General features: G+C 40.5%; 7 protein-coding genes, 2 long non-coding RNA genes and 1 other non-coding gene across 14 annotated transcripts in view; 5 read left to right on the forward strand and 5 right to left on the reverse strand.

Annotated features, from left to right (window-relative positions):
- Window positions 1–10,773: 10,773 nt before the first annotated feature.
- On the reverse strand, window positions 10,774–43,664 carry aspm (assembly factor for spindle microtubules). Its single transcript, XM_034179445.1, has 26 exons — window positions 43,296–43,664; window positions 41,469–41,612; window positions 39,226–40,750; window positions 38,283–38,369; window positions 38,076–38,177; window positions 37,836–37,982; window positions 37,430–37,669; window positions 37,286–37,353; window positions 37,043–37,184; window positions 36,466–36,596; window positions 35,957–36,132; window positions 34,105–34,250; window positions 33,365–33,450; window positions 33,074–33,286; window positions 30,612–30,816; window positions 24,600–24,748; window positions 24,263–24,391; window positions 22,651–22,845; window positions 17,828–22,438; window positions 17,535–17,684; window positions 17,263–17,454; window positions 14,819–15,011; window positions 13,809–13,963; window positions 11,279–11,455; window positions 11,026–11,198; window positions 10,774–10,951 (listed from the first exon to the last, which is right to left on the reverse strand). The coding sequence occupies exons 1-26, from the start codon at window positions 43,569–43,571 to the stop codon at window positions 10,849–10,851; spliced, it is 9,915 nt and encodes a 3,304-aa protein (XP_034035336.1). The 5' UTR covers window positions 43,572–43,664; the 3' UTR covers window positions 10,774–10,848.
- A 6,160-nt stretch (window positions 43,665–49,824) lies between these two features.
- On the forward strand, window positions 49,825–49,896 carry trnah-gug. Its single transcript has one exon. It is a non-coding gene; the product is annotated as a tRNA-His (tRNA).
- Window positions 49,897–51,055: 1,159 nt separating this feature from the next.
- On the forward strand, window positions 51,056–69,623 carry depdc1a (DEP domain containing 1a). Its single transcript, XM_034179446.1, has 12 exons — window positions 51,056–51,200; window positions 53,748–54,013; window positions 54,772–54,904; window positions 55,099–55,223; window positions 56,963–57,093; window positions 57,517–57,564; window positions 58,473–58,610; window positions 58,943–59,854; window positions 60,653–60,825; window positions 61,007–61,183; window positions 63,787–63,993; window positions 68,097–69,623. The coding sequence occupies exons 1-12, from the start codon at window positions 51,153–51,155 to the stop codon at window positions 68,229–68,231; spliced, it is 2,493 nt and encodes an 830-aa protein (XP_034035337.1). The 5' UTR covers window positions 51,056–51,152; the 3' UTR covers window positions 68,232–69,623.
- A 1,019-nt stretch (window positions 69,624–70,642) lies between these two features.
- Window positions 70,643–87,116, forward strand: LOC117518344 (retinal Mueller cells isomerohydrolase-like). 2 transcript variants are annotated; one of them, XM_034179451.1, is made up of 15 exons: window positions 70,643–70,647; window positions 70,764–70,855; window positions 72,048–72,130; window positions 72,299–72,449; window positions 75,481–75,588; window positions 75,925–76,066; window positions 79,490–79,637; window positions 81,260–81,341; window positions 81,442–81,574; window positions 81,666–81,808; window positions 81,890–82,019; window positions 83,064–83,178; window positions 83,271–83,365; window positions 85,034–85,145; window positions 86,093–87,116. In XM_034179451.1, exons 2-15 carry the CDS (start codon window positions 70,845–70,847, stop codon window positions 86,242–86,244), a joined length of 1,605 nt encoding a protein of 534 aa, XP_034035342.1. In that variant the 5' UTR covers window positions 70,643–70,647; window positions 70,764–70,844; the 3' UTR covers window positions 86,245–87,116. The 2 variants fall into 2 exon arrangements, with proteins under 2 accessions (XP_034035342.1, XP_034035340.1); XM_034179449.1 differs by lacking the exon at window positions 70,643–70,647 and having other exon boundaries at window positions 70,727–70,855.
- A 1,834-nt stretch (window positions 87,117–88,950) lies between these two features.
- On the reverse strand, window positions 88,951–101,944 carry si:ch211-198n5.11 (methylcrotonoyl-coenzyme A carboxylase 2). 2 transcript variants are annotated; one of them, XM_034179447.1, is made up of 12 exons: window positions 101,812–101,944; window positions 98,886–99,050; window positions 98,578–98,774; window positions 98,297–98,475; window positions 98,064–98,144; window positions 94,334–94,512; window positions 92,114–92,309; window positions 91,673–91,764; window positions 91,271–91,427; window positions 90,572–90,694; window positions 89,883–90,107; window positions 88,951–89,804 (listed from the first exon to the last, which is right to left on the reverse strand). In XM_034179447.1, the coding sequence occupies exons 1-12, from the start codon at window positions 101,829–101,831 to the stop codon at window positions 89,718–89,720; spliced, it is 1,701 nt and encodes a 566-aa protein (XP_034035338.1). In that variant the 5' UTR covers window positions 101,832–101,944; the 3' UTR covers window positions 88,951–89,717. The 2 variants fall into 2 exon arrangements, with proteins under 2 accessions (XP_034035338.1, XP_034035339.1); XM_034179448.1 differs by having other exon boundaries at window positions 98,578–98,802.
- LOC117518346 lies at window positions 97,341–98,048 on the reverse strand. Its single transcript, XR_004562956.1, has 2 exons — window positions 97,822–98,048; window positions 97,341–97,593 (listed from the first exon to the last, which is right to left on the reverse strand). It is a non-coding gene; the product is annotated as an uncharacterized LOC117518346 (long non-coding RNA).
- A 6,776-nt stretch (window positions 101,945–108,720) lies between the features above and the next one.
- fnbp1l (formin binding protein 1-like) lies at window positions 108,721–194,959 on the forward strand. 3 transcript variants are annotated; one of them, XM_034179454.1, is made up of 16 exons: window positions 108,721–108,889; window positions 168,967–169,082; window positions 169,729–169,779; window positions 170,122–170,269; window positions 172,232–172,294; window positions 174,937–175,041; window positions 175,965–176,093; window positions 176,480–176,626; window positions 176,766–176,987; window positions 180,202–180,375; window positions 185,236–185,345; window positions 185,431–185,563; window positions 187,549–187,643; window positions 188,008–188,159; window positions 188,533–188,570; window positions 190,152–194,959. In XM_034179454.1, the coding sequence occupies exons 1-16, from the start codon at window positions 108,866–108,868 to the stop codon at window positions 190,290–190,292; spliced, it is 1,848 nt and encodes a 615-aa protein (XP_034035345.1). In that variant the 5' UTR covers window positions 108,721–108,865; the 3' UTR covers window positions 190,293–194,959. The 3 variants fall into 3 exon arrangements, with proteins under 3 accessions (XP_034035345.1, XP_034035344.1, XP_034035343.1); XM_034179453.1 differs by lacking the exon at window positions 180,202–180,375 and having other exon boundaries at window positions 108,724–108,889; window positions 190,152–190,272; window positions 191,162–194,959; XM_034179452.1 differs by lacking the exon at window positions 180,202–180,375 and having other exon boundaries at window positions 108,724–108,889.
- Window positions 194,960–200,365: 5,406 nt separating this feature from the next.
- On the reverse strand, window positions 200,366–216,666 carry LOC117519444 (breast cancer anti-estrogen resistance protein 3-like; the record flags this gene model as incomplete). Its single annotated transcript, XM_034180789.1, is given in 19 exon segments — window positions 200,366–201,194; window positions 201,281–201,484; window positions 201,578–201,689; window positions 202,884–203,055; window positions 206,078–206,193; window positions 208,977–209,491; window positions 209,494–209,574; window positions 210,525–210,579; window positions 210,581–210,720; window positions 210,945–211,088; window positions 211,177–211,280; window positions 212,641–212,876; window positions 212,986–213,032; window positions 213,035–213,068; window positions 213,070–213,102; window positions 214,201–214,233; window positions 214,235–214,327; window positions 216,534–216,546; window positions 216,548–216,666. Coding segments are annotated over 19 exon segments (2,421 nt in total), but the record flags the coding sequence as incomplete, so codon positions are not given.
- A 331-nt stretch (window positions 216,667–216,997) lies between these two features.
- Window positions 216,998–225,650, forward strand: LOC117518347. Its single transcript, XR_004562957.1, has 3 exons — window positions 216,998–217,009; window positions 217,581–217,583; window positions 225,459–225,650. It is a non-coding gene; the product is annotated as an uncharacterized LOC117518347 (long non-coding RNA).
- Window positions 225,651–231,706: 6,056 nt separating this feature from the next.
- Window positions 231,707–275,612, reverse strand: part of LOC117518348 (breast cancer anti-estrogen resistance protein 3-like) — a 63,316-nt gene continuing 19,410 nt past the window's right edge. Inside the window, 14 exon segments of the mRNA XM_034179455.1 lie at window positions 231,707–232,260; window positions 232,344–232,493; window positions 232,496–232,546; window positions 232,628–232,751; window positions 233,940–234,111; window positions 237,151–237,266; window positions 240,050–240,648; window positions 241,610–241,804; window positions 242,031–242,174; window positions 242,268–242,368; window positions 243,738–243,973; window positions 244,082–244,198; window positions 245,299–245,424; window positions 247,645–247,773. Of these exon segments, the coding sequence (XP_034035346.1) occupies window positions 232,091–232,260; window positions 232,344–232,493; window positions 232,496–232,546; window positions 232,628–232,751; window positions 233,940–234,111; window positions 237,151–237,266; window positions 240,050–240,648; window positions 241,610–241,804; window positions 242,031–242,174; window positions 242,268–242,368; window positions 243,738–243,973; window positions 244,082–244,198; window positions 245,299–245,424; window positions 247,645–247,773 (2,430 nt within the window). The 3' untranslated portion in view covers window positions 231,707–232,090.

A 275,612-nucleotide genomic window follows, 5' to 3' on the forward strand; every position in this document is an offset into this window, starting at 1 on the left:
GGGTGCCTCCTATTTTGGGCCGTGTTGACGTCTTTTAACATTTAAGACAAACGCAACTTAAAATAAAGACAGACAGGCTGATTAAGTTGCTATAGCGAAGCCTTGTTGCTTATCACAGCGCCCTGGTGGCCACTGTTACTCATCTCGTTTGTATTTTCACCATCACACAAATAATTTTCAGACAAATTGAAAAATTTATGTTACAATTTCAAAAACTTTTTTTTTTTTTTTTTTTAGATAAAATTTCTCAAGGTTCTCAACACTGACAAAGAACACAGAAAGGATTCATACTATTTTGGGTGTCGACTGTTTTTAATAATCATTACGTTTGTCTTCATTGTCAAAAATCTGTCATCCATCTGTTATATTACTGCTGTTGATAAAAATTTTACTCTTCTGAGCTTTTATAGTGTCCTTAACATCAGAACACTTATTCGTTCTTTGTAAACTAGAACAAGAGTAATGCTAATTGTAATTCTTAGCAATTTTAAAGATTTATTCTGTCAAGTAACTTACGCACTAATGAGTGCAGCTAACCTTGTCATAGTAGTAATAAAAGTGATAACATGAACTAATATGTAATAAATCATTTTTCCCCCAGTGATTTTACCACAACCTGACCTGCTTTTCCTTTAAACAAATGATATTGACTTAACTAACATGTCCCAGTCTTTTTTTGTTTTGCCAAATAAACTCAGGGTCAGGTTTTTTTTTTTTTTTTTTTTTTTTTTTTTTTGTAAGCAAAGCTCAACTTTTGATCCTAACTGGACAAACATGTTGATGATTGACCAAACCAAAGATTTACCAACACTGTGTGCGCTATCACGGACACATTTATCATAAACAAAATTAACATATTTTCCATTTTCACACTAGGTTGAACTGGGTAAACGTGTTTTCCATTAGTTTGCATTTATTGATGAGTGTAAAGGCTGTTGGCCCAGATGACATACACTGCCATAATTTTGAAAAGGACTGTATTTAAAGAAGTGAGTAAAGCTCAAAATCCTTATAAATGCTTTTATTTCCATATACACAAATGCAATGTGAACACTGCACATTTTATTCCAAATCAACAGGGCCAGAAAAGACCTGAAGAAGGGCATAAAGGAGGCAAAAAAAAAGATACAAACAGCACATAGAGGAACAATTTAATAACAACAATCCTCGCAGTATGTGGAAAGGCATTAAGACTACAAATGCAACAAACAGCAGATCAGCTATGAACAATCGCTACCTGACACCTTGAACCAGTTCTTCGCACGTTTTGATACACAAGAAAGTGGAGGAGTGGCCCAGCCCCCCAAACCTGAAGAGCAACAGCCACATCTTATTCTTCAGCACCATCAAGTAAAATCCACACTGAGGAAGATAGATATTTCCAAAGCTGTGGGGCTGGACAAGGTGTCAGGTAGGACACTAAAGTCATGTGTGGACCAACTAGCAGGAGTATTTCTGGACATCTTCAATATCTCCTTGCAGCAGGCTGTAGTCCCCACCTGCCTTAAATCATCTGTCATTATACCTGTGCCTAAAAAGTCAGCAGTAACCTGTCTTAATGACTACAGACTAGTGGCTCTGACTCCTGTTATCACAAAATGCTTTGAGATACTTATCCTGAAACACATCGGGAACAGCATTCCACTTAATCTAGACAAACACCAATTTGCCTACAGGAGGAATCGTTCCACAGAGGATGCCGTCTCCATTGCACTTCATACGGGCCTGTCTCATCTGGAGCAACCTGGCACATATGTCAGGATGCTATTCATTGACTATAGCTCTGCGTTTAACACAATAATCCATCATAAACTGGTAGTTAAACTCTGCAATCTAGGACTGACCCCCTCACTGTGTTCATGGATCAGAGACTTTCTTACCAACAGACCACAAGTGGTGAGAACAGGGGACCACACATCGTCCACAATCATTTTAAACACTGGTACACCGCAGGGCTGCGTGCTCAGTCCAGTACTCTTCACACTCTTTACACACGACTGCACCCCCAATTATACCTCCAACACCTTTGTAAAATATGCTGATGACACTGTAGTGATAGGCTGCATAACCAACAACGATGAGATCCACTACAGAGAGGAGAATCACCATCTGGCACGATGGTGCTCAGACAACAACCTAGTTCTGAACACCCCCAAAACCAAGGATATTATCGTGGACTACAGGACAACTAAGAGAACTGCACATACACCCCTATTCATACATGGTGTTGAAGTGGAGCGTGTGAATTACATCAAGTACCTCGGACTCCATATCACAGCTGATCTCACCTGGACTCTTAACACCTCATACCTCATTAAGAAGGCCCATCAAAGACTTTTCTTTCTGAGGAAACTCAAGCAGACTGGACTCCCCCCACAACTACTTGTGAACTTTTATAAGAGCACAATTGAAAGTTTCCTTTGCCTTTGCATGACTGTATGGTATTCCAGCTGTACAGTGCAAGACAGAAAGGACCTGACCTGGGGAGGATGATTGATGTATTTTTCTGGTATACATCATGGCTATGCACAGACATTTTAAAATTTTTGGAGCTAAAAATAAAATAGAAATAGCCTTAATTGCATTTTTTTAAATTATTGCCAATCACATGCTGGTAAAAGCATAATCATCACTTTTAATGACACGGAAGAATAATTTTGCACAATAACATGAAGTTTGTCATCACTACCACCATTGTCGTTTTGTTGTTGGCTCAGTTCATGTTAACTTTGCATGGACTGAACTACTGCTCAGATTCTTGTTTATTTTTTCCTAGCAGAGTATGAGCCATGTAACCTTAACATTTAACTGCTCCTGGAAAATGTAAAAGTAGTTTTGAGGAGTTATGGTCATCTTTACACAAATTACATGTTTTTGTTTTAAAATATACATATAAGGGTTAATGAATATCAGAACTCAGAAATGAAGACTTAGGTGCAAGAAGTACTTAAGTCACATTTTTGAAGAAAATGAGCTGAAACCAGTACTGTACTTCTTAATGCCATCAGTTAGTATCAAAAAAGTCACAAAATAAGTTCTGAAGTCCGGTGCATTGGTCATTGGTGGTGAATTAACTAAAATGTCATGCAAGAAATACTCAAGTCCATAATTTTTTTACCAAGAACTTCCCAAGTTATCACTGACATTTGATAAATTTGACCTTCACGGGGAAATTCCAGAACCCACCTCCACATGTGACAAATTTTGTACACATTAAAATGACTGCTTTAAATAAAGCCGATTGTTTTTCTCAAATCAGATGGCTGTAGAATCCCAGAAGACCTTCCCAGCATAGGCCACAGAGTTCGACATGGCAATGCGCAAGTAGGACAAAAGTTAAAGTTCCACTGCCGAAATCAACAACACATTTTGCAAGGGGAGGCTGAGGTTGAATGTTTAGTGAGTGGAGAGTGGAGCAGTCCCTTTCCAACATGTGCAGGTAAATAAATGCTGACCTATTGTCAAGTTTTGCAGATTGTTTCATTCAGCTTTCTCCACCAATGCTTTCATTCATCTGCAAACTGCTTTGGCTCCTTCTCTGAATGCATTAAAGTATTACATAAATAAAGTTAACCTCAGTGTTACAGAAGGAATCCACAGTGCTCAAGGCTCTTGTGCTGGTTTGTTTAACCTCATAGAGTTAGAAAATGCTTCTCTGCCTCAAGGACCCAAAGAACTATGGTGGCTGGATGTTTCACCTTTTGGATGGTACAGGCATGCCAGGGTAGAAGACAGACAAAAAGGGTATCCTGGTCCTCCAGGGTTGAGGTTTGGTAGAGGGACAAAAGGATACCAACCCCCCCCCAGAGTAAAAAACAGTGTTTGCCGAGCTGAGGACAACAGAATTTATTGATGTTGTTAATCACTTTGTATGAAGCATCTTTGTTTAAACTGAGATGCAACTGAAGCTCAGTCAGATTAATGGACTGGAGGCCCCATTTTTGCTTGGTCAAAGGTCACAGTGAATGACCGAACAGCCATCATAGTGAGGTTGCATCAGCTGCAACAACTTGGCCATGTTGAGTATGTCTCTAGGCATAACGCAGCATGCTGGTGCCTCACTGTCCCAGTGTGTACAAATAGGACATTCGCTCGAGTGTCTCTGTGTTCGCAGTTCTTTTCAACATAGTATATAAATTGCCAGATATTACATTTTTAAAGGGGAGTCAGACCAGCGGAGCTGCAAAGTGTTTTTCAGTGTTTAACTTTCTGACGATTCTTGTATTTGGTTTTCCGAGAGCAGGGACCACCGAACCTGCTCCTAGACATCACCTACCCTGCACAATTTCAATTTATTTAGTTTATATGGTCAAATCATAACAAAGCTGCCTCAAGGTGCTTCACACAAATAAGATGCAACCTTACCAACCCTTAGAGCAAGCACACAGGCAACATTGGTAAGGAAAAACTCCCTCTGATGATAGAGGAAGAAACCTCAAGCAGACCAGACTTACAGGGGTAACTCACTGCTTGGGCCAAAAAGGTTTACAATACAGAACACAACTGATGAGAGTCCATGCAGGCGTCCAACCAACATCGGTAGTCTGGTATTCTTGAGCTCTCACCTGGCTGAGTGCACCTGACGTTATGAGCAATAAGTGGAGCAGGACAGGTTAGGAAAAGAGGATCTCCAGGAGCAAACTTAAAAAAATTAAAAAAGTTACAATTTCAAAAACTTTTTTTTTTTTTAGATAAAATTTCTCAAGGAGGACAAAGAACACAGAAAGGATTCATACTATTTTGGGTGTCGACTGTTTTTAATAATCATTACGTTTGTCTTCATTGTCAAAAATCTGTCATCCATCTGTTATATTACTGCTGTTGATAAACATTTTACTCTTCTGAGCTTTTATAGTGTCCTTAACATCAGAACACTTATTTGTTCTTTGTAAACTAGAACAAGAGTAATGCTAATTGTAATTCTTAGCAATTTTAAAGATTTATTCTGTCAAGTAACTTACGCACTAATGAGTGCAGCTAACCTTGTCATAGTAGTAATAAAAGTGATAACATGAACTAATATGTAATAAATCATTTTTCCCCCAGTGATTTTACCACAACCTGACCTGCTTTTCCTTTAAACAAATGATATTGACTTAACTAACATGTCCCAGTCTTTTTTTGTTTTGCCAAATAAACTCAGGGTCAGGTTTTTTTTTTTTTTTTTTTTTTGTAAGCAAAGCTCAACTTTTGATCCTAACTGGACAAACATGTTGATGATTGACCAAAGCAAAGATTTACCAGCACTGTGTGCGCTACCACGGACACATTTATCTGGATCATAAACAAAATTAACATATTTTCCATTTTCACACTAGGTTGAACTGGGTAAACGTGTTTTCCATTAGTTTGCATTTATTGATGAGTGTAAAGGCTGTTGGCCCAGATGACATACACTGCAATAATTTTGAAAAGGACTGTATTTAAAGAAGTGAGTAAAGCTCAAAATCCTTATAAATGCTTTTATTTCCATATACGCAAATGCAATGTGAACACTGCACATTTTATTCCAAATTAACAGGGCCAGAAAAGACCTGAAGAAGGGCATAAAGGAGGCAAAAAAACAGATACAAACAGCGCATAGAGGAACAATTTAATAACAACAATCCTCGCAGTATGTGGAAAGGCATTAAGACTACAAATGCAACAAACAGCAGATCAGCTATGAACAATCGCTACCTGACACCTTGAACCAGTTCTTCGCACGTTTTGATACACAAGAAAGTGGAGGAGTGGCCCAGCCCCCCAAACCTGAAGAGCAACAGCCACATCTTATTCTTCAGCACCATCAAGTAAAATCCACACTGAGGAAGATAGATATTTCCAAACCTGTGGGGCTGGACAAGGTGTCAGGTAGGACACTAAAGTCATGTGTGGACCAACTAGCAGGAGTATTTCTGGACATCTTCAATATCTCCTTGCAGCAGGCTGTAGTCCCCACCTGCCTTAAATCATCTGTCATTATACCTGTGCCTAAAAAGTCAGCAGTAACCTGTCTTAATGACTACAGACCAGTGGCTCTGACTCCTGTTATCACAAAATGCTTTGAGAGACTTATCCTGAAACACATTGGGAACAGCATTCCACTTAATCTAGACAAACACCAGTTTGCCTACAGGAGGAATCGTTCCACAGAGGATGCCGTCTCCATTGCACTTCATACGGGCCTGTCTCATCTGGAGCAACCTGGCACATATGTCAGGATGCTATTCATTGACTATAGCTCTGCGTTTAACACAATAATCCATCATAAACTGGTAGTTAAACTCTGCAATCTAGGACTGACCCCCTCACTGTGTTCATGGATCAGAGACTTTCTTACCAACAGACCACAAGTGGTGAGAACAGGGGACCACACATCGTCCACAATCATTTTAAACACTGGTACACCGCAGGGCTGCGTGCTCAGTCCAGTACTCTTCACACACGACTGCATCCCCAATTATGCCTCCAACACCTTTGGAAAATATGCTGATGACACTGTAGTGATAGGCTGTATAACCAACAACGATGAGACCCACTACAGAGAGGAGATTCACCATCTGGCATGGTGGTGCTCAGACAACAACCTAGTTCTGAACACCACCAAAACCAAGGAGATTATCGTGGACTACAGGACAACTAAGAGAACTGCACATACACCCCTATTCATACATGGTGTTGAAGTGGAGCGTGTGAACGACATCAAGTACCTCGGACTCCATATCACAGCTGATCTCACCTGGACTCTTAACACCTCATACCTCATTAAGAAGGCCCATCAAAGACTTTTCTTTTTGAGGAAACTCAAGCAGACTGGACTCCCCCCATAACTACTTGTGAACTTTTATAAGACTACAATCGAAAGTATCCATTGTCTCTGCATGACTGTATGGTATTCCAGCTGTACAGTGCAAGACAGAAAGGACCTGACCTGGGTGGTGAGAACAGCGCAGAGGATCATTGGAAGTCCACTCCCAGATCTGGACTCAGTGTATGCTGACCGCCTACACAAGAAAGCCAACAGCATTACCAAAGATCCCACCCACCCAGGACATGATCTTTTTGTTCCTCTTCCTTCTGGACGGAGATACTGAACAATAAAATCTCGGACTAGGAGGCTGAGGAACAGTTTCTGAGCTGTATCATCCATCACTCCTTTTGCATTACATAAAACTTAAAAATAAATACTGTCATATGTTGTCTTCCTTAGTTAAAGAGGTACCAATCGGAATTTTGGTGCATCATATATAAGGACAATAAAAGCTCAATTCCATGTGACCCTCTACTTTAACAAGATTCCCAGTACCTGTACTGGCCACACAGCATGATGAAACTACCTCCAAATTTTACTGCAGGTAACAAGCGTTTTTCTTGGAATGCTGTGTTCTTTTTCAGCCATGCATACCGCCCCTTGTTATGTCCAAATAAACCAATTTTAGTTTTATCAGTTCACAGCACCTTATTCCAAAATGAAGCTGGCTTGTCCAAATGTGCTTTAGCAAACCTCAAGCGACTGTGGCGTGTGAGCAGAAAAGGCTTCCTCTGCATTACAGCATCGTACAGCATCTCTTTGTGCAAAGTGCGCTGTACGAGGGTAGGCTGAAAAGTTCTAAGGCTGACTATGATGCAGTTGTCGTATTGAACAAATTCAGGGTTATTTTTCTACATAGTCTCCCTGTAACTCCACACTTCTTCCAGCGGTGCTTGAGTGCTTCGATTCCCTTGGCATAGAAGCTTTCATCTTGAGAGTCAAAATAGTCTTCAACGTCAGCCATCACCTCATCATTGCTCCGATAGTGCTTCCCAGCCAAGTTTTTTTTTTTTTCAGGTTTGGGAACAGATGAAAGTCCGAGGGTGCCAAGTCATGGGAATATGGTGGGTGATCTACCAGTTCGAATCCACACTTGTGGATAGTGGCCATGGCCACTGTTGACTTGTGAGCTGGGGCATTATCTTGATGGAACAGCACCCCTTTCATCAGCTTTCCTGGCCGCTTCTTTTTGATAGCCTCGCGTATCTGTCTCAGTAGGTTAGAATAGTACTGTCCATTTATGGTTTGTCCCTTTTCACCGAGCTGACACCTTTGACATTCCAAGTAGCTATTACAAGTAGCTCAAGGGTCAATGAACTTACCAAACCAATTTTGTGTTCCGATAATTAGTGCTAAATGTATTCAAATCAATAAGGTGCCCAAAATTTATGCACCTGCCTAATTTTATTGCACACATTGTGTAAATACAAGAAACCTCATTTCACTTCTCAACTAGAAGCACTCAGAGTGCAAACCTCCGCCAAGGCCATGGGGTCACTGACGCCATAACTTCTACACGCCATGGAATCATTGAACCTAAAAAAGTCTAACAATGATGTTTGCTCAGTAGTAAAAACAAAAAAGTTTCATCTGCTGTGACTGGATAGCATGTATCCTTAGCACTTGGCATCACAGTTTATTGCAACTTGCACCTTTGCCAGAAGCTACTGTCATCTGAGCACTGATATTGATATTGCCTGTGCTTATAGACAAAAATAAATGACAAAAATCAATTTATTATTCAACTAAACTACAAATATATGAATTTTTTAACATTTACGAAACATTTCTCTAAACAAGGCCATAAGGTCACTGAACCTAAAGAGATTCCCTCCTTGGCACAGTGATCTATTTCTTTTTGTCTCTTTCTCTAAAATTGTATATAATAATCATTAGATTATTAATATATAAACAAAAATAAATTTAAGAAATATTACAATTTGAAAACAAATGCACCCGAACGTGATTACAGCTGCAACTGCTTAATGCTAACTTAACATTGAAAATGCCATAGACATGCTAACGCATTAGCATCAGGATCCGGATCGTGATCACCACTAAAATTTAATCACTTGTTCCTGTTGTCATTTCCAACCACTCCACAAAATTTCATTAAAATCCGTTCAAAACTTTTTGAGTTATCCTGCTGACAGACAAACAAACAAACGTGACCGAAAACATAACCTCCTTCGTGGCGATAAATAGTGTGTTCACCTGCTATATATATTTAACTAAAATTTCTGAACCAGACAACCAATGATTTCTAAAGAAAAATCATGAAAATTACCAGGGGTGCCCAAACTTTTGCATACAACTGTATTTAGTTGTATAACCATTGTTTCTGGAATAAGGGCCAGAGAAAGAAAAATGCAGACACTTTTTTGAACAGCCTAATATTCCTTTTTCTTCACGTTTTGGAGTAGAATGTGCAGTGTTCACAATGCATTTGCATATGGAAATAAAAACTAAAGATTTTAAGCTTTACACACTTTTTAAACACAACTGTACCAGTGTGCTGGTTTTGATGGTTAAGAACAAGAGTGATGAAGAGTGGTGCATGATAAATATGAGGAAAGCGAGACAGTGGTGACGTGCAGTAACAATGAGAAACTTGTTCAAGGTGGAGGTTAGATTAAATTAAAGATCAGCTCTGAGCACTTTGTAGTTTGCCAAAGCAACGGTCAGGTTGATGGGTGAGATGAGACAGAAATCTTCATGGTCTAAAATATTTGCAGATGACATTGTGACATGTAGTGAGCAGGGACAAGGTTAAGGTGAGCCTGGAGAGGTGGAGGTAGGCACTGGAGTGAAGGGGAATGGAAGTCACTTAGAGCAAGATGGAATAAATATGTGTGAATGAAGAAGTGGCAGTGGTAAAGGGGGATGAGTATAAACACTTGGTGTTGAGTGTACAAGGTAATGTAGAGTGTGGTAGAGAGGTCAAGAAGAGAGTTCTGGCAGGGTGAAAGTTTACAAGCTGAATGTGAGACTAGGTATGCTGTATGGCTTTGACAAAGCAAAAGCAGCACTGCACATGGAAGAAAAGCTATGGGGTACAACAGGGATCTGTTGTGGTGACCCCTAATGAGAGTGGCCAAAAGAAGATTGACAACACTGGAAAATGCCACAATGATGCCACTGCCACCCAAACATATAGTCCCCACTGCAGTGTATTCGTAGGGGTGATGAACCCTCCTCCAGGTTTCCTGTATCTGTCCAAGACAGAGCATAGATAACTTTATGTCAATAGAAAGTCAAAAGGGGAAAAAAAAAATAACCTAGAGCACTGCGATCATAGAGTGCAAACCTCCATCAATTTCACAAACCTTGACCTTGGAAAACATTTTCAAGTTAAAGGTCAAGGACTTTTCATAAGCTAAGATATAATACAAAATATAGATCAAAAGCGCCTTTCAATGTTAAAATCAAATATCTGCTAAATCAGCAAAAAATCCACAATACAGCTCAGTCCAGATCAAACTTTGTCAGGTGATATGAGAGTGATTGGTGCGTATTTGATTAAGATATAATGTAAAATATACATTAAATGGAGTTTTTAAATGTTGAATTTAAATGGCTGCAAAATCTGTAATCTACATCAGATCCAGATCAAACTTTGTCAGTCAGTGTAGGATACCATCCTACATAACACTCTCAAATATGAATAAAATTCAATCTTTTTTGGCAGGGTTATGAATCTCTGGAAACTTGTGGAATGTTAGAGGATAGGTTTTTTCCAATTTTCCCAGATTTTTCCTCACTTTGATCTTTGACCTTGAAGACTGAATCAGTTCTTGCCTATCAGGATATGAATCCTCTAAAAATTTTATAACGATATGTATATGAAAAATTATAGGTTGCATGCTGTTCACAAACAGATACACAAACAGGGGTGAAAACATAACTGGGTTCCATTTCAGAACTACCATAAATTCAGTTTATTTTATAAACTTGAACAGTCACAGGTAAAAACAAAAATTACATCACAAAAAAAAAAAATCCTTGAAAAGGAATAATATATAAGACGATAAATATAAATGTAAAAACTTCTCCTTTTACAATTTAATTTCCAAAAAACCCACCACCATCTCAATGGCCCTGAGTGGATCTACAATGTCCTTGATATTGTCCTTTCTGAGGACCCACTCTGGTGCGAACCTGAAGAAAACAAAGACGTTTATTAGCAACGCACTTCACTCCCTCTGTAACCACACAGCGGCAAACATACGTACTTTGGTGCAGGGCGGGATTTACGAGACGTGGCGTGAACAGAGAAGTTCCCGTTGATGGACGCGTTTATCTTCTGCATCATCACGCTTCTTTCCGTGTCCATCTTTTGTTTACGGACAGTAAGGCGGTAAATGCTTCGAATCCGATCCAGCGCCTTGGGCATATTTGTAACCTCCTAAATGAACATTTAAATTGCTTTAGACTTCGTACGCCTGAATCAATTAATATAAAGAGCAGATGACAGCAGGTACAGACCTCAGCGCGCTCTTTGTCCTGCAGGAGGAGAGCAAGGAGGAAGCAGGTCTTTGTGAAGATGCTGCCACCCTTCTCCGCCACCTTATTGCCTGCTTTCTCCCGATACCTCTGCAACAGGTCCAGCAGTGTCTCCACCGAGTTCTCCACAGAATACACGGCCTGGATGGTCCTATGGTACTGAGGGAAGATGCAGAAGGCAAGGGTGTAAAGAGGCGAGTGGAGGAATAAGTTGGTGGTATCTCAAAAACTATGCAACAGAAAGAATCAGGGTGCGAATCTTCCACCACCACCACCATTTTTTGATGCACCCCGTTAATGCTACAGTATGCAGGATTTACGGGCGTTTATTTGCAGAAATAGAATATAACGTTCATAACCGTCAAAGCATCTTCATGAGCTTCAAATTGAACCTTTCATATCTATGAGGGATTCGATGGTTCGTGAGTACTCCTATACAAAGAGGCAAACATTTGCACTACGTTCTGCTTGTGAAGAGTGGCGTCATTACACACAGCCATCACACGGTTGATGTATGTGTTCGTTGGAGAATTAGCACAAGTGACAAACGGAAAGCAGGAGAGTAAAGCCCAAGTTATGCTCCTCTGTAGCCACATATAGTCCTCTGTAGCTTTGCGAACCCCCTCTGAGCCCCTCCCCGTGACTTGATGTGCACCGCCCAAAAATTGTAACTACACGCCGAGATGAAGGAGATCATACAGGTTTCAGAGTTCAGTACTTTCATGGGATAGTAGGCCAGTCTTGATGGAAAACGTCATGCCCCCTGCTGTTCTGGTGGTGAGCTGCATTGCAACACTAACCAACCCCAACAGAGAACATCGAAACAACTGCAACTACATCAGAGCGATTGCGCAGCCACAGAGTGACGGAGTACTTGAAGTATAACAAGGCCTTAACAATTGATCGATAACTACAATTTGTTCAACAAAATTATTTTGATTAATGTAAAATTTGTTCATTAGACATTTATTTTTGGTGTCAGGTTGAATTTTTCTTCATTTTCCGTCACTGCATCGATACGGAATCTGTTCACTTCCGCTTTGCAATACATGTCATTTTTGAAGTTACCTCCTGATTTACACACGATTTCTGACCTTTTTAAAATCAAAGCTCAAGGTTAATTTATTTAAACTGGTTTTTAATACCTAGTGGTGCTGTGACGTGTTTTTATGTGCCTCTTTAACTCTCTGGTATGTTTGTTTTATTTTTGTGAATTCTTCATTTTTGGTTTTACTGTAAAGCACTTTGGACACCGTCTGGCTGCTGTAACGGGCTGAAGAAATAAGTGTTGATTGATTGACTGACACCTTAGAATGAAGAAACTCCAAAACCACACTGTGCTACAATTTCAGCAACATTTCTCTGTTTGTTGAATCTTTGTTCCACCAGACTTGGTACTTAGATGAAAGTTGATCCTATAGCTCCCCTAAAATGATTCATATTGTAAAGGTTCATAGAGCTTGATTTGAAATGTGGAAAACGTACGTAGCATATTTAAAAAAAATTATAATTATCTGGAAAAACTATTCAGTCACTCATGAGCCTAAACAAAAGGTAAAAATCTTTAATGTCGTGTTTGTTTCCACTGTACCGAAAACGTACCACGCCACAAATTTTGCATACATTCCAGCCCTATTTTGTGATACACGGGGTGACCCCCCCCCCCCCCCCAAAAAAACCAGCACATATAAAAATTGTAATAAATCCTACACTGTGCCTTTTCCTTGGTTGACCAAAACATCTAGGGGAAAACTATTAATCTTCTCCTAGATGTCTTGGTCAACCAAGGAAAAGGCATTTTGCCTGGAGGACTACTTCACCAACAAATTATACCATGTGGAGCATAATTTTGAAAGAACATCACTTTTATGCAAAGCAGCCAAGATAACTGAAACTTTGGGGAATGTTCGTACACAGACTGAAGTTTAAGTTCAGAAACATCAGAGGGAGGTTTTCCTTACCACGGTCACCTGTGTTGCTCTAGGGGTTGATAAGGTTAGACCTTATTTGTATGAAGCGCCTTGAGGCAGATTTGTTGTGATATGGTGCTATATTAATGGAAGAAATTGAATTACAATTTCAAGGAATTTGCCAAACCTTTGTAGGATTTATTGCAATGTTTACGGGTTCTGTTTTTCTTGGGTCACCCTGTACAAGTCGCTTTGGACTATAAATCACAGGAACTGCCAACCAGTAAGTGGATTCAAGAAGTGTCCTGGAAAGGTCAGCCAAAGGTCAAAAATTCAGGTGAAGGTGAAGCGCATCGAGGCAGAGGTCAGCTTTCCATCAGCCAATGAATTGTGCTGTGTCCTGGGAATTTCTATAGTCAACAAAGTGACTAAATATTTGTTAATGCTATACTCAACCTTAGCACCCTCACGCCTGCGGGTGCGAACTGCCTGGTGAGCTTAAATTTAGGAGACAAGTGCAGCTTGTCACACTGATATCTCAGTGCCGCACTCCTTTGTGAAGTGGTGGTATAAGAGAAAAAGGAAGTGTGTGCTGCAGAAACCTTGGAGAGGTTGAGGAGGACCTGGATGGAGTGGGTAATGACCTCCATGGACGGCCCGCTCCTGTTGCAAGAGCGGATGAGAGTGAAGATGACGTTGGTGGCGCCACTCTCAACTAGTCGCTCACAGCACTCTGGAGAGAGCCTGGTGGCAGTTTCTGGACAAACACACACACGGGCTTGGTTTATTGAAGGTCAGCTGGAATCGGGTACTCTCAGGAATGCAATTGCATGAACAGTGATGGCGGTATGTCGTTTTACAAAATTTCAGCTCAACGTTACACCTCACTATAATTCAAGCTCAACCAACCAGAATTCCTCAGGTTCCCAAACACTGTCATCCTACTTTGCACCAACAGTTTAAAATTGTGACATCAAGCCTTCAAAAATAACCTGGCCAACTCTCAATAATAGAGTCTCTAATCCAGATTTTTCTTTTTCCACTTCTAAACTCAAGATATCTGCAGATACATTTAAAAAAAAAAAAACTTAATTAGTTAATGTATGGCTGAATGACTGATTATATGGTAGGTATGGTACAATGGGTACAATGGGGGTGGTGGCCCAGCAGTTAAGTCCACTTTTTTCCAGAAGGGAATTTCCCAGTTCAAACTCCACCCCTACCCATTCTCAAAATCCACCCAAGGCACAGACAATCAAAAAATACCAAGTGGATGATTGAGCCCACCCCTTCTAGACTGTTAACATGGTAACTCAAAAACAATAAATGTTATCTTCTTATAATTCTGTAACCGAAAAAGGGCACATGCTGAAAAGAAACCGATTATATTTTGGTTAACTTTTGAGCAGCAGATCATTAAAAAAATAAATAAGTAAATAAGGTTTTGGGGAGTTTCTTATGCCAAGACAGGTTGCCATCTGGACATGTCTAGGCTTGTCTGTAGGAAGGAACTCATATCAGCAAATGTGTGGTTGAATTCAAATTTAGCTGGAAATAAGTTTGTTTGGTGGCCAACCAAAGCTGCTCATTTAAGAAACGTTAGAACTCTTACCCAGGTTTTTAAGAGCTTCTATAATGTAGGAAAAGTGTTTGTAGCAAAGAAGGTAGCTCAGGGCAGCTGACGTCTTGTTGCACAGCTTGTCCTCGTCACGAGCTCCAGCAGAAACTTTACGCAAGTGATGCCTCAACTTCACAACTTTGGGATTGTCATTCAGGAGGCGGGCACGATGTCCGCGCCACAGAGCCTGTGGGGTTTGACCAAGAGAGACGAATAAGTGACCAACTGAAATCAGACAAGAAATCCAAAGGGCATGACAGCGGTACAAAAGCCAAAACTTAACAAGACGAAACGAGAACTATTTGAAATACTTCACTTGTAAATAAACTCAACGAGTGTCTTGTGACGCTAATTAAAGCAAGCCAAGATGGCTAACTTGGTGAGCCACTCCCATGACCAGGCTAGCTTGGCAGCTAACTGATAAGAAATCATGATTTTAAGCTTATTAATTTTTAATAACTAGACTCCTTTTATTGCTGACTGCACACAGTAACGTCAACACTTTCAATCCAACCTCATTTTACAATGAAGTCCACAAAAATGTATGACAGCCATCCTATGGTGGTAAGTAAGTAAGTAAGTAAACTTTATTTATATAGCGCTTTTCGCAGACAGGGGTCACAAAGCGCTTTACAAGGTAAAACAATAAAAATATACAGTAAAAATACACACTCAGTACTAAAAGATGATTGGCCATGAAAAGCCTGTTTAAAAAGTAGAGTCTTTAGTTGCTTTTTGAACATCTCAACAGAGTCCAGGGATCGCAGGGACAAAGGGAGTTCGTTCCAGAGACGAGGCGCTACGGCTTTAAAAGATCGGTCTCCTCGAGTTTTAAAGCAGGTTCAAGGAACCATCAACAGCTAGTATATAGCCAGGTAGGGGCCACTGAAGGTTTACACAGGGATCAATATTTAATGCTCCAATCATATTAGAAAAAGATACCACATAAATCTGTCTGATCATACGAGCAGTTGAGCTCCAGCCGACCCCTCGTAAACATTCCAAATACTTATATTTTGGGCCATCTATGAGTGAAAGTTCTGGATTTATGTGGTAAAAATGGTGACATGGGTCAAAGTTAAAACTGCTCCACTTCTGGGAACAAGAGTTATTAATCATTAATGACGAAGGGTGTACTACCCTTATACTAATGTGAATGAAACTGGTCAACTGGTTCTTGAGATACTGTGATAAGTGAAAACGGATGGATGGACATGCTGATTGCTATAACCCCCACATGTCATACTGGGGGGATAAAAAGTGATGCAAATGACTGGCTGATCAAAAACATTTTGAAGTATTGTAGTAATTTCTTGATCAGTCTTTGTCAATCTTGCACAAACGTGGTATACATAGCAGTTACAGAAATAATCAGCACCAGATTTGAAATCAGGATTCAATTTTTTTGAAGTTATCAAAAATTTCATCCCAATTCTCAAAATCATTGGTAGGACATGGTAACATCTAGATATTCATAGTCTTAACAGCTTCAATCATGCAAAACTTATTCAAATGGAGTATTCGTAGTGACTACAGCTTGAAACTTGTCTGACTGTGCTCCGTCGGGGTAAAAATTTCAAGCTGAAGCAGCATTTGTTGCAGTTCTGGCAGAGGGCACAGCTCCTTTTCTTTCATTTTCAGACAAGCTGCCAGGCTTGCACTTTATATAACCAGCCTGTTAGGTGGCAAACCAGATTAAGCTGTTTCATCCCTTTTTTGCACTTTTTTGGATTGTGGATGATCGTAATAGAACGACACCTTCAGGAATAGGGGTGTTAAATGTTGACCCCTACCTGGCTATAGCTGTTACCCTGGGATGGCCACCATACATTTTTTGTGTAAGTCATGTTATACTGAAGCTGGACTGTAAGTGTTATTTAGTTCCTATAAGTGGTACCAATTAGTTCAAAATTAGCTTTGGTCTGAGATTTCTTCTGAGAAACAAATAAATAAATAATAAAATAAAAAAAAATGCTGTCATCACTGTTGCTAACATGCTTGCTCATGAGGTGGGTAAAGTCTTTGTATTCATGTACAGCACTTTGACTTGTGTTGTGATTTGGCCAGTATAGCTATATTAAATTGACGGGTGGACAGGGCCTAAAACAATGACCTCCCAAAATTCCTCTTTGTGTATGTGGGCATAATAATGTACTCTTCATGAGCAACTAACAAATATGTGCCCCTAGAGATATTCTACATGTATCACAGTATACATTGTTTCTATTGTCAATATTCCATTACTGAGACACAATGACGCCTTTGTAGCTCTCTGACTCTACACAACCAGCAGAATGAAGTCATCTACCGCTCTGGAGCTGTCACACCAAATTATTTGTTATGCAAAAAATTAGGGAGGAATGTTGTTGCCATAAAACAAGCACAATTGCCTTTTGAAGGTTTGTCTCCCAACAGATTAAAAAGCCGAACTGTAATACCTGAGCTTTAATAATTCCACGTTCAATCCTCTTTTGTCGCCTGATGTGAAGGAACTTGCGGGCAGCCTGTTGGATGACACGAGCAGCCTTGTGGCGGCGCGTTAACCAGCGTCTGACTGCTCTCTGGACCATCATCACCTTCGCCCTCTCTTCCAGGTACAGTCTCCTCTGCTGCCTCATTCGAACCCATCGCTACCCAGAAGATATTATTTCTCAAAAAAGGTGAATTTCAGTGCCTTCTGACTTGGAGGAAATCTCCGAGGACAGTTTACCTGTATGGTGACGACAAAATGGAGCCGTTTCTTCGCAGCCTCTAAAATCCAGTGGCCTCTCAGAGCTCGCTGGATCCTTATAGCGCTGAGATGGTGCAAAGCTGCGGCAGTGAAATGGCACCTCCTCTCTGCCTTGACTGCTTCTAGTACCTGAAACATTATGGCATCAAAGTACCACAATCAGCTTCTTTATCTTTTAACCTCCACCAAAGGAGGGGGCACTCACTTTAGAATTGGATCTGGATAGAAGCAAGACGGGTGGATTTATTCACTAAAACCAGGATATGAAGTACCTGTTGCTTTGGGATCCAGGCTCTCCAGTGTGTCTGCAGAATGATGGCTGCCTGCCTCAATCGGGTGTACTTGTGCCTCTCCATCCTGCCAAGCTGCAGTGCCTGAACCCTCCGCTGCAGCGTCACCGCTGCCCATCTCATTCTCTCAAAGGTACGCCTCTGCACCCAACATCTCCAGTGTGACTGGATCAACGTGGCAGCTCGATGCTGTTGACCAAGTTGTCTCCTCACCTGCCAGCTTCTAAAAGCTGCCTGAAGGATGACTGCAGAGTGTTTTGCTTTCAGGAACTTTCTCCTCTCTTGTCTCTGAAGGACACAGGCTCGATAGAATCTCTGGATGATAACGGCAGAACAGCGCATGGCCTGGAATTTTACTTCCTCTCTGTGCTTCCTGAAAGCCGACTGAATCACAGTGGCAGCACGATGCCAACGTGCAACCTCCTTCCTGACGTGCTGACCCCTAAAGGCTACCTGAAGTACGATGGTTGCCCTGCGTACTTGCAGGTATAGTTTCTTTTGGACTTTGGCTGCTACAGAAGCTCGATATCGTCTCTGGATGTTGAGGACAGAGGACCTTAAGACCAGGTATCTCTTGCATTGGCAGTGAGCTCTGTAGGCTCTCTGGATAACAGCAGCAGCTTGGTGGTGTTTCTTGATATTCTGCCGTGTTTTCATGCCACGATATGCAGCTTGTAGTTTGATGACAGCTTTTCTGACGCGTTGATATTTCTTGAGCTCCATATTTCTCTGTGTCTGAGCTGTGAACCTTCTCTGTAACACACAAGCTGCCCAGTGTAGCCTTCTGTAGACCGAGAGCGCTTTATGCATCTTAAAGTTTGCCTGAATGACAGAAGCGGCTCTGTGCATCTTGGCTATGTTACGTCGCACATGATGACCTCTGAAAGCTGCCTGAAGGACGACAGCAGAGTGTTTTGCTTTCAGGAACTTTTCCCTCTCTTGTCTCTGAAGGACACAGGCTCGATAGAATCTCTGGATGATAACGGCAGAACAGCGCATGGCCTGGAATTTTACTTCCTCTCTGTGCTTCCTGAATGCCGACTGAATCACAGTGGCAGCACGATGCCAACGTGCAACCTCCTTTCTGACCTGCAGACCCCTAAAGGCTGCCTGAAGTACGATGGTTGCCCTGCGTACTTGCAGGTATTGTTTCTTTTGGACTTTGGCTGCTACAGAAGCTCGATATCGTCTCTGGATGTTGAGGACAGAGGACCTTAAGACCAGGTATCTCTTGCATTGGCAGTGAGCTCTGTAGGCTCTCTGGATAACAGCAGCAGCTTGGTGGTGTTTCTTGATATTCTGCCGTGTTTTCATGCCACGATATGCAGCTTGTAGTTTGATGACAGCTTTTCTGACGTGTTGATATTTCTTGAGCTCCATATTTCTCTGTGTCTGAGCTGTGAACCTTCTCTGTAACACACAAGCTGCCCAGTGTAGCCTTCTGTAGACCGAGAGCGCTTTATGCATCTTAAAGTTTGCCTGAATGACAGAAGCGGCTCTGTGCATCTTGGCTATGTTACGTCGCACATGATGACCTCTGAAAGCTGCCTGAAGGACGACGGCAGAGTGTTTTGCTTTCAGGAACTTTTCCCTCTCTTGTCTCTGAAGGACACAGGCTCGATAGAATCTCTGGATGATAATGGCAGAACAGCGCATGGCCTGGAATTTTACTTCCTCTCTGTGCTTCCTGAATGCCAACTGAATCACAGTGGCAGCACGACGCCAATGTGCAACCTCCTTTCTGACCTGCAGACCCCTAAAGGCTGCCTGAAGTACGATGGTTGCCCTGCGTACTTGCAGGTATTGTTTCTTTTGGACTTTGGCTGCTACAGAAGCTCGATATCGTCTCTGGATGTTGAGGACAGAGGACCTTAAGATCAGGTATCTCTTGCGTTGGCAGTGAGCTCTGTAGGCTCTCTGGATAACAGCAGCAGCTTGGTGGTGTTTCTTGATATTCTGCCGTGTTTTCATGCCACAATATGCAGCTTGTAGTTTGATGACAGCTTTTCTGACGTGTTGATATTTCTTGAGCTCCATATTTCTCTGCGTCTGAGCTCTGAACCTTCTCTGTAACACACAAGCTGCCCAGTGTAGCCTTCTGTAGACCGAGAGCGCTTTATGCATCTTAAAGTTTGCCTGAATGACAGAAGCGGCTCTGTGCATCTTGGCTATGTTACGTCGCACATGATGACCTCTGAAAGCTGCCTGAAGGACGACGGCAGAGTGTTTTGCTTTCAGGAACTTTTCCCTCTCTTGTCTCTGAAGGACACAGACTCGATAGAATCTCTGGATGATAACGGCAGAACAGCGCATGGCCTGGAATTTTACTTCCTCTCTGTGCTTCCTGAATGCCGACTGAATCACAGTGGCAGCACGATGCCAACATGCAACTTCCTTTCTGACCTGCTGACTCCTAAAGGCTGCCTGAAGTACGATGGTTGCCCTGCGTACTTGCATGTATTGTTTCTTTTGGACTTTGGCTGCTACAGAAGCTCGATATCGTCTCTGGATGTTGAGGACAGAGGACCTTAAGACCAGGTATCTCTTGCGTTGGCAGTGAGCTCTGTAGGTTCTCTGGATCACAAAGGCAGCATGCCGTCTCATTCTCATGATTCGTCTGCATTTCATTCCACGGAAAGCAGCTTGTAAGACAACAGCAGCGTGTCTTTTTGCGCTGAAAGCTTTCATCTCGTCTCTCGCTTGTCTCTGGGCTCTGTAATGTGTCTGCAGCACACCAGCCGCCCAACGGAGCCTCATGTAGTGAGTTCTCTGCTGGTACTTTCGGAAATGAGACTGAATCGTTACGGCGGCTGTACGTTCAACACGCAACTGTTTTCTGACCTCATATCCTCTGTAGGCCGCCTGCAGGCGGGTGACTGCACGGCGCTTTAACAGGTAGCCCAGGCGGGTTGTTTTTGCCCGGTACCTCTGCTGACAAACCAAAGCTGCTGCCTTAAGAGCTTGGAATCGCTTTCTCTCCTGAATTGCGAGAAACCTTCTCTGAATTAATGTGGCAGCTGTGTGCATTTGTGCAACCTCCTTTCTCACTCTGTACCCACGATATGCCGCCTGGATGATTACAGCAGCACACTTCATAGTCTTGTATCTCTGTCGCTGTTGATCTCCTAGCTTTCTCGCCCAGTAATGCTGCTGGATAATTAATGCAGCACACTTGGCGGCGAGGTAAGCCATACGCATTCTGTGCATCCTGAACCCAGCTTGGATTACTGTGGCAGCATTGTGCCTCTTCTGTAACTCTTGTCTTGCTCTCACTCCTCGGTAGGCTGCTTGTATCTTTATGGCAGCTTGCTTCAGCCGTCTGTACTCATCGTGTTGCATCCTGCTCACCAGGAGAGCCCTGTATCTACACTGGATGATAATTGCTGCACTTTGGAGGAGAAAGTATTGCTTCCTGCACAAAAACATTCTCACTTTAGACTGAATGCGTATTGCTGCCTGGCGTTTTTTCTTCAGCTCTATTCTGACTCTTGTGCCTCTGAATCCTGCTTGGAGAACAACACAAGCAGCCTTCATCTGGACAAATTCTTTTCTCACTACTTTTCCTGCCACGTACGCTCTGAGGTGACACTGTAGGATTATAGCGGCTGCCCTCTTTGACCTGTACTCTGCTTGTACTTTGTGCTTATGGTAGCAGGCCTGTATAAGTGTCGCACACTCATGCCACTTTCGTATCCTTTTCCGACTAGCTCGCCCTCTCCAGCACGCCTGTACACTGACTGCAGCATTCCTGAGAGCATCATACTCCTGTTTTGTCTTACGAGCCAGAAGTGTGGCTCTGTACACTTCTTGTATCACGGCGGCGGATTTTCTCACAGCAAGGAAGTGCCTTCGGGTGGCAAACCTCCTGAAGGCAGCCTGGATCAGCGTTGCTGCTTTATGACGACCTGCCAGCAGCTCCCGAGCCACTTTCCCACGATACGCAGCCTGTATGGTAATAGCTGCGCACCTCATCTGAACGAATGCTCGTCTTTCTGTGTGCGTTTTCACGGATTCCCTAAACCACTGCTGGATTATGACTGCAGCACGCTTCATCTGTGCTACCTGCTTTCTTACAGCGTGTCCTCTGAAGGCACTCTGGATGACAACAGCCGAGCGCTGCTGCAGCTTCATCAACTCAAAACGGCGTCTCTGCACACAACCTCTGCAGCGGGCTTGAACGAGCACAGTGCTTCGTTTCAGCTTTCTGTATTGATGACGGTGTTTCTGCATTTTGTACCAAGACTGAATCCTGACGGCAGCAGAATGTTTGGTGGTCATTTTTTGTCTGTACCATTTCTGAATCACAGCTTGTATCACTCTGGCAGCGCGGTTCTCCACCGCCGCTTTGCGAGATTTCCATCTTCTGTAACCCCTCTGGATTTTCACCACCGCGTTTCTGAGAGCAAGATAATGTTCCCGCTGTCGTCTAGCATGGGCCAACGCACGTAAACGCCTCTGAAAAACCACCGCTGCCCGGCGGACTTTTCCATAAGCAGCTGCTGACATCCGCAATCGCCACTGTGCTTGGACAACAATGGCGTAATATCTGAGGCGTTGGTATGCCCTCAAAGCCAAAAACATTCTCCAGTTAGCCTGCACAGATGAGATGTCAATAAATAAATAAATAAATGATCATCCACTGCAGATATATCAACATCATGCAGACTACAGAGATACTAAATAAAAATACATGCATACAATACATATGGGAAAGAATATGATACACAGGATGCATCAGAAAATTATTCAGGTCTGAATTTGGCTCGATTTTTGTTAGTTTTTAAATGTATAGGATAAAAGCTTACTTGGATGACAGTTGCTGCACTGTGTTGTAAAGCACGGAGTTTAGCTTCTCTGTTCAGCCTCAGTGCTTTTCGGACCATGTACCCCCTCCAGAATGACTGGATAGTGATTAACGCCCAAATCTTCCTTTTAGCTCTGCGTCTCTGTAGAAACTTCCGCACAGCCAACTGGATTTTCAAGGCCGCAGTGTTTCTTTCCTGCAAGCAATTAAAAATAAAGAAATGAAGTGGATATTAAAAGGAAGAAGTACAGCAGATGGTTTTATACTTTTACATTTGTTTATGATCTGTATTCCTCAATTTCAGCCATTTCTACAATTGTCCTTGGCAACCACTATAACATCTGTAGATGATCTAAAACCCCATTATATTTATATTTAAAAAGCCCATTCACAGCAGTTAAAATTTAAACTTTTTGAAGATTTGATGTTAAAGAGGCTTTTATTTAGACAGAAATGTAATATTTATTTACTTGTCTTCCAATCTATGCATTCTCAGCTCACATAAAGTATCATTAGTCACTACGGTATCAACTATAGAAAGACAACAAAGCTTACACACAGAACTCATCACCTGATCACTATCCAACTGTATCAAATTTACATTTCTTCCCATTTTCACTAAACATTTGACTGATAGTGTGTGTGTGTATATATATGCACACACACACCATTATCTGTGCTTTATAACATTCCTGTTGAGCATCCATCCACCCCTTTTAAATTAAAGTTGGTTAAATGCCCATCCTAATATCAATTTCATGACCCCAACATATCATAAAAATCAAGAGGTTTTCACAATGTTTTTCCTCGTTGCTTCCTCCTCTTCCCTGTGATGCTGTCAGTGTGCACTGATCTGTCCGGAGTTCCGTAAATGTCCCGGGTGACCCACAGTACACTTTGTTTTGCATTGGGAATTTTCTTTTTTTTTTTAAACCCCTGTTACATCTTGAGGATTTAGCCAGCGTATGCTGACAGCCCTCGTTTCCACTGAGCGGTCTGGTGTGTCATTTTATTCATGCGTGCAATGTACTGCAAACTCTCACACTGATATCATTGACATCAGACAACTACTGATTATAAAAATTAATTAATTAATTTAAAGAACAGAGCTGCACATAAGACTGAATGAATGGACTTCATTTTATTTGTGATGAAAATACATGGAGGGATGGGCGTGCTGAACAACATCCTGCATCTGTCCAGCCCCTTTTCAGGGAGAAATTCACACAGAATGCTCAGGGTGTTCTGAGACGCAGATATGGTTTATCATAACTTGTCTTCAGGCCCATTTCCCCTCACCTTACGTTTACCTAATGTTGTCCACATCACATGCAAATGCAATTTCCTTTAGCTGTATACTTTTAGCGGTCAAATCTGAAGGTCAAACTTTGCTTTGATCTTGTACTGCAATTGTTTAATTCAGCAGCTGCTACTGTGCTTTAAATTTTACTATTGTAATGAAAAACTGCAATTTATAATGACAAGTCCACATGGAAACAACCGTGGTAAAGCTACAGCGTCAAGATAGTTTTACTGTTGTTCTTCTTCCCAGAGGAACAAAGCAATAATAAATTAATAAACTGTTTTGCATTTGCAGAAAATATCAAACAGACCTGATAGAGTTGGAGATCTTTCATCAGCCTGTACTTCCTCCAGGCCCCCTGAATGATCCGCGCTGCTCTGGTTTCGTTACGCAAGTCCAGAAGACGAACACAGAGGAAGGACAGGTAAGACATTACCACCTGAAAATAAACACACACACACAGTTTTGTTTTTTATCTTAAAACCATAAGTCTGACTGGGGATTATATACAGAAATCCTCAACCAGGTCAGCTGTACCTTGAGGAAAGAACTGATTCCAAAAATCACATGGCCTAATTGGTAAGTCTTTGTCCAGCCCAATCAGTCCTTTCACCCACCTTTTTAGAGGACATGGATTTAGGCCTCACCTTCTCATTCGGGATGGTGTTGGACATGTCGGCAACGTTGATCATGGCAGGAACGCCACCCAGGAAAGCCACAGCGGTGTTAACTAATCTGAAGTTGTTGCTCTCATTGTCCAGGAGCTCTTTAAACTGCAGAGCTGGAGACTCTGTCTCTGAAAATAAAATTAATACGTAGCCACAAATCAGTCACTGGCTCTAGTGTTATTGTTTCCAATAAACAGCATTTGAACTTATTTTCTGGTGCACGCACACACACACAGCGCAGCTATTGATGGAGTCATCACAGTCTGAATAACAAAGTGACAAATCATATTTAGCTTTTTTTTTTTCCTCCATATGGACTATATCAAATGTTACATCGTTTTCCCACAGCTTTTACAAATACTCTACACACCACAGCCTGAAATTTAGTACAACACTTGATGTAAAATGTTGCACACCATCATCAGCAACCAGAGGAGCCGCTTCAGCCACAGACTGCAGGACCAACAGACTGAAAAACTCCTTTGTCCCTCAGGTCATCAGACTGAACAACTCCTCACTCACGGGGAGGAGTAGTAACAGGAGGACAGAGGACGGGAACAAGAGGAACAGCAGCAGCCAGTAAACCAGTAGCGATCAGTATTTGCTTTTTTTTAAACTCACTTTTGATCCTCTGTGTGCTTCTTACCCTGTGTGCTGCTATACAATGCTGCTGGAACCTCAATTTCTCTGAAGGAGTCTTCCCAAAGGATTGATAAATGTTGGGAAGGTGTCGTAGCACGGGCCCACAACAGGGGGCGCAAAGGAACGGACAATGAATAAGCCAATAAGTAACAATTTAATGTTGTGACAACACACAACTAAACACACAAGATCTGTAAAGTCAATTAACACCAGGTAACGTGTGGGCAGGCTCGAAGATAGAAGACCCCCGACGAGAGATGAGCCACGTCCCACACGGCTTCCACCACCAACGGTCTGAAGAACACCGGAGCCGCCAAGTCCCGAGTCCCCAGGTGGCCTCTGTCTTCGGCTGTCGACCCTGGTACTGCTGGCAGAAAACAAAGACAAGAAGGATGAGTGTGAATCCGCACACTCAGTAATCCACAGTCTACACTCAGTTAGGAGGGAGAACCTCCACCTCCAATCACACACTCGTGCAGCTCCTGCTTAACCACTTATCTGGTTTGGGGTGTGAAGCAAGCCGTCGCTGATCACACCAAACGCCAATCCCACAGATAAGGCAGACACAACAGGATAACGGCTGCAAAAGAAGTTCAGATTATCATTCAACGATTTCTCAGCAGAGAAAGTTACCTCCTCGGTAGTTTGTTTCTTGGCGAGGAGGTGGAGTTGCAGTCCGGCCTTTATGGTGATGGTGATGATGAGGAATGAGTGACAGCTGGAACTGAGGATGAGTGACAGCTGTCACTTCTTCTGGGTCTGGCGCCCTCTCGTGCTTGGAGCCCGCAGACGAGACTTGGCTGTTATGGGCATACTCGATCCAGGCCAGATGGTGACTCCAGGCCGCCGGGTGCGCGGAGGTGACGCAGCGAAGGGCCTGTTCCAACTCCTGGTTAGCACGCTCTGCCTGGCCGTTTGTCTGGGGGTGGTACCCGGACGAGAGACTCACGGTGGCCCCCAGCTCCTTACAGAAACTCCTCCAAACCTGCGAAGAGAACTGGGGACCACGATCTGATACAATGTCCGATGGTATCCCATGCAACCGCATGACGTGGTGGACCAGGAGGTCTGCCGTCTCCTGGGCCGTCGGGAGCTTCGGGAGGGCCACGAAGTGGGCCACCTTGGAGAACCGGTCCACTATCGTGAGAATGATGGTGTTGCCCTGGGACGGCGGGAGGCCCGTGATGAAGTCCAGGCCGATGTGAGACCAGGGGCGGTGAGGCACCGGCAGGGGTTGGAGGAGTCCCGAGGTCCTCCGATGGTCTGCCTTGCCCCTGGCGCAGATGGTACAGGCCTGGACGTAGTCCCGAACGTCGGTTTCCAGGGACGCCCACCAGAAGCGCTGCTGGACCACTGCCACGGTCCTACGCACTCCGGGATGACAGGAGAGCTTGGATCCGTGACAGAAGTCCAATACGGCAGCTCTGGCATCTGGTGGGACGTACATTCTGTTCTTGGGGCCGGTCCCCGGGTCCGGGCTCCTTGACAGGGCCTCCCGGACGGTCTTCTCCATGTCCCAGGTGAGGGAGGCCATGACAGTGGACTCGGGGATGATGGTCTTGGTGGGGTTCGACAGCCCCGCCTTGGCTTCGTGCATTTGTCTGTAGCACGACTGTAGCCTTTAATGAACCTCCTGTAGAAATTTGCAAAGCCGAGGAACTGCTGCAGTTTCCTGCGGCTTGTTGGTTGGGGCCAATCTCTCACCGCCGCAACCTTGGCCGGATCAGGGGCGACGGAGTTGGAGGAGATGATGAACCCCAAGAAGGACAAAGAAGTGCGGTGGAACTCGCACTTCTCGCCCTTCACAAACAGCCGGTTCTCCAACAACCGCTGTAGGAGCTGACGTACATGCTGGACATGGGTCTCAGGGTCCAGGGAAAAGATGAGTATATCGTCCTGATATACGAAGACGAACCGATGCAGGAAGTCCCGCAAGACGTCATTTACCAAAGCTTGGAACGTCGCGGGGGCGTTAGTGAGGCCGAACGGCATGACCAGGTACTCAAAGTGACCTAATGGGGTGTTAAATGCCGTCTTCCATTCGTCTCCCTTCCGGATCCGAACCAGGTGGTACGCGTTTCTAAGATCCAATTTTGAGAAAATTTGGGCTCCATGCAGGGGCGTGAACACTGAATCCAACAGAGGTAACGGGTATCGGTTGCGAACCGTGATCTCGTTCAACCCCCTGTAATCAATGCATGGACGGAGTCCGCCGTCCTTTTTGCCCACAAAAAAGAAACCAGCACCCATCGGGGAGGTGGAGTTCCGGATCAGCCCGGCAGCTAAAGAGTCCCGGATGTAGGTCTCCATTGATTCGCGTTCCGGACGTGAGAGGTTGTACAACCTACTGGACGGGTACTCAGCGCCCGGGACCAAATCGATGGCACAATCGTATGGTCGGTGCGGGGGAAGAGTGAGCGCCAGATCTTTGCTGAAGACGTCAGCAAGATCGTGGTACTCCTTCGGCACCGCCGATAGATTGGGGGGGACTTTAACCTCCTCATTAGCCGTCACGCCGGGAGGAACCGAGGATCCTAAACACTCCCGGTGGCAGGTTTCGCTCCACTGCGTCACAACCCCGGACGGCCAATCTATCCGGGGATTGTGCTTCACCATCCACGGAAATCCCAAAATCACTCGGGAGGTAGAAGGTGTTACATGGAACACTATCTCCTCCCTGTGATTTCCAGACACAACCAAGGTCACTGGCTGTGTCTGATGTGTGATTAACGGAAGCAGGGTGCCATCTAGTGCTCGCACCTGCAATGGTGCCGGCAGAGCCACCAGGGGGAGCCCTACTTCCTTTGCCCATCTGCTATCCAGCAGATTCCCTTCCGACCCCGTGTCTACCAGTGCTGGGGCGTGAAGGGTTAGATCCCCACAAAGGATCGTTACTGGGATTCGTGCAGATTTGCGGGATTTCCCCGCGTGCGTGTTATGGCCCACCCTTAGCCCAGTTTCTAAGGATGGGCGTTGTAGTTTGACCGTTTTGGGGCAGTCCTTCTGCATATGCTCACAAGAGCCGCAGACAAAACACTCCCCGCGGGCCAGCCTCCTTTGTCTGACGTTTATCTTTACTTTGGCCCTGCTCGTGTCCATAGCCTCCTCAGCAGGGGGAGCTGTAGCCACACGGAGCTCTCTGGCAGTGAAGCGTGGGGACGACGTCACCCTTTCGGAACCGGAAGGGGGAGGGACGGCTCGTGCCCGGTCACGCCCCCCGGCCTGCTCCCGACAATGCTCATTCAAACGGTTGTCTAAGCGTATAACCAAATCAACAAGCCCGTCAAAATCCCGCGGTTCCTCCTTAGCCAGCAGGTGCTCCTTATGTATGCTTCAGGGGACGGTGTGGGGGGTCGTTGAACGACCAGTGGAACGTCTGTTACAAGCCCAGGACCAGCAAGAGGAGTGGCTGCAGCAGCGCCCTGATCGCGCGCTTCCACCCTGGCGGTGAGAGCCTCCACCCTCCGGTTAAGGAGAACATTCTGCTCGGTCACTAAATCCAGCCGAGCCGTGAAGGCGGTTAAGATCTGCTGCAGATCACTCAACACGCCTCCTGCTGACGCCTGCGCTCCTGGCTCTTGCATTGGCCGTTCAAGCTCGGGTTGACGCCCCTCGGGATCCATGACGAATGGCCGAGAAATCCCGTTGGGAAGGTGTCGTAGCACGGACCCACAACAGGGGGCGCAAAGGAACGGACAATGAATAAGCCAATAAGTAACAATTTAATGTTTTGACAACACACAACTAAACACACAAGATCTGTAAAGTCAATTAACACCAGGTGACGTGTGGGCAGGCTCGAAGATAGAAGACCCCCGACGAGAGATGAGCCGCGTCCCACACAGCTTCCACCACCAACGGTCTGAAGAACACCGGAGCCGCCACGTCCCGAGTCCCCAGGTGGCCTCTGTCTTCGGCTGTCGACCCTGGTACTGCTGGCAGAAAACAAAGACAAGAAGGATGAGTGTGAATCCGCACACTCAATAATCCACAGTCTACACTCAGTTAGGAGGGAGAACCTCCACCTCCAATCACACACTCGTGCAGCTCCTGCTTAACCACTTATCTGGTTTGGGGTGTGAGGCGAAGCCGTCGCTGATCACACCAAACGCCAATCCCACAGATAAGGCAGACACAACAGGATAACGGCTGCAAAAGAAGTTCAGATTATCACTCAACGATTTGAGTCAGCAGAGAAAGTTACCTCTTCGGTAGTTGATTTCTCGGCGAGGAGGTGGAGTTGCAGTCTGGCCTTTATGGTGATGGTGATGATGAGGAATGAGTGACAGCTGGAGCTGAGGATGAGTGACAGCTGTCACTTCTTCTGGGTCTGGCGCCCTCTCGTGCTTGGAGCCCGCACTCCAAGCAGGGCGCCCTCTGGTGGTGGTGGGCCAGCAGTACCTCCTCTTCAGCGGCCCACATAACAAATAAAGTTCTGTCTAATCTAATAAAATATCGTCCAAAATTGGGTTCTTCAGGAAGGGAAAAAAAAAAGTTAAAGATTTTAGCCCACCCCCCCAAAAAAGCGGTCATTGTGTCCATAATGTGTTTGAGCCCTGATCAACAGAAACTCTGTTGTCAAAGCTAATTTTTTCCAACTTCGCCTTTTGGCTAAAATAAAGCACTTTCTCAGTAGACGTGATCTTGAGATGGCCATTCATGCTTTCATCAACTCCAGACTTTATTGTAATGCACTTTATTCGGGCATTAATCAGTCGTCTCTTGCACGTCTCCAGTTGGTGCAGAATGCTGCTGCTCATCTTTTAATAAACACTTTTAGACGTGAGCATATTACGCCTGTCCTGTACTCACTCCACTGGCTTCCAGCTCGTTTTAGAATTGATTTTAAAATTTTAATGTTTGATTTTAAAGCTATTTATGGCCTTGCACCTCCCTACTTGTCTGAAATTTTAACTTTGCGCACCTACAGTAGGACATTAAGGGCGTCTGGCCAGCTTTACTTAGATGTTCCAAGGTCAAGATATAAACGCTGGGGTGATCATGCTTTCGCGGTAGCTGGCCCCAGACTGTGGAATGAGCTACCTCTTGAGTTACGTACTATTCCTGACCTAGCACTTTTTAAATCTAAGTTAAAGACTTATTTATTTAAACTGGCTTTGAACACTTAGTGGGGAGGTGACATGTTCTGTTATTTTTATGTTCTTTTTTATGTGTTGTTTTAAAATTTTATTCTATATGTATTTCATTTTTGTGAATTTGTGTTTTTAATGTTAAGCACTTTGGACACCAGTCGGTGCTGTACAGTGCTTTATAAATAAATGTTGATTGATAGATAAAATACATATTGCAAACATTAGGATGAAAATACATAACACAGCTGGTTTGTACCATTTTGGCCTTTTGGCAAAGAGTCAAAGGAAACATCCGAGTCGCTGGATGAGCAGTTGAGCTCCAGCCGACCCCTCGGCGAGCACTCGACGGTCTGCGTGGTGCTGTGGCTGATGTCATGCTCCGGCAGTAGACCCGGGTGGTAGTGGTGGATCAGGTAACAGAGGACGCGGCCATCTGAGAAGGCCACTGTGAAGTTCTCTACCTGAATGAGAATATATATATTTGAATTTACTAGACACCCATGCATAACACAAATTCACTCGTATACAAACAACCAAACTCATAACAGAAAATCAATCAATCAAGTTTTATTTCTAAAGCGCTTTTACAACAACAATAGTTGATCAAAGTGCTATACACAGTTAAAAACAACCATAAAATAGAACATAGTAAGTAAGTCCCTTTGGCTGCTCCCTTGTTTGCACTCGGGGTCGCCACAGCAAATCCAAGGTGGATCTGCATGTTGAATTGGCACAGGTTTTATGCCTGATGCCCTTCCTGACGCAACTCCACATTACATGGAGAAATGTGGCAGGGGTGGGATTTGAACCCGGAACCTTCTGCACTGAAACCAAGCACATTAACCACTTGGCCACCACCCCTGCAAAATAGAACATATACATCTAAAATATATTAGAGTTGTCAATTCACAGAGAGTCACAGCTCTATGTGTCAAAAGCCAATTGAAACAAATAAGTTTTCAGCCTTGCTCTGAACAGGGGCAGGGATGAGATGGAGCATAACTCCAGAGGAAGAGAGTTCCAAAGTTTAGAACCTGCCAGGGCAAAGGAACGATCGCCCCACTCTCTCTACCTTGACCTTGGAACCACCAGCAGATGTTGGTCTGAGGAGCGCAAGGCTCTGCTGGGCTGGTGAAGGGTCAAAATGTCACTGAGGAAAGGCGGTGCGAAGCCATGGATTGAACAAAAGACGAACATCAAGAGTTTAAATTGTATTAGAAACTGAACCGGGAGCCAATGGAGGGTGTGATATGGTCGTGTTTGCAAGTGCTGGTGAGAAGGTGAGTAGCCGCATTCTGCACCAGCTGCAGACAGTAAAGAGAGGCTTGATTAAGTCCAGTGTATAGAGCGTTACAATAGTCCAGACGTGAACTAATGAAAGCACGAATGGTTTTCTCAAAATCTCTACAGTTTAGTAAAGATCTGACCTTGGCTAACTGTCTGAGTTGGAAAAAGCTTGCTCTAACCACGGAGTCAATTTGTTTATTGAATTTTAAATCTGAGTCAAAGGTGATAAGAAATAAGAAAATAAACAAAATACATGGTGCCTAAAGGCATATGCAGGAGCAAGGCTCATCAACGCCTACACCCCTGTATGAAGTCAAATCAAACCAGGCATATATGCCTAATCATAGACGTTTATATCCAAACAATCTGAACAGCAGCATATAGCTACAGATAAAAGAAGTTATATATATATATATATATATATATATGTGTGTGTGTGTGTGTAAAAATTTCATTTATACTAGAGCCTAACTGACATATTGCTGGCCTGATAACATCAGCCAACATGAGACTTTCACAAACATATTTGGATTTTTGCAGAGGTATACATCTTACTAAATAAACAACACTTTGAAAAGTAAGAAAAAAAAAAACAACTACTGAACAAAAGCCACTGCCTGTTGGAAATTGTGTGATTTCATAGTTTATCCAGCAGACGGCACTCTGAAGACCTTGTTTACAATGCTGCCAAGCACAGCAGGGGCCCCATCTCCCCTTGGTCACATAAGCTACAAGAGACAGGCAAAGCAACCAGCCGCCATTCATTTTCAGTCTGAGTGGGTGTTTCACAGCAACAAGACAAATGGTTGCAAGAAGTCTATTTTATGAAAATGCTGAATTAATGCAGCATAATGGCAGCCAAACATGCTCTGACGTATCACACCCAGAGACTCTAGCATTAGCAATGTTTTAATATTAAGGTTGTTTTTTAAAAAAGGTGTTCCTTTTTTTTTTTTTTTTTTTATAAACGATCTTCATGTGGCCTCTAATGTGGTAGATTTTCAACAAATTCAAGCCAACAGTGGAAGCATATCTCATATCAATGCAATAAACAAAATGGTGATATTTTCCATATATAGGTTTGTAAATAAGGACGAGACAGGATAAGTGTATGATAAGCATTTAACAACATCTGGGGAAAGCCAATTCACATCTTGACAAAAGGCAGTGACGCAACACATACAGTAAAACATTCTCTCATTCATTATAAAGCTGAATAAGACCAGAAGATGAGGAATTATACTGTATTTATTCTATAAAAGTTACAGTGCTATAAGTCTAGCTCAGTGAGCATCAGCACAGGCAGCTGTGACAGAACCCAGAAAGTTAGCTCAGTTTTAGCTTGTGTTGGATCCCGTTACTCTGTTGTTGGACCCTTATTGATCCTTTGCGCTGAGCTCCAAAAAGACAAACCATTTTCTTTAAACTCACTTGTAGATTGTAGAATGCACACACAGCACGGGCCCAGCCCATCAGCAAGGTCATCTTGACACTGCTGTGTTCATACAGAACTGTCGTCTTTGCTGGACTCGGCTGGATGACTCGATCAGCCTTCAGAGCTGCCAGCCTCCGTTTGATCCTCAGCGACCTCTTCAGGAAGCCGATCTCCTCCCTCAGCTGATGCTCGTCCAAAATAACATCCACCTTAAGGAGAAATTTAAGAAGTTATTAAGCAGATGAAATGTTACACAAAGCTTTTTAAACACATTTGCAGACACACACGTGAAACGTAAAGATGACTTTCCACAGGAGGCTCAGCGTTTTTTCTCTGTGTCCATCCACAATGTCTCTGGAATCGATGATGCAGCCTGCAGACACACACAAGAATGGCACTGACACATGTGCGACATAAGTGAATGCCGTGCATGGGTAATTTGCACCATGGCATTAAGTTAGCTTAGTGCCATCACTTTGGCTGCTAAATAAGTAAATAAATTATTCAGTCAAACATGTCTTTTGTGCTCCGATACAGGACTTGTGGGGGGGGGGTACAGACTGTGTTGCTGACTTAACCATACCAACATGTCAGGCTTTAGGCAAATAGATTATTGGCATATCTGAATTTAAATTTAGGGGATTTCAAAATTTAAAGTTGAAAGGTTTATAGTTTATATAGACTAAATATTTTGGTGTGCTTTTGTGGCTGCTGGGAGATAAGTTCCAATAATTAATGCTCAGTAAAGTAGGTAGACCTTAGAGAGTTTTTTTGGTGACACCAAAATCATGTTCAAATTCAAACTACTCAGAGATACACAATTTCAGAGGTCTAGTTCAAATATGGTGAATATCTGGAAAGTTTTGATCATGGGCACAAAAAAAAAAACAAAAAACAAGTGACTGACCCACAGATGTAGTACAATTATAAATCCCCCTTCTGGCATCATGACCAGCGGGGGCGGGGAACCCACTTTTGGAAAGTAGGACCAGACAAAAAATGTTTTTGGAGGGAAAAAGATAATTACCGTGTTCATCCTTGAGACTGACCGCTTTGTGTCTGAGCACCTGCAGCACAACGTCGACATTATGGACCTTCTGGAGGCGGCTTATAGTGGGCAGACGGAGCTTCGACGATAAGCTCCAGTCCTGGATGAGGACCTCCAACACACGCCTGGAATGAAGAAACCCAACAACAAATATTTGTATGGGAATGTTGACTTGTACAGTGACGTATCCAACGAACGCTGTATTCTCATCCAGCGATATTTCGAAAAAGCGCTATACTCTCATGCAGAGCACTATGAACACTATGCTCTCAGACAGCCACGTATCCGAGGAATGCTGACGTTTCCGAGCAACGTTCAAGTCTTGAATGGTGACATTTCTGTGGAACATTATACTCTTGATGTTCCTCAGAGATAGAAAAATTAAATGGCTTTGTTCTTCTCATTCCTGGAGATGAAAGTAACATTTTGCTCGTTTTAACTTGCAGAATAACTGCATGGAAATTTCCTAATGTGAAAATGAACCGCATTATTCAGATCATTCAGCTCCTTTGCTTGTTTTTTAGTGAGCTATTGACACATTGGAGCAGATTTTGTATTGATTATTTGACTTCTCTGTAAAGATTTCTCTGTAAAAGCAGATACTGTCTGGCCTGATTGAATTTGTGTCATCGTGGAAAAAGACAAATATGTGAATCTTTGTGTACTTTGACTTAGGGCTGCAGCTATCGATTATTTTCGTAATCAAGTATTTGATCGATTATTCTGGCGATTAATCGAGTAATCGGATAAAAAGTACTTTTGCTTTTTAAAACATTAACAGTCCAGGGCTCTCCCTAAGTAATAGCACAATGTCACTGCGTCATCACGGAGATTGTCAAATTTAGTGTATCCCTTTCTGTTTTCCTGGGTAATTATTTTATCACATCAAGTTTTGGATCTTTCCTGGTGTCAGGAGCTCAGCCAAAGTCAGGCCAAAGTCTTGACATTTTGCTCAAATGGTGATGGGTTGTGGCTTTCTGTTTTTTGTTTTCCCAACTTGTAAAATGCAACCATTTTTATTTATTGATTGATTTATTAAGGTGGTGGACTGGGTCCCTGCATGAATTTCTTTTTAACAATCTGCGATTCAGCCAGTGCATTTCATTTTCAGCCGGAGGTTGAACATGCAGCCTCGCAGTCACTGTTTTTTATTATTATTATTTTATTTGAGTTCCCATTTTTGTGAAGCATTGTGTGTTGCCCTAACCAAAACACAGAAAAAAGCGTGGACTTCTTCCAGAGACTGTCTGTGGCCGGGACGGAGCTGTGTGAGGGCAGTGCTGAGCCGCTCACACCGGGCAGAGAGGCAGCAGCCGGCCGCCACGCGTAGAGCGGCCAGTGAACGAAACTGTGTTGTAAAAAAAAAAAAAAAAAAAAACACGCTTTGCTTTAAATGCACAGTAAAAGTAAACTATTTCAGATGGTCAGCGTGGACCGTCTTTTTCATAAAAGGCTTTATTTCATTCTGTTTGTCGCGTTGGAAAGCTGTAGCTATTGTGCTAATTTGATTAGCGCTTGCTCTAGTTTTCCGTTTGTTTTTCTGGGGACGTTACAGCGCCACACACAGGCCTGACATATGTACTACAACATTAAACGAAGCTTCAAGGCACAGAATTTGCCTCGAACATTTTTTGTAATCGAATTACTTGACTAATCGTTTCAGCCCTACTTTGACTTATGTGCAGTTTTCTTGGGCATCTTCTGTGTTAAAGCTCCTGAAACTACACAGCTAAACCCGCCGTGTTACACAAACATTTCCTTAAAACTGGTCCTGATCTCTGGATAAGACAAGATCACACAATGAAGCTGAAAGTTAACACATGCCACTCACACCAGACGAATCCCGCACTTCAAATCGACGGCCAGATTCTTCACAGCAAAGTTGAACTCATCAAGAGGGGTTTGAACATGAGACACTGGTAACCCCAGGTAGCTGAGGTGTCGAGGCAGGATCCCCTCGCCGCTCAGAAAGTCTCTGGCAAAGGCCAACAGCAGGTCTTTGCTAGTCTGTAAGAAGAAGAAAGATGCAGAAGGAGAAAGGAGGAAAACCCAGAAAACCATGTGCACAGTAAATGTATTTTAAAGATGTTCCTAGTTATTTTTAGAACAGTCATTGTGTGCAAAATATCTGTTGACATATCAGTTGTCTTTCCTAATATATCCTGGCCTATTTTTTAGCGTTTTGTTTGACATTTTGCTCAGCTGTAGTTTTAATCAAGCTTATTATTTCACTCTTTTGATATGGCTGCATGTTTGGTCTTTAATCCGTTGCTTAAGACAACATAAATAAAAATTGCCATTTACTGTTTACAATGGTGGTGGGGGAGGCGGTGGACCTACCTTAAATTCTGCATCCATACAGAACAGACAGGGGTTGTGCTCAATCAATCGGGACTCTTTGGCTTTGTCCAAGAAACACACAAGCAAGATGAGCTTTTTCAGAGTAAAGCGAGACAGTGCCTCCTCATGGCCTAAAACACAAAAAAAGTCAAGTTTATCTCAAGCCCAACTGTAAGATTACTGTTGAGCCATTATGATCAGTGGAAATAGGTCCACTTCCATGGACGTCCCCTGCAGACAGACTGATAAAAATGAGTAATATTACAGACTATAATTAAACTGATATAACTCTATGTATAAGCTCAGAAAAATACATATCTATTCATGCCCATCTACAACATGCATTTAATGCCCATCAACTGTGATTTATCAGATTGAGACAGTGTGAAGTATCACAGCATTTTTTCTGATTATGCACAATTGGATATCAGTAATAATAATAAATCACTGCAGCCTGTCTATCATTTCGTGGCATTCAGAAAGAGTTTAATATGGGATACTTATTGCATTCTCTCGGAAAAAAGCCACACAACATTCTCTCAATGATCCAGCACAATGAAAAATGCGCTGAATTTACCCTCTCTGTAAAGGTGAGGAACTTTAGGGTGTCTGAACTCAGCAGCAATGTCTGGGTTCCAGAGCAGCCGCTGAAGAATGAAGACGGCCAGGCCCATGGCGTCGCTGTTGCTCTCCAGTGAGATCAACTCGCCAAATATTGTCTGAGAATGAGTAATGTCATGTCAGCAAGAGTCGCATGAATTACGTAAGCAACAAGTGAGAGAGATATTTGTGAAAAACGCATTTAGTACCACCAGAATACCTCAAGCCCAATCCGTAACCACAGCGGATTATATGAAAGAAGCCAGTTGAGAATTTTCTGTCGTTCACCTGAAAGAAAGACAGGGGACGGAAGGTTACTTTTGGTCAGATCCAGCAGTATGTGAAGTGCACACAACAGGTTCACCTATGTCCTTCCAAAGATGGCGATCCTTCCGGACGAGCAGCCTCTTGGCCTCCACCTCGAGCTCCAGCCTCTGAATGGCCTTGGCCATGGCCTCAGATGTAAACAGCTGGCAGGCTGAACGACGTAGGCGGTTCAGCTTACAGCGAGCTGTGTAGGTGCTGAAAGACATCTCCTCTTTGGTTGGCGCTTTGGGGACTTCAAACTTGCTGTCGCTGCCCGTGACGAGAGACATGGCACTGACTAAAAGAAACCCCCATCAACATTAATCGCCTTTATGAGTTCCTACTATCAAGGGTTAATCTGCAAATTAATAAATTATACAAAAGAAGCAAAACTTAACTGAGTTCATTTTAACAGGACTGTATAAAGATGCAGCACAAACACCTCAGAAGATGAGGAGAGCTACCTTTGGTGACTTCAGTGCTGACTTTAAAGTCATCTGGAGTCAGCACATAGTTGATCCACCAGGTGAAACCCCTCTCCTGTTTCTCAATCCACCGCTCATCGTAAAACATGTTCTTGGCAGCAAACGGCATCGGGTGTCTCGGAATGGCTTCAGAAAAAACAAACCATTTGATGAGACACATTTACATTAAAAATCCTCGTGACACACGGCAGCACACTCTCCTGTTGGGCCGTCAAATACCTGTTTGTGTTGGTTTAACAAAAGTCAGCTTTGACTGCGCTACAGCAACGATTTTAACCGTCCTCACAGATGGCGTCCCACATGACTTTGGAGGCTGGCCACCTATTAATAGCATGAAAACGTTAACACTAGTTTTATTTCTAAGAAAGTGTATTGAAAAAATAAGCAATTAAAAAAATAAATAAATAATATGTTCATCCATCATACCTCGTGAGGAGTGTTTGGAGCCCAGCTGCTTGGCTTGGGCAGGGACTGAAGACTTTGAAGATAATGCAGACACTGACCGGATTGATCCTGAAAAATATGGGAGAAAATAAATGCAAATGTTGAACAGATAAGATGTCTATCCTATACAGGACCTTAGGCCTACTAGCGTCTTTATTTATCACTGGATACTGGGGGTGTCACAAATTACAAAAGGCAAGGTTTGGAACGAGTACGTTTTTTTTTTAAGCGACAGATCGGATATTTTTTTCAGATCAGCAAGCAAATGCTCGGAAACAGTCGGATATACTCATTTTTCTGGAGCTGTGGACTTTCAACCACCTCAGCTGTCCACATGCTTTGAGCAAGACACTCAGTTCATTTGGCTCACAGCTGCACAAGGAAGAGACAACAGACATTTTGTCCTCAATGCCTTTAACCTGAATGGAGATTGTTCTTGGAGTAGCTGCACTAAGCCTGTTGTCTTTAGTGGAGCATGAGGCTAAAGACCGGGTTAACATGCAATGACAGTGGGAGCTCCGGAGTATCTGTGAGGCTGCATTTTTTTTTTTTCTTAAAAAAATAAATAAATAAATAAACAGGCTGTGTGAGTGTTGGACAGCTGCATTCCTTCCACTTAGACTGAGCTTTTTCTGTAACTACATCAAAATTAATGCAGTTATATTGATAACAAGTAACAGTGACATAAAATTACCACTTATGTAAACTCTGCAATTAATCTGCAACTCACACATGTTCCAAACCCTGGGAAGGGGGGTCTGTACAGATCAACAATGATCCTTTACCCCACTACAGGATACCACATAGTGAAGTGGATGAGAGACTACAACTCCCACTGGAGATATATAGTATGAATGATATTCTGAATGACACCGCACACACAAATTACACATACATACCAACATCATTTTTCACATTTGCTCACCTGCTGTTTTTTGCTGGTGTTTCTGTGATACTCTCCTCTCCTGCGCCGATCTATTTGGTCCAGTTCTTCCAGCTTGTACCCGACTCCTTTTAACCCGCGCAGTTTTCCCAACATCCTCTGTCTTCCCGTCGCTTCTCATGTACTCTTCACTCTTCCTCTTCTTGTTCTTAATTACCAAGTGAACAGGGAATAAGTTCTGTTGTTCAGACGTGGGTGACGATGCTAGCACAGGGGGAGAAACTCTGGCGTTTGGCCCACACGCATTTGAGTTTGATGGTTTCTGCTGAGGAAAGGGAGGGTCCAAAGGCGGTGGAGCAGTGAGTGTAAACATGACAGTGTGGACGGCGAGGGGTGGAGTAGCGGATGGGAGTGTGAGGGGACCAGGTCCTGCAGATGGAGAGGAAGTGACAGGAAATGCAGCAGGTGGAAGAGAGACATCAAGCCCTGCCATTGAACAGCAGGAGCTGGACTCCTGGGCTCTGTGTCCTGCATCACACGGGGAGCCGAATGTCTCAGAGTTCTGCACTCGCTTGGTTCTCAAGTCCACATCTATGACTGGAAGTCCAGGAGTGCCTGGTCCAGAATCGCTCTGACTGCTGCCATCACACAGCTCCAGCGTGTTCTCCAAAAGTCTTCGCCTTGATTTCTTTATTTTCCTTCCATTGGATCGATTGACATCCTCTGCTGCTCTGCACTTTGTCACTGTAGCAGAAGTAAAAGTAGTCTTCTTCCCTTTTTGCACAGGCTCATCAACCTCTGAAGCAGCTTCAACATTGCTCAAACCACTTTTTCTGACAAAGAATGTGAGTCTTGGTTCGTTTGTTTCACTTTGTTTGGGACTCACGGGAATTGCTTTGAGCATGTATTTGTCACGCGTGCAGCGCTTACTGCCACTCTTAGACTCCAGTGAATCTGAAAAACTACAACAAGAACTTGTGTCTCGAGGACTGGAATTTAAGGTGCCCAGGTCAGAGCCAATCAGGGTCAGAGCATCGCTCACAGACAGAACTAGAGGTTCTAAACACACCTGTTCTTCAGTAGGAATGGGGCTTTCAATGGTCTGAATAAAAGGCATAAGCGTCTTCAATCTTTCTGGCGTTCCAATTGGCGACAGTGTCCTGTTAAGCACTTTGATAAGATTTTTGTTCCCGGGTTTATCCAGCAAAGCATCTGGGCTAACAGGTGGGTTCCCACAGCCCATCAGCTTTCCGGCTGGGACAAGCAGCACTACAGGCGAGTTCTGCTCATGGGCGACATTCTCCTGCACAGATAAAGCATACGGATGCAAGGTCTTCCGTGACATTTCATTTTCAACTTGACCAAGCTTGGACAGATCTCCCTCTCCGGGTGCTACGCCCTCATTTATTGAGGCGAGTGGGCTGCGGGAATTGTCCCGTTTGTACTGCTGATTTCGAGACACTTGGATGGTTTTACTGGCCTTCATCTTCAGTGGTGTTTGAGGGTTTTTTTGTCTGGGCAGTTTCTCCCCATCTCTTTTGTTTTTGATTTTATCCCATAAGCTTTTCTGAAAAACAGAGTACATGCAGAGCAGTACACTTTTAGGAACAATGATAAAAAAAAATGCCCCAAAATTAAATCTTACGTATAAATATAGAATGCAATGCTAAAGTACCCTCGGCCATAAAAATAGGAAATGCAAGATGTAGTTTCACTTTGACAACTCGTGCAGTCACGGCAATATACTGCCCTGGTGGACAAACCCTAACATAAAAGGTGACCTTTTGATGCTGAAAGTAGGCCAAGGTCAGCTACCTTCAATGTCCTGCAAATTCTTTACTCTGAGAATAAAATTTGTAAATGTAAGATTACAACAGAGAGAATGGATGTAATGAAAGAATGTGTCGAAAAACTGTGACCTTTTGACCACGGAAAATAGGTCAAGGTTAGTCATCTTTGAACTTGTTCAAGGTCTGTGTCCCAAGAATGTTCCCTGGGAATTGAAAGACCCTGGCAGTAATAGGAAAGGAGTTATGCTGAGCACAGACAGACAGACGCAAAGTCTTATCTGATGGCCATAATTTGCCCTCGGGTAAAAATCACATGTAGAAATGAGTTTTTGGGTTAGGTAGTGTTGCTCAGTTCTCATGACAAGGTTCCATTGTAACTACAAGTGACTAATGACTGTCGTCCTTATTTTATTGCAAAGACAAAGGCAAATAAAACAAACTCTTGCTGTTATCTTTGGACTCACTAATCATGATCGATTGGTCTAACAACCTTACTTTTTTCTTTTTCTGTGCTTCTGCTCTCCCAAGCAAGACAGCTTGGTGCTTGAGGACCCCATTGGCATTGAAGATGATGAGCTCCCTGGCCCCCCCTTCATCTGTCGGAGTCCAAGTTACTGTCAGTATGAACGAGCCTTCAGGCTGCAAATGAAACACAGGATGAGGCATGTGCCAGATGGAGTTATTGCACACAAAATAATGAATCTCATCTTCCTGTGAAACAGAACACAAAAAAACATCTGAGAAAATCCCCTTACATACGAGGTCTGTCAATAAAGTAACGGTCCTTTTTATTTTTTTCAAAAACTATATGGATTTCATGCATATGTTTTTACGTCAGACAAGCTTGAACCCTCGTGCGCATGCGTGAGTTTTTCCACGCCTGTCGGTTATGTCATTCGCCTGTGAGCACACCTTGTGGAAGGAGTGGTCCCGCCCCCTCGTCGGATTTTCATTGTCTGGAAATGGCGGAATGATTTGGATGTTTTTTTCCATCAGAATTTTTTCAGAAACTGTTAGAGACATGCAGCTGGAAACCATTTGAAAAATTTATCTGGCTTTCGGTGAAAATTTTACGGGCTTCACAGAGAATAAGGACTGTTACTACAGCTTTAAGGACGGTTTTAAGGACGCTGCGCTCCGTTCCGCCATCAAGCGGCACAAACCACCGGATCATTTCTAAGCTGATGGCTCTGTGGATATGAGACCGTCGTGTGCACTTTCTCTGGTTATCACAACAGCTGGACATCAGCCATTTTCCGGCAGATTTCACTTTTAACAAGAGATTTTGTCATGGAAAGCCGCGCGGAGGCTTCGCACCGAGCGTCCTTAAAGCTGTAGTAACAGTCCTTATTCTCTGTGAAGCCCGTAAAATTTTCACCGAAAGCCAGATAAATTTTTCGAATGGTTTCCAGGTGCCAGTCTCTAACAGCTTCTGAAAAAATTCTGATGGAAAAAACATCCATATCATTCCGCCATTTCCAGACAATGAAAATCCGACGAGGGGGCGGGACCACTCCTTCCACAAGGCGTGCTCACAGGTGAATGACGTAACCGACAGGCGTGGAAAAACTCACGCATGCGCACGAGGGTTCAAGCTTGTCTGATGTAAAAACATATGAATCAAATCCATATAGTTTTTGAAAAAAATAAAAAGGACCGTTACTTTATTGACAGACCTCGTAGAAGCATATGTCAAGCAAGACTGGGAGAATGTGCCATGCCATGCATTGCTGCATCCATTACACCATGGAAATCATGAGTTTTATTGCCAGTTTTCTTTCGACAGGTCAGGGATGGATACATGAACATTTCCAAGTCACTGAATATGTCTTGGATTTAAATTTACATCCATCTTTAAAAAATACCAACAGTATGGTACCCTATGGTAAATCTGGGTGGAGTAGACAGTTCTCAAAAACTGAGTGACTGTACAAGAGGAAAGCCACCAAGACACTCATACAACTCTGAAGTAGTTGTAGGCTTCTGTTGCTGTGACTGAAGAAATTGTGCACATTGCAAGTTTTGCATTTTGCATCACCAAACACGATTGTCCCTGCTGGCAATCATATTTTATAGTGTACTGGCATGGAGTGTATATAGGGAGAAGGATGCTGAGGACAGAACCACCAGGCAGGAGAGGACATGCAGGTTGATGGTGTGACAGAAGATACAAAGAGGACACGGCTGATCTGCTGTGGCGCCCCCTACTGGGAAACAGCCGAAATAATACGAGGCTTGACACATGACAGATGACACATTTTGACGCCAGTAAACTTAAATGTTCTTGTAAATAAAGTTACGTATCGCTCTTTAAGCCCCAACCTGGATTGTGAAGGTTTTGTGGTCCACAGAAAAGCCTTTACTGGACGAGAGTCGATCCACGGTCACCTCCGCCGGTGCATCCTGGGTAGGATTCTCGATGCGCAGTAAAGCCGACTTCGAGGTTCCCAACTTTACTAAACCAAAACTTACAAATGGAGGTTTGGAAAACTGGATCAAACTCAGAACAGGGAGATGGTTTTCCTTGTTTTCTTTGTCTTTCTTGCCGGGACTGAAGTCCAGAAATCCCCTGCGCGCGGGCGTTACATTTTCAGCCATAGCAGCGGCTAAATAACTAGCGTTAGCTCGAAGTTACACTACATTTACACTGTTAAAGTCAGTTCCCACTGAGAGGAAATAACCACTAGGTCACACGAACTGAAACGTTTCGGTTTGAAACTCCGGAGTGTTGTTCAGGCGGACGATGATAGGCGAGGAACTCTCAACCTGGTCCAATCGCTGAAGAGAAAATGTTCTGTACACAACTGTCCGCCAATCAGATACCGAGAACCTTTTAAACAGTCTTGGACCACGCCCCATAGTTTGAGGAGCAGGGAAAAACTGCGAAGCTTATTCATAACATAAAACGGATTATTATTATCATCTCCAGGCTAATAAACTTATTGTCATTGCATGTGTATACTTCGTTTATTGTTTTTAAATTGTTCAAATTGTTGTTTTTATAATTTTATAATTCCATTATTTTTTTATGTCTTTGTCTATTGTACTGCACTTTGGATTTCTTGACTTAAAAGTGCAAGCATTTCCGAAATCTATGACTCATACACTGGTTAGTTCGAATTTTGCAGCATAATTTTGTAGGTTCGAGCTGTCGTTTTTACTGCATAAAACAGCCACTAGGGGTCATAGCACACAACTTATAATATTAGCAAATCATGCAAAAAATGGCAATCAAACAGTATTAAAAAACAAACAGTAAACAGTATAAAAAAAAACAACTCATGAATCCCATCTATGATCCCATTAAACAATGGTTAAACAAATGCAGGTGAAAAATACACAAACGTGACATAATCAGTAAAACAACATATAATAGTATCATGTCAGATAAACCATTGGACAACAAAGAAGACACCTCTTTCTCGCGAGGAGAGAGGGAAGCAGGAACTCTGACAATAGCTTCTTCTGCTGTCTGCCCCCTCACCTCAGCTTTTTATTTAAAGATATCATTAGATATAATTAATTTGATACAACAATAACAACAACAATAATAATATGGGAATAATATCAGGGTTTAGCGGTGTAGGGTATTTCATCTTTTTTTAGGAGGATGTGTGTCAATAGTTTCCCCACTAACCAGAAAGCTAAAACCCAGGACTCTGGCCTTGTGATCAGAGAATCCTTTTGAGTTGTTGGGAGTAAGTTTTATTAACTACATCTGCACAGCGATGCCTGCTGGCCTCCGTTACACTCACCCCACTAAACTCACTCCCATCCGGGTCACGGCACCACTGTAGCAGCTGCACTCTGCGTTGTGTTGTTATGACTCCACCCATTCACTCCCCTCAGGATGCGAACTCACGATCCTAGGCATGGGAGTCAGACTCTCTAACCAGAAGGCTAAAACTCAGGACTCTGGCCTTGTGACCAGAGAATCCTTAGTTGTTGGGAGTGAGTTTTATTAACTACATCTGCACAGCAATGCCTGCTGGCCTCTGTTACACTCACCCCCCTAAACTCACTCCCATCCGGGTCACGGCACCACTATAGCAGCTGCACTCTGTGTTGTGTTGTTATGACTCCACCCATTCCCTTTCCTCAGCATGTGAGCTCACAATCCTCGGCACGGGAGTCGGACTCTCTAACCAGAAGGCTAAAACCCAGGACTCTTGCCTTGTGACCAGAGAATCTTTTTGAGTTGTTGGGAGTGAGTTTTACAAACTACATCTGCACAGCGATGCCTGCTGGCCTCCGTTACAAGGGCATAATATAAAATTAAGAATTATCAGGCACAGGTACTGTAGAATGCACAGGCAGGCAGAATGCACTGCAGGGTATTCCACATTTTTTAGGAGGGTGTGTGTGAATAGTTTCCCACTTCTTTTGCTATTTCCCCATTTACAGCCAGGAGGAATGTTTTGAAATTCTGGAAATATTGACAGTGTGTATCAACAAAACTGAACACGTGTGTGTTTAGTGTGCGGAGCAGACAATTTTCACACTAATTATGCAAAATGACAAAAACAGCTTAGTGGGAGTGACCTGGAGTTTAAAAATGAAAGAAAACCATCAAACAAGCTGTTTTTATGCAAGCTTCAGACAGAGCTGCCCCTGTTTCCAATATGCACGTGATGTAGAGGTGGGCAATACTGGGAATTTTGGTATTGATCCAATACCAAGTAAATACAAGCCCAGTATTGCCAATTTAGATACCAATATCGATACTTTTTGATATTTAAGCTCCATAGATCCTAAGGATCCAAATGACCTAGGATAGAATTTCGCCAAACATTGTACGTGACAACAAAATAATTTATTATCACAATCAACATTTTTGTTTAAAAAAAATATCACTCAACACAACTTAAAACAAAATCTCCTGAGACAATACAAGGGTGCGCTGCTCCGTGTTGTGTGACACCGTACAGCGCAGCAATGTGTTATTCCCACAAGAGGGGACTTTTGATCGTGATTAGTATTCTGCGTTGTGGTTGCAGGAACTCCGGGTCACAGAATGTTTGTATTTGTTCAAGATGCCAAAGTCAGTATGTGACCTATTATGAGGAATTTGCAATTTTCACACTAATAATACAAAGCCGTAAAAAGAACGCTGTAGTAGACACCAAGACCTAAACTTCAGAAACAAAAGAAACTGACATACAAGCTCATTTCATCAATCAATCAATCAATCAATTTTTTTTATATAGCGCCAAATCACAACAAACAGTTGCCCCAAGGCGCTTTATATTGTAAGGCAAGGCCATACAATAATTATGTAAAACCCCAACGGTCAAAACGACCCCCTGTGAGCAAGCACTTGGCTACAGTGGGAAGGAAAAACTCCCTTTTAACAGGAAGAAACCTCCAGCAGAACCAGGCTCAGGGAGGGGCAGTCTTCTGCTGGGACTGGTTGGGGCTGAGGGAGAGAACCAGGAAAAAGACATGCTGTGGAGGGGAGCAGAGATCGATCACTAATGATTAAATGCAGAGTGGTGCATACAGAGCAAAAAGAGAAAGAAACAGTGCATCATGGGAACCCCCCAGCAGTCTACGTCTATAGCAGCATAACTAAGGGATGGTTCAGGGTCACCTGATCCAGCCCTAACTATAAGCTTTAGCAAAAAGGAAAGTTTTAAGCCTAATCTTAAAAGTAGAGAGGGTGTCTGTCTCCCTGATCTGAATTGGGAGCTGGTTCCACAGGAGAGGAGCCTGAAAGCTGAAGGCTCTGCCTCCCATTCTACTCTTACAAACCCTAGGAACTACAAGTAAGCCTGCAGTCTGAGAGCGAAGCGCTCTATTGGGGTGATATGGTACTACGAGGTCCCTAAGATAAGATGGGACCTGATTATTCAAACCTTATAAGTAAGAAGAAGAATTTTAAATTCTATTCTAGAATTAACAGGAAGCCAATGAAGAGAGGCCAATATAGGTGAGATATGCTCTCTCCTTCTAGTCCCCGTCAGTACTCTAGCTGCAGCATTTTGAATTAACTGAAGGCTTTTTAGGGAACTTTTAGGACAACCTGATAATAATGAATTACAATAGTCCAGCCTAGAGGAAATAAATGCATGAATTAGTTTTTCAGCATCACTCTGAGACAAGACCTTTCTGATTTTAGAGATATTGCGTAAATGCAAAAAAGCAGTCCTACATATTTGTTTAATATGCGCTTTGAATGACATATCCTGATCAAAAATGACTCCAAGATTTCTCACAGTATTACTAGAGGTCAGGGTAATGCCATCCAGAGTAAGGATCTGGTTAGACACCATGTTTCTAAGATTTGTGGGGCCAAGTACAATAACTTCAGTTTTATCTGAGTTTAAAAGCAGGAAATTAGAGGTCATCCATGTCTTTATGTCTGTAAGACAATCCTGCAGTTTAGCTAATTGGTGTGTGTCCTCTGGCTTCATGGATAGATAAAGCTGGGTATCATCTGCGTAACAATGAAAATTTAAGCAATACCGTCTAATAATACTGCCTAAGGGAAGCATATATAAAGTGAATAAAATTGGTCCTAGCACAGAACCTTGTGGAACTCCATAATTAACTTTAGTCTGTGAAGAAGATTCCCCATTTACATGAACAAATTGTAATCTATTAGACAAATATGATTCAAACCACCGCAGCGCAGTGCCTTTAATACCTATGGCATGCTCTAATCTCTGTAATAAAATTTTATGGTCAACAGTATCAAAAGCAGCACTGAGGTCTAACAGAACAAGCACAGAGATGAGTCCACTGTCCAAGGCCATAAGAAGATCATTTGTAACCTTCACTAATGCTGTTTCTGTACTATGATGAATTCTAAAACCTGACTGAAACTCTTCAAATAGACCATTCCTCTGCAGATGATCAGTTAGCTGTTTTACAACTACCCTTTCAAGAATTTTTGAGAGAAAAGGAAGGTTGGAGATTGGCCTATAATTAGCTAAGATAGCTGGGTCAAGTGATGGCTTTTTAAGTAATGGTTTAATTACTGCCACCTTAAAAGCCTGTGGTACATAGCCAACTAACAAAGATAGATTGATCATATTTAAGATCGAAGCATTAAATAATGGTAGGGCTTCCTTGAGCAGCCTGGTAGGAATGGGGTCTAATAAACATGTTGATGGTTTGGATGAAGTAACTAATGAAAATAACTCAGACAGAACAATCGGAGAGAAAGAGTCTAACCAAATACCGGCATCACTGAAAGCAGCCAAAGATAACGATACGTCTTTGGGATGGTTATGAGTAATTTTTTCTCTAATAGTTAAAATTTTGTTAGCAAAGAAAGTCATGAAGTCATTACTAGTTAAAGTTAATGGAATACTCAGCTCAATAGAGCTCTGACTCTTTGTCAGCCTGGCTACAGTGCTGAAAAGAAACCTGGGGTTGTTCTTATTTTCTTCAATTAGTGATGAGTAGAAAGATGTCCTAGCTTTACGGAGGGCTTTTTTATAGAGCAACAGACTCTTTTTCCAGGCTAAGTGAAGATCTTCTAAATTAGTGAGACGCCATTTCCTCTCCAACTTACGGGTTATCTGCTTTAAGCTACGAGTTTGTGAGTTATACCACGGAGTCAGACACTTCTGATTTAAAGCTCTCTTTTTCAGAGGAGCTACAGCATCCAAAGTTGTCTTCAATGAGGATGTAAAACTATTGACGAGATACTCTATCTCCCTTACAGAGTTTAGGTAGCTACTCTGCACTGTGTTGTTATATGGCATTAGAGAACATAAAGAAGGAATCATATCCTTAAACCTAGTTACAGCGCTTTCTGAAAGACTTCTAGTGTAATGAAACTTATTCCCCACTGCTGGGTAGTCCATCAGAGTAAATGTAAATGTTATTAAGAAATGATCAGACAGAAGGGAGTTTTCAGGGAATACTGTTAAGTCTTCTATTTCCATACCATAAGTCAGAACAAGATCTAAGATATGATTAAAGTGGTGGGTGGACTCATTTACTTTTTGAGCAAAGCCAATAGAGTCTAATAATAGATTAAATGCAGTCATGATACAAGTAAATTCAATCATGCCTGCTCCTAATTTCCATAATTTGTGTGATGATATTATTCTGTACAACAAATCCCGATATGTGTATCAAGATAGGTATATGGCACATTACATCAGTAAAACAAGAATTAAAACAAATAGTAAGTCCCTTTGGCTGCTCCCTTGTTTGCACTCGGGGTCACCACAGCAAATCCAAGGAGGATCTTCATGTTGAATTGGCACAGGTTTCACACCGGATGTCTTTCCTGACGCAACTCCACATTACATGGAGAAATGTGGCGGGGGTGGGATTTGAACCTGGAGCCTTCAGAACTGAAACCAAGTGCATTAACCACTTGACCACCACCCCTGCCTCAAAAATTAAAACAAATAAAAAAGTTATTTAAGTGCTTGAAATGTAGAATAGTGTAGAATATATACATATATACATTTTTTTTCTGAAATAACTGACAAAAATTCTGAACCTTTCATAATATTCTAATTTTTGGACATGCACATTTATACTGTTCTGCTGAATCAAAGTGACCAAACTTTAACCAATTCATCCTCATTATTTGCCCTTTTAATGTGGAGAATTTCAAGTTGATAGCATATATTGTTTTTGAATTATGTTAACACAAGTGGAGATGACTTATCTGTGGTCTATCATTCACTGCGCTTTTACAGGGTCCATGCTTAGGCTTAAAGCCTCGGTCTGCAAAAACCTGATGGATTTTAGACCCCTGAATCCGTATCACAGCAAATTTAAGGTTTTATTTGTTCGAAGCAAAAATGACGACAGAGACGGACTAAACTGCAAATATCTTTGACGGTAACATCAGTTTCGGATGGCGTAGTGCGGAATCCAGCATGCCGTGATCGTATAATGGTCAGTACTCTGCGTTGTGACCGCAGCAACCCCGGTTCGAATCCGGGTCACGGCAGAATTTTGATAGGCTTCTTAACATCAAAAAAATGTTTGAGTTTAGCGACTGGAAATTTACAAAATAACTACGACTCACCAGAAATTAAACACAAAATGATATTTAAATCTAGGGGTTTTATTTATTTATTTACAGAATTGAGTCCTGTTGACCAGCAGGGGGCACTCTTAACCAATGATATGAATATGATTGTATTTATTTTGTTGTGTTATGTCTGAATCTTTGGTACCTTGTTGTTTGTTTGTATTTTCTGAACATAGGTTGTCTTATTGCAAATTATTTCAACTGCGTAACGGAAGAGCAGCAGTAAAGGTTTTCATTTCTGTTCCTGTCATGCAAAGAAGTAGAGCTAACTCAAAATGAATAAAAGTTCATTTTAAGGATAACAAAACAAGTGAACAGTCTAATAATAATAATAATAATAATAATAATAATAATTATTATTATTATTATTATTATTATTATTATTATTATTTATGTATTTATTTATTTATGTATTTATTTTGAATAGTCCAGTTATGTATATCAAATGGTCACCATGAGCATCTTTCTTCACATTAATATACAGTCATGCCACATTAAAATTAACTTACACAATTTTCATGGTTCTTAACCTCAGATGTGTGCTTTTATGTACTATTTATACAAATTAATATTTAATTTTTTTTTTAATATTATTGTGGGTTAACCTTGGAGTTTTTATTTATTATTATTTCTATGATTTATAACTTTTGATGTGTGCTTTTATGTGCTATTTGTACAAATTAATATTTTATGTTTTTTATATTATTGTGGGTTAACCTTGGAGTTTTTATTTATTATTTCTATGATTTGTATTTATTATTTCTATGATTTATAACTTTTGAGTAAATGTGCTATTTGTACAAACTTTTTAGTCACACAATAAATGTTATGTTATGTTTCAATGAGAAGCAAAAATAAAAATGTAATAAAATAAAAGACAGGATTAAATCTTCCTATATGATTTTTTTTTCCTCTGTTGTTTACGAAATGAAAATCATACTGTTAAACAGACCAACACTGTCGGATCGTTTTGATCTTTAGGCGGTCACGTGATCGGCGAACTCTCCAATCGCGTGCCAGGAAATGCGGCTCGTAATTTTGAACAGACTGAGAGCAGCAGCGGCAGCCAGAGTCCGAAGTCGGAGATTGTTTTCTTCGGTTGTAATGGCTTTATTTATTTGTAGTTTGGTTTGGTAACTTAATGATAGCAGCGGTTAATGTTTTAAGCAAGTATGAGTTCCCACGTTATCACTCCGGGACCGTACCGAGCGACGAAACTGGTAAGTAAATTCGGCTTAGCCGATAGGTTTACTAACGAAATCAAGCTAGTAGCTAAACAACACGCTGATTTTCTTTCTAACGTTGATGAATATCTTTATATTAATTGTGCTGCAGGGATTTTTTGATAATCGTCAAATCTGTTTCCAGGATGTGAAATCAACCGCAGTAAAAGGTTTTTGGCAAATTGCACGTTTTCACTGGTTACCTCTTATTTAGCGTAAAAAAATTCCAAGTTTAAATACAGAAACATAGATGCAGTTGTAAAGTAATATTAAAACAACCGCAATCGTGCTTTTAGCAGGAGGTGGTAATGGTAGAAAATATATATTTTTTTCAAATATGCTTACATCCACTTCAGAGATTGTGCATTGTGTTATTTGGGAGATATTTCATATAGGAAGTGGGTGTCTACCATGACAAAAAACCCCACCCCATGCAGAAAACAAAACTGCAATATATACTGTAATTTTAACATCTTTTGAAATATTAGAATGTAATTGTTTTGACTTCATGATTAGTTTTGATGAACCCTGCATTGAACACAACATTCAAGTTTATGATATATAATGCTCCTGACTTGGTAGTACTTGTTTTAGAGAAGTCACCAAAGCTACATAAGTACTGATATTATTACAGTGATCATGCAATTACACATGTAATTTCAAGTCACAGCATGGCAAGTTGTAGTAAATCAAGTGTAATGGCCAAGCCAAAAACAAAATCTCAGGCTGAAGAATTTGATAAACTTTGACAATGGTTTATGTTTTTAAAGTTTTTGAAGAGCATGGCCTCTTCCTAAGTTCTGTTAGTCACACACATAAAACCTTTGACAATGGTTTATGTTTTTAAAGTTTTTGAAGTGCATGGTCTCCTCCTAAATTCCGTTATTCACACAGTGTTAGTGAAATAAAACCTTTGTGAAAGAATTGTGTTTATAAAGATTTGAAGAGCATAGACAAACTTTACACATAGCGGAATAGCCAGATAATTGAAAATAGACCGTACTTTATTACATTCAAGAGGTGGGGGGTTATTTTCAAGATATAGGATTAATTTTGATGCCAAAAATGCTGGTATTAATATTGTGAATCATTTCCCAAGTGGGTGTATTGAAATTCTGACTTGTGATTTTACCACCTCCTGCTACTTAGAAACGTACTTGGATTCAACATGCAACACAGTAACTTAATAACTTTCAGGGTAATACATTTTAATGTGTTTCCTACAGTGAATTATACATGAAAATGTGACATTAAAAGAGTATGTTAAAAATCGGTAGCATTAAAAACAGGCAAGCAAACAAAGGCTATATATATATATATGATATATACACACACACACACGGTGTGAAGTATAAATGTTATAAGTAAATTCCTTCAGTTTCTCCCTTTTTTACTCAGGATCGATCACCACAGCAAATGAACGATGGATCTGCTGCTTATTGATTTGGAGCAAGTTTTACAACGGATGCCCTTCCTGACGCAACTCCATGTTACATGGAGCATTGTCATGTGTGACCTTGAGTCAGGAACCTTCTGCTCTGAAAACAAGTGCACTAACAGCTTGGCAAACAAACCCATGTAAAAATATGCATTTACACAGAAAAGATGTATGTTTTAAAATCAGATCTGACAAAAGTTGACAGATTATTCCATAATATTGGAGCACAGTAAGAACCCTGATAACTTCTTTTTAACCCTGAAACAGTAAAATTGCATCCTGAGACTGCAGGGTTTCAGAACGATGGCGATCAATAATTAGACACTGATAATGTGTAAATGTTTTTAATCACTATATACAGAATGTCTTCTGTGTTTTATGCAGACTGAGAGCATAAAAACTTAAGACAAGGTTATTAAGGTCCAAATTCAGGCATGTCATAGGCCAGCTATTGTTTTGTCACTTCCTGTTGCACAAATGGGGTCAAATAGGGGGTCTGCTAACCTAACCATGACCATGGCCCACGTTTGTAGTTACATTAATGGAGTTTGTAAATGCTTATATACAAAGCAGTTTGCTTGTTAGGATATCATAGATCAACTTAAGTTTCATGTCAACATAAAAGATGATGGCTTTGATTCCCTGATGTTTGGACCAGATTGTGAGCTGACTTTATTGTTTTCATCATGTCTACATTATTGGTTTTGCTGCCTTGGATTGTAAAGATATGTGCCTGTGCCATTAATTCTGGCATTTGATTGGCAAAATAACTTTATAGAATAGGTTGGTGAATAAAGGTGAACTATTGCTGATGCTGTCAAATACATTATTACTTCAGCTCGAGAGTGCAAACACAATTTTGTCGCAAGGCAGCAGGATGCAACTTGACAACAATTTTATTTTCTCACTTTGATAAATACCTTAAACATTAATGAAAGCAAATGGGTAACATTTCTTTTCTTTTTTTTCAGTTTTGATAACTCCAAATCTGCACCATTTATCCTTTATCCACAGTTTGAACCTTCATTTTTGCCAGTAAATTGAAACTGAATATCCAGTTTAACTGGACAGTAATTATTTTGTGCTCGCTCTTTGCCCTCCTCAAGTGGAATGAGGTGACTCAGCTTTTTCGAGCTGGCATGCCCCTCAAGAAACACCGCCACAACTTCCGGCATCACGCCTCTTGTTTCACTGCCAGCGCTGCCGTGGATTGGCTGCATCAGCTGCTTCTGAGCAACAGCAACTTTGGCCCTGATGTCAGCAGGCAGCAAACGGTGCAACTTCTGAAGAAGTTTCTGAAGAATCATGTGATTGAAGATGTGAAGGGTCGCTGGGGGACGGAGGATCTGGAGGACAATAATGTGCTGTACAGGTAGGGTGCAGAAATCCTTTTATATAGAGTTTTGCACAACTGTATGGTTTCCAGAAAGCTCGTTGGCCTATAAAAGTTAAATTCTAGTGAAGTGTTGACACTCCTGGCATACAAGATTTCAGCACAGTGTGGTTTACTTCCATTTACACGAGTCAGCATTTGCAGTTTGTAACACCTTTCAAACACTGCACTGTAAAAACTCTGATCCGCCATTAATCATCTATATGTTAAAAGCCAAGTGGCCTCCGTGTACGTGTATGCTTGTGTGCCTGTGTATGGCTTTGATCATGTAGAAACTGGGAAGAGCTGACATTTGCCATCTGGTATGCCTGGGTCAGTCTAGAGCCTGTGCATCTCCACAGACAATGTGTTAGTACATTAATAATTTCCAGCTTTGGGTTACTGAAATTACTTTATTTATCATCACATACATGACAGAAATTGGTTTCAGAGAAAACAAAAGTAATGCAGAGGTTCAGTGATGTCTGCAAACCTGGCATTATTGAATGTTTACATGTGATTACTGCACTAGAAGCCACCAATCACCCATGATGTTGAAAATTTCATCACACCGCTTTAAATGTTATCTTAATGTCGTTATGGCTTACTGATGTGTGTACTTAAGATAGATTATTTCATGTACAATAAACCAGGTCCTGTAGGGTTTTTTGTTGTTGTTGTTGTAATTGTTATGCCCCCCCCCCCCATTTTGACTCTCACTCAAAATGAGGATGTCCATGTTTGTCTGTGTTCCTAAGGTTTCCTTCCACATCTCCTCTGAAGGCTATTCCCTGTCCTGCTTCACCTTCCCTTAAGAAAACCTTTTCACTCAGAGACAAGGAAGGATTTTTCAGGTTTAGAACGATTAAGAAGCATGAAAAGGAGCCGCAGGTGAGCTAACCTGGATACGGTTTATCAACTAATTGTTGTCTTTGCGTTACTGAAGCAAGAAAATCAGATGTATCTTAATATCACTTAATTACCAACAACCAAAGAAGATTAAAAAAGTGAAAGTTTGCGGTGCCAGTTTTAATATTAAAATATGGTATGGTGATATTGATTTTGGATATTTTTGAACCTTACAGGAAAATGATGATCCCGCCCTTCAAGCTCAAAATAAAGATCAGCCAATTGGAGAGCAGCAGACACAGAAACGACAGTTGAGAGTGGAGGATGAACAGGAAGTCTGGAAAGACATTACTCTGACCCAGTATAAACATACACTAAGCTGACATTCCTTTTTATTATTTATTGATTTACATTTTAATGATTTCATAATATTTCTGCTTTGTTGGATTTGCAGACTTGTCACAAAAGCAGTTGCCATATTTTCTGGAGTATAAATTGCACCTGCTTAAAACAAATGCCTTTTGAAGAGGAAAACTCATACATAAGTCACACCTTGTTTCTGTATTATCAACTCATTCGTTTGGGATTATGGTGCAATGTTGTAGTGTAATTTTTTATTACTGGCATTTATTATTGGAGTGTATTTTGTTTAGTCCATGTGATTCCTGTGAAAGTCTTACAGTTGGGAAAATAAGTATTTGAACACCCTGCGGTTTTGCAAGTTCTCCCACTTACAAATTATGGAGGGGTCTGAAATTTTCATCTTAGGTGCATGGTCACTGTGAGAGACATAATCTAAAAAAAAAAATCCGGAAATCACAATGTATGATTTTTTTTTTTTTTTTTTTTTATTTGTTTGTATGTTACTGCTGCAAATAAGTATTTGAACACCTGTGAAATCAATGTTAATATTTGGTACAGTAGTCTTTGTTTGCAATTACAGAGGTCAAACGTTTCCTGTAGTTTTTCATCAGGTTTACGCACACTGCAACAGGGATTTTGGTCCACTCCTCCATACAGATCTTCTCCAAATCTTTCAGGTTTCAGCTCCCTCCAAAGATTTTCTATTGAGTTCAGGTCTGGAGACTGGCCAGGCCACTCCAGGACCTTGAAATGCTTCTTACGGAGCCCCTCCTTAGTTGTCCTGGCTGTGTGTTTGAGGACATTGTCATGCTGGAAGACCCAGCCATGACCCATCTTCAATGCTCTTATTGAGGGAAGGAGGTTGTTTGCCAAAATCTCGCAATACGTGACCCCATCCATCCTCCCTTCAATACGGTGCAGTCGTCCTGTCCCCTTTGCAGAAGAGCACCCCCAGAGTATGATGTTTCCACCCCCATGCTTCATGGTTGGGATGGTTTTCTTGGGGTTGTTCTTATCCTCTAAACATGGTAAGTGGGTTGATTCCACTCTGGGAGGGAGATTGATAGTCATCTTGTTTCTTCCACTTTCCGGAGTATGGTATAATAACAGTTGTTGTCTTCTACCAAGCTGCTTGCCTGTTGTCCTGTAGTCCATCCCAGCCTTGTGCAGGTCTACAGTTTTGTCTTTGGTGTCCTTAGTCAGCTTTTTGGTCTTGGCTATGGTGGACAGGTTGGAGTGTGATTGATTGAGTGTGTGAACAGGTGTCTTTTATACAGGTAACAAGTTCAAACAGGTGCAATTAATACAGGTAAAGAGTGCAGAATAAGAGGGCTTCTAAAAGAAAAATTAACAGGTCTGTGAGAGCCAGAATTCTTGCTGGTTGGTAGGGGATCAAATACTTATTTGCAGCAGTAACATACAAATAAATTATTAAAAAAATCATACATTTTTTTTTTTTTAAGGTTATGTCTCACAGTGGACAAGCACCTAAGATGAAAATTTCAGACCCCTCCATGATTTCTAAGTGGGAGAACTTGCAAAACCGCCGTATTTTCCTCACTGTATATGAACAGTTACTACAATAATAATTATTATTAGTCTGTGGGGACCTCCAAAACTAGTCAAAAAACCGGCACCTTGTACTCCGGAAAATACGGTACATTACATTTCTTGAAAGCAGGAAAATTAGGACCCACCCACCCCCTTCTCAATTCATCCTTCTTTGTTGTCTTTCAGCCTACAGAAGATTCTGGGTCTTGCATCTCTCGATGAGGTTTTAGACCCGCATTACGTTAACCCCCAGAACATCATCCACAATATGACCAGAGTCAATAAGCATGGAGTGGTCACGCTGGATGACAAAACCAGTAGGTTTGCTGGACATGGTGACTGACAGGATGATGCCTGTGTCAGCTGAAGTGTTGCACCATGCAAAATATAAACTGAGCATGTTTCATCAGCTGGTTTGAAGATGATAAATGGACTCTTGCAGTGTCGGAATTGGCAAATGCTGTTGTTTACATAATAGGTGAAAGTGGGGAATATTTGCTGTATACCAATAGTCGCACAGCTGTGATGGGATTCTGGTACACTTTTTGTCTTTTTTTTTTTTTTAAAGAGGATAGCAAAGCACAGTTTTGACTTTGATCACATTGCATTATACACATTTATATCTCTGTCACCAAATAGGTGTGTGGACTCAAACATTTTGGTTTTATATGTAACGCAAATATACTGTTTCAAATCCAATATAACTAGCTACCTTACTAACCTGTTAATCATTTCTCCAGATGATCTTCCTCACTGGGTTTTGTCTGCCATGAAAAGTTTGGCCAACTGTGAGTAACAGCAGACTACATGTACATTTCTGTCCTGTGTAAACATTGACACATTTTTTGGAAATTATTGAAAATGTCATGTTCCTAGTAAAAGCGCCGCCGCGGCCACCACCAAATATGCTTGGTTATTGGAGAACTGCTCTTACCCCACCCCCCACAGCATTTGAATTTTAGTTTGCACAACTTGACATTGTCTATATAAATAAAGCAAAACGTCAAATACATGGCCACAGTTTGTGCTGCAGAGAAGCAATGAAATGCCTTATAACTCTATAAACATAACAAATACACTGCTTAAAAACACTTAAATTTTGAAAATTTACCAAAACATGAGGTCAAATATTTATGATGATCAGCTGATTCAGAGGCTGTGGCGGCTGTGCTTGCTTGATGGCTGCGTGGAGGCACCGGAATATAAGTTGCACCATTTTTTTTCCTGTATTATCAGTTCTTTAATTTGTGATTTATTTTTTTTATTTTTTTTTTATTTTTTTATTTTTTTGTGCATTGTTGAAATGCACTTGTCATTACTAGCATTTATTATTTTATTATTGGAGGTTACTTTGTTTATTGGTTTGATTCTTGTGAAAGGTCTATATAAATAGTACAATTTTTATTATTAATAAGAAATACATGATTTTTCAGCATATAAGTTGCATGACCTCCCAAACTAGCAAAAAAACAAAATATTACTTAACTCTGGAAAATATGGTAATGGCACACACAAGTTGTGTGCCTTGCAGCTTTGGCATGTCTTTGGATTTCAACTGACCAAACTATACCCCAGGGTAAAATTCACCCAGATTGGTTTATAAATATTTTAATTTGAGTATATTTTCTGTCTCAGGTATTTGTTATTCATTCATTCAGTCTTGAGATGGCAGCACTAATTTGCTGTTTGTTTCAAGGGCCAAAGTATGACGCTGCGCAACAGTCGTATCCTGGCTTTGAGAGGGACGTCTTCAAAACAGTGTCTGATTACTTCTACAGCCTCCCACAGCCATTACTCACATACAAATTGTACGAACTGTTCATCAACGTCCTTGGTAGGTATTGTGGACTGTGCTGTTTTTGTGTTGAGTTGTTGGTTGTGTGTGTAATGATGCCAAAAAAGAGAAGAATTTCTGGCAGCAGTGACATGATGTTTTTGATATCTAACTGTGCCTGATATTTCTCATTTTGTTCCTAACATTTAAACAGTGGTATGAGTTGTGTTCTCTTGGTCTTTGTGTGTTGTCTTTGTTACTGTACTTGTGTTGAGTTATACTAACTATAAACCCTCTCCCTCCACTGCCTGTCTGCTTGCACTGACCCTCTGCTTGCAACACTTTGCTTTCTCTCTCTTTGTCTCTGTCTGTCTCTCTGCATCTTCCACCAGTGCTGTGTGGGTACGTTGCAGCGCCCACTATGCACCAAAGTGTGAAGCGCAAGAAGCCAGACATTCCCTCAGTCCTGCCTCCAGCCAAAGCATCGTTCCATTCCACAGAGTGTCTCCTGCTGTCGCTGCTCAGGCAGGGGTCGTGTGATGAGACTGAATCGCCAATGACAAAGGTTATTGGAGGCGAGCTCAAAGGAGGTCCGGCTGGTGCAGGTGTGGTAGAACCCAAAAGGCCCAGAGTCAGGAGTTGTTCATTGGAAACCATCCTGGGTGACCCTGAGCCTTTGGCCCATCAACAGCTTTTCCTTTCCACTGACAGCCTGGCATCCTATGTCTGTAGCAGAAGTTGCCAGGACAGTTTTGCGCCAAAAGACATAAATAGTGGGGACAACAGTCCTGTTGATGCACCATCTTTTCCAAAAGCACCTGACCTTCCTGTTAATAGTGCACCAGAGGGTCTCAGGAAAAATAGACAGTCTGTAGTTTCTATGACAACACAGCAGCCGCATGCCCTGCGGCCACGGAGTATAGGGAGTTGCTTGGACATTGTGATGGAGAACTGTGGGGAAGACGTCAACGATGCTCAGTGGCAGAGTCAAGCAACCAGTTGCCTTAATGTGAACTCTGATGCAGATCAGTTCCACTCCTCTTCATGTTCACGTCCTCGTTTTTCTTCCACCCCTCTTTCAAATCCAACCAAAATGCCAAATTTTAATGCTGCTGCAGGACAGTTTGGCCCGAGATCTGCCTCCAGCACTTCTAGTCTTTGGACTGTCCCTGCACCTGCTTTTGCCCACCGCTGCCTCAGCTCTCTCGACGTGTCCAAGCTGATTCAGCCTGCTTCAGTGTTGAAACCAGCTGTCTGTGCATCCACCGGCAACTTCCGGCTCCCCCCACCCATACCTCAGAACAGTAAGACCTCACTGCGGCCTGTCTGTCTGCTCGCCTGTTGTCTAATCAAACTAACTCCATCTAACATCTAACTGCTTCCTGTCTGAAGGTTATTAGACTGGTGCTTCCCAACAAGGAGTGCGACTACCCCTGGGGGTACATGTGGGAAGTTTTTTTAAAATAAGTATTCAAATATTTTGAAGCAATTTAACAAAAATGGACTTTCTTGCGACTAAAAACTTGCAAATATACATAAAATTCTATATTAACAAATGAAAGGAAATGGTATTTTAGTATTGTGAAATGGATTTGGAGCATGAAAGCAGTGATTTTAAAGCAACAAAACACTGAATTTATTTCTTGAGGCATATGGATTAAATGGGTTTCAAATGTATTTCTGGATAGTTTGAATGTGAAACATTTAAATTTGACCCAAACTTTAAAAAAGATTAAAAGATTTAATCTACTCATAAAGGACACAAATCTATCATCAGCGCACTCCATAATGCCGGTAAAAGTTGCTAGTGATTGCGACAGTTGAAGTTCATAAAAAATGTAAGAATTCAGGTGACTGATGAGTCTGAAAGTTTTTTTTTTTGTTTTTGTTTTTTTGCTTGTATTGTCTTTGAAAATGACTCATCCTGCCTGATTTTTACTTGTCTTTCACCGTAGCTGTAAACCTGTCATCATTCACCAGTCCGGTCATTCCTCTGCCGTAGTGGATGGATGCAGCTTGAAAGCGTGAATCAGTGCTAATCTGTGATTAATGCTCATGTTGTTTGTGTTGTAATCGTGCTGATGATGCATTTGTGGCTGTAGGCCTTCTCCAGCCTCGCTGTGAGCGCGTTGCTATCGAGGCCCTGCAGCTCTGCACGCTCCTCCTCCCCCCTGCCTCCCGCAGGAAGTTGCAGCTTCTGATGAGGATGATGTCACGCATCAGCCAGAATGTGGACATGCCTCGCCTTCACCCAGCTGTTGGCACCCGAACGATGGTGAGGAACTTCAGGGTTCAGCATGAGATGGTCTTAATGAGAACTGAAGGACAACATGTCTCTTGGGACTCAAATGTTCTTGTTTCCCAAACTATGCACTGACATGTACACAAGGGTTTTTATTTTAGTAGTTGACTCCATTTACACCCCTAACACCTGTTTCTGTTGGTTCCTGTTCCAGATGGTTCATACGTTTTCAGGTTGTGTTCTGGCCAGCGCTGAGGAGGGGGATTTGGACGAGCTGTTAGCTACCAGACTAGTCTCATTTCTGATGGACCATCAACACATCATCTTGTCGGTTCCAGAGTACCTGCTCAGTGCAGTCTGTGATCACCTACATTACCTCCGTACAGTACAGGTACGCTCCACTATGACAGCATATGGTGAATGAAACAGTCTTGGGTCCTGGATGGCAACCACCCAGGCAAACAAACAGTCTGGCCCCACCTCTCAAATTAGCCATCTGTCTGCTGCAACCAGGTGAAGTGTGGCCATCTCCTTGGCCTTCTCCAGACTCTGGGGCCCTCAACAGTGAGGTGTATATGTGCTGGATCAGAGAAAAGCACCACACGACCAAAATGTTTAAGTTGATTTTCCTTCATCTTGCAAGTGACACTCCTCATCCGAGTCAAACTGTTTGTGTGACGCAAAGTTATTCCAGTACAACCCCTGGCAAAAATTGTGGAATCACCGGCCTCGGAGGATGTTCATTCAGTTGTTTAATTTTGTAGAAAAAAAGCAGATCACAGACATGACACAAAACTAAAGTCATTTCAAATGGCAACTTTCTGGCTTTAAGAAACACTATAAGAAATCAAGAAAAAAAGATTGTGGCAGTCAGTAACGGTTACTTTTTTAGATCAAGCAGAGGAAAAAAATATGGAATCACCCTGTAAATTTTCATCCCCAAAACTAACACCTGCATCATATCAGATCTGCTCATTAGTCTGCATCTAAAAAGGAGTGAACACACCTTGGAGAGCTGTTGCACCAAGTGGACTGACATGAATCATGGCTCCAACACGAGAGATGTCAATTGAAACAAAGGAGAGGATTATCAAACTCTTAAGAGAGTAAATCATCACGCAATGTTGCAAAAGATGTTGGTTGTTCACAGTCAGCTGTGTCTAAACTCTAGACCAAATACAAACAACATGGGAAGGTTGTTAAAGGCAAACATACTGGTAGACCAAGGAAGACAAAGCGTCAAGACAGAAAACTTAAAGCAATATGTCTCAAAAATCGAAAAATGTACAACAAAACAAATGAGGAACGAATGGGAGGAAACTGGAGTCAACGTCTGTGACCGAACTGTAAGAAACTGCCTAAAGGAAATGGGATTTACATACAGAAAAGCTAAACGAAAGGCATCATTAACACCTAAACAGAAAAAAACAAGGTTACAATGGGCTAAGGAAAAGCAATTGTGGACTGTGGATGACTGGATGAAAGTCATATTCAGTGATGAATCTCAAATCTGCATTGGGCAAGGTGATGATGCTGGAACTTTTGTTTGGTGCCTTTCCAATGAGATTTATAAAGATGACTGCCTGAAGAGACCATGTAAATTTCCACAGTCATTGATGATATGGGGCTGCATGTCAGGTAAAGGCACTGGGGAGATGGCTGTCATTACATCATCAATAGATGCACAAGTTTATGTTGATATTTTGGACAATTGAAAGGATGTTTGGGGATGATGAAATCATTTTTCAAGATGATAATGCATCTTGCCATAGAGCAAAAACTGCAAAAACATTCCTTGCAAAAAGACACATAGGGTCAATGTCATGGCATAGGGTCAATGTCAATGAGCAGATCTGATTTGATGCAGGTGTTAATTTGGGGGATGAAAATTTACAGGGTGATTCCATAATTTTTTCCTCAGAATTGAGTGATTCCATATTTTTTTCCTCTGCTTGGTCTAAAAAAGTAACCGTTACTGACTGCCACAATCTTTTTTTCTTGATTTCTTATAGTGTTTCTTAAAGCCAGAAAGTTGCCATTTGAAATGACTTTAGTTTTGTGTCATGTCTGTGATCTGCTTTTTTTTTCTACAAAATTAAACAACTGAATGAACATCCTCTGAGGCCGGTGATTCCATAATTTTTGCCAGGGGTTGTAGTAAGCACACATCCTCCAAAGAGACCTAGTACCTGAAACACTCAGCAGTCACCTTATAGGTCTCTGAATAGTGCCAAAGTCTCACAACCATACAGTGACAAGAAGCACTAAGCACCAATAAGACTTGGACCTTTGGCAGTACTGATACCTTTGCAGCAGAGCAAAGTCCTTTGTCTGTTAACTCTTCCCAGCTGTCTCTATCTCAAAGGTTGAGGACCACATGACATGAAAAGACCTGAGAAAAGTGAATCTTTCTTTGATTTTTCACCACATGCAAGTGCACTTCTAATGGCCAAGTCCAGAAAGCTACTGAAGGGTTGGATCCAGGACAGTTGCAAACCCAGACACTTGTCCAACATACTCAAGTGATGTAGTCAAGGTATCTATTGATTCCATAAACATCACAGCATCACATGAAGTCAGTGTCTGTAAATCTTTCCTCACCAGCAAAACCACCAAAGCCACTGGTTTTCACTACCCGACCCAACACCCAGTCCATACAAACACGGAACGAAGGAGCCAGAAGAGATCCCTGAGGAATGCCAGTATTTACTTTGAGAAAATTCAAAGGTTCGGTCCAACTGTGCAGAGCACTCACATTGTGTACCTGTGGAAAGGTTGGCTATGACGGACAACAGCATGTTGGGGATCCAGAAATTTGTTTTAAGATATCCCAGACACCAGCCTCCTTAACCCAGCCAGACTCTGTAGGCTGCTGATAGTCACACATACACTAAGAGAATGGAAGAAATTGTTCAGAGATTGTACAACAGAAGTTAAAATATGGAAACAACCCTTAGCTGAAGTTTTAAAAGTCTGTTCCTCTTTCCACCTCAGATTCCCATCACAGCTGATTCTGGAATCAAGGATGGTGAGCCGGTTTGCGATCCTGTACCACTGCATATGTTCTGCCATCAGATTAGCAGTGCCGAGTTTGAACAGCAGAAGTTGGCCTCTTCCCAGAAGGCCATGGAGGAATTACTGGAGCTCCTGCTGGCAGACCAGAACATGACTGAGAAGGACAAACGCAAAAAACTCAAGCAGGTAAAAGCAGCTGCTCCTCCTTTACAAAAACAAAGCAGAACATTTACATGACGAACGAATGCCCAAACGTATAGACTTTGACAAGATTAATTTACGGAGAGTTAAAGGGACAAAAATGGCCATTTTGGGTATTTGAGCCTAATTCATAGATTTAGCATGTTTTTCAAATATCAGCTTTTTGTTGCTTAATTGGGCAATCGCTGATTAGATCTTCTCTGCCTGCAGAAGCTGCTTAGATAAACATTGGTTAATTTGTACGTTCACCATTCGTATATGCAGGAATTAAATTTCTCCTTCGCTATGACAGATTTCCATCAATTGGGCTGCCAAAAGGCAGGGTTCACGCTGATGGTGTCCTAACGCATTTACCACATCCCTGGGACAAAACATTCAAAAATAGATTTTTAAAATATCAGCAGGTTTGTTTTTTTTTGTTTTTTTTTTTCTGCTCACGGTGAGTCCCCACCTCTGTTCCTTTGTGTCCTGTGTGCACTCCAGCAGAGGGGGTGGGGGGGTCAGCCTGCTATGTGTTTGCGTGTCTCACAGGACTGTAATGTCACAGCGAGCAGAGTGCAGAGTTTTACAAACATACTTTGAAACTTTTCTTTGAGTGTGCTGTGAGTGTCCTCACTGTGGTTGAACTAAAACACAGCTGCAGAACATATGATGTTAACAACAAACACTAATGCTTTTTTCCCCCTTCCCAAAATACACCTAAAATCTCGTCTTGAGGATGGCATGACATAGAATATGCTCATAAAACATTCTTACCTCTCAATCAGGCTGCGCTTTAAATACACAAATTCTTGATTGTTCCTTCTCAGAGACTGCAAACCAGGGGTGAATCCAGATGGAAAGAGAGTGTTGTGGGGGCCACGTGGCCCCTACAACACCCCTTGAGTAAATGCTCCACTTTTGAAGACATTTTTCATACTACTACTACTACTACTTATCATAATTTTAGCAACTAAAATGTTTAAATCGCTGTTACTCTACTGTATAAAAAGGTAGATGGTGAACAACTTGTGATTTGGCTGTTAAAAAAAAAAGAAGTCTTTTTTTTTTTTTTTTTTTACTTTTTTGCTTTAATCCCTGTATATGTTGTGTTCACTATTTGCTAACAACTGCAATTCTGTGGAAGTGTAAAAGTATTTAATTTGATTTATTTTATTTATTGCAATCAGAAAACTCATGCAATAACAGAAAATAAATGAATGAATAGATAAAATAAAAAAAGAAAATGCATAAAATACTGAAAAAATGAGATGAATGCGCATGTATTGGCTATTTAAAGAGGTGGGTTTTTTGTTTGCTTTTTATAAAAGGCAAGTTATGCTGATGCATTTTACACTGAAATTTGCAGAAACTGAATTAAAATCAAATTCAGCATCAAATGACTTTGTACACCTTTTATGTCTACTGAGAAATGAATAACTGAAAGGACAAACTTTCCCCCCAAGACTCAGAAATATTGAGTCTTGCAGCGAAGCTTCTCTGTTATCATGAGTTACACAAAATTAATCCATGATTGGTGCAACATTTGTCTCAAATTCCAATACAGATCTCTTACTGCATCAGATAGGCAAAGTAATTGTGCATACAAGTAGTGTTCAGAATAATAGTAGTGCTATGTGACTAAAAAGATTAATCCAGGTTTTGAGTATATTTCTTATTGTTACATGGGAATCAAGGTACCAGTAGATTCTCACAAATCCAACAAGACCAAGCATTCATGATATGCACACTCTTAAGGCTATGAAATTGGGCTATTAGTAAAAAAAAAAAAAAAAAGTAGAAAGGGGGTGTTCACAATAATAGTAGCATCTGCTGTTGATGCTACAAACTCCAAACTATTATGTTCAAACTGCTGTTTTAGCAATCCTGTGAATCACTAAACTAGTATTTAGTTGTATAACCACAGTTTTTCATGATTTCTTCACATCTGCAAGGCATTAATTTTGTTGGTTAGGAACCAAGATTTTGCCCGTTTACTAGTGTGCTTGGGGTTGTTGTCTTGAAACACCCATTTCAAGGGCATGTCCTCTTCAGCATAAGACAACATGACCTCCTCAAGTATTTTGACATATCCAAACTGATCCATGATACCTGGTATGCGATATATAGGCCCAACACCATAGTAGGAGAAACATGCCCATATCATGATGCTTGCACCACCATGCTTCACTATCTTCACTGTGAACTGTGGCTTGAATTCAGAGTTTGGGGGTCATTGGACCCAAAAAGAACAGTTTTACTCTCATCAGTCCACAAAATATTCCTCCATTTCTCTTTAGGCCAGTTGATGTGTTCTTTGGCAAATTGTAACCTCTTCTGCACATGTCTTTTATTTAACAGCGGGACTTTGCGGGGGATTCTTGCAAATAAATTAGCTTCACACAGGCATCTTCTTACTGTCACAGCACTTACAGGTAACTCCAGACTGTCTTTGATCATCCTGGAGCTGATCAATGGGTGAGCCTTTGCCATTCTGGTTATTCTTCTATCCATTTTGATGGTTGTTTTCCATTTTCTTCCACACGTCTCTTTTTTTTTTCTCCCATTTTAAAGCATTGGAGATCATTGTAGATGAACAGCCTATAATTTTTTACACCTGCGTATGTTTTCCCCTCTTCAATCAACTTTTTAATCAAACTACGCTGTTCTTCTGAACAATGTTTTGAACGTCCCATTTTCCTCAGGTTTTCAAAGAGAAAAGCATGTTCAACAGGTGCTGGCTTCATCCTTAAATAGGGGACACCTGATTCACACCTGTTTGTTCCACAAAATTGATGAACTCACTGACCGAATGCCACACTACTATTATTGTGAACACCCCCTTTTCCACTTTTTTTACTAATAGCCCAGTTTCATAGCCTTAAGAGTGTGCATATCATGAATGCTTGGTCTTGTTGGATTTGTGAGAATCTACTGAATCTACTGGTACCTTGTTTCCCATGTAACAATAAGAAATATACTCAAAACCTGGATGAATCTTTTGAGTCACATAGCACTACTATTATTCTGAACACTAATTTGTGGTAAGCACCAAATTTTCAGGAGGGTTCGTATACAGCATGAAGTTTATTTTTCAGACGTGGAGGTATCCTGGAGCTGACCTCTAATGACCTACAGGGTCCATGAAGAATTACACAGGAAACAAAATTAAAAAATGGTCCAATCATATTGAGATGTATATCACATTATTTTTCTGATCATAAGGATTCCAAAAAGGTATAGTTTGGACTATCTATGACTAAATGTTATGGGGGAGCAGCAAAAACGGCAACAATGTGAAGCAAATTATTGGCTGAGCTAATATGGTTTTAAAAAGAAAAAGTTTGTCCCATGTTATCACGTTACGAGGTAACATATGTCATTAGAATCCAATGGACATTGACCTTGTTTGACCTGCTTTGGAGACCAAACATTCAATACACTCAAAACTATTCCATTTATTAATCAATTCAGTTCAAGTTATTTCATTGATATAGCTCCAAATCACAACAAAGTTGCCTCAAGGCGCTTCACACAAGTAATTAATCCCATTCACTCAACCACTTTTTACCAAAATTAGAGCATCTTTAACTTTTGACCCCTGTACAAACTGAGATTGACTTTTGCCACCATTTTTGCTGTTTTATCCCATAACTGCATAACATTCAGTCAGAGAGAGTCCAAACTATACCTTTATGAACAGACAAATAATGTGGTATATTTCTCAATATGATTGGAGCATTTTTATATTTTGACTCCTGTGTAGCCTAACCCTAACCCTTCTTCCGTTGACCCCTGTAGGTCATAAGAGGTCAGTTCCAGGGATACCTCCACGTCTGAAAATAAACTTCATGCTATACTGTAACACTCCTGGAAACTTGCTTTTATCACAAAATGCAAAATCCTATCTCTCTTTCTCTCTATGTATGTGTGCATAACGCTCCACTATCTACCAGATGTGCCAAAAGCCACAAAAATGAATAAAAAAATAAATCATGAGTTGTGTATCATGTCGTAGCAGATTGTTTGTTTGTTTGCCACCTGTACGGTGGAGCCGTCACAGTGCATAATGATGATTTCTGTCATGTTTATCTTCCTGTGTGCTGCAGTTTCAGAAACAGTATCCGGACATCTACCGTCGTCGCTTTCCATCCTCAGGCGGACCGAACCAGACTGACAAACCAAAGATTAAACCTCCTCTCATAAACTTCAAAAGAGCCAAATCCTTCAGCCTCAGGAACTAAAATATCCATAAGCGTGTTACCATCCTTTTGGCCATGCCTTCTTTTTATTTTTGTTTGTTTGTTGCACTGACAGTGTGGTGCTGAAGAGAAGATTTGGACATTTTCTTTTGGGAGCCAATGACATGTTCTTGTTACGTGGGAAACGTTTCTGTTGCATTTTCTTTCTTTTTTATGAGTATATGAAGAGTTGATACAGTCTGAGAGACTTCTACAGTGGTACATGCACGGTTGGGTTCATTTATATATATTTGGACATTGACGGGTTTTTAAGCAGTCTATAACAGAGCGAACCTGTTGAGAGGACGGGCTGTGAGCTCTGATTAAAACAATCTTGCCACATGTTTTGAAGGAGCTATTAGCACACTGGGTTTCTTGCTCTGTAGGCATCAGTCTTCAGTTCCTGCTTGTTCCTGATCCATTTTGATTTCAGCCAATAAAATGCATGTCAAGTTAGATTCAGGTCTTGTGATTGGCGTCTCGCTTCTTTAACTTAAAATCTCCACCTGTGGAACACGCTGGATTTGAAGCTTTTGTGAGCAGTGTGACCCTAAAACATGTCACCTTTCATTCTCCTAGATCGAAAGCTCTGATTCAGCCTGCTCCTTCCATTTGCTCTCATATTCATTATTTGCTTTCAGCTGCAATATGCTGTAATAGATGGTTAAAATAATAAAAATGTCTAAATATGTATGGATCTGACTTTGTGATAATATTATGATGTTTTTAGTTTAAGTGTATTGATGACTGAGTAAAATGAAGGCATGTGAACGTGCAGTATTTTTCATTTATTTACTGGTGTTAATATTCTTACCAAGCCTTTATATTTTATGTTTTGTTTTTCTCTTTTGTATTCTCCCCCCTTGATGTCACTGGTCTATTTGGGAATGATTTAATGATGGATTTTCTTTATTATTTATATGTAAGGTGATTGGGAGAAGTACAGACCCCCCACCCTGTATTCTTTGAAGTTATATTTAAATAGTTTTTTAATCATTGAGCCTTTTTTCTCTTTTTGTCATGCGCTTTGCATTCATTTATTTGATTTTGTGCTTTTGTTCCCTAAACTAACTTCTGCTTGCTCCCCCGTTTTGTTTTTCTTTCTTGTTAAACTTGAGAGTTTAGATTTTGCACATGTAAAACTAAAGTTTTGCGCTGGTTTCAGGCATTTTGAATGACTAGCGTGCTCTCGTCAATCATCAGAGTGTGTTATCCGTGACCATGTGGTGCACGGACAGCTCCACCGGCACACCTTTCCTAGGTGTCCGTCCTATTTTTGAGGAAAAAGTTTCAACATTTTATTCAAAATTCTCAGCATCAGGAAAAGCAGTATTAACTGTATGATGCATAAGTGCAATACAGGACCTAGTTTTCCTCATTTAGTAAATAATCTGCAAAAATAAAATGATTTTAATCGCATCCTGTATGAAGTTTTGGTTCGACACTGATGTGTTTATTTGGATGACAGTGTCTCTGTAGTGATTATATTAATTCTGCTTTAACACCAGCATTTTTGGCTGTGACTGTTAACTGTTAAGCAGGCTTAACGTGGTTAAGCCTGTTTATGCAATGTATATATATATATATATATTTATTATTATTATTATTATTATTGGTGTGCAAATTCTTGTAAAATATATTATTGGTGTGCAAGTTCTTGTAAAATAAACTTTCATGCATTGTATTTGTTTGTAAAATGTTCTGAAACTGTTGGCTCTGGTTCATGAACTGCAATTTGAGCACATTTTGAGGTATATTTTTAGGTTAAAAAAATTATATGCAATGTTGTCCTTGGCAGAATTATGCGATCAAATTAGTGCTTTTTTTTTTTATTTTTGTAGCAATTTATTATGAATTTATTATTGTAGTTTGTAAAGTATACAGCCATTTTTTTTCATTATGCTTTTGTTTGAAACTTGACAGATTTTTGCTCAATGTCCATTAATGTATTCATTCTTTTTAATTCAGCCACTCATGTCTTTGTCAGCTTGTCAAAGACGGTGTGATGCAGTCATTTATTCTCTCCCACGAGTTAAAGGGATTTTAAAAACAGCCTCCCCCAAAATTATAGTTTTAGTCCCACAGCTTGTGTGTGTGGGGGGGGGGGCTGTTTTTACTTGAGTGAGCATGAAAAAACCCTCTTTAATAAGTTAAAGTTGCTCCAAAGTATTTGTTGTCTGTAAGTAATTAGGAAACACGTGTGCATGTAAATGCAACGTGCTGTTGCATTTTTTTTTTTTTCTTTTTTTTTTCTCTCCCCTCTCGCTGCCATTGTTACAAGTTTGACCCCCATCACTTGTGAGTTTGTCTTCCCAGGCTGGCTCCGATCTGCTTTAAGGCCCACAGAACATTCTGCATGGAGCTTCAAAGCCGGACGTCTGAGAGGAGACAAAGCTGGTTTGTTCAGGAGGAGAAGGAGGTTGGGGGAAGCAAAAAGAGAGGGAGCAGAATTCATGATTTCAGAAGGAAGGAGGAGAAGATGCAGAGGCACAAAGGAGGAGCTAGTTCAAGCGAGGAAGGATGGAAAAGGGGGAGGAGGCCCAGCTTCATCTCTCCACAGGAAATCTGTGCAGCCCAAAGCTTCAGTTCCACTGTGTTTGTGAGCGCAGCAGCAGCATGGTGAGCCGGTGAGTCCACGAACTTTATTTTCTCTGCTGCAGCAGCTTTTCTGCTTCATGGGTTTAATCAAAACAAGCCTCAGTTGGCTGTATTTACAGAAAGTCCTGTAGATGTCAGGTTTGTCCTTTTGTGGTCAGACAAAAAGTCTTGAAAAGGAGTCAACAATGGTTTTTGGGCGACGTGACGTTTTTTCCATCAGATGGAAGGAAAACAACACAAATGAGTTTGTTTTCCAGGAAAAACCTTCAGGTTCTGTGCTTCACTGTTCAGATTTTAGATTTTTGCAGAAGAGATTTATTTATTTTGCCCAAGATATAGCTCTTTGACTGGCGCTTTTAGCATTTTGTTGCTTTAATAACATTCAGACTTTGCTCATGATTCTCTGATTACGTTTGCATTTACAAGTGTTGCTACAAAGTTGCTGTTAAAATTATAGGTTTGATCAACACATTGTGGCATGCTGACATTCTTCCCCTGGGTGCCTCCCTAAGGAGGTGTTCCAACCATGTCCATCTGGGGGGAGACCCCGGGCAGACCCAGGACTAGATGGAGAGATTATGTCTCCACACTGGCCTGGGGATGGCTTGTGATCCTCCAATTGGAGGTCGTCAGTGTGGCCCGGGAAAGGGAAGTCTGGGGTCCGCTGCTGAAGCTGTTGATCTCGGATAAGCGGTTCATGAATGAGGGAGTGATTGTGACACGCAAATATTAAAGCACACCAATTGTCGCATGTTCCACTGTACAAAATTCAGTTTTGATGAAATCCTTTTCATGATGCAGCTCTCCATTAAGTGACATTCTGTCATTTAACTAACACCAGCATGCACAGTCGCGTCTCAGTGCCACATCTGAATGTGGATCAGCACCAAAAAACATGTTTATCAGACTATGTCTGCTAAAGGCCTTATATTTTAAGAGTTTATAGTATACAGAGGGTTAATCCCAAGGCATCAGAAGAGCTATGCTGAAACCGTCTCTGCATGTTGATTCGGCACAAGTTTTACACCAGAGGCGACTCCACATTACATGGGGAATGGGCAGCGGTGGACTTATACCGGGAACCTTCTGCTCTGGAAACAAGTGCATTAACCGCTTGGCCACCACGCTGCAGCTTCACTGCTGTAACCAGAGTTTGAAATTTGTTTTATCGTACTGTATTGCAGAACTGTTTCTTTAATTTGGTCTCTATCTTCCATCCAGTGTGGAACATCCTGCTGCAGGCTACAAGAAGATCTTTGAGACTGTGGAGGAGCTGAATGAACCCATTCCTGCAAAGATCACTGGTATGAAAAAGAGACTCAAGGAACTATTTTTATTCATTTATTGTTGAAAATAATGAAACACAAAAACTAATTTGCGCTGATGTCTGAGAGGGTGACACATATCAGTAGCTGATTTATCTTCCACTTTGTTGTTTCTTATAAACCGCGTGTGTGTGTGTACACACTCAGGGGTGTTGCCATCATGGCTTCGTGGCAGCCTTCTTAGGATGGGTCCGGGTCTTTTCGAGATTGGGGATGAGCCGTTCCACCACCTGTTTGATGGACAGGCCCTTATACACAAGTTTGACCTCAAGGATGGTCATGTGACTTACTACAGGAGGTGAGCACGTGTGTTAAAGCCCTCTTATGTTCACTGATGGCTTTTTGTCCTTTTTGATGTCTTTAGTTGGTTCATGGTGTTTTCCGTGCATTTATGTGATGCAAATGTTTAAGCTCTGAGTCAAATGTGTTTATACGGGTTGCTACGGACTTTACCCGAGTGCCCTCTGGTGGCCATTTTTGGCTAATGAAAACAGCTGAAAGCAATACAAATACATGTAATTTGGTCACTTTTCAGAGGGGTCAGACTGGTCAATAAAGTCAATTTAATCTACAGTGGTTCATTTCAGCTCAACTTGATGTATAAATCTCACTGTTTCAGGCAGTGAGAGCCATCAGATGGCTGTTAGAAGAAAGTTAGATACAAAACAAAACCAGCTGATTTCAATAGACAATGCAGCGTTTTCATTGGGCGGCCAATCACGGAAGTACAAATTCTCGCCTTCAGATTCGCCACTTCGCTGGAAGTGACGTCTCTCTGCGACAACCCAGACATAATTTATCTAGTTTTTGCTCTATCTATTGTTGCAAGTGGTTCATGTAGTTTACTCCCCACCCCTGATTTGTTGCAGACATTGTTTGACATATAACAATGAATATAAAATAGATATTTAAAAAAAATTGCACTTGGCTGGGTATCTAAATTCTGAGATAGAGTGACATTCTGTCCAGGGTGTACACTGGATCTCGCCCTATGACTGCTGATATAGGCTCCAGGCTCTTTTAATGATCTGGTGCATAAAAGTTAACCAGATGCTTTCAGGGTAATAGCTTGTATTATTTGTGAAGTTGGCAGCATGGTGGTTAGCACTCTTGCGTCACAGAGAGAAGGTCCTGGGATTGCTTCCCACCTGTTCCTTTCTGTGTGGATTTTGCATGTTCTCCCCATGTTTGCACGGGTTCCCTCCAGGTGCCCCCGGCTTTCTCCCGCTCCCAGAGACATGCAGGTTAGGTGAATTGGTGACTTGACCGTGATGGACTGGCAGCCTGTCCAGGGTTTATGGTGCCTCTCGCCCAATGACCACTTGGATAGACTCCAGATCCCCGAGACCCTTAATTGGAATGACTGTGTGTAGAAAATGAATGAATGTGTTTGAGTTGTTAACACTCTGGAGGGGATCAATGTGCCTGTCTACCTTCCTGCGTATTCACTCACTCACTGCATTGTGGGCGGGGGGGGGGCATGCCAAAGAGTTTGCCAAGTCTTGGAGTTATAAAAGTAATTCAAAGCATTATTACTTGTTTAATATTGGTCATGGTGTACTTCCATAATTGGCCTCACCACAAAGTGGAAGGAGGCTGGTTTAATGAGTGAATCTGTCTTCCTGCATTGACCAAAACATAAAGAGGGCAGTTTCAGTCAGACGTTCGTGACCATATCTCAGGAACTACATTAGGTTTTGAAACAGTGTTTGTTGCGGAGACTTCTGCTCTCCTTGATTCTAACAACATAGTTCTCAAATTGTGGTATGCTGAGTCATCCGATCAAACTCAGTTTTTATGGCGTAACTGAGTCAACCTGCTTTATTTTAAATAAGGTTAAGGCTAATCAGCCATGAATCAATACAATGAAATGGAGCAGACGATTCACAATGAAGGGTATTTAACGGCTTTACAGCTTTGACACTTAAAACTGATCTGACATTGCTCTCTGCTGAAAGCAATGCAAAATGAAGCAATGCTTCATAAGAGTCTGACTCTGCTGTGTAAGTGAAGCGAAATGAAGCGATGCTTCATAAGAGTAGGACTCTGCTAATACATGCTTCAAATGCCGAGCAGCAAGTCTGTTTCTGCTGTAACAGACAAGCGTGACTAAGGGTAATTATAAACTGACAAAAATCTTCCACATGCGTGTCGGCCTGTTATGTTATATGTACAAGGAACATCATCGATAATACATGTAGGTGCATGTCACTAATTATTCTCAAGCTTTTAACACACACATCTTTGTTTATTCAAAAGCAGGTCAGATTAAGGCTTTTTATTTACTCTGCGTGCTGCAAGTGTAATGCCATCTGCCACAAGTCAGCATTCTGCTCATGATGAACATAAATGTATGACAACAACAGTAACATGTCATTGATTATGAGCGGCTGAGGTTCCAGAGGCCGGGGCTATGACATCATTTCACAAACGTTCAGTGTCTTTGTGCTGACGTGACCGAACCTGATATAACCTGAATTTTGAAATATTTGTCCACACCAACCCGCCAGGCCCGGATCGGGTATCAGTGCTGTAGTTTGCAAGCACATGAAGTCATTTTGACAACTTCTCTGTCTTCCTCTTCTGTCAAAACACACTGCAGATTCTGGGATGATGCTGTGTGTGTGTGAGGAATACAGTCCTAGAGGTCACAGGCAGTCCACGAGGAATATAACAACGCTTTAAATCATCAATTTAAGTCTAAATTGATCTAAACCATCATAATCCATATGCTTTCTGCTATTTTGAGCTGTTGTGTTGTAACCGAGATCCCTCAATGCAACGGGCGAGTCAAGATGTGCAAATCGCTCTGTGCCAGCCGGGTTTCTTCGTACACTTTAATTCTTACAGGGAGTGTTTCCTCACCACTTGTTGACAGTGTGCTTGCTCAGGGGACCGCCGACATCAATGATGTCACATGTTGAAAAATTTACTGGTGGCGGCGACCATCTGGATAACTTGTTTGAGACACTGTAGCACAACATTTTGGAGAGGCTGGAAGCCGTGAGGTATCCACACGCTACTGTAACACAAAGTCAGCAATGTTGAACATATGAATCTGAAGACATCAGGCTTTTCATGGATCATAGAAGTGTACAGATGTTTGTGCTGAGAGAAGCTGACTGGAAACATCGAAACCTGCAGAAAAAAAAATATGTGGACAGATGTGCTGTGGCTGCAGACCACAAAAATCCATGCGACATTCCTCACTGTAACTGTTCAGATTTCACTGTGTGCTTCATGGGTTTGAGTTGGGGGGGAACAACTTTGTCAGCATTGTTGCTGGAATAGAAAAGGTGTGTGATAACATGTGCACTGTGGCTGCTCAGGTTCATCAGGACGGATACGTATGTTCGCGCCATGGCTGAGAACAGAATTGTCATCACTGAATTTGGTACAGCAGCTTACCCGGACCCCTGCAAAAACATCTTCTCCAGGTAATGCTAAAACTCAGAATTTACTTAATCATCACATTGGAAGTCTTTTTTTTTGGGGGGGTGTCAGCTTTTTGTTTGGGATTTCTTGTTTTTCTTCCAGTGTGTGCATGTGGGGGGGCGGGGGGGGAATCCCACTTCTGACCTCAAACAATTCCAGCTTCCTGACAACGAATGTAAATTTTAGATTTCGTTCAGACTTCACACAAAGTCCAATGATAAAAAAAGAATGTTTATTTAATGTATAACGTACACCTCACTTCCCTGATAACATTATAGTGTATTTGTCTTTGGAGGTTTTTGTTTGTTTATAATAATAAAACATCCTTGTGTTTGTAGATTCTTTACCTACTTCAAAGGCATTGAAGTCACTGATAACTGCCTCGTTAACGTCTATCCAATTGGTGAGGATTTCTACGCGGTCACTGAAAGTAATTACATCACCAAGGTTGATCCTGATTCGCTAGACACCATAAAGAAGGTGAGAGTTGATATATATATAGATAGATATATATATATATATATATATATATATATATATATATATATATATATATATATATATATATATATAGAGAGAGAGAGAGAGAGAGAGATATATATAGAGATATAGATATATATATATATATACTCAACAAAAATATAAATGCAACACTTTTGGTTTTGCTCCCATTTTGTATGAGATGAACTCAAAGATCTAAAACTTTTTCCACATACACAATATCACCATTTCCCTCAAATATTGTTCACAAACCAGTCTAAATCTGTGATAGTGAGCACTTCTCCTTTGCTGAGATAATCCATCCCACCTCACAGGTGTGCCATATCAAGATGCTGATTAGACACCATGATTAGTGCACAGGTGTGCCTTAGACTGCCCACAATAAAAGGCCACTCTGAAAGGTGCAGTTTTATCACACAGCACAATGCCACAGATGTCGCAAGATTTGAGGGAGCGTGCAATTGGCATGCTGACAGCAGGAATGTCAACCAGAGCTGTTGCTCGTGTATTGAATGTTCATTTCTCTACCATAAGCCGTCTCCAAAGGCGTTTCAGAGAATTTGGCAGTACATCCAACCAGCCTCACAACTGCAGACCACGTGTAACCACACCAGCCCAGGACCTCCACACCCAGCATGTTCACCTCCAAGATCGTCTGAGACCAGCCACTCGGACAGCTGCTGAAACAATCGGTTTGCATAACCAAAGAATTTCTGCACAAACTGTCAGAAACCGTCTCAGGGAAGCTCATCTGCATGCTCATCATCCTCATCGGGGTCTTGACCTGACTCCAGTTCGTCGTCGTAACCGACTTGAGTGGGCAAATGCTCACATTCGCTGGCATTTGGCACGCTGGAGAGGTCTTCTCTTCACGGATGAATCCCGGTTCACACTGTCCAGGGCAGATGGCAGACAGCGTGTGTGGCGTCGTGTGGATGAGCGGTTTTCTGATGTCAATGTTGTGGACCGAGTGGCCCATGGTGGCGGTGGGGTTATGGTATGGGCAGGCGTCTGTTATGGACGAAGAACACAGGTGCATTTTATTGATGGCATTTTGAATGCACAGAGATACCGTGACGAGATCCTGAGGCCCATTGTTGTGCCAATCCAAGAACATCACCTCATGTTGCAGCAGGATAATGCACGGCCCCATGTTGCAAGGATCTGTACACAATTCTTGGAAGCTGAAAATGTCCCAGTTCTTGCATGGCCAGCATACTCACCGGACATGTCACCCATTGAGCATGTTTGGGATGCTCTGGACCGGCGTATACGACAGCATGTACCAGTTCCTGCCAATATCCAGCAACTTCGCACAGCCATTGAAGAGTGGACCAACTTTCCACAGGCCACAATTGACAACCTGATCAACTCTATGCAAAGGAGATGTGTTGCACTGCATGAGGCAAATGGTGGTCACTCCAGATACTGACTGGTATCCCCCCCCCCCCAATAAAACAAAACTGCACCTTTCAGAGTGGCCTTTTATTGTGGGCAGTCTAAGGCACACCTGTGCACTAATCATGGTGTCTAATCAGCATCTTGATATGGCACACCTGTGAGGTGGGATGGATTATCTCAGCAAAGGAGAAGTGCTCACTATCACAGATTTAGACTGGTTTGTGAACAATATTTGAGGGAAATGGTGATATTGTGTATGTGGAAAAAGTTTTAGATCTTTGAGTTCATCTCATACAAAATGGGAGCAAAACCAAAAGTGTTGCATTTATATTTTTGTTGAGTGTGTGTGTGTGTGTGTGTGTGTATGTATATATGTATGTATGTATATATATATATATGTATATATATATATATATGTGTGTATATATGTATATATATATATATATGTGTGTATATATGTATATATATATATATATGTGTGTATATATATATGTGTGTATATAATTTTTTTTTAATAAGGCAAGAATTCTAAAACTATGATATTTATGAAAATACGACCCATTCAAATAGACACGGTGGTGCATCCAGAACAAAGTGGACTATTACTGAATGTGATTTGATAATTACTGCAGATCAGATTCCTCTGCAATGATACTGATGCATGTAATGTGGAACAATTATACTGTTTCCAGATCTGTCAGAATGTGAGCTTTTAAAATAGGTCAAGGTTAGCCATCTTTGAAATTATCCAAGGTCTGTGGCCCACAAATGCTCCCTGTGAATTTGAAGATCCTGGCAGTAACAGAACTGGAGTTATGCTGAGCACGGACGGACGCAAAGGCTTTGCAATACCCGATGGCCTCGGGTAAAAACAGTAACTTTACTCCAGACTCAAAGTCCATGAATAAAATAAAAATGAAAACATTCACTAAGCTTTATGCCTGAACACTTCCAAGGAACATACACAGAAAAATACACATGCAACATCTTTTACCAGTGGCTCCTAATCCTGGACCTATATTTAAAACAAGTATAAGATGAATATCTTTCACAGATTTATTCAGGCTTTGAGGTAATGTCTTATTACAGCCTGACTGAAGATCAAACACTGTACAGAGTGTACTTATACTTCCATATTTAAATAAACCAATAAGTAACTTAAAACTGTTGATATGATACATACAGTCTGTTTATTGATTAAATTTTTGTAATTCCACCAAATTTGGGCCGTGTACATAGTAGACCAATATGAATGAAACAGGGTTAATTTTACTTCACAGCTAAATGTGAAATTATAAAAAAAATAAATTGGGGGGGGGGGGGGGGGGTTGTCAGTTTCTTGATCATGCATTGTACTTGTGGCTAAATTACTGCACTAATTCATACACCCAGCAGTACTGACTGCCTTGGCAAGTCACATCTATATTTTAGTGAAATGGGCTGGCAGCGATTTTGCTCGATGTCATCAAATACAGAAAAATTGCAGCTGCCACAAAAAACGGTAACTGTTTAAGAGACAAACATTACAAATAAGCTCACCAAGCTTGTACATGTGCTAGCTTCATGCTAACTAGGCACACTAGATCGCATGATAACAACCAAGACAGGCTGCGTGTCCAGCTAACTAGCACACGTGCATCCCGGATAATAAGTTGTTACCTGAAGGGAATTGGTTTGTACTGCCCAGTGTTTTCTGATCTGTCTGATTGTAGTTTGATTTTAGAAACCGGATTATGTGATGTAGTAGCTAACATAACTACCTCCAAGTTGGATACTGTGTATTTCTATCACCTCACAGGCTGTGATCAAGATGGCTTGTGAAGTGGTAGCCACTTTGGTATTTTTCCTCAAGTCAGTCCAAGCTAACCCACTGGTCGCAAGAAACTACACTGCAACTAATCACAATTTAAGAATAAAATGTGTTGTTATGTCTCCTCCCTGCATTGTTTGCGCTGTGTTTGATAAATCCGGCAGTGTGGTGTTGTGTATTTGTGTTGTTAGGTAGATCTGTGTAAGTACCTGTCGGTGAACGGGGTGACCGCACACCCCCACACTGAAGCAGACGGCACCGTCTATAACATTGGCAACTGCTTCGGCAAGAACATGAGTCTGGCCTACAACATCGTTAAGATCCCACCCGCTGAGAACGGTGCGTGACACATTCAGGGTACAGAAGCTCAGAGGAGCCCCAAGTCTCAGGAAATGTGAATTTTTTGTACAGTAAAGAAATTATACAAGATAAACAATGATTAGCATGTTTAACCAAAGAGCAGTCAGAAAATAATACTCTCCAAAAGCAATGATGTGAACGTTGCAGGAGTGCTTCTAGAATTAGTACTGAAGTGTGAGCAGTTTATCTTTCTTTTTTAAAAAGATTAATGGCATAGAGCACCCTGCAGTGTTTGTTTTTTTGTTCTGGACAGTGACAGTGTACTGCAGACTGGTGAAAGCTCAACTTTTCTCTGTAAATAGTTCACCCAACACTTTATACATTGTTGACAGAATTCTTGTTAATTTTTACAAGACGAGCAAAGTTGCATTTGGCAAAAAAATGTTTTACAGTATGTTGTGTCAACCCACAGCTTGTTCTGTGGTGTCTTCTCACAGCAAACCAAACTATTGTACTTGTGGAACTGACATTTGGTACAGTTGTTTAGTCCACTTGTTCCATTTGCACTCTCACCACAACTGAACCACAGCTAACATAGAACCAGACCATAGTCCGCACAAAGAAACATGTTCTCATGTCCCCAAAGAAACCAGTCTATCTGAGAAGGAGTCAACTGTTCAAAAAATGTTAACGGATCTCTTCTTCTTTCCACTGGTCCCGTTTGGCGTCTCCACGGGAGATCATTTGGCTCCGTCTCACCCTGTCTTCTTCTGTCACTGCAGCCACCTGCATGTCCTCCCTCAGCACATCCATAAACCTCCTCCTCCTTTTGCCTGGCAGCTCCATCCTCAGCATCCTCCTCCCTATATAGCCCTTCTTTGCACATGCCCACACCATCTCAATATTGCCTTTCACTTTGTCTTCCAAACCATCCTACCTGCGCCACACCTCTGATAATGCCCATCCTGGAACCCGTCCATCCTCATGACTCCAACAAAAACAAACAATTTCAGCATCTTCAGCTCTGCCTTCTGTGTTTTTGTCATTGCCAGCACCTTCAACCCGTACAATATAAGGTCTGATTACCATCTTGCAAACCTTACCTTTAACTCCTGCCACTCTTTTCCACCCTGCCTGCACTCTCTTCTGCACTTCTCCACCACACTCTCCAGTGCTTTGAACAGCTGACCTCAAGTATTTAAACTCTGCTCACTGTGACTTAAGATCACAATGACATCTGCAAAGACTCCTGTATGATCTCATTCATTACCATGACCAAGGAGGAAGGGCTCAGAGCTGATCATTGGTGTAAGCCCACCTCCAACTTGAACGCATCTATCATTACTGCATTATTATTATTATTGCACTAAGATTCTGCACCACTCTCACATCCCAACTTCCTCATCCACAGCTCTTGTTGTTTGACAAAAAACAGTCCACTTTTAGTCATGCTAGTATACCAAACAAATATAAGTGTAATAATGCAAACAAATGCTGTTTGTGATCAGTTGGTCCCTGTGTATTGCGTAAGCAATATTCAATGAGTACTACAGAAACCAGGGTGTGCTATAGGATGATGGTAGAGGTGAGAAACTGAATTGGGTTATGGTGGGGTTAGTTATCTCCTCTGAAGCCGCCCATGTTGAAATATCTGTTTCCAGATGGGTCGGATCCTTTTGAGAAGTCTCAGGTTGTGGTTCAGCTACCCAGCAGTGAGCGGCTCAAACCCTCCTACATCCACAGGTACAGGCTCCTTGTCTTCTCACATCCCTTGTGGAATCTGACCCAGAACCTAAATGCCCAACATAATAGATGATTCTAATGTTGTCCCATGTGTCTGTAGCTTTGGCATCACGGACAACTATTTTGTATTCGTGGAGCAGGCGGTGAAGATCAACCTGCTGAAGTTCCTGTCGGCGTGGAGCATCAGAGGAGCCACCTACATGGACTGCTTTGAATGCAACGACAGCTTGGGAGTGTGTCTGCTTCAATGCGTGTGCTCACAGGAAAGTGGGGGGTGGGGTTTGAGGGTGCATCATTACCTTAATCCCTCGGTTTGTTTTGCAGTCTTGGTTCCACCTGGCCACGAAGAATCCAGCCGGTTATCTGAGCAGCCACAGGTTCAGAACATCAACCTTCAATCTCTTTCATCACATCAACACCTACGAGGATGAAGGCTTCATCGTCGTCGACCTGTGCACGTGGAAAGGGTGGGCGTGACCCCCAACCTGTGTGTGTGTGTGTGTGTGTGTGGTGTGGAGTCCGTCGTGTGTAATAGTCTCTGTCTGCAGGTATGAACTTGTGTACAACTACCTTTACCTCGCCAACCTGAGGCAGGAGTGGGAGGAGCTAAAGAAGGCAGCGAGCCGAGCTCCTCAGCCTGAAGTCAGGAGATACGTGCTGCCGCTCCACATACACGGGGTGGGTGTGCACACGCAGGGGCGGAGCCAGGAGTACATTTTGGGTGGGGGAGACCTGTGGTTTACACTTGTGTTTTGAAGCACCAAATTTAGTTTCATTTAGCATTTCAAAGTCCATTGAAAAGCCCATTTAGTGTACGTTTTGCATTATATCTCATTTAAAGTGCCTCAATCACTCATTTTTCTATTATGGATTTACCTACACCACCAAAATTGGATGGAGGTTCCAGTTTTATGCCTGTTTGTCTTCCAGTTATTGGTCGGAAACCAAGTGCCAAAAAGCAATGACAAATTGTACAGATAGGAATGGGTATTGATCATGGCCCCTTCACACATAGTGTGAATTTGGTTGATTTGTGGTGAGGAAATGGTCAAAAAACCCTTCCAAAATGCATCTCTGGACATCAGAAACCAAAAAACAGCCCTGACTAGCAACAGTCTACTTTCACCCAAAAACATTGTTGTTGTTGTTGACTAACTTTGGAGACTTTATGAAACATTCTGATAATCAGTTGTTTATTTCTGGATATACTCGTACTTTAAAACCAGTGGTGGGCACACTTCCGATAATCCGATAACAGATAACTATCGAAGATAATGTTTTCATTATCGGATTATCTTTTTAGATAACTTTAAAAACCATCATCGGACTAATTATCTTCCGATGAATTGCTGTCCGATAACTTTTAGACCGATAACGTAGTAAACCAAGTTGAACAGTGGAAAAACATTTTTGCTTTTGATGCTTTCAAAAGCGATCCCGTTAAAAGTCAATTTCAGCTTCTTAGTAATTGCAAATGTACCAGAGACAATACTGGAATTTATCGGCTATCGATTATCTGTAACTTCCGATACATTTTTTGGGTGGTTTATCGGTTTATCTTTATCAAAGATAACTTTACAGTTATTTGTTTATCTGTTATCGAAGTTAATTTTTTGGTTATCTGTGCCCACCACTGTTTAAAACTGAGACACTGAAATGGTCTGTGTGTGTGTTTTGTTTTTTTGGTTTGTTTTTTTTTTCCCTCTTTCTTTGTTTTCTCAGGAAGAACTGGGGAAGAACTTGGTGACTCTTTCTTACACCACAGCAACGGCTGCTCTTCGCAGTGACGGGACCATCTGGCTCGAGCCTGAAGTCCTGTTTTCAAGTCCGCGGCAGGGTGAGACAAACACATGCACGTGTGGTGACAGACACAATCCTTAAAGTTCCCCTTGGTACGACAATGAGAGTGATTTGATGTGTGTGTGTCAGCCTTCGAGTTCCCTCAGATTAACTATCCGCAGTGTCGTGGGAAGAAGTACTCATTCGTGTACGGACTGGGACTCAACCATTTCATCCCCGACAGGGTAAGAACACTTTTATTCCCCACAGCAGTCAGAGTGAAGGGTTTGAGTATCGTGCGACATTCCTTCATGATACTTCTGCCCTGACAACCGAGCTTAAAGCAAATCTTACGGCAAATTCTTTGTCATAAAAAATGATCAAAACTAAAAAAAGGGAGAGGTTTGTTTTGTGCTTTAAAGAAAATAAAATGGATGTGGGGCGCATGCCTACAAAATGTTAAGGTGTGACAGAATATTAGTGGCATGACAATATCAGAATTATGGAATGAATACAAATATTAAAGCTACTGTGTGTAGGATTTAGTGTCACATAGTGGTGATGTTGCAGACCGTGATTTTATTTCCCTTCATGTTTTTGCTTTTATGGAGACGGGGATTCAAATGAGTTTCATAAACTTGTTAGCCCGTATGAGGAACCAGTAGACAGTGTAAACAGGAGTAACCACGGATTCCACTTTTTTTTTCTTCAGTCTGCCAGCTGTGCTGCAAAATATGAAAGGTGACGTAAATATGTCCTTTTTGGTCTACTGTATCAACATGGCAGTGCAACATGGTGTCCTCCATCAGGGGGCCATCTCCTGTGTAGCTATAAAGGGCTGGGTCCACGCGTTGTTGCTGCAGAATTATACATGATTGAACAGATGCTATTCATTCATGCTAATAAACACCGAGAAATCCTACACACTGTAGCTTTAATGTCAACTCTTGTTTTCTGAGTCCAGTCAAAGGATAAGTTCACTTTTCCAAACCAAACCACATAGAAGCGTTAAAGTTGGAGGAGGGGAGATTTCCACATTCGGACATTGAGGCGCTGCTGTTAGAGATCCACAAAAAAAAGTCTGTCATTTTAACAGTATCATCAGTGGAACCTGCAAAAGTCAGGAAGCGGGGGGAAAATAAAGAGTGCCGCTAACACTGAGTCATCTTACTGTCGCATGAAGAGGAAATTTTACACATACATTACACAAACGCAGTTTGACATGTTCATATTGTACACATTTTCAGTTAGCAAGAAGAGTCAAAATAAGCGTATATTGTCAGGCTATATAACATCGACTGAATTATAAAGTGTAATTTATGTAGCAATTTTAATCTAACAACAAAACATAAAACCGATTACTGACGCAATACGTTTGGATGATGGCAAATTAATGTCACGACTCCAACTCGTCTGGACCAGTTGTAGACTTTGACCGCATCCACAAAAAACTCAAAATACAAAAAACTGGTGAGTGTCTGAATTTTTCACGAAGCCCCTGATAGCAACCAAACCTCTGAGTGCTCTGCTCACATGTGCTTCATTTGTAAGAAATCTTTTTATTATTATATTATTATTATTATTAGTTAGGAAGCTAATTCATGAAGTCAACGGAGCAGCTGGTCGCCAGAGATAAAAATTCACAGCATACTCAAAATATTATCATTTTCAGCCAAGATTTTTGATACACTTTTTTTTAACCTTCTGTCTCCAGGAATAAATAAATAAATGTGATTTGGTAAATCCTCCCACAAAAGACAACCAGACTGCACCAGTACGTGCGCTGGTTCCTGTTGTCCCCCACAGTCCACTTTTTACACGCTTATTGTTTTACAGCCATTTAAATTTTCATTCATGTCTGGAGTTGTGTAACTTTTTTCTGATGTTTTTTTTTTTTTTTTTTTTTTTTCCAGATAGTCAAACTTAACGTACAGACCAAGCAGATGTGGGTGTGGCAGGAGGACGAGTGCTACCCATCAGAGCCGCTCTTCGTACCAACACCTGGAGCTACAGAGGAGGACGACGGTACGAGTCGCACAAAAACTGAATGCGAAAGTCTCCTCTTCATGTCCGAACTACAGTTGTGTTTTCATACATTTTAACAATATAAGATGTGATAATGCTGTAGGTGTTGATGGAAGCTTTTTAGGAAGTGCAGATTTTTGTTCGCAGGTTTAACAACCAGACCAAAAAAAAGACAAAAACAAAAGCTGCTGGGGGGGTGGGGGGTTGAGTTAAAATTCATAGGAGAAAAATCTTTTCCCAAATTAAAATGGTATTTGAGAAAACAAAATCAGATGTTCCCTGAGATTAAAGTGGTCAATTTATGAAGCAAACCAGTAAATTTGACGAAAAAGACAATTTGACAGAAAATTCAAATTCTTGTTAAATTTGTCTTTTTTTTTTCTTGTGACACTGAAAACTGTTACAAACTGAACCAGAGGGCCCTCGGTTCAAAACCCAGCTAAACCAACAAAATCAGTAAGGGCCCTTGGGCAAGGGCCTTAATCCCCTAGTTGCTCCCGGTGGGTAGTGAGCGCCCTGATATCAGTGTGTCTGTGTGAACGGGCAAATGTGAGGCATAATTTACCTTCTGATGCTTCTGGGGAAAATGGTGTATAAATGCATCTGTCATGAAGCTCATGTAGATCCAAGTCAGATCTGCTGTGGCGACGCCGAACAAAATGGGAGAAGCCAAAAGACATTACTTTTGGATAGGACTATTAATGGGCATATTGAAGAAACATACAAAATGTCCTGCAGCACAGATGTCATGTTTTGTGTCGCTAAACAGTTGTTGGCTCACTCCGCCTCACAGTGTATCTATGAGAAAAAGTTAATCAATGAATATAATCCACCAAATAAGTGAGGAGGGCGAAACTGTGACCATCCTTCACCATCTGGCAGTGTATTCAACAGTAATGGATTAAAACTCTAATGGGATGCGACTCGTACCTCGTGTGTGTCTGTAGGTGTGCTGCTGAGCATCGTGGTGAAGCCAGGTGCAGAGAGACCGAGCTCCCTGCTGGTGCTGGATGCCAGAAAACTTACAGAGGTCGCCAGGGCAGAGGTCAATGCCATCATCCCCTTGACCCTCCACGGCTCCTTCAAACTAAGAGACTGACCTGCTGCCGGAACAGGCTAAAGTACATCCTGAAAACACCAGGTGGCACACAGCAGGCTCTGATAAAACTCTTAAACCCCAAATCTGAATTTAACAAATATGTGGCTGTTCGCAGCGTAAATTTATAATCCAACAATGACGGCAATAAAATTCACATTTTGCTTAGATTCAACTTGTTTGATCGTTCAAAAAGCTAGAGAACTACAAAATATTCAACAAATATGTTTTAATCACCAAGATTGAATGATGGAGAAACTTCATCTCTCAATTAATCTGACACTTTGAGGCGGATGTGGTGGATTTCAGATTTTCCATCAATCCGCTGTGATGTATTGACTTTATTTCCCGCTGAATGATCGCAAACATTTTTACATTTTAGAGACAGGTTGTACACGTAATGACCAACGTCTCTACATCGGAGAGGTCGTACTGAGTTCTCCACAAAAGCATCTTCATCTTCAAGTGGTTTTAGTCCACAGGGATATGATCATCTTCAGCTGAAGATACTGTTGGGAAACATGATTACACCTTCACCTGTCCTGAAAATTAACTACCTTTTTTTTTTTATACACTTTTCCTCGCTCTAACAAAGTAGGTTTATACACATGTAAGAGAAGTTAAATGTTACCGACAGCATGAATGTCCGCAAATCAGACACAAGGGGGTTATTCCCGTTCTAATTCAATTCCATCGTTAGCACGGTTTATTTTTCTATAGGTAATTCAGTCAGCGAGGCTTACCGGCAAGCCGAGGCAGCGTCGCTCCAACAGCGGTCAGAGCACAAAGTAATCCATCAAACGTGAAAATCCGTCAAATGTGAAACGGTAATTTTGTATCAGAATCCACATCAGTACTTTCGTATGGTAACTTAAATTCACCCATTTCGGGGGCCGCGTTGGTACATGACTTTCTCTCGCTCTGAGCTAGCAGCACGTACAGCTGGTGTTCTGTCAAATTGTGCATCTCATCACATAAATCGACAGTTCCGCGTCCCGACTACATTGGGCATGCATGTGCAGTTGCGCGGAGGACAGGAATGACATCTCGTCAGAACATCGGTCAGGGCGCGCAGTAATACATCCAAATGTGAAATGGTCAAATATTTTGCCACAGTTACCCCGATATTATAAAGGCTGAAATCTCACACGATTAACCAGTCAGATTCATTCAAAAAGTGTAATTGGATTAGAATAATAAATAATAATAAATTGTAGTGTGAGCTTTCAAGTGTGTATTATATGTAATATAAATGATTTGGGGAAATGACTACAATTGCTGAATAAAGGTTAGATAAAGATTTATTTTGTTGTCAGTCTGTATTCTACTTTGGTTTTATTGCCTGAATGTTTCGTTGTGAGAAATATCTCACCATTCATTTAGTGACTCAATTAGAAGTCTCACTTTCATAAGTCTTAATTTAGTCCTTTTTAATTAGCCTCAGGTTTCTTCTTCATCATCAGGTTTTCCCTGAGATATTCTGTTCTGTAAGAGCCAATGCATGGACGTGTTTTTTTTTCCCTCTTTGTTTGGTGGGTGACATGAGTCGCTTTGACACTGTTTATTCTATTAATATAAGAATATACACAAATGAGTTTAATTTCTCTGACATGCTCCATATTCCAGTCTTGTGTTTTCAGATTTCTTTCAACTAAGATTGAAGAATCTTACTTTCACCCTGGCTGGCATGGCTGGTTTTATTTATTTATTTTATTTGATATTTTCACAGAGAATCATGCAGTAAAAGCGGCGCTGCAGGTGGGTTAAGAGCAGTCTTTAATATTAATATATTTAATATGAGAGTGTGTGATGCGCTTCACCTCTGATTTCCCATATTTAACTTCATAATGAAATTAAGGATCAGACTAGTATCTCGTGTCGTGGCAGACATGGTGTGTTTGACAAACTGATATTTTCTATCTGGACTGGGACAAATTCATTCAAATCTATTATATAAATAGTCTGATCCTCTTCTGTATTTGTTTTGACAAATACTGGCTGTACAAATGTGGGACTGAGTTTGAATAAATGTAACAGAACAGTAATGGCACGGAAAATGCAGATTTATGGTGAAACTCTTAAAAATTTGATCATATCCACACTGATTTTTATTTATGTCTGGTTGGACACCGACCAAGATGGCGGCGCTCTGGCAACTGCCAACAAATGAGTGCATCGCCCAGTCCCCCATCTGGTGAGCAAATAGAAATTGATGGATTTGACCCAGACGCATATGTGGAAATAAGTCAGTCACCTGCTAATGCAACTGATGTCCAAAGCATCGTTTTGACTTAATTCAGTCATTACCGTGTTAACCTTTGTCTTTCATAAGCATTTCCATATCTTAAGGGGGCTTTATTTATTTATTTATTTTTTTTTCCATCTGTTCCAATGTTTTTGTTTACATCAAGCACCCGTGTGCAAACCTGCAGCTTTGGACTCAGAGTTTCAAGGTAGAATCACAGAAACGCAGATATCCGATGAGGGACACTTTGAAAACCTGATATAAACCGTCTTAAAAATATTGGATGTAGACAGAAAATCAGATTCAAGATATAAAGACCTGTTAGTGTGAATGTAGCCAAAGCGACCATGATAGATACTACAACTCTGCAGGAGCCGCAAGCTTCAGTGGCTGTGATCGGAGGGGCCGTACACGGACAAACGTTTAACGCGCATATTTCACATATGTTTCTGTCATTGCACTTGTTAAATTGAATTTGTTTACTTTTTTCTCTGTATGAGCATAACAAGAGAAATCCATTGATTTTTCAGTTACTTGTGAAATTTGAGGCATTAAAACAAGGTGACATATAAACCAACAAGATGCATGGTGGTGCCAAACAAGTAAACTCATTACTTAACAATATATTACTACAATATGCAACAAATCTGTTGATTTTACTGTGAGCTGTATTTACATTTGATCTGTTTTTCATATGAATAAAATAAAATTACCTTTAACTTTAATGTTGCTTTTCTAAGTGATAAGTGAGCCTGAACATTCCATAGTGATTCCTGGATCCACCTCAGTTTAAATTAGCGTTGTACGAGCTGGAGAACGTTTCAAGTTATCCATCAATAATCTGCAGAACTGACAACATTTTTAACATTCACACCTTCTGTCCATCATTTAATTCTGGTTTTACTTTCCCATCCTGTTGTGTATTTCGTCCTGTGTTTGGCAGCATATTGGACAGTGGTTCTCGCGGTTGCTAGCTTACATTGTTAGCTCAGACGAAGATGGGTGCCGTATCCAGCAGATGCATCATAGGCTCAACAAACTTGATCTGGTGCTTCAAAATTCACCAGATTTTAGTCAGTTTGTCCTCGATGTATGTGCTTAAGGTGTGAATGTATAAGATGGTAGCAGTCGTGGGTTGGGATGGGCAGGCTCACTCATCCACCCACCCCTCTGTATTTTTATCAACATCAGCTTCATCCTGGATATGAGATCCTGCTGCTCTCTGAAGCCTCTACATGCGTAAAAGTGCTGACAGTTGTTTCTCTGAGGACACCTGAAACTGCTGCTGTTTGATGATGTCCAAACAGTCTCTCAGCACCTACAGGTTCACAGAAACCAGTGACGTTAACCAACAATGACCACTGCTCCTGAACGCAGAGCGGCATGCCAGTCTTACCTTCCTGCTGTCCTGAGGTAGAATCACGCCGTCGTCCCAGAGCCGGCCGGACGAGAAGAACGCAGAACTCTCCTCCTCCAGTCTCCTGTTCAAGTCCTCCTCTTGCTGCTGTTGCTCATCCTCAGTGCCAGGAGGAAACAGAGCGCCAGCATGACCAGGCGCCACCATGGACACTCTGGCATTTGGCCACAGGAACAGGAAGTTTGGGTCAAAGCCCCGCCCACACTAGGGACAAACAGCGAGAATCAAATTACTGCTGTCAGATCACAAATGTAGATTTTATTTTGGCAACTAACTACTCCAACTTTTTTCTTTTTTTTTCTTTTTGTCCAGAAATTCATACAATTGAGTAGACGATTGAACTGTTTTTTTTTTTTTTTCCTTTGAAAATAAATAAATAAAAATAATACAAATTCATTCATTCATACAGATCTTTCCACACGTCCTCCAAACAATACCACCATGACGGTTGTTTATTCATATGACTGAATACGACTCTCGGGTTTTGTTTCTGTAAACGGACCGTACAGTTGATCTTTATCCTGCGCCGCACTCATCGACTTTTCAAGTGTCCAAAATGATGGCGGTTGATTCTCCTGCTGCTTAAATTTTCTTTGGTTGCACAGGAACAGCTCTCACAGCACGAGGACTTTCTGCTTATTTTACCGATGAATTACAATCACTCTTACCATGGCGTAGCTGTCGGCACCATGACAGCCACCGATCACCACGGTGATTTTAGGGACAGATGCACAAGCCACTGCTGACATCATTGACCCCTGCGCCTTCAGATGGTTACTGTTGATCTCTGCCTGGAGGAGACAAAAGACATAAATATGAAACTGAAGGACAAATCTGACCTGAACCACCATTGCCGAGCTCAACCTCAGACGGGTGCAAGATCTTAAAGTACAGCCTACATTAGTAAGCCTGAGTATGATCCATGAAGTCCTTGTGGCACTGTTGAGTACACTAGATTGCAGAGACTCAAACTTGTCCCAGTTCTTCGTGAGGTGACCTTGTGTTTTGTTTCACCTGGATTTGAAGTCTTTGTCAAGATATTGTGTCCATATCAACCACATGTCCAAACTGATGTAAAGCAGTGAGACCTGCTCTGCCTTTGGTGATGCAGGTCATAAAAATGTTCATCGATTTTGGCCAACTCTCTGTAGTCCTTTCCTACTGAAGGATGGCTCCGGTTACAGAGACTCTGTTAGCTGCTTTAAGAAACTGCCTTTTCTGATTTAGTATCTGGAAAAACTAGACTTAAGTCCGGGGCAACAACCTGCTGGTTAAGAGGTGTAAAGGTCAGTTAACTCCAGCAGGTTTAGAGTTAGATGTTGTCTGTGAGGTGTGTTCTTAGCGACGGAGTCCCTGAAACTCGATACCTGCGCTTTGCAGAGGGTTAGCGGTGCTGTAGGCGCCGTATTCTGAAGGAAGATGAGTGGAATATCCCGCTGGTCGCACAACTGGACAAAATGGCTTCCTTTGAGGGCCGCCTCCTGTGTCAGCTTGCCATTGTTTGCTACTATGCCCACCAGGTGGCTAATACAACAAAAACAACGCGTACATATGGTGAGGAAGCTTTCAAAGCAACTGCGAACATGTCAATATCATTCTTTTGGAGAAAGATTCCTTCATTGTGGATTAAGAAGTTGGGGAATAGGGAGTCTTTTTTTTTCTTTTCTTTTTTTTTAAGTATCACCACACATTAGTGAAATCTGATAGATCTGGAACATGCTGCCCTGCTGGATAAACACATTCAGCTTAGGTATGTGTGCATGTTTTACCCATGTATCCTTGCAAATCCCGTGATGAGTGTGGTTCCGTAACGAGCTTTAAATTCCTGAAAGCGGCTCCCGTCTGTCAGCCGACTAACGATCTGCACAAACGGACAGAAACCGAACACGTCACGTCATTATGTATCAGCAAAACTTCACCTAATCCAGAGGTTCCTGACCTCTGTAAGAACCCGAATACCTGTCTCTCTACTTCCAGGACCAATTCACTGGGAATTTCTAATCCTTCCGGACAGATCTCATTATGTTTGATTTTTAATACTAATTAATAATTATTTATCCCCCTCTAAAATTCTATATCGTCACTTTCCTAAAATAATGGCCTAAGTCATGTTCTGGGAAATATGACTTAGGCCATTACTTTAGGAAGGTGCCATTATATAATGTGGCTTCAGTAAGTGCCTGCATTTGTGTGTGTGTGTGTGTGTACACCATTTTAACATCCAGACTATCGTTGTAACTCCTCGGAGCAAGTCCCAGCAGCTCCTCTGAAATATACAGCGGCTCCTCCTCCTCCTGCACCTCCTCTTCCACTGGCAGTTGGTAGTTGAGGGTGGAAATGATGTTTCTGGCGTATTCATACGCCGCCTCCTCCTCCCAGGCAAAATGATCCACACAGCCACTCACCCTGAAAATGGAGACAAACTCAGGGCAGCATCTGTTTTCTCCACAGTGAAACACTGACGATGAGAATAAAATGTGTGAAAGAATAACTGCTTTTGATAATGACACAAGAGGGCGGAGCTTGCGATCACACCCATTTGTCCATCATGCCATCTACAAGCACAATATCATAAAACCAACAGATGGATTTTGCTAAAATTCTGTATAAGACTATTGATCTCACAGTGGAGAAATTCACATTACATCAGCTCTTAAAAAACAAGATGGGTGCGAGTAGAATAGTATGTAAGAAAAGACTGGATTACTGCCTCCAGTGAAGGGAACAAGATTACAGCTGCAGTTAAGGCTTCGGCCAGTAGGCGGTGCACTAACCTTAAGAACCAGATTTAAAAAAAAAAATCAGGGTCCGTATGCTTGGTGCAGCATAAAGTCCTCTCAAAGAGCACCTAACTCAGCCTAAAATATCCTGGCAAGGACTCCCAACCTAAGAGAGGCCCAAGAGGTGTCTGAGAGCAACTCTGGGCAAGAAGTTGACAGAAACTCCTGTCTTAGTGAGGAGGCGGGTGTGACCCCGTTGCTAGGTATGACGTGGTCCTTTAAGAGCTGTGATTGGTTGTCACAGAAAAGGAAGGGGAAATAAAAAAATAAATGCACTCTGCTCCTGCATATGAATGAACAGTAAAATCAACTGATCATATAACTGCATTAGGAAATGCGTAATTGTGAAAATAATTTAATGTCATGATGATGGTACTCAGAAAAATTAAATTGGAGCGATTGCCAAGTCAGTCGCGAAACCTGTAAATTCTTGTGCTGCAGTGCATTATGGGAGTGCTGGGTTTTAGGGTTTTAAATGTTATTGTGGTTCATGTTAATTTAACAATGTTCATGTTATAATTTATTGTGTTTTTGTAGTTCAATTGGTTTAGTGAGTTAAGTGGCACCATGTTGTCACCATAAGCGAAAAGTGTATTGTGTTTGATGCCGTCCCTTTGTTTTATCTGAGAAATAAGAGCGCCTCCCAGTGGCAGAGTGCCAAAAAGACACAAGCTCTCACTTGTCTTTCATTATTTCATGCAAGTCACCACAAAATGAATTGTTACACAGCTTGAAAATGTTTGAACATATCTCATTCACATGCCGATTATCTTCATATTAAAAGTGTGTGTGGGTGTGTGAGTCTATTAATAAGTTCAATGTAAGTACATAATATAATTATAAATGTTAAAATTACATGCATGATACAACAAAGTGTATTTATTTCTGTTGTTGTCCATTTAAAAATCCAATGACAAAACAGAAGTAATAATAAAGTAAAAATAAAAGTAAGACCCTTTGGCTGCTCCCTTGTTTGCACTTGGGGTCGCCACAGTAAATCCAAGGTGGATCTACATGTTGAATTGGCACAGGTTTCACGCCGGATGCCCTTCCCGACGCAACTCCGCATTACATGGAGAAATGTGGCAGGGGTGGGATTTGAACTGGGAACCTTCCACACTGAAACCAAGTGCATTAACCACTTGGCCACCACCCCTGCACAATAAAATAAAATATCAATAATGATAATAATAAAAATAATGATAATATTAATGTGAATATGATAACAGGAACCTAAACAATTTATAAATGCATCAAGACAGTAAATTAACATAAAATAATTACGCAGATCAAGCAGGTAGCGTGTTACTGACTCACTGTCATCTTACATACGGAGAATGTCTCTGCTTTCTCTCTCTTTTCTGCCATTTTCTCTGCTTAAGACACTCTTAGGCTTCTTAAAAGTCCTCCTCGCTACTCTTACCAGTTTGGCACTTTAGGAGCTCTCTTAAGCCTTAAGGTGCTTTGCGGACAACTTTCATCTTAAGATTTTTCTTAGAATAATGTCACGATGAGCTATTTTTAGCCTTAGGCTGCTTCGTGCATACGGGCCCAGGACCTTTTCAAAGATTCAAATCCATTTTGAAACCCAACAACAGCTCTTAATGATCCAGATAAGACGGTCTGGATTAGTTTCTTTTGTGCACCTACTCAGCATGGAGTCTGGCTCCTCCCAGCTCCTCTGGTGTCACTTCCTCACCCGTGGCGGCTTTGACGAGGGGCGGCCCGCCTAGGAATATGTTCCCTATCCGGTTCACCATCACTGTCTCCTCTGCCATGGTGGGTATGTAAGCTCCGCCTGCCGTGCACGAGCCACACACCACAGACACCTCCATGATGGGGGAAAAAAAAACAAACAAAAAAAAACAATGGAGAAGGAAAGCAATTTTTGTTCAGCAACATCAAGGTTTCATCAAAAGAAATGTAAAAAGTACTGTGAGGGTTAATTACGTTAACCTACAAGTGGCACAAAATTGGGCTGTTAATATCTACCAAAAGACACGAGACAAATGTCTTTCATCCTCCTGTGGGGGTGGACTAGTTGCCTGGCTGAGTGGTTGCCATATAGGACCCAAGATGGTTCTGTAATGTGAATGTGGAAATGCAGCACTTTTCTGAAGGGTCTTTGGAGATCTTGAGACGAATTATGTGAAGAAAGTCTTCTATAATACACTCCAATTCTAAGATAGAACTCTACTAGTATATACTAAGGTATATCTAAAAAAAAAAAAAGAAAAGTAGAGTAGAGCCACTTAGGTGCCTGGTCTTGAGAACCAGGGATGGTAGGTTGAAAAGCTTTTTTAACCCGTGGGAACTCTCCCTACCCACCTAAGCGTGACATGGACATTGTGTGAAAATATTTGTCTGCCCGATAACTGTTGGCTGATGATATCAGCCGATATGAGCCTTTCACACATACAGGTATCTCTGAGATTTTTGCTGAGATGAAAGTTTATCTTACTGAACAAACAATGCAGAAAAACAGACTCATCCACCCTTGCTGTGTGAGGGAGAGATTCCGCAGATCGTTTCTCCCGGCCGCTGGCAGACTGTACAATGAACAATGCTAGCACTGTGGTAAACATTGCAACCAGGACAATAATCATGTCATTACCTGTTGTATTTATTAGGTGCAATAATTTAACTTATGGTGCAAACTCTAGTCACTTTACCTACTATATTTTAACCTGACCATATTGTAAATAGAGTAACTTACCGTACATTTCATGCTGAAGTCACTTATTAGATCACTTTTACATCCCGACAGTGTACAACCCCTGGCAAAAATGATGGAATCACCGGCCTCGGAGGATGTTCATTCAGTTGTTTAATTTTGTAGAAAAAAGGCAGATCACAGACATGACACAAAACTAAAGTCATTTCAAATGGCAACTTTCTGGTTTTAAGAAACACTATAAGAAATCAGGAAAAAAAATTGTGGCAGTCAGTAACGGTTACTTTTTTAGACCAAGCAGAGGGAACAAAATATGTAATCACTCAATTCTGAGGAAAAAATTATGGAATCATGAAAAACAAAAGAATGCTCCAACACATCACTAGTATTTTGTTGCACCACCTCTGGCTTTTATAACAGCTTGCAGTCTCTGAGGCATGGACTTAATGAGTGACAAACAGTACTCTTCATCAATCTGGCTCCAACTTTCTCTGATTGCTGTTGCCAGATCAGCTTTGCAGGTTGGAGCCTTGTCATGGACCATTTTCTTCAACTTCTACCAAAGATTTTCAATTGGATTAAGATCCGGACTATTTGCAGGCCATGACATTGACCCTATGTGTCTTTTTGCAAGGAATGTTTTCACAGTTTTTGCTCGATGGCAAGATGCATTATCATCTTGAAAAATTATTTCATCATCCCCAAACATCCTTTCAATTGATGGGATAAGAAAAGTGTCCAAAATATCAACGTAAACTTGTGCATTTATTGATGATGTAATGGCAGCCATCTCCCCAGTGCCTTTACCTGACATGCAGCCCCATATCATCAATGACTGTGGAAATTTACATGTTCTCCTCAGGCAGTCATCTTTATAAATCTCATTGGAACGGCACCAAACAAAGGTTCCAGCATCATCACCTTGCCCAATGCAGATTCGAGATTCATCACTGAATATGACTTTCATCCAGTCATCCACAGTCCACGACTGCTTTTCCTTAGCCCATTGTAACCTTGTTTTTTTCTGTTTATATTTGATCCAGAGTTTAGACACAGCTGACTGTGAACAACCAACATCTTTTGCAACATTGCGTGATGATTTACCCTCTTAAGAGTTTGATAATCCTCTCCTTTGTTTCAATTGACATCTCTCGTGTTGGAGCCATGATTCATGTCAGTCCACTTGGTGCAACAGCTCTCCAAGGTGTGATCACTCCTTTTTAGATGCAGACTAAGAGCAGATCTGATTTGATGCAGGTGTTAGTTTTGGGGATGAAAATTTACAGGGTGAATCCATAATTTATTCCTCAGAACTGAGTGAGTCCATATTTTTTCCCTCTGCTTGGTCTAAAAAAGTAACCGTTACTGACTGCCACAATTTTTTTTTCCTGATTTCTTATAGTGTTTCTTAAAGCCAGAAAGTTGCCATTTGAAATGACTTTAGTTTTGGGTCATGTCTGTGATCTGCTTTTTTTCTACAAAATTAAACAACTGAATGAACATCCTCCGAGGCCGGTGATTCCATAATTATTGCCAGGGGTTGTATACCATCCCGACAGTGCAGCATTGAACTGAACAATGGTAGCCTTAGCTTTACCCGGCACTCAGTGCTTTTTTAGTTCTTGTTTTTTTTAAGAGATACTTGTTTGTTTTATTGCATGCCCTTCTGTCTATTCCTACTGTTCTATGCTGCGATGTGACACTGAAATGTACCCCATTGAGGGATGAATAAAGGCTTATCTTATTATCTTAAAAAACTTATGGTGCCACTACATACTTTGTCCAGCAGAGAGTGATCTGATGGCATTCTTTAAAATGCTGTCAAGAGTGGCTGGGGCCCTATCACCCCTTGGTCATATTATCTACAAGAGACAAAGGCAAAGTGACCAGCTGCCATTAATTTTCAATCAGGTTGGGGATTTTACAGCGACAAGAGATAATTGGTCACTATGCTGCCAGTTAGATGGGGCTAAAATAGTCAAATCTATTTTATGTAAAAGCTGAGCGGTGCAATATGGCAACTGCTAATCTGAGTAAAGGCAGTGTGATGTAGGTTGGTTGGTTGTATTTAGTCATTTATAAAAAAGTTGATGTTAAAGCTGTAACACATCAAGCCTCGGTTACATTTCTTTTGTCATAAGGGTCTAAGAACAAAGTGATAGGAAATCATTGCCATTTGTATGTATATAATTGGCAGATACTGTATAACGGTATTGTAAAAAAATTTTTTACTCCACTATATTGGTATCGTACCCTAGAGCAGGGGTGGCTAAGTGGTTAGTGTGATTAGTTTCAGTGTGGAAGGTTCCTGGTTTAAACTACATCCCTGCCACATTTCTCCGTGTAATGTGGGGTTGCGTCAGGAAGGGCATCCAGCGTAAAAATTGTGCCAAATCAACACGCAGAACCACCTTGGATCTGCTGTGGTGACCCCGAGTGCAAACAAAGGAGCAGCTGAAGGCACTTATATATTGGTATCGTACCCCCAAAAATCCAAATCAGTTGGGCTTAAGAAAATATGTTGAGCAAGAAAATCGAACAGCTACATCCTCAATATGATGCTAACTCTGCATTGGGGTCTCCAAGTGCTTCACAGCCCAGTGAAATCCTCACAGGGAGCTGGTGGTGAGTGGCACAACTGGTGTGGAGTCAAGATGTCAACATTGCACAAATGTCACACGGATGTCCTGCTTCACATTCATTTACCTGTGGGATTTTCATGGCGGACATGATTGCTTCGTTATAGAACATCCTCCCGCCGTGATTCTTATCAGGGAAGATTTCTGACTGGACATTAAAACACACACGCGCGCGCGCACACACACACACACACACACACACACACACACGGTGAGGACAAAATGCCATTCAGTCACAACCAAGCCATTTTTATTTGTCCCTAAATGTAAAACCACTGCCTTTGTGGGGTGTAGAAAAACCTGCAGAGGTAGAAACGCCCCTCCAGAGTCTACGAGGTAGATACAGGGCAGACTGTTCTGAATTGCCACCTCTTGTGCACGTAGTTGCTTCTTTACAGAGATCGGATAAGATGTGCCACCTTTCACTGTGGCATCATTGGCAATGAACACACACCACAGACCGCTAACCCTGCCGATGCCTAAGTGGACACACAAATTGAGACGCTCATGAAGAGGGGACGCTCACATTACTATTACTCTGCTAGCACCAAAAAAGAAAGATCGTCACGACTGGTTTTGACCTGTTATGGCCCCGGCAGCAGGAATGTCCCCATACGGCAGGCCGAGACCCGCCAGCGGTGACAGCTCCAGAAAGTCATCATCATCTAAAAGGAGGTGGAGCCGTTCTCTGACCAGTAACTTCTTATTTCTCTGGGTGTGTCTGGCGATGGCATTGTCCCCACCCCCTTTCCTGACCACCTCCCTCAGTTCCATGTACCTGACAGACACACACACAGGCACACATTCTGACGTAGGTAAGCATTAGACGTGACAACTCCCAGTAATTCATTTTCAGCAGAACAGAACAAATGACCACTGCCTGGCATACTTGTTGCAGCAGGTGGCGCTGTTACAGAGGTTGGCTTCATACACATGTTGCTGGATGGGCTGCAGAGGCAGGTCCAACACCGGGAAGGTGTTCTGCAAAGATCTTCCCTTCCTGGCTGCAGAGCTCATACATTGTAATGAACATCGCAAACACTGCTCACCAAACCTGCAGCAGACAAAAACACCGAACCGGAGTTACTGCCACACACAACACTGGTCAGTGCTCATGTAGGACACAAACAGTTATTACTTGGTTCTAACATAAAAGATACTCTGACAGTCAGTGGTGTACAGATTCAATCAATACACTACGTTTTGAACCTTTTTTCCTTTTATAACATTCACAAATGGTACCAGAAAAACTGACCATAGGATGCAATTAATTCTAATTATTATAGTATAATTATTCTCTAAAATAGGTATTATTAAAAATGTAATCTAATATGTTCAAGTTTCTATACTCAGGTTTCACACTGAAGTCTGTATTCCATGATGCTCTCAATTTAGTTTATTTAAGAGACACAGCATTTTGTTCATTTTTATTTGTACTGGACAATAGATACAAGAACCCTTAACTGGAGTATGCAGGTATGGAAAATGGATGGATGGAACAGATACAAAAACATGATTTAAATTCACTTTTTATTGATCCTTTGCAAATGAAACATGCATTTATCCACTAGATGTCACTGTACCTCAATGTTCTGAACCTCCCACAAGCTAGAATCCTTTACTGAACTTCTATATGATGCAGGGGTGGCGTCCAAGTGGTTAGTGCACTTGGTTTCAGTACAGAAGGTATCCTGTTCAAACCCAACCACTGCCACATTTCTCCATGTAATGTGGAGTTGCATCAGTAAGGGCATGCGGTGTAAATTTAACATGCAGATCCATCTCGGATTTGCTGTGGCAGCCCAGCGTGCAACATGGGAGCAGTCAAAGGGACTTACTTACTGAACTTCTACATGATCCATCACAGGAATCGAAGTATGCCATCTATCTTAGTGTAATTTTAAAACCGTTAAAATGACTATAAAGCACTAATAATGGTTTGTGATCACTGTCTGAACCTAACTGTATTAATTATCCAACTATACACTGCACTCACAAATATTAAAGTGCCAGAAAAACAGTAGCAATAAATGCACACTTAACTCTAAGTAAATCTTTAATCTGTCTTTTCATAACCAAACTTTCGGCCCGAAGACCTTCATCAGGGCATTACTTGAACCTAATTGTATGAAACAATTTTTACGATTCTGACAAGTATATGTTGTTCCCTTGATTTCTGTGGGCATGTGTATCGCTATATATTTATGACTGTCTGGTGTTGTTAATGTGGTTATTTTCCTTTGTTACTGGAGTAACACAAGATTATTTTTATGACAATCCCATTAAACGTTATTTGTAAATCCCACCCCCCAGGTATGGGGTATGTTCAACGATGTCCAGTTTATGTCCCATCATGGTGAATCCATACTTCCATTTGTTTGGATCTCTCAAACATTTCATTTTGCCCATCACTAGCCAGGTGGTGATCACAGGACAATCACAACAAAAATGGTGTAATGGTCACCCATGCAAAAACAAAGAATGCCATAAATTTCGATTTTGATTATGCTCTGGACCATTTCAGTACTTCCATTTACACAGTGAGATGGCAGTTTTTACAGACTGCTTAAATATCTCCTGTTGATCTCCATGAAACTGTGAAATACCCAATCTCATCAGGGCTAAGAGTTGATGTTGGTCAGGATCCAGGTGTGAATTCTCAATATTTTTGTGTTCTTAAACAGCAGATATTTTTACAAGGAGTCAAAAACATTATTTCCTAGCTATTTTTATGACATGAGGGAAGTTTCGGTGACATGTGCATTCACCATATTTTCGCTAACCTCCCAAACAACACAAATGACCGGCCTTTCTTTCTCTTTCCTTTAAACTGTAGCAGAGGAATGCACTCCGAGTGCTGTTCTGGTCGGAACTGAAAGAACCTTTCTGTCAGATTTGCATGGATTAAAACAGAGGATAAAGTTGAGCTGGAACGTTGAACAAGTACAGACGGTTGCCCAGTTCCGGTGTTGTGCCAGATTCAGCACCCCTGCCGTGAAATGCACCCCCTTCGCGGGAACGCGCATTTGAACCTCGTCGCCTTTAAACTCACATTTAACAGCACAGATACACAGTTTGCGCGGACAAAAATGTTCACAAATCAGTATGATTTTTATTCAATGTCACGTTGTCTCCAGATATGTGGGAGTGAACAGAATATGTTCATATTTACGAGCACTAATTGGCTGCTATTGTTTAGTCGGAACGAAGCGTCTCTATTTTCATGTTTATTTCATGACGTTTCATCACACGATGGTGTTTGTTTTAGTGTTTATTTGTTTAAATGATTTTAATTTTATTCATTGACGTTATAAATGAATATGCAGCTTGAATTACTGTGGAATGTTTAAGGACTGCTGAAATTAGCGTCCATTCCTATTGTCTGTATATGCATTATGTTTGTATATAATATATTAATTTATTCAGCGCATCCTCATCATCATCAGAATTATTATTATTATTATTATAAAAATGTAATCAAAACAATGCTGAATCTGGCACAACACCGGAAGTGGGCAAGTGACTACATATTTTAGCAATATTAATGCTTATTTTTAGTTTCACATTTAAACATTTATAACATTAAACACAATGGTCTTCTAAACTGTCAAGTCACCCATTAAAACCTAAGTAAAAAAAATCTCATCGAAACTCTTATTTTAATTAAGTTATTTTTTTTAACATTCTATTTTTCCACCTGTTGATTATTTTCACCCCGTTTAGGTAACAATTGTGTTAAAGGTCACCAAAAGCACCGTCTGCCAAATTCAAAATTAAAATAATAAATGCATCAACTTTGGATAAACGAATCTTACCGTATCATACAACTGTACATATTTGTTTGGGAAAAAAAAAAATCCCCAGAAAGTTTAAAAACAAAAACACTTTTCAGCGCACAGCTGCTAGCAAACAGCTACAAACAAAGAGCTCAGTCCGCCTCCTTTTTCCTCCTTCTTCTTCTTCTATGGCGTTTAACGGCAGTCGGCATCCTTATTGTAGCGTTGCTGCCACCTTCTGCATCAGTCCGTTATAGCAGCACTAAGTCCTCCAGAGTCCAGTGTCTTTCAAGTATTTTTTTTTTTTTAAAAGCCAACACTTCCCTTTCTTACTTGACTCTATGTCTGAAATACTTCCTACTACTACTGAATCTGTCACTCTACTATCTATTGAAAATAAATGCCCACCCTTAGTCTCCTGCTCCCAGTATTTTTTGCCATTGTGAGTTAATTTCCCTCCTGACAATACACTTGCCCTCTGCTTTGGAAAGATTGATACTGATGTTTATGTTTCCATTTGTCACAGCTTTTTTGGCCATCCTATCCACCTTCTCATTTGCTGAGTTACCTATATGCGCTGGAACCCACATCAACATTATCTCCACCCCTTTCCTTGCCACATCCCTAATCGCCTAAAGAATGTCATAAATGAGTGTAGAGAACGCAGTAACATAAGCAAATATGAGAGTGAGTACCCCATGGCAGCAAGCTTCATCCGGAGAAACTTTTATGTGGATGATGGACTCATCAGTCTGGATACAGTTGAAAAGGCCAAGCAACTTGTCCATGAAGCAAGAGAAGTCTGTCAGAAGGGACAACTGCGACTGCACAAGTTTGTTTGCAATAACAGAGCTGTCTTGGAGACCATTCCAGAGAGTGAGCGTGCTGTAGAAGTCAAGGACGTGGACTTAAACTACACAGCGCTACAAGCTCAGCGAGTGTTAGGAGTGAAGTGGAACATAGATATTGGATGTCTTCTTATTCAATGTGGTCCAGCAAGAAAGAACAGCCACTAGAAGAGGCATCTTATCCACAGTTGCCAGCATATATGATCCGTTAGGATTTCTGGCCCCCTACATCTTGACTGGGAAAAGAATCTTGCAAGAAATGTGCAAACGAGGTGTAGGCTGGGATGAGCCTGTCCCGGCAGAATTAAGGCCAAAGTGGGAGACATGGCTCAATGACCTGTACAATGTTCAAAACATTCAAATACCAACGTGCTTTGTTCCCAGCGATCTTGGCACGATCCAGAAAATTGAGCTGCATCACTTTTCTGATGCCAGTAATGATGGCTATGGGCAGTGCTCGTATATCAGGATCGTAGCTGAAGAACAAGTGCATTGCACTTTAGTTATGGCCAAGGCTAGGGTAGCACCCATGAAGATTGTCAGTATCCCATGTCTGGAGCTCACCGCTGCCACAATCTCTGCAGCTGTAAGCAAGATTCTCAGAGAAGAGCTGGACCTGAGGATAGATGAAGAGTACTTTTGGACGGATTCGCAAGTGGTACTGGGGTACATCAAGAATGATGCCCGACGCTTTCATGTTTTTGTAGCGAATCGGATCCAGAAAATCAGAGATGCTACTGACCCCAATCAATGGTTTTACATTGAAACAAGTCAAAACCCGGCAGATCATGCATCTAGAGGACTCAAGGTGGCAGATCTAATGGTATCAGATTGGCTAAGAGGACCCAAGTTCTTATGGGAACAGGAAATTGTGACTAACCCAACAACCCCAGAGCTTCTCATAGGTGACCCAGAGGTCAAAGTCCTGAAAACTGATGTTGTGAAAGAAGATGACCTCCTGAAAAGGTTGGCAAGATTTTCAGACTGGGTCATATGCCTCAACGTCATTGCTCGCATTCAGAGGCTGGCTCATAAGGACATATCTGGGCCTGTTACTGTAGAGGAGGAAAGAAAGCAGCTCTCGTGCTGATCAAGGCGGCACAAAAAGACACATTTGGAGAAGAGTTCAAACTGCTTAGCCAATCACAAAAATTCAGGAAAACTCATAAAATATATGAGCTTGACCCATTCCTTGAGGACAGAGTGCTCAAAGTTGGTGGCAGGTTAAGAAGGTCATCAGCTTCGCTGGAGTTCAAACATCCCGTAATACTCCCGGAAGAAGGCATCGTAACACAATTGATACTTGACCATTGCCATAAAAGAACACAGCACCAAGGCCAAGGGCAAACACTGAACAAACTCAGAGCCAATGGATACTGGATAATGGGTGCCAGTAAAGTAGTGGCCAAGCACATCAAGAGTTGCGTGACATGTAGGAGGGTGCAGGGATGAACAGAAGAACAGCGCATGGCTGACTTGCCTGTTGATCGAATAGAGCCATCTCCTCTTTTCTCATACACAGGCATCGACTGTTTTGGCCCTTTCTACACAAAGCAAGGTAGAAAAGAGTACAAGAGGTATGGGCTGTTGTTAACATGTTTAAGCTCCCGGGCCATCCATATCGAGATGCTTGAAGATCTGACAACCGATGCATTTCTAAATGCATTGAGATGCTTCATAGCAATCAGAGGAACAGTCAGACAAATAAGATCTGACCAAGGTACGAATTTCATAGGAGCAAAAAATGAGTTGGGAAAGTGCTTGATGGAACTTGATAAGGAAAGGATCGCAACCTATCTAGCAAGAAAGGAATGTGACTTTCTCATGAATGTTCCCGAAGCCAGTCATATGGGAGGCATATGGGAGCTTCAGATACGGATGACCAGGAGCGTGATGAGCTCTGTCCTTGCTCAGGCTAAAAGACGACTGGATGACTCCTCATTAAGAATGTTCTTCTACAAGGCCATGTCTATAGTCAACAGTTGCCCGCTGACAACAAACACCCACGCTGATCCCAAAAGTGCTGAACCCTTGACACCCAATCACTTGCTTACTATGAAGCCTACAGTACTCCTTCCACCTCCTGGAAAGTTTGTTCAAGAAGATCTGTATGCAAGAAAAAGATGGCGCAAAGTGCAGTATTTCTCAGAACAGTTCTGGAGCAGGTGGTGCAGAGAATACTTAACCAACATCAGCCTTCGTCAGCAGTGGCATACAATCAGACGAAACGTGCAGGTTGGAGATGTAGTCATTGTTAAGGATGAAAAGACTCCTAGAAATGAGTGGTCACTAGCTAAAGTTGTTGAGGCTAAGGAAGATGATGATGGTCTTGTGTGAAAGGTGAAAATACAAGTAGGCCAAAATAAGTTAGGACCAAAAGGTGAGCGCTTAACGCAACCTTCATTTCTTGAGCGTCCAGTCCAGAAATTAGTTGTGTTTGTTGAACATTATTCAAAATAGCTCAGCATTCACATAAAAATGAAAGGTCAATTACTTAATATACCAGTTATTGATAGAAATTATGAGTAAAGGTTGAGTTTGAAGTTATTAGAAAATTACAAGTTTTATTTCTTTGAATATGGTGAAAGTAAACCTTTTGTAATTTTGGTGGCAGTGTAGCGAACGCAGTAACATAAGCATTTTTTTTTGTGAATTTATTTATTTTACCTTTAATATCCATTTTATATTTTGTGCATACTTTGGGAAGATTGTTTGATTAATAACGTCACCTGACTACGTCAGCAGTTGGGTCATCACTTGGTTACGTGATGCACTTGATGGAGAAATGTGACTTTCGTTTAATAGTCAGTCAGTGTGTGCAAGCGGTATAGGCAAAGACAAAAGACTGAAATATGAAGAAATGGACTTCTAGCAACTCCTAACCTTCTGGTTGGAGGCGCACACGGTATGGACATTTGAGTGAAATATTCTTGTATTTGTATGTGTGTAAATTTTTTTTTGAGAACGTTGATATTTTATGTAGTAAGTGTCAGTTAAGCAATTCATAGATAGGAACATGACGGTTTCACTGATGTGTATTTGCCACCGTGTATTTATTTCAGTGTTCGCGGTGGTCTTGGGCGTTTGTGAGACAGAACATTCCTGTAATAAAACGTTTGAACCATCAGTTGGAGCGTGGCACTTTCATCAACCAGTTAAGAAAAGTTGGGAGCAGCTATAATGAGATCTTGCTCACTCCTGGATGAACCTGTCCCAATACTATTGACAGCTGATACCGAGTCACTGTACATCAATCCAAAGTTCTTGACCATAGGTGACGGTACAGGTGTAAATCAGCTCGGCTGTTAAATTGAGAGCCTCACTTTCTGGCTCATCTCTTTCTTCAACACAGCAGTCTGGTACATCATCTGTGCCATTTGCTTTTCCTACCAAACAAAATAACTAAAAGTTACTTTTCTGATTACTCAATCTCAAAAATAACCACGTTAGATTATAACACCGAATGAAGTTCCACTGGTATGTGTTTATTTATAAATGTCTATTAGGTCTATCTCCACCTTATCTTAGTAATTTATTGCAAGTTTCGATAACTCCATATAGTACACGCTCAGCCCAACTCATCTTGATTAATGTACCTAAAATCAAATCAAAATATGGAGAACTATCCTTTACTTATGCTGCAGAAAAAGACTGGAATGAGATTCAAAAGGCATTAAAACTGAGCGTGTTGATAGGAATTTTGAAGCGTGTTTTAAAGAATCTGCTGGCTGAAACTTGCTCATGCTTTGGCTAAAATGAAGTAATTAGTATTTTTTTTCTGTGTATATGACTGAAAATGTTATTGTTTCCTACTAATTCTACAGTTGTAAACCTGTTCTGTTGTATAGACTGTAAAAGTTTGTTGTTTGATCCACTTTGTGATTTACCTCTGTGTTTCTCCCTATCCACCAGGTCGTTATTGTAAATAAGAATTTTTTTCTTAATAAGTTACGTGGTTAAAAAAAAATAATAATAAAGATTGCAAGTTACTTTATTAGTTACATTCAGCAGCTGCTGACAAGTTGTCCGCAGCTGCTAGTGAAGTAACTGTAGTAACTGTAAAGTGTAACTGTTTAAAGTAACTTTTCAAAGTTACTGTGTCAACACTGGGCACAAGTGATTGAAAGTAGCTGTATTGTACATGATTATCACTTACTGAGGTGTTGCTGGGCCGGTAGCATAGATTTACATTCACGCCACCTGTCCATACCTGCCCGCTAGAGGTGGGCGGATTGATCCTAATATCAATAATATCGATACCAACGCTGGTATTGATATTGAATGATCCTCATGTAAAAGATCGATACTCAAGCTTTTTTCTCTCCTGCACGGACTGACCGCTGCGCACACAGATCCATCAAAGTCTACTCTCTGTCTGTAAGAGTAGCGCTGCGCTGTGTCACACAACAAGGAGCAGCGCACCCTCCCCCCTCTGGTCTTTTGTTGTTGCACCATCACGTGGCTCAGCGGCGCCGGCCAACAGCCATGCAGGTAGGCTCAGCCCGGCCCACCCACTCAGCGTTCTCCTCGAGTCAGCCCTGAGATTTTGTTTTAAGTTGTGTTGAGTGATATTTTTTTAAACAAAAATGTTGATTGTGATAATAAAGTATTTTGTTGTCACGTACAATGTTTGGCGAAATTCTATCGTAGGTCTTTTGGATCCTTTGGATCTGTGAAGCTTAAATATGACAAAGTATCGGTATCGATATCGGCGATACTGGGCCTGTATTTACTTGGTATCGGATCAATACCAAAATTCCCGGTATCACCCACCTCTAATGCCCGTAGTAGCGGGCGGGTATTGGGATACCCGCCCACTGTGCATAAAGTGATGACGTCATAGCATGCGCAACCCAAGAACTGTCCGCAGACGATAACATGAAAAGGTGAGAAGTGTGTGTTGGTCCCAATATGGATATTCCTAATGATTTTCTCATGGATTGTCCGACAATGAACAGCAGCCAAAGCAGCCAGCTTGATGAGGACGCTTTTTACGTATGTGTTTGGTGGGTGTCGTGCATTTTGAAATGACATTAAATACTGTTGATGTGATTCCATGTGTTGTGTATCTCAGTAAATGATAATAATGCAAATGATATGCAGTTGTCATGCGGTATGCATTTTCAGAGGCCCAACATCCAGACTGGGCATGGATGTCGGGCCTCTGAAAATGCATACCACCCTCCAAAAGCATGTTATTGTTTTATTGTTATCACTTTACCGAGGTGTTGCTAAGCCGGTATCGTAGATTTACATCGACACTACCTGGCTATACCCGCCCGCTGTGCGTAAACAAATGACGTCATAGTGCGTGCAGCCCAAGAACTGTCTGCAGAGGTGGGAAAAAAAACTGTCCGCAGAGGAAAAGATAAAAAGGCAAGAAGTGTGTGTTGGTCCCAATATGGACATTCCGGATGATTTTCTCATGGATAGTACGACAATGAACAGCAGCCAATTAAGCAGCCAGCTTGATGAGGACACACTGGTGAATTTGGAGAGCAGCGCACGCCAGCCGACACGACAAAAGTTAAAGTGAGCCAACTTTTTATGTACGCGTTACGTGTTTCGTATCTCAGTAAGTGATAATAATGCAAATAACATGCTGTTGTCGTGCGGTATGCATTTTCAGAGTCCCTCCGTCCATGCCCTCGCCCGCAATGACAGATATTCGCCCTCGTCTAACTCGGGCAAATATCTGTCATTTTGGGCGACTGGACATGAACGTCGGGCCTCTGAAAATGCATACCGCCCTCCAAAAGCATGTTATTGTATTATTGTGTAAATGCCAGGACATATGCTACACACAAATGTAGCCTTCAAAGGATGCAGTCATAATGGTACATCACCCCACCCCCCACTCCCCATTCAGCCCCCGGTGTAAAATTTCCTTCCACCGCCTCTGTGTGCTGTTCGAACACTTCTCAACTAGTTTTATGCTTGTTTTTCACTAATAATGATGCTTGTTTTTGTCGTTAGATCTGGCAACACACTTCATTGCTCTGTCTTGCTTTCAGTCAGGAGGAGCAGCAGGAGGAGGAGGATGAGGAGGTGGAGGTGTCTGTCCCATGTCCTGCGTGCAGACGACGTTCAGTCAGGAGGAGGAGCAGCCGAGTAGGAGGAGAACTAGAGTCCAGGCAGCAGCAGCAGCAGCGTCTTCAGTACAATCAGCGGCGGCAGTTTTGGAGATCCCGAACGGGGAAAACTGCGTCCAATAATCCGGGAGAACTCAGCACGGTGGATCCGCGATGAGCTGGGGCACGGAGCTGTGGGTGAGTTCACACTCTTCCCTCCGTGTTTCAGACACTTTTTTGTGTCATTTTTATTTATTTACTGATTGTCCGACGGGCTGGAGTAAAGGTGTTACCTTTTAGCTTTGTGCGCGCCCAGAAGCTAAGATTAAAGGCAAGCTAACAGCTAATCCGCGGAGGGCGCACCTTGACGGCGGTGACAGCGGCGAACAATAGGCCGGTTAGCCGACACGCAGGCGGGCCAGCCGGGCAGCTCCCCACGCCGCCGCCGCCGCCCTCCGACCCCCGACCCACTCAGCTTTCACTGAACGTGCGCCGCAGTTTCTCCGGGTGTTTTGCTGGAAGTTCTAAAGTTGTATGTTGACGGTTTCATTTGTTTGTTTTTGGTGTGTCACACCCAGGAGCTGGCAGACCCCCAACAGAACGGTGTCTTTGTGAAATAAGTGAGCAGAAAGCGACTCGTACTCACATAAACTCCGTCTGTTATAGGAGTAGGGTGGAATCAGGCTGGAATCTGCTTCATTTCTCCTGCTTCTAACTGATTTATGTGCGGTGCAGTGCAGTGGCGGCTCCAGAGGGGGGCTTCTTGGTGGGACGAATTGGGTCAATTAAATGTGGAAATTTGCATTAAAGTAGCTACTTGGGGTATGTGATATTGATAAAAGTATTATAGCTTGATGTTTCTTGGATTTTTGTGATTAATAATATGCTGCTGATATTTTGCCTCCAGTTACGTGGTAACATGACGACGCATGGAGATTTGTTGTTTCATCACATTTATTGGGAAATTAAGGACCTTCTGGAATGGGAATATCGCTGGCACATAATCTGGGTGTGATTCATCGTGGGATTTGATTTAAAATAAATAAATAATAGGGATGTGAATCTTACAACAACTCACGATTCAATTCGATTCCAATTCTTGGGGTGACAATTCAATCCAGAATCGATTTTCGATTCAAAGAGCTCTGAGAAATAGTTATATTACTTAAAAAATGTTTATGTTTAAGAAAATGCAGCTTTACAAGGTTAATCAAGTGATTCTAAAGATGTAAATTTACTTATCTGCTTTGCTCGTTCAGAGTTGGCTGGCAGTTTAGTGAAGTGATGGAGTGTGTGCTGATCAGTAGTCGGCAGAGACCGCTGCTCCGCTTATTTTAGCTCCGGGTGATGGCGTAGCATGTGGGCTTGTGGATTTGAAGTGTTTCTGAAGTACTTGACTTTCATTTTGCACACTGCATAAGTCATGTCAAGCTCCTTCTTACGCAGCAAATAATAAAATCCAAAATGCGCCCAAACATTTGCCTTCAGAAAAGACAGTGCTGGCTGAAGTAGCTCTTTGTCCGCCATGCTAAGCTGCAGCTTACGAATGTTTGAAGCACGCCGGACCCTCCCCTCGTGCGGACGCTGCAGTGTGGAGGCCGTTGCCTGACAAACAGTACACGTAGCGAGTAAGCAAGAAAATATTTAAGAAAATGCTTTTTAAAAATCGGACATAAAATTGGACATTTTGGATCGATTCAGAATCTTAATAAATAAGAATCGTGAATCGATTTTTTTTTTTGTTTCCCCCGGCACCCCTAATAAATAAACATTTTAAAAAAATATATAGACATTAACTTATGTTTGAATGCCTTCAGTGACCACATTTCATGCTGGTTTGCACTTGTTTTTTTTCCTCCTGTGTGATGAGGGGTTGCCACCATTTTTGTTGCTTACAACCAATTTACTATGGGCGAGTTGAACAGGAACCCCTCCCCCCAGTGCATGCTGAAGAGCTGAAATTTATATCATGGTATAATTTTAGTAGTAACTACTGATATCGCTGTATGCTCCTTCACTACAAATACTCCTGAAAGGGTAAATAACTCTTATGGCTACTGCATGGTATTGATTGTCTGTTACTCGGATGTAGATGACATAATAGAGATATTTTAGAACATTTATTGTGCAAAGAGGTACAAGTCCTATACTGGCCCGTTGGGCAAATGCTGCCTTCGGTTGCATGTTGGAAATCATTAATTCCGGGTTGTCCAGTCTTAATGCTTTCCAGTGCATCTGCTCAGGAAAAGGACATTGGCTTCCTTTTTATATTTTCTTGCGCCATCTTGAGAGGGAGATTGTCACAAGTTTGTAATCCACCACTGTACTGAGAGCAACGACCAAGGTCCCCAACTGGAGTCAACCCGCCATCAAACACTGCATACAAGTAAAAATTATAAGAAAGGTTATTGTGTTTGTCGCGCACTTTATGCAACGCCATATTGTTGTGATGTTAGATCTGCAAACCTGGGTCTTCATGGATCTTGCCTGAGTTTCCAATTTGGAATTCTGTCTTGAATGGGCCTTCTATTGCACTTTTCTGAGTCAGTACTTGTGTTTTTGTTTGCTTTAACTGAATTCCAGGTACGCTCGAACACAACATTGTCTCTGGATACTATAGCATAAAGCTGCAATAAATAGGAAAAATAGAAAACCATATTCACTGAATGTAAATTTTTTTTACCAACCTTCTTCTTCTTCTTTGTCTTTCGGCTGTTCCCGTTAGGGGTCGCCACAGCAGATCAATCGTTTCCATCTCACCCTGTCCTCTGTATCTTCCTCTGTCACACCAACCACCTGCATGTCCTCTCTCAGCACATCCATGAACCTCCTCTTTGGTCTCCCTCTTCTCCTCCTGCCTGGTGGCTCCATCCTCAACATCCTTCTCCCTATATACCCTGGGTCCCTCCTCTGCACATGTCCAAACCATCTCAGTCTCGCCTCTCTGACTTTGTCTCCAAACCGTCCCACCTGAGCTGTCCCTCTGATATGTTCATTCCTAATCTTGTCCATTCTTGTCAGTCCCAAAGAGAATCTCAACATCTTCAGCTCTGCCACCTCCAGCTCTGCCTCCTGTCTTTTTGTTAGTGCTACTGTCTCTAAACCATACAACATAGCTGGTCTCACTACTGTTTTGTAAACTTTCCCCTTCACCCTTGCTGATATTCTTCGGTCACAAATCACTCCTGCCACCTTTCTCCACCCACTCCACCCTGCCTGCACTCTCTTCTTCACCTCTCTACCACACTCTCCATTACTTTGAACAGTTGACCCCAAATATTTAAACTCATCTACTTTCACCACTTCTACTCCTTGTAACTGCACTATTCCACTGGGCTCCCTCTCATTCACACACGTGTATTCAGTCTTGCTTCTACTGACTTCCATTCCCCTTCTCTCCAAAGCATATCTCCACTTCTCCAGACTAGACTCAACTTGCTCTCTACTCTCACTACAGATCACAATGTCATTTGCAAACATCATAGTCCATGGGGACTCCTGTCTGATCTCATCCGTCAACCTGTCCATCACCACTGCAAACAAGAAAGGACTCAGAGCTGATCCTTGGTGTAATCCCACCTCCACCTTGAATGAGTCTGTCATTCCGACTGCGCATCTCACCGCTGTCACACTATTCTTGTACATGTCCTACACTACCCTAACATACTTCTCTGCCACTCCAGACTTCCTCATACAATACCACAACTCTTCTCTTGGCACCCTATCATAAGCTTTTTCTAAGTCCACAAACACACAATGTAACTCTTTCTGTCCTTCTCTGTATTTTTCCAACAGTATTCTCAGAGCAAACATTGCATCTGTAGTGGTCTTTCTCAGCATGAAACCATATTGCTGCTCACAGAGCTTCACCTGTTTTCTAAGCCTAGCTTCTACTACTGTTTCCCATAACTTCATGCTGTGGCTGATCAGCTTTATACCTCTGCAGTTACTGCAGCTCTGCACATCACCCTTGTTCTTGAAAATAGGAACCAGCACACTTCGTCTCCACTCCTCAGGCATCCTCTCACTTTCCAAGATTTTATTAAACAATCTGGTTAGAAACTCTACTGCCATCTCTCCTAGACATTTCCATGCCTCCACTGGAATGTCATCTGGACCGACTGCCTTTCCACTCTTCATCCTCTTCATAGCAGCCCTCACTTCTTCCTTGCTAATCTCTTGTACTTCCTGATTTACTCTCACCACATCATCCAGCCTTTTCTCTCGCTCATTTTCTTTATTCATCAACTCTTCAAAATATTCCCTCCACCTTCTCAGCACACACTCCTCACTTGTTAGCACATTACCATGTACATCTTTTACCACCCTAACCTGCTGCACATCCTTTCCAGCTCTGTCCCTTTGTCTGGCCATTCGACTATCCCAAATCTTTTTCGCCAACCTCTTTCTCCTTATGCTTTCCTGGACCTCTTCATTCCACCACCAAGTCTCCTTGTGTTCCTTCCACTGTCCAGATGTCATACCCAGTACTGCCCTAGCTGTCTCCCTCACCACATCTGCAGTACTTTTCCAGTTGTCCAAAATTGCTTCCCCTCCAACCAGTGCTTTTCTCACCTGCTCGCTAAATTTCACACAACAGTCTTCCTCCTTCAGCTTCCACCATCTGATCCTTTGTTGAGCTCTCACGCTCTTCTTCTTCTTTACCTCTAAAGTCATCCTACAAACAACCATCCTGTGCTGTCTAGTGACACTCTCTCCTGCTACCACCTTACAGTCTGTGATTTCTTTTAGCTTGCATCTCCTATAAAGAATGTAGTCCACCTTTGTGCACCTTCCTCCACTCTTATATGTTACCCTGTGCTCCTCCCTTTTCTTAAAGTAGGTATTCACCACAGCCATTTCCATCCTTTTTGCAAAATCAACTACCATCTGTCCTTCCCCATTCCTATCCTTGATACCATATCTACCCATTACTTCCTCATCACCTCTGTTCCCTTCACCAACATGCCCATTGAAGTCTGCTCCTATCACCACTCTTTCATGCTTGGGCACACTCTCCACCACCTCATCGAACACACTCCAGAAATCTTCTTTCTCCTTCATCTCACAACCTACCTGTGGGGCATATGCACTGATGATATTCATCATCACCCCTTCAATTTTCAACTTCACACTCATCACCCTGTCAGACACTCGCTTAACCTCCAACACACTTTTAACATACTCTTCCTTCAAAATGACCTCAACACCATTTCTCTTCCTGTCCTCACCATGGTACAACAACTTGTACCCACCGCCAATGCTCCTGCTCTTACTTCCCTTCCACTTGGTCTCTTGCACACACAATATGTCTACCTTTCTCCTCTCCATCATATTAGCCAGCTCTCTCCCTTTACCAGTCATACTACCAACATTCAAAGTCCCCACTCTCATTTCCACCCTTCTAGTTTTCTTCTTCTCCCGCTGTTCAAAGTCCCCACTCTCATTTCCACCCTTCTAGTTTTCTTCTTCTCCTGCTGTTCGTGGCAACGTTTTCCTCCCCTTCTTCGTCGTCTTTGCCCAATTTTTTTACCAACCAAAAAATAACATAAAAAATTACAAAATAAGTAGCTCCAGTGTTGCAGGAATAGGCCTGCACAGTGCATGAATAAATGCTCTTTGAAGGATGCAAGATTTTATGGATTGGATCTTTTTAATTTTCTTTTTCCTATTAAACACAGATGTTTTCAAATTCCTTCCTTTTGAAGGGTCATAAATTAATTTGAAATGAAAGCCAAGGGCCTGATATAAATGTTGATCTTCATGCACTTACAAGTGTGTGTGTGTGTGTGTGTGTGTGTGTGTGTGTCTTGAACCATTTATAGTACTGCCCATCTCTACTTCATAGGATGTTAATGGTTGCTCATAAAGATATGTAAGGAAAACAAGTTTTATTTCAAGAATTGAGGTAAAAACAGCACAGAAGTGCTGTAATTGCTTTTGTCATTGTAGGGCACTTTTTTTTGCGGAATGATTCTGCTTAGCTTTCCTCAGTGTGTTTTTGCATCACCACCGTGTTTGTTGAAAGAATTTCATATTCTTCTTGGGATGTTCTCATCCGATTGCAAAGATCAATATTGGACTTGATCAAGGCATGTTTGATTGATCAGAATTTGATTTTATAAACTTGAGTCTCACATGATTAGTCTGTGTTCCTTCATCAGTCCTTTTCATTAGCGCTGTGAATATGAATTATAAATATAATTAAAAGATTAGTCAGTGTTGAAATTAGTTCTTAGTTTTCAAACAGTATAAAGTCTGATTTACATTTTTTAAATCAATGTTACAAAATAATAAAATTTGGTCTCCTTTGTGGCATCATATTCAAGAAGGCGTGAGACTGTAATTGCTGCCAAAGGTGCATCAACAAAGTATTGCACAAAGGCTGTGAATACTTACGTACATGTGATTGTTTAGTTTTTATTTTTTAATAACTTTGCAAAAAAATTTAAAAACCTTTTTTTCGTGTTGTCATTATGGGGTGTTGTGAGCTGAATTTTCGGGGGAAATTAATTTACTCCATTTTGGAATCAGGCTGTACCATAATGAAATGTGGAAAGAGTGAAGCGCTGTGAATACTTTCCTGATTCACTGTACGTGTGTGAACCTGAGTGGCATACGGGAGTACTTGACCTCCATATGATACTCCTATGGCTGACATCAGTGGTTATTATCTGCAGTTTAAATCAGCTAATTATTTGCTTGCTCAGCCCACGAGTGAATCAAGAGCAAGCTGCCACAGATGAGGTGGTAACTGCTCATTTGTGATTCATAAAGTTTGCAAAATGGTATCATGAACACAGGACTCTCAAACCAAGACTGTAGACAGATGTGTTGGTGCTGTCACATCAGCCCCCCCCCCCCCCCCCCAACTGCTCAATTTCAAGTAGTTAATTAAAAATGTGCTTAATGGAAATGCATGCATTTTGGTGAAACTGTACATATGTTGTTGTTGTGTTTTTTTTTTTTGTTTTTTTTTTGGTAATGAGAATTGTGATACCATGACAATTCAGCTACACCATGGAAGGAATAATGGCTTCTTGTGAAAGAATCATCAATTTATAAAATACACAAATTGTAAAAAAAAAAAAAAAAAAAAAAAAAAAAAAAAAAGATGCCATCAAGGATTGCAAGTTATACTTCAAAGTAATTTCTTTCTTTAAGCATTCACCACAGGTTGCCTTATTTTCTGGAGTATAAATTGCACCTGTTTAATAAATTCCTCCCATATATACTGTAAGTTGCACTGGAGTATAAGGTTTTTCAGCGCTTACATTTGGGATTTTTGTGCATTGTTGTAGTGCATGTTATTGACATTTATTCTTTTATTATTGAGTTTATTTTGTTTAATGTTTTGATTCCTGAGAAAGTCCAGCATAAATAGCCATAACTGTTATGATTAATAATGAATGTGATTTAAAAAAAAAAGTTCTCTGTACATAAGTTGCACCAGAGATGTCATAGGACCTCCCAAACTAGTAATAAAATAAAATAAATCAATAAAGAGACTTATACGCTGGATAATACTGTATTTTCTATATACAGTGACGTAATTATGTGTTGAATTTGTGCGTTATATGTATCAAATTGCGATAGGTGTATGGTAATATGCATTGCATCATGGAGCTCGTGTATCATTCTTATGACCATACAGGGTAATTTTTGTTAAAAGGACGTATTTAAAAAAGAATTTGGTTCCACCTTCACAGAAATGAGGTTTTGCTGCATTTTCTGTTTCGTAACATTGGAAACAAAATTTCAGTGTTTTGCTTATTCAGACAAAATAAAATATTTGAAACTGTTATAGGATTGCTCTTTGGGTAATTGTGAGACTTTTAAAATATTTTTACATTTTATTTATTAAACAGGTGTCTCTTAACCCTCTGGGGCCGACGCCGTTGTATACGATGGCTAACACCAAGCTTTACTAAATTATAAATAACTTTTGAATGGTATGAGATAGAAACTTACTTTTTTTTTTTTTTGCTGAAAAGTTAACTCCGCGGACTTTCGAGCCAGCCATCGGCCATCTTTGTACTCCTCATAGAAGCTGTGTGATGACGTGCGCAATATCAGTGTCCAATCGGAATTGGTTCACCGTCACATGGTTTTCCAAAATCCAAATGTAGGGCAGATTTACCTCACGTGAAAAGCCAAAGATTGTTTTCAGGAGTGATATGTTACTAGTTGGCCCGTTTGAATAGCCCCCTGGGTGCTCCAATGAGTACATACTATTAGTACATACTCGGTATGCCCTGTGCCATTCCGCACAGCGATCAGTGAAAGCAGGAGCACATGGAGAGCCTCTGATGACACTCTCACGTGCTCAAACAGTGTAACTATCAGGATTGCTCCACTAGTTTGCATGTGAATGTTACTAGATAACTCTGTTGCTTTCTCTGCATAAAGCACTGTTTACCATATCAATGGTCAACAAAACGCATAGATCATTTTGTATATTGTTCAAAATGTGCATTTGTGTTTATTGTTTGAACCTTTTTTGTTGTACAGACCTCAAATTACCTTTATAAAGTGTCAAAACAGTTGTTTATTATAGTTTGCTGTGTGTTTTGAATAAATGTGTGTGGAAAATTAATTTTTGCTTTATTTTTTCCTTGCCTATTTTTGATTGTAAACCTTTATTACACTTATAAAACACAACAAAAACATATATATTCTGAAAGCACAGGTTGTCGTGGAAAAAAAAGAGACATAAAACTTGATTGTGGGATGCAGGGAGAGCTGGTAACAGCAATAATAAAACATTTATGCCAGGCGAGTGAACTGTCCAGAAAATGCCCTCGGACCCCAGAGGGTTAATAATAATAACAATATAAAATAACAATCTTATAAATCAGTAACAGAATTTATCACTAGTTCCAGTTCCTTAAATTAGCATTTCGTGTCCCAGTTCAAACTCTGGCAGAATATTAAAATGTCTTTAAACATTTAAGGCATATAAGGAGAAATGACCATGGGGTACCCAAAATTTGAAGCGATATTCCTGAACTTTTCTGGCTGCTGGTGCAGTTGAAGCTGCACAAAAAACTGATGTGTGAACAGAAATGCTGTTTGCTGTTGCAGCGCTGCATGCTGGGAGCAGCTGAGTGTTGCTGCCTGATGGGTCATTTTAATCTTTTGAGTTCACTGATGGGTTTAAAGTTTTGCCTGTCTGTCAGATTACAGGTTATTGGCTGTGTCATGTCAGATTATGGATTATTATTGTCATCTGTAATCTGTGAAGGCGGTGGCTGGCTGCCATGTTGTAAAACCTGTTTTCTTTATAAATTCAGTTACTCTGTGACTGACAGATTAGTTAATTGTAGCTGTATTCTGATAACATGTTTATTTGTGGATATCCACATCTGAAAGTGGCAGGTTTCTCTGAAAATATGGATATGGTTCAGTACTGCTAGCATGCTAACACAATGTCAAGTATGTTGGCCCTCTTCTCTTGTGGATAAGTGAATAAATTTGCTCTCTCAAAAGATATTTTTACTTCTCCCAGACAATCTAACAATTATTCTGTTGAACTCTGGCAGTTGAAGTAGAAATGTACGCACAGAAAAAGAAGCTCTGTCTGTTGGCAGTTTCACAAGTTAAGGTGCCCTGACACTTGCACGACTTTGATCCGTGCACTTCGACACACTCTGCCATGCAGGAGAGTAAACACATCGTAAACTGTTGTAAACTGTGCATGGATTCGTGCAAGTGCGCCAAGAAAATTTTGAAATGTTAAAAATTTCCACCATGCATGAATTACGAGAACTTCATGTGAACATTGTGCAAACAATTACAAAACACTGCGTGTGAGTGCAAATGACTGCGTCAGTGCACCGCGTCACAGCGTAGCTCACATGATCGATTGTAACGAGATGTTGAAACATACCTTTACAGCTGCGCACAAGAAGGAATGAACATGCAACTGTTTTACCAAGCTATGATAATATAAACATGAGAAATATTTACCATTTAGACTGTTCCAAATGCGTTTTCGAGAGAGGTCGAGAGAGAGAGAGAGAGAGGTCGAGAGAGAGAGAGAGGTCGAGAGAGAGAGACAGACAGGAAAAAAACGTCCTCTGTAAATCCGGAAGCGCTTAGAGGTGTTTTCAACAGCCAACTCTGAGAGAAAATGATTAATCTGCTATGAAATAATTATTTTATATACGCAGCTTCCAGTGCACAAAGTGCAACATCTAGTCGGAACAAAGCACGGCATCCAGCTGGGAACACAGCGGGTGGGATTGTCACGACGGAGTGCGCGAGAGTGCAGAGCCAAAATATCTGCAAGTGTCAGGGCACCTTTAGCTTTGTACACGCAGTAGTTACAGGCTGGGTCATTTGAGTGAAAACGCTTGCTTCATCATGTACAGTTTAAGGTGTACAAAGTGCTTCTTATGCAGGATTGTGTTGTTTCTACCTGTGTGGAAGACATTCTGTGATTGACCCAGAATGGGATTGACCACTGTGCCTGACCACAGCCAGCGCTGCAGAGGTAGCAGAAGTAGCCTATTTAGCAAGAAATGCAATCGTATTGAAGTTTCAGTCATTTAATGTCATTAGTAGCGTAATCACGCCCCCTGTTAGTCGTGTGTCACTCATTCAGTTTCATCGCAATTAGACAAGAATTTTGTTGTTGTTTAATGTGTTTAACCTGGTTTTTGATTTTTAAATTAGGCACATGTCGGTGTCATTTTTGCCACAGAGTCTGGAAGAGGAGCTGTTCCTCTTCCAGACTGCTTCTTCTGAAAAATAAAATGTGATTTTAATGTAGAACAGTAGAAGAGAAATACAAATAATCTTTTAAAAACATACCATTATAAAGTGTTCACTGCAGATCTTGGAATGCTATTTGGGAATCCAAGGTGTCCCATTGGCCTCATTCCTGTGGATGTCTTTGTTTTTGTGCTTATTGCTGGGAAATGTGTAGAACATTGCCTTCTTTCCTTGTTCCAAACATTTCATTCGTGAATTACTGCACAAAAGGCACCTCATGCAGGGACAGATATGGAGGGGGGGGGCATCCTCTTCACATCAGCCAAAACAAAGATGCAAAGAAAGTTAAAAAATAAATAAAATGAGAAAGCTTTTAAGTAAGTCATCCAAATGCTTGCCACAATTTCTTAGTCATTATCTTCCAGCAAAGAAAGCTGTTTCTGACTTTTTTGAAATTGTTCATGTTTGATAAAAATGTGCCTGTCTGTTGACTTAACTCGTTAGCATTAGGGTTAGTGGTTAACAGTTGCAAAAATTAGCAATATCACATTGCATGTTATTGTCTTGTACAGAGTAATAAAATATATGGTTTACAATAAAAATGCATATTTTATTTTGTAAACTGGGACTTTTTCTCATTTGAACGTATAGACCCTCGGTCAAGTGATCTCCTGCATACCACAGAGAGCCGGTGTTCTGTCGAGATGAGGTGCGTCAAAACATTAACGTGCGACAGGACTGCTCATTTATAGAGCAGTTTTCTGAAGAAAAATCATTGGAAATGTTTTTTTGTTGTTGTTTGTTACCTCAAAATTTCTGATTACTGTTAAAAAAAGTTTAGAACACTTGTAATTAAAATAGCTAAATAAATCAATAAATGGTTCTTTAGAAACCTTTCATCTGTAAATTAAAACCACCTGTTATTTCAGATTAGATAATTTCTTGTTTAACATAAGGAACCTTGGACATTTATTTTTAGACAAATAAAATAACATGGAAACATGTACTTTTTTTTTTTAAGTCTGGTAGATTATTTATATCTCATTTCAACCAGAAAAACACTAAATAAATACCAATGTTTATTATAAATGCAACAGGAAATAATTTAACAATGACTGCAGTGTGATTGTAAAGTAGGATTTCTGTGACATAAACCTCAGGATGTTTTTTTTTTTTATGGTCATTTCAACTTGTAATTTCGTCAAAATATGTAATTGCCTTTAATGTTATCAGGACAGAGTCATTTCTAAAATATGAATTTGAGCACAATAAGTGGAGAGCTTCTACTTGTGCAAATGTCTTTTGACTTTGATTCGTGGACATTTTTAATGATCCGTTCATTTATTGTTAAAATATAAAATGAAACAGCTTTTAAAAAAATAATAAAATAGTTGCTGTTTAAAGAGATTTTTATTTAGAAGCAGGTGATGTTATGCTGGATTCTCGGGACCAGATGAAGGTCTCTTCTGCAGCTTTGAACTCTGGTGGTGTTGCTGAAGACACTTTTGTCCTGTTTTGAAGAGCAGAGATGTTTTCTTTCGACTGGACTTCGTGGTGTTCAGCTCATCAATGGAAGTTTGGTTGTCTGCACAGCAAATGTTCCTGATTGGGACAAATAAAAATATTTCTTTAAATATAAAGAAACAGTAAACAGTTTATATATAAAAAGGGAAAAAAAATGGCAAAAAAAACGATGGAAAAAAAAATGCCCGAAAAAATAAGTTATTTAAAGTTGAGCTTTTGTGGTCTCTGAAAAAAGCTGTAGTTTTATTTGGTAAAAATAAGAAAGACTGAACCATCTACAAATGAAAGCGTTCACTCAGATCAGCTGTGCTAAAAAGCTAAGCTAATGTTAGCCGATCAATAAACCTTCACAACAGTGCAGTAACGTCACGTTTTACTTTTATTTTGTCCTCACCTTGATAAAGCTGCAGAACTAAACTCCATTGGGCAAACTGGGACTTCACATATATCCAAAAAGTGTGAGATTTCGGACTGAGTGGGTTTGCTCCATCCCCCCGGCTGCCTGCCTCGGTGTGTCCAGGAATGATGCCTGAAGGCCGGCTTCTCCGTGCGGGTCAGCCCGCTGTCGCGGTTCGATCGATATCCCACCAAGTCGTCAGTCTTCCCTTGGTCGGCATCACTCCGAAAAGTAGTTGGAAAAAAGCTTCTCCCAGCAGGGTGATGGGAGAATCGTTCTACTGCTGTTTTTTAAAGCTTTTTTGTGGTTCAGGCAACCCAAATTCAAGATGGCAATCGCTGAACTTTTTTCAGGTTTTGGAAACAGCCAGAGTGTGACGTGGCCGCAATCTCTGCCCTCTTGCCGCTTCCGAAGCGGCGCGTCTGACGTCACAACGCATTGGAAACGCACCAGCCTGGCGTTACGACGTGTTGGGAAGCGTTAAAGCATCGCACTGAAGCTTGCAGTGTGAAAGGCCCTTGACACTGCTTGAATAAATCAAGCTTGCTCTCTGCTGCACTGACAAGCGCAACCCTCAACCTATCAAATCGCTTGAACACAGACACACGCCATGTTTGTTTTAAAATTAATTACTTTAGTTAATTAATTTGGTTTATTTGTTAAATACGTGATATTATTGAATAACTAATATTTTGCTATATTTCCCAGTATTTCTTTTTCTTTTTCATTTTTTAATAACTCTAACATCCGACGGGGTGAGGTTGATGACGTGAGGGGGCGTTGCCCCCAAATGCCCCCTCGTGGTGCCGGGTCCGGACAATATTATGTTGACATATTGAGTGAGTGGATTGCCCCATCCCGACCAAAATTTTCTGGATCCACCCCTGACCTCATGAACTTTTTTTGGCGTTATTTTTAATATTTGAGATTTGATGTTTATTTTTGATAATCTAACAACACCTGCCGTACCTGAACTCTGTGTGTTCAGGGCATTATCCTGTGTTGGGAAACTCTTTATAGGCCTCATGAGAAAAGGAAGAAATTTTCACTACCAAACTCTCCAGTATTGCTGTAGTTGGAGCCCTGAAAGATGTCTTGCTGTTCTGAAGGTTGTATTTCTTCTGATCACCTTTGATTTGTCCATGATGGTGAGCAGGTTTTGGCTCTAGCCCAGCTCTGTGAACACACATATACAATAGGAAGCATTTCTCCAGATTAAAACCCACTGCGCGTGGATATGCTGGTGCCAGTGTACTGCCACGCTGTGCTCAGCTTTATCGAGCTGTATTCCAGTGGCTTAGCTTAGTCGACTACGACTGTAGTACAAGAGACTGACAGGTGGTCGTCTCTACTGATTGGGCTCACTGAAAGATGAGGAAAGAGAATAGAAAGATGGTGGTCATCACAAGCTTTTGATTTAGCTTCAGAGTCTGTCACCCAGTATATTGTAAGACTGTAACATCATCGTTCAAACTCAGAGCCGGATGAACAAAGCAGGTTCTCTTCTGCTTGCTGAGTAGTGAACCGGGATTTTAACCTCTTACCAGGACTTTACCTCCATGAATCTCACATTCACCCCATTTTGAGGGTGCTGCCATACAAGGCACTCACTAGGGGATTAAAGACCTTGTCCAGGGGCCCTTAGTGATTTTTCCAGTCAAGCTGGGATTTGAACCGAGGATCTTCTGGTCTCAAGCCCAATGCCTTAACCACTAGACCATCACCTCCCCTGACTAACGCACGAAGGAGGAATTACATGCCATTCGTGAAAAATCGGAGCTGCCTCCAACGCCTCGTACACCTGTCACAACAACTATTAGCGCACACCAGCAAAAGACAGAGACTGCCCTGTGAGAGCCCATTCGATTCCTCTAGCTGCAGGTGTTGACCAAATTCCAGGTGTCGCACACAAACATCCAACATTGCTTGCTGGCCACTTAGAAAATGTGGTGCCGTTGGCGCTGTCAGCACGAAAATAGTGAGCAGATAATCACTTTCGAGCTGGCAGTGAAATTTGTCTAACAGCTCCCATTTGGCCTGCATGTGTGTCTCCCCCCCCCCTCCCTGCTTTGCCCCCCAACACATGCGGCGTGCAGGGGGAAAGCACAGTTGCATGACATGCTGATATGTATTTACAGACATGATCACATGGGGGCCGGACAGCCACGTCTGAGCGCACACAGCCGGGTTGCAGCAGCCGCACACAGCGCACCATGGAAGAAAACCAGAAGAACAACCCAGTTGTTTTAAACTGCTTGCACAGCATAAATATCTGTATGCTGAAATTCATCTGTATTTTTTTTATGTTTGACCACGGATGTGCAGTAGCATGGGAGTAGAAACAGGCATTTGTCAAGTACTTAAACAGACTTTGCTATTCTCAGCCTGAGAGTGTCTCACGTTTAGCATTTACAAGAGTTTGAAGACATGGAGTTAAGGCCTGGTGACACGTAGCATGACTTGATTCACGCACTAGCACACACATTATCATGATGATCCCACCTGCTGTGATCACAGCTGGATGCTGTTCTTTATTCTCCCGCCTGCCATGTGCTCTGTGCTGGACCCTGTGTATATAAAATAATTATTTTGTGGCGGATTAATCATTTTTTTCTGCAAATTGGGCGCTGAAAACAGCTCTAATCATTTCCTGAATCACAGAGGAGCCTTCAGCTACAGCCATTCGCGCCCGCACCTAAAAGGCTGCAGAAAATATTTGGAGCCGTCTAAAAAGGTAATTTGTCATGTTTACATTGTCATGGCTTGGTAAAATAGTTGTGTGTTCTTTCCTTCTTGTGTGCAGCTGTTAAAGTATGTTTATAATAGATTAAAAATCTTGTTATAATCCTTCAGACAAGCTGCGCTCTGATGCTATCCGCTGACATCATCACTCACTGTGTTCACTTCTTCTTTACTCCACTTGGCAAGCTGCACGTCATGTTGGCAATTAGATCACGTCAAGTAGCACAATATTTATGCGTGAAGGATTCTTTGAACATTTCAAAATTCTCTGTGTGCAGTGGCACGCACCGACGCCCTTTTCGCGTCCTGTCTGCGCCCATTAAAGATGAGTTTACTTTCCAGCACGACACAGGTTGTACTAGTGCGTGAATCAAGTCATGCTACATGTCACCGGGCCTTTAGGAGCATCATGGCTCTACTCGAGCGATTTACAATGTGAAAATTGGATCATTGACTGGTTCATAGTGTGTTCAGATCTCTCCAGGTGTCTATGAATCGATGTAGTCTTATTGTTTACTTTAATACCAGTTTGTGATTCATATTCCTTAATTGTTACATCTCTGTGAAATGGCATAGTGCAAATTCAGTTTGATAACAGGGTAGCATCTCTGTTTGTCGGTTTGCTGTTCTGTGTAGTTTAGGGATGGGTATCGATAAGATGTTATTGATATCGATACCATTAACGATTCCGCTTATTGATCCGATTCCTTATCAATACCTCTTGTGAATTTTTTATGCACTGAAAGTAGGCTTTACAGGTTTTCTATGTCAGCGGGTCAAAGAGCTTTTTCTTATCATGCACCTGCTCTGTAGAACGGTCTTCCTGCGACCGTGAGGCAGTTGGAGTCCGTGAACATTTTTAAGTCAAGACTTAAAGCCTATTTTTATTCTCTTTCTTACGAATAGTTTTAATTTTTTTATCTGTTTTATTCTTTTACTTCTGTTTTTAATTATGTATTTGAATTTTTTAATTTTTATTTATTTATTTAATTTTTTTATGTTGATCTGTTCTATGTGAGGCACCTTGACAGATTTTGTTGTGATTTGGCGCTTAATAAGCCAATTACATTGAAATTGAACAACATTTTATTGAGTCTTAAAGTAAATAAATATGAAATTGGTCACTGGATCCTTAAACTTTGGGCATAAACTCTACATGGTAGATCCTTGATCTCTGGACATAAATAGGAATAAACAAAATCTGTAGTTATTGTCAAAAAGCATTTCCTTTCAGACATGATTGGCATGAATTTCCATACGTCTGAGCTGAGCTCTTGCAGCTGGCTGTGCTGCACGTCAGGATGTACGTCTCATTTTGAGAGGAAAAAAAAATTTTAGTCGATTTGTAGTTTCTTGTCTGTAATACAACGTTTTAAAGAGGTGTCATTTTATTTAAAGTGGTGATTCCTTTTGAAGTTATTAATTCCGGCCGGACTCTGTCTCGGCAGAGAGCGGAGCAGCGTTTGGAGCTGTACCAACGGAACGGAGGACGATTCTCATTTCTTGACTGCAACAAGACGAGAGTCCCAGTTAGTGACTTTAATCCACACAAAATGACTCATGATATTTTTATGGCTTTGAGAGGGGTTAAGAAGCGGACTTGCCGTTTCTGAAGAGCAGCGAATCAAAGAACCGTGAGCCAGTGGATCGAAGCATTGTGTCATTGGTTCACGCTTCAAAGTGGAGCCGCGCTGCAGAAATGGTTACAGAGCCACTGCAGGGTCTGTAATCAACGTAGAGGAATGATCATTTTCCCGACAAACACCCTCAAAAACAACGGCTGCTCTGAAGGACTGATAAGGGAATCGTTAAGCAAAAAGGCTATTAATATCGGTGGATTGAATCATTTCTTAACGATACTCAAAAAGAATTAGTTCTCGATACCCATCCCTAGTGTGGTTTGGCAGAAGTCTGGACTGGTCTGTTAGTCTTGGTCCTCTTTGGAACTTGTCTGCTTTAAACTTTTGAATTTTGGCTCTGCTCCGGCAGCTCAGTCTAGGCTTTGGAAGTTGAACTGAGGTTGGCTGAGGTGGTTGAGCAGAGGTGGCTAGGTGTGTAATTGGACTGTCAGTAAAATAAACAAATAAAAACAACTTTTCCTGACTTTTGCTGAGTGGTGTACTTGCTCATGGACGGACTACAAGAGCTGCTTGAAGAAATCAGCAAAGGTGTGTTGAATCGGAATTCGGCTCATTTTGGCACCAAACTTGGTCAGGTGTGGGAGCTGCTTCACTTATTTTGTGATGGAACTTTAAATGTTCCCTCATTCTTCCTTTTGTTTTGATTGTTGGTTTGTGAATATGTGGCACAGGGAGAAATTGTGTTGTTTTTCATCCATAGTGTAGTTGTGAGCAGGTCATAGCGCGTGTGAATAAAGTCATGGTGGATGACAAACTGTTGCACTCGCTTGTGTTGTGGAGGGGGCAGCAGGGAGGTGGTGGTGGTGGGTGTTTTCCTAAAGTGTGAACACAGTGTTTGCAGTCGTCTGTGATTTGATATTTGGAGGCGCTCGCTCGGTTCAGCCACATTTGTGAACGTCTCTCTTAATTAACGATGTTGTGGTAACACGTCTCCTGTGGAGAGGGAGGATGAGGAAGGAGGTGTGAAAGAACGATGGAGAAGCAAAAGGCAGAAGAGATCATTAGACTTTATAGTTGGTGCGTAAGTATTTGGACAGTAAAACAACTTTTGTAATTTTGCTTGTGTAACCCAACAGAACAGAGTTGAAATAAAGCTGTCAAGATGTGCTTGCAGTGTAGAGTTTCATCTTTAATTCAGTGCAGTCACATGTTGATTGTAGAAAAACCGTGATACCAGTTGTTATTACAGAATCACCGTCGGCTGCAGCAGCAGACAGTAGGTGATGTCAGACGCCGTTGTTTTTCATTGATAAGTAGACAAATGGTAGTTTGTGTAATTGAAAGTTATTTCCTGTTGCACAGCTTTATATTAAAACTTGAAGCTTAGTGCTGGTTGTTTAAAAAGACTTTCTTTTTGTAAGATTGTGGCTTAAATTCTTTCTGTATGATTACAGAGATTATTCATAGGTAAAAAGGGGCAACTCTCTGCACTTAAATAAATCTTCTCTTGCCGCTGGTCTTGTCTAATCATTAAAGATAAAACAACATCCAGATTGTCTTTGTCACAGCAGCAGGCAGCAAAAGTTAAAAATTTTGGAGTTTTGACTGAGTCATGGGAGCATCTGGTTCACTGTCTGCCACTTACAGCCAACCTGTGAATGCAGCATAACCATTTAGGAAATCCAGCCACTTTTATACACAGTCTCTCTGTTTTCAGAGCCAGTATGGAAATGGGAAAACTAAATATCATGGTTGTTATTAATAGAAATGATCAGTTTTGTAGCCAGTTTTCTTTAGCCAAGTCAGTGGGTGATACATGAACATTTCCATGTCACTGGACTTCATTTACATCAGTTATTAAGTAATGCAAAGAGTATGGTACTGTAGGATAGGGTCAGCCTGTCTGGAGAAGGCGCTTCTCAAAATATGAGTGACTGTGAGGGAAGCCACCAAGACATCTATGACAGCTCTCAATGAGTTATAATCTTCTGCAGCTGTGATTGAAGAAAATGCGCATTGTGCAAATTATTGCCTGTCATGGTGAAGTAGACCAGAGAAGGATATTAATAAAAGAAAACAGATCTTTGTTAAACCCGCGTCTTCCATATGTTTCCTGTCAAAGTGTAGCTGAAATGTCATGCAGTCTTTCTTAGAAAATGCTTCTCTGCTCCACTCCAACGTGAAGCTGTGAATGGTGGTACACCACATAAAAGTTGCTCCATGCCCAGTCTCTCCAGTCACAGCCACAGAAGCCTGTAATGCCTTCAGAATGGTAATGATTGTCTTGGTGGCTTCTCTCACTCCTCTCCTTCTTGCGCAGTTATTCAGTTTTTAATAATTGCCCAGTCCAGGCAGATGTACCACACCAGTCATACATATTCAGTGATTTGGAAACGTTCATGTATCCATCCCCTGACTTTTCTAAAGAAACCTCACTGTAAAAGTGATGATTTACTTGTGTTTTTGGAGGCATGTATGTATCGGTTCCTTTCTGCTTTCCACTGGCAATCACACTGATGAATAATTGAACCTGCCAAAAACTCACAAATTCATATACAGGCGTCGACATTAACGCTTGTCCGATTGTCCGGGACAAGTGTAAAATGTGATCGGACAAGCAATATGCTCTAATCGTTGTCTGACCGAACAAGTGGCATTTTTTTGGGTTAAGACGTTCAAATTCTTCATTTTCATTAATCGGAACCAAAATACCTGACCGCTGCCTTTTTGTTTTCTTATTTACATCACGTCTTGTCTTGCACCTCGCGCAAAAGTCTTCGGTTTTTCCCGCCACTCTCCACGCAGCGGACAGTGAGAAAACATGATATCAAAGTGTGCGCGAGACCACTGTATGGAGTGTGTGTTCATAGTAGAGGCTGACATTTTTTCGGGAATCCCACGGGATGGGAGTCAACTTTGCTATTTATCACGTGATTGGGACGATACGGGATTTAAAATTCACGGGAGCAGACGGGAGCGAGAACCAAGGTTTTAGGCAGCGAGCCATCTTGCCGTCATTTGAGCGGTCAATTTTCGAAAAACCGAAAAAATAGCGGGTGGCTTTGCTTAAAGCCATCTAAAATTAAGACTGGGTCCGATCGCTGCAGCCGTGTGTGTGTGCGCGTGTGAGTCAGCTGGCTGGGGGGCGGCGGCTGAGCACAGAGTGAAAAACTAAACTGTGGCACTGACTTTATTTCTCTCTGGACTGTTCTGACGGTACGTCCTGTTCACACCGTGTGCACGTGTCGGTGACAGTTATACTGAAATTGTGAGATGAAATAAATTGGTCAAAATTCCTTAAAATGAGAATATATGAATGAACAGAACAAAAATCACACGTGTGTTTTAAAAAAAACCTGATGTGGAGAAACTCTGCAGTGATGTTCAGAAGCAGAAATCACATAAAGCAGCTGAGAAGTCTGAACTTTAACAGGCTGTTACTTTACAAAGATATTTATTTTAGATGACTTAATGTAGTTGTTGAATGTTCAAGCACAAAACGTGACTGAGGAGGAGAAAAAAAGAGGAAATGAACTATAGTCAGAATAAAAATACAAGCTGCTGATTTTTATTTTTCCAAATTATTAGGCTGCAGCTCTGCGTTTAAGTTACCGCTTATTATTTTCAAAAATCACGAGTCAAATCAGTCTGAATTGTTCAGTTTTTCCTACATGTTTGTGTATTTTTTCTTTCTTTATAAGAGTTTAGGTTTTGTGTTTGTTCTACTAAAAAGTTTTAAAAAAACAATAAAATGTTAACACTTTTCTTTATAGCAGTTCTTTAATTTCAGAAATGGAACAGAAACAACCACAAAAAAAAAAGTAGGGACTGTATGTAAAATGAAGATGAAAATAAAAATGTTATATTCCCAGTTTCTTCACTTACACCCACAGAAGCCAAATTCTTCCAGAGTTGTCTTGGTGGCTTCCCTCACTTATCTTCTTCCAGCATGAACATTTAGTTTTTGAGAACTGCCTACCTGACACAGATTTACCACACCAGTACCACACTGTTTGTATTTCTGAATGATTGATGTAAATAAAGTCTAAGAAATATTCAGTGAGTTGGGAATGTTCATGTGTTCATCCTCTGACATTTCCCAAGAAAACTGGCTGTAAATATTATTAACTAATTCTTCCATTAACAATAGACTGCCCTGTCCCAACGTTTTTTTTCTTGGAAAAGGCTGCAGGCCTCAATTGTAGGAATGGATGTATATGAACAAAAAATAAATAAAAATAAAGCTGATCTCACAAAACATGAAATATGTTGGTTTCATACACTCTGCAGTTACAGAATAGAAGACAAAGTAAATATCATGATCATTACGTGTCCATCACCACCACATTTTGAAAAACTATAAGACCACAGGCCACGCATTATTTATGTTTTGTGTCTTTTAGTGAAGTTTTTTTTTTATTTTTTTTATTTGGATTAAGGCAGTAAGTGCCAGATGAACTGTTTCTGTTGCCACATCTGAAATAGTAACTCCCTTTGGCTGCTCCCTTGTTTTGTATTCGGGGTTGCCACATCTGAAATAAAACTGCAAAATTTTACCACCCACACAGGAGAGTGACAGTATTAACTTTTTCAAGTGATATGTCACAGTAAAGTAGATGTGATAAAGATTTAATCTGAATCTCAGTCCCAGAAAATGTTGACATGTAATGATTTTTCTATTTCAGCTGCAATTCTTATGTTGGAATATTAAAGTACTTACAAACAAAAGAAGTATGACATGTTTTTATTAAGTGACAAGTCAGAGCAAAGTAGATGTGATAAATATTTAATTTGAGTCTCACTCACGGGTTGTCCAGACAACCAGCTTTTCCTATAGGACAAGTAAACTGCCAGGGTTACTTTTCCTATGGACAAGTAAACTGCCAGGGTTACTTTTCCTATAGGACAAGTAAACTGCCAGGGTTACTTTTCCTATAGGACAAGTAAACTGCCAGGGTTACTTTTCCTATAGGACAAGTAAACTGCCAGGGTTACTTTTCCTATAGGACAAGTACACTGCCAGGGTTACTTTTCCTATAGGACAAGTACACTGCCAGGGTTACTTTTCCTATAGGACAAGTACACTGCCAGGGTTACTTTTCCTATAGGACAAGTACACTGCCAGGGTTACTTTTCCTATAGGACAAGTACACTAAAAAGTGATGTAATGTCAATGCCTGATATACCTCATGTACAACTTCAATCTGTTTGTCTGTTTCACACACTTTTTTCCCCTCTTATTGCATGTTTTCTTTTACTTGCTCATTTTATTTTACTGTGACTTATTCAGTGTTTAGTGTATATTTGTACATGTCGTACAGAGAGAGTGCAGTGCAAACCAAAGTCAGATTTGCTGTATCCTGTGGATATTTGGAGAATAAAAGCTATTGCGATTCTGTTTTGCTGATATTTTTATTTCATTTATATCTTGTAAAGATTTGTTTTCGCTTATAAATTTAAGTTAAAATGTGTGAAAGCTGAAGGTAAAATATATGGTTTTGAATGATTTGTTGAGAACCCAACAAACATTTGTGAACCTGCAAGGCAGAGGTACTTATAGAAAAATAGTATACATATATCTCAACCAAAGGCTTTAAAAAAAACTCTCTCTCTCTCTCTTTCTCTTTCTCTTTCTTTGGGTACCAGATGAGAATGTAACACTTTGTACAGATGGAATTGTTGTCCGGTACTGTTATTAACTCATAGCTTTTGGCTTCTTCCTCTTGGCATTTTTTCAGACTACACCCCCTTAGTTCCTCTCCCTCCTGGTCTTCCTTCCTCTCATCCTCTCTGGATACAGTCACAGCTGTGTCCTTCTCACCAGCTGTTTGGCAGTCAGGTTCTTCTTATGTTCGTGCTCCACATCCCCTAGGCCTTTCAGACCAGTACAGAGACCCAGGATACACATTCTGATGGTGTAAATGGGTCAAGATGCGTTCACTGACCTAGCGTTTGTCCCTGTTCCCTCTGCACAGATTGGAAAACTCCAGTATTACTCTACTGCTTCAGCTGTAAACTTATGGTATTAATCCAAAACAAACAAAGTTAATATCAAAGTCAAATACAACACAGGTACACTGTTACATTGTCTGTCTGGCTTGGCCAAGCACAAATTTGTAGTTTTTAAAGTGGTCAAATTCTCTTTTTTTTTCCAGTTTTTTCTTAAGTGTCAGTCTTCATGCCTCTCAGCCAATTGCTTCACGAAAAACTTTATTACTGGAAGCCTCGTTAGCGACTGACATCTACTGGTCACATAGTGTGTTGTACACTTATTATGATATTACAAGATAGAGGTCATTATATGCTAGAGCCTAACCAACATATTGATCCACCAATAATATTGGCCGTTGTGAGCCTTCCATATACATACCTTTATCAGCCCTATTTTTACCAATAGAAAAACCTTTATTGCACGGGATAAACAAAGCAGAAAGGCTCTTGGAAATGGTGTCATTGCATAGTTTGTCCAGCAGAAGATGCTCCAACTCATTGTTTACATTACTGCTGAGCATGGCTGGGACCCTCATCACCCTTTGGTTACGTTAGCTACAACAGACAGAGGCAAAGCGATTAGCTGCCATACATTTTCAACCAGAGTGGGCCTTTTACAATGACAAGAGACATGGTCACTATGCCACTACTTATCGATGAAAAATTAATTTTATGTAAATGCTGAGCAATGTGACACAGTGATATACGTTGGTTGTAGTTATTGTTATTTATAATAAAGGTCATGTTTAAATTCTAACATATCAATCCTTGACTATATTTCTATGTCTTAAGGGTTTGATAAATATTTACGCCCCAATATCTGTATTGGCCTTTGAAAAATCCATGTTGGTCAGGTTCTATTATATAAAATATTATAATGCGGGAGGGAGAGTTTGATTCCATTGAAGCACACCCATTTTTTCCATATTAACTGAGAATTTTAATACTTTAATTAGATATGTAGACGTCACACCATTGGTGCTTTATCATTTACCTAGTGTTGCAGGACAAGTCATTGATACTGCAAGCCCTGTATAGGCAATAACTTTTTTATGTTTATAAGTAAAAAAGTCGGCATAAAGAGGTTCACTTGAATCTTGAGTAGTCGCTAGTTTGATACATGATGCAGGCATTCATGGTTCATTAAATGTATCTTAATGTAAGGGATAGTTGTATATTGTATGAGGAAATATGCGATGTTTGCTATTTGATGTTATTATAAATTAAATTAAAATTACTAATTTTACTATTATTAAAATTACTTTGTATCAAAGTACTATTTGGCTTCATGATCCATATCGTCTCCTTTTATTTCACCTCAAGCTGTAGAGTTTAATTATAGTCTTCACCATGATCATTGTTATAAATATTGGTGTGTAATTCCAGTTCTTTTCCAGAAAGGAAGTTGTGAGTCACCAGACACAGACAGTTTGAAGTTACTGACTTGTCTCGATGCAGCGGTGTTCAGGAGTCAGAGTATCTGTCAATTGGTTATTAGTCAGTTACTTTATTAGATGCTAGATTTAGAAGAAAAAAAAAATCTTTATGACACGTGGAAAGTTGGAAAATATCTTGAATTTTTCTGGTTGGTTTTCCCCAGAGTTCCAACCCAGTGATTACAATAAACCTCTGCTGGATGTCAGCCGCAGGCCTGCTTATGTAGCACAGCAGTCCTGTTTATTCTCTGTGTGAAGCTGATGATGCTGATCAGCTGTATCCCTCAGTACTCTCAAGTACATATGCTACCTAATGCAGGAAGGAAACGGCCAAACTGGAATCACACCCACACAAAAATCATATTTGTAATGACATCTGTAGACAAGAATCAGAAGCATTGCACAGCTGAATGTCGTTGTGCCATCGTGTTCTGTGGCTTATTTATTATCGTATATGCATTTTTTTTTTTCTTGTACAGATACAGAAGTAAAGCCTCAGGAACCTAAATGTCCTTCAGAACATCATCTGTTTTGATTGTTGTTGTATACTAAACACAGTCGCTGGCCTCTCTGCCTGCTGAGCTGATGCTATCTGCTCTGTGGTACCAAATTACATAGTTGCCTTACAGGCACAAAGGAGAAACTCTGTCTTGACAGGCATCTAATGATTCATCATCTTACTGATACTTCTTTTGGCTGTTAGTATTAGAGCAACCAGCGGTGGACTTGGCGGCCACCAGACCTCAGCTTTACACATGGCACAAACCGATAAACAAGCTAATGTCAAGCATCATGCAACCTCAAATGTTGAGAGGGAGAGAGAGAGAGAGAGAGAGAGAGAGAGAGAGAGAGAGAGAGCTTCTGCTGCATTCCTTCAAAATCCTTTCTGCAGCTTTGTGAGGACTTGGACTGCTGGTCGAGCCTGTTAAATATTGCTGTGTTCCTCTTTCTAACATCATTGTAAAATAAATATCTTGCATTAGTTGGTCAGCCAAAGTAAGACATTTGGAGAAGTTGCACTGTGGGAATCTGATGGCCGTTTGTCATTAATGTGACATTTTAAAGACAGAAGAATTTTATCCATATTGATTAAAAAAACAGCTTTACTAGTAATCTGTGCAGACATGAAGCAGTTTTATTTTTAACACATGATTATGTTCTTTTTGAGACTTTATGTTGTTGTGAATTTTACTATTTTATACATACTGATTTACACATAGTAATTGTAATATTTTAAACTTACCCTGTTGACTCTTGTGTAGTAACCGCACATGAGGTTGTGGCTTCAGACTTGAATATTTGTGTGTCAGATGTGGATTTCCTGCAGCAGTCCCGGGGGACTCTGTGGATCCCCCTCCCCCATTGTTGCTTGAAGCGATACAGAACCAGTGTTGGGGAAGCTTGGCAGTCAAAAGCCTGTATTTGTGGTGTTTTATTTTATTATTATGATTATTTTTAAGTGGTGGCGTTATTGTCCAGAACACACTATTTGAGGAATTGTTGGCTTTTGGCATAAATTTGCTGCAGCGTGTACAGACATTATGTGCAAATGATGTGGACAACCCCCGTCTTTCTTCCCTCACCCCTTCTGTCCTGTCTTTCCTTTATTTGTCTTCCAGTTTTAACATCTAGCTTTTTTTGCCAACAAGAAAACAATGTTAATTGCAGCAACAGACATTTTCCCAGGCTTTTTTTTTTTTTTTTTACCATAAACTTCCAGGGTCCTATAAAACTGCTCTGTTGTGCTTCTCACACACTACATAGCTACTCAGCTTGGAAGGTTGCTGGTTACCTTGGCAACCTGCTCATGAGGCACACACACACAGTACCGCGTGTTACCAACGGTACCCCAGACCATCATATGTCATATGATGACAGATGTTAGCACGCTGAGCCGCCGTCTGCTTCTGACCCAGTCTTTTGTTTATTTGTGAGCTCTCTTGTTCGGGTCGTCTCAAGACTTTTCTTTCTTTAGCATTCACCAAAGGTTATAATGTCATCCCAGTTTACATCAACTGACGAGCTGATTGGTTGTTGTCATGCGAAATTCTGGCAACAATTCAGATCTGGAGTTAAATTTTTTATTTATTTGTGGTAAATAAAAAAAAATATATATATAATATATATATATATATATATATATATATATATATATATATATATATATATATATATATATATATATATATATATATATATATATATATATATATATATCGAGGTCTGTCCAAAAAGTATCAGACCTTTTAATTTTTTTCAAAAACCATATGGATTTGAATCATGTGTGCTTGCATGAGCCAATCTTGAACCTTCATGCTCATGCGTGATTTTTTTTTTTTCACGCCCATCGGTTGCATCATTCGCCTGTGAGTAGGCTTTGAGTGAGCACTGGTCCTCCCCCCTCGTTGGATTTTCATTGCGAGGAAAATGTCTGAACGATTGGAGCAGCGCTGAATCAAATTTTTCCAGAAACTGTGAGAGACAGCCAGGTGGAAACCATTCGGAAGATTCAAACGGCTTTCAGTGGCTTTTCAGTCGAGTGAGTATCCGAGGAATTGTGTAAGAGGGGGGAGGACCAGTGCTCACTCAAAGCCTACTCACAGGCGAATGACGCAACCAACAGGCGTGAAAAAACTCACGCATGCACACGAAGGTTCAAGGTTGGCTCATGCAAGCACACGTGATTCAAATCCATAAGGTTTTTGAAAAAATAAAAAGGTCTGATACTTTTTGGACAGACCTTGTGTATATATAGGATCATTCTGTGTGAGATCATCAGGTGCCTCTCGGGTCACCGACTCGGATTGTCATGATTTATTTTATTTTATTTTTTGCAAGTACTTACATATGTCTAATGAACACATGCAAAATATTTCTGCTTAATTCCAAGTAGTTTTTTAGATAGAATTTTTTTTAATAAGGCTACCCACAATCCTATTTTTCACTCATGAACACATTGTTTAAAAGGCATTATCTCAACTAAAAATGCACATATAAAGCTCACATTTTGAATACACCCTATTTAGGCACCCCAGATACAGTAGTAAATTTCAAAAATGTGATATTTTTCATTCTGTAGCATCACAATAATGGCAGTTTATCCATTCTCGCAAAAAAAATTACAAAATTTCAAAGAGCTGTACTAAAGAAGGGATTCAATGGATAATTTTCATATTGTAGAATACACATATCTGGGGTACTAGTTATATGTGTGTAAAACATTGTGGTCATGACTTGAAGGGTTTTTGAATTATTGACTCTTGAAAATTGAAGATGATCATAGAATGTCAAAAATAGGCCTCCAGTCTCTTTATGATTTGACCATGTGGGCAAGTGCTCAGCCACTTCATAATCTTTCTACAAATGTGAAGTCTACTAATGTGAGTAGTTATTTTCTGTTTTATTTGAGATAAATTGATTAATACTTGTTTTGTACAAGGTTTAATGAGATATTATCTTATATCCTGCTGACTTTAAACAGCTTTTTACCAAAATAAAATCATTTGATTGATCTGGCTACATTGGAGGTAATCTGTTTTTTTTTTAAAGTTGTGCTGTTAAGGCATGTTAAAAGCAGTTTAAAGCAGATATTAGGTGGGCTTGGACTGGGTTTAAATACCTCTGACATTGGTAAAGTAGAGCACCGCGCTCGTACAGTGCAAACCTCCACCAACACTACTTTCCAATTCCACAGATTTTAACCATGAAAAAAGGTCAAAGTCCTGCTAGAAGTGGTTTTTCATAAGCTAAATTAGATGTGATCAAATGTCAGGAGTATGTATTTAGTTCATGCACTTGAATCAAAGTTATTTTGTGGCGTTCTCAGTTTTTTTTTTTCCCAACTTTTTCGGTTTCTAAATTCTTTTTCAGATAATTTTCACCAAACATTGGTAATTCTGCTATGCTCAATTTGTCATTGCTTTTTGGCACTTGGTTTCCAACTGATAACTGGATGATAACAAGCAGGCATAAAATTGGAACCTCCATCCAGTTTTGGCGGTGTAGGTTAGAGGTGCACCGATCGATCGGGCACCGATCATTATCGGCCGATCACGCCTTGATCAGTTGATTGGTGATCGGCAAAATACGCCGATCAAAAGGACTGATCACAACAGTGCAGGCAGTAGCGCAGGGAGCGCTTGGTCCTGTCATGACACACTGTCCTCTGTGATGTAAACTCATTTTGACTTCTGATATGAGCTGGACGGACAAGGAGAGCAGTCGCCATCATCTAATGTCGTCCATGTCCGTCCAGCTCATATCAGAAGTCAAAATGAGTCAAGTGGCTTTGAGAGATCTAAATAGACTGCTGTGTAATGAACGGAACCACACTGCCATCTAGTGGATATCCAGTGTGCGTGAGTGTGTATTTGTGAATCAGTAGGCATTTGTTTGTGGATCTGTGGATTTCGCGAAAAGAATGTCTCAAAATTACGTCACAGAGGAAAGCGATGAATGCATGTAATTGGTGATCCACAAATGCTGAAACTCAATTCACAAATACAATTTTTTTGTTGTTTTTTTTTTTTTTTTTACAAATTGTTTTATATTTGCAAATACAACATTATTTGCAAAGACCAGTTTACAAGTTACAAATATGAAATTTGCATTTGTGGATATCTGAACACATTTACAAATCAATGATTATTTGTAGATCACCCTGTGTGCATTTACAAATATTAATGAGACAATTTTAACCCCATAGAATGAGGGCTGTATTTTACATTCTCAACGTATTCTGTGTAGGCTGTAACCTGAGCAACATGAAACATGGAAAAAAAAAAAAAGCTTGCTGGTAGAACAAAGTCAGTGTAATAAAACAAAAGTTGGCAGTTTATTCTTGTGTCTTTATTTGAATGCATGTTTTTTGTTTTCATCATTACGTTTTAATGCAAAAATAGTCCTATACATTAGACCTATATTCTTATTTTGGGCATGATCCAAATATGTACTTGATTGGTATCGGCCTTGATCGGTATCGGCAGATCAAAATTTCAGTGATCGGCCTAAAAAATCCTGATCGGTGCACCTCTAGTGTAGGTAAATCCATAACAGAAAAATTAGTGTGATTGAGGCACTTTTGATTGAGATATAATGCAAAATGTACACCAAATGGACTTTTCAATATTAAATTCAAATGTCCATAAAATCCACAGTCTGGATCAGATCCAGATTCAACTTTTTCAGGTGACAGTGAGTGCCAGTCTGCACCTCGCTTTCAAATATGAGAGTGATTGGGGTAGGTTTGTTTGAGATATAACGTCAAATATACATTAAATGGGATTGTCAAATGTTAAATTTGAATGGCTGCAAAATCTGTAATCTGGATCAAATCAAAAAAGTCATAAAATGTTAAAGGAGGGATTTTTCCAATATTTTTCCTGACTTTGACCTTTGACCTATGTAATCAGTTCTTGCCTATCAGAATATGAATTCACTGTATAAAAAAGTCATAAAATATATGAAAAATTGTGGGTTACAGACTGTTCGCAAACAAAACAAAAAACAATGGCAAAAACGGGAGGTAACGCTCAGAGGTGTCAAATCCAGCTTCAGAAAGTAAAAGTCCAGCCACATAGGTGTTCAGAATAATAGTAGTGCTATGTGACTAAAAAGATTAATCCAGGTTTTGAGTATATTTCTTATTGTTACATGGGAAACAAGGTACCAGTAGATTCTCACAAATCCAACAAGACCAAGCATTCATGATATGCACACTCTTAAGGCTATGAAATTGGGCTATTAGTAAAAAAAAAAAAAGTAGAAAAGGGGGTGTTCACAATAATAGTAGTGTGGTATTCAGTCAGTGAGTTCATCAGTTTTGTGGAACAAACAGGTGTGAATCAGGTGTCCCCTATTTAAGGATGAAGCCAGCACCTGTTGAACATACTTTTCTCTTTGAAAGCCTGAGGAAAATGGGACGTTCAAGACATTGTTCAGAAGAACAGCGTAGTTTGAATAAAAAGTTGTTTGGAGAGAGGAAAACTTATACGCAGGTGCAAAAAATTATAGGCTGTTCATCTACAATGATCTCCAATGCTTTAAAATGGACAAAAAAAAACAACAACAAAAAAAAAACAGACCTCGTGGAAGAAAACAGAAAACAACCATCAAAATGGATAGAAGAATAACCAGAATGGCAAAGGCTCACCCATTGATCAGCTCCAGGATGATCAAAGACAGTCTGGAGTTACCTGTAAGTGCTGTGACAGCCTGTGTGAAGCTAATTTACTCAGTTTCAGTATTCAGTTTGGATATGTCAAAATACTTGAAGAGGACATGCCCTTGAAATGGGTGTTTCAACAAGACAATGACCCCAAGTACACTAGTAAATGAGTAAAATCTTGGTTCCAAACCAACAAAATTAATGCCTCACAGATGTGAAGAAATCATGAAAAACTGTGGTTATACAACTAAATACTAGTTTAGTGATTCACAGGATTGCTAAAAAAGAAGTTTGAACATAATAGTTTTGAGTTTGTAGCGTCAACAGCAGATGCTACCATTATTGTGAACACCCGCTTTTCTACTTTTTTTTTACTAATAGCCCAATTTCATAGCCTTAAGAGTGTGCATATCATGAATGCTTGGTCTTGTTGGATTTGTGAGAATCTACTGAATCTACTGGTACCTTGTTTCCCATGTAACAATAAGAAATATACTCAAAACCTGGATTAATCTTTTTAGTAACATAGCACTACTATTATTATGAACACTACTGTATTTGTTCCATCTTCCCACTAAACCAGCTGATTGTAATTAGTTCAGCTCTTCAGGCAGGTGGATGAGCTAATTATTGAGATCACCCGTTTTAGATGCACAGGCAGAAGCAACACATGGGAGGATTTTTACTTTCTGAAGTCGGATTTGACACCTCTGGTAACGATCTTAAACTGGATTCAAGCTAGCTATTAAACTTATAAGAAACAGAGACATATGTAAAATATAATGCCACCTATAAAAGTCCACATATTTAAACTTTAATTACTGTGTATTTCCAGCATTTGGCAGTTCCTGAAATATTCAGCAGCACACCTTGTGTATTGAGACTGGGATGGGTTTTCTCGCCGTCTCATTTTTGGTCATTTAAATGCGTCATTGCTTGTATTTGCATGAAGACTTGTGCCTCAACGCTGCTGTTGCTTCACCTTTATGGGTTAAAGTGTCAGAACAGAAGCTAATAAATGATGAATGATCTGTTGGTATTCAGTGTTTGGGTATTTTTGTTGCCTAAAAGATGTGCCAGCTGTCAATACTAAAATCGTGTCATAGCCTTCAGCCATCTACACCGACCAACGTAAAGACTGTGTGGACAAGGTGGAGAGACACACACACACACACACACACACACACACACACAGATGGGAGCCTCATGTCAAAGCCTGGCTGTGATTAGAGCACTTGAGTCAGCCGTTGGATAAATCTGGGATCTTGTGGCTTTTTTGCTCTGATGAATGAGCTGTTTGTGTGTCTGAGTGTACGCAGGCATGCACATGTGGTCCGGTGACACAGCTATCTGGATTGTCCAGTGCAAGCGCTAATCATCCAGTTCCTTCATTTTAAACATACACAGGAAATGCTTTGGTTAACAACAACCGCTGAAAGTCATTAGGTTGAAATTAGCCATTCATTTGTACTTCATGTTTGCAGATCTTGTGTAGCCACACAGTCCACTCATTTTTACTTTTAAAACATGTCCCTGTTTCTGCTTTGTCCTGCTTTTACACCCATATCCTCCTGACTACCTTGCCTGTAACTCTATTATTGTGCAAAGTTTAAGTTTGAAAATATGACTTGCACATTCTGGCAGACCAGGTGGTTCAGCAGGATAGTAGTTGGACTATCAATATTTAGACCTGGCCTGGGTGTGATTCCAGGCCATGCCTGTATGTCTCCTTGGGTAAGACTATTAATCTGAGGTGTTACAGACAGTCCAGCCAGCTGTAAATGGATCCCGACCTTAGTTGGGGAAGTGACCTGCGTTGGATTGGTGTCCTGTCAAGGTGGAGTTATGCACTCGAATCTGCTTCACACTATGGAATCTGGCATACCCACTCAGTCCACTCATTCCTATAGAGGCTTTGCAGTCACGTGACCTGGCCACTTCCAGGCCACTCCCAGTCACCACGCTGCTGTTCAAGCGCAGAGCTTCCAGGATTATTTACACTTGAAACAACATACATTCTGCAAAGTTTTGGACAAGCTTTGAGATAAACTCATCATCTCTGAACCTGATCGTGGAGTATTTGAATATACCAGGCAGCTTTCTGGCACTGAATTACAGCAGTACATAGACAAAATTGCAGTTTTGGGTGCTTGTACACAGCGTCAGGTGTGTTGTTTCCTTTGTTGACTGTACTTGGAGGACATTATTAACACACGTGTAAGTACACTCAGGACTTAAACATTAACTTTATTGAATTTTGTGGATGTTGGTGTGGGATTGTGTAAAAAAAAAAAAAAAACTCAGTCGACTTTTTTTTTTCATGGAACAGTCTTGTCGGGACATTGGGCATGTTCCTTTCTTTGTTGTGTACCTGGAGCACATTGTTATCACCACACGTGTTTTTTTTTTTCTCATTATTTTATTATTTCTAACTCTACCCTTACTGATTAGTCATTAAGTTTGCTGAATTTTGTGTATATTGGTGTGGTATTGTGGAAAAAAAATCAGACGCTTTTTTTTATTGGGCGGCTTCCATAAGGAATAAAATGAGTAACATGTTCATCACTCAGCTTTTTTATTTTATTTTACTCTTTCTAACTCTACCCTTACTGATAATTTTCATCATTAACTTTCCTGAATTTTGTGTACACTAGTGTGATATTGTGAAAAAAAAAAAATCAGCTGCCTTTTTTTTTTTTTTTCCCTTCAAGGTCCAGTCGGGCTTCCATAACGAAATGAGTAATGTTTTAGTTATGAGTTTTTTTTTTTTTTTTACTATTTCTAACCCTACCCATAGTGTAATGGTAGAAAAAACAGTGAAAAACAGAGGAAAGACAAGTTGAGATGGGTTGGTTACACAGCCAACTCTGTGGTGGCCGGCTAAACTTGACCTGCAGCTGTGGGTGGCACCTGTGGAAATAAATCTGTGCCATCAGAGTTTGAATTTTAATTTTTAAGGTTGAATTTGTTGAGCATCAGAATATTCAGCCTCAGAAATTTCAACCACAAAAAAATTCAACCTAAAAAAAAATTCAGCCTCAAAAAATGTAACCTAAAAAAAAAAAAAAAATCAGCCTAAAAAAATAGAAAAGCAGGGAGAAGCAATTGATCCCTGTCTCAATCATCCAACCTCACAGATTTACTTAAGTTGGATGATTAAGACAGGGATCGATTGCTTCTCCCTGCTTTTCTATTTTTTGAGGTTGAATTTTTTTAGAGTTGAATTTTTTTTTTTTTAGGTTGAAGTTTTTGAGACTGAATATTTTGATGCTAAACAAATTCAACCTTAGAAATTCAACTTCAAACTCTGATTTTAATGCTAAACAAATTCAACCTTAAAAATTCAAACTCTGATGGCACAGATTTACTTCCATAGGTACCGCCCTGCACGTGACGTGTGAAATCACGTGCAAAGCCTCTATAGAGTACTCAGGGCCTTTATAGGACTTCTACTGTTTTGCAACTTTAAGTTTCATTATATTAGTTTGTGGATCTGTGTGGTAGGAGTTGGACTAACAATGCATAAATTGAGGTTTGAGTCCAGGTTGCTTTGGGCTACTTATTTGTCCATGGACAAGGCACTTCAGCTGTATTGTCCCAGTTGGGATACCATCCTTGGATGTAGAAGTAAATGCACTGCGTTTATACAGCGCTTTTCCTTCTATATCAGAAGCTCAAAGCACTTTACAATGATGCCTTGCATTCCCCCATTTACACAGCCACACTCACACACCATTGTCAGGGTGCTACTATCCAAGGCAGTCTCGACACACCAGGAGCAACGTGAAGATTAAGGACCTTGCCCAAGGGTCCGTAGTGATTGTCTGCCCAAACTGGGGTTTGAACCAAGGATCCTCTGGTCTTAACCACTAGACCATCACCTCCTTGAATGGGGAAGTAACCTGTGTTGGACCTGCATCATGTCAAGGGGGTGTCATGGTGGGCTCTTATCTGGAGATAAGCACTGATCTGGTGTGCCTCAGGGCATATTTACTTTGTAGCAGAGTAGTGTCAGTGATGCTAACAAAAAGTCCAAACATGATGGCATCTGATGAATATATAACGTTTGGTGATCATTCTCACTGAAGACTTTACTGGGGCATTTTGTTGAATTGTAAAGTTTTTTGCTGGTGTTGTCTGCAGTAGCAACAGGATTTCTTGATCCTCTAAGCAATGCAAAATGGCAGATCAGTAACTAAAAGCAACAATGTTTCAGACAAGCAAAAACTAGAATTTAAGTACTTTTGCAATAGTTGTGGAAAGTATTTATTCGGCCATATTTTGTTCTGATGGTCTTAGTGTAAAGTCAGGCTGTTGGATGGAGATTGGAGGAATATTGGCAGTGTGATGCTGTCCTTCAAATAATCCTACAGCTAATGATGACCACTGTCTGTTCACTGTAGAGAGAGGAGCATTGATGACTGGACACTATTTGTCATCTTGTTGGCTTTGCATGTCAAAGGAGGAAGTTCTCTGTAACGTTCAAATCATACACAAAACTGTCTTTCACAGGAGTGCCATGTACCTGTGGCTCTGTGTCGACAGTGCAGGGTTCAGCACTGAAGTCAAAGTGAACGATTTGCTGAATGTTGTTTCCTACATCAGGGGCTTTATTAAGTAAATAAGTAGAAGTTGGAAGGAAATGTAATAGTTGCAACACTTTATTTCTTGCAACCACAGCAAACACCAAAGGATTCTTTTATTACTCGCCCGATTGAGTGACTTCCAGCCACATTTCAATGCTTCTAACTGCTCCCCTAAGCCCAGGACAAGAAGACACAGAACATACTCACTGATCAGTGCGTGCATTCTGTTCTCAACTCTTGATATTTCGTAGTGAGTATTTCCGCACTTAGGGCCCGATATGTGTCAAGCCCCAGGCTGCATCATGTGGAGCAGAAAGCGTCACAGACTGTCTGCTCTATTCTTGTGAACGCACACATTCTCCTCCTCCTTCTGCTTTAAGCATAAAAACGTGATTTTCAGTTACCCTCAGTTACTCTTTTCTGACAGAAAAATGTGGCCAAGAAGTGTGATTCCTTTATAATTGGAACTAGGGCTGGGCGATATGACTTAAAATTCATATCACGTTATAAATTGAATTCCTTCACGGTAGTGGGGTATGTCACAATATAAATATAAGTGTAAAAGTTACAATGGAAGTGTTTCTGAATGAGTCATACAGTCCCTTTTCAAAGCTAAATTGATTAAAATAAACAAATAATTAAAAACAACAACAAAAAACAAAACAGATATAATTAATTTTGAGCACCTGATTCTCTGACTTGTTAGACCTACCATCCCTGGTTCTCAAGACCAGGCACCTAAGTGGCTCTACTCTTCTATTTTACTCTTCCTTTTTAGATATTTAAATACGAGGTATCTTATAAAACTAACCGGCAGTTTTATAAAAAAAAAAAAAACTATATGGATTTGATTGACATGCGATTATACCAATCATGCTTGAACCCTCGTGCGCATGCGTGAGTTTTTTCACATGTGTCGGTGATGTCATTTCCCTGTGGGCAGGCCTTGAGTGAGATGTGGTCCCGCCCTCTCGGCTGAATTCCTTTGTTTCACACGCTGCTCCAGACGGCGTGCGTTGCTTTATCAAAATTTTTTCTGGATCTGTGAGGAATATCCGAGTGGATACTATTCGAGAAATTAAGCTGGTTTTCGGTGAAAAGTTTAACGGCTGATGAGAGATTATGGGGTGTTTCTGTCGGTGTAAGGACTTCCCACGGACCGGGACGTCCTGCAGCGCTTCCAGGCGCCGTCGTCGGCCTGTTTCGACCTGAAAACATCCTAATTTAAGGCTTAATTCACCCAGGACGTCGTGAGAGAACAGAGAAGATTCAAAAGAGGCCGGCATGAGGACTTTATGCGGACATTCCACTGTTTAAGAACATTTTTTAATGAAAGACGTGCGCGTAAATTCGCCGAGTCGTTTCCGTGACGACTCGGTGAATCTGTGTGCGCCGCGACAGGAAAAACACCTCCGTGTTGAAAACCATTTGTAAAATTCAGGCGGCGTTTGATGTGGCTTTCAACAAGTGAGTAACTGAGAAATTGTTTAACAGCTTGGGCATGTTCCAACTTGCCCGTTAAGGTTTCCAACGGAGGTGTTTTTCCTGTCGTGACCCCCCGCGGTCGGGTCCGGCCTGACATGCGACTCTGCCCGCACGTTCTTTCATTACAAAATGTCCGTTAACAATGGAATGTCCGAATAAACTCCTCATGCCGACTTCTTCTGAAAGTTCTCTGTTCTCTGACGACTTACTGGGTTAACAGAGCCTGAAATGTGGAAGTTTTCAACTTGAAACGGCGAGACGCTGCCGCCTCGAAGCAAATCTCTCATCAGCCGTTAAAATTTTTACCGAAAACCAGCTGAATTTATCGAATGGTGTCCACTCAGTTGTGCCTTACAGTTTTGAAAAAATTTTGATCAAACAAAGCAGCAGTCTGAGCCATTCCTAAACAATGAAAAAAATCAACGAGAGAGTGGGCGACTCCTCACTCAAAGACTGCCCACAGGCGAATGACGTAACCGACAGGCGTGAAGAAACTCTCGCATGCCCACGAGGGTTCAAGCATGTCTGATGTAATCACACGTGATTCAAATCCATATGGTTTTTGAAAAAAATAATAAGGTCGGATACTTTTCTAATAGACCTCGTATACCTTAGTATACTAGCATAGTTCCACCTTAGAATTGGAATATAATATATAAGATATACCTTACTGAATTTTCATGTGTTTTTGTGCATTGGAATCATCTCATTTCACTATTCCTGCTTCTGTCCAGCAGGACGCAGTGTTAGTTTGTGTGCTTGTGGTGCCGTTTTGTCCAGAAAGACCTCAGAGACGCCACCACATAGGATGATGAGCCATAATTGGCTTTTTTCGTAGGGTTCCACCAGTGATAAAGCGGAAGGCGTTTTTTTTCTCTGCTCTCCTGCCCCGAGACGGAGCTGTCAACGCAGTTGAATGAGGGAATGTGAGACTGTTTACTGCGGCTTTCTGCAAATACGCACACCAAATATGACCATGAAATTCACCAAAAAAACATTGCTGAAATTATTAATCATAAGTCAGGTTATAGTATGCCTATTAACATAATTTAAAAACTCATATAAAGCTTGAAGCATGCAATTTTAAAAGGCATTGAAACAAGAGACTGAGGCTGGTTATTTAATGGGAAAGTTGCTTAATTCGGTCATGGGACTTTTACATGACTGAGTTCAGTCAGGCGACTCCAGAGCGTTAAAATAACTTATAATTTTACACTCTTACAAAGAGAAGTTTTAATCTACCGAGGTGGAGATGGAGCCTGTGACCAAAGCACTGACTGCAGCCTTTTCCAGTTGTTTAGAGTCACTGAGGAAGATATGATGACGTCATCAACAAGCATTACTGCGATTGGTCGGTGGAGTCTAAACCTCTACCGTCGGCCAAATTTATACTGTGAAACGGTTATATTGTATACGTATATCACACACCCCTAATTGGAACACACTCTTTGGCCCCCTTTTTTAAAGATGGAGACCACCACCCCAGCTTGCCAGTCTAGAGATACTGTCCCTGACTTTCATGTAGCAGTGTATGAGCGTGTAAGCCATGACAACCCAACACCGACATCCAGCGACATCGGCATCTCAGAACAAATCCCCACCGATGAGGGTTTCTTTTTCCCACTACCTCTGTGACTTACGCTCGGGTGATAAGCACCATGCCACAAAAATGATGTGATGGGTAGTAGCACAATGACGGCAGCGTGAAATGTGTTGTTGGTTGTTGGTTTTATTTCTAATAAAGCATATGTTTAACTGTAAAACATCTGCATTCCTTTGTCATAAGGGTTTGATAATGGAATTGACCTTTTTTATGGATATATCGATACTGTAATTTTTTTTTTTTTTTACTTGCTAGTTATCTATATCTGCCCCCCAAAATCCATATCAGTTGATCGGGGCTCTAATAGTTATATGTAATGGACATGCTTGCTGTGCTATCACAATATTATAATTGATGATGCAACATTTTTCACATACCTGTGATTACAAATGTGATGTCATACTTTAGCTCACAGTTTTGGTTACTTCTGGCAGCTAACAGCAGCCGTGCAGTTTCTTTTGTCACCCGTGTCACAGGGCCGTTTTGATAACGAAAGCTCCTTTGGGCGCTTCCGCACAAAGTTTAAAAATGGCTCAAACAGACACTTGTGTGTACTTTCACCTGTGATTTATTAGTTTTATTATCACAGTATGTTTGTCGTATTCGGTCTGCTGGACCGCACTCCCTCAGCGTTTCATTAATTAATTTACATTTACAAGCTGTGCAGCATTTCTGTTTGCACTGGTGTCATTGTGGGGAAAGTCGATCTTTTGAGGGCCGAAAAGCTCTTCAATTTTGTACTAAGAGGGGTTTTTGTTGTTTACAGTTCAAATATATCGTGACATGTTATCCTAGCTTTACAACATCATCTCAACATGTCACTTTTCATCTGGTGTAAAAAGATCAGTTGTGTTGAGACTCACAGTAACATAGTTGTTGTGTGAAACAAAAAATAGAATGTACTCGCTGAACTACAATGAAAACTGTACTACACACACGTCTGTCTGTGATCTACAGCCAGTAATATGTCTGCCGTTGTGACGCTCTGTCTGGTCTAACCAGTCTGTCAGGGTGTGTGTGTGTGTGTGTGTGTGTGTGTGTGTCAGTAGGACGACGACAATAAAGGCGCTCAGGTTGCTGTGAAACCTGACGAGTAGCCACAGACGGGAACGCACAAGTGTGTGTCTGTGTGTGTGTGTGTGTGTGTGTGCATACTCCCGTTCCACAGAGAGGTATGTAGTGGAAATGATCTGGAGTCCAACTTTTGGTTTTGGAAATAGGTTTTGGTCATCTGGATTGAGTCATTTCATTCTGATTATTTATATAGCACCAAATGACAGTGTAAGTCTCGTCACAGTGTACAGAGAAACTTTAAAATAAAGTTTCTCCAAATGAATACGGAGCCGTCCCAGAGAAACTGTGTGCAAAGTCTGTTGGCTAATGCAGGTTCTCACTTATCTAATTAGGAGATATCTATAAATTTACTCTATTCCACCAGGCCTGCAATACAAAACCCTCCACCCATCTGCTTCTGACATTTGGGGACTGTCTTCTCTCAGTAGGCAGTAGGGGGCGATAGAGCAGTCTGGGCAGCATGACAGCAGCTTGATGGTGCTCTGACAGATGGCTGAAGAGATGCAGAGAGCAAGTCCCCCTGGAAAAAGCTCAGCCATGAAGAAAGAGAACCGAATTAATAGTGAGAAGGGCAGTACCATTTTTAAAAAATATCTATCTTGTCAGTAGCGCAGTCCTATGCTCAGTTAAAGCTGCCAGAAATTAGGGCCTATCTTGTATTTTTGGGGGGAAGGGGAGCAATACCAATATTAGGAAGTAAAAAAATTACCATACAGATATATCTGCTGATACATCCATAAAAAATGGCAATGATTCCCAACATTTCATTATCATCGTATTGTTGCAATATCTGCATGTGCAAGATATACTCTATTATCTGTGCAATATCCACTGTGTTTGGAATACAAAATGTGCAGTAACTGCTGTTCAGTCTCCATTAAGCTGGTACTTTGTAATATATATTTATTAGGAGCACCGGGTAAGAAATGATCCTTTTTATACTTTTATACCTTTTTTTATATTTATTTACTTGAGAGCTTTTCACAAGAATTGCTATGTACCCAAACCTTGCATATGAGTAGAAATGGCAGATAAAGTCTCTGATCTGATCAAACCCTCTTGACAAAGAAATGCAATTAAGGCTCAGTAATTTACAGTTTAATGTTGTGGTTAGAGGTCTGGACAGACCCGGACAGATTCAGGCTATGGACCCAAATGCTAGGGAGCAAGACACGGAGTGGTTTACAAAAGAAAAGATATTTATTGTAAGGACAAAATAAAGATGCTGCACTGGGGGTGTCAGCAGAATGGAAAGTGGCCCACCTCCTGGAGGTGAAAATAGGGAGCTGCAGTATATCCAAGCCGGTCTTGAAAGAGAACTGAAAGTAGAGGTTCAGGGACCAGGACTAGGTGGAACACACGACTCCAAGACCAGGAACTAAGGGAAATGAAGACACAGATGGTGAGTGAATGCACTTGTAACCTTGAAATCCTTAAACAGTCACAGTTCACAGAAGGCTTAAAATAGTTGTTCACAGTTCAGGGAATAATGTTCTCCTCTTAGGAAAGAAGGTTTACTGTTCAGAAAGAGTTCATAGTTCATTAATTGTCTCCAGAAGTCAGAGGTGAAGTGCTGCATGTTTGTGACGCAGTTCCAATTAAGCAGGACTTCGACAGCTGGGCTCTTAACAGTTCAAATCAGAGTTCATGCAGTTCTTAGGAAGAGTTCTTGGAACTTGTCTTTTATCTTAGCACAGCCACAGACAGGATCAAGTGAGAACGGGATCCCACTGAGACGAGAAGGAGCTTAACTGGCATGAAGCAGAGCCGTGCTCTGAGCTGAGACCCGAGGAGTTCCAAAGTGATGTTGCTGTGCAGGTAGCCAGGAGCCAGGAACCAGGGTAGTGTGGGAGCCACTCACGAAAGCGTCTGGAACACCAGGAAAGACAGTTCTCTCTAATATGGGAATTCAAGAGTTGGCCAGGTTACCGTGAGTTTAGCTGCAGGAAGCGCCGACGTTTTAGGCACATGGGAGCAGCAGGAAGATGCGGTCAAGGTCACAGAGAAGCAATCAGGCTGGGTCCTCATGGAACGGTCTGGATCATGAGTCATGGATCGTGGAAGAGTCTGTCATGAACCTGGCCCCAAGAAAGGTATACCAACCAAGACTCCCGGTACTACTGATCAGAAAGTCTGAGTTTATATCGTCTGCCGCTCATCAGCCGCACATACACTCCAGGTGTGCGGCAGAGATAAGTGGTAAGGAGCAGCCGGTGTAGAACTCAACAGAGGGTGCCATGTGGGGGAAAAACTCACATATGACAGCAGGTTTAAAAACAGGATAAAAACCAGGGGTCAGGGGGGAACCATGACAGTTTAAAACATTAACATTATGATAAATAACAATAAATATAACCGGTAACCAACCAGTGTATGTCAAACTGTCGTCACACTGCCTTCACTCAGATTGGCAATCGCTGTCTTGCATCACCCAGCATTTCCAGAAAATAACCTTGTTGTCTATTTTGGTCCCCGCTAGCTGAAGCATAGTGACCACTTATCTCTTATTTATTTAAAACACTCACTCTGATTGAAAATGAATGGCAGCTGGTCACTTTGCCTCTGTCTCCTGTAGCTAATGTGACCAACTGCATCAGTTGTACGCTAGGAAAGATGCTTGCATAGCGCAGTATGTTGATTTGTGTTTGGAAGAAGATAGCACCCAAAAACTCTGAGACTGTGTCCTTCTCAGTGGGTGTTATGACAAAATAAAGTGAGAAACAAGTCAGTGATGCACTATAGCTAAGTTAAAATAGGTGTGTCCTCAGTCTGGATTTAAAAGTCTCAACGGAATCAGACTGTTTAAGTGGGCAGATTGTTCCACAGTCATAAGGTCAAGTCCTGTGGCATTAGCCCACAAACTAATCCTGCAGTCTGAGAATGCAGAGTACAAGTAGGTACATAAGGCTTTACAATAGCTACCCGATACGAGCGGACTTAAGTGTTAAGATCTCAAATGAACAGAAAACCAATGAAGTGAGTCTTAAGTTGGGGTAGTATGTTCAGATTTTCTTGTATCTCTCTCCAGAAAATAAGATATTACAATAGTCAGTTCTAAATAAAACAAAAGTATAATTTATAATTCCTGCATGAGTTGTAGTAACCAAATCTCGTTGTGCTTTAACTTGGATCACTAAGAAAGTCTTTTTTCCATTTGTGGAATATAGCAAAGACTTTCTTGGTGATCAAAGTCAAAGGACAATGAGGGCTCACCAGGAGATTTTGAGGTTAAACACTGCAATGAATGACATAAGCATCCAGTGACAACGTTAACTGATCGTCATGCTCTCTGTGCCTTTCAGGACCATTAATCATCATCTCAGCGAGTAAGTCCCTTCAAGCTTCTCTGTTTTTTGTACTCCGTTGCCCTGACAGAGGGACATAGTCCTTCCGAAACACTGTACTCCCTGTAACCTTTCATAGATTTGAGTCAAGTTTACCAAATTTGCAGCAGGGATGCATCTGTTGAAGGCCTAGGTCAAGTACAATGATGAGTGACCTTGACCAAATAACAAAGGCCACAAAGCCAAAACTGGTGTCTGTGTGGGATGAAGACTGTACTCTCAGTAACCATTTTAGATAGGTACATCAAATTTGCAGCAAACATGCACCCCTTCAAATTCTAGGCTAGCTTCAGTCACGACTGACCTTGGCCTAATTTTGAAGGTCATAGGGCCAAAAATGCCCACAACACTATACTCCCAATAACATTTTAACGAAATAACACAAGTTTACCAAATTGGAAGCAAAGATGCATCTCTTAAAGGTCTAGGTCAAGTTTGATGATGAATGGCCTTCACCTAGTTTTGAAGGTTACAGACACAAAATTGTGTGTATGCGATGAACACTGACCTCTCTATAAATTTCCAGGAATTTCATTTGCAGCAAGAATGTAACCCATAAAGGTCTAGTTCAAGTTCCTACTCGAGCACTCAAGCCTTCATGCCATTTTCATTGAAACGTCTGCATCTTTGCCAAACTAATAAAATCATGACTTTTCACACAAATTGTTCCTGCTGCCTTTTTTATTCTCTGAATGTAGTCTCGCCAATAAAACTTGGAAATTAGTCTTCACAGTGGTTATTACATTGCAGTTTTCTAGTTGCCTTGCTACATTCGTAATATTATGACATGGCTCCTTCAAAATATTGGCAACTCACAAATAGGCATGGGACTACACACATTTCGGTGACGGGGGTCACAAGGCCTTCAAGCCAGTGTCACATGTTTCACTTGGGGTTGTCACAGCAGATCTTACATGGTGATTTGACGTAGGTTTTATGGCAGATGCTCTTTCTGGAGTAACTCCACATCATGCTGCGTTTACAGATAGGCAGGACGCGGTACACATGTCATATTTGCGTCATTCTTGGCACATTCCTGTCATTCTTAATGTGACTTAACGTATCTGAATAGGTTTTTTAATAGAGCGTGTTGGTGCGTGATATTCTTGATTTTCGTGGAGCATGTTTTTGGCTGTCAAAAAATCTTCCACAAATGTCATGCACCACCCTCATTTCACCTCATGCTGTGGAAGTTGCAACTGAGCATGTTGATCCATCTTGATTAGTGGTGATCCTTAATAGAGCGTGACAGCGTTCTTCTCTGACATTCACACAATTAAACACTGCTGCACCGCATTCAGTTTCATTGCTGCAGTATGCTGAAGAAGGACAGTGACACCAAGTCGACTAAAAGTTTCATTCCAGTGCTCATCACCGTGCTCCTGCAGGTGTTCCACCTGCTGCTGCTGGTGTGCCTGATGTTTGGGGAAATGTGAGAGACGAGAGACGCGTGGAGCCATGCATCTGGTTCTCCCCATCTCCTCCTCCTGTCTGCGCCACTCCATGGCACAGAGCCCAACTTAGCATGCACAAAGTTCTTCTGCTGTGAATTTTGAGGCGTAAACTGGAGTGATCTGAATTGTTCAGCAGCTGATGGATGAATATGGGTGTGTGTGTGGAGACAATTCGCCTCATTCACAACGTGACAGAATGTAACGATAACATTATTCTTGACCGTCCGTAATGGTTCCTGATAATTCTCCAGCAACACGTGCCATTAATCGTAACACGTGGCAACAGGTTGCAGCAGTTCCTGAGGACACCTGATGCCTCTGCTTCAAATCATCACATTTGTGATCAGCGGGTAAGAATTTATACTTCGTGGCATTCGTGACTTGTCATCGTTATGTGTAAATGCAGCATTACATGGAGAATGGGCAGGGGTGGTCTTCAACCACTAACCTTCTCTTCTGGGAAGAAGTGCAATAGCCGCTTGGCCACCACACTGTCTTGTCTTAATTTAGAACCTGTTGTGTAAAAACAGATGAAATGACCTTATCCATTCAGTTTTCACTGACTGTCAATCGGAACTACATGTGATCCCTGATCATGTGGTTCCCCTGAACATACTGGCTTTCATTACAGCACCAAAGAGGAAAATAGTTCTGCTTTTGAGTGACTGTTGTTTGTACATGTTGATCAACTGGCAACGATTCTGAACATGTACTCTGTGTACTACGTTGTGGCAAAAACAATCAGAACAAACTGGTGTGATTGTAAAACTCTCATTTTCCTTCATCTGGTTCATGTTTTTCTATTTTTTTATAACCTGTTCCAGAAAATTATGTTCATTGTTAACCAGCACTGAATTGTCACTATTATCGATTCAGGTTGTTTTACGTGACTTCACGTTGTTTCCTGGTACATTGTTATTTTTTAGAACAGACTATTTGCAGCTGGATGACGCATGCTGACAGACTTAGTCCACCGTCGGACAGATTTAATGCCGCAGAGTCTTGCTGTGGCAGAGTTACGTTGATGTTTGGTTTAGCCAGCTCTGACCGACACTCCTCCACGTGGCTCTTGTTGGTTTCCGTTCTGGTCCATGAGCTTAGAGGCGAACTGACTAGAAGGGGGGAAATTACAGTACTGAAGAAACTGAATTAATTCTTTTTAACATTCATGCATTGTTAATAATGTGAGTGATGCGTGTGGAGTTGCATCATATCAATCTCAACAGTAACGTACATGCCAGAAGAGGTGTGTTAGTTAGATCAGCAGCACAACAAAGAGCATGTTCTGGTGCCAGTCAGCAATCATTCAGCCTTCAGTGCTGAGTATGCAGAAGTATGATTCTGCATTAAATAATGCCAACAGATCTTAAGGTTCAGTTTATTTGCAACCAACAGAAAACTGTATAGTTTAGTGAATTCTGAAGCTGCATCTACTCGGCACAAAGCATTTTTTTAATGTTTTCTTACTTGTGCTTGGGGTTGTGGTAGTCGATTAGAGTGTTTGCTGTGTTATTGAAATAATCTAAAGGCTTAGAAATGAACTCTGTAAACCAGTTGAAGTAACTGGCTGCTTACCGTGCGTGCAGAGCTTTGAGGGGGCGATGAAGTCAAGAGCGTGCCAGTTCTCCTCTTTTGCCCATAGATGGTAGTTGTAGACTCGACAACACGACAACCTTTAGGAGCAAATCTGCATCTGCTCAAACCCAGATACTCTGTACAGAAAAAAAACAAAATGTTTGTGTGGCATGAGTTTCTCCACGCATTCCCAAAATGTGTATTACTGGTGAGCTGATTCTGAAACCTCTAAAAGATGCAAAGACTTTCTTTATCCGGGGTTCGATATTAGGATTAGTCCATTTGTGTGGGACAGGTATACGAGCTGTTTGAGTACTGTTCTCCAAATTTCTAGTTTAAAGGGGTTAAATTATTTATTTTCTCCACATTGTTAATATGAGATTTTGTGTTTGAATTTCTATGTGATAAGCTTTTTAGTAAACAAAAATTAAAAATGTGTATATACTTACAAATTCGCTGAAGTAGTGCGCCCTTGTTACATATTGTTGAATGTGAAATTTGGACTGAATGCTTCATATTAACATATATTACTTAACCCTCTGGGGCTGACGCCGTTGTATACGATGGCCGGGACCAAGCTTTACTAAATTAGAAATAACTTTTTAATGATATGAGATAGAAACTTTCTTTTTTTTTTTTGCTGTAAAATTTGCTCTACGGACTTTCGATCCACCGTCGGCCATCTTTGTACTCCTCATAGAAGCTCTGTGATGATGTGCGCAATGTGAGTGTCCAATTGGAATTGGTTCACCATCACATGGTTTTCCAAAGTCCAATCGTAGGGCAGATTTACCTCATGTGATAAACCAAAGATCGGTTTCAGGAGTGATATCTTACTAGTTTGCCCATTTGAATAGCCCCCTAACTCCTGCAATACACCCTGCACCATTACGCACAGCAAAAGTGAAAGCAGACGGAGAGCCTCGCATGACAGTCTCACGTGGTCAAACAAAGAGTGTGTAACTATCAGGATTGCTCCACTAATTTGCATTTGAATGTTTCTGGATTGCTCTGTGGCTCTCTCTCTCTGGCGTAAAGCACTGTTTATCATATCAATGGGGTGATGGAGGGGGCCGCTTCTCAGACTGGAGCATAAACGCATAGACCATTTTGGATATATTGTTCCAAATGTGCATTTATGTTTATTGCTTTACCTTTTTTGTTGTACAGTCTTTCACACAAGACCTCAAATTACCTTTATTAAGTGTCAAAACAGTTGTTTATTATAGTTTGCTGTGTGTTTTGAATAAATGTGTGGAAAATTATTTTCCGCTTTACTTTTTTCTTTATTTGTGATTGTAAACCTTTATTATCAATCAATCAATTTTATTTATATAGCGCCAAATCACAACAAACAGTTGCCCCAAGGCGCTTTATATTGTAAGGCAAGGCCATACAATAATTACGTAAAAACCCCAACTGTCAAAACGACCCCCTGTGAGCAAGCACTTGGCGACAGTGGGAAGGAAAAACTCCCTTTTAACAGGAAGAAACCTCCAGCAGAACCAGGCTCAGGGAGGGGCATTACACTTATAAAACACAACAAAAGCATATATATTATGAAAGAACAGGTTGTCCTGAAAAAAAAGAGACATAAAACTTGATTGTGGGATGCAGGGAGAGCTGTTAGCAGCAATAATAAAACATTTATGCCAAGCGAGTGAACTGTCCAAAAAATGCCATCGGACCCCAGAGGGTTAGCTTGCTTCACCAAATCTTGCTTGAAGCCTCATTTAACAACTCATTAGCAACTGCTGACATGTACTGGTCAAATAATATATAGCACATTTACTATCAGGGATATCCCAAGTCGATCTCAAAGATGGGTATCTGGCCCAATCAAAGAATTATTTTTGACTGATAATATCAGGTTTATTAAACATGTCTCCCCAATATGTTTGCTGTCCTTTTGTAAGTATTGTATCAACAGAGGGCATGGCTTCCGCACTATTCAGTGCTTGTTAGCTCACCAGCAGCAACATTTCAGAAGTGTTCTAAAAACAGATCTACTCTCTGCTTCTCTTCACATACGCACCAAGACTATTTTGACAGATGCCACTTCGCTCCTTGTAGTTTTTGTCATTTTTTAATTTTATTTGTTTATCCAGTCTTGTCTTCTTGTGTTACTTTCTTTTCTTCTTCTGTAGAGTTTATTGGTGGTTGGAAACCTGTTGGTGCATTACCGCCACTAACTGGAAAAGAATTTGTACTACCACCTTGTTAATCTTACACATTTAGCAAACATTACTGACACCTAGTGGTCAGAAGTAAAACGCCATAGTCATCACATTGCTTAAAAAAAGTGACTATAACTACAATGCTGCACTAAATGAAATTAAGTCATTAAAAATCTGTTTATTTTATTCTATAAAAACTTTGAGGGGCAGCTTGGATCACAAGTCAGTTCCAAAAGTGCATCCAAATAATCAAAAATATGAAATAAGGGCTATGTGGCAACATTTAGGCAGAGTATGAACAGACACCATATCTGAACGATGAGGTCATTCAGAATGGTTATCCTTGTGATCTTTGTGATGTCATAAGGTGAGAATGCTAAAGGTTACTCTTTCACTGCACTCTTTCCTGCCTAGAATCTGCCATTTGAATTTTGAAGTGGGGGAGCTGTGTGAGACCACGTTTTACAATCATAGGACAGTCTAAGGTTGTGTCGTTGGTTGAGATTTTTGTGGAGTCATTGTTTTGGAGGTGCCGTCTGGTTGTGCTCAAACTTTTGAATGTGTGCTGTGTGCTGGTCACGACACCATTGCTGATGAAGAACTAAAGGAGTCTTGAGGTTGTGAGACAGAGGTGTGTAGTGAGGCCGATCTTTTTGCAAGAAAACGTAGGTCCAAAGCCTGGTGCTTCCTGTCTTATTGTGAGGTTGTAGGACTTGGAAGCTAAAGCCCCTTTCACACCGGGGGTGCTTCCAGTTGCTCCCAGTTACGTCGTGCTTCATTATGACGACACTGCGTGGAAGCAACTCAGTGCCGAGACGATGCAGCTCGGCGCCACAACAGCGCCAGAGGCGCAAAGAAGGAAGCAAGTCGGACGCCGAAAAATTAAACCTGTTTAATTTTTTTGGCGTCCCGTGCTCGACGCAGAAAGGAAGTGGTTCCAGCGCAAGTCGGGGCAAAGAGGCGTTACCCGGTGTGACTCAGAAGCCAATTTATGATTCCTGCTGTGTTCCATTGTTTCCGCAGTATAAATCACACAGGATTGTTTTTAATACCTTGTAGTTAGTGCAGTAAAAACGACACGCTGAAAAAAAAAAAAAGACCACAGAAAAAAAATGCTGATTGCAGCTCAGCTCCTTCTCTGTGTGGAGCTGTCAGGTGAAGAGACGCACTGTGAGGCAGCAGCAGCTTCTTCTCTCACAAATGTGTTTAAATAAAATCCATAAAAGTCCTGCTCACAGACTGATTGCTAGAAATATCCAGTAAAAAGTCCGGACGTCTCTAGTCCACTCATGGACGTTCGTTCATGCGCGCACATGTGAACAATTAAAAGAAAAAAAAAAGTCTGGCTGCAGGCATTAGTTCCTTGTTCTCTGCTCAAACTCTCACATCACAGTTAAAAAAAGGACATAAGTCCTCCTCACAGGCTGATTGCCAGAGACAGGACATGTCAACATCAAGTAGAACTCCAGACATCTCCACATTTGCTTTTACGGACGGTTCGTGCGCGCGCATCTCGCGGTCAAAGGAGGGAAAGATAAACTAGAGAACTCAGAGCACAGCTCTGCACAAGAACAAATATAAAGTAGAAGAGAAGTCAGAGTGCACAGTCTGTCTGCAGCCAAACTGTGCACTCTGACTTCTCTGTGCAGAGAACCTGCAGGCTGCGTTCTCACATCCTCTCTGGCCCCAGCTGCGCACACCTGATGCAGATCTTCCTGCGTCGTCATGACACCACAGGAAGCAACTGGGAGCAGCCCCGGTGTGAAAGGGGCTTAACCAGTGACCTTCAGTCATCCGTGCTAGGTCTCTTTCTAGGATCTTTTTGTACCAGTAGAATTACTTTGAAAGGGAAGTCTGGGGTCCCCTGCTGCTGCTGTTGCCCCCCACGGCCCGATCCCGGATTAGCGGTTGAAGATGAGTGAATGTGAATTATTTTGTGTCAAACAAAATAATGACTGCGGAAGACTCAGATGAGGTGTTCTATTTGCATTGTGAGGAAGCATCAACTATGACATTTTGGCCATGTGATGCGTTTCAGTGGGCGTCAACCAGCACTCAGGTGCCTCAGTGTTAAGGATCTCAGCAGCTGGAGAAGGACAAGTGGAAGTCCATGTTTTACCTCACTGTGACAGCCAGAAGATTACTTTCTAGAGGTGGGGATGTACTGGCCGTCTGCCTGGGTGGTTGCCATCCAGGAAACAAGGGGGTGCATGGAGGCACCAGTGCATGCTATCAGACTGGACCTGTCCGCTCTTGACTGATGGATATTGTCATTATCCAAGAGCATTTCCAAGTCACAGTCAAGTATGTTAAAACCTCTGTAGGTCAGAGCCCTGTGAGCCTGCACCAAGAATACTTGTGAGGGAAGCCACGAAGACACTGTGACAGTTCTGGAGGAGGTCAAAGCATCAGTGGCTGTGATTGGATAGACTGTGCATGCATCAATTTTTGCCTGTGTTCCTAAAACTGATGGTGGGAATAGTTTTAGGTCCTCACAAATACCCGTCGATGCTCACACTCCCCGTGTTGATTGTTTTTGAAGTAGGTGAGTACAAAGTGCAGACAGCACCCCGAGGGTCTTCAGACAAGTTGATGTTTCTCACCCCGTTACTTCCATGATGTGCATCATCAGCGAGACTGTGTGCACGATCGTTACTGCACTGGTGCGTGCTGCTCTGGAATGCCTTTAGTGTCTAATTAATCTATTGTCCTCACAGCAGTTTCTATGCTAATTAACCGTTCCTCCTCCACAGACTGTCTGGCTGTCTGATTGGCCACAGATGACAGTCTAGACGTCTGATTGGTTGTCAGGCTGCACAGGAGATTGTATTTCCACAGTGGAATCTCCACACAGGGAGCCGCGAAATCATAGATTTACTGTGACCCTCAGGCTGGAACCCTTTAAATGAAATCACTTGGCTTTTTATTTATTTTTGTGAGAATCTGTTGTGTTTCATGTTGTGTGTAAAAAATGGCTTGTGTTGTTGAGGTGTGTGGGTGTTTTTATACCTCGCCGACCTCTCGACTTGGTACGGTAGAATATAAAAACCCACTCTGTCTGTTTCATGTCTGCATCTCCTGCTCTCTGCAGCTTTTGATCCATCTGCCCAATTCTCAAAAATCATGTCCCGTTGGATTAAACTAGGTTTCTGCTATATATATATATATATATATATATATATATATATATATATATATATAACATCATGTTATCCCAGGACATATCTTGTTTTTCATGTCGTGTCCTGGCCATTATTTATTTATTTATTTTATTTATTTATTTATTTTTATTTTTTTTAAGAAAGTGATGAAAATGTCCTGGTTTTCATTGTTTCTCATATATATATATATATATATATATATATATATATATATATATATATATATATATATATATATATATATATATATATATATATACTTTGCACGATTCACAGAAACTGGCACTGCTGAGTTGAGCCATGAGATGCTAAACTTCCTAAAAACTAGACCTTAAATGATTATTGTTTTTATGAATTGACTGGACATTTGATGGATAGGTACTTTGATAATTAATTTATCAAGCAAACATGTCCATCATTCTCTGGTAGATTCCAATTAGTGTAGTTTTCATTTATTTATTTTCAATACCCTCTTATATAGGAGACTGAGACTATTAGGAATGTTGTGCTTAATGGACGGATCAAATGATATTGGATTTGTAAGTGCAACGCCTCCTGAACTATTTAATGGATTTGATGTTTAACACCATATGAACATGTGTGTGAGGGACACTCATTCCAGTCTGATGTCTTCAAGGGGATGTAATTGGCACATTGCATAAACAAAATTTGACCAGTTTAATTCATATATTTCATCACAGAACGTTTATTGAAACAGATATACACTCACCCGGCCACTTTATTAGGTACACCTTGCTAGTACCGGGTTGGACCCTCTTTGGCCTTCAGAGCTGCCTTAATCCTTTGTGGCATAGATTCAACAAGGTGTTGGAAACATTCCTCAGAGATGTTGGTCCATATTGACATGATAGCATCACACAGTCGCCCATTCAACCAGTCTCTCCGTTCTCCTCTGACCACTGACTTCAACAAGGTATTTTTGTCCACACAATTCCTGCTCGCTGGACATTTGCTCTTTTTTGGACCATTCTCTGTAAACCCTCGATGATTGTGTGTGAAAATCCCAGTAGATCAGCAGCAGTTTCTGAAATACTCAGACCAGCCCGTCTGGCACAAACAACCATGCCACGTTCAAAGTCACTTAAATCCCGTTTCTTCTGCATTGTGATGTTCGGTTTGAACTTCAGCAAGTCGTCTTCACCACATCTCGATGCATAAATGCATTGCATGCGATTGGCTGATTAGCTGTTTGTGTTAACGAGTAATTGAACATGTGTACTTAATAAAGTGGCCGGTGAGGAGTGTATGATGCACACAACTAGTGTGGTGTCATTTTGTGTGCCGTCCCAGTAAAGACAGAGTGAGTGATTTCTGAGTCACCACAGCTTTGATTAACAAAATACGATCGCGTGTGTGGAGGTGGGTGCGTGGTGGTGGTGGGGGTGCCCTCTGGTCTTTGAAGCATTTTGAGTGTGCAGGTGCTGCAGCAGTCTAATTTACCGAGCAGCCTGATTCAGGCAGCTGAGCTTTGAACATCATCCTAATCACCGTCCTCATCCTCCTGTCCTTTGGAGCTCTGAGGACAAGCGATGTCATTTCCCCAGTGAGGTAGTCCTTTTTATAAAGCTTTCCACAAACGACAGCATGAGCTCATACTCCATTATTTATTCATAGAACCCGTTACAGAAGCGGCGGTAACCATAGGCAGACTCGCTCGCCAGAAGGAGATGGACAGACTGGACTGATTTGTCCTCTCTTCTGGCCTTCCTTTATTATTAAATATAGAATTTAATTTAAGACAGTTTTTTTTTTGGGGGGGGGGGGGGGGGGTTTAAGATCTCTGTGGACTTGCATTTACCAACTTGTACTTGTGCCTCTCCGCCCATCAGATCTACTTTTTATTACACGCTGCTCCACACTGGGATTTATGTGCCACCCAAATAAATCTCAGAGATTATTATTATAATTATTGTTATCATTATTTTTGTGCAAGAACTTAACCCAAGTTGCAACCTCCAGAGCCAAAAAGTGAAACTTGTCTCTCCATAGTTGTGGGAACATGTCGACATAATGCATCGCATAGCCCCAAACCCGGTTCTAACCCAGAAACCAAAGCCTTGTCCACACAGAAACAGAACTTTCATCATTTTCAAATAGTGTTCTGTGCACACGACACTGTTTCAAGAAATGTCAGCGTACACACGAAATCACTGAAAACGCTGCCTATATGTGGCGCTGTAGCGCTCCCACAAAAAAATGGAGAAGACGATATGGAGCATCCGCATAAAGTTTACGTACTGTATGCAAACGTAGAAGAAGAATAAAATGACATCATTTCACAAAACGTGTTTTGGTTGTACACATGAAAACACAAAGGGGAGTTTTCAGATTTATCCACTCTGGGACCTGTTTCAAAGAAGTGGCACTTTCGGAGACCGCATACACCTAAACTCTTCTCTGTATGGGCGGGCTCAAGTCTTAACCCTCGGACAACCCTTTGAAGTTGTGAGGACCGGCCAGACTGTCCTCACAATGATGATTTAAAGCCAAAATTTGTACACACAACTATACAACACACACACACACACATACATGTTTTGGTCTCAGAAAAATAGTTCCTCCATTTCCGAGAATTGTATTGGGGGGATTACGGGTGTGGTTACTTTGAGTGACAGCTAGTTAACTGGTGGGTCCAGATCTCGACTGTATTTGTCCTTTGTAAGCATTTGTTACAAATCCCTGAGGCTTATTGTGCAGTTAATTGGACTAATGGACAAACAAAGTAGTCATTCATTCATTTTCTACGCCCACTTAAACTGGGGACACACTAATCAGCTTTCATAGTCTTTCCCGATTTTGAAAAGACTTGGACTACACACTAACCAACTGGTTTCAGTGCAAACTCTCACGACGGCGACACTCTAGAGGGTAAACAAACAGATGACAAATGGCTCACTGTTGCTGTTGTTTGTGCATTCATCTGCTCTGAGAAATCCATTGAGAAGAATAAAAAACTGGTGTGGGTCAAGTCGCAGAGAAGTAGATGTTGGCAGTGTGGACTCATCATACTGTAGATATTCCCGCTGACTACTTCCTGTTGTCTTCATCTTCTGACACTACTTCCTGTGTCCCACTTCCTGTTTTTCACTGGCTTGTCTGACATGTCTTTGCAGTTGGGTCGGTAATCAGCACGCACCACGTGATTGCATCCAGACTCTGCTGACTGGTGCAGACTCTGCCCAAGTGTGAATTGTGGGTAAGATCGGGCAAAAAAAATCTTGTAGTATGTCCTCGGCTTTACTCCAGTTAAGGGTCACAGGGGGCTGGAGTCTATGCCAGCAGTCATAGGCAAGAGGCGGGGTTCACCCCAGACAGGACACTGGGATTTAGGCAGAGTCAACCATGGTCAAAATGATATTTGGAGCCACCCCATTTGAGCTTCAGCCATCCTCTTCAGAAACCCTATGGGTTACATCATGAAGGGTGTGTGTGTGTGTGTGTGTGTGTGTGTGTGTGTGTGTGTGTGTGTGTGTGTGTGTGTGTGTGTGTGTGTGTGTGTGTGTGTGTGTGTATATGTATATATATATATATATATATATATATATATATATATATATATACACACACTTTATTAGGTACACCTGTTCAGTTTGCTTGTTAACACAAATAGCTAATCAGCCATGGCAGCAACTCAATGCATTTGGGCATCTCAAGGGGGTGAAGATGACTTGAGGTTCAAACTGAGCATCAGAATGGGGAGTAAAGGGGATTTAAGTGACTTTGAATGTGGCATCGTTGTTTGTGCCAGACGGGCTGGTCTGAGTATTTCAAAAACTGCTGATCTACTGTGATTTTCACGCACAACCATCTCTAGGTTTTACACAGAATGGTCCAAAAAAGAGGAGATATCCAGTGAGCAGCAGTTGTGTGGATGAAAATACCTCATTGTTGTCAGAGTTCAGAGGAGAATGGACAGATTGGTTGAATGGGCGACTGTGATGCTGTCATGTAAATATTGACAAATATCTTGTTGAATCTATGCCATGAAGAATTAAGGCACTTCTGAAGGCAAAAGAGGCTCCAGTTCTAGCAAGGTGTACCTAATAAATAATAATATATAATATCTATTGTCTGTCATTGAATCCTTGCATTTGTTGAAATATTTTTCCATTTTTCTTTATTATGATTATTTTTTTAATTTACTCATTTACACATCAGCTTTCAGCAGTATAAAAGAAAATGCAAAAGACATTCAGGGACACTTCAGCAGAACACATTCTTGCTACCTTTGGGTTCAGAACCATTCATTTTCTATAGGAACAGGTATGGAGCCGTACCTGTACCTTTGCTGTAATCTCCCTGTTCACAACTACACGTTCTCGCTCTCTGGGATTCTGCATATGATACGATAACCAAAGTGAGGCCGTGGTGCTTTTCGTCACACACGCTGTTATTTTTGTCTCAGAAGAAAATGGTAACTAAACAAACAAGGTGGTCAGCTGTCTCGTACCATCTCATATTTCCCTTGGCAACCCTCATTTGTTCCAGTCCATGCTTTGGGTTTGTGTTGACGCGCTGAGAAAATGCAGACTGAAGCGCATGCAGCGTTACCGAAGCCAGTGAAATGAATGGGTATCACCATTTCACTTTCCATCTTTAAAAAGAATGGATTTATGGCTGGATTGAATCCTGTTTGTTCTGGATAGATCTGCCTCATCTATGTGTCGCGTGTTGGTATGAGTCACATGACTGCACGTGTACCACTGAGTCACTGGCAGGAAGACATCTGCAGTTTATTTTTATGAATCACAATTGAATTACATCCGACAGGATGCTGCTGACACATTTATCTTTTTGTATTTAATCAGAATCACTTTGTTTTATGTCTTATTCTTTTTGCCATAAAAGAACTACTTTCACAATCCAGATCCCCTTAAAAAAAAAAAAGGACAAAATATTCTGCACTCCTTGCAACTGTGAAGCTTTGAATGACTTCACTGAGACCAGCAGTCATATGACAAAAAAACAGTGAATATTTAACTGAATTAGACACTGGAACAGAGCGTAAACTAAAAGACCAGAGGAATATTGTCAAGAGAGACAGTAGAAGAGAAAAAGAGCACATGCTTACAAGATGTATTAGAGCCTGACTGATACAGGATTTTAAAGACCGATACCGATTTAGATATTTGATCCTTCTGAAATATATGCTGATATATTAACTGAAATTCTTCTCTTTTTTTATCCCCCAAGAAAAACATAGCACAAACAAAGAATTCCCGTAACATTTTTGTGAAGTATTTGTAATGTGTCCTGTTATAAACCACAATATCGATTTATCTGCAAGTACCTCATATCGGCCAGTTATATCAGCTAGATGATTTACTTGTCATGCTCCAAGTTTAATGAAACTTTGTACAATAGTAGTACACCTTATGAAGAAGTGCATGAGGTAAATTGTTCTTGTTGAACTGAACATCTTCAACAAGAGGCAACTGGACATTTTGTGTTTTATTCATGCACATATAGTCATGCAGTCATGAGCTGATTTTGGATTGCAATGTAATTTCACACAATGGCAGCACACATTGCTGAATATTTATTTTATTATTATTTTTATTTATTTATTTTTAGAACTCATGTTGTTGATTATCTACAGTGCATCGACAAAGTATTGACTGTGCTTTACTTTTCCCACATTTTATGTTACAGCCTTATTCCAAAATGGAGTAAATTAATTCTTTCCTTCAAAATTCTACTCACAACACCCCATAATAACAACATGAAAAAAGTTTTTTTTTTATTCCAAATGTATTAAAAATTAAAACGAAGAAATCACATATATTTACATATTCACATCCTTTGCTCAATACTTTGTTGATGCTCATTTGGCAGCAATTACAGCCTCAAGTCTTACTGAATGTGATGCCACAAGCTGGGTGCACCTATCTTTGGGCAGTTTTGTCCATTCCTCTTTGCAACACCTATTAAGCTCCATCAGGTTGGGTGGCAAGTGTTGGTGCACAGCCATTTTCAGATCTCTCCAGAGATGTTCAATCAGATTCAAGTCTGGGCTCTGGCTGGGCCACTCAAGGACATTCAGAGAGTTGCCTTGACGCCACTCCTTTGATATCTTGGCTGTGTGCTTAGGGTTATTGTGCTGCTGAAAGATGAACTGTCACCCCAGTCTGAGGTCGAGCGCACTGGAGCAGGTTTTCATCCAGGATGTCTCTGTACATTGCTGCATTCATCTTTCCCTCAATCCTGACTCATCTCCCAGTTCCTGCTGCTGAAAAAGCATCCACACAGCATGATGCTGCCACCACCATGCTTCACTGTATGGATGGTATTGGCAATGTGATGAGCAGTGCCTTGTTCAATCTTTGTCTCATCTGACCAGAGAATTTTGTTTCTCCTGGTCTTAGAGTCCTTCAGGTGCCTTGCCTTTTCCTAAGGAGTGGCTTCCGTCTGGCCACTCTACCATACAGGCCTGATTGGTGGATTGCTACAGAGATGGTTGTCCTTCTGGAAGGGTCTCCTCTCTCCGCAGAGGAATGCTGGAGCTCTGACAGTGTAACCATCGGGTTCTTGGTCGTATCCTTGCTTAAGGCCCTTCTCCCCCGATTGCTCAGTTTATACGGGCGGCCAGGTCTCGGAAGAGTCCAGGTGGATCTGAACTTCTTCCATTTACAGATGATGGAGGCCACTGTGCTCATTGGGACCTTCAAAGTAGCAGAAATGTTTCTGTAGCCTTCCCCAGATTTGTGCCTCGAGACAATCCTGTCTTGAGGTCTACAGACACTTCCTTTTCAATTTCAATTTTAAATTTATTTTCACTTATATAGCGCCAAATCACAAAAAAGTTGCCTCAAGGCACTTCACACAAGTAGGGTCTAACCTTACCAACCCCTAGAGCAAGCACACAGGCGACAGTGGTAAAGAAAAACTCCCTCTGATGATTTGAGGAAGAAACCTCAAGCAGACCAGACTCAAAGGGGTGACCCTCTACTTGGGCCATGCTGTCGACACAATTGACAAAAACGAATGTATAGGAAATTTTGGGCGTCCGTGTCAGTGCACAGGATGGGACGCTTGCAGAAAAACACACACACACACACAAAAAGCACACTTTGACTTAATGTTTAGTTTGTGCTCTGACATGCACTGTCAACTGTGGGACCTTATATGTTGACAGGTGTGTCTCTTTCCAAATCATGTCCAGTCAACTGAATTTACCTCAGGTGGACTTCAGTTAAGCTGCACAAACATCTCAAGGATGATCAGTGGAAACAGGATACACCTGAGCTCAATTTTGAGCTTCATTGCAAAGGCTGTGAATACTTATGTACATGAGATTTATTTTTTTCCCCACTTTTTTAATTGCAAAAATCCAAAAGAATAAATAAACTTTTTTACATTGTCATTATGAGGTTTTGTGTGTAGAATTTCAAAGAAAAAATGAATTTCATACATTTTGGAATAACGCTGTAAAATAAAAATTGTGGGAAAAGTGTAGAGCTTTGAATACTTTCTGGATGCACTGCATCATGTTGTTTTTTCTTCCTAAATATACATTTTATTTATTTCCTAAAAATGCTCGAAATAACCTAAAATTGATTCAAGCACACATTTATAATGAAAAACCCATAGACAATACTCACAACATCAGAACCATGTTAGGGTGTGGCTTGGTAGAAGTAAATAAAAACAAAAAAAACCCCACTGCTTTTATATGAATCAGCAGCTCAAAGTCCTTCCCAATGATGCCTCACATTCAGCCATGCCATCCTGCTGCCATGAACTGCACAACAGGACCAACTTGGGGATTAAGGACCTTACCCCATGGCCCTTTGTGGTTTTTCTAATCTCACTGGGATTTGAACTCTGGATCCTCTGCTGATAAATCCACTGCTTTAACCTCGAGCCCATCACCTCTTCACACAGCTCTTATGGTGAGTTAGGGTGTCACCATGCTGATTTAAAAAAAAAAAAAAAAAACTCCATGGTGAGGAGTCATCCAACCTTGGCTGATGTGTGACAGTGATGCTACCAACCTTTGGATAGTAGCTCAACAACCACAGACTCCATTGGTTGTTTTTCCTCTAAAGTCACTGCAGATTCATTTAAATTCTTCACTTTATCTTGCATATTTTGGAGTGTCCCCAGGATCTCTTCCTCCTGTCTGCTCTCCAGCTCACCGTGAAGATCCTGTATCTCCTGTGTCAGAGCCTCCCTGCTGTTGTGTATCTCCCTAGTTTGTTGCCCTTGATCAGCCAGTTGCAGCTTTTGTTTGCTAGTTAGTTCTTTTTTTTTATCAAAGAGTTGATCTTCAGGTTTGTTCATGATGATGCATGAACTTCTTCAGCATTTTAATTTCTTTGTCCTTCTCCTATAGAGGTGCATGTTCTTCCCTAATATTTTATATCTTGTATCTTGAGCAATCCTGGTAATAATAATTGTGGGTATTTGTAAAAATATTATATAAATGTTTTTCATCTTTATTTATTTATTATTTTCCCACATTTTAAAAATAAATTATCAAAGATATTCAACTTTTTTTTAATCTTGTTTTATGCCCTTTTTAATCTTGCTTGCTTTTTAAATCTTGGTTTATGACATTATAACTGCACAAAAGACATTTTAAGTTCTTTGTCCTTCTAGCTGCCTTGATGCTTTTTCCACAGAGGTGCTATACTTGCAGGTGCAGTGAAAAATGAGCCCAGAGTTGGTAAAATGCAACAGGAGGGCATATAAACAGGGGTGCACATAACTGGTACTCAGGGTGCTTGTGTGTGCGAAACATCATTGATGCACAACAGAGGGAAACACTTTTCCGACAATCAGTCATTGCTTTCCTCTTATGAAGCGCTTCCTTTGTGTTTTCTGCTGCGCATCATTTATTTTTAGCACGCACAAGCACCATGAGTACCAGTTATGTGCATGCCTGCATATAAACACTCATAAATTGCAGGTTCAGAGGGTTAAAGATTTCAGATTTTTAATTTCATGATGAGAAAAAAAATGTTGTGGTTTTTAAAAAACACAGAAAACTACGGACTTGTTAAATTGTAATATTGGAATGGTTTGATTTGAATGGTGCAACATTCCGTCAGTTGTGTGGAACATGATAAATGATTTTCACTATTGTTTCATAGCTGGTGGATGTGGCATTATTTATTTTTTAATATCTGCTAAAATGTCAAGTTAATCCTTGGAGAACAGCACATAATTTAAACTTCTTGTTCCTCCCTGGCACACTGCTTGCTTTAAAAACATTTTTTGTTTGTGTGTTTCTGTCCTTAGGACCAGTTTGATAACCTGGACAAACACACTCAGTGGGGGATTGACTTTCTTGAGCGCTACGCAAAGTTTGTGAAGGAGCGACTGGAGGTAGAGCAGAACTACGCCAAGCAGCTCAGGTAGACACACACACTCACAAAGGTCTCCTAAAAACAGGACCTCTGTGGGCTGGTTTTTGTTTTGTTTAGTTTTTTTTTTTTTTACCTGTAAAATCTGATGTTGCAAAATTAAAGCGTGTCTAAAGTGTGATATTGAGCGTCCACGTTGGTGTCGGGACTAAAGAATTCCTCACAGTTCTTTGACTTTGATAGTTTTCATCTTAGAAAGGTGAATATCTGTCAGGATTTCAGTCCGCCTCATTAAAATCTGGTAGAATCCCCCAAAACAGACGCTTGTGATTTCAGAGGGAAATCCCTTCAGAATACACAACACAGTTACTGCTGCAGGTCTGAAAAATGATCAAAGACACACCTCTGTGTTTTAATATGGACGCCTTTGTAGAGAGAGTGCTTGTAGTTCAGACTCGACTCGCACCCCACCAGCCCCCACACCCTTATTTCTTGTTAAATCATTCCCACCCGGCTTTGCCACCGTGTTGTCAGACCCTCGGGGCATCAGCAGAGTCTTTGATGTGTAAATCTTTGACTGTGTCGGTGTGACTGCCTGCCAGCCAGCGTGGCAAAACCTCCTGTTCTCTGTTTACCTGTCCCTCTGCCACACAGTACTGTTAACCTTTGTCTGCTTCTCTTTTTTCCCCCAAAAAAGGAACTTGGTGAAGAAATACTGTCCAAAGCGCGGCAAAGATGAAGAGCCGAGGTGAGTAAAACGCTGTGGACTCGCTCTCTTTTGCCTTCATTCTTACTGATATTTATTGACCCTTTCAATTCAGATAAAACTGACATTTTGATCAAATGTTTTGCCTGCTTCTCAGTCATTTATTAAATTTAGTTTTCACTACACCATGTGGTCTCGAGCTGCAAATAAAAGCACAATCATCATTAAGAAATGAGATTGCAAGGAGGTGTGAATCGAGATTGTGATTTTAACACGATTAATCGCACAGCCCCAGTCATTTGGAAGAGATCCACTATCGGTCAGTCACTGTCCGTGTTTGATTTATTTATCGTAAATGAAAATGTTTCAATGTTTGCTGTCCAGGTTCACATCTTGTCTCTCGTTCTACTCCATCCTGAATGAACTGAATGACTATGCTGGGCAGAGGGAGGTGGTGGCGGAGGAGATGGGTCACAGGGTTTATGGAGAGCTGATGAGGTACAGCCAAGACCTCAAAGCTGAACGGAAACATGTGAGTATACCAGCCAGCCCGTAGTTAGCCAATAATAGGGAGTTACATATCTCATCTATGCTGACAACAAGCAGGGCAAACTCATGAATATTAAGACTACGTTTCTCTTGAAAATCTGTAGAATACAGACTTTTAAACATAATTAGTTCATGAATAGAACAAGCCAACACTCTTGGGTTACATTTTGTGATGTAGGTAAATATATAAGTTGCAAAGAATTATTGGGCAAACTACTAAAAGTTATGAAGTTTGACACCACTGATGCGTTTGTTTTGGCAAAAAAAAAAAATTGGCACCATGTATCCATTTTGTGCTATACCTGATTCTGGCACAAAAACAATTAACAAGCTATTTTACAGCGAATCCCACAAATTGTAAAAATGGAAAACACACACACACAAAAGTAATTGTGTAAATTCATATTATGAAAAATACACAAAACAGTGCTAAACTGCTTGTTTTTCAAACCTTTTTTCCAACACTACTTACAACTACTTCTGGCTCATTCACACTCTGACAATTAGCCCAACGTTTGCCGATGGGGAGTGAAAAGTTACTTACTGTTGACCAGCGTACAGGTCCACCAGACTCCGCGGGTAACACTGATTGTCGTGGTTCCGGGAAAAAATTTCCACATGCTTAAATTTTTCACTGTTCATGTGAAAACACGGGCAAAAGATGAGCTCCGCTACAGCACCTCCGCTAGTACGCCAATACTGCACCGTTCCACTCTGCCGGTTTCCCCTTGCCAACGTCAGAGGCTTGACTGGATGCACCTTCTCTGTATCCCTTGGGCATGAACAAATATGTAGACATGTAAAGGAAAATGTAGAACCTGCCTCAGCGATGCACTAGTAGCAAGTGATGCAATTGCGCAGTTACGCAGAGTTTATATAAGCTACATCACCTGACGTTACAATCGTTAAGCCACTGCCATGGTCCTCTGCAGAATGCACTACCAAAGCACCACATTCACCCTCCGATGCCGAAAGTTACGTACAACAGTAGTCAGTGCACCATCGGCAAACGGCTGCTAAGCTACGTCTGCCCGCGTTGAAGACAGGAAATTTGGACCCCTGGAGCGTTCCTTCTCCGGCATTTCACACAGGTTTTTGGGAATCCGCTAAATCTGCCAGTGAGAGTCACTTCACGTCATAGTATGAATGGGCCATGAGTGTTTCCACCTGCGCATTATTCCCGGTGCTATTCTTTGAAACATGTTCTACCAATCACAGCACACAGTACCACGTTACACAATATCTGTTACATAGGACTCCTGGCACTTTATCAGTGAAATGACACAGTAATAAAACAGTAACTCTATAAAATAACAGAACCATATATATATATATATATATATATATATATATATATATATATATATATATAAAACTATAGTGATGTAACAGAAGAAGGAGGAGGAAGAGGCTTTATTATCATTGTACGTACGTACGTACGTACGTACATACATACATACATACATACAACTAAATGTGTCTTCTACATTTAACCCATCCCATCCTTACAGACACAGTCCAGTCACTAGGAGTGTCATGTCAATGAAAAGTAAGAGTTTGTTTTACCTGGAACTAATCTTCAGCATTACGCTTGACTGCAGCATCAGAAAATGTTGATTGGATCACAGCCCAAACTAACACCTTCAGATGCCTCCTGCTGTCCAATCTAAGGCTCAGAACCCACTGATGTAAATAAGAACTGCCCCAAAATCATCACTTTAGAGAATCTGTAAGTGTGTAATTCTAGGTGTGTGTAAGTCATTTTCCAACTGCAGTCAGTGGATTTGACAAAATCTGTGGTCTGAACCACTTTTCTTTCCGCTGAATTACTATTATTATTTATTTATTTATTTTTTTTGGTCCATGTGCGTATGGATGTCTTCCTGTGTTTTCTGTGTTTCTGTACAAATGTTCTGATTTTATGCATTTGTGTGTCAATGAGCAGCATCTCCAGGAGGGCAGGAAGGCTCAGCAGCATTTGGATCACTGCTGGAAACAGATGGACAATGTAAGTGAGGAGGGACGGATGAAGACACAAATTTTGAATGTCTCCATGTAAATAGTATTTCCTGTTTGGGACAGACAGCTGCACCGATTTCAGACTTGTTTGCACGAGGAATGTAAGAAATGCTAACAAAAGTAACTGCAGGACAAATGGAGATCAGTTTTTCCCGCTGCATCATGGGAGGAAATCAAACGTCCGTACACCGCAGGTCCATTATAGCAATAAGTATCATGAGAGTTTGGGAAGCAGCTCAGAGTTTTAGTCCAAATTTGATACCGAATGTAATATTTTAGCATTTATTACTCTGCATGAAAGGGCAGCAGTGTCCTTTTCTCCACCATGGCAACCTGCCCAGTCTGCAGCACAAAACACACACACACACACACACACACACACACACACACACACACACACACACACACACACACACACACACACACACAGAGCAGCCCCTCCCACAGTGAGGCTTGCGTGCCACATTTGGCATATGACATCCTTTTCTAGTTCTCCGGAGTCCAGACTGAGATTACATCGTATATTCCATTAGTTCATTAGTTATTTCATTTGTTATGCTCATTTGTTTCATGATTTACAATGAAACGCCACAATTCCATATGAGTGAGTGAGTGTGTGTCTGAATGGCGTCATCATAAAGCGCTTTGAGCATCTGCATCAGGTGGAAAGTGCTATAGAACTGCAGGCAATGTCTTAGATTGTAAATTAGACAGTGTAGTTTATTTATGTAACACCAACATTGTAACATAAGTCAGCGCACAGTGCTATGCACAAGTAAGGGCTAATGAAACCTACACCAACCCTACAGACACATTATGACACAAATGACAGTGAAAAGCAGTTGGCTTTGCCACTTGATGGGCATTCCCATGGCATACACGCTCACATCTCTGTAAGATGTCTTGTAAATCACTGTAAATCTTGCGTCCAGTGCTGTACGCAAGTCTACACAACACTCTGCTACTGTATGTAAGTCTGTTATACTGCGCTACTGTACACCAAGCCTCTGCAATTGTACGCAACCCTATGGCAGTCCGACAAAAAATCAGTACATATCAGTACCTGCATTACTAGATTTTATTAATCCTGCTGGCAGTGAAGCTTCAAAACCACAGAAGAAGACGAGCAGGCCAAGCTTCCCCCTGCGCACAACATGCACAGCCATTCTTATGTATTAGATACACAGCACAATGCAACTTTATGCAGGCCTGGTGTGAAAGGGGCTTTAGCCGCGTTTAGCTGCTTTGCTGTAATCTTGTCACTGCAAAATGCCCACTCTGATTGAGAATGTATGGCAGGTCATCATTTGCTGTCGCTTGGAGCTAATGTCGATGTGCTATACAATTACTGCATAGTTTTAGTTGGAGAAAAAACAAAGACAAAAACAGACATTTAATATTTTCAGAGTAATTTTTACATGCTTAATTGGTAGTTTATGTGTAGTTTGCAGTAGCATAACTAATTTCTGCAGTGTTAAGAAAAAAGCCACTTCTGATGGAGGGCGTTTCAGCGTGTGGTCTACAAGTCCTTGTAACGGGTCCATCTTCCCTCAGGTATTCGTTTCTTTCCTTCACTGCTAATAAAATCCAGATGGGCTGTCAGGAAGTAAACCATTTCTCGCTGTTCTGTGTTTGTCTTACTGGCCTCTTTTTTGGCTGTTCTTCTCCTGATTCACGCTCTCAGAAATATCACAAATTTAATTTTGGGTTATATTTTCTTTATCTCAGTTTAGTGTTGGGTTTACGGAAAACATACAAAAAAAAAGTAGTTTCCAGTCTGATGTATGGATGGTGATGAATTTGGGTGGAAATCTGGACACAAGTGTCAGACTTGTAAAAATAAAAGTAGCAGCCCTGAGATTCAGAGTCTCAGCAAAATGCTTAAAGGTTTGTTTTTCTTTTAACCTTCGTCATTGCAACTCAGCGCACAAGCGTAGATGTGTCACCATCAAGACTGTGAAAATTTTATCAAAGCATACAAACAAAACAAACATTTGCATTCTTTCTCTCAGAAGTTTAAAAGGCGACCTCGTTACGTCATGATACCAACATGAATAAATATCTCATGACAAACATGAAATCACGGAACACGCAATACATTATACACACGGCTAATTAAACAGGGCGACGAATACAATGAATGAATGCGCTCACCGTGCAATAATTGTTTTGTCATCCATTAAAAATAAGTTAGAAGTCAGCTAAAAATGTAAGAAAGTGGAACCATTCCTTGCCTAAGCTTTGCATAAGCACTCAAAATGTTCCCGGCAAACTTTTTAAAGATGTGCCAAAAGAGGGACGTATTTCGACAATACACTTACAGAATTCCAACAGACACACAAAATAAAAAAAAAAATAAAAAATCCCTTTATGAATAAATTACATAGATATGTTACACACATTACAGCAGTCTCAGGACAATTACATGATACAAAATCTCACAGTGGTCCAGGATGGAGTGTTTTATTGAACAGATATCCACAAATCAGGGTAAGTGGGTTGAGTCTACCCTGAAAAAGAAACCCTTGGTGGACATAAGCACTCAAAACAGGTGTCCTAATTAATGTTTTTGTCTCTTTTGGGTTGTGCTCTCTGTTCATTCCTTCTTCTTCTTGTACACTTTACCTTTAGAGTAAAAAGAAGTTTGAGCGAGAATGTAAGGAAGCGGAGAAATCCCATTTGACCTATGAACGGCTGGATAATGACATCAACGCCACCAAATCAGAAGTGGAGAAGGTAGGAAGGCCCCGCCCACAGCACAGCTACATTATTGACTGAAAGGTATATTCGTGTGCAGTGCCGCGCAGTGGTCAGTACAGGATTTGTTCCCTTTTACTGCCACGGAACTGTGTTTAGCGTTATGCTAAATTTCATATGCTTCGTGTTTGCTTAGTTACAGAGCTAAAAATTAACATGCTATAAATTTTTTGTCCACATGTAAGGTTGAGTGATTAAATTGGTTTCTGCTTCTGCTTTTGTATTATCAGACAAACTACTGTGTCTGGATTTTAAACCACAGTGGACTAAGGAAAGGAGAACAAATAATTTTAATTATTGTCGTTATTATTGTTGTCATAGATGCTGTTATTTTTTTACCTTAAACCTTTAAAAAGTTTGACCGTTCTGCACAAAAATGAACAACTAGTGCGTTAAACCCACTACCCTATATTCAGCTCTGTTAAATGTCAGGTTTGGAATATGTCATTGACAAAATTGTCCTGTTTTCACCCACAGTTGCTATGTGATTAGGTTGTAAGTATAAAGTTAAAGGTTAGAGGAAAACAAACAGTGCAACAAGCTTTAAGAGAAAATGTCATTCTTAAATCGCTTTGCAGAAGACGACCATTTTATAAAATAAATATGCTACCGCTTTGGAAATAGGATTAAAGAATGTTTTCCCCCACTGGCCACATTCAGGCGTGTCGCTTCAGTTTTACTTTAGCGTTGAAACTTTTTTATTAAATAATCAGGATTCTGTTGAATTTCTCAGCTTTATGTGTGAAATTGCTCCACCTTCTTGAATTTTAAGCTGCATTTATACACATTTTGTGCTGTTTGTAGTGATTTTATTTTGTTGTGTTACATTAGACGCCACACAGGCTCATGCTTGTTGATGCTTTGGGTGGTTGGGGTCTAATGTTTTTATTGCTGATGTTCAGGCCAAAGCTCAGTACTACCTACGGACCCATACGGCTGATGAGAGCAAGAACGAGTACGCTGCCCAGTTACAGAGCTTCAATGGAGAGCAATGGAAACATTTCAACAATGCAATACCACACATATTCAAGGTAGATCAAATGTTACACCACCACGTCATCAGTATAACTTGTGCTTATTGTCTTATTAGTCTCACAGCAAAGTGGAAAGACGTCATTTGTTATGGTCATATCTGTCCCCGGCAATAACCCTAACTGTAAGTCAGCTGTCTTCTTGCAACAAATCAAGTCCTCAACCAAAATACATTCATGATCATAACTCGGGAACTAGACAAGCTATTGAAGCACAGTTTTCTACAAAGACTTCCCAATCACCAAACACATCAAGTGTCAAGAGAATGGAAAAATTAGATGGTGGCAGTGAGGTGCTGTCAACATATGGGTGCCTTGCTGTTACTGTGGATTCTGTACTTTGCAATCTTGCAAGTATTATTGCAATGTCTCTGTCTTTGTTGCAGAATTTGCAAGAGATGGATGAACGTCGGACTGTGAAGCTCAGTGAAACGTACAGGTGTTTTGCTGAGGCGGAGCGGAAAGTCATACCCATTGTTTCCAAATGCCTAGAAGGAATGATTTCTGCTGCAAAGGCAGTCGATGAACGAAGGGTATGACACAGCATTGTAGTCGGAAAAGTATCAAGAAATCCAATAAGCTGCTATTAAACATAATGTAAATGAACAAACGAAGATAAATTGTTGGCAGGATACTTTAAAATAATTATTTGGTATTTGCTACTATTTACAGGATTCAGCCATTGTGGTGGAGTCATTTAAGTCTGGCTTTGAACCACCAGGTGACTTCCCCTTTGAGGACTTCAGTCAGAACCTGAACAGAAGCGGTTCTGATGGGACCATCAGCAATACACCCAAAGGCGACAGAGATGGAGGCCCGGGGCCACGACCGGACCCAAAACACACCATGAGTAAAGCCAAGAACAAACTCTGGCTGTTTGGGAAGAAACCAAAGGTACGCTGGGGTGCAGAACAAAGTGTACTTTCACATCAAGTATTCAGCCTTTGTTACATATTTTAGCTACTTTAGCTGAAGTGCCACAAAATAGAAACTGCCATATTGGCCCAGACACATTTCTTTGTTTGATTTTTCTACTCTTTTCCCTTAGGAACACATCTAAAAAATGAGTCATTTTATAATGTTAGTCTTTTATATTAGTTGGTACCAAGTCCCCATGAAAAGTGTGTTCCCCCTGGATGTTTTTGACTCTCTTGTCTTGTCTTGTACATTATACAAGCTACTTTTTTATTGTCAACAGTCAATAACATTTCCTAATAAATTTATTTATTTATTTATTTATTTATTTATTTATTTTTTTTTTTTTGTCTGGAGAAAGTAGTTTTATAAGAATATTTTTTGAAAAAAAAATGGTCAGAGAGGGTTGTCTTATAATCAGGGCCCTCTTATATTCAGGCCAATATAGTAGAATACTTCACAACTTGCAAGGTATGTTAATTAAAAAAAAAATAAAAATAGATTTTTGTCTCTCTCTGGTGCCGAAAACAAGAATTAACATTCAGAGTTAGATTCATTTGTCAGCGTGAATCCACTTATTTAGCAACTGCAGGACTGGGTTGCGTGGAGAAGGTTGCTCAAATGCACACACTGTACTTAGAAGTGCAAAAAGGATAAAGTGATAGTAAAGCAATAAACCTGTTAATCACTTAATACTTTTGAGTAAATCTGAATTTCCTTATTACACTTTGCAACAAGATAACATTTATATCTAATAAGAAATTGAAACAAGCAGAATTGCATTAAAACAAACAGGAATTTATGAAAATATATATTTACAATTTAAAAATTATAAACAAACCATTCAAATGTGATTTTGTCCCATAAAACCCACGCTCATGAAATTGCTGATGAAGTTGCTGATAAACATTTTTACTTTCTAAGTCATAAACTGTTGTGTGGGCCGCTGAAGAGGAGGTACTGCTGGCCCATCACCACCAGAGGGCGCCCTGTCTGGAGTGCGGGCTCCAGGCACCAGAGGGCGCTGCCGCCTCACAGGAGCAGCTGGGGTGACAGCTGTCACTTATCGCCTATGACAGCTGTCACCAATCATCTGATCAGCAGTAGTATATCAGCAGGACGACATCTCCACCTCTTTGCCGAGATATCGCTCTACCTTGAAGGTACTGTTCTCAGCCGACTGTGTTGTTTTTGCCAACATTAACACTTTGTTACTTTTGTGCATGAAGTAGCAGACATTCTTCCGATGAGAGGAGGAGGTGGTTTTCCCGCCATATGGGTTGCTGGGTGCACACGCACCCACCTTTAACTGTTTTTGTTCCTCGCCAGCAGTACCAGATCCGACACGCGGAGGCAGTGGCCACCTGGGAGTTCAGGACTTGGCGGCTCCAGTATTCCCGGGGTTCGGTGGCGGAGGAAATTGTGTGGTTCCGGTTCTGCTTTGGACAGACGTCTCTTATCTTCGAGCCTGCCCACGTGACACATTGTGTGAATTGACTTCTTGTCTATTGTTGTAATCTGTTGTGTTTGTTGTGCTTTTTGTCACAACAGTAAAGCGTTGTTATTTGGCTACCTCCATTGTCCGTTCATTTGCGCCCCCTGTTGTGGGTCCGTGTTCCTACACTTTCACAACATAAACATGCAGTTTAGCCGATACTGTTGACAGTTTGTGTGGTGTTTCCTTGTTTGTAGCTCTTCTCTGAGTTATTCATGTCCACGCCTTGGACCTTGCCCTTCTCCATACAGACTGTGTCGATTAATCTTTAACTGTCTGCCTGCTGGTTTGTACCGGCGTCATCAGCTGCAGCAGTTTGCAGCGCCAACTACATTTGAGATGGACAGGGTGTGTGTTTGTGTATATAAACTAAATGTCTATGGCAGCCATAATTTTGACAGGACGAGTTCTGCATTAGGTGGCATTTTAATGTTTTTGTTAAGTTCGCATCAGTTTTTCAATGGCAAAATTTGGAGGCTTGTACTGGAAAATGTGTTTTTCTGTACTGGATCAAGGAGAGGAGGGGTTCAGGGAGGAGGGGGCAGTGAATAAGGATTTGGTCATCAGGATTCTAACTTTGTTCAGAAGAATCAAGGACAAGTCATTGTGACTCTTCAGTGACTTCATTTAATTGCTCATTAAACTGGAATGCTGATTTTTCTATTGTTTCAAAGAGGATAAAAGACTATTTATGTTATGTGAAGTTTGGCTTTAGTGGTTAACCAGATTTTGTTCAACACATGTTCTCTTTTGATTTCAGTTATATAAATAGCAGCGAGTTTTTTAGTCCTATCCAATTTCTGTAGACACCAACTCAAAAACAATAAATGCCATCATCATATAAGTCACTTAAAAGGAAATACAAGGACACACCCTGTTGCATCAAGTTTGACACATCAGATTGATCAAACAGCTTTATTTTGCTGTGCAGTGGCCCATAGAAGTGTTTGCTGTGCTGGAATAATTATTGAAAATTATGAACAGCTGTGCTTTGTCTGCCTCCTAAACACTGGAAGCATGTGCTCATCAGTACGCTCTGTCCAGCTAACAATTTCAGCTGTCAACCACAGGGAGAGTAACTTGATGTCAGTTATATGAGCAAATATGGGAAGAAATATCCAGCAGAACAGCAAAGTAAAACTTTAATTAAAGAAGGATAGAATGTGTGGCTGGGGATTGTGCAAAAAGTTTTCTTCTCCACTGCAAATTAGTGATGTAGCAATCTGCTCTTGAGTGTTTAAAACCTATGTAAAACCCGTGTTTTAAAACCTTCTTGCCAAAGTCCGTAGCAAATGGTCCACACCGCGATCTATGCTAAATGGGGTCTGAACACATCAAAAACTGTTTAAAAAAATGTGTTTTGAACTGTTGCAGTTGGTTTACATCCTCTGGTTTTGGGACATAATAAAGCACAAGTGAATGAACGACTACAGGAAGGCGTGCAGGATGTTTGTTCTTATTCTGCATTTTATAAGTCCATCATCTTTAAGGATGTTTGGTTAAATCGGACTCCTGTTAAAAGCTCATGGTCTTTCTCCTGATTTAAATGTTCTCCAGCACAACTAAAACAAATACCCAAAAGCCTCAAAATGTTTTGTAGCACTCCAGAGAATGTGAGGTTGATACAGCACAAATCCATCTGTTCCGTAGTCCTGATGTTGTCCTCTGGTGTTGTCCTGTCTCCCTGCTTCCCACCAGCCCCCAGCCTCAGCTCCTCCTCCTCCGCCTCCTTCTTCCTTCTCACGCCCCACCCGACCCACATCCGGACTCTTCCCTCCACCCCGCTTTCCCTCAGACCTAGTGAACTACTGTCTGTCTGAGATAAAGACTACAGTACCCAGAATTTCCCCTCTGAGGGGTGTGACGCGAGGGGTGAGACACGAATCTGCACTGTTCGTGTGTTTAATTGATGTGGTTGACATGATTTTTACATAGGAAAAAAAATTCTTCATCTTCTTCCCAGGGTGTCTGCAAGACCCAGAAATCTTGAGTTCTGTGATTTAAACAAAAAGCGTTGACTAATTTGACTTAAATTTAAAATCTTAAACTCTTTATAGTTTTCAGAGTTTTGATTTAAATTTGACTCACAATAACTGACAGACACCCCATCCTTGATTTTTGTTTGACTCATTCTTTGCAGTTTTTTTTGTCTTTGATTATCTTTCTTTTTCTCTTCTTTGTCATGTTCTATCTCTTGTTTTTTGTACTTTTGTTTGATTTTTATAAGACTGTTTTGGATCCGATCACACTACGGAGGATCCTTGGTGATGGGCGGTGATTTAGGGGATTTGTTTGCAGTGCTTTCTGGGTAATTGGGGCTGTCTAATGTCTTACAACATCAACCATGTTGCTCTGATGTTGGTCTGCTGTGTTTGTGTTGGAGTGGGTCTGACAAGGCCGTGAATTAAAGCTTTTTAACACAAATGTGTTAATAACATCCAGCCTCTGTGCCAAAGCTGTGATTGGCTCTGACCCCTGTCTGTTTTGTCAACGCCCATCTGTGATTGGCTGCTGTTCAACTTGTTTCATATCAAGACTGAAGTACTAGTGGTGATTCATATAATTAAGAAGTATGTGGTTTGATTCATGGTATATTGAGGCTGATAATAATTTACTATAATTACCAAAAATTGGGGGCTTAATAATATAAGAAGCATTGTTCTGATGAAAACATTAAAGGATAAATTAAATAAGTCTAAACACTTATGACTTCCAATATATGTACATTTTTATGAACGTGACAATTCGTTGTTTTGCTTTTATTTTTTTCCTCAAACTTTGTTTTGATGAGGTGAGCACTTTTGGATAATTTATTTAGTTAATGGCTCTGATGTATGTGTGTGTTGAAAAATGTTACAAAATGTAGCCAGACACACAAGATTTTTCTTTATTTTTGCTATTTTCCAAATTTCGAAGCTGCACTCAATAAAAAAAATAGAAACTAAAAATAATATATATTTCTGTAAAGACATAAACTGTTAAAACACATCTGTCAAACAGCCGTAAGTTTAGCATACATATGTCATTATTTATACAGTAGTGTTCAGAATAATAGTAGTGCTATGTGACTAAAAAGATTAATCCAGGTTTTGAGTATATTTCTTATTGTTACATGGGAAACAAGGTACCAGTAGATTCAGTAGATTCTCACAAATCTGACAAGACAAAGCATTCATGATATGCACACTCTTAAGGCTGTGAAACTGGGCTATTAGTAAAAAAAAAAAAAAAGTAGAAAACGGGGTGTTCACAATAATAGTAGTGTGGCATTCAGTCAGTGAGTTCATCAATTTTGTGGAACAAACAGGTGTGAATCAGGTGTCCCCTATTTAAGGATGAAGCCAGCACCTGTTGAACATGCTTTTCTCTTTGAAAGCCTGAGGAAAATGGGATATTCAAGACATTGTTCAGAAGAACAGCGTAGTTTGATTAAAAAGTTGTTTGGAGAGGGGAAAACTTATACGCAGGTGCAAAAAATTATAGGCTGTTCATCTACAATGATCTCTTAATGCTTTAAAATGGACAAAAAAAACAGAGACGCGTGGAAGAAAACAGAAAACAACCATCAAAATGGATAGAAGAATAACCAGAATGGCAAAGGCTCACCCACTGATCAGCTCCAGGATGATCAAAGACAGTCTGGAGTTACCTGTAAGTGCTGTGACAGTTAGAAGACGCCTGTGTGAAGCTAATTTATTTGCAAGAATCCCCCGCAAAGTCCCTCTGTTAAATAAAAGACATGCAGAAGAGGTTACAATTTGCCAAAGAACACATCAACTGGCCTAAAGAGAAATGGAGGAATATTTTGTGGACTGGTGAGAGTAAAATTGTTCTTTTTGGGTCCAAGGGCCGCAGACAGTTTGTGAGATGACCCCCAACCTCTGAATTCAAGCAACAGTTCATAGTGAAGACAGTGAAGCATGGTGGTGCAAGCATCATGATATGGGCATGTTTCTCCTACTATGGTGTTGGTCCTATATATCGCATACCAGGTATCATGGATCAGTTTGGATATGTCAAAATACTTGAAGAGGTCATGTTGCCTTATGCTGAAGAGGACATGCCCTTGAAATGGGTGTTTCAACAAGACAATGACCCCAAGCACACTAGTAAACCAGCAAAATCTTGGTTCCAAACCAACAAAATTAATGCCTCGCAGATGTGAAGAAATCATGAAAAACTGTGGTTATTCAACTAAATACTAGTTTAGTGATTCACAGGATTGCTAAAAAAGCAGTTTGAACATAATAGTTTTGAGTTTGTAGCGTCAACAGCAGATGCTACTATTATTGTGAACACCCCCTTTTCTACTTTTTTTTACTAATAGCCCAATTTCATAGCCTTAAGAGTGTGCATATCTTGAATGCTTGGTCTTGTTTGATTTGTGAGAATCTACTGAATCTACTGGTACCTTGTTTCCCATGTAACAATAAGAAATATACTCAAAACCTGGATTAATCTTTTTAGTCACATAGCACTACTATTATTCTGAACACTACTGTATGTGCCTTAAATGTTGTGTTTCAGACATGCATAATGTCTTTGGTCAAAATGCATTGTTGTAACTTGATTGGTTCTCCAAAAAAAAAAAGAATGTTAATATTTGCTGAGAAGGAATTTAAAAACCTACATTTATGACTGGGTTAAATTCCAGTTTTAAAAAAATATGGAGGTTTGAGTATTTCCCCAATTGGTATATGACAAGTTTTTCGAAGTATAAAAATTTTGTAAACAAAATTTTTATAATAATAATTTTTAAATATTTTTGACACTGACAATTTACAAATGACACAATATAATCTGAAAATATATATAATTCTGTAAAACGACAAACTCCTTTCAATGACCCAGTCTTAAGGTCTTTGAATAATAATAAAAACATTTTTATGATATATAGAAAACATGAATGAATCATATTTTACGTGATCTGGACATCATGTTTTCTTGTAAGATTGGTGCTTGACCATTTTTTTCCATTTAGTCAGACTTTACTTACTTTTTATTTAAACCTTCATGATCATTCAGGACCTTAATGAAAGTCCTATAAGTTGCCAAAAGTGTGGTCAATTTAAAACACTTTAGGTCTAAGTCATAATTTTTGTATGGCTAACAGTTTGTTTTTGACATACTAACAACTAACCAGCATTAAAGTTTTTTTTTTTTTTTTTTTTTTTTACTGGGCTGGTTAATGCGTTCTGGCTCAGTGGTCTGTCAAGATGGTAAGTAGTTGTGTGTGTCTTTGTTAAATGATGCAGCGTTGTGGGCTTTTGAGCATGTTTCCTCCAGATAGCATCCTTGATGTGGTGTGTTGCTCGTTTCACACTCTGAAAGCTTTTCCTGCTTCCTGATTATTTTTCTCTTGTTGCCACTGTTTTAAAGTGTTTTGATGTCCACAGAAATACGAATAGAATTCCTTAGTTGAAGAGTAAGAGGGTCACCAGTGTTTTAGGCATCCACCCATACTTCAGGTGTTTTAGTGATGACCTCCTCAGTATTTAGTCATGTTGGGTTGTAGGTATTTTGGGGCCTATTTTGACAATTTTTTTTTTCTTCCTTCTTTTTGGTGTTACTGTGGACAAATCTCTGACTGACAAAAGAAATAAAACCTTTAATGAAAAAATACAATTTAAAATAATAATATAACAGGCCATTTCTGAAACAATTCCTTATTTTCATTCTACATTTTTATGTGGCCCAAATTCTAAGTGTAAAATATGCAAACCACAGTTGTAGATGAGTCTTTTTTTAATTTTTTTGATAAACAAAAAAATCAAAATTCTGTGATTTCATCTTCTTAAATGTGAATATTGTTTATTTTACTAGTTTCATTACTCCTATCTCCAGTACACTGAATACCTTTGGCCTGTGGACAAAACAAGATGTTTGAAAATGTCGTCTTGGGCCCTGGATAACACTGATCAATGTTTTTCGCAATGGCCTTTGACATTTTATGGACCATAAAATGAATCAACTAATCCAGAGGATAATGGATCTATTAATTGATTATGAAAATGATCATTAGCTACAGCTTTAAAGTTTACATAATCCTTAGGCTAACAGCTTAATTTTGCTCAATTGCATGTATTTCATTTTATTAAACAATATAAGCTTTAAGATGAAATTATTTTAAAATATTAGTTACAAGATTCACTATGCCAGATTTTCTGAGTCAAGCATTTCCGCACACTAAGATGAATGCCTCTTTGAAAGACATGGAAGATTCCACAAACTTAAGGGATGGCATGTAAAAAGGTTCTTAATGGGTCTGTATTTAAGGGCCTGCCTATAGATCCAGTGCGTTACTGAATTTAAGAGCTGTGGATCTCTTTAGAAACCATCTAGAAAAGATTCATGGTGCCACAAGCAGCTGTACAATCTGTGAGTTATACAAAAATATAAGAAGCTTTGAACCACACAGACTTTACAACAAGAAAGGAGGTAGAAATTAACACCCAGGAATGACCTAACCTTTGTTGTAAAGGTCCTACAGAATGTCAGGAATTGATGGAGTTGGAGGCATCAGGTACAAATGTGACATCATGCACCTTAAAGAACACTGTGATTTATAGCTTCTATTTTATATAATAATATCCCCAACAATGAACCACTACGCATCTAAAAGCCTGTCATTACCTTCTTGTTTCTTTCTGCCACATCACTGTGGTGAAGTAACGTGGAATTACTTCTAAGAGTATCTGGTTTAATTCTTCAGCACTGTTTTGTCTCTGTCAGGCCCCGTCACTGGAGGATTTCAGCCACTTACCCCCCGAGCAGAGGAGGAAGAGGCTGCAGCACAGGATCGATGAGCTCAGCAAGGAGCTCCAGAAAGAGGTGGATCAGAGGTATGGCCCATGGGCCCATGGTACGGCCTGTCATGCCTGCAGTGTTTAGTCTGAGCCTTAACGCATGTTTGAATGTATCCATCAGGGACGCTCTGAACAAGATGAAGGATGTTTACGAGAAGAACCCCCAGATGGGTGACCCCAGCAGCCTGCAGCCCAAAATATCAGAGACCATATGCAACATGGAGAAGCTACGCTCAGAAATTCACAAAAACGAGGTACTGAAGTTCATCATCAGCGACTTATTCTTCTTCTTACAGTTTGATGTGGATGTCCTCTTTAATAAGTGGGCTTAATTAAATCTGATACTGACTGAGTCCAAACCGAACGACACCTCGACTGGATCTTCATTTTCACTTCTTCTTATCTTGTCTCACTTCTCTGCACATACCGTTTCATTTTCATCATGATTGTGTGCTACCTAGCCGTCTGGTCAAACTAAAATCAGAGCACACTTTTTATTTTTTTTTGTGTTGGTGTTGTTTCATTTTTGTTGACCGTTTTGTTATTGTGAGTCACATTTGGGTGCTAATTACATTTCCTTTGTTAGCCACGTGTTCTTTTTTGTTCACAGCGGTTTCACCTTGGGGGTGGGTGAAAAACATTAACAAATAAAAGGTCAAGTGCAGTTTTCTACAACCTCTTCAGCGGTCAAGTGTCTGCTATCATTTGAGAGAAAAACCTTGTTTAAAAAAAAACTGCGAACTGAGGAAATACATGAATATCAATAGATCAGCTTCGGTAGAGCTCCAAATTAACTCAAAACCCCCCTGAATCTTCAACTTGTGTACGGTTTGTGTTTTCTGTTTGATTTTGGGAGTATAAGTCACACCTGTTAAAAAGAAAAATGCCTGGAAAAATCCATCTACAAGTTGCACTGGAAAATACAGTATTTCTGGTAATATTATTAGGTTGCTGTAATACATGCTGGCAGCACGGTGGATTAGTGGCTAGCACTGGTGGCACACAGCAAGGAGGTCGTGGGATCGCTTCCCGCCCTTTCTGTGTGGAGTTTGCATGTTCTTCCTCGTGTCTGCGTGGGTTTCCTCCCACAATCCAAACCATCTGGAGTTGGTCCCTGGGCGCCTGTGGCTGCTCACTGCTCCTAGTGGTTGGGTTGTGTGTAACTGTCATTAGGATGGGTTAAATGCAGAGAACACATTTTGTGGTATGTAAGTACAATGAAAATAAAAAAAAAAATGATAAAAAAATATCTGATAAACACACAAGGCTGGCACGAAAGAGGAGGAAAACATAATGAACACTCATTATTTTTTGCTTTTTACAATATGCTGGGGGTCACGGAATTAATTTATTTCAGGTGGGTGTTTAATAAACTTAAATTTAAAAGAATAATTTAATTTCATGTGGGCGTTTAACCAACTTTTTTCAAAAAAGGGGGTGGGCTGATGCTCGACCCTGGACCCTAGGAGTGAATATGGTACGTTCTCTGAAATGTGAACATTTAATAAATTAATTTTCCCTTGTGCACTAATCTGCAGACTCTCATTGCGGGGTCCATTTCAGTCCAATCACTGTACTCACACCATGCACTGCCAGAAAGGCTGTTTGTAGTGGTTTATTTTTTGGAGGGAAGGGGTTGGTTGTTTTTTTTTTTTTTTTTTCATGGTGGTGAATTTGTCATCCAGTCATCTATAATGTTTTTCTCAATATATTTTTGTTATTTTTATAGCTAAAATGTTAACAGCTGTTATTTTTTATTTATTTATTTGGGTGTCACTGTTGTTCCTGTTGAATTGTTTTTTTTTTTTGTTTTTTTTTTCAGTTCTGAGTTCATCATCTTGGGAAAGTCTTAATTTATTGATATTCCCCCCCCCCCCCCCCCCTTCAGGTTGATGTGTCTTGACTGTTTCTTAACTTGTGATATTTAATGTCAGTTATTATGTAGATGACTTTTATTTTATTTAGCGACAGCACATCGCTATCTAAAAAAATTATTTCAGGTATTTTATTGTAAATATTTACTACATGAAAGCAGCTAAGATGGCATCAGACAGGGTTATCATTACTCCAGTTTTATAAACATCAACTTGCGCCACCTCCTGCTCAAGCATGCAAACAGCTCCGTGGAGTTGGACAGAGGTGTAAATATATCATATCATATCATTTATATATATATATATATATATATATATATATAAATCAGCTTTTATTATGTTGTAACTGAAGTGTGTCTGTGCAGGCGTGGCTGTCTGAGGTGGAGGGAAAGCAGAACTCCAGAGGAGATAGAAGACACAGCGCCGACAACAACCATCCTGCCCCTCAAGGCAGAGAGAGGTAACCAGACGACAACAAACCCTTACTAATCAGAGCATAGGGTCGAAAGGAATCCAAAGGGTTTAATGTATGTTTCCAAAGTGGTAAACCCGTTTTGGAAAACGTCTGGTTCATGCAGTGATTTTCAGCTACGATAAGGCAGTTTCTTGGAAAAAAGTAGACTGTTTCCACAGCAACGGAGATACGCCCTAATCCCTGATTGTGCACTTTAATAGTGCATAAGACTGAAACGTGCCGGCTTACGTTACATATTTTTGGTAATCAGAGTTCTGTGCTGCCGAGGACTGTTGAGAAAGTCATCTCATGTAAAATAATTTTAAAATAGTCATGTTGTGTTTTATTGTAATGCTTCCTCTTTCTTCAGTCCTGAGGGCAGTTACACAGACGACACCAGTCAGGAGCATCACACGCCACAACGCCACCACAACCCAGACTCCCACGAGTTCGATGATGAATTCGATGATGACGACCCGCTGCCTGTCATCGGCCACTGTAAAGCACTCTATGTCTTTGATGGTAAGGAAAATCAAGAAATGTCATGTTTAAAAAGATATAAAACAATGCCACAATGTCAGAAACACTTACAATTTAAGGTGTTCTGAGCAACAGAATTACACTGCAATGACATTTTTTTAATCTCAAAATTTTATTTATTTATTCATTTTTTTGCCTTCTTCTTCTTTTAACTTGTGAATACTACTTTTGTGGTTGGTCTGTGTATTTAAAAAAAAAAAACGGAGGGTAAAAGAAAGGGGGTCACAAAATACCACCCTGGCTTAAAAAAGTCACATAAAGGTAAAATGAGATTTTATCCCTCACTGTTTTCAAAAACACATACTTATGTGCAAGAAGACAAAAACAGTATTTTGATTCTACATTTAACTCTTAGGTCAAAGCGAAGGGACGCTGGTGATGGCAGAAAATGAGGTGAGCCTCTCTTTGTGTTAAATTTTTTTTATTACTCTGTCAGTTTCCAAAATGAATGATTGAAGACAAAATGTGCACATTATACGTTAAAGCTTTGTTGTGAAAAACATTTCAAGTACAAGTTGGAAGTCCAAAAAGGAAAAAGACTGAGCAGAGACTTTTCCCCAGATAACGCTGGAGTTGTGTCAGGAAGGGCATCCGGCGTAAAACTTGTGCCAAATACCAATGCAGATCTGGCTGTATCTGCTGTGGCAACCCCGGACAAACGGGAGGAGCCGAAAGGACAACAAGTAATGAGCAGAGACTGAAGCAATACTCCCTCTGTTTGTGTCATAATCTGAGCTTTTCTTTTCCAAGTTGGCATAACTGGACCAGGCATGCATGCACATTTAATACACAGTGCAGTGCATGCAAATCCCACCATGTGAAACTCTTGCTCCTCCCCATGTTTAAAAAAAGACAACAGTAGTAGTGATCAGCAGTGACGTTCATGTCTCTTGGCCTTCAGTTTTTGAGATCGAGAGACGCAAGGACAGAGCTTATGGAGCCATGAGGTTTTGGTGATACTGATATCTTTGTACAGCAAAATCCTGGTGCTTCCTGTCCTAATGTGAGGTTGTTAGACTTGGACACTAATCAGTGACCTAAAGCAATGACGAGATGTCCTTGGTAGTACGCCCGTTTGGTTCTACTAGAATGAGAGTATCACTTCCACGCTGCAGAAATATCAGCTATCTCATTTTGGTCATGTGGCACATTTCTCTTAGCATGATCCAGCACCCCACAAGACCCCACACAATGGGGAAAAGGCCATTGTTTCATGGTCTTTATGCTCACCTGGCTATGTGAGATACATGGCTACTTTTGAGAAGTGGGGATGGACCGCTGGTGCCTCTCGTAATAGGCACTATCAGCACCATCACATGCTCCTCCCAGACCTGAGACCTAGTTAGTGAACATCCTCATAGCTCTGTACATTCAAGATAGTGGACAAGAACAGCTTTCCAGCAATTATTCCCCCTAAGATACCAAATTCAGAGATTAAACAGCCTTTGATCACGAAAGTAGATATGTTAGAGCAGGGGTGGGCAATAGTGTGCCATGAAGGGCCAAACAGTGTAACCTTTCCTTTCAGCCGATCAGTAGGTTTGACTCATGAGCTCTTCCCTTCAACTTAAAGTCTCAGTCATCTGTGAAATCACCTGCCTGGGTCATTGGTAGGAAGGAAAACCTGTACTGCTTTGGCCATTCATGCTACCCCTGGACTAAAGTCAACAGAAACACAGAGCTGTTCAAGCTGAAAAAGGGCTCCAAATGGTGATTCCTTCTCCTCAATGCAGAGGGGAGAGGAGGGAGGATGAGGGTTGGAGAGGAGTGGTCGAGTAGAGGAACTGGTGTTTTGATCCTGAGGTGCTGGTGCGAAATGCAGTGGTAGCAAATCATTTCTCGCACCTTTTATGAAATAAATTTAGACAGCTGTTTTGATTATTCATTTCTTTAAGTTATGGGATAAAACAATGTGTGTCAGTTCCACCAATTAACTGAATTGTTGTCATATCCACCATTTGTGGTTGCTTATAGATTCTGTACATCATCGAGGAGGATAAAGGCGACGGCTGGACTAAAGTCAGGAAGCAGGGAGGGGAAGAGGGCTACGTTCCCACATCCTACGTGGAAATCACTCTGGAGAAAAACTGCAAAGGTGCCGTCACCTACATCTGAAGCTTGACCTCGACACGCCTTCTCCTCTTTAGCCACCTGTGCACTTATTATTTTATAATTGTTTGTCCTCATCGCTGTCAAACGTTTTTATTGCGTTTGAGGTGTGAAAGTTGTTTTTCACGGCTTCTTGTGGAACCCGGTGACAAATTACCACCACGTCTCCTTGATCAAAGTGTTTTTATGTCATATCTTTATTTTTGTTTTTGTTTTTTTAGCTGAACTGAAGATATTTAAGAGTTCTTTATCAGATTTTAAAGTTTGGATTTAATATCTGTCGTAGTTTTGTTGGTCCTGTATAAGGCTGTCACATCAGGCAGCCGGTGGTCATGCTTTTAAAATGGACATTAGATGTTTCATACTAGTATAAAAGGCTCCCAACCAGAGGAAAACCGGATTTAGCAGATAAAGCGATTTTGATCAGTCGCCAGTGGATATTGTACAATAATGTGAACGTGTGACTTTGCACTCTGAGAACCTTATGATGATGTTTTACTGCTATTAGTCTTTGAACATTTGCAGATTAACTGTTTGATTGTTTCTTTGGGGTCCATTCACTTCCTGTTCACAACAGGTGGTGCTGCTATCATATTTGTACTACACACGGTTCAAACTATTTGATCTTTTTTTGGATTTGAGAAAAATGTCTTGGCACAAATTGTTTTGCATGTCTGCAAAAGGGTTCGGTGAAAATTCTGCTGCTCATTACGTGAATTGGCTAAAGCGTCGCTGCACACTGATTGATTCTTCTTTCCACTCAGTGAACAGTAAGTGAATTGGCTCCGCCCCTTGACGGGCAAGCCCGAGCTCCACTCGTGACTGTTTGAGGCTGGTCATTGTGGTAACTCGCTCTCTCTTCCATGTGACTGCAGGTTCCTGAGGGCCGCTGGGTGGCCGGGCGCTTTGATTGGCTGGTGGAGGGCTCACGCTGATTAATGGTGGTGGCGGGTAAAGATAAAGAGGGGAGGGGTTAAGTCTGAGAGGCAGGTCTGCATGTCTGCATGCTCATCCATTTGTAAGCAGCAAACCATTCTGGGTTCGTGCACGAAAACGCTAACACCATTAACAGCTTAACCCTGTTGCTGCTAATGCTAAAGCTTTGTTTGTTTGTTACACCGTAAAAACAAACGGCAGGCTGCAAATTTATGGAGATCAAAGTTTACATGAATTGATGAAGTGTTTATTGTCGCAGGATTCATGTTATAAAATTTTTTGGATCGCGACGTTGTCATTCAGCCACAACGCGACTGCTGCGTTTGTGTCACTTCGGGAATTGCGTCACTCTGGTTCTTTATACATTTGAAATTGACAAAATGTTTGTGACATCAAAGCAACACTTTAACACACACGTCACAATGAAGGAATTCGACCGCACTCCTCCTGTCACGCCATCGAGGCCCGTCGACAAACGAACAAGAAGATGATTTGCCGTTACAGGCGTGACGACTTAACGTCTTAACAGATTAGAGGTGAATTAAAGACGGGACGGAATCTTCTTAACTCTCTCTGCTGGATGAACATCCAGAGACATTAAACACCATCTCAGTCAGTGATGTCACAGACGCCAGCTGTGACATCACTGAACCACCACTTCAGAATCAGCCAACATTTTCATCCGCTCACATTGTAACCTAACAGGATCTCGGGACCTTTTTACACCAAAGTCCCTTCAGGCTCACATGGTCGACTAAGTGTTTATTTTATTTTATTTTTTGATAGCGTCTGTCAGTCGTCGCTTTTGTCAGCTTTCTGAGCATCCCGTAGGAACAAAGAACTAAATTTCCACTTGATACATTTCGTAATATTTTCTGACATTTAAACTTTTGATATTTTTCGAAATCCTTGTTCCTTTGCAGAATCAAATCTGAATCATATTTCCTTCTGCAATTGAAAGCCTCAGCCTGACATTAAAGGGGGGTCCAGTTGTTTTCTTTTAAATCTTCTGTTTTTTTAGGTAAATACGCTTGCAGTTTTATGTTAAACCACATTAAAGTCTAGTAAATCTGTCTGTGCAGGTCAAGACTCCTACGGAACCCTTGAAATAGCTTGTTTTTATAAATTGTGAATTGTCACAGTTTAATAAATTGTGACTGTAAATGTATTTAAATATTGTCAAATATGACCGTTTTAACTCTGAAGGTACACAAAGTGTGAAGCAGCGTTGCAGCAGTGAACAGTGACAGTTTTAATAATTATTACAATATGGTGCACGGCTGTACAGCTAACTCAACAGCAATTGTAATAAATGCTAAGAATGCCTCTTTCTGTGAATGTGTGTTTGTTTGTAGAGTCTTAATCAAATATATTTTCCAAAGTATAAGTCGGCGGACCTCCCAAAATAGTAAAAAAAAAAAAAAAAAAAAAAAATTATACTTCAGAAAAAAGTAACCACTTTCCTAATACCTGCTGCAATAGTGGGTGCAAATACACAGCAAACTCAAATACTATTGTAATAATTATTCCAATCTTGGTTGGGTTTTTATGTATTTGCATCCATGATCATAATAATCATTTGCAAAGTGATTTTCTGACTAAGAACCCGTCAAGAGTTGTATTCACGGAAACAAGTGTTAGTTACATTAGCATTTATTACAGTAGCGGGTGAGTTAGCGGTGAGTTTATGCCCGGTATTGTGATAATTATTACAATACCGCTAAATTTATCCACTGGTCTAACAATTATAATTGTGACACTTAAGACAACAGTGGATACAACTAAATAAAGTGACATTTATCGTTTTTCCTTCAGGTGTTTGGTTTAGCTCCTGATGGAGGAAATCAGTCGCGATTGGGTTTTTTTTGGGGAGGTGGGGTGGGGGGTTATGTTTTTGCTGCTCTAACTCTTCATCATCATCCTCTGCCATTGTGGTGTTTTGTTGTTGGTGTCTTCCTGAGCTGCTCCTCACGCTCACCTTCACGTCACCCACATACAGCTGCTTCTTCTTGACACATTTTCAAACAGGGTCATGTCCGTCACACTAACACGTTTGACTTTTTGTCGTTTCTTTATGTGCATTAAGTTTCATTCAGAGCTGCTCTGTGGGACCATTCCTTTGTTTCTTTTTTTGTTTGTATTTTGTTTTGTTTTTGTTTTCCTGGTCCACCTCTTCAGCTGTCTCCCTCTCATTTCCACTCCTCTACTGGGTTGTACACGCCACCATTTGAACAGCAGGTGGCAGACTCCTCTCAGTAAGCCACAGCTGAGCTCAAGCAGGACTCAGCGACTTATACGAACACCAAACAAAAAGAGGATCTTCGGTGCAGCCGCAGTTGGACTCTGCCTTAGAAAAAAAGACTTTGTTTTTACTCTGGAGGGAGAAATCTATGCTAATGTGCTAACACATATCTGGATGTCTGACTACATCTCCCATCAGCCACCTGGGCTCAGCCCAGCCTCCAGCTGCATTTTCACAATTTTCTTCTAGCCCGGCCTGTTTGTAAATGTGAGGACGTGTGTGTACATCTCTGCGTCTATGGTCATTAACTCATAAACATCTCGGTATGTGTTGTTAGTTTTTAATCAATGAATGATTTGTTTGTACATATAACTCTTGTTTATGTTGAGTTGAATGTGTTACTGTAGTGATTGTGGTGTGTTTGATTGACAGGCGGGGAGCTTTTTTAAGTGCAGCAACCGCCACTGGAGGATTCAAGTCCCGCCCCCTCACCTAGCTAATGTCTGTTTTGTTTTTGTTTATTTAGCATATTGACACTATCAGAACAAATAATTTTGTTGGTTTAAAATGTTTTAATTATTCACATCTCTTGTTTATCTTACAGTGAATAAATAATTGTCTTTTGAGAGGACATTTTCAGTCCAGATGCTAGCTAGCAAAGACGGCGGGACTTTGTATCTCATCATGAAAACGGTTCGAATTGAATCGATGCACTTTGCAGCAATTGAATGAGTGAATGTTTTTTCTTATTTTTTTAAATAATCACTGTGTAGCAATGACAAACAAAAGCAGGCGATTTTTCCTCTGCTTAATAGTTTTATATACTTTTTTTATAACTTCTAGCAATGACAAACTTTGTTTTCTTATTTTTTTAATTTTTTTTTTTTGCATGATCATTGAGTTAATTTCCCCACTTCTTTTCTTTATAGCCTCAGTCATAGTTCAGTTGACGCACCACAGCTAATATTAGCTAACTGTGGATCCACGTCATCACCTGAACAATTCTTTTTTTTTTTTTTTTTTAATTTGTAAAGCTGTGAAATGTACACAATGACGCTGTAGACGACGTTACTTGAGTTTTAGCACTATCGTCATTTTCCACTTACGCTGAGTCATCCCGCTGCTGAGTGGTTCAGGCGGGGGATGCACAGTGGCACAAGTTAAGCTATCTGCTTTAGCAATTAACAGTTACTACATTTTGCATAACTGTCTTCAGATCAGCTTTTTGTGGGTCTGTGTGGATGTTTGTGGCGTCTTTTGACAGATTTATCAGGTAACTGGTTATTATTATATAATAGTTAGTTTCCCTCACTGCAAACACATTAAACCAGACAAAAACAAAATTGTATTATTCTGTCTTCAAAGGCATGAAACTGAGCAAATACTTGCTTTGATCCTGGTAACTTGCATTATAATTACATCAAACCACTTCCTCGGCACAGAAAACCAGCTAACTGTTTATGAATGGAAACAAAGGTGTTGCAGAAATAATATACGACATGAAACACTCATTTATACTGAAAAAAGGTTTCACTTAAATGCCACCCACAGCAATAAAAAGTGACTTTAGAAACTAATCTTTTATTAAGATTGAAAAGACGTTCTGGCAAATTCGGGATACAAACATTTATTGTGTGATTTTAAACTCTTGTGGTTGTTTACTTATCTTAGCTGCAAACTGTTTGAATCATCAACTTCCATCCAGGGGAAAAAAAAAATCTGTTGTTAAAACAGTTTTTAATTCAATATTTGGGGGGGGGGGACAACTTTTTACTTAATTTTCAAACTGTGGCTGGACACCTCCAAAGTCTGCTTTGATAATTGAACAAATTGAAGTCACGTGGTGCTGCCACCAAGTGATCCAGAAATGCAACTACAACTTGGCCTCCGCTTGGGGAATCTATTGTCTTTTTGTTTCCTTCTTTTCTTCAATTATGACACTTTGTGATTGTGTAAACAGTATATATCCATTGTTATGCTTCTGGAGCACCAACCTTAAAGCTGTACGGCCTTTCAAACTGTCAAAATTTCAAGTATTAGGATGTCTGTTTATTTTTGTAACATATTGCAAAATTACAGCTCATTTCAATGAAAACATATTTATCTGGGGGGGAATTCCATAACTAATATTGCCTTTTCTTTCATCACCATCGTGCAGATGAACTGCAGAAGGAAGCGCATTGGTGCACGTGTGAGGTTTTGACCTGACCCACTTGCTTGATGCACACTAACATCACATAAGATGTCTTGTAAATCACGTAAGAGGTGTTATCTCGTTTCAAAGATAGTTTTTAGATTTCTTTACTCTATGTAGTCGCAGTGTCCTTCCCAACATCCGCCTGCAGCCCCCACGTGATCTGTGATGTCACTACCAAATATAGGTTATGGCATCTGATCACTTGAATTTCTCTCCTTCAGGGGTCGAAATTCTAAATGGTTTCCAGACAGCCAGAATTTTGATTATATTGCCAAAATAATATTATGAATCTCTTATTTAAATGCTAAGGAATAAAATTATAGTGGTGCCAAAGAAAATTCTTTAATTATAGTAGGGAAGCTTGAATCTTCGACTGGACTGGGTTGCTTGACACGAGGACGTTTCACTTCAAATCACAGAAGCTTCCTCAGCTAAAATTCTTGCTCTGGAAGTCTGACTTCTGTCTGACCCTTGTCGAGAAGAACTTGAGGAAACATCCTCGCATCAAGCAGCCCAGTCCAGTCGAAGATTCAAGCTTCTCTACTGTGGAAACCACCTGGACAACTGAGAGCCTTCACAGAAACATTTTAATTACTTCAAAAAACCAAGAGGCTGTACAGCTTTAAATTACGCTATTAGGAATGCATTTATTATTTTTGAAGAACCTCATCTGAACTGAAAGCCCAAAGCAATGACTGTTTATGAATGAGGCTATAAATAGATACAGTAGTGTTCAGAATAATAGTGCTATGTGACTAAAAAGATTAATCCAGGTTTTGAGTATATTTTATTGTTACATAGGAAACAAGGTGCCAGTAGATTCAGTAGATTCTCACAAATCCAACAAGACCAAGCATTCATGATATGCACACTCTTAAGGCTATGAAATTGGGCTATTAGTAAAAAAAAAAAGAAAAGGGGGTGTTCACAATAATAGTAGTGTGGCATTCAGTCAGTGAGTTCGTCAATTTTGTGGAACAAACAGGTGGGAATCAGGTCTCCCCTATGTAAGGATGAAGCCAGCACCTGTTGAACATGCTTTTCTCTTTGAAAGCCCGAGGAAAATGGGACATTCAAGACATTGTTCAGAAGAACAGCGTAGTTTGATTAAAAAGTTGATTGGAGAGGAGAAAACATACGCAGGTGCAAAAAAATTATAGGCTGTTCATCTACAATGATCTCCAATGCTTTAAAATGGACAAAAAAACAAAAAAAACAAAACTGACGCGTGGAAGAAAACGGAAAACAACCATCAAAATGGATAGAAGAATAACCAGAATGGCAAAGGCTCACCCATTGATCAGCTCCAGGATGATCAAAGACAGTCTGGAGTTATCTGTAAGTGCTGTGACAGTTAGAAGATGCCTGTGTGAAGCTAATTTATTTGCAAGAATCCCCCGCAAAGTCCCCTGTTAAATAAAAGACGTGCAGAAGAGGTTGCAATTTGCCAAAGAACATCATGGATCAATTTGGATATGTCAAAATACTTGAAGAGGTCATGTTGTCTTGTGCTGAAGAGGACATGCCCTTGAAATGGGTGTTTCAACAAGACAGTGACCCCAAGCACACTAGTAAACGAGCAAAATCTTGGTTCCAAACCAACAAAATTAATGCCTCGCAGATGTGAAGAAATCATGAAAAACTGTGGTTATACAACTAAATACTAGTTTAGTGATTCACAGGATTGCTAAAAAAAGCAGTTTGAAGATAATAGTTTTGAATTTGTAGCGTCAACAGCAGATGCTACTATTATTGTGAACACCCCCTTTTCTACTTTTTTTTTTACTAACAGCCCAATTTCATAGCCTTAAGAGTGTGCATATCATGAATGCTTGGTCTTGTTGGATTTGTGAGAATCTACTGGTACCTTGTTTCCCATGTAACAATAAGAAATGTACTCAAAACCTGGATTAATCTTTTTAGTCACATAGCACTACTATTATTCTGAACACTACTGTAAGTGGGACATTAAATTATTTTTTAAAATAAAATTCCTGCATCTAGGTGCCACTTTTTTGTAAGATCACAATAAAAACAGTCACACTTATCAGAGCCTCAATGTCACTGTGTGGAATCAGTTGCAGGCATCTGTCAACGTGTCTGCAGAGTGAAATTTCATTTAATCAAGTCATCACTCTTAAATAGCCAGAACTGTACAAATCTTCACTTTCCCCTTCTCCAGGTGGATCTGCTGCCTCGTTATTTCAGTGATGCATCGCCACACACACTGCTGTCATTTTGAATTAATATGCAAAAACATAAGGAATGCGAACAGATTAGCTTTAGGACGATAAAGTATGAATGTGCTTTACTGAGGCTCACTGCGTTGAAAAAAAAAAATCTTTTTTTTAAGCATCTGGTCCAAATGTTTGTACATCTCACATTCCTTCTCCTCACGTGTCAGAGTAATAATTTTGTTTTTTTAAATCAGTATCCAGTCACAGTGAACAGAACCACTGCAGGTAGAGTGTTTTTTTTTTTTTTTTGCAACATTTTGTGAACATGTCAAGTCCGTGTACATCTTATTACCATGTTGTATGTGTTGTAACGACCAGTGGCAGTACTTGTTTCCATGTTGTGCACATCTTTTAGTTTGAATGTTGTTAGACACTTTGTGAATAAAATCCCCCCCCCCGAGATATTGTTCTAATAAAACACGCAACAATGCAAAAAAAAAAAAAAGTTAAAAGTCTGAGAACAAGCTGTTTAAATTTTGGGTGGAAGAACTGAAATGTTTTGATGTGATTACAGTCTGATTTGATGTCTGCAGAAGTAAAAACTGAAGAATGTTTTGAGTTGTAAGAACAGTCAAGTTTTTGGTGATTTAATAGTTTATTTTAAACCGGTGACCTTATATTTTCTAATACAAAAAATGTGATTTCATACATTTCCTTACACGTTCTTACAGTTCCACAGATCAAAACTCATACTTATTTAATCTTAGTGCAGTGTCATGATATAAACATTAAAATTTATCTTTTTACAGTCAGTTTTCTACAGGAAATATATGTACAGTCCACTATTAACATTAATGCTTAAAATATATGTACACCTTTAGACTTGTGTGCTATCATACCCGCAGTTGTTCATTTGAATTTATTCAGAAACATGTTCGTGTGGCCCAACCCTCAACACAAGACTTAAAGGGGTCACTTTGTCTAAAGTCTTTTTTTTTTAATCTATGCTTTACTGTTAAATATGGTTGTAATTTCATGTTAAACATCATCAGTTAGACAAATCTGTCTGAATGTAAAAGTAACCTGCTATATGTCACATTTAGGGCTAACATGGCTACACATGTCACAAAAGTCCGTAGACTACTTCTGGCAGACACGCCCACAAAAGACACATTACCTTCGTGTTTAAGTGGCATTTTGGGATACCAACTTTAATTAATGCCTATTAAACACCCAGTGATGTTATTAACAGACTGAACAAGTTTATACTACCACCCTTTTCAAAACTATATGAATATTAACACACACACAATGAAATTAAAATTCTGACAAAATTCTCATCTGACAAAGTGGTTAAAAACCTTCACTTGTTTATCTTCCATAGTATAACACAATGTATGATTATTCATATTAAATTTTATGTTCCACATGAATGCAGCCCAATGAATACAGCTAACTAATGAATATTGTGTGTGTGTGTGTGTATATATATATCTATATATATAGATATATAGATAGATAGATAGAATAAATTTGAATTACAGTATGTTTATTATATGTACATACAGTGCACATAAAATTACAGTAGAAATCTATATCATAATTATACATACTATAGCAGTTTTACTATATTTACTTACTCTTATTAAAACTTTCCAATCAGGTGAAATTTAATTTGTGAAAGAGGTCACATCAGGTTACACACACGCTGTGAATGCAAGACTGTCATTAAATCCCGTTATTTGCGTACAGCAAACAGCTACATTTCAAATATATCAAATCCAGCATTTTGACGCCACGCTGATAATTTACTGTCACACATTTTCCCCATAAAATTACCGTGCAACGAGCAACAAAATTGCAATTCACAAATACCACTCATTTTGAAAAACCTTATTTTCAGAGATGACTATTAATTTAACAACCAATTGTGGCAAAAAGCGTTTCTGGTGGTCGCTGCTTCAGATCTCTTCAGGTCTTGATGATTTCTATGACGTACGAAGAACTGAAGCATCTCGTTTCGACCTGACAGGAATCCAAAGGGTCACTGGTTATGTACTCGCTAAGCCTATGAAGTTCTTATCTGCTGGTTTAGAGAGTTCTTAGAAAGTGTTTGGCAACTTATTCCTGAAGTTCCATATTTGCAGTATTTCACTCGAGCTGTGAAACTTGTAACTGTTAATATAAATGGTAAATGGATTGCATTTATATCGCTTTTCCATCTGCAGCAGACACTCAAAGCGTTTTACAATAATGCCTCACATTCACTCCGATGTGAGGCTGCTGCCATACAAGGTGCTCACTACTAGGGCAACTAGGGGATTAAAGACCTTGCCTAAGGGCCCTTAGTAATTTTACAGTCAGGCTGGGATTTGAACAGAGGATCTTCTGGTCTCAAGCCCAACGCCTTAACCACTAGACTATCACTTCCCCTGTATATTTTAAAAAAGTTTTTTAAACATGTTGGAGCATTAGCTTTTAGAAAACAGTCAGGTTTGTGTGTCTTATCATTTAAACCGCTGACATCGGGCGATTCTCTGTGCATTTTGAGTTTAGAACATTTTTTAAAAGTTGGTGTTTCACACAAATGTAACAAGTTGTTCTTCCACACCAAAAAATGGCGGTAGTGAGTCAAAGTGGGAGATGACAGGAAGTGAAATTCTGGCCCCCACAAGTAAGAACCAGAGAATGACGATACGAATTTGAACACGAATCAAAAAATAAGAATTAAGTATTTAATAATTTCTGACCTTCCTGTGATTGACACCTCCCTAAAAGTTATTTTCTTAAACGCTACGAGTTATATTATCTCTGTTCAATGTTTCTTCTAATGGCATTTGTCTCAAAGTATCTGAGAAAAGCTTTAAAAAACAAACCTTTATAGAATTTAGCTAGCTACGCTCTGTTAGCTGTATCGCGATGTTTGAGATTTTTCGCAGGTTTAAAAGTGTCCATCCGAAGACATTCCCTTAAAAGTAAATCAGTGCTACATCATGACTGCTGGCGCTGCTAATGGCCACGCTGAAAATGGCGTAGAACATCGTGCCGCATCACACGGTGATGGAACGAACCGTTTCTGATCTGTGCTTCAGTCCGCGCTCTGCGCGTTCCTGGTTCGGTTGTAGCGGGTGCCCGCTGCACGTTCCACGAGAAGCGTCTCAAGGCCGTGTCCTCGTTTGCATGTCGTCATATCGAGGTGGGCGGGGGCTCCAGTTTCCGCGATAATGCAGTGAGGATCAGTGTGAATTTACTGTAGCGATCTGATTGGTTGACTGCGGCGCCACGGCTTCCCCACAGCAGCCGCAGCTGGAAGTCCGTCTTAAACACTTCCAGCAGGTCTTCGTCACATTGGAATCCTGGACACAACGACACATAAACCCGCTTATTTAACAAACAAGCACCTATTTGTGCTTTAAAAACAGATTTTTTTTTTTTTTTTTACCTTCTAAAGCCTTCTGCGCATTAGCTGTGTAGCTCTGTGCATTTTCTGCCATATCACGGGCAGCCTCAAGGTGGCGCAGCATGATATCACAACCCTGGTCACTGGTTTCCCAAAGCTCCGCCCCCTCTGGTGCGATTGATGGACGCTCCATCAGTGTGAGGAGGGGCAGCAGGAGCGGGATGCAGATGACAGACGAGGAGGAAGCTGCAGGACAAATGAAGGGCGACGTATGAGGCGGGAGAAGGCTTATGTTCATAATGACGGCGGACGTACTGATGCGCTGACTACAGACTGTACCTGTGCCCTCATAGAGGTTTTTGTAGAAAGGTTTGAGCGTTTTCTCATAGCTGATGGCGGTCTGTGTGTAGTTCCTCCGTAGAGCCGTCCACGTTTCCTCCAAACGGCTGATCTGCACAAATAAAATGAATATATTACAATCATTTGGCGGCAGGATTTCTCAAAAACTCAACTTGCGTCAAAATTTTATTTACATTGAAAGGCAGATTCTGGGTCATTTTTCATTCATTAATTTACTCATTTTCATGTCGTGAAGTCATGTTTGAAATCCCCGCCCTTTACGGAATCCCTGATAAGATAATCTCAGACATCAGAGCGTTTTATTATAACAATATGGCGAGAGCTGTCACCCCAGATGGTGAAACCGAGTCATCTGTGGCATCCTGCAAGGAGACACACTGGCTCCCTTCCTTTTTATTATAGTACTGGATTACGTCCTCCAAATCTCACTGGATGTTAACAACAACAAAGGGTTACTCATCAAACATAGAATGAGCTGTAAACACCCAACGACATACATCACAGATCTTGATTACGCCAATGATGTTGCCATCACGCCCTGGAAGACGCAGCAGGACATGTTGGGCTGCACTGCAACTTCTCCAAGACAGAATTTATTTCTACCATAAGTAACTCCTCCTCCTCCATCTCTGTTAAAGCTGGTGTGCCAATCAAGCATGTTGATGTCTTCAAATACCTAGGCTCATGGATTATGGACTCTGGGAAGAACTTTAAGACCCGCAAGGCACAGGCTTGGGTAGCAAGATGGACCAAATCTGGTTATCAAATCTCTAAAACAAACTGATCCAAATTGATCTATTCAGGACAGTCATAGAGCCGATTTTGAAAGTACGGCTCAGAAACCTGGACGCTTAACGCCAGACTACACAAACCTGTAGATGGCTGCTGTGCAGATCTCCTCAGAAGGACAGAGAACCTTTCATGGTCCTCACATCCCACACTCAGGCAAATAAACGGGGACACCAGCAGCAGCTTATTCAACACCGGGATGAATTTGCTGGTCATTGCTTCAGAGTTAATTTTATGGAAGCCATCAAGGAAAAAGGAAACTTTCCTTCCCTGATCTCATCAGTCGTGACTCAGGAATCGACATGGAGGATCTGGGAGCAGCCATGGGTTACCGCGACTGCTGCTGTTAGGTTGTGTGTTGTCTCTCAGCTGCAGCAGACAGATTATGAGTTTTCATTTGTTCTTCGGTGAAACAGCCCCCCCCCCCACATTTCCACTCAGCGGCATGTAATCACAGGACTTGTAGGAGACAAGTTCTTCCAGTGTCTTCTGTTACCTGCGGTAGGTCCAGAGCTTTCATCAGGGCCGTGAACGCGAACAGGTCGCCCACCGTGTACTTCAGCTCCAACGCCACAAGGATGATGCGGTTTAACGTGGCGGCCCGCTCCTCCACGCTCCCTGTGCAGCCCAGAATATCCACAGCAACGCCGATGGCCATGGTGTGGTGCCTAGGACACGGAGGAGGAGGGAGGACAGATGATGTCATATTTGTGTCTGTTTTCTGACATTTTCTAACTTGATTATCAATCAATCAATAAACTTTTTTTTTTTTATATAGCGCCAGATCACAACAAACAGTTGCCCCAAGGCGCTTTATATTGTAAGGCAAGGCCATACAATAATTATGTAAAACCCCAACGGTCAAAACGACCCCCTGTGAGCAAGCACTTGGCTACAGTGGGAAGGAAAAACTCCCTTTTAACAGGAAGAAACCTCCAGCAGAACCAGGCTCAGGGAGGGGCAGTCTTCTGCTGGGACTGGTTGGGGCTGAGGGAGAGAATCAGGAAAAAGACATGCTGTGGAGGGGAGCAGAGATCAATCACTAATGATTAAATGCAGAGTGGTGCATACAGAGCAAAAAGAGAAAGAAACAGTGCATCATGGGAACCCCCCAGCAGTCTAAGTCTATAGCAGCATAACTAAGGGATGGTTCAGGGTCACCCGATCCAGCCCTAACTATAAGCTTTAGCAAAAAGGAAAGTTTTAAGCCTAATCTTAAAAGTAGAGAGGGTGTCTGTCTCCCTGATCTGAATTGGGAGCTGGTTCCACAGGAGAGGAGCCTGAAAGCTGAAGGCTCTGCCTCCTATTCTACTCTTACAAACCCTAGGAACTACAAGTAAGCCTGCAGTCTGAGAGCGAAGCGCTCTATTGGGGTGATATGGTACTATGAGGTCCCTAAGATAAGACAGGACCTGATTATTCAAAACCTTATAAGTAAGAAGAAGAATTTTAAATTCTATTCTAGAATTAACAGGAAGCCAATGAAGAGAGGCCAATATGGGTGAGATATGCTCTCTCCTTCTAGTCCCCGTCAGTACTCTAGCTGCAGCATTTTGAATTAACTGAAGGCTTTTTAGGGAACTTTTAGGACAACCTGATAATAATGAATTACAATAGTCCAGCCTAGAGGAAATAAATGCATGAATTAGTTTTTCAGCATCACTCTGAGACAAGACCTTTCTGATTTTAGAGATATTGCGTAAATGCAAAAAAGCAGTCCTACATATTTGTTTAATATGCGCTTTGAATGACATATCCTGATCAAAAATGACTCCAAGATTTCTCAGAGTATTACTAGAGGTCAGGGTAATGCCATCCAGAGTAAGGATCTGGTTAGACACCATGTTTCTAAGATTTGTGGGGCCAAGTACAATAACTTCAGTTTTATCTGAGTTTAAAAGCAGGAAATTAGAGGTCATCCATGTCTTTATGTCTGTAAGACAATCCTGCAGTTTAGCTAATTGGTGTGTGTCCTCTGGCTTCATGGATAGATAAAGCTGGGTATCATCTGCGTAACAATGAAAATTTAAGCAATACCGTCTAATAATACTGCCTAAGGGAAGCATGTATAAAGTGAATAAAATTGGTCCTAGCACAGAACCTTGTGGAACTCCATAATTAACTTTAGTCTGTGAAGAAGATTCCCCATTTACATGAACAAATTGTAATCTATTAGACAAATATGATTCAAACCACCGCAGCGCAGTGCCTTTAATACCTATGGCATGCTCTAATCTCTGTAATAAAATTTTATGGTCAACAGTATCAAAAGCAGCACTGAGGTCTAACAGAACAAGCACAGAGATGAGTCCACTGTCCGAGGCCATAAGAAGATCATTTGTAACCTTCACTAATGCTGTTTCTGTACTATGATGAATTCTAAAACCTGACTGAAACTCTTCAAATAGACCATTCCTCTGCAGATGATCAGTTAGCTGTTTTACAACTACCCTTTCAAGAATTTTTGAGAGAAAAGGAAGATTATGAGGGAATCATGTTTTTTGTAACTTAATCTGACCACAGAAGGAATATGTGCTCATTCCAGGGAGCAGCAGACGGGACAGAGAAATAAAGTAGCGCAAGTTTAAGTTCCGTCCAGGCTGATGCCATGCAGCCGTGTTAGTGAATGGAGATCAAATAACTGATTTGAATAATCTTTTTTCTTTTGCCTGATCTACCAGATCAATCCACTGTTCTCTCCATAGTGATTTGAGGGCTTTCCCCTACAACTGTCCAGGCCCGGCAGCCTGCCAGGCCTGGAAGCTGGCAAAGTAATAGAAGCAAGTCGAGAGTTGCTGCAGCTGACTCTGTTGGTTTATGGTTCTGCTGCTGCAGGCACTGAGTGAAATATGTAAAGCTTCTGCTGATAACGCCTATTCCCGAGTAACTTTCAGAATAAAAGCACTTTAACATCAAACCAGTGCAGTGAATTGTTACTGTGAAAATTACTGCATCACTATGCTGTACTAACATTTGTGAGCTAAAACAGCTTAGCTCTCTCTAAAGTTCTCTAATAAAAACCAACATAAATGAAACATTTTGTCTGGAACTCACTGCGAAACATTTCATGGCCAAAATACAACTAAGGATGCAAATAAGGATTAATTTCTCAATTAGTTGTTGGGTCCATAAAATGTGAAAAATAGCTAACAATGTTTTTGAATAACCAAGATGATGTCTTCAAATGTCTTGTTTTGTCCACAGCCCAAAGATATTAAGATTACTGGTAGACAGGAGTAAAGCAGCTAGTAACATACACCCAAAAAAATATTCATATTTAAGAAGCTGAAATCAAACAATTTGGATTTATTTATTTTTTTTACTTTTTTTTTTTTTAAATGATTAAAAAAAAAAATCTAGTCTGGACAAACTTTCCGTAAGTAATGAAACTAAAAAAAAATAATATATATATATATATATATATATATATATATATATATATATAAAATTGGCTAAATATTAAAATGTTTAACTATTTGCAAATTCTTTTAATATTCTCAGCTGTGATCATGTCTATATAAAACTATATTTATTCATATTTAAAATGATTTATTTCTTTATTTTTGATGTTTGATAAGGGACCTTTTTAAAACTCATGAAAGATAAAGTGGCTCTTTTTTATGCACCAAAATGCAGTGTTTCAGCATTACCACAGGTTGAGGTTTAAATTTTTCGTCTTTGTTTTGGCACCTTTCCATCAAGTCGAGTCTCAGCTGTCGGCCGTGCGGCAAAGTCACCAGCTCCAGGCCAGAGGCCACGCCCATTTGACCTTTAAGCTCCGGAGACAGGCCGAGTATCCTGGCAACCTGAAAGAAAGATCTGAAATGAACTATTGCATTCAGTTCAGGATCATCCTGTCTGGGGTGATTTCGTTTTGGTGAGCGTGCGTTTGTATTGGATGGCGCTGATGATTATTGCATCAAGCGACAGCAAGAACATTAATTCTGCAGCATAAAGAGGATCTGCAAACCAGAACCTCCACATCACACGTGTCCTTTACGCATGTAAAGTTTGATGTTCAACAATATCACCGTGCAAACGACCCTTTTTCTATTAAATGATGCAGAATGGAGTACAATTACAAAATGATTTTTTGTTGTTTTAAAGCTTCCATCTGCAAGGAGATGATGCTTTCTGCTGAGCAAAAAAAAAAAAATCACAATACCTCGTTTAAGAGGCGACCAAAGACTTCTGCTCATTAGACCACAATTAATCATTTAATCTGGATCATTTCATCCAGATGGGTAACCCCCCCTCCGCCCCTTTCAGGATTACACACGTATCTGTAGATAAATGTGTTTGTGGAGTTTGGTCCCAGAAGATACACTGTTTGGTGCATCTCATTTTAAACCAATTGACTTTTAATTATTTGGTTTCTAATGTATGTGTGTGTGTGTGTGTGTGGGGGGGTCCTGCAGCATTGTGGGTAGCACACGGGTAGCACACTCGCAAAGGGTGTAAGATATGTGCCAAAAATCAACACACAGATTTCCAACAAATCCTCTGTGATGATGCCAAGAAAGTGGGAGAACCTGAAAGAATTAATTTTTAGGTTTATAAAATGTAAAATGGATTTTAAAAAGAAGCATTTAAAGCTACAATGTGTAGGATTTATTGCCCTCTGGTGGTGAGGTTGCAGATTGCACTATGACACTGCCAGTGATGAGTTTGTTTCTCTTCATGTTTTTGTTCCTGTGGTGGCGGCGGTTTCATGCTACCTTTTCTTCTCTTGTGATAAGCAACATGGGTGATCTTTCTTTTTTTTTTTCATAAAAATTCGAGTTTGCAAACTTGTTAGCTTGCACAAGCAAGCAGGTGACAGTGTACAGAGGAGCAACCGCTGACTCATTTTTTTTTTCAGTCCTATGTCTGTACCTCAAAGGGCAGCGTAATATGTTTTTTTTATTTTGGGCTACTTGGTCAACATGGCGGCCTGTCACTCTCGTTCAAACCTATGGTCTGTTTACAGTCACCAGTTCAATAAATGTTCTTGTCTTTGGATGTGAGAGGAAGCTGGAGCACCTGAAGGGAACCCAACATGCAAACTTCACCTATTAAGGACCAGGCGGGAAACGAATCCAAGATGTTCTCGCTGTTGCGCGGCAGTGCTAACCACAAAGCCACCTTGTTCTGTTTACACTAGTTAATGCCACGAAACCCAACACACTGTAGCTTCAAAGATAAGTTCTACAAAACAGTCTATCAAATATACAAGGTCTATTAGATAAGAAACCAACACTTTTATTTTTTTTAACTATATGGATTTGAATGACGTGCGATTACACCAATCATGCTTGAACCTTCGTGCGCATGCGTGAGTTTTTTCACGCATGTCGGTGACGTCATTTCCCTGTGGGCAGGCCTTGAGTGAGATGTGGTCCAGCCCTCTCGGCTGAATTCCTTTGTTTCACACGCTGCTCGAGACGGCGCGCGTTGCTTTATCAAAATTTTTTCTGGACCTGTGAGGAATATCTGAGTGGACACTATTCGAGAAATTTAGCTGGTTTTTGGCAAAAAGTTTAACAGCTGATGAGAGATTATGGTGTGTTTCTGTCGCTGTAAGGACTTCCCACGGAGCGGGACGTCGCGCAGCGCTTCCAGGGGCCGTCGTCGGCCTGTTTTGACCTGAAAACATCCTAATTTAAGGCTTAATTCCAGGAAGTCGTGAGAGAACAGAGAAGATTCAGAAGAGGCCGGCATGAGGACTTTGTGGACATTCCACTGTTTAAGGACATTTTGTAATGAAAGACGTGCGCGCAAAATCTGTGTGCGCCGCGACAGGAAAAACACCTCCGTGTCAAAAACCATTTGTAAAATTCAGGCGGCTTTTGATGGCTTTCAACAAGTGAGTAACTGAGAAATTGTTTAACAGCTTGGGCATGTTCCAACTTGCCCGTTAAGGTTTCCAACAAAGGTGTTTTTCCTGTCGCGACCCGACATGTGACTCTGCCCGCACGTTCTTTCATTACAAAATGTCCGTTAACAATGGAATGTCTGAATAAACTCCTCATGCCGACTTCTTCTGAAAGTTCTCTGTTCTCTGACGACTTACTGGGTCAACAGAGCCTGAAATGTGGAAGTTTTCAACTTGAAACGGCGAGACGCTGCCGCCTCGAAGCGCAGATCGCCGTCAGGCGCCGTGGGCCGTCCTTAAAGCGACACTACCAGACCAAAATCTCTCATCAGCCGTTAAAATTTTTTACGAAACCAGCTGAATTTATCGAATGGTGTTCCACTCAGTTGTGCCTTACAGCTTTTGAAAAAATTTTGATCAAACAAAGCAGCAGTCTCTGAGCCATTCCTAAACAATGAAAAAATCGACGAGAGGGTGGGCGACTCCTCACTCAAAGACTGCCCACAGGCGAATGACGTAACCGACAAGTGTGAAAAAACTCTCGTATGCCCACGAGGGTTCAAGCATGTCTGATGTAATCACACGTGATTCAAATCCATATGGTTTTTGAAAAAAATAATAAGGTCGGATACTTTTATCACAGACCTCGTATTTGGACCTAATAGGATCCAGTTCTTGAATTGGCTCCTTGCTACAAAAACAAGGTGCCAACCACCCAAAGCGTGGGGCGTGTACCTGGCAGTCTGCCATCAGTAGGTGTCTGGCGATGCTGTGGTGATTGTGGCTGAGCAGCAGCTCCTTCACTTTCTTCAGAACAACCATTTCCAGCGGTTTGTTCTCCGCCGGCAGCAGCCGAGATCCAAAATCTGCTGGACGGAAGGTGGACTCTGTTTCCACCACGGGAAGCTTGAACCTACGCCTTTGCTTTTCCCTCTTTTTGTGTTCCTCCTCCTCCTCCTCCTCTTCTTCCTCCTCGCTGGTGTTCTCTAAGGCTTTGATGGCGTGATGATAGGAGCTTCTGTCAAGTGCTCTCTCTTCCTCCCCTCTTCCTCTCTCGCTCTCTCTCCTCAGTCTCTCCACATAGCTGGAGAGGGGGAGTGGCAGCTGAAGTTTGGGGGTGTGGTCTGTAACAGGGCTGGCAGGACATGGCTCCGCCCACTCCAGCGAGCTGTCAGGCATCTGTTCTGCCGGGTTTGGCTGTAGCCGCTCGGTTCGACCCGTAGTGTCTTCAGCTGGTGAAACTACGGAACCAGGGAGCCATGAATGTCCAGAGGGCGGAGCTTATGCTGGAACTTCAGTTGTTTGACTGGAGGAGGCGGCGGCCCCGTGATCGCTGTGGAATAAACACAAAACCAAAAATTATATGACTTCAGAGCACAAACTAAGCTCAGTCAAACATTTAGGTGAAATTTTGAGAATTTACTATTATTATTATTTTTAGTCACAATTTGGTATTCAGCAAAAAGCTACATTTTAGCTGTGAAAACAGTTTTGCAGAACCCTAATTTTCTGCAATGTATTCAAATAATGCATTCATAATTCACCTTTTATGGAAAAAAAAAAAAAATCTATTTTGATCCATGTGGTGTAAAATTTGTGACAAGATGCCACCACACACTGAGAAACACCATTTCCCAGCATGCTGCACAAAGGTCAAAGGGCAGTGGCAGTTACCAACCAATCTGTTACCAACATATAAACTTGTGTGAGATTCATGACGCTGAAAAATGACAAATCAACCTACTGTTCTTTATTGCCACCTAGTGGTAGAGGAGCATAATGATTTATCTTGCTGGCAGCCTGAAACGTGCTTAATAACAATAAATAACATTCCATTTAATAACAATATAAAAAATAATATGAATAATGATAACAGTAACATATGTAAATTTCTACACCTTATAGTAGAAATATTTTGGGACAAAAGTGAGATTTTCTTGATGTTTATTACACTTAAACTAATCAGCTGCACCCTCTCATTGTGATTAATCTCAGTAATTTATTAATTGTATAGTGTGTCAGAAAATAGCAAGAAAATCCTTTTAGGTGTCAGGATGACTTCTTTAAATTGCATGTTTGTCTGACCTAAATCCTGGGGACAGAAAAACAGATTATTTTGATATTTTCTCTTAAATAATTAAACATTAATAATTATTCAATCTACTGTCTACTTCCACCAATTGAGTAACAGATAAGTCAATACTATATCTGCATATTCACATAATAAGAATAAAGTTACCGAACACATGCAAAGTAAAATAAAGTGCAGCGGTGACTGATTACCGTCACTCCTCCGCACAGAATCTGGAGATGGTGTACATGTGGGGTGGAGAGGAGATTGCAGCGAGGTGGGAGGAGCTGGAGGCGGAGTCCTGAGAGAGGAGGGGCTGCAGGCACGGCGGCCGAACCAACGGCACCTTACTGGGTTTGGGAGGCGGTTTAGGGGAGATCTGGCTGTCGGAGCCGCAGATGGCATGTCCTTAAAACGTAAAAGAAATCAATCAATCAAATGTACTTTGGCATCAAAATCACACACAGTCAAGTTGCAGCAGCTCTCAGCTTGCTTCCATTTACTGTTCCAGATTATAGACCCGGCCTGGACAGTTACGGGGGGAATCCCTCAAAATCACCACAGAAACAATCGCGGATTAACTACTTATTATCTGGGGTCTCGATCACCTGGTTCACACCATGTGGACTGACCTGCCAGAGGCTCCGTAGATCTCCGTGGAAATGAGGGGGCTGAGAGCCGCTCGCTGCCCGTCCGGAAGACTGGGGACTTGGAGCCGGGACTGGCGAGGTGAGGATCAGGATGGTCAGCAGGCTGATGGAGCTGTGGTTTAGAAGCTGGACAGGAAGTGGAAATAACAGAAAGAACTGATGAACTTCTCCAGTGGGCTGAGAAAAATAAAATACAATCAACACACACTTTTACTCACTGAGTGGAGGAAACTCTCCGACTGGTGTGCCTTGAGTGGGCGTCGCCTCTCTTGGAGGTGATTGAGGCTGTCTGGTTGGCTGCCGCAACGATCCATCGACCTATTTAGGGAAAAAGTTCATGTAGTTGAATCAAAGGTTTTTGTGGTGGTGTCAGATTTTTTTTTCCCAGCTTTTTTAGTTTCTGAATTCGTTTTCAGGTAATTTTCACCGAACGTTATTTGTCACTTGGTTTCTGGCACTTGGTTTCTGACTGATAACTGAAAGACAATAGGCAGAAAATTGGAACCTCCATCCAATTTTGGTGGTGTAGGTAATCCATAAGAGAAAGATGAGAGTGACCTTTGAGATATAATGCCAAAATGTACACCAAATGGACTTCTCAATGTTAAGTTTAAATGTTCACAAAATCCACAAACTGGGTCAGATCTGAATTAAACTTTGTCAGGTGATAGTGAGTGTCAGTCTGCACCTCACTTTCAAATATGAGAGTAATTGGGGCACGTTTGATTAAGATAATGTAAAATATACATTAAATGGAGTTTTCAATGTTAAATTTAAATGGCCACAAAATCAGTAATCTGAATCAAATCTGGATTCAAACTTTGTCAGTTGATAAAAGACCATACTACATAACATTCTCAATATGAAATACATTCAATCTTTCTGACAGAGTGTATACATTTTTAGAAAATTCATTCAATGTTAAAGGATGGGGATTTTTCCAAGATTTTTCCTGACTTTGGCCTCTGAGCTATGACCTTGAAATTGAATCAGTTCTTTCGTATCAGGATATAATCTTCAGTAAAAGTTTCACAAGGATACATGAGAAACTGTGGGCTCCAGGCTGTTCACAACAGTAGAAAACATAATGTTGGCCAACTTCGTTGGCAGAGGTTAAAAACAATAAATGCTTTTATCTTGGAACTCTCTGATTCAAAAGGGCAAACGATGATAAAGTGATTTGTTGTTTTTAAACTGCCATCAATACAAAAATCAACTTGTCTGCAATTTTTTAAAGAAATCTCAATGTTTTAACTTTGGTTTTCGTGTAAATTTTTTAGTATTTTTGCACCGGACCTTGTAAAAACTTCAGCTCTCAGAAGGTTGTCGGTTTGTCTTTCAGCACGACTGTGTGAAAGGTTTTGGAGGAATCGGCTGTGATTCAACTGGTGGAATATCTGAGCTCTTATTTGACTGTCTAAATTCAAGAAATTTGGACAAAGATGGTGCAAACAGAACAGAATTAACTTCTGCTGCTGATCTATCTGGGGCTATTTTCATCACACTGCTGCCACACTTTAAGATTAAAAAAATGTTGGTTTGTGTGCGTACGTATGTGAGAACAACATAACAAAAAAAACCAAAAACATTCAAATCTGATTTGTGGCACTCATCTTCACAATTAATGATTGCGGTCACTACAGCCGGCAGTGTGAACAGAGCCTGATTCTACACTGACCTGAGGTGACCGTTTCGACCCATGATGTTGTCCTGACAGTGCACGCTCTCATGCACCGAGTGCGCATTCTCATGCGTGTGTCCGTTGGTAAGGTTGAGGCTGAGTCGTTTCTTACTCCGCCTCTCCTGCACCACTAGCCCCGCCTCCCTGTGGTTGCTCGTCAGCCTGAACTTCTCTTCCACGCAGCGTAGAGGCAAACTTCGGTTAATCGGCTGGAAGATAATCGCTCCGACCACCTAGAACATCAGACACAGAAGAATAAACATCATGATTAGGACAAAACATAAACCCTCAATACTGCACAATGGAAAGGAAAGAGAAGAAGTGAAGAGTTCCATGACTCACCTGGGAGACGGGTTTCCTGTTCCCAACATAGTATCTTATGAGAGCAGAATACTGTCAAAGCCTTCCCGATCCAACCGGTACTCCCACTCTGGAGTAGGCCTCGTTCAGCAGCACCACCTGAACAATTTATTCATGTTTTGTTAGTCAGGTTTTCAGTCAGATAAATGGAATAATAATAATAATAAAAATAATAAAAACATTGGGTGGATTTATCTTACGAAGTAGGTTTTTTGAAATTATAAATTCCAGTAGATTTTTTGTTGTTTTTTTTTTCAATAAAACAAATTATACAGTTTTTTTCCAATTGTAGTGTTTTTTTTGTTTTTTTTTAATAAAAATTAGAGTGGATTCTTTTTTAACAAAAACATGTAGACTGGAATTTTTTATTTATTTATTTTTGTAAAAACTTACAGTGTTAATGATTTTTTCCCCAATAAAAAATATAAAGTGGGTTTTAATTTTAAAGAAAAGAGTGAATTGTTTTTCCCCAAATTAAAAATCATACAGCATAGATGGATTTTTTTTTAATTGTAGAGTGGATTATTCTATATATAGTGGATTCCCCCCCCCCCCACATAAAAATTACAACATGCAAGGATTTTAAAATTAAAAAGAATCTAATACAGTAGATTAAAAACTTATTTTTAGTACTGTGTTTTGCTTTCAAATAAAATATAGTTTTTTCCCCCCAAATAAAAATGATAGTGTTGATTTTTTTTTCTCTTTTTTTTTTTCCTCAAGCAAAAATAGGGAATGGGTTTTTTATACTTGCAGTATGGATGGATTTGATTTGTTTGTAATTTAAATTATATTGTGTGGGGTTTTAAAATAATAATAATAAAAAAAACATACCACAGAAAGGTTTTTTTTTTAAAAAGGAAACTTATAGAAAAGATTTTCTCCCAAATAAAATAGGATTTTTTTTTTTTTTTTAAATTAGACACACTTAAAACATGAATGGATATTTATTTATTAAAAATTGCTGAGTGGATTTTTTTTTTCCAAGTAAAAGTTATAGAATGGATTTATTTTAATTAAAAAAAGTACACAGTGGATTAAAAAAATAGAAAGTGAATTGTTTTCAAATAAAAACTTAAATAAATTGACAGGATGAGCAAGCAGGCGACCCCCGTACTCATGGGTGCAGTTTGTTTTTTGCTGTTACCATAAAACAGGTTTACAGAATTATTACACTGCGGAGTTTTATTTTCTTACCTTCTTATTGATTTTAAAGTGCTGAGCTGCATTTTCTCCACTGACACGTCAGAACATAACTGTCCGGACTGGAAAGAGAATCTCGGATCAGGAAATCTCCGTCACGCTGTACCAAGGTTTCAGCGATCTGGAACAACACAGACGTTACACACGGACACAGACGCAAACAGTGTTTTGTTTTATAGTGCCAACATTTAATTAAGTCGAACAATGACAGCTTGTTTTACTGTGAATGTCTTTATGAGCTCAGAGGTTATTCACGGGATGAGAGCTTATTAGCTCTCAATCCCGTTATTTATTCAGCGAGAACATTTCTGGGAACAGAAAATAAAGGCTTTTCGGTTTCAAGCCATGAAATAAAAACACCTCATACACCCTAATGCGACATTCTCCCGTGTGGCGCCTTTTGATTTTCCATAAAATTGGCAAATGTAAATGCTTATTCCAGTTAAGGGTCATGGGTCAATCCCAGACATCATTGGACAAGAGACGAGGTACACCCTGGAGAACTGTGACAAAATTTACTGCAATGAAGGTCCAGCTTTTTGTGGTATATCACAAAATTACAGCATATTTTATTGCTGTTAAAATATTTGTTTTGACGGGTTTCATGGCGATCTGAAGGTTCAAACTTTATGCTGCATTCAACAGAAATGCAGAATTTCAAACAACCAATTCAGAAAAATGCACAGACTCTTAAAAAAAAAAAAAGGTCATGATAAAATGTTAGTCTGCACGCTGACTCACAGCAGACCTGTGTGAGGGTCGTCTTCCCTGTCCAGCAGGTATCCAGCAAAAACGCTGCATGAAATATGTCTAGATTTTTTTGAGATCTTCCAACAGGATCACGTCACCTGTTTTTACAGTTTTGTGTGGGTGTTTTTTTTAAAGCATTTTTTAGTTGCAATTCAAGGGCTACCAAATTTCTTTAAAAGCTGACCAGTGTTGCCAGGTCAAATAGAATAGTTGCCAAGACAAATAAAAAAACTGTAGTTTCAAGCCTCATGTTATGATGGCGTGATACAGCCTCGATGTTAACATGTTAATAAAGGACATTCATTCATTCATCTTCTACCGCTTAGTCCAATTAAGGGTCGCGGGGGGCTGGAACCTATCCCAGCAGCATAGAGCTCGAGGCGGGGTACACCAGGACAGGACGCCAGTCTGTCCACAAACAGACCAAACAAACACAGGCACACCCACACCTACGGACAATTTAAAGATCCCAATCCACCTAACCCGCGTGTCTTTGGACGTGGCAGGAAACCGGAGCACCCGGAGGAAACCCACACAAACCGGGGAGAACATGCAAACTCCACACATAAAGGCCACGGGACTTGAACCCACAACCTTCTCGCTGTGAGGCAGACAGTGCTAACCCTAGCCACCGTGCTGCTATAAAGGACTCACTTGGTATTTAACACCCCGTATCAACAACAACACAACATCAAAAATTGCGACTGTAAGTGTATTGGCGCACGTGGACACGATTGGTGTTGCTGATATGCTTTATTGCTAATTAGCCCTCAAATGACCGAATGGGGTCATTTATGACCGCGGGTGTATATTTTTGTGCACCATTTTTCTAATTTTAATCAGACAAAAAGTGAATAGATTCAATACATGGCAGCATTGAGGAGAACATAAAAAATAACACAAAACAAAAAAGAAAAACCCAAGTATTACGAGCAGACTTGTTGAAACTTCCCCAGATCATCTATGATGTTCCCACCGAAATTGTGTGAGCTCATAACCTGTGTGGGTTAAAATCCTTAAATGTTCCCTGACAAGTTGAATTTTCATCATACGAGCATTAAAGTGTGTGAAAACACCACAAAACAAAATATAGTGGTTCCAAAGAAATCTTTATGAATTAAAAAATTTTTGAAAGGACTACACCTTTAACTTCAGTTGATGTTATCACAAGCTAAAAGTGCGTCTTATCTTTATTTCAATCTCACTTTTGTGTTTTTACTGCCTCCCCGTCACACACAAACACAACCTCTGACCACAGATACAGACTTAATTAAGTACGTGTTGGGATAGTTGATAATAGAGTTTAGTTTAGCCAGAGGAAGCAGCTTATTAAAAAACAATTACGTCTCAGAGCTGCTTTCACACGGAGCACACAGACTCGCATTTAAACGCACCACAGAGAACACTGACCTCATGTCATAACCTCGGTTCTACTGCCGAAGTTATGACTTCAGCTGTAGTTGGCCTGAAGGCACAGCGTGTGTGGCGAAGCGGTCTAAGTATAGACCATCTGGTTCTGCAGGTTCTGAAGCAGGCTTTGAAAAGCTTGTGACTCATGACTCTGATTTATCTTTTACCTGTCTCGGTATCTCCGTGGTACCACGCATGGCTTCGGGGTTCCTCGCAGTTCATCTTCAGTTCTTCTTCCAGCTCTCTGCGCAGCTTCTCTGAGGGACAGTCCAGGATGAACTGATCTCTGGAGAACTGCAATCATAAAACAAAAACCCTCAACACCTTCATCCATAAACATCATAAAAAGTGGAACTTGAGACTTGACTTGCGGCTTGTGCTGCAAAAACCTGAAAGTGACTCACTTCTACTCATGGCAGTTAACATTAGTCATTTCTCTTGATGTTTATACACTGAATTGAACATTTCTCACTATATCTCCAAGGCACGTGGGGGGGAACAATCATCACAGCTATCATGACCTGACTTGCATATTAATTAGGCCATGGGTCAGTTTGTGTAAAATTACAAAGGGTGGCTGAAAAGTTCTTCCTCCTATGTGATTATTTCAATAAACTAAACAAGATTCTCACATGAATCTCATGTCTGATTAAAAGCTTTGAATGTTCTCAGGCAGCATCTTTATTTTTCCATGTAACCACTTTCCTTTTCAATACACTTATGCCAATGCTGGGCAGCTTTTTGCACGGCATCAGTCTAGAACTCGGGTTTTCTCTGCACCAGCTGTTTGCACCTCTGCATCATTAGTGTAATGGCGTCCCTTCAGATGTCTTTCAGCTTGGTGGAAAGGAAGAAGTAGGAGGATGCGAGTTCCAGACTGTACAGTGGGTGTGGTAAGACCTCCTAAAATCTGAACTGCTGCAATGCATCCTGTGTTTGCCGACTCATGTGGACGACAAAGTGACAAAGTTTTTTTATTCGGCACACAAAATATTCAAATAGAAAAAATGAACAATTCCACAGACAAAACTAGTGAGTCCGAAAGGGTGTGGGCTGAAGCAAAGCTTATTAGCGCCCACCCGTGCTAGTACAAGTCCAACAATTCTAATCAGTCATATTTACATAAATATAATTCACTACTACATGTCGACACACAGACACACATCAATATACTATTCACTTATAATTATATTTATATAGTACCAGATCACAAGAAAGTCGAATCAAGGCACTTTACGCCAGTAAGGACTACCTTACCAACCCCCAAGCAAGCACTACGCAACTGTGGTGAGGAAAAACTCCCTATAAGGAAGAAACCTCAAGCAGACCAGGCTCTTGGGGGTGACCCTCTGCTTGGGCTGTGCCCTATATACCTATATACATACGTATATACTTTACAAACATAAATATACATACATATACACAGTCACTTATATACATATACACCTACCCATATCTATATATCTACATACGCATATACATACCCACACATTCAAATACAATAAGTCCCACTTATAAATTGAACATTCCATATAAATCAAATGATATTTGCTTCTTTATGATACTTAGACATAATGTTCTTTTTGAGTAGTTTCTTAAATCTTACTAAGGTACTACTCATTCTAACCTCTGTTGAACATTTGTTCCATTTCCTCACCCCAACCACAGACACACAAAAACCCTTTACATTTGTTCTTACTGGTGGTTTCATAAAAACTGCACAACCTCTTAAACTATATCTGGATTCCCTCAATCGAACAGACTCTGGACATGTCTCGGTAAGCTTGGTTTTTCGCTCAAAATAAGTTTGAATTGTAATGTAATCGACCAAATCTATGAATTTTAATAAATTTAAAGACACAAATAGAGAATGAGTTGGTTCACGATATTGTTTATTGCAGATGATTCGTATGGCTCGTTTTTGCAAAAGGAATATTGGATTGGTATTTGATTTGTAAGTGTTTCCCCATGACTCAACACAATATGTCATATATGGTACCATCAAGAATATATAAGTAAGTAACCCTTCTTGCGGCAGTAGGTCTTTGGCTTTATACAAAATGGCTATAGTTTTTGACAATTTTGATTTCACATAATTTATATGTGGTTTCCAGCTAAGTTTATTATCAATTATAACACCTAAAAATTTATTCTCTGTTACTAACTCAATTTCCTTATGTTTATAGTTAAATTTTTACATTTGGGTGCCTGTTTATTTCCAAATATAATACATTTAGTTTTCCCAAGGTTGAGTGACAACTTATTAGCTTCAAACCAAACCTAAAATTTTTCCAGTTCTTTTTCCACTATGTCCAGAAGTGTGTCTGTGCAGGCGTGGCTGTCTGAGGTGGAGGGAAAGCAGAACTCCAGAGGAGATAGAAGACACAGCGCCGACAACCACCTCCTGCCCTCAAGGCAGAGAGAGGTAACCAGACGACAACAAACCCTTACTAATCAGAGCATAGGGTCGAAAGGAATCCAAAGGGTTTAATGTATGTTTCCAAAGTGGTAAACCCGTTTTGGAAAACGTGGTTCATGCAGTGATTTTCAGCTACGATAAGGCAGTTTCTTGGAAAAAAGTAGACTGTTTCCACAGCAACGGAGATACGCCCTAATCCCTGATTGGCACTTTATAGTGCATAAGACTGAAACGTGCCGGCTTACGTTACATATTTTGGTAATCAGAGTTCTGTGCTGCCGAGGACTGTTGAGAAAGTCATCTCATGTAAAATAATTTTAAAATAGTCATGTTGTGTTTTATTGTAATGCTTCCTCTTTCTTCAGTCCTGAGGGCAGTTACACAGACGACACCAGTCAGGAGCATCACACGCCACAACGCCACCACAACCCAGACTCCCACGAGTTCGATGATGAATTCGATGATGACGACCCGCTGCCTGTCATCGGCCACTGTAAGCACTCTATGTCTTTGATGGTAAGGAAAATCAAGAAATGTCATGTTTAAAAAGATATAAAACAATGCCACAATGTCAGAAACACTTACAATTTAAGGTTTCTGAGCAACAGAATTACACTGCAATGACATTTTTTTAATCTCAAAATTTTATTTATTTATTCATTTTTTTGCCTTCTTCTTTTTAACTTGTGAATACTACTTTTGTGGTTGGTCTGTGTATTTAAAAAAAAAAACGGAGGGTAAAAGAAAGGGGGTCACAAAATACCACCCTGGCTTAAAAAAGTCACATAAAGGTAAAATGAGATTTTATCCCTCACTGTTTTCAAAAAACATACTTATGTGCAAGAAGACAAAAACAGTATTTTGATTCTACATTTAACTCTTAGGTCAAAGCGAAGGGACGCTGGTGATGGCAGAAAATGAGTGAGCCTCTCTTTGTGTTAAATTTTTTTTATTACTCTGTCAGTTTCCAAAATGAATGATTGAAGACAAAATGTGCACATTATACGTTAAAGCTTTGTTGTGAAAAACATTTCAAGTACAAGTTGGAAGTCCAAAAAGGAAAAACTGAGCAGAGACTTTTCCCCAGATAACGCTGGAGTTGTGTCAGGAAGGGCATCCGGCGTAAAACTTGTGCCAAATACCAATGCAGATCTGGCTGTATCTGCTGTGGCAACCCGGACAAACGGGAGGAGCCGAAAGGACAACAAGTAATGAGCAGAGACTGAAGCAATACTCCCTCTGTTTGTGTCATAATCTGAGCTTTTCTTTTCCAAGTTGGCATAACTGGACCAGGCATGCATGCACATTTAATACACAGTGCAGTGCATGCAAATCCCACCATGTGAAACTCTTGCTCCTCCCCATGTTTAAAAAAAGACAACAGTAGTAGTGATCAGCAGTGACGTTCATGTCTCTTGGCCTTCAGTTTTTGAGATCGAGAGACGCAAGGACAGAGCTTATGGAGCCATGAGGTTTTGGTGATACTGATATCTTTGTACAGCAAAATCCTGGTGCTTCCTGTCCTAATGTGAGGTTGTTAGACTTGGACACTAATCAGTGACCTAAAGCAATGACGAGATGTCCTTGGTAGTACGCCCGTTTGGTTCTACTAGAATGAGAGTATCACTTCCACGCTGCAGAAATATCAGCTATCTCATTTTGGTCATGTGGCACATTTCTCTTAGCATGATCCAGCACCCCACAAGACCCCACACAATGGGGAAAAGGCCATTGTTTCATGGTCTTTATGCTCACCTGGCTATGTGAGATACATGGCTACTTTTGAGAAGTGGGGATGGACCGCTGGTGCCTCTCGTAATAGGCACTATCAGCACCATCACATGCTCCCCCGACCTGAGACCTAGTTAGTGAACATCCTCATAGCTCTGTACATTCAAGATAGTGGACAAGAACAGCTTTCCAGCAATTATTCCCCCTAAGATACCAAATTCAGAGATTAAACAGCCTTTGATCACGAAAGTAGATATGTTAGAGCAGGGGTGGGCAATAGTGTGCCATGAAGGGCCAAACAGTGTAACCTTTCCTTTCAGCCGATCAGTAGGTTTGACTCATGAGCTCTTCCCTTCAACTTAAAGTCTCAGTCATCTGTGAAATCACCTGCCTGGGTCATTGGTAGGAAGGAAAACCTGTACTGCTTTGGCCATTCATGCTACCCCTGGACTAAAGTCAACAGAAACACAGAGCTGTTCAAGCTGAAAAAGGGCTCCAAATGGTGATTCCTTCTCCTCAATGCAGAGGGGAGAGGAGGGAGGAGATGGGTTGGAGAGGAGTGGTCGAGTAGAGGAACTGGTGTTTTGATCCTGAGGTGCTGGTGCGAAATGCAGTGGTAGCAAATCATTTCTCGCACCTTTTATGAAATAAATTTAGACAGCTGTTTTGATTATTCATTTCTTTAAGTTATGGGATAAAACAATGTGTGTCAGTTCCACCAATTAACTGAATTGTTGTCATATCCACCATTTGTGGTTGCTTATAGATTCTGTACATCATCGAGGAGGATAAGGCGACGGCTGGACTAAAGTCAGGAAGCAGGGAGGGGGAGGGCTACGTTCCCACATCCTACGTGGAAATCACTCTGGAGAAAAACTGCAAAGGTGCCGTCACCTACATCTGAAGCTTGACCTCGACACGCCTTCTCCTCTTTAGCCACCTGTGCACTTATTATTTTATAATTGTTTGTCCTCATCGCTGTCAAACGTTTTTATTGCGTTTGAGGTGTGAAAGTTGTTTTTCACGGCTTCTTGTGGAACCCGGTGACAAATTACCACCACGTCTCCTTGATCAAAGTGTTTTTATGTCATATCTTTATTTTTGTTTTGTTTTTTTAGCTGAACTGAAGATATTTAAGAGTTCTTTATCAGATTTTAAAGTTTGGATTTAATCTGTCGTAGTTTTGTTGGTCCTGTATAAGGCTGTCACATCAGGCAGCCGGTGGTCATGCTTTTAAAATGGACATTAGATGTTTCATACTAGTATAAAAGGCTCCCAACCAGAGGAAAACCGGATTTAGCAGATAAAGCGATTTTGATCAGTCGCCAGTGGATATTGTACAATAATGTGAACGTGTGACTTTGCACTCTGAGAACCTTATGATGATGTTTTACTGCTATTAGTCTTTGAACATTTGCAGATTAACTGTTTGATTGTTTCTTTGGGGTCCATTCACTTCCTGTTCACAACAGGTGGTGCTGCTATCATATTGTACTACACACGGTTCAAACTATTTGATCTTTTTTGGATTTGAGAAAAATGTCTTGGCACAAATTGTTTTGCATGTCTGCAAAAGGGTTCGGTGAAAATTCTGCTGCTCATTACGTGAATTGGCTAAAGCGTCGCTGCACACTGATTGATTCTTCTTTCCACTCAGTGAACAGTAAGTGAATTGGCTCCGCCCCTTGACGGGCAAGCCCGAGCTCCACTCGTGACTGTTTGAGGCTGGTCATTGTGGTAACTCGCTCTCTCTTCCATGTGACTGCAGGTTCCTGAGGGCCGCTGGGTGGCCGGGCGCTTTGATTGGCTGGTGGAGGGCTCACGCTGATTAATGGTGGTGGCGGGTAAAGATAAAGAGGGGAGGGGTTAAGTCTGAGAGGCAGGTCTGCATGTCTGCATGCTCATCCATTTGTAAGCAGCAAACCATTCTGGGTTCGTGCACGAAAACGCTAACACCATTAACAGCTTAACCCTGTTGCTGCTAATGCTAAAGCTTTGTTGTTTGTTACACCGTAAAAACAAACGGCAGGCTGCAAATTTATGGAGATCAAAGTTTACATGAATTGATGAAGTGTTTATTGTCGCAGGATTCATGTTATAAAATTTTTTGGATCGCGACGTTGTCATTCAGCCACAACGCGACTGCTGCGTTTGTGTCACTTCGGGAATTGCGTCACTCTGGTTCTTTATACATTTGAAATTGACAAAATGTTTGTGACATCAAAGCAACACTTTAACACACACGTCACAATGAAGGAATTCGACCGCACTCCTCCTGTCACGCCATCGAGGCCCGTCGACAAACGAACAAGAAGATGATTTGCCGTTACAGGCGTGACGACTTAACGTCTTAACAGATTAGAGGTGAATTAAAGACGGGACGGAATCTTCTTAACTCTCTCTGCTGGATGAACATCCAGAGACATTAAACACCATCTCAGTCAGTGATGTCACAGACGCCAGCTGTGACATCACTGAACCACCACTTCAGAATCAGCCAACATTTTCATCCGCTCACATTGTAACCTAACAGGATCTCGGGACCTTTTTACACCAAAGTCCTTCAGGCTCACATGGTCGACTAAGTGTTTTTATTTATTTTATTTTTTGATAGCGTCTGTCAGTCGTCGCTTTTGTCAGCTTTCTGAGCATCCGTAGGAACAAAGAACTAAATTTCCACTTGATACATTTCGTAATATTTTCTGACATTTAAACTTTGATATTTTTCGAAATCCTTGTTCCTTTGCAGAATCAAATCTGAATCATATTTCCTTCTGCAATTGAAAGCCTCAGCCTGACATTAAAGGGGGGTCCAGTTGTTTTCTTTTAAATCTTCTGTTTTTTTAGGTAAATACGCTTGCAGTTTTATGTTAAACCACATTAAAGTCTAGTAAATCTGTCTGTGCAGGTCAAGACTCCTACGGAACCCTTGAAATAGCTTGTTTTTATAAATTGTGAATTGTCACAGTTTAATAAATTGTGACTGTAAATGTATTTAAATATTGTCAAATATGACCGTTTTAACTCTGAAGGTACACAAAGTGTGAAGCAGCGTTGCAGCAGTGAACAGTGACAGTTTTAATAATTATTACAATATGGTGCACGGCTGTACAGCTAACTCAACAGCAATTGTAATAAATGCTAAGAATGCCTCTTTCTGTGAATGTGTGTTTGTTTGTAGAGTCTTAATCAAATATTTTCCAAAGTATAAGTCGGCGGACCTCCCAAATAGTAAAAAAAAAAAAAAAAAAATACTTCAGAAAAAAGTAACCACTTTCCTAATACCTGCTGCAATAGTGGGTGCAAATACACAGCAAACTCAAATACTATTGTAATAATTATTCCAATCTTGGTTGGGTTTTTATGTATTTGCATCCATGATCATAATAATCATTTGCAAAGTGATTTTCTGACTAAGAACCCGTCAAGAGTTGTATTCACGGAAACAAGTGTTAGTTACATTAGCATTTATTACAGTAGCGGGTGAGTTAGCGGTGAGTTTATGCCCGGTATTGTGATAATTATTACAATACCGCTAAATTTATCCACTGGTCTAACAATTATAATTGTGACACTTAAGACAACAGTGGATACAACTAAATAAAGTGACATTTATCGTTTTTCCTTCAGGTGTTTGGTTTAGCTCCTGATGGAGGAAATCAGTCGCGATTGGGTTTTTTTTGGGGTGGGTGGGGGGTTATGTTTTTGCTGCTCTAACTCTTCATCATCATCCTCTGCCATTGTGGTGTTTTGTTGTTGGTGTCTTCCTGAGCTGCTCCTCACGCTCACCTTCACGTCACCCATACAGCTGCTTCTTCTTGACACATTTTCAAACAGGGTCATGTCCGTCACACTAACACGTTTGACTTTTTGTCGTTTCTTTATGTGCATTAAGTTTCATTCAGAGCTGCTCTGTGGGACCATTCCTTTGTTTCTTTTTTTTGTATTTTGTTTTGTTTTTGTTTTCCTGTCCACCTCTTCAGCTGTCTCCCTCTCATTTCCACTCCTCTACTGGGTTGTACACGCCACCATTTGAACAGCAGGTGGCAGACTCCTCTCAGTAAGCCACAGCTGAGCTCAAGCAGGACTCAGCGACTTATACGAACACCAAACAAAAGAGGATCTTCGGTGCAGCCGCAGTTGGACTCTGCCTTAGAAAAAAAGACTTTGTTTTTACTCTGGAGGGAGAAATCTATGCTAATGTGCTAACACATATCTGGATGTCTGACTACATCTCCCATCAGCCACCTGGGCTCAGCCCAGCCTCCAGCTGCATTTTCACAATTTTCTTCTAGCCCGGCCTGTTTGTAAATGTGAGGACGTGTGTGTACATCTCTGCGTCTATGGTCATTAACTCATAAACATCTCGGTATGTGTTGTTAGTTTTTAATCAATGAATGATTTGTTTGTACATATAACTCTTGTTTGTTGAGTTGAATGTGTTACTGTAGTGATTGTGGTGTGTTTGATTGACAGGCGGGGAGCTTTTTTAAGTGCAGCAACCGCCACTGGAGGATTCAAGTCCCGCCCCTCACCTAGCTAATGTCTGTTTTGTTTTTGTTTATTTAGCATATTGACACTATCAGAACAAATAATTTTGTTGGTTTAAAATGTTTTAATTATTCACATCTCTTGTTTATCTTACAGTGAATAAATAATTGTCTTTTGAGAGGACATTTTCAGTCCAGATGCTAGCTAGCAAAGACGGCGGGACTTTGTATCTCATCATGAAAACGGTTCGAATTGAATCGATGCACTTTGCAGCAATTGAATGAGTGAATGTTTTCTTATTTTTTTAAATAATCACTGTGTAGCAATGACAAACAAAAGCAGGCGATTTTTCCTCTGCTTAATAGTTTTATATACTTTTTTTATAACTTCTAGCAATGACAAACTTTGTTTTCTTATTTTTTTAATTTTTTTTTTTTGCATGATCATTGAGTTAATTTCCCCACTTCTTTTCTTTATAGCCTCAGTCATAGTTCAGTTGACGCACCACAGCTAATATTAGCTAACTGTGGATCCACGTCATCACCTGAACAATTCTTTTTTTTTTTTTTTTTAATTTGTAAAGCTGTGAAATGTACACAATGACGCTGTAGACGACGTTACTTGAGTTTTAGCACTATCGTCTCATTTTCCACTTACGCTGAGTCATCCCGCTGCTGAGTGGTTCAGGCGGGGGATGCACAGTGGCACAAGTTAAGCTATCTGCTTTAGCAATTAACAGTTACTACATTTTGCATAACTGTCTTCAGATCAGCTTTTTGTGGGTCTGTGTGGATGTTTGTGGCGTCTTTTGACAGATTTATCAGGTAACTGGTTATTATTAATAGTAGTTTCCCTCACTGCAAACACATTAAACCAGACAAAAACAAAATTGTATTATTCTGTCTTCAAAGGCATGAAACTGAGCAAATACTTGCTTTGATCCTGGTAACTTGCATTATAATTACATCAAACCACTTCCTCGGCACAGAAAACCAGCTAACTGTTTATGAATGGAAACAAAGGTGTTGCAGAAATAATATACGACATGAAACACTCATTTATACTGAAAAAAGGTTTCACTTAAATGCCACCCACAGCAATAAAAAGTGACTTTAGAAACTAATCTTTTATTAAGATTGAAAAGACGTTCTGGCAAATTCGGGATACAAACATTTATTGTGTGATTTTAAACTCTTGTGGTTGTTTACTTATCTTAGCTGCAAACTGTTTGAATCATCAACTTCCATCCAGGGGAAAAAAAAAATCTGTTGTTAAAACAGTTTTTAATTCATATTTGGGGGGGGGGGACAACTTTTTACTTAATTTTCAAACTGTGGCTGGACACCTCCAAAGTCTGCTTTGATAATTGAACAAATTGAAGTCACGTGGTGCTGCCACCAAGTGATCCAGAAATGCAACTACAACTTGGCCTCCGCTTGGGGAATCTATTGTCTTTTTGTTTCCTTCTTTTCTTCAATTATGACACTTTGTGATTGTGTAAACAGTATATATCCATTGTTATGCTTCTGGAGCACCAACCTTAAAGCTGTACGGCCTTTCAAACTGTCAAAATTTCAAGTATTAGGATGTCTGTTTATTTTTGTAACATATTGCAAAATTACAGCTCATTTCAATGAAAACATATTTCTGGGGGGGAATTCCATAACTAATATTGCCTTTTCTTTCATCACCATCGTGCAGATGAACTGCAGAAGGAAGCGCATTGGTGCACGTGTGAGGTTTTGACCTGACCCACTTGCTTGATGCACACTAACATCACATAAGATGTCTTGTAAATCACGTAAGAGGTGTTATCTCGTTGTTTCAAAGATAGTTTTTAGATTTCTTTACTCTATGTAGTCGCAGTGTCCTTCCCAACATCCGCCTGCAGCCCCCACGTGATCTGTGATGTCACTACCAAAATAGGTTATGGCATCTGATCACTTGAATTTCTCTCCTTCAGGGTCGAAATTCTAAATGGTTTCCAGACAGCCAGAATTTTGATTATATTGCCAAATAATATTATGAATCTCTTATTTAAATGCTAAGGAATAAAATTATAGTGGTGCCAAAGAAAATTCTTTAATTATAGTAGGGAAGCTTGAATCTTCGACTGGACTGGGTTGCTTGACACGAGGACGTTTCACTTCAAATCACAGAAGCTTCCTCAGCTAAAATTCTTGCTCTGGAAGTCTGACTTCTGTCTGACCCTTGTCGAGAAGAACTTGAGGAAACATCCTCGCATCAAGCAGCCCAGTCCAGTCGAAGATTCAAGCTTCTCTACTGTGGAAACCACCTGGACAACTGAGAGCCTTCACAGAAACATTTAATTACTTCAAAAAACCAAGAGGCTGTACAGCTTTAAATTACGCTATTAGGAATGCATTTATTATTTTTGAAGAACCTCATCTGAACTGAAAGCCCAAAGCAATGACTGTTTATGAATGAGGCTATAAATAGATACAGTAGTGTTCAGAATAATAGTGCTATGTGACTAAAAAGATTAATCCAGGTTTTGAGTATATTTTATGTTACATAGGAAACAAGGTGCCAGTAGATTCAGTAGATTCTCACAAATCCAACAAGACCAAGCATTCATGATATGCACACTCTTAAGGCTATGAAATTGGGCTATTAGTAAAAAAAAAAGAAAAGGGGGTGTTCACACTAATAGTAGTGTGGCATTCAGTCAGTGAGTTCGTCAATTTTGTGGAACAAACAGGTGGGAATCAGGTCTCCCCTATGTAAGGATGAAGCCAGCACCTGTTGAACATGCTTTCTCTTTGAAAGCCCGAGGAAAATGGGACATTCAAGACATTGTTCAGAAGAACAGCGTAGTTTGATTAAAAAGTTGATTGGAGAGGAGAAAACATACGCAGGTGCAAAAAATTATAGGCTGTTCATCTACAATGATCTCCAATGCTTTAAAATGGACAAAAAAACAAAAAAACAAAACTGACGCGTGGAAGAAAACGGAAAACAACCATCAAAATGGATAGAAGAATAACCAGAATGGCAAAGGCTCACCCATTGATCAGCTCCAGGATGATCAAAGACAGTCTGGAGTTATCTGTAAGTGCTGTGACAGTTAGAAGATGCCTGTGTGAAGCTAATTTATTTGCAAGAATCCCCCCAAAGTCCCCTGTTAAATAAAAGACGTGCAGAAGAGGTTGCAATTTGCCAAAGAACATCATGGATCAATTTGGATATGTCAAAATACTTGAAGAGGTCATGTTGTCTTGTGCTGAAGAGGACATGCCCTTGAAATGGGTGTTTCAACAAGACAGTGACCCCAAGCACACTAGTAAACGAGCAAAATCTTGGTTCCAAACCAACAAAATTAATGCCTCGCAGATGTGAAGAAATCATGAAAAACTGTGGTTATACAACTAAATACTAGTTTAGTGATTCACAGGATTGCTAAAAAAGCAGTTTGAAGATATAGTTTTGAATTTGTAGCGTCAACAGCAGATGCTACTATTATTGTGAACACCCCCTTTTCTACTTTTTTTTTACTAACAGCCCAATTTCATAGCCTTAAGAGTGTGCATATCATGAATGCTTGGTCTTGTTGGATTTGTGAGAATCTACTGGTACCTTGTTTCCCATGTAACAATAAGAAATGTACTCAAAACCTGGATTAATCTTTTTAGTCACATAGCACTACTATTATTCTGAACACTACTGTAAGTGGGACATTAAATTATTTTTTAAAATAAAATTCCTGCATCTAGGTGCCACTTTTTTGTAAGATCACAATAAAAACAGTCACACTTATCAGAGCCTCAATGTCACTGTGTGGAATCAGTTGCAGGCATCTGTCAACGTGTCTGCAGAGTGAAATTTCATTTAATCAAGTCATCACTCTTAAATAGCCAGAACTGTACAAATCTTCACTTTCCCTTCTCCAGGTGGATCTGCTGCCTCGTTATTTCAGTGATGCATCGCCACACACACTGCTGTCATTTTGAATTAATATGCAAAAACATAAGGAATGCGAACAGATTAGCTTTAGGACGATAAAGTATGAATGTGCTTTACTGAGGCTCACTGCGTTGAAAAAAAAAAATCTTTTTTTTAAGCATCGGGTCCAAATGTTTGTACATCTCACATTCCTTCTCCTCACGTGTCAGAGTAATAATTTTTTTTTTTTTAAATCAGTATCCAGTCACAGTGAACAGAACCACTGCAGGTAGAGTGTTTTTTTTTTTTTTTGCAACATTTTGTGAACATGTCAAGTCCGTGTACATCTTATTACCATGTTTGGCTGTGTTGTAACGACCAGTGGCAGTACTTGTTTTCCATGTTGTGACATCTTTTAGTTTGAATGTTGTTAGACACTTTGTGAATAAAATCCCCCCCCCGAGATATTGTTCTAATAAAACACGCAACAATGCCAAAAAAAAAAAAAAGTTAAAAGTCTGAGAACAAGCTGTTTAAATTTTGGGGTGAAGAACTGAAATGTTTTTGATGTGATTACAGTCTGATTTGATGTCTGCAGAAGTAAAAACTGAAGAATGTTTTGAGTTGTAAGAACAGTCAAGTTTTTGGTGATTAATAGTTTATTTAAAACGGTGACCTTATATTTTCTAATACAAAAAATGTGATTTCATACATTTCCTTACACGTTCTTACAGTTCCACAGATCAAAACTCATACTTATTTAATCTTAGTGCAGTGTCATGATATAACATTAAAATTTATCTTTTACAGTCAGTTTTCTACAGGAAATATATGTACAGTCCACTATTAACATTAATGCTTAAAATATATGTACACCTTTAGACTTGTGTGCTATCATACCCGCAGTTGTTCATTTGAATTTATTCAGAAACATGTTCGTGTGGCCCAACCCTCAACACAAGACTTAAAGGGGTCACTTTGTCTAAAGTCTTTTTTTTTAATCTATGCTTTACTGTTAAATATGGTTGTAATTTCATGTTAAAATCATCAGTTAGACAAATCTGTCTGAATGTAAAAGTAACCTGCATATGTCACATTTAGGGCTAACATGGCTACACATGGTCACAAAAGTCCGTAGACTCTCTTCTGGCAGACACGCCCACAAAAGACACCTTACCTTCGTGTTTAAGTGCATTTTGGGGATACCAACTTTAATTAATGCCTATTAAACCACCCAGTGATGTTATTAACAGACTGAACAAGTTTATACTACCACCCTTTCAAAACTATATGAATATTAACACACACACAATGAAATTAAAAATTCTGACAAAATTTCATCTGACAAAGTGGTTAAAAACCTTCACTTGTTTATCTTCCATAGTATAACACAAGTATGATTATTCATATTAAATTTATGTTCCACATGAATGCAGCCAATGAATACAGCTAACTAATGAATATTGTGTGTGGGTGTGTGTGTATCTATATATCTATATATATAGATATATAGCTAGATAGATAGAATAAATTTGAATTACAGTATGTTTATTATATGTACATACAGTGCACATAAAATTACAGTAGAAATCTATATCATAATTATACATACTATAGCAGTTTTACTATATTTACTTACTCTTATTAAAACTTTCCAATCAGGTGAAATTTAATTTGTGAAAGAGGTCACATCAGGTTACACACACGCTGTGAATGCAAGACTGTCATTAAATCCCGTTATTTGCGTACAGCAAACAGCTACATTTCAAATATATCAAATCCAGCATTTTGACGCCACGCTGATAATTTACTGTCACACATTTTCCCCATAAAATTACCGTGCAACGAGCAACAAAATTGCAATTCACAAATACCACTCATTTTGAAAAACCTTATTTTCAGAGATGACTATTAATTTAACAACCAATTGTGGCAAAAAAGCGTTTCTGGTGGTCGCTGCTTCAGATCTCTTCAGGTCTTGATGATTTCTATGACGTACGAAGAACTGAAGCATCTCGTTTCGACCTGACAGGATCCAAAGGGTCACTGGTTATGTACTCGCTAAGCCTATGAAGTTCTTATCTGCTGGTTTAGGAGAGTTCTTAGAAAGTGTTTGGCAACTTATTCCTGAAGTTCCATATTTGCAGTATTTCACTCGAGCTGTGAAACTTGTAACTGTTAATATAAATGGTAAATGGATTGCATTTATATCGCTTTTCCATCTGCAGCAGACACTCAAAGCGTTTTACAATAATGCCTCACATTACTCCGATGTGAGGCTGCTGCCATACAAGGTGCTCACTACTAGGGCAACTAGGGGATTAAAGACCTTGCCTAAGGGCCCCTTAGTAATTTTACAGTCAGGCTGGATTTGAACAGAGGATCTTCTGGTCTCAAGCCCAACGCCTTAACCACTAGACTATCACTTCCCCTGTATATTTTAAAAAGTTTTTTAAACATGTTGGAGCATTAGCTTTTAGAAAACAGTCAGGTTGTGTGTCTTATCATTTAAACCGCTGACATCGGGCGATTCTCTGTGCATTTGAGTTTAGAACATTTTTTAAAAGTTGGTGTTTCACACAAATGTAACAAGTTGTTCTTCCACACCAAAAAATGGCGGTAGTGAGTCAAAGTGGGAGATGACAGGAAGTGAAATTCTGGCCCCCACCAAGTAAGAACCAGAGAATGACGATACGAATTGAACACGAATCAAAAAATAAGAATTAAGTATTAATAATTTCTGACCTTCCTGTGATTGACACCTCCCTAAAGTTATTTTCTTAAACGATACGAGTTATATTATCTCTGTTCAATGTTTCTTCTAATGGCATTTGTCTCAAAGTATCTGAGAAAAGCTTTAAAAAACAAACCTTTATAGAATTTAGCTAGCTACGCTCTGTTAGCTGTATCGCGATGTTTGAGATTTTTCGCAGGTTTAAAAGTGTCCATCCGAAGACATTCCCTTAAAAGTAAATCAGTGCTACATCATGACTGCTGGCGCTGCTAATGGCCACGCTGAAAATGGCGTAGAACATCGTGCCGCATCACACGGTGATGGAACGAACCGTTTCTGATCTGTGCTTCAGTCCGCGCTCTGCGCGTTCCTGGTTCGGTTGTAGCGGGTGCCCGCTGCACGTTCCACGAGAAGCGTCTCAAGGCCGTGTCCTCGTTTGCATGTCGTCATATCGAGGTGGGCGGGGGCTCCAGTTTCCGCGATAATGCAGTGAGGATCAGTGTGAATTTACTGTAGCGATCTGATTGGTTGACTGCGGCGCCACGGCTTCCCCACAGCAGCCGCAGCTGGACGTCCGTCTTAAACACTTCCAGCAGGTCTTCGTCAAGTTGAATCCTGGACACACCGACACATAAACCAGCTTATTAACAAACAAGCACCTATTGTGCTTAAAACAGATTTTTTTTTTTTTTTTTTTACCTTCTAAAGCCTTCTGCGCATTAGCTGTGTAGCTCTGTGCATTTTCTGCCATATCACGGGCAGCCTCAAGGTGGCGCAGCATGATATCACAACCCTGGTCACTGGTTTCCCAAAGCTCCGCCCCCTCTGGTGCGATTGATGGACGCTCATCAGTGTGAGGAGGGGCAGCCGGAGCGGGATGCAGATGACAGACGAGGAGGAAGCTGCAGGACAAATGAAGGGCGACGTATGAGGCGGGAGAAGGCTTATGTTCATAATGACGGCGGACGTACTGATGCGCTGACTACAGACTGTACCTGTGCCCTCATAGAGGTTTTTGTAGAAAGGTTTGAGCGTTTTCTCATAGCTGATGGCGGTCTGTGTGTAGTTCCTCCGTAGAGCCGTCCACGTTTCCTCCAAACGGCTGATCTGCACAAATAAAATGAATATATTACAATCATTTGGCGGCAGGATTTCTCAAAAACTCAACTTGCGTCAAAATTTTATTACATGAAGGCAGATTCTGGTCATTTTTCATTCATTAATTTACTCATTTCATGTCGTGAAGTCATGTTGAAATCCCCGCCCTTTACGGAATCCCTGATAAGATATCTCAGACATCAGAGCGTTTATTATAACAATATGGCGAGAGCTGTCACCCCAGATGGTTGAAACCGAGTCATCTGTGGCATCCTGCAAGGAGACACACTGGCTCCCTTCCTTTTTATTATAGTACTGGATTACGTCCTCCAAATCTCACTGGATGTTAACAACAACAAAGGGTTACTCATCAAACATAGAATGAGCTGTAAACACCCAACGACATACATCACAGATCTTGATTACGCCAATGATGTTGCCATCACGCCCTGGAAGACGCAGCAGGACATGTTGGGCTGCACTGCAACTTCTCCAAGACAGAATTTATTTCTACCATAAGTAACTCCTCCTCCTCCATCTCTGTTAAAGCTGGTGTGCCAATCAAGCATGTTGATGTCTTCAAATACCTAGGCTCATGGATTATGGACTCTGGGAAGAACTTTAAGACCCGCAAGCACAGGCTTGGGTAGCAAGATGGACCAAATCTGGTTATCAAATCTCTAAAACAAACTGATCCAATTGATCTATTCAGGACAGTCATAGAGCCGATTTTGAAAGTACGGCTCAGAAACCTGGACGCTTAACGCCAGACTACACAAACCTGTAGATGGCTGCTGTGCAGATCTCCTCAGAAGGACAGAGAACCTTTCATGGTCCTCACATCCCACACTCAGGCAAATAAACGGGGACACCAGCAGCAGCTTATTCAACACCGGGATGAATTTGCTGGTCATTGCTTCAGAGTTAATTTTATGGAAGCCATCAAGGAAAAAGGAAACTTTCCTTCCCTGATCTCATCAGTCGTGACTCAGGAATCGACATGGAGGATCTGGGAGCAGCCATGGGTTACCGCGACTGCTGCTGTTAGGTTGTGTGTTGTCTCTCAGCTGCAGCAGACAGATTATGAGTTTTCATTTGTTTCTTCGGTGTGAAACAGCCCCCCCCCCCCACATTTCCACTCAGCGGCATGTAATCACAGGACTTGTAGGAGACAAGTTCTTCAGTGTCTTCTGTTACCTGCGGTAGGTCCAGAGCTTTCATCAGGGCCGTGAACGCGAACAGGTCGACCACCGTGTACTTCAGCTCCAACGCCACAAGGATGATGCGGTTTAACGTGGCGGCCCGCTCCTCCACGCTCCCTGTGCAGCCCAGAATATCCACAGCAACGCCGATGGCCATGGTGTGGTGCCTAGGACACGGAGGAGGAGGGAGGACAGATGATGTCATATTTGTGTCTGTTTTCTGACATTTCTAACTTGATTATCAATCAATCAATAAACTTTTTTTTTTTATATAGCGCCAGATCACAACAAACAGTTGCCCCAAGGCGCTTTATATTGTAAGGCAAGGCCATACAATAATTATGTAAAACCCCAACGGCAAAACGACCCCCTGTGAGCAAGCACTTGGCTACAGTGGGAAGGAAAACTCCCTTTTAACAGGAAGAACCTCCAGCAGAACCAGGCTCAGGGAGGGGCAGTCTTCTGCTGGGACTGGTTGGGGCTGAGGGAGAGAATCAGGAAAAAGACATGCTGTGGAGGGGAGTCAGAGATCAATCACTAATGATTAAATGCAGAGTGGTGCATACAGAGCAAAAGAGAAAGAAACAGTGCATCATGGGAACCCACCCAGCAGGCTAAGTCTATAGCAGCATAACTAAGGGATGGTTCAGGGTCACCCGATCCAGCCCTAACTATAAGCTTTAGCAAAAAGGAAAGTTTTAAGCCTAATCTTAAAAGTAGAGAGGGTGTCTGTCTCCCTGATCTGAATTGGGAGCTGGTTCCACAGGAGAGGAGGCCTGAAAGCTGAAGGCTCTGCCTCCTATTCTACTCTTACAAACCCTAGGAACTACAGTAAGCCTGCAGTCTGAGAGCGAAGCGCTCTATTGGGGTGATATGGTACTATGAGGTCCCTAAGATAAGACAGGACCTGATTATTCAAAACCTTATAAGTAAGAAGAAGAATTTTAAATTCTATTCTAGAATTAATAGGAAGCCAATGAAGAGAGGCCAATATGGGTGAGATATGCTCTCTCCTTCTAGTCCCCGTCAGTACTCTAGCTGCAGCATTTTGAATTAACTGAGGCTTTTTAGGGAACTTTTAGGACAACCTGATAATAATGAATTACAATAGTCCAGCCTAGAGGAAATAAATGCATGAATTAGTTTTTCAGCATCACTCTGAGACAAGACCTTTCTGATTTTAGAGATATTGCGTAAATGCAAAAAGCAGTCCTACATATTGTTTAATATGCGCTTTGAATGACATATCCTGATCAAAAATGACTCCAAGATTTCTCAGAGTATTACTAGAGGTCAGGGTAATGCCATCCAGAGTAAGGATCTGGTTAGACACCATGTTTCTAAGATTTGTGGGGCCAAGTACAATAACTTCAGTTTTATCTGAGTTTAAAAGCAGGAAATTAGAGGTCATCCATGTCTTTATGTCTGTAAGACAATCCTGCAGTTTAGCTAATTGGTGTGTGTCCTCTGGCTTCATGGATAGATAAAGCTGGGTATCATCTGCGTAACAATGAAAATTTAAGCAATACCGTCTAATAATACTGCCTAAGGGAAGCATGTATAAAGTGAATAAAATTGGTCCTAGCACAGAACCTTGTGGAACTCCATAATTAACTTTAGTCTGTGAAGAAGATTCCCCATTACATGAACAAATTGTAATCTATTAGACAAATATGATTCAAACCACCGCAGCGCAGTGCCTTTAATACCTATGGCATGCTCTAATCTCTTAATAAAATTTTATGGTCAACAGTATCAAAAGCAGCACTGAGGTCTAACAGAACAAGCACAGAGATGAGTCCACTGTCCGAGGCCATAAGAAGATCATTTGTAACCTTCACTAATGCTGTTTCTGTACTATGATGAATTCTAAACCTGACTGAAACTCTTCAAATAGACCATTCCTCTGCAGATGATCAGTTAGCTGTTTTACAACTACCCTTTCAAGAATTTTTGAGAGAAAAGGAAGATTATGAGGGAATCATGTTTTTTGTAACTTAATCTGACCACAGAAGGAATATGTGCTCATTCCAGGGAGCAGCAGACGGGACAGAGAAATAAAGTAGCGCAAGTTTAAGTTCCGTCCAGGCTGATGCCATGCAGCCGTGTTAGTGAATGGAGATCAAATAACTGATTTGAATAATCTTTTTCTTTTGCCTGATCTACCAGATCAATCCACTGTTCTCTCCATAGTGATTTTGAGGGCTTTCCCCTACAACTGTCCAGGCCCGGCAGCCTGCCAGGCCTGGAAGCTGGCAAAGTAATAGAAGCAAGTCGAGAGTTGCTGCAGCTGACTCTGTTGGTTTATGGTTCTGCTGCTGCAGGCACTGAGTGAAATATGTAAAGCTTCTGCTGATAACGCCTATTCCCGAGTAACTTTCAGAATAAAAGCACTTTAACATCAAACCAGTGCAGTGAATTGTTACTGTGAAAATTACTGCATCACTATGCTGTACTAACATTTGTGAGCTAAAACAGCTTAGCTCTCTCTAAAGTTCTCTAATAAAAACCAACATAAATGAAACATTTTGTCTGGAACTCACTGCGAAACATTTCATGGCCAAAATACAACTAAGGATGCAAATAAGGATTAATTTCTCAATTAGTTGTTGGGTCCATAAAATGTGAAAAATAGCTAACAATGTTTTTGAATAACCAAGATGATGTCTTCAAATGTCTTGTTTTGTCCACAGCCCAAAGATATTAGATTACTGGTAGACAGGAGTAAAGCAGCTAGTAACATACACCCCAAAAAAATATTCATATTTAAGAAGCTGAAATCAAACAATTTGGATTTATTATTTTTTTACTTTTTTTTTTTTTAAATGATTAAAAAAAAAAATCTAGTCTGGACAAACTTTCCGTAAGTAATGAAACTAAAAAAAAATAAAATATATATATATATATATATATATATATATAAAATTGGCTAAATATTAAAATGTTTAACCAGTAGGGGGCAGCTCTGTGCTCATTTAAGATTGAAAACTATTTGCAAATTCTTTTAATATTCTCAGCTGTGATCATGTCTATATAAAACTATATTTATTCATATTTAAAATGATTTATTTCTTTATTTTTGATGTTTGATAAGGGACCTTTTTAAAACTCATGAAAGATAAAGTGGCTCTTTTTTATGCACCAAAATGCAGTGTTTCAGCATTACCACAGGTTGAGGTTTAAATTTTTCGTCTTTGTTTTGGCACCTTTCCATCAAGTCGAGTCTCAGCTGTCGGCCGTGCGGCAAAGTCACCAGCTCCAGGCCAGAGGCCACGCCCATTTGACCTTTAAGCTCCGGAGACAGGCCGAGTATCCTGGCAACCTGAAAGAAAGATCTGAAATGAACTATTGCATTCAGTTCAGGATCATCCTGTCTGGGGTGATTTCGTTTTGGTGAGCGTGCGTTTGTATTGGATGGCGCTGATGATTATTGCATCAAGCGACAGCAAGAACATTAATTCTGCAGCATAAAGAGGATCTGCAAACCAGAACCTCCACATCACACGTGTCCTTTACGCATGTAAAGTTTGATGTTCAACAATATCACCGTGCAAACGACCCTTTTTCTATTAAATGATGCAGAATGGAGTACAATTACAAAATGATTTTTTGTTGTTTTAAAGCTTCCATCTGCAAGGAGATGATGCTTTCTGCTGAGCAAAAAAAAAAAAAATCACAATACCTCGTTTAAGAGGCGACCAAAGACTTCTGCTCATTAGACCACAATTAATCATTTAATCTGGATCATTTCATCCAGATGGGTAACCCCCCCTCCGCCCCTTTCAGGATTACACACGTATCTGTAGATAAATGTGTTTGTGGAGTTTGGTCCCAGAAGATACACTGTTTGGTGCATCTCATTTTAAACCAATTGACTTTTAATTATTTGGTTTCTAATGTATGTGTGTGTGTGTGTGTGGGGGGGGTCCTGCAGCATTGTGGGTAGCACACGGGTAGCACACTCGCAAAGGGTGTAAGATATGTGCCAAAAATCAACACACAGATTTCCAACAAATCCTCTGTGATGATGCCAAGAAAGTGGGAGAACCTGAAAGAATTAATTTTTAGGTTTATAAAATGTAAAATGGATTTTAAAAAGAAGCATTTAAAGCTACAATGTGTAGGATTTATTGCCCTCTGGTGGTGAGGTTGCAGATTGCACTATGACACTGCCAGTGATGAGTTTGTTTCTCTTCATGTTTTTGTTCCTGTGGTGGCGGCGGTTTCATGCTACCTTTTCTTCTCTTGTGATAAGCAACATGGGTGATCTTTCTTTTTTTTTTTCATAAAAATTCGAGTTTGCAAACTTGTTAGCTTGCACAAGCAAGCAGGTGACAGTGTACAGAGGAGCAACCGCTGACTCATTTTTTTTTTCAGTCCTATGTCTGTACCTCAAAGGGCAGCGTAATATGTTTTTTTTATTTTGGGCTACTTGGTCAACATGGCGGCCTGTCACTCTCGTTCAAACCTATGGTCTGTTTACAGTCACCAGTTCAATAAATGTTCTTGTCTTTGGATGTGAGAGGAAGCTGGAGCACCTGAAGGGAACCCAACATGCAAACTTCACCTATTAAGGACCAGGCGGGAAACGAATCCAAGATGTTCTCGCTGTTGCGCGGCAGTGCTAACCACAAAGCCACCTTGTTCTGTTTACACTAGTTAATGCCACGAAACCCAACACACTGTAGCTTCAAAGATAAGTTCTACAAAACAGTCTATCAAATATACAAGGTCTATTAGATAAGAAACCAACACTTTTATTTTTTTTAACTATATGGATTTGAATGACGTGCGATTACACCAATCATGCTTGAACCTTCGTGCGCATGCGTGAGTTTTTTCACGCATGTCGGTGACGTCATTTCCCTGTGGGCAGGCCTTGAGTGAGATGTGGTCCAGCCCTCTCGGCTGAATTCCTTTGTTTCACACGCTGCTCGAGACGGCGCGCGTTGCTTTATCAAAATTTTTTCTGGACCTGTGAGGAATATCTGAGTGGACACTATTCGAGAAATTTAGCTGGTTTTTGGCAAAAAGTTTAACAGCTGATGAGAGATTATGGTGTGTTTCTGTCGCTGTAAGGACTTCCCACGGAGCGGGACGTCGCGCAGCGCTTCCAGGGGCCGTCGTCGGCCTGTTTTGACCTGAAAACATCCTAATTTAAGGCTTAATTCCAGGAAGTCGTGAGAGAACAGAGAAGATTCAGAAGAGGCCGGCATGAGGACTTTGTGGACATTCCACTGTTTAAGGACATTTTGTAATGAAAGACGTGCGCGCAAAATCTGTGTGCGCCGCGACAGGAAAAACACCTCCGTGTCAAAAACCATTTGTAAAATTCAGGCGGCTTTTGATGGCTTTCAACAAGTGAGTAACTGAGAAATTGTTTAACAGCTTGGGCATGTTCCAACTTGCCCGTTAAGGTTTCCAACAAAGGTGTTTTTCCTGTCGCGACCCGACATGTGACTCTGCCCGCACGTTCTTTCATTACAAAATGTCCGTTAACAATGGAATGTCTGAATAAACTCCTCATGCCGACTTCTTCTGAAAGTTCTCTGTTCTCTGACGACTTACTGGGTCAACAGAGCCTGAAATGTGGAAGTTTTCAACTTGAAACGGCGAGACGCTGCCGCCTCGAAGCGCAGATCGCCGTCAGGCGCCGTGGGCCGTCCTTAAAGCGACACTACCAGACCAAAATCTCTCATCAGCCGTTAAAATTTTTTACGAAAACCAGCTGAATTTATCGAATGGTGTCCACTCAGTTGTGCCTTACAGCTTTTGAAAAAATTTTGATCAAACAAAGCAGCAGTCTCTGAGCCATTCCTAAACAATGAAAAAATCGACGAGAGGGTGGGCGACTCCTCACTCAAAGACTGCCCACAGGCGAATGACGTAACCGACAAGTGTGAAAAAACTCTCGTATGCCCACGAGGGTTCAAGCATGTCTGATGTAATCACACGTGATTCAAATCCATATGGTTTTTGAAAAAAATAATAAGGTCGGATACTTTTATCACAGACCTCGTATTTGGACCTAATAGGATCCAGTTCTTGAATTGGCTCCTTGCTACAAAAACAAGGTGCCAACCACCCAAAGCGTGGGGCGTGTACCTGGCAGTCTGCCATCAGTAGGTGTCTGGCGATGCTGTGGTGATTGTGGCTGAGCAGCAGCTCCTTCACTTTCTTCAGAACAACCATTTCCAGCGGTTTGTTCTCCGCCGGCAGCAGCCGAGATCCAAAATCTGCTGGACGGAAGGTGGACTCTGTTTCCACCACGGGAAGCTTGAACCTACGCCTTTGCTTTTCCCTCTTTTTGTGTTCCTCCTCCTCCTCCTCCTCTTCTTCCTCCTCGCTGGTGTTCTCTAAGGCTTTGATGGCGTGATGATAGGAGCTTCTGTCAAGTGCTCTCTCTTCCTCCCCTCTTCCTCTCTCGCTCTCTCTCCTCAGTCTCTCCACATAGCTGGAGAGGGGGAGTGGCAGCTGAAGTTTGGGGGTGTGGTCTGTAACAGGGCTGGCAGGACATGGCTCCGCCCACTCCAGCGAGCTGTCAGGCATCTGTTCTGCCGGGTTTGGCTGTAGCCGCTCGGTTCGACCCGTAGTGTCTTCAGCTGGTGAAACTACGGAACCAGGGGAGCCATGAATGTCCAGAGGGCGGAGCTTATGCTGGAACTTCAGTTGTTTGACTGGAGGAGGCGGCGGCCCCGTGATCGCTGTGGAATAAACACAAAACCAAAAAATTATATGACTTCAGAGCACAAACTAAGCTCAGTCAAACATTTAGGTGAAATTTTGAGAATTTACTATTATTATTATTTTTAGTCACAATTTTGGTATTCAGCAAAAAGCTACATTTTAGCTGTGAAAACAGTTTTGCAGAACCCTAATTTTCTGCCAATGTATTCAAATAATGCATTCATAATTCACCTTTTATGGAAAAAAAAAAAAATCTATTTTGATCCATGTGGGTAAAAATTTGTGACAAGATGCCACCACACACTGAGAAACACCATTTCCCAGCATGCTGCACAAAGGTCAAAGGGCAGTGGCAGTTACCAACCAAATCTGTTACCAACATATAAACTTGTGTGAGATTCATGACGCTGAAAAATGACAAATCAACCTACTGTTCTTTATTGCCACCTAGTGGTAGAGGAGCATAATGATTTATCTTGCTGGCAGCCTGAAACGTGCTTTAATAACAATAAATAACATTCCATTTAATAACAATAATAAAAAATAATATGAATAATGATAACAGTAACATATGTAAATTTCTACACCTTATAGTAGAAATATTTTGGGACAAAAGTGAGATTTTCTTGATGTTTTATTTACACTTAAACTAAATCAGCTGCACCCTCTCATTGTGATTAATCTCAGTAATTTATTAATTGTATAGTGTGTCAGAAAATAGCAAGAAAATCCTTTTAGGTGTCAGGATGACTTCTTTAAATTGCATGTTTTGTCTGACCTAAATCCTGGGGACAGAAAAACAGATTATTTTGATATTTTCTCTTAAATAATTAAACATTAATAATTATTCAATCTACTGTCTACTTCCACCAATTGAGTAACAGATAAGTCAATACTAATATCTGCATATTCACATAATAAGAATAAAGTTACCGAACACATGCAAAGTAAAAATAAAGTGCAGCGGTGACTGATTACCGTCACTCCTCCGCACAGAATCTGGAGATGGTGTACATGTGGGGTGGAGAGGAGATGCAGCGAGGTGGGAGGAGCTGGAGGCGGAGTCCTGAGAGAGGAGGGGCTGCAGGCACGGCGGCCGAACCAACGGCACCTTACTGGGTTTGGGAGGCGGTTTAGGGGAGATCTGGCTGTCGGAGCCGCAGATGGCATGTCCTTAAAACGTAAAAAGAAATCAATCAATCAAATGTACTTTTGGCATCAAAATCACACACAGTCAAAGTTGCAGCAGCTCTCAGCTTGCTTCCATTACTGTTCCAGATTATAGACCCGGCCTGGACAGTTACGGGGGGAATCCCTCAAAATCACCACAGAAACAATCGCGGATTAACTACTTATTATCTGGGGTCTCGATCACCTGGTTCACACCATGTGGACTGACCTGCCAGAGGCTCCGTAGATCTCCGTGGAAATGAGGGGCTGAGAGCCGGCTCGCTGCCCGTCCGGAAGACTGGGGACTTGGAGCCGGGACTGGCGAGGTGAGGATCAGGATGGTCAGCAGGCTGATGGAGCTGTGGTTTAGAAGCTGGACAGGAAGTGGAAATAACAGAAAGAACTGATGAACATTCTCCAGTGGGCTGAGAAAAATAAAATACAATCCACACACACTTTTACTCACTGAGTGGGAGGAAACTCTCCGACTGGTGTGCCTTGAGTGGGCGTCGCCTCTCTTGGAGGTGATTGAGGCTTGCTGGTTGGCTGCCGCAACGATCCATCGACCTATTTAGGGAAAAAGTTCATGTAGTTGAATCAAAGGTTTTTTGTGGTGGTGTCAGATTTTTTTTTCCCAGCTTTTTTAGTTTCTGAATTCGTTTTCAGGTAATTTTCACCGAACGTTATTTGTCACTGGTTTCTGGCACTTGGTTTCTGACTGATAACTGAAAGACAAATAGGCAGAAAATTGGAACCTCCATCCAATTTTGGTGGTGTAGGTAAATCCATAAGAGAAAGATGAGAGTGACCTTTGAGATATAATGCAAAATGTACACCAAATGGACTTCTCAATGTTAAGTTTAAATGTTCACAAAATCCACAAACTGGGTCAGATCTGAATTAAACTTTGTCAGGTGATAGTGAGTGTCAGTCTGCACCTCACTTTCAAATATGAGAGTAATTGGGGCACGTTTGATTAAGATATAATGTAAAATATACATTAAATGGAGTTTTCAATGTTAAATTTAAATGGCCACAAAATCAGTAATCTGAATCAAATCTGGATCAAACTTTGTCAGTTGATAAAAGACCATACTACATAACATTCTCAAATATGAAATACATTCAATCTTTTCTGACAGAGTTATACATTTTTAGAAAATTCATTCAATGTTAAAGGATGGGGATTTTTCCAAGATTTTTCCTGACTTTGGCCTCTGAGCTATGACCTTGAAAATTGAATCAGTTCTTTCGTATCAGGATATAAATCTTCAGTAAAAGTTTCACAAGGATACATGATAAACTGTGGGCTCCAGGCTGTTCACAAACAGTAGAAAACATAATGTTGGCCAACTTCGTTGGCAGAGGTTAAAAACAATAAATGCTTTTATCTTGGAACTCTCTGATTCAAAAGGGCAAACGATGATAAAGTGATTTGTTGTTTTTAAACTGCCATCAATACAAAAATCAACTTGTCTGCAATTTTTTAAAGAAATCTCAATGTTTTAACTTTGGTTTTCGTGTAAATTTTTTATGTATTTTTGCACCGGACCTTGTAAAACTTCAGCTCTCAGAAGGTTTGTCGGTTTGTCTTTCAGCACGACTGTGTGAAAGGTTTTGGAGGAATCGGCTGTGATTCAACTGGTGGAATATCTGAGCTCTTATTTGACTGTCTAAATTTCAAGAAATTTGGACAAAGATGGTGCAAACAGAACAGAATTAACTTCTGCTGCTGATCTATCTGGGGCTATTTTCATCACACTGCTGCCAACACTTTAAGATTAAAAAAATGTTGGTTTGTGTGCGTACGTATGTGAGAACAACATAACAAAAAAAACCAAAAACATTCAAATCTGATTTGTGGCACTCATCTTCACAATTAATGATTGCGGTCACTACAGCCGGCAGTGTGAACAGAGCCTGATTCTACACTGACCTGAGGTGACCGTTTCGACCCATGATGTTGTCCTGACAGTGCACGCTCTCATGCACCGAGTGCGCATTCTCATGCGTGTGTCCGTTGGTAAGGTTGAGGCTGAGTCGTTTCTTACTCCGCCTCTCCTGCACCACTAGCCCCGCCTCCCTGTGGTTGCTCGTCAGCCTGAACTTCTCTTCCACGCAGCGTAGAGGCAAACTTCGGTTAATCGGCTGGAAGATAATCGCTCCGACCACCTAGAACATCAGACACAGAAGAATAAACATCATGATTAGGACAAAACATAAAACCCCTCAAACTGCACAATGGAAAGGAAGAGAAGAAGTGAAGATTCCATGACTCACCTGGGAGACGGGTTTCCTGTTCCCAACATAGTATCTTATGAGAGCAGGAATACTGTCAAAGCCTTCCCGATCCAACCGGTACTCCACTCTGGAGTAGGCCTCGTTCAGCAGCACCACCTGAACAATTTATTCATGTTTTGTTAGTCAGGTTTTCAGTCAGATAAATGGAATAATAATAATAATAAAAATAATAAAAACATTGGGTGGATTTATCTTACGAAGTAGGTTTTTTGAAAATTATAAATTCCAGTAGATTTTTTTGTTGTTTTTTTTTTCAATAAAACAAAATTATACAGTATTTTTTTCCAATTGTAGTGTTTTTTTTGTTTTTTTTAATAAAAATTAGAGTGGATTCTTTTTTAACAAAAACATGTAGACTGGAATTTTTTATTTATTTATTTTTGTAAAAACTTACAGTGTTTAATGATTTTTCCCCAATAAAAAATATAAAGTGGGTTTTAATTTTAAAGAAAAGAGTGAATTGTTTTTCCCAAATTAAAAATCATACAGCATAGATGGATTTTTTTTTAATTGTAGAGTGGATTATTCTATATATAGTGGATTCCCCCCCCCCCACATAAAAATTACAACATGCAAGGATTTTAAAATTAAAAAAGAATCTAATACAGTAGATTAAAAAACTTATTTTTAGTACTGTGTTTTGCTTTCAAATAAAATATAGTTTTTCCCCCAAATAAAAAATGATAGTGTTGATTTTTTTTCTTTTTTTTTTTTTCCTCAAGCAAAAATAGGGAATGGGTTTTTTATACTTGCAGTATGGATGGATTTGATTTGTTTGTAATTTAAATTATATTGTGTGGGGTTTTAAAATAATAATAATAAAAAAAACATACCACAGAAAGGTTTTTTTTTTAAAAAGGAAACTTATAGAAAAGATTTTCTCCCAAATAAAATAGGATTTTTTTTTTTTTTTTAAATTAGACACACTTAAAACATGAATGGATATTTATTTATTAAAAATTGCTGAGTGGATTTTTTTTTTCCAAGTAAAAGTTATAGAATGGATTTATTTTAATTAAAAAAAGTACACAGTGGATTAAAAAAATAGAAAGTGAATTGTTTTCAAATAAAAACTTAAATAAATTGACAGGATGAGCAAGCAGGCGACCCCCGTACTCATGGGTGCAGTTTGTTTTTTGCTGTTACCATAAAACAGGTTTACAGAATTATTACACTGCGGAGTTTTATTTTCTTACCTTCTTATTGATTTTAAAGTGCTGAGCTGCATTTCTCCACTGACACGTCAGAACATAACTGTCCGGACTGGAAAGAGAATCTCGGATCAGGAAATCTCCGTCACGCTGTACCAAGGTTTCAGCGATCTGGAACAACACAGACGTTACACACGGACACAGACGCAAACAGTGTTTGTTTATAGTGCCAACATTTAATTAAGTCGAACAATGACAGCTTGTTTTACTGTGAATGTCTTTATGAGCTCAGAGGTTATTCACGGGATGAGAGCTTTATTAGCTCTCATCCCGTTATTTATTCAGCGAGAACATTTCTGGGAACAGAAAATAAAGGCTTTTCGGTTTCAAGCCATGAAATAAAAACACCTCATACACCCTAAATGCGACATTCTCCCGTGTGGCGCCTTTTGATTTTCCATAAAATTGGCAAAATGTAAATGCTTATTCCAGTTAAGGGTCATGGGGTCAATCCCAGACATCATTGGACAAGAGACGAGGTACACCCTGGAGAACTGTGACAAAATTTACTGCAATGAAGTCCAGCTTTTTGTGGTATATCACAAAATTACAGCATATTTTATTGCTGTTAAAATATTTGTTTTGACGGGTTTCATGGCGATCTGAAGGTTCAAACTTTATGCTGCATTCAACAGAAATGCAGAATTTCAAACAACCAATTCAGAAAAATGCACAGACTCTTAAAAAAAAAAAAAGGTCATGATAAAATGTTAGTCTGCACGCTGACTCACAGCAGACCTGTGTGAGGGTCGTCTTCCCTGTCCAGCAGGTATCCAGCAAAAACGCTGCATGAAATATGTCTAGATTTTTTTGAGATCTTCCAACAGGATCACGTCACCTGTTTTTACAGTTTTGTGTGGGTGTTTTTTTTAAAGCATTTTTTTAGTTGCAATTCAAGGGCTACCAAATTTCTTTAAAAAGCTGACCAGTGTTGCCAGGTCAAATAGAATAGTTGCCAAGACAAATAAAAAAACTGTAGTTTCAAGCCTCATGTTATGATGGCGTGATACAGCCTCGATGTTAACATGTTAATAAAGGACATTCATTCATTCATCTTCTACCGCTTAGTCCAATTAAGGGTCGCGGGGGGCTGGAACCTATCCCAGCAGCCATAGAGCTCGAGGCGGGGTACACCCAGGACAGGACGCCAGTCTGTCCACAAACAGACAAACAAACACAGGCACACCCACACCTACGGACAATTTAAAGATCCCAATCCACCTAACCCGCGTGTCTTTGGACGTGGCAGGAAACCGGAGCACCCGGAGGAAACCCACACAAACACGGGGAGAACATGCAAACTCCACACAGAAAGGCCACGGGACTTGAACCCACAACCTTCTCGCTGTGAGGCAACAGTGCTAACCACTAAGCCACCGTGCTGCTAATAAAGGACATCACGTGTTATTTAACACACCGTTCAACAACACAACATCAAAAAATTTGCGACTGTAAGTGTATTGGCGCACGTGGACACGATTGGTGGTTGCTGATATGCTTTATTGCTAATTAGCCCTCAAATGACCGAATGGGGTCATTTATGACCGCGGGTGTATATTTTTGTGCACCATTTTTCTAATTTTAATCAGACAAAAAGTGAATAGATTCAATACATGGCAGCATTGAGGAGAACATAAAAAATAACACAAAACAAAAAAGAAAAACCCAAGTATTAAGAGCAGACTTGTTGAAACTTCCCCAGATCATCTATGATGTTCCCACCGAAATTGTGTGAGCTCATAACCTGTGTGGGTTAAAATCCTTAAATGTTCCCTGACAAGTTGAATTTTCATCATACGAGCATTAAAAGTGTGTGAAAACACCACAAAACAAAATTATAGTGGTTCCAAAGAAAATCTTTATGAATTAAAAAAATTTTTGAAAAGGACTACACCTTTAACTTCAGTGATGTTATCACAAGCTAAAAGTGCGTCTTTATCTTTATTTCAATCTCACTTTTGTGTTTTTACTGCCTCCCCGTCACACACAAACACAACCTCTGACACACAGATACAGACTTTAATTAAGTACGTGTTTGGATAGTTGATAATGAGAGTTTAGTTTAGCCAGAGGAAGCAGCTTATTAAAAAACAATTACGTCTCAGAGCTGCTTTCACACGGAGCACACAGACTCGCATTTAAACGCACCACAGAGAACACTGACCTCATGTCATAACCTCGGTTCTACTGCCGAAGTTATGACTTCAGCTGTAGTTGGCCTGAAGGCACAGCGTGTGTGGCGAAGCGGTCTAAGTATAGACCATCTGGTTCTGCAGGTTCTGAAGCAGGCTTTGAAAAGCTTGTGACTCATGACTCTGATTTATCTTTTACCTGTCTCGGTATCGCTCCGTGGTACCACGCATGGCTTCGGGGTTCCTCGCAGTTCATCTTCAGTTCTTCTTCCAGCTCTCTGCGCAGCTTCTCTGAGGGACAGTCCAGGATGAACTGATCTCTGGAGAACTGCAATCATAAAAACAAAAACCCTCAACACCTTCATCCATAAACATCATAAAAAGTGGAACTTGAGACTTGACTTGCGGCTTGTGCTGCAAAAACCTGAAAGTGACTCACTTCTACTCATGGCAGTTAACATTAGTCATTTCTCTTGATGTTTATACACTGAATTGAACATTTCTCACTATATCTCCAAGGCACGTGGGGGGGAACAATCATCACAGCTATCATGACCTGACTTGCATATTAATTAGGCCATGGGTCAGTTTGTGTAAAATTACAAAGGGTGGCTGAAAAGTTCTTCCTCCTATGTGATTATTTCAATAAACTAAACAAGATTCTCACATGAATCTCATGTCTGATTAAAAGCTTTGAATGTTCTCAGGCAGCATCTTTATTTTTCCATGTAACCACTTTCCTTTTCAATACACTTATGCCAATGCTGGGCAGCTTTTTGCACGGCATCAGTCTAGAACTCGGGTTTTCTCTGCACCAGCTGTTTGCACCTCTGCATCATTAGTGTAATGGCGTCCCTTCAGATGTTCTTTCAGCTTGGTGGAAAGGAAGAAGTAGGAGGATGCGAGTTCCAGACTGTACAGTGGGTGTGGTAAGACCTCCTAAAATCTGAACTGCTGCAATGCATCCTGTGTTTGCCGACTCATGTGGACGACAAAGTGACAAAGTTTTTTTTATTCGGCACACAAAATATTCAAATAGAAAAAAATGAACAATTCCACAGACAAAACTAGTGAGTCCGAAAGGGTGTGGGCTGAAGCAAAGCTTATTAGCGCCCACCCCTGCTAGTACAAGTCCAACAATTCTAATCAGTCATATTTACATAAATATAAATTCACTACTACATGTCGACACACAGACATACACATCAATATACTATTCACTTATAATTATATTTATATAGTACCAGATCACAAGAAAGTCGAATCAAGGCACTTTACGCCAGTAAGGACTAACCTTACCAACCCCCAGAGCAAGCACTACGCAACTGTGGTGAGGAAAAACTCCCTATAAGGAAGAAACCTCAAGCAGACCAGGCTCTTGGGGGTGACCCTCTGCTTGGGCTGTGCCCTATATACCTATATACATACGTATATACTTTACAAACATAAATATATACATACATATACACAGTCACTTATATACATATACACCTACCCATATCTATATATCTACATACGCATATACATACCCACACATTCAAATATACAATAAGTCCCACTTATAAATTGAACATTCCATATAAATCAAATGATATTTGCTTCTTTATGATACTTAGACATAATGTTCTTTTTGAGTAGTTTCTTAAATCTTACTAAGGTACTACTCATTCTAACCTCTGTTGAACATTTGTTCCATTTCCTCACCCCAACCACAGACACACAAAAACCCTTTACATTTGTTCTTACTGGTGGTTTCATAAAAACTGCACAACCTCTTAAACTATATCTGGATTCCCTCAATCGGAACAGACTCTGGACATGTCTCGGTAAGGCTTGGTTTTTCGCTCAAAATAAAGTTTGAATTGTAATGTAATCGACCAAATCTATGAATTTTAATAAATTTAAAGACACAAATAGAGAATGAGTTGGTTCACGATATTGTTTATTGCAGATGATTCGTATGGCTCGTTTTTGCAAAAGGAATATTGGATTGGTATTTGATTTGTAAGTGTTTCCCCATGACTCAACACAATATGTCATATATGGTACCATCAGAGAATGATATAAAGTAAGTAACCCTTCTTGCGGCAGTAGGTCTTTGGCTTTATACAAAATGGCTATAGTTTTTGACAATTTTGATTTCACATAATTTATATGTGGTTTCCAGCTAAGTTTATTATCAATTATAACACCTAAAAATTTATTCTCTGTTACTAACTCAATTTCCTTATTGTTTATAGTTAAATTTTTACATTTGGGTGCCTGTTTATTTCCAAATATAATACATTTAGTTTTCCCAAGGTTGAGTGACAACTTATTAGCTTCAAACCAAACCTAAAATTTTTCCAGTTCTTTTTCCACTATGTCCAGAAGCTGTTCAAGATTTTCACCGCTACAGAACACAGTTGTATCATCCGCAAAAAGGATACATCTCAGTGAACTCGACACCCAACTTATATCATTTATACAGATTATAAACAACAAAGGACCCAGCACTGAGCCCTGCGGCACCCCACATGTGACATCCCTGAGTTCAGAATTTGTATTATTGAATTGAACATACTGAAATCTGCCTTGTAAATAACTAGCTATCCATTCATATGCCAGACCTCTGATTCCATATTTCTGCAGTTTAATTAATAGTATTCCATGGTTAATTGTGTCAAACGCTTTCTGTAAATAAAAAAAAAAAACACCTATTGTGTATTGTTTATTGTCAATTGCAGTTGCTATACTTTCCACAAAGTCCATCAAAGCATGTGATGTAGTTCGAGACCTTCTGAATCCATATTGTTCTTCACAAATGATGTTATGCTTCAGTAAATAATCATTTAATCTTTTAGCAAATATTTTTTCCAAAATTTTGGAAAATTGTGGCAGGAGTGATACAAGGTTAGGGTTAGGGTTAGGGTCTATAATTAGAAAATGTGTGTTTGTCACCAGTTTTAAACAGAGGAATTACTTTGGCTATTTTCATTTGAGAAGGAAATTTACCAGTACTTAGTGACATATTGCAAATATAATTGAACGGTTTTACTATACAATCAATAACTTTTTTAATAAAGCCATATCCAAATTATTAAAATCAGTCGATTTCTTACTTTTTGAACCATGAACCAGATCAAGTATTTCCCTTTCATGAGTACCACCAATGAACATTGAAACAGATTTGTTAAACGTTGAATTATTTACCCAGAAGTTATTAGTTGATGAGTCAATTTTACTGGCAAGATTTTTACCCACATTAACGAAGTATTCATTAAAGTGTTCAGCAATAGACTCGTCGTTATCAATCGTGATGTAGTTGTTACTCTGAAAAAATGAAGGATAATCTCTACTTACTCTATTCTTTTTTACTATTTCATTTAATATGTTCCATGTGTTTTTGATGTTATTTCTATTTTTGATAAGTAGCTCATTATAATATATTTTTTTACTGAGTCATGATATTGATTAACTTATTCTTATATGTTTTATACTTACTTTCAGCTTCCTTAGTTTGTAGTTTTATGAATTGTTTATATAGTACGTTTTTCTTTTTACATGCCCTCTGAAGCCCCTTAGTTATCCATGGTTTGTTGCTATATTGATTTCTATATATTTTGTCAACAAATGGACAGTGTTTATTATACAAACTGGAAAAAATGGAAATGAAAGCATCATATGACCTGTCAACATCATCAACAAAAACATCTGACCAATTCTGACTTGATAAATCCTCCCTTAAATTATCAATTGTTTCAGGTGTTACTTTTCTACTCATGAATTTGATATTGCTTCGATACATACAACAACCCTCCAATGCAAAGACTGAGAAAACTGGCAAGTGATCACTGATATCACTGACCAGTAGTCCCCCACTAAGATTACCGGATATAACGAGCGTCATGATGCTGAAGAACTGCATCTTTTAAAGGACAGACCTGCTTCAAGCGTGCATGCAGGTTTTCCAAAGTGTCCACATATCAATCAGAGTTAACAGTGTGGCCGTGTTCCAAAAACTTTGTGAGGACTATGCCATTGCACCAGCACTTGATGTTGTGCATGTGTGGCTGTTAGATGGCGCCCCCTACAGGCCTGGCCATGCAGTGTTATTGTGGCTGCTTTTTCACCCTTCAAACTCCTCGCCCACCTCCCGACTGTCCTGACATCCACACAGGTGTCGCCATAGACGACATTCGATAGATTGTCCACTGGTGCACAACCGTCCACCAAGAGGAATTTAACACCAGCGCATTGTTTCAAACACACGTTAACAACTGTGGTGCACGTGTGTTACGTTGAAGGTGATTCTCCCTGAAATTGTAGGTAAAAAGAGTTTGGTTTTGCAATAGTCAATAAGTACAGAATTATCCTTGAACTTTGATATCTTGCTTGTTACTGAAATAATTCCGTTGGAGGCAGAACTTCCCAGCCGTCCCTTGTATATTTTGGCTCTTCCTGACGTAATTACTTGAGATGAAACACTTTGATAAACTGTATAACTGACTACAGTCATTTAGGTCACATTGCAGAGTTTTACCCAGAAGTGGGAGGGGGGCTTTGCCAGCTCTCCACTTCTTCATTTTCAATACAGAGGACAGGTGACACTCCAGGTGAGCACCTGCACCCTGCATTTATTCCAAATGTTCAACTGTTATAATACTGATTTCAACAGTAGAGGGGGAGTATAACTGCCAAGCAGAAGTATGGCAGTAACAGTAAAAAGTAAAAAAAAACAAAAACAAAAAAACAATTAAACAGACAAAACAAAACAAATAAATAGAGGAAAAATGTGAAGCTCCATGAGCTCACCAACAAGACACCAGATGCAGATCTAATCTGCCACCAGCTGGATATTTTAAACTTTTAATTTATTTTTTAAGTCAAATGCATGGGCTCAGAACTGAACAGCATCCAACCCTCATAACAACACAGTAAGACAGAAAGCACCAGGATCCTAAAATCTTGGACATTCACTTTCCTGCAATATCGGCATCGGCGAACACCATCAAAGTGTCTCTCAACCTCAAACTCTCAGGACCTAGAGACATGAACGTCACTGCCAAGACAAGTGAAGACCTTAAGACCTCTGACACTTTCACCGCATTCAAACCCTGGATCTTTGTCTTCATCTACGAACATTGCAAAGCCAGATGCACCTGGATCCTCACTCAGCTGCTCAAGTGCTACAGTTAGGGTACCCACTGATCCTGCAAAGATCATAGCATCGTCGGCAAAGGCCAGTCAACCTTTCTTTGCCAACAAAGGCACCTAAGCTACTGGTTTCTACAACCCGACCCAGCACCAAGTCCATGTAAGCACTGAACAGTTTAGGAGCCAGAACACACCCACAATAAGGAGGAGGCCTATAGGAAGGAGGTCTCCCACCTGGAGAGTTGGTGCCGGGAAAATAACCTCCTGCTGAACGTCAGCAAAACTAAAGAGCTGATTGTGGACTTCAGAAGAAAGCAGCAGAGTGACATCCATCCACTCTATATTGGGGGGTCCGAGCTGGAGAGGGTGGAGAGTTTCAAATATCTCAGTGACCATCTCACAGGACTTGTCTTGGTCATGCCACATTAACCGGACAGTGAAGAAGGCCAGGCAGCGTCTGTTCTTCCTCAGACGCCTTAAAGACTTTCGACTCCCCCTCAGAGTGCTCAGAAATTTTTATACCTGTACCATCGAGAGCATTCTGTGTGGGAGATCACTTGGAAGGGCAGTTGCACTAAACAGGACTTCTCTGCCCTTAAGAGAGTAGTCCGCTCTGCGGAGAGGACTATCAAAACCACACTGCCTGACTTGCAAGACATTTACTCTAAAAGATGCAGGTCAAGGGCAGAGAAGATCCTCAGCCTGCCCCATTACCCTGGACATTCCCTCCTCACTCGGTTGCTATCTGGTCATCGGTTCTGTTGCCTGAGAACCAATGCCGAGAGGATGAGGAAAACCTTCTTCCCCCAGGCCATCCTTTTATTGAATCTGAAATAGGGAATTTCATTTTTCAGTTTTTTTTTTTTGCATATTTAACCCCCCATTACATTTTGCATAACCCCCCTGACAACTCATCTGCATATTTCTACATCTGTAAATAATATTTTAAGTATGTGTATGTACAGCAGTGTTCAGAATAATAGTAGTGCTATGTGACTAAAAAGATTATATTTCTTATTGTTACATGGGAAACAAGGTACCAGTAGATTCAGTAGATTCTCACAAATCCAACAAGACCAAGCATTCATGATATGCACACTCTTAAGGCTATGAAATTGGGCTATTAGTAAAAAAAAAAAAGTAGAAAAGGGGGTGTTCACAATAATAGTAGTGTGGCATTCAGTCAGTGAGTTTGTCAATTCTGTGGAACAAACAGGTGTGAATCAGGTGTCCCCTATTTAAGGATGAAGCCAGCACCTGTTGAACATGCTTTTCTCTTTGAAAGCCTGAGGAAAATGGGACGTTCAAGACATTGTTCAGAAGAACAGTGTAGTTTGATTAAAAAGTTGTTTGGAGAGAGGAAAACTTATACGCAGGTGCAAAAAATTATAGGCTGTTCATCTACAATGATCTCCAATGCTTTAAAATGGACAAAAAAACCAGAGACACGTGGAAGAAAACACAAAACAACCATCAAAATGGACAGAACAATAACCAGAATGGCAAAGGCTCACCCATTGATCAGCTCCAGGATGATCAAAGACAGTCTGGAGTTACCTGTAAGTGCTGTGACAATTAGAAGACGCCTGTGTGAAGCTAATTTATTTGCAAGAATCCCCCGCAAAGTCCCTCTGTTAAATAAAAGACGTGCAGAAGAGGTTACAATTTGCCTAAGAACACATCAGCTGACCTAAAGAGAAATGGAGGAATATTTTGTGGACTGATGAGAGTAAAATTGTTCTTTTTGGGTCCAAGGGCTGCAGACAGTTTGTGAGATGACCCCAAACTCTGAATTCAAGCCACAGTTCACAGTGAAGACAGTGAAGCATGGTGGTGCAAGCATCATGATATGGGCATGTTTCTCCTACTATGGTGTTGGGCCTATATATCATATACCAGGTATCATGGATCAGTTTGGATATGTCAAAATACTTGAAGAGGTCATGTTGCCTTATGCTGAAGAGGACATGCCATTGAAATGGGTGTTTCAACAAGACAATGACCCCAAGCACACTAGTAAACGAGCAAAATCTTGGTTCCAAACCAACAAAATTAATGCCTCGCAGATGTGAAGAAATCATGAAAAACTGTGGTTATACAACTAAATACTAGTTTAGTGATTCACAGGATTGCTAAAAAAGCAGTTTGAACATAATAGTTTTGTTTGTAGCGTCAACAGCAGATGCTACTATTATTGTGAACACCCCCTTTTCTACTTTTTTTTTACTAATAGCCCAATTTCATAGCCTTACGAGTGTGCATATCATGAATGCTTGGTCTTGTTGGATTTGTGAGAATCTACTGAATCTACTGGTACCTTGTTTCCCATGTAACAATAAGAAATATACTCAAAACCTGGATTAATCTTTTTAGTCACATAGCACTACTATTATTCTGAACTGTATGTATGTGTATATGTATATGTTTGTGTACATGTAAATGGACTGCATTTATATAGCGCTTTTCCATCTGCATCAGATGCTCAAAGTGCTTTACAACAATGCCTCACATTCACCCTGATGTGAGGGTGCTGCCATACAAGGCGCTCACCACACACCAGGTTCAAGAGGGGACCAAAGACCTTGCCCAAGGGTCCTTAATGATCCTCCAGTCAGGCTGGGATCCGAACCGAGGATACCCTGGTCCCAAGCCCAACGCCTCAACCACTAGATCATCACCTCCCCTAACTAACTGCTATCTCTACTTGACATACAACTTAAATACTGTCATCCCAGAACTGCTGGCTTCTGGGAAAACAAAACACATACATACATGTATGTGCATATATATATATATATATATATATATATATATATATATATATATATATATATATATATTAGTTCACTTTTATTGCAGTGTTTATGATTGCGTGCTTTTGCTATGTTGCCGTTATTGTTTTATCAGCGCAGGTACAAAGACACTTTTCACTGCATTTTACATATTGTATATTTGCATGTGACTAATAAACATCTTGAACACCCCGGACCAGTGGGATTCTGCCATTGCTCCACACGGCACCTCTGAACAGGCTAGCTATGATGTCCAGCAATGTTTTAGGGGTCCAGCGAATTTTCAGTGTTCCAAAGAGCAGCCTGACCAACAGACGCTACAAAGAAGCCTCCAATGGGTACTCACTGAGGTAGGGCTCAGTTAATAGATATTAGAACTACTTCTTGTATTTATTTATGGAGGGACTGTCATTTGATACATTTGTTAAAGTCCTTGGATTAAAGTTACACTGTAAGCGCCTTTTTTAGTGGTTTGTTTCTATTCCATTGCGTTGGTGTATAGGGGCAAAATGACCAAAAAAAAAAAAAAAACAAAACCTTGCATCACTGTCCAAATATTTATGGACCCAACTGTTGTTTCAGTGCCAGAATTCCTTGGCAACGTTTCTACACGTTTGTTCAACTATACTAGAGGGGAAAACACCATGACTCCCACCAAATAAAGTGTGAAATCTGACTGAGGTTGACTTCGTTCCATCAGCCCTCCAGCCATCAGTGCCAGCGCGTTTCCTCAGTACCAGTAGCTGCGTGGGCTGGGACACCGTATAGTAACCATCTTAATTAGACATCATGTGACTTCTGGAGCTGTAACCCTGGAACAATGTGCCACAAGCACAATTCTCATGTCTACGTTTTCCCCGCTACAATGTAAACAGGCCACTGAGGCCGGATGGTCCCTCTACATAGTCTGGTTCTGCTGGAGGTTTCTTCCTGATAAATGGTATGTTTTCCTCATTACCATCACCATGTGACTCCTCGAGAAAATGCCGGGTCTCTGTAAATTATACAGCAGAGTCGGTCTTGACCTGCTCGATGTGTAAAATGCCTGTTATGATTCAATGCGACATAAATAAAACTTTACAGCTTAAAGGAACAAAACATCAAATCCCAGTTTTCAGCACCATGGAACTGTTTTAGTTCAAATGGGGCTGAAAACTACACTGAAAAAAGTGAAACAGCGCACTTCATTCAAAGTACTTACTTACATTGGTCTAATGGAAAATTGTGGTTTCCAGTTTAAATCTGCTGGAATCACTACCAAATCATAAATATACATTGTGAAAAACTGAAAAAAATAGTTGTAACAAATTACATCAATTTTTTTAAGTTGATCCAAAGTATCATTTTTTTTCAGTGTAGAACCTGGAGCCAATATTCTGCATTTTATTGATTATGAAGGAAAGCACCTTTAAGTGTTGAGAAAATCAGTTTATTTCCGAGCAAAACCTGCTCAATGGAAGTAAAGTCAAAATCACAGAAAAGTAGAGCCGACTGTTAGATTTTAAGCACGTAATACAAACAAAACAAGTCCTGAGGCAAAACTTGAATGCAGGTTCCAAAAACATCAGACGGGACTACAGACGGACGCACAAGGACACAGTTTGACATTTAAACGTCTCTCAGGCAGCTGACAGACGGTGACACTGAAAAGCGACGGCACATCGACAGCATGCGGCCAACGCACAAACTTACATGACAGCTGCTGGGCCTCTGCATCGCTCTTCTTCACCTCGTCTCCTGGCGAACGCACAGCCGACACACACACACACACACCTTAGCCATTTCCTCACATGCTCTCTTTCCTGCCTTGATCCCTTCTTCGCTTTCGACCCAGTGACTCCACATGTAATGTCAGTCGTCAGCCACACACAACTGCCCGGACCTGCCTCTGCACACACCCTCACCTGACACACACACTGAAATGACGCAAATACTTCCCTGAACTTACCGAACTGTGTTTTTCTAACCCTTCATCTTGTGAAACTTTATAATTTACAGGAAGAGAATCGAACAGTGTAGAGCTGGAAACAGAAACGACAAGAAGTTTCTTGTATTTTGTGCAGTGAGATGATGAGTTCATCACTTCCACACTTTTCACATGATAACTCAAAAACAATTTTTCAATTTATTTTCATTTATATAGCACCAAATCACAACAGAGTTGCCTCAAGGCGCTTCACACAGGTAAGGTCTAACCTTACCAACCCCCAGAGCAGCAGTAGTAAGGAAAAACTCCCTCTGAGGAAGAAACCTCAAGCAGACCAGACTCAAAGGGGTGACCCTCTGCTTGGGCCATGCTACAGACATAAATTACAGAACAATTCACAGAACAATTCATGGATGAATATACAAGACAACAATAAATGTTATCAACTTGCAAGTCTCTGAAATGAAAAGGGCAGATAATGAGAATAAACCGATTACAGCTTTTCTCAATTGCTAAAACACTAAACCCTGTTGTCTGAACTCTTTTGGCAAAACCATAAGCACTTTTCATCTGTTTACATGCAACTTGCCAACACATTTTCATTGTGATGCACCTCTGTTGCATAATGGTGAGCACAGGTGGCAAGAGTCATTTAAAGCACTGGTGTTAGTGGTTGAACACAACAACTCAAAACTGATCACACTTGTGTCCAATGATGTGAGGGAACATATATAAGCCAGTTCAGAGAGTTCTGGTTTGTGAGGCATGACAACGGACAGAAATCTGAGAGGAGGAGTTGGTGTGAGAGGTGGTCGAAGTGGTCAAAAAAGACAAAGAACAGTCATCAGAGCTACTGTGACTGACCATGTTCTCGTCCACAGTATGAGCATGAGGCAGGACGGACAAACGGTCCAACCAAACATCAGTAGATTCACTGTGTTCACCAGAATCCTACATTTTAGAGAAGAGAAAAACATCCCTTCAGATGTTCTTTCAGCTTGGGGGAAAGGAAGAAGTTGAATTACCTTTTCTGACATTACAGTATGTAAATGTTGATAGGAATTACTGTATGACTACACTATATACTGTACCACAGTATACTGTAAGTAAATACATGTTTCAGTACATCACTGAAGTATTATAATTGTAATAATAATAATATTAACAATAATAATAATAAATAATAATAATAATAACTTAGTATTATAATGGAGGGTCAGTCTGTTTGTAGGCCTAGTATTCCATGTATAGTTTTGCACTTTATTTTTATGTCGGCTTACTGTATACAAGTGCTAAATGCACAGGATTTCTGTTGTTTGTACTTTTTTTTACTATGTGCAAGTGCTAAATGCACAGGATTTCTGTTATTTGTACTTTTTTTTACTATGTACAAGTGCTAAATGTGCAGGATTTCTGTTATTTGTACTTTTTTTTTTACTATGTGCAAGTGCTAAATGCGCAGGATTTCTGTTATTTGTACTTTTTTTTTACTATGTGCAAGTGCTAAATGCACAGGATTTCTGTTATTTGTACTTTTATTTTTACTATGTGCAAGTGCTAAATGCACAGGATTTCTGTTATTTGTACTTTTATTTTTACTATGTGCAAGTGCTAAATGCACATGATTTCTGTTATTTGTACTTTTTTTTACTATGTGCAAGTGCTAAATGCACATGATTTCTGTTATTTGTACTTTTTTTTTACTATGTGCAAGTGCTAAATGCACAGGATTTCTGTTATTTGTACTTTTATTTTTACTATGTGCAAGTGCTAAATGCACATGATTTCTGTTATTTGTACTTTTATTTTTACTATGTACAAGTGCTAAATGCACAGGATTTCTGTTGTTTGTACTTTTTTTTACTATGTGCAAGTGCTAAATGCACAGGATTTCTGTTATTTGTACTTTTTTTTTACTATGTGCAAGTGCTAAATGCACAGGATTTCTGTTATTTGTACTTTTTTTTTTACTATGTGCAAGTGCTAAATGCGCAGGATTTCTGTTATTTGTACTTTTTTTTACTATGTGCAAGTGCTAAATGCACAGGATTTCTGTTATTTGTACTTTTATTTTTACTATGTGCAAGTGCTAAATGCACAGGATTTCTGTTATTTGTACTTTTATTTTTACTATGTGCAAGTGCTAAATGCACATGATTTCTGTTATTTGTACTTTTTTTTTACTATGTGCAAGTGCTAAATGCACATGATTTCTGTTATTTGTACTTTTTTTTTACTATGTGCAAGTGCTAAATGCACATGATTTCTGTTATTTGTACTTTTATTTTTACTATGTGCAAGTGCTAAATGCACATGATTTCTGTTATTTGTACTTTTATTTTTACTATGTACAAGTGCTAAATGCACAGGATTTCTGTTGTTTGTACTTTTTTTTTACTATGTGCAAGTGCTAAATGCACAGGATTTCTGTTATTTGTACTTTTTTTTTACTATGTGCAAGTGCTAAATGCACAGGATTTCTGTTATTTGTACTTTTTTTTTTACTATGTACAAGTGCTAAATGTGCAGGATTTCTGTTATTTGTACTTTTTTTTTACTATGTGCAAGTGCTAAATGCGCAGGATTTCTGTTATTTGTACTTTTTTTTTACTATGTGCAAGTGCTAAATGCACAGGATTTCTGTTATTTGTACTTTTATTTTTACTATGTGCAAGTGCTAAATGCACAGGATTTCTGTTATTTGTACTTTTATTTTTACTATGTGCAAGTGCTAAATGCACATGATTTCTGTTATTTGTACTTTTTTTTACTATGTGCAAGTGCTAAATGCACATGATTTCTGTTATTTGTACTTTTTTTTTACTATGTGCAAGTGCTAAATGCACAGGATTTCTGTTATTTGTACTTTTATTTTTACTATGTGCAAGTGCTAAATGCACATGATTTCTGTTATTTGTACTTTTATTTTTACTATGTGCAAGTGCTAAATGCACATGATTTCTGTTATTTGTACTTTTTTTTTACTATGTGCAAGTGCTAAATGCACAGGATTTCTGTTATTTGTACTTTTATTTTTACTATGTGCAAGTGCTAAATGCACATGATTTCTGTTATTTGTACTTTTATTTTTACTATGTGCAAGTGCTAAATGCACATGATTTCTGTTATTTGTACTTTTTTTTACTATGTACAAGTGCTAAATGCACAGGATTTCTGTTATTTGTACTTTTTTTTACTATGTACAAGTGCTAAATGCACAGGATTTCTGTTACTTGTACTTTTTTTTTACTATGTACAAGTGCTAAATGCACAGGATTTCTGTTATTTGTACTTGTTTTACTATGTACAAGTGCTAAATGCACAGGATTTCTGTTATTTGTATTTTTTTTTACTATGTACAAGTGCTAAATGCACAGGATTTCTGTTATTTGTACTTGTTTTACTATGTACAAGTGCTAAATGCACAGGATTTCTGTTATTTGTACTTGTTTTACTATGTACAAGTGCTAAATGCACAGGATTTCTGTTATTTGTATTTTTTTTTTTACTATGTACAAGTGCTAAATGCACAGGATTTCTGTTATTTGTATTTTTTTTTACTATGTACAAGTGCTAAATGCACAGGATTTCTGTTATTTGTACTTTTTTTACTATGTACAAGTGCTAAATGCACAGGATTTCTGTTATTTGTAGTTTTGTTTTACTATGTACAAGTGCTAAATGCACAGGGTTTTTGTTTTGCAACATGCATTTAATCTACAGTGAACAACAGGCATTTATTTCTACAGCTTCATGTCCAGAACATTGTATTTTCTATTTTTTCTATAGACTGCTCAGTAGTGTTTTTAATTTTGATTAACTTGGGACACGATTTGACAACATAGTTCAGTTTTGAGCGCAGATTGAACTGTTCTGGGTTGAAAGTTTGGTTTTGCAAGAAGAGTCTGGGTTTTTGTGAAAATAACTTGAAAATTGGCTTTTGTGTTCACAGTTTAGAGAAAAGAAGAGCAGCTTTTGAGAAATGTGTCTTAGCAATTGAGAAAAACTAAATAAAAAAGGCAATTTTGTTTTGCCCCTCACAAATCAAAATCAGAGCTGAATTTGAGAATAAACTACAACAACAAACAAACAAAAACTCAGATGTGATTGACAATTATAACAAAGTGAACTTAATGCAATTCAGTGCATGTGTATTTTAAGTAAATTTTGGCATTCTTCCCCATTTGTGGCGCCCTTTAGTGACCAATGTCTACCAAACTTAGCAGACAGCCTTGGCTTATTGCTACATATCATTGTGCAAAATTTCATGTTCATCTCAACATCTCAACGTAGTTCTAAACAGAAGCCCCGTGTACACCGCCAACCCGTTCACATTTCTAACCGTTTTTCCCCACTCAGCGACACACCCGCCGAGGATCAAACTCTGGTTATTGGCGACTCTGTTTTGAGAAATGTGAAGTTAGCGACACCAGCAACCATAGTCAATTGTCTTCCGGGGGCCAGAGCAGGCGACACTGAAGGAAATTTGAAACTGCTGGCTAAGGCTAAGCGTAAATTTGGTAAGATTGTAATTCACGTCGGCAGTAATGACACCCGGTTACACCAAACGGAGGTCACTAAAATTAACATTAAATCGGTGTGTAACTTTGCAAAAACAATGTCGGACTCTGTAGTTTTCTCTGGGCCCCTCCCCAATCAGACCGGGAGTGACATGTTTAGCCGCATGTTCTCCTTGAATTGCTGGCTGTCTGAGTGGTGTCCAAAAAATGAGGTGGGCTTCATAGATAATTGGCAAAACTTCTGGGGAAAACCTGGTCTTGTTAGGAGAGACGGCATCCACCCCACTTTGGATGGAGCAGCTCTCATTTCTAGAAATTTGGCTAATTTTCTTAAATCCTCCAAACCGTGACTATCCAGGGTTGGGACCAGGAAGCAGAGTTGTAGTCTTACAAACCTCTCTGCAGCTTCTCTCCCCCTGCCATCCCCTTATTACCCCATCCCCGTAGAGACGGTGCCTGCTCCCAGACTACCAATAACCAGCAAAAATCTATTTAAGCATAAAAATTCAAAAAGAAAAAATAATATAGCACCTTCAACTGCACCACAGACTAAAACAGTTAAATGTGGTCTATTAAACATTAGGTCTCTCTCTTCTAAGTCCCTGTTGGTAAATGATATAATAATTGATCAACATATTGATTTATTCTGCCTTACAGAAACCTGGTTACAGCAGGATGAATATGTTAGTTTAAATGAGTCAACACCCCCGAGTCACACTAACTGTCAGAACGCTCGTAGCACGGGCCGAGGCGGAGGATTAGCAGCAATCTTCCATTCCAGCTTATTAATTAATCAAAAACCCAGACAGAGCTTTAATTCATTTGAAAGCTTGACTCTTAGTCTTGTCCATCCAAATTGGAAGTCCCAAAAACCAGTTTTATTTGTTATTATCTATCGTCCACCTGGTCGTTACTGTGAGTTTCTCTGTGAATTTTCAGACCTTTTGTCTGACTTAGTGCTTAGCTCAGATAAGATAATTATAGTGGGCGATTTTAACATCCACACAGATGCTGAGAATGACAGCCTCAACACTGCATTTAATCTATTATTAGACTCTATTGGCTTTGCTCAAAAAGTAAATGAGTCCACCCACCACTTTAATCATATCTTAGATCTTGTTCTGACTTATGGTATGGAAATAGAAGACTTAACAGTATTCCCTGAAAACTCCCTTCTGTCTGATCATTTCTTAATAACATTTACATTTACTCTGATGGACTACCCAGCAGTGGGGAATAAGTTTCATTACACTAGAAGTCTTTCAGAAAGCGCTGTAACTAGGTTTAAGGATATGATTCCTTCTTTATGTTCTCTAATGCCATATACCAACACAGTGCAGAGTAGCTACCTAAACTCTGTAAGTGAGATAGAGTATCTCGTCAATAGTTTTACATCCTCATTGAAGACAACTTTGGATGCTGTAGCTCCTCTGAAAAAGAGAGCTTTAAATCAGAAGTGCCTGACTCCGTGGTATAACTCACAAACTCGTAGCTTAAAGCAGATAACCCGTAAGTTGGAGAGGAAATGGCGTCTCACTAATTTAGAAGATCTTCACTTAGCCTGGAAAAAGAGTCTGTTGCTCTATAAAAAAGCCCTCCGTAAAGCTAGGACATCTTTCTACTCATCACTAATTGAAGAAAATAAGAACAACCCCAGGTTTCTTTTCAGCACTGTAGCCAGGCTGACAAAGAGTCAGAGCTCTATTGAGCTGAGTATTCCATTAACTTTAACTAGTAATGACTTCATGACTTTCTTTGCTAACAAAATTTTAACTATTAGAGAAAAAATTACTCATAACCATCCCAAAGACGTATCGTTATCTTTGGCTGCTTTCAGTGATGCCGGGATTTGGTTAGACTCTTTCTCTCCGATTGTTCTGTCTGAGTTATTTTCATTAGTTACTTCATCCAAACCATCAACATGTCTATTAGACCCCATTCCTACCAGGCTGCTCAAGGAAACCCTACCATTATTTAATGCTTCGATCTTAAATATGATCAATCTATCTTTGTTAGTTGGCTATGTACCACAGGCTTTTAAGGTGGCAGTAATTAAACCATTACTTAAAAAGCCATCACTTGACCCAGCTATCTTAGCTAATTATAGGCCAATCTCCAACCTTCCTTTTCTCTCAAAAATTCTTGAAAGGGTAGTTGTAAAACAGCTAACTGATCATCTGCAGAGGAATGGTCTATTTGAAGAGTTTTAGTCAGGTTTTAGAATTCATCATAGTACAGAAACAGCATTAGTGAAGGTTACAAATGATCTTCTTATGGCCTCAGACAGTGGACTCATCTCTGTGCTTGTTCTGTTAGACCTCAGTGCTGCTTTTGATACTGTTGACCATAAAATTTTATTACAGAGATTAGAGCATGCCATAGGTATTAAAGGCACTGCGGTGGTTTGAATCATATTTGTCTAATAGATTACAATTTGTTCATGTAAATGGGGAATCTTCTTCACAGACTAAAGTTAATTATGGAGTTAATTATGTAGGACTGCTTTTTTGCATTTACGCAATATCTCTAAAATTAGAAAGGTCTTGTCTCAGAGTGATGCTGAAAAACTAATTCATGCATTTATTTCCTCTAGGCTGGACTATTGTAATTCATTATTATCAGGTTGTCCTAAAAGTTCCCTAAAAAGCCTTCAGTTAATTCAAAATGCTGCAGCTAGAGTACTAACAGGGACTAGAAGGAGAGAGCATATCTCACCCATATTGGCCTCTCTTCATTGGCTTCCTGTTAATTCTAGAATAGAATTTAAAATTCTATTCTTACTTATAAGGTTTTGAATAATCAGGTCCCATCTTATCTTAGGGACCTCATAGTACCACATCACCCCAATAGAGCGCTTCGCTCTCAGACTGCAGGCTTACTTGTAGTTCCTAGGGTTTGTAAGAGTAGAATGGGAGGCAGAGCCTTCAGCTTTCAGGCTCCTCTCCTGTGGAACCAGCTCCCAATTCAGATCAGGGAGACAGACACCCTCTCTACTTTTAAGATTAGGCTTAAAACTTTCCTTTTTGCTAAAGCTTATAGTTAGGGCTGGATCAGGTGACCCTGAACCATCCCTTAGTTATGCTGCTATAGACGTAGACTGCTGGGGGGTTCCCATGATGCACTGTTTCTTTCTCTTTTTGCTCTGTATGCACCACTCTGCATTTAATCATTAGTGATCGATCTCTGCTCCCCTCTACAGCATGTCTTTTTCCTGGTTCTCTCCCTCAGCCCCAACCAGTCCCAGCAGAAGACTGCCCCTCCCTGAGCCTGGTTCTGCTGGAGGTTTCTTCCTGTTAAAAGGGAGTTTTTCCTTCCCACTGTAGCCAAGTGCTTGCTCACAGGGGGTCGTTTTGACCGTTGGGGTTTTACATAATTATTGTATGGCCTTGCCTTACAATATAAAGTGCCTTGGGGCAACTGTTTGTTGTGATTTGGCGCTATATAAAAAAAACATTTGATTGATTGATTGATCTCAGGTAATGTTGAGAAAATATGCAAGATTATGTGTTTTGACTGAGGTTCTCCTTTATAGACTTGGCAGCTTTTGACCTACCAAGCTCATTTTAATAATTTAAGCTCCTAATTGCCCAGAGATGAACTCTTTGCATTTTCATCCAGATTCTAGAGTGCCTAAGACTTTTGCACAGCATTGCATTTTCGCGAGCAAGTCATGCAGAAAAAAAACAACAAAAAAACCCCCACAAATGTTTCATTGAAAATAACACTAAATTTGCTTTGTTTTAGAAGCTGCACACATCACACCATGACCTAATCTACTGTTAAGGGATTTGCAGCTTTTACTGCAAATTTGTGCTAAAAACTAAAATGTGTGTGTGTGTGTGTGTGTGTGTGTGTGTGTGTGTGTGTGTGTGTGTGTGTGTGTGTGTGTGTGTGTGTGTGTGTGTGTGTGTGAGCCGATGTTGCATAAAGTTGTGTTTCTGTCGGTGTCCTTGTGAACAAACAGGATTGTGTGTTGAACAGATGCTGCAGCTCCTCCGCTGGAGCTTCACTTTTATTATGCTTTTATTTTCGATCTTCGCTTTTAGTCCGACATGAAACATGTTCGTGGCTTCAGAGAGGTCGCTGCCCGCGGCTCTAACGTCATTAGCATAGACTGCACTCAGTCACCGCGACTCTCTACGTGAACGAAAGTCAGATCTGTGTGCAGGTCTGACGGGCAGAAATGTGTTTGGTGTCCTGTGATGCTCTGGTGCAGCGGATGGTGCGCACGCGCTGATGACCCCTGATTGATACCAACACTGAGACTTAAACCCTCGTCCCCCCGCGCAGCGATCAATAATTGCAGTCAGCAGTCTGATCGGACTTGCGAGGAGAGGCAGAAGGTCACTAAGGAATGAGGAAACAAGGAGGGAAGCAGAGTGGAAAAGGAGGTGAGGATAAGGCGCTACAGTGACACAGACGAGTGAGGGAGGAGAAGACGAGTGACAGGAGAGAGACACAGCGTGAAAAGTCTGGCTTTTAATAAGAACCTGCAATATGATGTCATCCTCACAAAACGCCGGCTTTAACAGCGTCTGTGTGTACGTCTACTGCATCACAGCAGTAATACTACAGTACATCATGACTCCAGTAACATACTGAGTCATGTGCACAACACACAATTAATAACTATAGGACCTCACGTATAATCTTTGTTTCAACAACATCCTTCATGCATGAAGACCAATTCTTAGGTGACACTCGTCCAACACTCCCGCCGTGATCTGAAAGCAACAAAAGCAACCAAACATGTTGAAAAACCGGTTCACTGCTCATGTGACAACTGCAACAACAAACAGAAGGTACCTGCAAAAAAAAAAAAAAAAAAAAATCACAACATTGTTGACACGCAAAAATATGACTGAATTCTTCTCTCTTCCAACTTGTGCTATGAAAACTCTGGGATAAGAACAGGCACCAATGTGTCTCAAGGCCTGTCAAAATAAAACACATGTGCAAGTATGGACACGACTGGACACATTTTTCCCTTCAGTCGAAAGAGAAAGTGTGTCCAAACCTTTGAACCCCGTTAGATGCTAAATATGGCGGTTAGTCAACATACAGGATTGTGGGCGTCAAAATCCAAACCTTCATCCGTGTTGTGACACCTCAAGTTCAAGTTTCAAGTTTACTTGCCATTTGCAGTATTAAAACCTCATTGGAAAAATGGTGCAAGGAGCTCAAAAGTGCACTAGCAAGACATATACAAACAATAAAAAGGCATAAAAGAACATAAAAAATGCCATAAAAATGACAAGCCACAAAATAATTTAAGATACATTTAAAACTAATCAAAGAGTGTTGATCATTGCTACGGCTTGTGGGAAGAAACTTTTTCTATAACGTGATGTCCCACATTTAACAGACCGATAGCCCCGACCTGAAGGAAGAAGCTCAAACAGGTCCCTGGCGGGATGCAGGAGATCTTTAGTAATAGCTAAAGACCGGGACTTAAGCCTTTTTTTGTAAATGTCCTCCAGGACAGACAGTTCCACACCAATAGTCCTACTGGCTGAACGAACCACTCTATTCAAAGCCTGGGTAATGGATCAACCAGGGGACTGCTTGTTGGGGTGAAATTTCGTGGGGACCTTGTGTGTCCTGTAACCACTACGGTAGCCATGATGGCCCAAAGGGAATCCTGTCAGGACTCTGGTGAAACAAGAAGACCTCAACGGCGGATCAGACGGAGAAGGTGATGGCTTGTAACCCAATGGCTATGAAGGCAGATGGAGGCTGCAGCAGGTCCTCAGACCCACATCGTATAGGATTTCCCAGCTATCAGACCAGTCTAAGGATTTGTCAAGGACCGTGTGTTTGTCAGCGTGCAACGACATCCCCACATTAAACAAACCCACGCGCAGGCTTCTCTAGCTCAACCCTGGATGTTCAGTCATCTCCGCGTCCACCATCCTCTCCAGGAATCAACCAAGAGACCTTCTTCCTCACCACTGAGGGATTGCCACAGTGATGATACAGGGTGGTCTGATAAAAAGATGTTGTTTGGATCTGAAGAGGGTGCACTGACATATGCACCCCCCTAAAAAAACCCATAAAATTTTAGTTTGACCGATACCTTCATTATCCTACAGTGGTTTCAGAAATTCCTTCTATTGCAGTTTGAGCTCAATCAAAATGAAGCTGGGCAGCCACAGGTGTCATGAGACGTTTCAGTTTTAAAAAGGACATTGTTTCTGAAGTCCAATTTTTACCCTCAAGAATTTGAAGCACTATGGAGCGAAAAATGGTTCCAGGACTTCAAAATTTCTGATTTTTCTATATACCCACAGAACGTCCATCATACAACTTTACAGCATATCTGAGATGATCATACATCACCCTCTGAGAGAAATATGTCTGAATATTAAAAAAAGATTAGCAGGTAAATGATTTCTGGAGATGAATACCCCCCACACCCCCGACCCCCCACCCAACTCTCGCACTGCCGACATGCATCAAATGATTTTAGCAAGAACTGTCAACCATCATCATAAAAGTCCCCGTTGGCTCGACCGTCTATCTGGTATTTCCGCTTTACTTCAAGTGTCTCTCAGACGTTTCTCCCTTTCAGTTTTCTTCTGTCGAAAGTTTATTTTTTGGGCTCTGAAAACACCCAGCTGTCAAATAAACTCAAGTGTCAAACGTAAAGAAGACTCGACTCTCTCACCTGAAGCTGAAGCCACAATTCAAAAAAGTTAAGACACTTGAACTTTTAAAAAGTCAAAACTTTTTTGCCTCCATTTCTATTATTAACACTTTTACTCACTATTTCCTCCATCCATCCAATTCTGTGGGTTCAGCTGCTGAGTAACTGGAAGGACTCTGCTGGTTGGTCCAGGACGAGCTGGACGGTCACAGAGCTGAGTGCATTTGATAAAACCTCAGAGTTTTAAACTGAATTTTTGCTCCGCCATTACAACAGCCACACCTTTCCTGTTTACAGACAAACTAAACAGATGCTGTTTCCTGAGTGACTTTAGGCATCTGATTTGGCTGAGATAAGAGAAAAAGGCTCATCATCATCATCACCATCATCAGCAGGCGCTCTGAGCTCATCACGTCACAGTTGCCCAATTGTGGACCGGCTCTGTCTGCTCAGGTGCCGTTTTCTGGAATTTTAAAGGTCAAAATGTTTGACAAATCAACGTACGTCCAATAGGACTTAACTTCTGTTGACTGATTGAATGACAAGAGTCATTGGTTCTAGCCACTGGTTCCCAAATCTGAAAAAGTTGGGATGATATGGACACAAAAGCAAAAAACAAACCGAGTCTGTGAGTGTGATTATGACATGAGGAGAGAAACAAGAGTCTGAAACTCCGAGCTTGATGGTGATCTCCCAGAGAAACAGATGGAGTGTAAAAGCCAAAAAAAAAAACAAGAACGGAATATCGCCCCTGGCTCGACGGGAGACTGAAGAAGAGATGCACAAGGAGCACAAAGTGTATGTGGATCTGAGAAAGACCCCTAAAACTGTGGGCCGTCACTTTGACCCACCTGTTGCTGAACTTTCAAGCACCCAACCAATGAGAGAACAGCTGGGTGTGATGTCAGCAGATGTCGTCTCATCGCCTGATCTCACCGTGTCTGGGTTTACAACTGCCCTGGATCAGCACTAAGATCCAGGATTTTCAATATCTTCCATTACTGTGCAGAAGGTGGGCAGGTTGAGTCCCGGCTGTGATTGGCGCCCAAAAGTAGGGGAGCGAGGACCTCCCCTTTTGATCACATTTATAAAAACAACACGTTTTTACGTATATAGCACTTTCAAATCACACATACAAAGTGCTTTCCAGAGTATAAGTTGGATTTTTTTATTTTTACTAGTTGGGGAAGCCCTGCGAAATATCTGCTGGTGCGACTTATATACTGAAAAAAACACAGGTTTGTTGTTTATAATAGTAATTATAATAACTATTTATGTAAGAGTTTCCCAGCCTGAAACAAAAGAAACCAACAATAAAAGAATAAATGGCAATTAATGTTATGATTATTATAAAGTGTACCACAACAATGCACAAAAACCCAGATTAAAGAGCTCATAATACAGAAAAAAGGTACGACATAGTCCAGAAAATAGGGTAATACACTAAAAGACAATGAAACACCAACTATCAGTATCTAATGAAAATTACCAAAAAATATATTAAAAATTAATTTCAAACATTGCAAATTGTTGCCTGGTTGGCAGCTAGCATCACCACTGCACCAACATAAAACCAAGCTAAGTTTTTGGTTTCCTTTGATGATTCCAAAACACAATCAGGATGATCCCCCCCAAAGTCTCAAATCAGATATTCAAGATGGCGCCCAAAATGGCTGCTCATTCTGTAGTTTGTCGGCATTATGCATTTTGAGAACAGTCATTTAGCAACAATTTTGAATTTCTAACCATGAATCTAATTATTTAGAACTTCCTTCTCACATAATCTGAAACTGAAGTCCTTGAATTTTAATATTAATATATTTTGTTGGTGGCCATTTTGGATGCAAAGTTGAAATAGTGAATGAAATTATTTGGGCACAAATATATTTATTGTGACCTAAAATGTTCTCCTCATGCATTCTACTTCCAAATGTAGTCATTTAAATGTAGTTTTAATGCATTTTAACATTTATTTATTTTGTTTGGCTGTTTTGTGAGATTGGATGGCCCTTCTTAGGGCCCTGGGGAAGACCCAGTATTAGGTGGAGAGATTATATCTCCACACTGGCCTGGGAACGCCTCAGGATCCCCCAGTCAGAGGTGGTTAATGTGGCTGGGGAAAGGGAAGTTTTACTGGAGCTGTTGCTCTTGTGACCCGATCCTAGATAAGCGGTTGAAGATAAGATGAGTTGAGATGATGATGAGTGGCAGCTGTTTTGGAAGCCACTTTGAATTTGAAACTCGTGACTGACTGAAATTATTTAGGCACGAGTGTATTAACTGTGTCCTAAAACATGTTTTTATGTAATATATTTGTATCAATATAATGCCAAACATATGTATGAGATGATGAGCACCACTTGCACAGTGAGGAGGGAACGTCAGCATCGACATTTTGGCCATGTGGTGTGTTTCTCTGTACACGATCCAGCACACAGGTAAATGGACTGCATTTATATAGTGCTTTTCCATCTGCATCAGACGCTCAAAGCGCTTTACAATTATACCTCACATTCACCCCGATGTCAGGGTGCTGCCATACAAGGCGCTCACTACACACCAGGAGCAATAGGGGATTAAAGGCCTTGCCCAAGGGCACTTAGTGATTTTCCAGTCAGGTGGGGCTTTGAACCCATGATCTTCTGGACTCAAGCCCAACACCTTAACCACTAGACCATCACCTCCCCAGTATTGAGAACTCCAGTTGCTGGGGAAGGTCAAGGGGACTAGTTATCTGCCAGGGTGGACCTGGCAGCTAGCTAGGCAGCTATTTTGGATGCAATTTTAAGTTTAAAACTCACAAATAAAATAATTTCAGATCAAAAGTATTTGTGACCTAAAACATTCTTTGGCTTTTATTTGAAATATAAGCTCTTTCTATAAGGTGGTTTTAAGGCATTTTAATGAACAAAAAACACAATAGCATGGATGGATCCATACAGCTACGGATATCATATCAAACATCTGACAGTTTTTAATTTTGGGAACATCCTAATGGTGTCTTGGGGACATGTATGGAAGCTAAAACAGTTGGTCCGTCCACCCTACCTCATTATGCTGTGACCCAGAGTATGTGCTCCTCTAACCTGCGGGTTCACGATGCTCAGAATCGGCACGTCGGGCCAAATAAATACATTTTACAGTAGGCGCAGATTTAAACGGGATCTCGGGGTGCAGACTGTTCCTCTAAAGTGACATCAAGCGTCACCTCTGCTGGCTCCATCCAATCAAGTTAATGGCATTCATACATTTCACTGACACCACAATGAAGACAAACTATCACAAGTTGGTAATTTATCGTCCTCGTGTGGACGTTCACCCTGGTCCTTGCACACCGCAGTCTATAACCATCTTTGTGCTTACACACCGCCATGTGTTTGCCATCACTAGTTAAAGAAGAAGCCAGCAGTATATCTCAGTCCCAGACAGGCGCTCATGTATGAGAGCGTCTGGTTTGACAAATAAAAGCTCAGTGTTCAACTCGCAAACAGTCACTGAGGCAAAGAGGAACAACTGTTCAATGTGACGAGATGATGTTTGGGCTGAAGGTGTCGCCACACACTAGTTAGCTTGTTTTCCACACAGGAATATGGCTCAAGTCTTTTAATTAATACAACAGTTGAACCCCCCCCCCCCACACACACACACACAAACCGACACTACCGCCGCGGACCAACTCGTTAACTAACAAGTTAGCTTGCTAGAGGGCAAATTTCCCCAATAGGACAAGCGCTATACTTTAATTCCAAACTATGTGAAATCAATACCAAACCTGGAAGCAAATATGAGTAACAGGATACGAGAGTTGAACAAATGTCAAAAATTAAGAAAAAAAAAGTGCAGTATAGCCTTGAGCTCTCCTAGCTCTCTACATTATTCAAAAGTCTTAAATATATGCACTCTGAATGGAATCATTCATTTCAGAAGAGTGGGAACCTTCTTCCCTGTCCATTTGACCTAAAATGCTTACTATATAAATAATAAATAAAAGTCAACAATGCAACCACAAGCTTCAATTGTGTCCTGGTTTATAAGAATTTCTATTGTATATCTATTCTATTTCTCTTTCCCCACCCTGAACTTCTAAAGGCAGAGCACGACTAGAGCTCTTGGCAATACTCCTTGCATTAATGGTAAATGTCCACCAAGTGGAAATATTGCTCCATTTCAAGAACCTTGAGTATAGGCTGCTGTGGGACACTACCAATAACAACCAACCTGCTGCTTGTAGTAGTAGATTAGAAGTATTATTAGCACCTCTGGCCTCTAGAACAAAGGGAAAAAAAGTCAAAAACACCAGTATGGCCTTTGGATCAGGTCTGCGATATGTTCCTGTGCCCAAAATTCAAACCACAACACAATGACAGAATATTCTGGTTCACCGCAGACACCTTCAGGCACCTTCTAAGACTTTCTAAGGTACGGACAAGGTTTCAAACCGTGAGGTTCAGGTATGCTCCTCCGTGAAAGTGAGAGTGGGACTTTACCATTGATTTAGTACAAAGGAATTTCACCAGTACCCAAGAATAGCCTACTTGGAGTTATATGCTTTAACAAAAGAGGTCCTGAAAAAGCAAATTGCCCGTCCAGCTCTAGATAAAATTCTCCATTGGATGATCTCATGATCTAAAATATTACAGACATCTAGTATCTAGTAAGTGCACTGGACTCAGTTGTGGGTTTAGTCAAAAAATATATATTTTTTGTGCTTAGCTCAAGTATTACAGTCCCTATGAGCTAAAATATTATTCTTGACTCACTGACCAAGTGAGATAATAAGCAATGAGGTCACAGTTGCTATAGCGAATGTTGCCCCCGCTGGGATTCGTACCCATGTGTCAAGTTTGGTTTCTTTGGGTTGAGTGGCCTTTGAGATGTCGCGGTAAACATTGAGATGTCGGGAAGGACAGGGTTCTGGACTACATTCTCTGTTGGTTTTGTTCGGGTGGGCGGGCAGGAGATAAATTGATCACTGTAAAATCTGCCCCAGGAAAAAAATAGTCAATGTTGGCAGTGTGACACAAGTGGTGATGTTTTGTTTTTTTTAAATGAGCAATTTGAAGAATATTCTTAATATTTTCAAAAAATATACTGTACATCAGAAACAGGTGAGCAATCTGACCTTGAGCTCCAACAGTCTAATAGTTTATGCAGTAAATACTCAAATGTGAGTGATTGTAACAGTACATCTTGAAATTTAAAAAGGCAGTTGAATATTATTTTGAGTCAGAAGTCATTCTCTCTGACCTTTGACCTGAAGAAGTAGTAGGTCAACAGCAGCAGTATGACACTAAACTGCAACATTCCCACTGGAAGAGGGCAGTTATTTGAAAGGATAGAACGATAATGTAGATGAACCAACAGAAAGAAAATACCTTCAGTCAGGGATCAGAAGAACATTCTTTGATTTGGGTGCAAAGGCCACGTGGGAAGAGGTCAAAAAGACAATGTGCACTTCCAAACATGAGTGCAGACAGACAAACCAGCGTGCATTCTCACACAAACACTCCACTTTGTCTCACCTTGGCAGAGATGACGGCGTTCTTGTGGTAGAAGCAGCACAGAGCTGCTGTCAGCATCTTCAGGTTGCATCGCTCAGACATTCTTCTTAATTCAACTAAATCGAACACTCAAAGACCCAAACCATAACTTCATTTACCTCCTGATCACTTTCAAGAAGTTTTCCCAAACTACAGATGTGAAAGTCGACTAAACTATTTACAGTGTAGTCAAAAATAACTTAAAAACTGCTTAGAAAGAGACGTCTCTGCTGGAAACCTCACGTCCCAACATCTCCATCACGGCAACGACTGCTGACTGCTATCAATTATTCTGTCGACTCTCCTCCACAGTCCCCCTGCAGAGTGAAGCTTCGACTGCTCCCCGTTCCCTCGCTGTCCTTCCTCACGGTCTGCTCTGCCCCCAAGATCCATATATGGGTGTGAGGAAGAACCATGTGATCTGGCTTTGGCCCATAAAGTAGTGAGTAACCGGGAGTGGCCCAAAGGAAAACTGTATCTATCCATGGAAGCACATGCAGGGGTTGATGGATGGATAGACAGAAGAAAAAGTATGATTTATCGTCACTGTATGAAAATAAACCTCTGGGAGAACTCAAGAAGTAGCAAACTGACAAAAACAGTACTGTAGAAAAAGCAACAATTAAAAAATATATGTAAATGTGATATAAATGACAATATAAAGTGGGTGTGACTACAACAATGCAACAAAACATCTAGAAATGTCAGCCAGATCACAAGACAACTGTCCGGTATGAATGTCAAGTGATGTTTGACAAAATGAATTTTGTCCAGATCCAGATGGATTGTTCACTGTAATGTATGGACTCTAGTTCTTAGTATTGTTCTTTTTCCTGTATACTGAGTAAAAATCAGGCTTTGAGATGCTTTACTTTACTGACCAAAAAACCTGATGAAGCTATTTGGATGAGTGACAAAAAAATGTTGAATACCAGCAAGATATCCAGTTGCTGTAGAGTAGACATCTAGACATCTATTTCCCAGATTCCAAACATCTGCCCTGTTTCTTGCCATTCTTCTGGGGTTCTAGACATCATCTGTCTAGATGCTAAATACCTACTGCATGGATGCTAAACATCTCCAACTTGGATTCATCGCCTGCCCAGATACTAGACATCTCCTTCTTGAATTCTAGACATCTCCTGTATGGATTCTAGCTTTTAGACATCTCCTGCCCAGATACTAGACATCTCCAACTTGGATTCTAGATAGCTCCTGTGTGGATTCTAGCGTTTAGACATCTCCTGCCCAGATGCTAAACATCTTCAACCTGGATTCTAGACATCTCCTGCCCAGATACTAGACATCTCCAACTTGGATTCTAGGTATCTCCTGTATGGATTCTAGCTTTTAGATGTCTCCTGCCCAGATGCTAAACATCTCCAACTTGGATTCTAGATATCGCCTGCTCAGATACTAGACATCTCCAACATGGATTCTAGATATCTCCTGTATAGATTCTAGCTTTTAGACATCTCCTGCCCAGATGTTAAACATCTCCAACTTGGATTCTAGACATCACCTGCCCAGATACTAGACATCTCCTACTTGGATTCTAGCGTTTAGACATCTCCTGCCCAGATGCTAAACATCTCCAAATTGGATT

Source organism: Thalassophryne amazonica, chromosome 10 (assembly GCF_902500255.1).
Source record: "Thalassophryne amazonica chromosome 10, fThaAma1.1, whole genome shotgun sequence".
In the NCBI taxonomy this organism is placed as follows: Eukaryota; Metazoa; Chordata; class Actinopteri; order Batrachoidiformes; family Batrachoididae; genus Thalassophryne; species Thalassophryne amazonica.

Excerpts from the sequence above, each read along its gene's own strand:
- fnbp1l (XM_034179454.1), top strand. The coding sequence starts at position 108,866 with ATGAGCTGGGGCACGGAGCTGTGG. Across the intron at positions 180,376-185,235 it reads TGAGGGGTGTGACGCGAGGG|GCCCCGTCACTGGAGGATTT; the intron begins GTGAGACACGAA and ends TGTCTCTGTCAG. Across the intron at positions 185,564-187,548 it reads CAGAAATTCACAAAAACGAG|GCGTGGCTGTCTGAGGTGGA; the intron begins GTACTGAAGTTC and ends GTGTCTGTGCAG.
- depdc1a (XM_034179446.1), top strand. The coding sequence starts at position 51,153 with ATGAGTTCCCACGTTATCACTCCGGGACCGTACCGAGCGACGAAACTG. Across the intron at positions 55,224-56,962 it reads AAAGACATTACTCTGACCCA|CCTACAGAAGATTCTGGGTC; the intron begins GTATAAACATAC and ends GTTGTCTTTCAG. Across the intron at positions 57,565-58,472 it reads CATGAAAAGTTTGGCCAACT|GGCCAAAGTATGACGCTGCG; the intron begins GTGAGTAACAGC and ends GTTTGTTTCAAG.
- aspm (XM_034179445.1), bottom strand. The coding sequence starts at position 43,571 with ATGGCTGAAAATGTAACGCCCGCGCGCAGGGGATTTCTGGACTTCAGT. Across the intron at positions 34,251-35,956 it reads AAGTGCGGGATTCGTCTGGT|GCGTGTGTTGGAGGTCCTCA; the intron begins GTGAGTGGCATG and ends TCTTCATTCCAG. Across the intron at positions 24,392-24,599 it reads ACACCATCCCGAATGAGAAG|GTGGTAATGTCTTACCTGTC; the intron begins GTGAGGCCTAAA and ends GTTTATTTTCAG.
- si:ch211-198n5.11 (XM_034179447.1), bottom strand. The coding sequence starts at position 101,831 with ATGTACAGTTGTATGATACG. Across the intron at positions 91,428-91,672 it reads GGATTTGCAAGGATACATGG|CCACCTGGTGGGCATAGTAG; the intron begins GTAAAACATGCA and ends TTGTTGTATTAG. Across the intron at positions 90,695-91,270 it reads TAACCCTCTGCAAAGCGCAG|GCAGAGATCAACAGTAACCA; the intron begins GTATCGAGTTTC and ends TGTCTCCTCCAG.
- LOC117518344 (XM_034179449.1), top strand. The coding sequence starts at position 70,749 with ATGGAAAAGGGGGAGGAGGCCCAGCTTCATCTCTCCACAGGAAATCTG. Across the intron at positions 82,020-83,063 it reads TGCCGCTCCACATACACGGG|GAAGAACTGGGGAAGAACTT; the intron begins GTGGGTGTGCAC and ends TTGTTTTCTCAG. Across the intron at positions 85,146-86,092 it reads AGCTACAGAGGAGGACGACG|GTGTGCTGCTGAGCATCGTG; the intron begins GTACGAGTCGCA and ends GTGTGTCTGTAG.